We start from the raw sequence: 283,412 nt of genomic DNA, 5'->3' as shown, positions 1-283,412 counted from the left end.
GTAGAGGTGATAGCATCTCACTGAAGTGTGAGGAGTGAATCGGTGTGGGTCTGTGAGTGGCTGGGGCAGGGCTGTGTAGCGTGGGCAGCACAAGGGCTAGCCAGCACTGTTTTATCTCTCGGAAAGCATGGATCTGTGCTCTGCTGCTGCTGCTTTATGCACGTTGTCAAACATAGCTGAGAAACTTTAAAAGGATGAGATGAATTGAAGTGGAAATTATAATTGTTTCTTCCTGTACTGCCAACAGATTCTCTTACATACGTCTTAGGGCACGTGTGCCCTGCTGTCCTGGCCTGGGGGTTCAGTCACTTGTGGCTCTTACAATGCAGCTTCCTGAGCCCTCTCGGAGCACTGGGCTCCCTGATGGTGGAGCCCAGTGTTTGCATTTTTAAAAAATATTTTATTTATTTGAGAAAGAGAGAGAGTGTTGGGGAGAGAAAGAAGCAGGCTCCCCATTGAGCAGGGAGCCCCACGTGGGGCTTGATCTCAGGATCCTGGATCCTGACCTAAGCCCAAGGAAGACACTTCACCAACTGAGTCACCCTGCTGCCCCCAATATCTGCTTTTAAAACACATGTTCATGATGTCTGAGAAACTGTTCTTGCTCCTAGGAAAGCACCTGAGCCCCCGGACATCCCTCATGCTGGCCGGGCTCTGAGTCATGGTCACTCTGCTGATCTGAGTGCAGATGCAGCTGAGGAACATGAAGTTCTTATATCCACAGGGGCCATGCCACCACACCCATGCCCAAACCATCCTGGCAGCCCCTTACACCCTGCCCCCCCCCCCCATTTCCCATCTTTTTTCTTCGAGATACAAAACCATCCTGGAAGTTTGAGATTGGACTGTCACACCCAGGCCAGCACTTCCCTTTAAAGGGTACTTCCCATGGGACGCCTGGGTGGCTCAGTGGTTGGGCACCTGCCTTTGGCTCAGGTCGTGATCCCGGGATCCAGGATCAGGTCCCACATCAGGCTCCCTGCGAGGAGCCTGCTTCTCCCTCTGCCTATGTCTCTGCCTCTCTCTCAGTCTGTGTCTCTCATGAATAAATAAATAAATCTTTAAAAAAAATAAAGGGTGCTTCTCATGTTCTCAGTGTCCAGCGAAGCCTGCCCTGGACTTCCATCACTGACTCCGGTTCTCCCTCACTGTGAGCCCAGCTGCTCGCCAGGGACACCAGTTCTGGAGGCCCACCTGCCTGAGGCCGGCATTCATTTGAGAAATGTGGGAAATGTCAGCACCGTGGGCTGTGGCTGGCTGGCTGGGCGAGGGTAAGTGCAGCTGCCCTCCAGAGCTGCTTCCTGTTCACTCAGCTTCTCCAGAATCGCAAACCCCAGCCTCCACTCAGTTGGGGAAAACAAACTCACAGTTTGCCCTTTGCCCTCCAGGAAGCATTTACTAACAGAGCAGGGACTGATGAAGGCAGAGAGAAACTCTCTTTTCTGATTTGCGTTTTCATTGCCTGTGCTGGGTGCACAGATTGAAACCGCACTGGGGATCCTTCTGCTGACCTCCCAGCCATGCACCTCTGACATCCAGAAGAGGTGAAGATTCCTGCCTCCCTTTCTGGCTCCCTCCCTTCTTCCTGCCTCCTTTTGTTTTCTTCCCTTCATTGTGTTTTTCCATGCTTCCATTCATCTTTTCTTTTAATTGCAAAATTACAGTATGCAGATGGTAAAACATAACCCAAACACTACAGACAGGTATGCAATGAAAAGTCTCCTACCCCAAACCTTCATGGTGCCAGACCCACCTTTCCAGAGCCAAGCAAAGTCATCAGTTTCTCCATGTATGTTTTCAGAAACCATCTCTATCCACACACACGTATGCACATGCACAGATCTGTTGTTTGTACACGATTGTGAACATGTGTGCGCAGATGCAAATGTGTGTTTATAATACGTTATACATCTCTTCTTACAGAAATGGGAGCATCCATATGCCTCATTCCTTTTCCTTCATCTGTCCCAGAGACTGTTCTGCATCACCTTGGACAGACCCACGTCTTCTTTCCCACTGACTGAGAGCTGCGTGTTGGTATACGGACATCAAGCTGAATTTATCCACTGCTCACTCCAGAGGCATCAGGCTGTTCTGGGCCTTCACTCTAGTAAACAGAGTTGCATGGAACATCGCTCCTGCACGCTTGTAGGAATGTGCCTTGGCACACATGTGCTGGTGCCATAGACAATGTGGGGAGCCTCCTCCGAGGCAGAACTGTGCTGGGGGACCTTCCATCGTGCTCCTGCCCAAAGCAACACAATGCCCTGCGGTCTCGTCACTTTAGGTGTTTCGTGGGGGGACTCACTCTCACCAGAGAGCAAAGATGTTCCATCAGCTTGATTTTCAAATGACTTAACCACAGAATCTACCTCGTCAGCCCTTGGTTTGTGAATATGAGTCCTTCCCTGGAAAACACTGTTATTAAAAAAAAAAAAAGAAGAAGCAGCAGCAGCAGAAGAAGAGGGCTGGTGGAGAAGAGCATCCTCAGAACATGGCCAACATTGCTCCCTGAACGGAGGGAGCCAGATGGACTAGAACCCAGACCCGCAGACCCCAGTCCCTTTGTTCTGCTGAGCTCCCCCAGCACCACAGAAACATTAAACAGCACTATCTCTGTCAGCTCAGACACAGTAAGATCTGTGCCTGCACCCCTCTGAGCCTTCCTCAGTTGCCAGAAGGGGTTTGGAACACACACATCACCCCCTGCCACTGTGTAGCCCATTAGCATCTGAACATCTCTGGGGTTCGCAGAGGAGATGGAACAGCCCCAGATATGTTCTCCGAAGCAGAAACTTCTCCAGGATGGGGCCAGGCCACCCCTGCCCAGCTGGACAGAACAGGACTTTGGGCAGACTTGCCGGCTGCCACCTTGCTTCCCAAGCATGGCCGTTTCTGTGGACGATGGCCTGGCCTGCTGCCACCGCGAACCGCCCTGCCGAGCCCACCCCATTCATACCAAAACAACTGATCTAGAAATTATTTATAGATCCGAACTCCACAGAAACCATTGTGTCCTCCGTTGCTGTGACAACAGGGATGTGGCGCAAGAGCTGGGCTTGGAGGGACCATGGAGGCCAGTGAAGGCGATTGATTTCCAGCCGGGAGCCCCGGCTCACACGCGCCATCGGGGGTCACTGGGAATGAAAGGAGGCTTTCAATTGTGCTTCCAGTGAGGGCTGGCTCGTGTCCCGGAAAACAGCACCACCTGGGTGTTCAGCTGCTGGCTAGGGGTTGGGTTTTGTTCAAACCTCTTGATGAAATCATCCAGAACAAGCCTGGCGGAGCATCGGCCAGCTGTGAAGTCTTCAAGATCTGGCTCCTCACCCCAGGCCAGCTGCAGCAGGCTCCTGGGAGCATGGGGCCCAGGAATCTGTATTGTAGTTTCTGGATTGGTGAAAACCCATGGGACGTGGTGAACTAAACCTCTAGAGAGTCACACACATGCATCTGTGTCCACTCGCTGTCCTAGGCACTTTTGTTAGCTTCTCCGTTTCTTCTGGTTTTCTGCATGGATATCAAACATGTAGAATATAAGTGCTTTCCTTTCAAAAAATAAGGGTACTGTGTCCCCTCTTATGCACTTTGCTTTTTTCACTCAACAGTACATTTAAAAAAAATTTTTTACAAGATTTTATTTATTCATTCATGAGAGACACACAGAGAGAGAGGTAGAGACACAGGCAGAGGGAGAAGCAGGTGTCATGCAGGGAGTCTGACGTGGGACTCGATCCCGGGTCTCCAGGATCACGTCGTAGGCTGAAGGTAGCGCTAAACCACTGAGCCACCTGGGCTGCCCTCAACAATACATTTTAAAGGGGTCTCCAGGGCACCTGGGTGGTTCAGGGGTTGAGCATCTGCCTTTGGCTTAGGTCATGATCCCAGAGTCCCGGGATTGAGTCCCACGTCAGGCTCCCTGCAAGGAGTCTGCTTCTTTCTTTGCCTGTGTCTCTGCCTCTCTGCATCTCTCATGAATAAGTAAATAAAATCTTAAAAAAAAAAAAAAAAAGGTGTCTCCAAAATAGTAGCTGCCGCTGCTGTGTTTTTATGACCACACAGTGCTGTCCCTCTGTGTGCACGTACCACATGCTTACCTGGTTTTTTTTTTCTTAGGACAAATTGCCCAGAAGCAGAACCTAACATGAGGATTTGTTTTCAGGTGACTTTTAGGAGTGTCCATCTGCTGGAGAAACAGGTACAGGTGTGGGGGAAGGAGGCCACACAGGGTGCCCACATGTGGGTGAAGGGCTGCCTGGAGTGATAAACTCCCAGGCATTTCCACTGGGGATGGCAGAGCAGCTGCAAGTGCCAAAGGTATCTTCCGAACCATCACCACAGCCTTGCCTGTTGGACGTGTCAACACGCCAAAGCTTCAGGTTCACAGAAATGGCAAACATGGATCCCCAAGACCACGGAGGATCCCTGACATCATCCACTCAACTGAAGCTTGTTCTGTTGAAGTTGATTCAGATAGGCAGCTTCTCAGAGGTGCTCCCCTAGCTCGGGGGCCACTTGTATTTACAGAGTGCTCCCGTGAACAAGGGAGTGCAAAGGATCTGCGGGGTCCAGAATGATGCTTATTTCCTCCTGAAGCCTGGGGCCCAGCAGGTGGGCGCAATCAGACATGCTGGCCTGCTCCCATCACCCTGCTGCCGGGGCCTCAAGATCAGGAACCCCGTCTGCCAGCACCCTCTCTCCGTGGTGCACATGGAGCACCAATGCCAAAATGACTCCAGTCGTCACCACATTTAATAATCTGTGTCATTAGTGTGAAATACATTTATTGGTAATAACATGGAGATTGATTCCCCGCATTTGATAGTAAACGCTCAGGTCTTTCAAGTAAGCAGAATCCCAAACATGCTGGGATGGACTGTGTCATCCCAGGCCTCTTAGCGGTCTCTGTGATCACTGGGCGCTGCTCCCACACAGGCCTGCCTGCCGGGCCTGCTCTGTAAATCATCCTACAGCTGGAGGCCTGGCTCCAGCAGAAGCTGTGTGGTCCCGAGTGAGCCACAATCTTCTCAGTTGAGATGTGTTTCTGGAAGAAGCTCCCTGTAAGGACTTCTGACTCTGCTGGCCACCATCATGCTGTGATGGGCCTCACTGCCTCCCCCCTTCTGTGCAGATCCTGCTGTGGGCAGTCCTCAAGCCATGTGGCATGTGGGGCTTGAGCCAGTCTTTGGGATGTCTTAGGGCAAATGAGAAAAAGCACAGCCCTCTGGGTGCAGGAAGCTTAAAGGTTCACATAGTGACAGGGACTCAGTCCATCTGGGCTGCCCGAGCATCTCTGCAGCCTGGTCTGTTAACTAACAAAGAAAACCAAAGCAGCAGAGGTGGAGGTTTCTATCTGCCTCTCTCATGTCCAGGGCAAGCTGGCACGGTTCAGGCACCCTCTGATTTACTCAAAACTCTCTGAGTCCCCTGCTGCTGACTTGTTTGCTGGCCACAGGCTGTAGGCTGGCCCCCAGGGAAGATCTGCATGCAGGAGGGGCCTCAAGGTGCTGCCAGGCAGAGGGAGCACCTGCACTGTGATGAAGCCTCACAGGCCTCAGCTGTCCCCACAGCGAGCTCTGAGACTAGGGTGGCCTTTGAAGGTGTCTCAAGCATGGGTGAGGGGCTGAGCCTTCGTCTCCCCTCAGGGATCACAGGGGACTATGGCTCTGGACAAGACCACTGTCTTCAGCTTGAGGGTGGTCCCAGAGAGGGCTGAGAGCGGAGGGCCACCTCCCAGAGCAGTCGGAACCAGGTGGAGTGCAGCATGTAGTGCCTAACCAAGCTGGCTCACCTCAGGCCGCATCCCAGCCAGCAGGAAGGGGTGCAAGGGAGGGTGCTCCCCGGGCTTTAAGGGTGTTCGGGAGCTGTGCACATCGCCTCTGCGCAAACCCCTGGCAGGAACTCAGTCACATGCTGTGTCTCCCTGCAAGGAGGCTGGTGGTGCCGTGAGCTGAGTATGCCTGTTAGAAGCCAGGGGTCTCTGCTATGAGAGGGGCAGGGAGATAGATCATGGCACCAGTGCCACCACAGGCCAGCCCAGAACCCAGGGCCCCAAACATTAATGATGCCAAAGAAGAGACTGAGGCCTGACTCTCTGGGGCAGATAGGAAATATGGGATGTTTAGAACTCAGAAGGACCATGTGTGTTTGTTTTCTAGGCTGCATAATAAATTACCGCAAGCTTAGTGGCTGGAAACACCCGGTAACTGTGGGTCAGGAGTTCAGGCTCTCGGCTGTGCTAGGTCTCTGCTCCAGGCCTGCAGTCTTGATGTTGGCAGGGCTGTGCTCTCATCCCAAAAGCCAGCTAGGGAGGCTGGTTCCAAGCTCACTCATATTGTTGGTGGTATTTCTTTCCTTGTGGCTGGAGGACCTCACTTCATCACTGGGTATCACCTGGAGGCCATGCTCAGGCCCAGCCTCACGGCTCTGTCCATGGGCATTTCCAGCACGGCTGTTTACTTCTGCAAGGCCTATGGGAGGCTCTCCCTTCCTCTATCTAAGACAGAGCCTAATGCAGTCCTAGCAGTGGCATCTCATATTCTAGTGGTAAGAAGCAAAGCACAGGGTGCTTGGAGGAGCTCAGTTGGTTGAGCATCTGACTCAGGTCATGATCTTGGGGTCCTGGGATCAAGCCCCTCATTGGGCTCCTCACACAGAATGGAATCTGCTCTAGGATCCTCTCCCTCCCACCCCCTCAAATAAATAAATCTTTAAGAAAAAAAGGGAAGCAAGTCATAGGTCTTGCCCATACTTGCAGGGAGGGGATCCCACAGGGTGTGGTTCATTGCTGGTCACTCTAGGATATGTCTGCCACAGCATGAGATTGTGGAAACAGTTTCAGAAGGTCTGTGTTCCATTCTAGACTCACTTCTGCTACTGCTGTGTGACTTCAGGCAAGCTACGCACCTTTTCTGGGCCTCAGTGTCCTCATCTGTGTGACTAAGCAGTAGAGATCATGGTTAGTAGTTTTGACATTGAAGTAGATGCACAGTTTTCTTATGTTCAAAGGGTGTGTTTAGCTGTGCTGTTTTTGTATTAATCCTAAGAATGCTCCCAGCTGTGGCTACAGATGCTAGCAATAAGTGTGCCAAGTTTAAATGGTCCGTGTACACATCTGTATAATTCTACAAGGGCCAGAATGCTGCCCTCACTTCACGGACCAGGACAGCTAGCTCAGAGAGGCCGAGAGACCTGCCCAAGTCACCCAGCAAGAAAGCGGCAGGGCTGGGCACTTGGCCAAGGCAGTCCCAGCCTCAAAGCATGTGTCCTTCCTGCTGTCCCTCTACTTCTAATTGGCAGCTGTCACTGCTCTCTGATGGAATTTAACTTTCTAGCCGGTAGGCTGGGGGTGGGGGGAGGCTGCCTTTTTGACCTTGACAAAGTACTGGGTGGGGGGAACCTGGGCCACCACACCATCCTGCCTACCTCTCCCCTCCCTCTGGCCAGCTGCCTCCATCAGAGCTCAGGACACATTCAGGAAGGGATGGCTCGGCGTTCTGGTGGCAAGGTGGGCCCTGGAGCGGGCTGAGCGTCACCATACATCTTTATGACATCCCATCTCAAGGAGAACCATGATCCAACCAGTCATCACCAATGAAATTGCCTTTGGAACCCATTGCTGCATTTGCCACCACTGCCTTTCTGACTTTTACTGGGGTTTCCATATCACAGGAATTGGGGTTTCCGAAGTGGGGGGCATTGCACACTCACAGTAGGACAGCATGAGTAGGTGCTTATGGGGTTTGGCTTACAGTATGGTAGGCAGAGGGCCATGAGGATACTGCAGTGACCCCACATGCACAGCTGCAGAGCTGCTTCCACACTGGGCCTGGGGGATGCAGGTGAACATGGAGGGAGCACATGACGCCATTGCCTTGAGGGGGGTGACCCTCAGTTGAAGGACTTGGCCAGACGCAGCCCTGGGGGAAGGGTCCAGAGGAGTACACACTTGGGGCTCCTTCTGCACCTCACACTCCATTTGCACCAGGGCACCCTAGAGGCATCCAGAAACCAGAAGAAAAGGATGGCTATCTCTGCAGAATGTGTAGCTCAGCTCGTTGGGCAGACAACAGGGTGGACAGGGGCAGGACGCAGATGTGCAGGGTGGTTTTGGTGACACCTGTGCAGTGGCAGCCATCTGAGCAGGTGTTTGTGCATTTGCACCAGGTTTTGGGGCACGTGTTTGTGGCAGGCTGAGGATGTAGCCAAAGTCACATGGTGAGCAAGGAACAGAGCCGACGTGTTAGTCAGACTCTCTGGCCTGGATCTGGGTGCAGGAGGAGGTGCAGCAGAACCATTCTGCATGATACATGGAAGATTGGGAGGTGGGGAGAGCAGACCCAAGGGAGGACGCGAGGAGGGATGGAGGTGGAGGCAGTCTGACTCTTTGATGGCACGCTGCCTTTAACAGCAAAGGGGCCTGTGACTACAAAAAGCAAACATCTACAACTCTGGGAAACAAAAGTCGTATCTTCCTGACTTTATGGCTGGGAAGGAATTTTTTTAACAAGATCCCCAAAGCACAAACCATGGAAGAAAATACTGGTGGCTTTGATGTTAAAAATGTAAAAATTTCTGGGGGCGCCAGGGTGGTTCCATCCATGAAGTGTCTGCCTTCAGCTCCGATCATGATCTCAGGGTCCTGAGATCGAGCCCCACACTGAGGTCTCTGCTCTGTGGGGGAGCTGCTTCTCCCTCTCCCTCGGCCGCTCCCCCAACTTGTGTTCTCTCACTCTTTTTCTCAAATACATCAATAAATAAAATCCTTTAAAAAATGTAAAAATTTCTGTTAAAAAGTGAAAAACTACGAGACACAGACTAAAAGTTACTTGCAATATAAGTAACAGATGAAAGATTAGCAACCAGACCATAGGAAGAGCCTCTGAAACTCTGTATGAAAAAGACAAGGAACCAAGTGGAAAGATGAGCAGAGGACACAAGCTGGTGAGGCGAGAGGGAGAGAGAATGTGCTTGGGCCACGTGTGCTGCACACTGCGGGACTCTCCAGTCCACAGGACCACACAAGTGAAATCACAGCGTGATGCCTCTTCATGCCCAACAGGTCAGTGAAGCACCGGGTGTGGTCAGGATGAGGGAGAGTAGGTGTCTGACACTTGGCTGCAGAGAAAGTCCCAACGTGCAGCACCCAGCAGGGGAGACACCGCAGATGTGCAATGACCCAGCAGTACTCGTTAGAGTTCAGGCCACATAAAAATGCTCCCAGATGTGCAAAGACACACGCATGAATGCTCACTGTATTATTGTTTGTAATAGCAAGCAGCCTGGAAGTGTCAATCAGTGGGAGAATGAATCACTAAATTATGGTAAATTTGTATAATGTGATCCTGGAGCCATTGCAATAAATGAAGTAAAGCTGATAAAATCTCCCAACATAATGAATTAGAAAAGCTTAATGGCAAATGTGGCATAACACTACTTCCATACAGTTTGAAAGGAAGCCCAGAAAAGGTGGTCTAGGGTTTACCTGGGATGGCTCGCAGGGCTGAGATGCAGACTCCTCCCTCCACCCTCCTTCCACCTTCTCAGAGAGCACCACTGTACAGGCTGGGAGGGGCTGGGGTGTGAGGCAGTATGTAGGGGTGTGTGGGTGTGCGGGAATGTGAGTGTGAATGTGCATAGCACATAGTGCTCAGCTGCGAGTGTGCCAGAGTGTAAGTGGCAGAGATGGATATGTGAACATGGGTGTGAGTGTGCCGGAGTGTAAGTGGCAGGGATGGATATGTGAGCGTGGGTGTGAGTGTGTCAGAGTTTAGGTGGCAGGGCCGTGTATGTGAGCATGGGTGGGTGTTAGTATGGAACAGTGTGTAACTGAACATATGTGCACATGTTGGGCGAGTGTGAGAACGTGTGTTTATATGAGCATGTGTAGGAGTGTGTGCGAGTGTGTGACTGTAGTGCATGTGAATGTATGTGAGAGCGAGTGTATGAGTCTGACTATGAACATGTATGTGTGTATTGTGATGAGTGTGACGACGGGTGTATGAGTGTGTGCTAAGGTGGGGCTGAGTCTCTGGGTCACAGGTGTGAAACCCTGAGCAGCTGCAGCTGGCTATGCTGGTGACTTGGGGGCCATCCCCAAGGTCCCCGTCACTGGGCACGGGTCACTCTTGCAGCCAGAGCCAGAGGGGAGACACCCGAGGAACAGGGTCGCCGGCCTCCTTGGGAGTCACCTTTGAGGGAAGAATTCCGTGATGGGGCCCCAGGCTTGAGGACCTTGTTCCCCCCTCCCCTCCGCCCCCCCCTTCGGTTATAGGAAGGTTCCTGCCACGTGCGCTACCCAGGATGTCCGGCAGGTGGCGCTGCCCAGGCAGTTTGCAGCAGGATATCTGGGTCTGGGCCCACCGCTCTGGGTGCAAGCCGGGGAAACTGAGGTAAGAGTTCTCGTGCCCCCGAGACTTTTCCTTCCACACCAGGGAATTCATTCGCACAGGCGCCACGTGTTTGTGAGGACCTGCTCCATGCTGGGGGCTGTGAGCAGTGGTGAGCAGAGCAGATTGGGGCTCCCCTGGAACTCGCATCCCTGAAACAGGACAGGTATGTGCTCGTGGGAAATGCCTGGCCCTGACACAGGGCCCTAACCCCATACCCAGCACAGTCTGCATGTAAGCCCCCCAGTGTCGGCTGGCCCTGAGCCCCATCTGGGTTCTACAGTTATGGCTGTGCACCTCATCTCTCTCGTTAGCCCCTGGTCTCTTCTGTCTCCATGTTTCAGGGATAGAAAGCACATCCTCGTGCACAAGAATGGGGACATCGATGGACCTGACACACTGTGCAAAGGCACTGGGGTCCCTCCATGCAGGCACCTGGTTTGTTGGAAAGTGTATGTTCAGGATGTGCTCAAGTCCTGTTACCTGCGGACGTGGCCTTCTTCGGAAATAGAGTCTTTGGAGAGGTCATCAAGTTAAGCTGGGGTCATGTTGGATGGGGTAGGGTGAGCTTTAAATCCAGTGTCAGTGTCCTTATAAGAAGAGACACAGGACAGACACACAGCGGAGAGCCCCTGTGGTGACAGAGGCACAGCCTAGAGGGACGGGTCTAGGGGCCCAGGAACACCCTGGGTTGCTGGTCACCAGCAGAAGCTGAACGAGACAGGAAGGCACCTCCTCTAGAGCCTTGAGGGAGTGTGGTTCTACTGACATCTCACTCTCAGGCTTCTGGCTTCTGGGAAAGCCCTGCGGCCTGCGTGCTTTGCGATGGCAGCCCCAGGGCGCTAGTGCAGAGGGCACGCCCAGCACTGGGAGGGAGGCTTCTGGCTCACAGCAGCCCTGAGGGGCGGGCTGGCTCCCCAGGCTTGGCAGCCGACACAGGCCAGATGGGTGCCTCCGGGGCTGGAGAGCAAAGGGCTCCCACCCAGACTCGGCCCAGATCTCTGCTCAGCAGCTGCAAGCTGACCCCTCAGCCACCACTTTCATGCACACGTGTCCCTGTGTGCACCCCCCTCTGGCCAGTGTGTGCTCTGGGCATGCACCTGAGTGGCGCTCCAGGCCGAGCATGGTGAGGGGTCCTGTGCCTGCCACTCGCGGAGACTCAGCTGTCTCACCTGCAGGAGCATAGTAATAGCTGGCTCACGGGGCTGTCGTAAGGATGAAGGCAGCAGCCCCTGCTGCCCCGCTGCCTCGCGGGGGAAGAGAGGTGCTCTGCTAACGGTGGGTCCCGACTGTGAGGACTGCGTGTGGCTCAGAACACAGGCTGAGTGCGCAGAGGGACTACGGCGCCCTGGTTCCCACTGGGAAGTGGCTAGCCTGCAGCAGGGGGCTGGCAGTCGGTCAGGCGGGGTGGGGTGGGGGGTGGGGCTGGAGCAGCCGGGGGCTCAGAGGAGATGCTGCACCCCAGGGCTGAGGGGAGAAAGTCCACCTATGCATAGGGCTCACACGTAAAGCTCCGGCACAGATTGTGGGTTGAAACCCCTGCTGGAAGAGCTTTGAACACGGACAAACACACACCCCATGGGTCCCTGGGTGGAACGTGAATGCTTAGGAGGCATTGAATCCATCAGGAAGACTCCCAAAGTTGGGGTAGAGTGTACAGCATGCAGTGGATCACGTGATTTTCTAGCAACACCTGTCAAGATCCAGTTTCAGACACTGACTAAAATCCATTCATGTGACGGGCACCTGGATGGCTCTGTGGGTGAAGCATCTGCCTTTGGCTCAGGTCATGGATGTCATGATCCCAGTGTCCTGAGATCGAGCCCCAAGGTGGGGTTCCCTGCTCAGCAGGGAGTCTCCCTCTGCCTCTCCTCCCTTACCCCTGCTCCTGCTCTCTCACTCTCTCTCTCTCAAATAAAATCTTAAAAAAAAAAAATCCATTCACATGAGTATGGGAACCAAAAACAGACTGTGGGGCAGCAGGAAGCACAGGCAGGAGCAGGGGGCCTGGGAAGACATTGGGGCCAGGCCTCCCACCCTCTGCAGAGGGGGGCCTGCATGGTCTGGCCCACAGGATCATCCTCTGTGGCCAGAAGTATCTGCTTCTGTCTGTAGCAGGAATAGGCAGCTGGAACCCCAGGTGAGAGACACTGAGGTTCAATTTTTGTCACTTTTTTAAGGTCAGATATTTCTGTAGGAGCCACATGCTGGCCGTCTAATGGGGGGCATATTACTGATGTCAGTGGACACATAGACTATGAGATACAGTAGTCATTCTGGTCAGATTTGTCACTCTCTCTGATGTAAACTTTGGTGCACCTGGCTGTTTTAAATGAACTGTCAAACACGGCCTGAGGGTCCCTGGGCATCTTCTCTGCAGCCAATTCGGTAAAGCCAGGCTGGCCAGAGGTGCTTTGTGCTTGAAGATGTTCCCCCTCAGTGTTATTTATTGTGGAAGATGTTGGGAACAGTGGACGCATCCAACCACAGGAGATGGCAGGGTGAACAGTGTTGCTTTCTCCAGCCAGAATGTTCCAGGATCCTCCACCAAGGCGGCCAGAAATGTGAACACGTGCACTCCCAGGTCCAGCGATTTCACTTCCCAGAATCCCTCTCAAAGGCACGCCCAAGGGAGAGTATACGGTGTTGCACAATTATTGTGAAAAGTCGGACTCCACCTCGCTGTCCCCCAGCAGAGACGATGTTCAATAAGTTTCTGAACTTGGACGGTGCAATAGAATGCAGAACAGATGATGGGCAAGCTCAGAGAATTCAGTGGACGGTGGGTTTGTGAAGGTGTGCATGGGGCCGAGGGCCGTTAGCAGGGGATGCGGGAGCCTGCAGCCCTAGGCCGGCGGGAATGCAGCCCCTGACTGCCCGCCCACCCGGGACACTGTGCAGGGCCAGCAGGACACTAGGTTCCCGGACAGATGCTGTGGCATTTACAATGTAAAAATGCGTATGAGTATATCCAGAACTCCTAAATCCGATATTTTTTAGTGTCCTCTCTTTGTGGGGGTGTGAGGTTATATAATGAGGTAAAACATATGAATATATGTACATGTGTGAATATATACGTATGTGTGGATACCTCTACACACATATATGTGCATATAGATACATCTATAGAGATGATTTTTAAAACTCAGTCTGGAGGCACCTCGGTGGCTCAGTTGGTTAAGCATCTGCCTTCGGTTCAGATCATGATTCCAGGATCCTGAGATCGGGTGCTGCAACGGGCTCCCTGCTCAGCAGGGAGTCTTCTTCTCCCTCTCCTCTGTGCATACGCTTTCTCTCTCTCTCTCTCTCTCTCTCAAATAAATAAATAAGGTCTTAAAAAAAAGTATAAAAAAATAAAACTCAGTCTGGCCTGGTGAGAACCAAAGGGTTACCAGTGACAACCCATGGATATTAGGGTTAAGGGCAATCTTTTTTTCCTCTCTCTTTGTTATACTTTTCATTTTCTGAAAATTTTGCAATGAGTACGTACTGCTCTTACAATAAGAAAAATAGCTGTTTTGCAATAAATACATAAATAAATAAATGTTGCAAAGGAAAGCAGTGCTTACCAGGATTACGAAACAGTACGGACAGACGCTTCCAGAGGTGCCGTGACATGGGCCAAGAAGGTGGGTGGCCTGCAGGTGCTCAGTGTGTGTAGGATATGTGCAGACAGAGGCGACCCTGCCTGGGCAGGGGATGCAGGGTGGCCCTCTGGTGGGCGAGGTAGCATGCGAGGGGCTGCTTCTGCCCCTTGTCTCTGCACTCAGCTTTTCTGTAAGATTCCCGCACAAAAATGAACTGAACAGGCTTTTCAAAGAGGGCAGCGAGGCTCAGCTGCGAGGAAGGGGGCTGGACACCATCTCCAGACAAGAGGAAGGGATCACATTGGATTTAGAAGGTTCTATAAGATGGGACAGAGTCTGTTTTCCCAGTTCCCATATGGGAAAACTGCGGAGCTAAAGCTCCTTCCACTCTCACTGTGCCCTCAGTGTGGCCACTGGCTCTCTGCAAGAGCTCTTAAGACTAGATGCTCTGATAATCCACATCTTCTTGAAAAAGAGCAGTTACGCAACTGGCCCAAGGCCGCACAGCCAGAAGCGGGCTTTGAACCCCAGAGCCAGACTCTGAGGCCGCATGCTTGGCCAGGCTTGCTGCTCCAGGAAGAGCTTTCCGCTCCAGCCCACGGTTCCATCCTTGTTGCTGAATGCTGCTGTCCTGCCTGCGTCCAGGCTCTTCCTTGCCTGAAACACCCTCACTTCTACGCTCTGCCTGGGGGGAGGAGTGGCTGGGCCACTAAGTGGGCAACGTCCCTTCCCACACACTGACTTGCCAGCCGGCTTTGGGCCATGCTGCTCACACCCAGCATCACCGGGCACAGTGGCCGCTTACTCACAGCTGGGTTAGCGTCTCCACTTCCCAGCCAGACAGCATTTTCCCATCCTGCCTACACTTTCCGGAAAACCAGGGTGATGGTTGGTGACTGGACGGGCCCGGCCCTGAGTGGCCTTTCTGGCGGGTTGGGCCCCGGGGACACAGGCACAGGAATAGCCTAGCCTGTCCCCAGCTGCTAAAAGACCACCCAGCTGCTGGCGTCAAGGGCCTAGTGCCTAATAGACCTGTCCTCTGCTTAGGACTGGCCCTATTTTCTTCCTGGGCAGAACAGAACGCAAAGCCTCAGACTGTGACCCCAGGGGTTTCCGGGCTGGGACTTGGGGTACAGTGGGGGTGCAGAGGCCATTGTCTCCAACAGCCTGGACATTCCTGTCACCATTTGGGCTCACAAGGTCCCCACTTCTCAGGAAGGACAAGGACAGGCTGCCTGGAAGCCCACAGTGAGATCTGGTTCCCATTGGAACAGGGATTCCTATGGGGTTCATGGAGGGGCTTCAAGGGTCTGTAATCTTAGATGGGAAGAAGGAATTACACTTTTTCCCCACCGATTTTTATCTGATACACGCAGTACCCAGCCTCAGTGGGATTCACTGGGAGGCAACTGTACTGCCCACAGAGACTGCAGAAGGTCATATCAGCCAGAGTCAGGGAGTCAGGGCAGGCATCTCAAAGAAATGCTATCCTCACCTCCAACCTTCCAGGCAGGTGCCGTGATCATCCCCACTTTACAGATGAGAGAACCAAGGGTCGGTCCGGAGACGTTACTCAGGCTTGTGAATTCCAATGCAGGTCCACCTAGGCCCCCCTGCCCATCCGTCCTCTTATTTTTGGACATATTTGAGAGTACGTTTGCTTCTCCCTAAGTACTTCGGCATGCATGCCATTAACAAGATGTTAATACTGCGGACACTTAATTTTACTTCTGGAGATACAGATGTCCTGCCTCCCTCTTGCCTGTCCTCACTCCCACCCTGCAACCAGAGGCTGGGATATCCTAGGCCAGAAACCAGCAGGACCCTCTGAATTCCCCCCCTAGACCCCCGGTTTCTGGAGGACCTTATTCCTGGGAGAATCTGAGGACAGAAGCTGGTGTCTTAGCTTGCTTGGGGCTCATTTCTCTGGAAGCCTTCAGTGCTGCCTTTCTGCTATGGGGACACAAATGCAACTTCTCCCCCTGGATGTCCTGCCAGCTCTGACACCGATGCCGAGCTCCTCACCTTGGACCAGCTGATCCCACAGGTAGTGAGCCCTCCATTGCTGGAGGCAGTTAAGCAAAGGCTGAATGGAGCTCTGGAGTGGGAGGAAAGATATCGTGGAGCTGATTTGAAACCAGAAAGGGACCTGAACTGCATCAGGGTTTCTCCACCTCTGCTGCGTTGGTACTCTGGGGCTGGTGGCTCTGCTCCTCCGCCCTGTGTGCTGCGGGCTGTTTTGCAGTTTCCCTGGTCTCCATGCACTAGAGGCCAGAAGCACCTCCCACCCAACCAGAATGACCATCAGACATGCCCGCGGCCATTACTAGACGTCCCCTGGGCAGAACTCATGCCCTGCTGAGAATTCGTGAATTAGAGGAAATTGAAGGTCCCTTCTATCCTCAAATCCCAGGATTTATTTTGCTCCCAGGACAACCCCCTCCATCCTCTGTTCACCGCTGCAGCCTTTCGTTGCTATGGAAACTGGGCATTTCCCTGCCTCTCCATCTCCTTGCCCACCTCATTTATACCTTCTTCCAACCAGCAAAACTCATGTGTGGAGCTGAGGGGGCAGCCCCACAGGCAGCCCTCAGTTTCTCCTTCTGCCAGATGGGAGTGACAGTCGTCTCATCCCCCAGGACTGAGGGTGAAGTGAGAGGTGCTGGCCAAGTGCGCAGAATCAAGGAGTCTGCAGGGGAGGAGGGGCAGCAGACAGAAGTGGCTCACTGCCCGGAGCGGGTGGGGTGGGGAAGCTGACACCCAGTTGGAAATGAAGGAAGGGGGTGCACGAGCAGCCGTGGACAGCTGGGCAGTGTGCTGGACTTGCAGACAGACCTGCCCCGGGGCAACACGCCCCTAGGGGCATTTAGGCAGGGGCAAGAATGGGGCAGGAGAGGGGGTAGGAGGCAGGCTGGAGGCAGTTACAGCCGTCCAGAAATAGGCAGTGAGGATTGGGCCCGGAGGTGATGGCCAGAGGCGGGCTGGGCAGGGGAATGCAGAGGGAGGGAGGACAGGATTTAATGGAGAAGGAAGAGCCAGGTGTGGGGACCCAGGCCGCCTGGGGGTGGGGCTACATATCCTGGGAGGGGGCCATATACCCTGGGGGTGGGGCCAGGAGTGCTGGCCTTCTGGCGGTCTCCCAGCCTGCTTTTCACGGGGCTACCTCTGTGTTTCCCTCATAGTCTTAGCCATCTGGCCAAATGGTACCTTTAGAAATCATTGCCTGGAAAGCATGTGCCTGGAGTGGTTGGAGACAGCCCGGTGTCCATCAGTGGGGTTCTGGTTATGTCTTCAGGTGGTGTCACACAGGAAACACATCCTCTGTAGCAACTTCGCCTGGCCTGGGAGGGAATCGCGTGCAGAACTTTGTGCCTCATGCCACCATTCCGTGGAGAAGGAAAACAACACGTAATGATGGTGCTTGTATGTGCATCCAGATTTCTGAGATGACCCCGAGAACCTGGCCACATTGCTTGCCTCTGGGGAAACTGGGTGCTGGGATGGCTTCCCTTATTCCTGAGCTGGTTGGGAACTGCACGTGTGCACTTCAGGAAATAGAATCACACTCGGTAGAGTGGACAAGGAGCATGTCTCATCATGGGACCCAGAGGTGAGCAGATGTGGCCATGCTGGTTGGGGCGGCAGCATGTTGGCAACAGTGACCTCCCCCAGCTCCTGTCTTCATGGCTGCAAGTCAGTGGCTGCACCACCACCTTCCATGGCCTCTGCACAGGAAAGAGGACAGTGCGAAGTGCAAAAACCAGCTGAGTGGGAAGGGCTTTTCCAGCAGCCTCTTCCTGACATGTATGTGCTGTCAGTGGTGCTGGGTCCCACCACCTAAACCAGCTATAAAGAAGGCTGGGAACTGGGGGTTCTCAGTAAGGACCTTGATGCCCTGGATGAAATTGGAGCCCTGGTGGGAAAGAAGATGGAAGGCGTGGAGGCAGGATGGGCACGCTATGTGCCTTTTGAATTTTGTGCTGGGAAACTGTCACCTATGTAAAACAAACAGAGACCTCTCCAGCACTGGTGGAGGGGGTGCTGGAGAGCCAGCTGCCTGTCCTTCCCCCAGGGTTCCCGCTTGCATCTGTCCCACAGCCTTGGCCTCAGCACACAGCCCCCCATGGGAGCAGGATGCAGGCACAATTTGGAGAGAGGAGGCTCAAGGCAGTGTGGTCGCCCCCATTCCTGCAGAGGGAGGATGGAGATATGCCAGGGACAGGTGAGATGGCAGATGGTGGCAGAGGGGGGTGGCAGTCTGCAAGGTAATGAGGTAGCTCATTATCAGGCAATTTTTGCTGGTGGCTGAGGGCCCAGCCCCAGTCCGACTCACTCAGCCCAGGGAGGTGAGGTCTGGCCCTGGCCCTGCCTGTTTATAGAAGGCAGAGTCCTGCCTGCATGCAAAGGGTCCTTGACGCCCCTCTGTGATGGGCCAGGATCCCCAAATCTGCTACCTAGAGATAGGTGTGCTTCAATGGCAGATCCTGGGCTCCTCCACCCAGAGAAGAAGATTCAGCAGGTCAGAGAGGCCCAACAACTTGCTTTTTTAGACAAAGCTTGGGTGATTCTGATGCAGTCAGGTCCCTGGCCCCACCTGGGAGCATATGCAGAGGCGTTTTGCTGAGCGCCTAGGGGGAGCCTGAGCACAGCTCCTTTTGTACGCATTAAGTTTCATCCAGTCCTCGGGATTGCCACCAGAAGGTAAAACGGCCATTAGCCCATTTCATAGACAAGGAAATAGAAACCTAGGATGTCAAGGTCAAGGTCAAGGTCACACCACTGTCCAGAAGGAGCCTCTATCTTGCAGACAGGCTTACTCTCAGGAGCAGGCAAAGCCTCGCAAAACCTGTGCCTGTTGGCCCATGTGGTCTCAGTGACCCGAAGGTGGGCTGGTGTTGCTCCTCTTTGGCAGAAAGGCAGACTGAAGCCTTAGGGCTGTGTCCTTACCCTGAGTTCCAGTCCTACCGGAAAGTCGGCACCTGTATTTGTCAGAGAAACAGACTAATATTATGTAAACGATATCTATCTATCTGCACATCATATATTTATATATAAAAATCTCTCTCAGATATATACTCATATATTATATATACACACACGTCTATATTTATGGAGAAGTTGACTCATGCAGTGATGGAGGCCAGCATTCCAGAATCTGCAGGGTGGGCTGGCCTCTGCCGGACACCAGGGATACAGCTGATGCCGCAGGCCCAGGCTGTTGTGTGCTGCCATAATTCCCTCATACTTGGAGAAGGTCAGTCTTTTGTTCTATTCAGGCCTTCAACTGATTGGATGAGGCCCACTCTCACTATGGAGGGAGATCTTTCCTCAATCCACCGATTTAAATGCTAGTCTCATCTTAAAAACATCCAGCATAAGGTTTGGCTAAATAAATACCTGGACACAGTGGCCCAGTCACTTTGATGCATAAAATGGAACATCACAGCACCCAGTAGATATTTGTTAAATGAATAAATCAACCCTGTTGGGGCCAGGCAAGGCCCAATTCTCTCAAGGCAGATTCCTTTGATGGGCATGGGAAAGCCTGCTGTGTCCTAGGCCAGCCCTTGCCCTGCTGGCTACCTCTTGCTGTGGTCTCAGTCCTGGGCTCTCATTTGTTCCTTTGCTGGAGGGAGACCAGCTCAACAGGGGCCAGCTGGGTACCTGCCCACTGCTCTGCACAAGCAGAGGTGTCCAGCCCCGCAGGGCGTGGTGGCCTCCCCTGGGGGCAGCCGCCAGTTCTGCTTGCCATTGGAACTGTCCCGGGACTGAGCACTTACCACCCCCTCTGGGAGATTGTGGAGGTGTGTGTCTCCACACATTGACCTTGAGGCCCGGGCTTGGCTTCCCTCGCTCGTTATGTAACCTGCTGCCTGGGGGAAGGTTCCAAATGTTGACCGTGCCAAACTGACTTTGCCATCACCAGGGGGCACGCTCAGGGCCCAGGCTACCTGTGGGGAGGTGATGTCCAGCAGGTGGCTCTGGAGTCCAGCTTTCTGGGTTCCAATTGCCACCCTGCCACCTGGCGCTGTATAAGTGACATGCCTTGTTTCCTCGGCTGTTGAATGCAGAACACCCTGAGTGGTCGGGAGAGCCCAGGAGGTGATGCGCACAGGCTCTGAGAGGCCTGGCGGGCCGGAAGCCATCCATGAGCTGCCACTGTCACCATCAGTACACTCGGCCGCTCCCTGGCTGTAACGTGGGGTTTTAGGACGTTATAGTCACCCCTAAAAGAATCCCTGCATGGCCTAGGTATCATCCTCAAGGCGCCATTCCATCCAGCCCTGGGCTATCTCTGATTTACCTTCTGCTTCTGTATAAATGCATTCAGACAGGATGTGGTCTTTTGTGACTACTTCTTTCATTTTGTTTTCAAGGTTCCCCCATGTGTGGTGTGGGTCAGCACCTCATTCCTGTTTGTGGCTGATTAATGTTCCAGTGTGTGGACAGCTCACATTTCATCTATTCAATCATCAGGAAACGGTCACTTGGGTGGGTTCCACCTTTTGGCTGTTGTGAAGAATGTTGCTGTGGATATTCCAGTGCTAGTTTTTGTGTGGACACCTGTTTTCGTGTCTCTTGGGTAGATACCCAGAGGGGCATTTCTGGGGCAGAGGGTAGCTCTGTGTTTAGCTATCGGAGGAACTGCAGACTGTCTTCCACAGTGGCGGCACCACTGTACACACGGCCGCTCAGCAGCCACCTCTGTGCCCAGCAAGCATTGCGCTCCTGCAGGTGATGCGAGCATAGGCAGCCTCAGGGAAGGCGGCGTCTTCTTGCCGGGTGCATGCTGGTGGGGAGCAGGAAGGCCAGCATCTGGGGAGCATCCAGTTTGCCCTTGGGGGTCAGCCGTGTACATAGTGGCCATTGCAGTGTCTTGAGGCAGCGTCTGGCCTAGAGTCAACAGTGGGATTTATTGCCTGTGGCCACAGCTTTTCACCATGAGCTGTCCCGCTTCTCTGGTGGCAAGAGTCTTCCAGGAAGGACCATTGGTGCAAATTCCCCACACAGGTTGGTAGGGGGGTGCCCAGGCTTGATTTATTTTGTTGTTTCTAGGGAATTTCACAGAGGCCTGGCCAGCCTCTGTGAAATGTTGTCCAGCCCTGACTGGCAGTCCCATGCTCATGTTTTGCCAAAGCCTAGCTTTTGCTTGTTGGGGAGGGTGGAGCTGAAAAAGCTCCTTGGTTCTTAGTCACTCACAGAAAGTTCCAGAAGTTGCCTTTGACGTGGAGAAATCCCCCATTGACTGCTGACTGCAAAGTGGTCAGCCCTCCCAGGGGACCGTTGCCACTTGGATGGAAGCATAGAGGCATCTGAGCAGGCTCTGGTCAGTGGGGACACCGCAGCTTCGGTGTGAAGGCCCTGGGTGCTGGGTGGTCACTGGGCACCCTTGTGCCCACAGAGGAGGCCCTCCTCCTTGCCTGAGCCCTCGACCTCTTGCTCTAACAAGATGCCCAGTCTGGTGCAAGCTGGGCTCAGCGGGGTGGCAGCGGCTTGGAATCTGCCCCTGGCTCCCGAGTGGCCTTGGGCAGGTCACTGGCCGTCCTGGTCTCAGTTTGTCCATCAGCAGGAGCATGGGGTCAATCAACCCAGGGATGTCCTGGGCTTTCCCAGCTCTCTTGGGAAGTGGGCCCAGCTGCACGCTGGTCTTTGGACAGCCGTGCTCCGAGTCGGCTAGCAGGGCCTGTGGCCCTCCCGGAGGCCAAGGCCGGGTGGAATGTGTTTATACTCTGGAGCTGAGGAATGCCTGGTTTCTGGAGGCGGCCGCCCTGGCGAGCGTTCCTGTCTGCCGGGGACCGCCCAGTGTCCGTGGAGCCCTTAGGCCTCCCAGTGGCAGGAGGGAGAAGGGACAGCTCCTGGGAAGCTCCAGACATTTCCATTTCAACCAAGATAGGAACTTCTCCAAAGCCGTGAGATTCTCTTTCCTTTCTTTCATTTACTTAGCTTTTAGCTCAATGACCTACACTCAGTACCTGTTTGATAAAATCAGTCGCTCATTCACTTGATGACAATGTTGGAGTCTGTGCTCAGAAACTGGCTGCAAAGGTGGCATAGGCTAGTTTATCCCCTGCATGCTGCAGTGGCCATGTTGGGTTAGGTCTGCACCCACGACCTCTTGATGGCCTCCATAGAGCCCTGGAGAGGCAGGGGTTCTTCTGTCCCCTTGAGGAGGAAGAAGTGCCAGGCGCAGAGAGGCAGGGACGTGGGCCCAGGACTGACTGCCTCCACACTGCCTGTCCCCTTTGCTCCACACTGCCTGTCCCCTCAGGCCCAAGCAGGAGGGACTCCTCTCCTCTCCTGCCCATGTTCTGACTGCCTCCCCCCCAAGGCAGGGTGGTGCTATGGGGACATCTGTGTGCTGTGGGAAAGCCACGAGGGGTCTGTGGTGCCCTGAGGAGTGTGGGGAAGGCACTGCAGAGTGGCCACCCTCTGGACCTCTCTGCAGACAGCCAGATGTGCCCAGTGCAGGAGAGGGCACTCTGGGAGACTTGGTGAGGCTGTCTGCACAAGGGCCGTGACAGTCCTTGTCTCATACGGCCATGTGAGAATGCTGGGCACTTAGCAAGAGCTCAGTTTTAGAAAGGCTGCCACACTGGGCCTCTGCAAGCCCCTCACTTCATAGATGCCATGGGGCTGGGGGGCTCGGGTTCAGGACCAGTGATACTGAGATAGTTTGATGGTGAAGACAATGGTGCCACTGACCACTGGCAGGATGCACATCCTGACAGCACTAGGGCGCTGAGCCGAGGAGCTCCTAGGTAGAGGCTTGAGAAGAATCCTATCATTTGAAACCTGAACCCAGGGACACCTGGGTGGCTCAGGGGTTGAGAGTCTGCCTTTGGCTCATGTCGTGATCCCAGGGTCCTGGGATTGAAGTCCACATCAGGCTTCCTGCAAGGAGCCTGCTTCTCCCTCTGCTTGTGTCTCTCTCTGTATCTCTCATGAATAAATAAATAAAATCCAGAAAAGAAGGTTAAAAAAAAAAAGAAACCCACTGCAGCCTCCGCAGGCTTAAGAGGAACCCCATCATTGAAACCTGAACCCACTGCAGCCTCCTTTGCCTTCCAGAGCTGTATGGGCGTCCTGGGGCTGCCCCAGCATAGCCCACACACCTAGTGGCTTAGAACCACACAGCTTATTCTCTGGCAGGCAGGAAGCCAGAATCAGGTGTGGCCTCCCTGGGCTGAAGTCCAAGTGCCCGCAGGACTGGCTTCTGCTGGAATCTCCAAGGGGAGTCTGCTTCCTCGTCTTTTCCAGCTGTGGAGGTGTCCACACTCCTTGGCTTGTGGCCCTGGACTACATGGCTCTTCCTCCCGCTGCGTCCCCACCACCCTGCCACCTGCCTCTCCCGCAGACAGACCTTCTTTGGCCTCCCTTTTCTAAGGCTCACCTCCCACCTTCAGATCCTCAATCCCACAGGCACATTTGCCCTTTGCCCTGCAAGGTCGCATATCTACAGAGTCCAAGGATGGGAACGTGGACGTCCTGCAGGACTATTATCCAGCCGAGCACAATGACATAATGAGCCCCCCGGGGGGGGTGGGGATGCTCGTGTATACTGTTCCCTTCCACTGACAAAAACTAGAGGCGCCCAGAGAAGGATGTGAAAGCATAAGAGTCATGGCCTATTCTTCCTGCCATGCAGTGTGAGACCCAGAGCAGAGGTTCCTGACCAGAGTGTTCAGTGAGCTGGGAGTCACCCCAAGGTGAGGCCCCAGGGAGTTGGAGGTCCCGATGGTAAGAGCCCTTGCTGGCACCCAGCGTGTGCCCTAATCCCCGCTGCCTTGGCCTTATCTGTCCCAGATGGGATCCCTGGGCTGACAGAGCCTTCGTCCCCAACCCAGGGCTGGCCTAAGACAAGGTCCTGACCCTGAATGGCCTCTGTAACCTGGGTGCAGTGGCACACTCCCTGGCAGGCTAGAGGGCAAGACACACACAGTGGGGGAGACCTGGGTATCCTCTGGAGGGCCCCACAGCCTCCCTGCCTCCTGTGAGCCTCCCCTCCTTCATGAAGCCGCCTTTCCTGACTAGGGACCATAACTAGCTTCTTGGCATCACTCAGGGACCTTCACAGCCAAGGCTGCCAAAGGGAACCTCCAGCTGGTCCTCCTCAGATTCGCATCCTCATGTTGGGGTATGAAGGGCAGCACGCCTACCCAGGGAGGCCTAGGCATGGAGGTGGGCAGGGCCTCCTGTCGCTGAGTCCCCTTATTTCACAGGTGCGAGTCGTCCAGGTAACAGAGGCAAGCCCTCTGGGGACACGGAGCCTGGGGTGGCAGCTCTGGCTTGCGGACTTCTGAACTGCCGACAGCAGTGCACTGGGTCCCTCCTGAGTCCCATTCCCAGCCCGGATGGGGTCACTTCTTCCCAGAGCGATGGGCTGCTCTGTGGAGTCTGAAAGGACAAGCAACACTGGATGAGGAGCCTGTTTTCAGTCCTGGTAGAGCAGCAGGACAGCCCCCCAAAGGAAGATGGGTGTGGTGGGGTTGGGGGGTCCCCCCAAACTCCATGGCCAGGCCAGTTCTCAGGGCAAGACTCACCGTGGACACTAAGAGAGCCTTGCTGGGGCCAGGGACACAAACATGGCCCCCTTGAGGCCACAGTAATTGTGCAGTTCGAGGTTTCTGTGATTTGCACCCTGAAATCTCTCTGGTGTTTTCCTATTGACCCCTGAGAATCCTTGTCGTGACCTCTGATCACTGACCTCCTCTGCCCCCATCAGTAATACTAACAACCAGCACACTTAGTGCTCGAGGGGCTTCCTCGTCCCGCTGCCATCTGGTTCCAGAGCACTGACTTCCGTCTGGTGACAGACAGCTGGCCCTTGGCGTGGCCCTGCTCTGCCGGCCTGTGCCCCAGGCTTCCCTCTGCCTCCCCTCCTGGGAAGAAGCCTCTGAAAGCCAGGTCCAGCCGATTCTCTTCGGCTCCAGGGGCACAGGTGTCCTGGGAAACCCTGGCTTGGGTGACCACTGTGGTCTCTACTCTCTCTGGCTTCTAGTTGGGCGCTGTCATAGGGGAGAGCCACAAACTAGGCCCCAGGTTGACATACCCTAGCCAGTGCCCTTAGGGCCTGGTGGACTGCCCAATGCATTGGGCACTGCCTTCCCTAGGAACCAAGTTGGAAGTTTCTGGAAGGAGATTGTTTGCCACAATGATCAGGGGTACAGCCTGCACTTGGGTGGGGGGGCTATCGTAAAATGAACATTGTCCCTGCCAGCATGGACAGTATAGTCAAGCGGGAAAGGCAGCCTTAGGAAAAAAAAAGCTGCTCCCACAGAGAAGGACCAGCAGCCCTCTGTCTCCTTCCTCCTACCTGCTCTCAGTTCAATTCCCTGCTGTCCTTAAGGGGCCTGATTTATTAATGACCTCTACCTCCCTCCCGTGCCACCTCCCCCATGCTCAGAAGCACTCCTAGCTACCTGCTATCATGTTCTTGATTTAGTGACAGTGGCCCTCGGGTATTCACACTGGGCTAAGCCCCCCACCCAGGTCAGCTGGTCACTCTCACGACTCCCTCCAGAGGCAAGGACGGTTACATAGTCCCTTTCACCAACCAGGCTTGGAGGAGTTAGTAACTTGCCCAGGCTCACACTGCTACTCAAACTCCGAGGGCGATTCAAACGCCAGCACAGTCAGGTGTTCCAGCTCTTGGCTGTGGGGTCTTTTGTCACTGATGGCTGAAGCGGCTGAATCGAGGTGGACACTTCTGTTTCTCTAAGTTTAGATGAGCTGTATCAGGTTGGCAAATCGAGCCACTGCCAGTTTTTGTAAATAAAATGCCTTTTCATTCATTTCTGGCTGCTTTGGTTCTGCAACCCCAGAGCCCAGTAGGTGCTGCAGAGACCCTATATCTGCAAATCCTCAAATATTTACTGCCTGGCCCTTCTTAGGAAAAGTTGGCTAAGCCCTGAGCTGCATGTTTTACACAACAAAGAAAAAGGGAAAGGAGCTTCTCCCCCCAACCTCAACTACTTAATAGCTTCGTCTTGAACTGGCTCTGGAAAGGATTTCCTCTTTTTCTGGAAGGCAGATGGTATTATATTGTCCCAGGTGCAGTGGGCACATGAGTGTCCCTTATACACTTCACTCTACTTTTATATATGGTTGAAAATCTCCAAACTAAAAAGTAAATAATGATACAAATAAAACATATCAGGTTAAAAATAAAGTCATCTAATAATTGTGTCTTTAGAGGTTATTCTTTCAATTATTTTATTTTGAACTAGCAAATTTATTTTATTTTATTTAGCACAAACCTTCTTCTGGAATGACCTCAAATGAGGCCCTTAAGGGGGTAACAGGAGGAAAGCAATGAAAGAGGATGCAGATGGCTAACATGGGTTTAGCAAATCTTCTGTGGGAGGACCTCCCAAGTGTAGGCGTCATAGCTAATAAGCCTTTCAAGAGTCTCTTTCCAAAGGAATCCTGTAAACGCTTAGGTTGTGAAGACCAAGCATTGAAACCTACAAGTGAACTTGGGAAAACACCACCCTAATATTCTGTCTGTGGAGACGTGTGTCTTGGAGAAGCCATCAACAACACAGGATGGATTCCAACCTCAGAACTCGAAGGGAGAGCAAGATGATGAGCTTGGGGAACTGAGCGTGAAGGCTCAGGAAGCAGTTCTGATGTTGACAACACACATGATGAGTTTGAATAAAATTGACTCAGGAGACATGAAGTGGAACAAGCACCACGTATAAGTTAATGTGTTGAGTCAGAGCAGGTCAAGCACTGCACCGAACACTGAGACATTCGTGTGAAAAGCCATGGGTTTGTTCTTTCTCATCTCAATCATGGTTGGGTGTCTAGTGGGTGGCCTTTGGAGGCCCAGGGCCTGTCATGCTATGGGTCCACTGTCGCCTGGGCATGAGCATCCTGGGCTGGATTCGGTGTCCATCCAGCACTTGAGCTGCAAGCTGGGGAAGGCTGGATGTGAAAGGTTTCTGAGCCAGGCCTGGAGTGACACAGTGTCACCACTGGAGTTCCACCAAGTAAACCATTGTGTGCCTATGCTGCCTGCAGGGGTGGCTGGGTAGTGGAGTCAGCCTGTGTCCCCAGGAGTAAGAGGGAGCAGCTGGGTGAACAGTTTGCCAGCCTCCACCATAAGTTCTTTCATTCTTTTTAAGATTATTTATTTATTTATTTGAGAGAGAAAGAGTGCGAGTGCCAGTGCACAAGCAGTGGGGAGCAGAAGTCGGAGAAGGAGAAGCAGACTCCCTGCTGAGCAGGGTTCCATCCCAGGACCCTGGGATCATGACCTAAGTTGAAGGCAGATGCTTCACTGATTGAGCCTCCCAGGAGTCCCCCCACATGTTCTATGTGACCTTATTTATTATCTAAAAATGCATTTCTAATTAATGAGTTAAATTTCATAAGCATTCCTGTCAAGACTTCATTGACATCCAGAACATGTGTATATTCAAGTTGGAGCGAAACCAATTCAGAGGATTCCACTGGGCATTTCCGTGGATTGGAGGCTCCCTCATATCCAGGCACAGGTGTGATTTCCTGATTGAGAAAGATGTTTGCATAGACGAGGAGCCAAGAGCAACTTGCAAAACAGAGCGCTTTCCTGCCTGCTGGCTGCTGCCCTCCCTCAACGACGCAGGGGTGGAGCTGCTCGAGGGTTGGTGGTGGGACAGCTGCCGCAGTCTGACCAGTGACAACATGGCAGGCAGGGTAGACTTCATCTTCCCACGAGATAAACACACGCGTATCTGCACGCGAGAAGGTCTGTACGGTCAAGATGAATGGTGGCAAACCCCAGGAATAGGAAGGGCGAGTGCTTATTTGGTCAAGACGTTGCTGAACGTAGGGGTGGAAAAGTGCACTGTGGTAAGTGGAAGGGGCACAAGGGCACACCCTCCCTGCAAGGCCCTGCTCCTCTCTGGTGCCTCCTGCTTCGGCTTCCCGTGGCCACTGTCCTGGCTTCAGTGCCTCCACCCCCAGACTCCGGTGGCCGCCACCGGGCCTCCGTGCCCGCCCCATAGTAGTCTGCACTGTCTGAAGTTCAGCGGCAATCCTGGAGGCCCTGAGCCCGGCTCCCTGCCCGGGGCGCCATCGCTGGGCCCGTGGGGAGGTTCACCTCCTCACTGTGCGGCGGGCTCGGGAGGCTTTAAATGCCTCCCAAGGAATTTAAATGCTTATTTTAATTTTCTCATTTTTTCCTGCAATGTGTATATATTACATTATGAAACAGTTTTTAAAAATGAAACAGGGATCCCTGGGTGGCGCAGCGGTTTAGCGCCTGCCTTTGGCCCAGGGCGCGATCGAATCCCACGTCGGGCTCCCGGTGCATGGAGCCTGCTTCTCCCTCTTCCTGTGTCTCTGCCTTTCTCTCTCTCTCTCTGTGACTATCATAAATAAAAAAAAATAAAAATAAAAAAAAAACACTTAAAAAAATTTACAAAAAAAAAAAAAGAAACAGTTTTTAAAAATCAAAGCTGGGTGGGGGAGAAGCAAGCTGACTGCAAGGAGCATTCAAACGACAACAAAATGGCCCTGTCCTGGGGCTTCTGTTTGGGAGCAGCTTCACGACATGCCAGTCCTGGCCAAGACCAGCCTGTCTGGTGGCCAAAGGCGGGGAGCGCGGGCGGCTGTCACCACAGGCCACGTCCTCCTCCTGCCCCGTGTGCCGACCCCGGTGCGCACAGGCCCGGCGCCAGGAGCGAGGCTGCGTCTCGGCTCTCCCTGGGCCAGAGGAACCGCCCCCAGCCTTCTGGCCTCTGCCCGCCTTTCTCTTTCCTGCTAACGCTGGCAGTGGGGTGAGAAAGGGCAGCCATCCTCGGCGAGAATGAGTGGTCAGGCAGCAGGGGCCCTGGGCAGTGAGCGCGGCTGGGCGCAGGTGGGTGCTGGCTGCGGGTGGGCAGAGGCTCACCCGACAGAGCGGGTCCCGGCAGCCGTGGGAGAAAGGCCGCAGCTTGCGCAGGCTGGGCTGGACGTCGTGCTGCATTCTGGCAGACATGTGGGGTCGACGCTTCTGCTGGAACCGCCAGGATGTGGGGACGGGGGCTGGAGTCACACCTGTCACTGAGGTCCCGTGAGCTGGGGGGAAGGACATGGTGCCTCTCCCTGGAGTCCTTCCTCTGGATTGTAAAGTGAGCATACGGACCAGATACACTCTGGGAGTTTTTGCTCTCGTCGGCTGTGAAGGAGCCAGCACACAAAGATCACTGAGCAGTGGCTCAGAGGGAAACAGATTTACGTCTTCAAGAACATGCCCTAGAGGTTCAGAGCGTGGGTTCCAGAGTCAGAATGTCTGCTCTTGCATCCTGGTCCCAATCTACCAGTTGTGTAGCATAAGGAAAATTACTTTGCCTCTCTGAGCCTCAGTTTCCCCATCTGCAAAATGGGAATAATAGTAGGAGCAACCTCAAAGTGTTGTGCAGATTAAGTGGGTTAGTACATGTAAAACCTTGAGGATGATGTTGGGCCTACGACAAGTGCTCAGTAGCTACCGTGATGTGTGCACACACACACACATGCACAATTCACGTAGGCAAACATACACAGAAATACACACAACACATACTCACCTACACACCCACGTGTGCTACACACGTATATACATATGCATGCATCCATGGTCACAGGTGCAAAACATACAAATGTACACACACATGCATACACACGTGTTCACCCATGTACACACTCACACGTGTGCACGCATGCATCCACAGAAGCCTTATCTACTGTCAGGACGAGGGTCACCAGGACAAGGGGTTGCCACCCCCCGGGTGTAAGCCTGCACTGCAGGACTTTGAAGGCACTTGCTTGCCTCCCCTCCCCTGGTCCCAGCCTGACCTGTTTCTTCAGAAGGAGGCGGTGCAGCACCACACAGCCGCGCAGAACCAGAATGTAACCGTGCCTAGTCTAGCAGCCCCTTGATTCTGGTAAATTCTTGTTGTAAATGATCAGTCACTCCTCCCGATGGCAAGTCCAGTCTTCAGCTGGACCAGAGGGCACACCTACCATCTTAGATTAGGTTCCAGGAACAGACCTAAGCCAGGATTCAAGTGGGTTCATTCAACCTAGAGGTGATGGAGGAACATCTGGGGGGCAGATGGGGGGTGGAAGGAAGTACATGGATGAGCGTGTTAATTCTAACCACATTAGGATGCCATCCAACTGTTGTCCTTGGGGGTAGCATAGGACGTAGTGTAGGTCCTGCACCCCATCAGCCATTCAATAAGGGCTGCCTCTGTGCACTACCTGAGCATAAACTCCCAGCACTTCAACCTACCCCATGGCCAACTGAGTGTGTACTGCATCTGCCGGGTGGCCCTGCTCCTGGATTCTCGGGCTTCCTGCTAACATCTCTGCTCACCCGTTGGCTCATACCTGCAGTCCATTCTCACATTAACAGGTGCTCACTGAGTATTTTCATTCACAAGGCCTGGATGCAGGGTGAGCAGGCCCTTCCCTGCTCACATGAGGCTCACAGACCACCATTCAGATCTTTCCCCCAAAGTCTCATGGAATGTGGCCCCTGGAGAGTGTGCAATGACAGCACTGCACTCTGAGAGCATGGTGGGAGCTGGCAGGCAGGAGTGGGGGTCCTCAAAAGGAAACAATCTCTCAGGGAGCTCACACCCAGGTATCTCCCCAGGAGAATTGAAACTGCAGGTCCACACAAAAATCTGTGCATGAGTGTTCACAGAGGCATTATTCATGACAGTCAAAACAGGCCAACAAGCAAATGTCCACCTGCTGAGGAATGGACAAAGGCAGTCCACACAATGTAATGTTCCTCAGCCATAAAGAGGGATGACACTCTGACACAGGGTACGATGCGGATGCACCCCAAAAATGTTTTTCGAAGTGAAAGAAGCCTGCCTCAGAAGGTCACATAGTATATGATTCCTCTTACAGGAAACGTCCAGAGGAAGCAAATTTGCACAGACAGAGGTAGATTCATAGTTGCCAGGGGTGGGGGGCGGGGGCGGGTAGTGAATACTCATGGGGGTGGGTTTCCTTTAGGGTAATGGAATGTTCTGGAACTAGCTTGCAGTGACAGTTGCAACAGCTCAGTGCATGTAATAAATGCCACTGGATTGTTCACTTTAAACAGTTAATTTTATGTTGTGTGAGTTTTACTTCAATAAAAAAAGAAAGAAAAAATAGAGTTAGCAGGGGGTGGGAGGCAGCATGCTTCCATGTGGAGCCTAGAGAAGGTCCTGCGGGACATGAGAGACACCAGAAGGAACCAGGAGGGACCCTCCCTGCTTGGAAGCACCTCCCTGGCCACACCCCACCGCATCCCGCCCCAGGCCTCCCTTGGAAGCCACGCTCAGCCACGGTCTCAGGCGTCCCCCAGGGCTGAACTGCCAAGTACCTCCTGTCATCATGTTAATAAAGGGATGACACCCGCACAGCATGTTTGCTGAGGGCTCTCCACTACGCACCGGCCCTCCCCGTCTGCTTCCATTATTCTCTCTGTTGTCCTGGAGATGGGCATGATTACGGAGCTGCTTTCCAGAGTGAGCCTCGGGGGCAGAGATGGTGGGAGGAAATTGGAAACCCAGTCTGTCTGTCTCCAAAACCTCTTGACTTGGGAGCAAAATTCCAAAACACTTTCTGTGGTAAGGATTGCTGGATTCTGTGTCGGAACTGATGTTGGCAAGGAAGCTCGGCCAGGCGATTGAGCAGCAGATCAGAGCTGGTCTGAGTTTATTCTGTGGTGTCCATCCCTGGAGGGGCAGATGGTCGGGTGATAAGGGAACTGGCTGAGGATGGCCTCCTGGAGGACAAGGAGGGGGCCGGGAGGAGGCATGTGCCACTGCTGCTCATACAGACATGCCTGGATTCAGCCCTCCAGGGCACAGCTCAGCATGCTGGGTCAGGGGTCCACACTGGTGACTCCTAGGTCATTATGCCGCATCCAATGCCAGGACACTGTAAGGAAGAGATGCTTTGAGACTGTTGGTGATGGAAACAGGTGGTGCTCAAGTCTGCCTATGTCCTAGCACCCAGCCTCTGAGTGATGCCAAATGGGTGTATTAGTTATCCATTGATGTATAACAAGTACCCCCCAACTCAGGCTGAAAACAACACACATATATTAGTTCATAGTTTTAGCAGGTCAGCCAGCTCCTGATGTTTCCTGTGGTTGCGGTCAGAGGGTCATGTAGGGCCCTAATGGGGCAGAAGGGTCAACTTCCAAGCTATCTTCATGTTGTTGACAGGCCTCAGATCCTTGCTGGCTGTTCATGGGAGGCCTTCACTCTTTGCTATGTCTCTCCATAGGGTGGGTCCCAACCTGGCAGCTGGCTTTCCAGAGTGAGTGATGAGAGAGAAAGAGAGAGAAGTAGGAAGAGGAGCACTTCAACTCTAACTTCGATCTCCTTAAAAAACATTCAAAGCAAATATGAAAAAAATTAACATTTGTTCGATCTGGGTGGTGGTACATGGGCGTCTGGTACATAATGAACTATTCATAATTTGGAATCTTGAGTGTATATTGACAATGGAACTGGTATGAGGATGCTCTGGGAGAGGTGGGCTGAACACACTCCCACAGACACTAATAGGATGGAGACTCACAGGGTCATCACGCTCCCCGTGTGTAGTATGCTCACATGTGCACATGTATGCCTGCCATGCATGTCACTGAGTGTCTTGGAACCGGGAAGCCGGCATGCCCACATGTGGTGGCATCTGACTCCATCTGAGATGCTGCACTGCTGGTGGCTGTTAAGCCCTACCCCCATTCCCTTGTGCTCCATGTCCTAGCTGGCTGATAAAAAGTCCAGCTGCTCCCTTCTTTGGTGCTACAGTAGGTTCATACCACACAGCTCCTTTCTGAGTGAAGGAACCCTCACTCTGGCCCCACCCTCCAACCACAGGACAGTCTCCCTTCCCTGCTCCTTCCTGCAATTTTGGAGAAATTTGGAGCTGCCCTGCTCTCCCCAGAAAGCCTTAGGATAGGAGTAGCAACCTGTTCCTACTCTTTGAGTGTATGTGTGACTCATCACTCTTGGCATCTGAACCGAACACTGGGTGAGGATCTGCCCTGTTTCTCCAGTGTGGTCACGACATAGTGACACCTGGGAAATTCTCACCTCCTGATTCTGGAAGGCCAGGGCCAAAGGAGTCAGTGATCTGGCTATGTATTCGCATATTAGCATCTTTGTTTCCTGGGAGCAGGCCAAACTCAGCCCCACGCTGGGTTAGCATACTCTGGGGCACAGAGCCCTTGGCCTGGCCTCCATCTCCACCCCACCTGCTGTTCTTCCCTGGGGCTGACCCTCAGGGTCTTAGTGGGAGAATAAAGAGGAAGAGGACGGCCCCCTACTGACACAGACGGACACCAGGCTCTTGAGGGGCCTCCTCCCCTGTGTCAGCTCATTATCCCCCACAGGCATGTGGCTCTCGGAAGTGTACCATGAGGTGCAGCAGCCTATTACGCTGGAAAGAGGAAATAGGAGCCGTAACTCTCTAAAGTCCCCAGAGCACTGTCTGGGGTTCCTCAGGTGTTGGAGTGACAGAGGGACCCAGAGTACCTGACACTTGGCGGCATCTCAGATTCCATGAAATACGGCACCCGTGGTGCCAATGTGTGTTAAAGCAATATGTGTGAAATATGTGATTGTGTGCAAATATACCAGCTTCATGCATCCATAGAACGGGGGGAATTTATACAAACAACCCCAAGTTTGCTCTGAGCATTAACATGGAAAGCAAAACTCTAAGTGTTCTGTGTTCTCCCTCCAACTTTTACCAGGATTAAAATTATTTGTTAATATCTTTGCTTCTCCCCTCCCCCCACCCGGACACAAGGAAAGGACAGGCATTTGCAGCTCTGGGAATAGAATGGAAACCCCTGTCCCACGTACACCGTCTCCAGTTCCTCATTGCTGGGATTTGCAGTGGAGTCCGCTGCGGTGCTGCATGGCCACTCCTGTCCAGACGGGGTCTCCCTTGGCCTGCCATCCTCTCTGGACTTGCTCACTGCCGTGCAGCAGGGACAGTAGCCCGCAGGCCCAGGAGGCTGCAGGAAAGGCCCTCCATGCACAGGGCTGGACCCTGGCTGCCTGGCCTTGGTGCAGAGAGCTGGACTCTCTAATCCTCTCTGGGTGGATTAGGTTTGCAGAAGCTGGCTGCGTAAACAGCCAGGCTGGGCTAGTGGCTAACGGCGGAGGTTCAGGCTCTGCGGGGTGGGCAGGAGCTGTGCTGGCCGTAGGCGGCATGCCAAGAACCAGCTTTCTCCAGCTCCCACAGCCACTTGCGGCTGACCATTACCACCCCACCCGAGGCTATGGTCTGCCCGGCCCCGCCAAGCACCAGGTTTCCTGCAGGAGGGGCAGTGGCAGAGAACCCGTGGACACCTGGGGACCCCTACCACCCAGAGGGTGCTCCTGGACCAGCGGCATCAGCATTGTTTTAGAAATGCAGAGCTCAGGCCTCACCCAGCCCCACCGAACCAGCATCTACTTTTTCACAAGGGTACAGGAAGGACCATGGTGCCATGGGAGGCTGAGAAGCACTGTGACGAGGGGGACCTTCAGGGGACAGCAGCAGGTGCCCTTTGACCTGGCCCTTGCACACTTTGGAATTTATTTAACAGAAGCAATCAGAGGCATATACGTGGGAACGTTTGATCTAGTGATGAAGCACTTACCATGGATGTTTCATTCCATCTTTGCGGCAACCCTGGGGGATGGGTCTCCAAGGCTTACGCAAGTTTGGGAGGCCAGAGTCACCCAGCCAGGACATGGCAGGGTTAGGAATTAAGGTCAGTCACCTGCACACTGTTTGCCTGCCCCCATCAGCATCTGGGCTGCCTGCTTGTGGGAGTTATGTTATTTATTTGCAAGGGGCAGGATGATGCATCTCCCACCCGGGGGGTTGGCCAGGTATGTTGCAGTCTGTCTCTATAGCTGGCTGCCCTGCTCTCTGGTTTGGGGAACCCTCATGGACACTTAAAAACAGCCCTCCACACTGACCTGAAGACTATGCTTTCCTTCCTTCTTCTTCCCCTCTTAAGGAGTCCCAGAGCTCCAGGGGCTCATATGGCTTCCCAGGGGAAGGCGTTCCCCTTCTGCCAGCTGAGGCCTGTGATCTGGCTCTTGCTGTGTGGCTGTTATTGGAATTGCTAGTTTCCATGGACCAGCGAAGCCCCCGTCTGTGGCGATGTAGGCCAGCAATGCCACAGGCAGCCCGAGGCCGTCCTCGTTCTAGAGCATGATGCTTGGGACCAAAGGGGTCAGGAGCCGTTACTGAAGCTAATGCGAGCTCCATGTCAAATGCGTTTCCAGCACTTTATGCAGGTGCAAGAGAGCACACAGGTCCACGCAGGCAGGTGTAGCCACCTTCCCCACTGCAGACTCCTGGGAACGGTGTGGCAGGGCCACAGACAGCCTAGCACCAGTTACATGCTTGGGCGCAGACTTGGCCAGGCATCCTGCTGCCTCTCAAGATGCTTCCAGAGCTCTGAAGAGGGCAGCATGCCCTCACCACCCAGTGCCACCCCTGTCCCATTTGCGCCCATGATGAGAGCACATCAGAGGCAGCGTGAATTCTGGAGTCAGACTCCTGGGTTCAAATCCTGGCCCCACCACTTAGCAAGTCTGTGACCCTGAGCAAGTGGCTTTGCCTCTCTGTGCCTCGGCCTCCTCCTCTGTAAAATGGGTCTTAATAGGATACCTAGTTCACGCAGGTATGAGGATTAAATGAAGAGCACTGAGAACATATGAGCAGGAGGTAAGTGTTACCAGGCTCTAAAGCACGATATAAACCACACCCATATATAAACATTTGCCATTATTAACGGCTATAGACAGACACCAACAACTATTAAGATGGGCTGTAGAACACCATTTAATGAAATGGGGAAATGTCTGGGACAAATTGCTAACTGAAGAAAAAGTAAGTATCAAACAGCCTTCTCAGTACAACATTGATTTCGTAAACTATATCCGTGTTAACTGTGCCCTGAAGAAAACAACTTAAAGGGCATAAATTATTTACTGTAAGCACTGGGTGTTCGGATAATGAGGATTTTCATTTCTCGTGTGCTTTTCTGCATTTCCCAGAAGGTGTACAGTAAGTGCAATGGCTCCTATTTGAATCAAGCACGTCCTTAACAGCTGCTCTACAAAGAAGAAAGCTATAGTTCAGGGGTCCTGACTCTTCCTGCAAGGGAGCTTCCTTTCATTTCCCCAGAATCGACACCCAGCGGCAGGACAGGGTGAGGTGGGGGGATTCAGACAGCGTGGGGTGTGACAACCGCTGCTCTCTTCCCATCCTGGTGAGCACAGAGGCCCTGCCTCTCCCTTTCTGGGGTGTCTGTCTCCTTTCCTGAGGTGCCACTCACATGGGGCACAGTCCCTGAGAAATGCCTAGGCCAGGTCCTGGCACACAACTCTCCATGAGCGGGGAGATTGTCACCACCTCCTACCAGGTCAGCCTGTCTGTGCAGGGAGGAGGGGCTGCTCTGTCTTCCTATGTGACAGGGCCACTCTGAGGCTCAGAGAGGCTTAGTGACCTGCTCAAGGCCTCACTGCCAGCGAGGGGAAGGATTACAACTGAGCACAGCTCTTGCATCCACTCTGGGCTTCGAGAAGTTCTTTATTTGGGCAGTTCTTCATTTGGTTAGGGGATTCCTTTACTGACATAACTGCTTACCATCTGAACCTGATTGCCATTTGCCAGTAGAATGTGTTGAACTTCCACAGTGTGATAGCTTTCTGGCCACGTGGACAGAGACTGCACCTGTCTTATTCCCTGTGCTTCTCCAGCCCCAGCCTTGAGCTCTTAAATGTTGAGGGTGAAGGGTCTATGTTTTGGGAGCAAGCTGCAGGGTTTCAGCCCCCAAAGGGATGGGATGGGACTTGCACTCACACTCCACGATTGGCCCCCTCCCTGTTGCCAGCTTCCTTCTGGTCATTCCTTCAGGAAGCCCTCGAATGTCCATCTGCTCTGGGTGCCTTGGGGGCAGGAATGTGTGGCTCAGATCCTGGTCCCCCCTGGCCCCCGAGATGCCGTCTCTGAGAACACACTGTTGTGGGAGTGGGCGACCCAGGCATCATGGGCTCACATACCCCCGTCCTGAGGTTCTCATTGGGAGGCCAGGCTGCTATGCTGGGAGTACAGAGGGCAGGGACAGACTCTTGAGAGTGAGCAGTCCTCTCAGAGAAGGTGGGTGTGTTAAGATTCTTAGCAATGACACCAAACACACAAGTGATGAAAGGAAAAATAGGTACATTGGGCTTCACCAAAATAAAAAACTTAAAAAAAAAAGATTTTATTTATTTGTTTGACAGAGTGATAGAGTCAGAAAGCCCAAGCAGGGGAGATGGTAGAGGGAAAGGGAGAATCAGGCTCCACTAAGCAGGGAGCCCGATGTGAGGCTCAATCCGAGGCCCTAGAGATCACCACGCGAGCTGAAGACATATGCTTAACCGACTGAGCCGCCCAGGTTCCTCAAATTGGAAACTTTTGTGTTGCAATGAAATATGCCATAAAAAAATAAAAATAAAAAAATTCCATAAAGACACCAAAAAGATAACTCACGGTAAAGGAAGACCTCTTCTGCAAATCATCTATCTGACAAGGAGTTTGTATCCAGAATATATAAAGAACTACAGCTCATAATAAAAGCACATATTTAGAAAAGGGGAAAAGTTTTGTGTTTTTTTGTTTGTTTTTTAGAGTTTTTTGAAAAATTTATTAATGAGAGACACATACAGAGAGAGAGAGGCAGAGACATAGGCAGAGGGAGAAACAGGCTCCAGGCAGGGAGCCGGACGTGGGACTCAATCCTGAGACTTCAGGATCACGCCCTGGGCCAAAGGCAGGTGCTAAACCACTGAGCCACCCATGAATCTCCAAGGGGAAAAGTTTTGAATACATGTTTCTCCAAAAGAAGACATAAAGTGGTCAGTAAGCTCATGCAGAGATAGTCCAAATCAGTAAGCACCAGAGCAGTAGGGCGGCTGGTCCCAGAAATGGGTGGGGACTCCTCAGAAGATGAAACAGTCACCTCATGACCTGGCAATGTCATCCCTAGGTTTACACCCACAGCAGGTGAAGACATACATGGACACAAAGGCTCAAACACAAACGTTTACTGCAGCGCTATTCACAGGACCCCAAGTTAGAAATAACCTAGACGCCCATCAACTGAGGAAGAGATGCACAAAATGTGGTCATCCACAGGGTGGAATATAACTCAGACATAAACAGGGAGGAAGTTCTGACACCTATTACAACATGGATGGACTATGAGGACATTATGTTCAGTGAAAGAAGATGGTCCCAAAGGCCCTTCTTGGATGGTTCTGTTTCTATGAAACGTCCAGAGTCAGCAAATCTGTAGAGACAGAGAGCAGATTTGTGCTTTCCAGGGGCTGGGGGAGGGAAGAACAAGGAGTAACTGCTAATAGCTCAAGGTTCCTTTTTGGGGTGATGAAAACGTAAAATTACACTGTGGTGGTAGTTCATAGCTTTAGGATTATACTGCAAACACTGACTTACATGCTTTAAATGTATATATTATGTGACATGTGAATTATATCTCAGTAAAGTTTTTTTTTAATTCCTGTTGAAAATGCCAGGAAATCCAGCTCAGAGTGATATGAGCAAAAAGAGAATTTATTGGTTTTATACATCAATAAGTGGGTAAGTTCAAACATAGGCTGGCTTCAGGTTCTGCTGGATTCAGGGGCTGAAACAAGTCATCAGTGCCTGGGTGAAGACTGCCAACACCCAGGCTAAGAACTGGGGAGTGGTCTGAGTGCTTTAGCCTGAGTTGCAGGTTATGGATCCTGAGCACCCATTGCAGGCTTGAGTTGGCTCAGGAGGCAGCCCCCACGAGAAGCAGGGAGGGAGACCTTCCTGGCTTATCTATAGGGAAGGCAATGCTGGGGGACAGGCCCAGAAGAGGAAAGAAGCTGTCCCCACACCTGATTACACTTTTCTATGCTTTGAAAATACTTGATAACCTTATTCACTCAGTCACCCAGAACATATTTACTGAGCACATGCTGTGTCCAGACACTGAGTTGAGAGAAAATGTGAATACAGCAGCCGTGGTGTCTGTTCTTAATCATCCAGCAGAGAATGGTGCAGAAGAAACAAGCCTGGACCATATCGTGTGCCAGGTGCTACGATTCAGAAGGTCCAAGGGGCATTGGGAGCAACTGTCCTGGCCTTGAACGGGCTGGGAGGTCAAGCAGGCTTCCTGGAAGAAGAAGTCACTAAGCGGGGCCATACAAGAGTGCAGCAGGCAGGGCAGCAGAACCTGTGAGGGAGGAACAAGCCCAAGCAGGGTGAGGCAGAGGAGCAGGAAGTAAGGAGTAGACCATGGAGAGACCGAGAGGTTGCCAGGCACTGGTCAAGGAGGCCTGGTAAATTGTGTTAAGGAGGCTGGACGTTATCTGAAGGTCAGTGGGTGCTCATGAGATCTATTATTAATAGGACGATGTGAACACACCTGGCCTGGCCTGCTTGTGGAACAGAGGTGGTCTACACTGGCCAGGGCTCCAATCCACTAGTGTGACTTCTGGACTTGCATCCCCAACTTCTGAGCCTTTCTATGTTGGCTTGGACCCTTGGCTACACCCCCAACCTATGGGAGCTCAGCCCTCTGCCTATGGCCCTTGTTCAGACTCCATGACTTTCATCTTCCTCTTCAATAAAGGAGCAGATCTGGGAGTCTTCTGCTGCTGCCCAGCTCACTCCTCTTCCCAGGATGGACAGATCAGATACACGGTAGGTGAGGAAAAGTTGGGAGGAAGCCACTAGCTGCCTCCTTCTGAGGAGATCTAATCACCCTTATTAGCCCTGGGAAGCAGAGGAGGAGGAGGAGAAGAGGAAAGGAATCCAGCTGGGAAGCGTTTCTCTAGATGTCTTTATGTCCAACACACCATCTGCTAAGCAGGAAGAGAGGTCTCCTTCTCTCTCCTCCGCCAGTAGACTGTGTCCCCAAGTGCCATGTCGGTGATTCCAGCTGGTGTCGAACAAGGTCAAAATGCAGATTGGAAACAGCCACAGCTGAGCGTCTTAACAGTACCTCCAAGCTCTACCATTCACTTCTGTGATGTGCTTTGATTCAGCAAATGTTGAGGGAATGCTGACTGTTCATTCATTTATTCCTTTGCTCATTCATCATTGACTCTATGATGAATTCTATGATCGCATTCATCGCATTCCTAGTGCCAGATATTATGCTGGGCACTGGGTGGGGAGGAGAGGAACCCAACAGGGTCCCGGCCCCAGGTGAGTGGGTGAAGCCATGAATTAAAGCACAACAACCTGGCAGAGTGACATATGCAATAATGGGGGGGAGAGCACAGGTGTTGACAAAGGTCAGAGAAGAGGCACCCCCTGGGCCTGGGGATCCTTGGAGAGGGAGGTTTATTTATTTATTTTTTAAAAATATTTTATTTATTTATTCATGAGAGGCACGGAGAGAGAGAGAGGGGGGCAGAGACATAGGCAGAGGGAGAAGCAGGCTCCATGCAAGGAGCCCAATGTGGGACTCTATCCTGGGTCTCCAGGATCACACTCTGGGCTGAAGGTGGCGCTAAACCGCTGAGCCGCCCGGGCTGCCCATGGAGAGGGAGGTTTATGGTAAGTGTTCCTGTGCATACATTTTAGGATACACAGACAATAGCCCCTAACTGAAAACAACCCAAATGTCCAGTTACAGTGGAATGGGTATCCATACCATGGAACATTGTGCAGCCAAGGGGACAAAGGACCCCAAGAGACATATAACCATGAGGATGAACCCCAAGAACAACGTTGGGCAAATAAAGAATGTGGATAGTCCAATTCCAGCCACGTAAAGTCCAACAACAGCCAGAACTAAACTACAGTGTGAAGGGACACACATTCACAGGTGGGAAATCAAGATGACTGTAGATTTAGATGAACAGTTCTGTCTCAGGGGTGGAGATGGTTATGACTAGGGAGGGGCACACAGCAGGTTTTGGGAGTGTGAAAAATGTTCAGTTCCTGGGCCTGGCTGCTTGATTGTTCATGGACATTTGATATATTACCAATCATTCAATTGTACAAATATGTGGCTTGAACGCAGACAACAGCTCATCTTCTCCAGTGAGGGGACATTTATACTCTTAAAACAGAGAAACATGGTAGTTATATGCTCATGCTCTGCTGTCAGCTGCTTGAGTTCATTTCTACTTGGGCAAGTGACTTGACCTCTCTAAGCCTCGGGTTTCCTCACCTGTAAAAAGGGGATAATAATAGTAGCAGCCTCATAGAATTGTTTTAGGATGAAATGTGATAGTGAACATAAAGTGCTCAGTACAGAGCCAGGTACAAAAATGTAACCACTATCATCATCACCACCATCATCACTATCATCATCACCATCCTCATCCTCATCCTCTTTATCTTAATTATCACCACCATCATCATCACCATTATCATCACTATTCTCATCCCCATCCTCATCCCTCTCATCTTTATCATCACCATCCTCATCACCATTATCATCATAATCACGATCCTCATTACCATCACCATCACCATCATCAATATCCTCATCACCAACATCACTATCATTATCACCACGATCATCATCCTCATCGCCCTCTCCTCATCATCACCATCATCATTATCATTAACATCACCATTATCATCATCACCATAATCATCACTATCATCACTATCATCATTATCACCACCACCACCATCATCATCCTCATCACCCCCCTCACCATCATCACCACCACCATCACCACCACTGTCATCACCACCAACATCACCATCATCATCATCATCATTGTCATCCTTATCAATGCCCTCATCCTTTTTCTGCTCATCACCACCATCATCACCACCAATATCATCATCACCATCATCACCACCATCCTCATCATCACCATCACCATCATACTCATCACCACCATCACCATCATCATCATCATCACCACAACCTCTCTTTTTCTTCTTGCTAATCCATCCAAATCACTTCTACATTATCCTTCTTTTCCTCTTCATCCTTCCTTCCTGTACCTCTCTCTTTTTCATAATAATCTTCATTTAGAAATTAAATAGCCAGTGACAGTGCCCCCGGGGTCATAGACAGTTCTAGATTTTGACAAGGAGGTATAATTATGCCTACTATTTTTCAAAGCTCCTTCATTTTCAATTTCAAATTATCTGTTCCATCAACAGAATATCCCAACTTTTGCCTCAGGATGTCCTTCCTCTACTTGTGCTGGAAAGGCCAATCATGTATTCTTCCTGCTGTCACAATGTAGGTCCTCACTCCCAACTATGGCTGATGGTCAAGAATCAGTGCCTGACTCTATCAGAGTCTCTCCCAGGAATTTGGATCCGTAGAATCAGCTGGTTTATTGACTGTCAGGGTTGGGACTGAGAGGTGAAAGAAAGAGCAAAGTACAGCAGACCCAGCAGAGCAGACACACAGAGCAGATGGGCCAAGAGGAGAGATGGGGGGCCCAGTATGAGGGGCAGACTTGGGTTCTGACTTCTTTGTTCTCAGCTTCTGTCCAGAGCCTACTTTTACCTCTATCCTCAAGTTTGGAAGGGTCTCTATCTCTTCAACAACTGCCACATTCCTACCTGTGCTGGTCTATTAGTTGCCTAATATTTCTCTTTAAGTGGATCTCCCTCCACCTCCTTTCTTCTTCTTTTTTTTTTTTTTTTAACTTGAATGGATTTATCTTTAAGGAAAACATTACATTAGTAATCTTTTTTTTTTTTTTACATTAGTAATCTAAATAGAAAAACAATAGCATATTATACTTTCAGGAGACTGTAAAAATAAATACAACAAATAAATAATAAGAATAGATATATTTATATCTATTAAATTAAAATTAAGTAATGAGCTATAAGTAAAAAAGAAGCCTAATTAATTTACAAGGTGTTTCAGGAATGCAAATTAGAATCACAATGAGACACCACTAAGGTACATTCGATTGGCTAAAAATTAAAAGGCTGGGGACGCCTGGGTGGCTCAGCAGTTGAGCGTCTGCCTTCAGCTCAGGGAGTGATCCTGGCGTCCCGGGATTGAGTCCCATATTGGGCTCCTTGCAGGAAGACTGCTTCTCCCTCTGCCTGTGTCTCTGTCTCTCTGTCTCTCTGTCTCTCTCTCTCTCTCATGAATAAACAAATATCTTTAAATAAAACGCTGATATTATGAAATGAAATGTTGGTGAGGAAATGAAGCAACTGGAATGTTCACCTTCTGCTGGGGAGAGTAGTTTGCAAATTGACTTTACCACTTTTGGGAACTAAATAGAATTAGAATTAGAGCCATGAGTTATTGGGGACCATTGAGGCACTGGGGACCCCCAAACACCTTACCCACCTGAATTGAGTCTTGTCCTTTTTGCCCCAGCCCTACAAAGTAGGAATTAGTATTGGTGACATTCTATAGAAGAGAATAAAGGGGCATAGAGCCATCTGCAGGAAGCATATGGTCTGTTCTGGTTGCTAATGCTCTACAAACAAACCACCCCAAAACTTAATGGCTTAAATCAGGGTGTCATGGACTGAATGTTCATGTCCTTCATTTCATATATTGAAACCCTAACCACTAGTGTGGCTGTATTTGGAGTAAGGAAGTAATTAAGGTTAAATGAGGTCATAGGGGTGGGACCCTGATCCCACTGGATGAGTGTCCTTGTAAGAAAAGTCAACAGTTTTCCCATTCTCTCCCTCCCTACCACGTGAGGACACAGTGAGAAGGTGGCCATCTGCAAGCCCAGAACATGGCTCTCCCCAGAAACTGACCCTGCTGGCATGCTGAGCTCAATTTCCAACCTCCCATACTGTGAGAAATAAATTTCCATTATTTAAGCCACTCAGTCTATGGTAGCCTGAGTAGACTAAGACACAAGACTTCGCACATTTTTTCTATAAAGGACAAGATGGTGAGTGGTTTAGGCTTTATGGGCCATGTGTTTTCTGTCGAAATGCAACTTTGCCGCTGTAGTGTGGAATCATTCGTCTGTAGCTGTGTGCACATGAACGGGTATGGTTGTGTTCCAATCAAACTTTGTCTCTATAAACAAACATTTGGCCCCTGACCTATAATTTACCCGACCTCTGCCTGGCTTAACATAACAGCAGTATTTATTTTGTTCAGAAATTGAAATTAAGATGGAAACAAGTGTCCACTGATGGATAAATGGGTAAAGAAAATGTGGTGTATATACATATAATGGAATATTATTAAGCCATAACAAAAGAAGGAAATCTTTCCATTTGCAACAACATGGCTGGACCATGAGGGCATTATGCTAAGTGAAATAAGTCAGTTGGAGAAAGATAAATACCATATAATCTCACTTATATGTGGAATCAAAAAAGACAAAACAAAACAAACTAAGCTCATAGATACAGAGAACCGACTGGTGGTTGACAGAGGTGCAAAGTAGGAAGTGGGCTGAATGGGTGAAGGAAGTTGAAAGGTACAAACTTCCCATTATAAGACAAATAGGTCACAGAGATCTAACGAACAGCATGGTGACCATAGTTAATAATACTGTAGTGCATATTTGAAAGTTGCCAACAGAGTAGATCTGAAAAGTTCTCATAAGAAAAAAATTGTGTCGGGCAGCCCAAGTGGCTCAGCGGTTTAGCACTGTCTTCAGCCCAGGGCGTGATCCTGGAGACCCAGCATCGAGTCCCACATTGGGCTCCCTGCATGGAGCCTGCTTCTCCCTCTGCCTATGTCTCTGTCCCCCTCTCTATCTCTCTCTGTGTTTCTCATGAATGAATGAATGAATGAATAAATAAATAAACATTTAAAAAAGAAAAAAATTGTGTCACTATGTGTGGTGATGGGTGTTACCTAGACTTATGGTGTTGACTATTTTGCAATGCATATTAAATCATTATGTTGTACACCTGAAACTAATATGGTGTTGTATGGCATTATACCTCAATTTTTAAAAATTGAAATCATGACAAGGCACAGTGAGGAAAGCTCCATGGGTGGGGGCTCTGCTCCATGTGGCAATAGCCAGGGTGACCCGCCGGGAGCTGGAGGATCTGCTTTGGAAATGGTACACTCATGCAACTGTCAGCAGTTCTGGCTGTGGGCTGGGGGTCCAGCTGCTGATGTGGGCTGGAAGCTCTGTTTTTCTCTCTCTGTGTGCATCTTCACGGGCTGCTTGGGCTTCCCCATAGCATGGTGACTGGATTCTAAGCACAGCATCTGAGAGTAGGAGCAGAGACTCTGTTGCCATTCACCTGACCTTCAAAGCCACGTTGTATCACTTGGGCTACACTCAGCAGCAATAGGATTGTCGGTGTCCTGTTGCAGGAGAGCACACAGAATGGGACAATCCAGTGTTCGGGTAAATGCAGACATGACAAGAAGATGAGCAAGTACCTGTGAGCTGCTGCTCAGTTGTCTGAAGGAAGTAAACAGGCTTCTGTGGAGATGTAAAGGGGCGGTGTCCTTTATCTAGGGAACCCAGGAGCCTTTCTGGGTCTGAAACCGGAAAACTTCTGGGCCATGGGGAGAGATAGAAGGCAAGGGAGAGGCAGTGCTCACATCTGGAGGCCAGAGAGCTTCCAGGGTGGATGAGCAGTCGACTTGGGCAGCAGTCCTGTCATTCTGTTCCCTTCCTCCGGCCACTTTTTGGAGGCAGTCTCCAAGTCGGTTCTTAAGAAAGGTGAGTATGTAAGTGCAGGTCACCTGAGGAGTATCTGTGAGGTCACTATGGCAAGGTCCTCATCCAGAGCCTGAGGCACAGAGCCATGAAATTCTGAATGGTGCTATGGCTTTTTTTTAAATAAGTTTTTTAAAAAGATTTTTATTTTATTTATTCATGAGAGACAGAGAGGCAGAGACATAGGCAGAGGGAGAAGGCAGGCTTCCTGTGGGGAGCCTGATGGTGGACTTGATCCCAGGACCCCAGGATCATGCCCTGAGCATGACACTCAACCAGTGAGCCACCCAGGCATCCCCATGGCTTTTTGTTTTTTTCTTCTGGTTTTTGTTTTGAAATTGCTGGGTTGTACTGTGTTTATAGCCTTAGAGAGTTTCCTCCAAAATGAAATCAATACCACCAGCCATACTTCATGGGAAAATGATTTCCAAATGGCACAAAATGAATGCCTCTAATACCTGCATTTCGGAGAATAAAGCCTGTCAGTGCTGAAGCTAATGTGACCATGCGTGGGAGAGGAGGCAGGTTCGGCTTAGAGCGGTCAGAGGACGGGTCTGTTGGAACTGCCAGGGGAAGGGTATGCATTAGCCAGAGGTAGAGGGTGCTGACCAGAGACTGCTTGAAGCCTCAAGTCCTCATGTTCCAACAAGACCTCAATTGTGATCCACCACTGGTGTGAGGAAGGGCTGCTGAATCAGCAAAAACTGGGTTGGAAATAAAATGGAAGAAAGGAAGTGCAGAGTGTACAAGGCAATGGCAATTTTACTTCAATGAGGCTTGGGGGGAATGGGCGGGTGTCCCATGTAGGAATCCATGACCTCCGCTGAGGGTCTGGACTCCTGATGACAGCGCCACTTCCCCTTCTTCAGTGCTTACCATGCCCCCGGTGTCAGCTCCTTGAATCCTCACAGTAATCTTATAGCAGCTAGTAGATGCTCATTTCACAGATGAGAAAACTGAGCACAAAGGTGGTAAGTGTCTGCCCAAACCCCACAGCTGGCCAGCTCCAGAGGCAGGATTGGAACCTGAATTTTGTTTGTGAGGAGCATCTGCAGCCCTTTGGTCTACACATTCACAATATGTAATTTTTCATTAACACCAAACAGTCCCTGAGACACTATTTCCTATCTATTTAGGATTAACAGAAGAGGGGATCCCTGGGTGGCTCAGAGGTTTAGAGCCTGCCTTTGGCCCAGGGCATTATCCTGGAGTCCTGGGTTTGAGTCCCACATCGGGTTCCTTGCATGGAGCTTGCTTCTCCCTCTGCCTGTCTCTCTCTCTCTCTCTCTGTCTCTCATGAATAAATAAATAAATAAAATCTTTTTCTTTTTTTTAAAGGATTAACAGAAGAAAATAAATGGAAACAGAATAGGAAGTCTCATAATACCAAGGGGTGGCCAGGGCACGCGGAGAGCCAGAAACTCGGGGCACTGCAGGGAGGGAAGGAAACTGCTCCAACCTCTATTAAGTCCAAGATGTGCTTGGCCCAACAATTCTACCCCTAGGCATTTAGAGAAACCTTCCAGGTCGCTTAGGGAGGCAGACACCAACCAGAAGGCGCATTGAATCATTGTTACCGCAAATCACAAAGCAAAGTGGAAAACTCCCTAAATGGACCTCCACTCGCAGAGTGGACAAGGTGGTGACTCCTCTCCAGGCTGGTGGAGCTTCAGGCAGGGGGCTTTGGCCGAGGGCAAGATGGAAAGTTGAGCTTGAACTCTGAGAGTCCTGGACGGGCTGGTTTAGCCAAATATGGGAACAAGGAGGGCAGGACGAGGTGTGAGCTGGGCCCCTGGTTGATTGGGAGACTTCAGATCAGCCTCTTCCTTGGGCTAAGTCTCGGGCTCTACTGCCTGGCTTGCAATTCCTGTCTCCCTGCAGGCGGAGTCTCTCTCCAGCGGCACTGCAATTAGCCGGACCCTGCGCTATCTCCTCCCTCCCCCAGCAGCACTTGTCTGCTGCCATTTGCCGCGCACGTTCCGTTCCGGGAGACCTGAGAACCGGGCTCCTGCCTGCGGATTTATGGTCCAGGAAATGCATTTTAAATTGGTCCCAGGATACTCGGATCCAGGAATCAGACACCATCACTTGGGGGTGGGGGTGGGGGAGTATGTATGGAGAAAGACCCAGTAACGCCCTGTGACGATCCCACTTTGCTCCCCCAAAGTGCAACCGCTCTCGGACTTGGGGGCTACCTGTTGGTCAGGGCGCAGGTAGGGACAGCATTTGGGTATCTTTACTCCAAAGCAGGTGTGTGTGGCCGGACTTTGTCAATTGACGGTGATGCATGTTTTCTGAGGTGATTGCCCCCCTTCCTCCCCCACGTAGACCTCAAACGGCCCCGTAAGGAAGAAGGATGGATTATTTGTCCTAGGGAAAAACCACCTGTGGTCTGCCAAGAGCCTCTCCAGGCAGGCCAGGGACAGGTGCTGGGCGCCAGAGGCGAGGCGCAGGGTGGGAGGGAGCGAACACGAGGGGCGCCCCAGAACACCCGGGGCCTGCTCCGCCAGGCTTCACCCCGCGGCTCCCGGGAGGGGAGGAGGGCGCCCTGGGTGCTGGGCGCCTTCCCGTTACGCAGTTCCTGTCCCTTTAAATCTGAGTCCCGGGAAAGGGGGGCGGGGGCGACCCGTCTGGACCCCTATTTCCAGGCCAGCCGCGGCAGAGGAAAAGCCGGGCGGGCGGGAGCGCCGCGTGGGGGTGCGGGGGTGCGGGCGCCCGGGGTCCCAGCCCGCGCCCCGCGCCCTCCACCCTCCGCCCTCCGCCCTGCGCCCTGCGCTCTGCGCTCTGCGCGGGGAGGGGCAGCGGGGCCCGGGGGCTGGTTCGGGCGCGCGCGGGGCCGGGAGGGGCGGGTGGGGCGGGGAGCCGGCGCGGGGGCGCGCGCGTGGGAGTCGCGCGGGCGGGCGAGGGGCTGAGCCGGGGGCGGGAAGGGAGGCGCGTGAGCGGAGGGTCGGCTCGGGGGCGCGCAGGGGGCCGCGCGAGGCCGGGGGCCGGGAGAAGGCACGCGGGCGCCGGAAGGGAGCGGATCGGGGGTGGGGGGCGCGGGCGGGTGCGGGGGGCGCGGGCGCGCAGGCCGGGGGCGCGGGCGGGGGGTGCAGGCGCGCAGGCCGGGGGCGCGGGCGGGTGCGGGCGCGCAGGCCGGGGGCGCGGGGGGGGGGTGCGGGCGCGCAGGCCGGGGGCGCGGGGGGGCGCGGGTGGGTGCGGGCGCGCAGGCCGGGGGCGCGGGGGGGGGTGCGGGCGCGCAGGCCGGGAGCGCGGGTGGGCGCGGGTGGGTGCGGGCGCGCAGGCCGGGGGCGCGGGTGGGTGCGGGCGCGCAGGCCGGGGGCGCGGGTGGGCGCGGGTGGGTGCGGGCGCGCGCCGCGCCTCCCCGAGCGCGCGAGCCGGGCCCGGAGCGCACGCCGCCGCCGCCGCCGCCGCCGCCCGCCCCGCCGCCCGCCCCGCCGCATTGCTGCTGCCGCCGCCGCCCGGCCCGGTCCGCGGCCCCCAATATGGTGCAGCCGCCCGCGCCGCCGCCCGTGCCGCCGCCGCCCGCGGGCCCCGCCGCCGCCCTCGGGCGCCCGCAGCGCGGCAGCCGCAGGTGGGGGGCTGCGCCCCGGGCCTGAGCCGCCCGCCGTCCCCGCCCCGGCCTGCGCGGCCAGCCCGGCGGGCTCGCCTCCGAGGGGCACTTGCCGCTGAGGTGGAGCCGTTTGCACCAGACGCTCCTGCTCCTGCCCCCTCCCTCCCCCTCCCCTCCCCTCCCCTCCCCCTCCCTCCTCCCCTCCGGTCCTGTCTCCAGCGGGAGCGCGAGACGCTGGTCAGGCTCCGCGGCGCAGCTCGAAAAGGAAGAATCGCCCCCAATTGACTTAAATTCCGCCGAAGCCGGCGCCGCGGCCGCCCGCCGCCCGGGATCTGCTCGCTGTGGTGTTTGCTTTCTCCATTCTTCCTTAAAAAAAAAAAAAAAAAAAAAAAAAAAAAAAGGCAAAACAAAACCAGCCAGCCAGCCAACCAAGAATCCGGTTTGTTGATCGCCTTGGTTTTTTTTTTTTTTTTTTTTCACCGTTTGCGGGATTTGCAAACCGAGTTACATGCATGTCCAGTGGGGGTAGGTTTAATTTTGACGATGGAGGGTCCTACTGTGGAGGCTGGGAGGACGGCAAGGCGCACGGCCATGGCGTCTGCACCGGTCCCAAGGGCCAAGGCGAATACACCGGCTCGTGGAGCCACGGCTTCGAGGTGCTGGGCGTCTACACCTGGCCCAGCGGCAACACGTACCAGGGCACTTGGGCGCAGGGCAAGCGCCACGGCATCGGCCTGGAGAGCAAGGGGAAGTGGGTGTACAAGGGCGAGTGGACGCACGGATTTAAGGGGCGCTACGGGGTGCGGGAGTGCACGGGCAACGGGGCCAAGTACGAAGGCACCTGGAGCAACGGGCTGCAGGACGGCTACGGCACGGAGACATACTCTGACGGAGGTAGGTGCCGCTGGCGGCGGCCCCCGGGCAGGGCAGGGCAGGGCAGGGCAGGGCAGGGCAGGGCAGGGGGCTGGGCGGAGGAGGGACCTTCTCCTCTGCCTCTTCTGTTTACCTCTGGGGAAGTTGAGCTTCTCCCTCCAGTGGGGCCGTCCGTGTGCACCTGGGGCATTTCCTGGGGCTCCCTGGAGGCCATAGCTGCCCTGGCTACAGGTTGCCCCACTGCCTGGTGGGGGACAGCACCCCTGTGCCAGCTGACGATTGTTGGGGGCTTTCCAGGAGCAGAGCCAGTCCCAGAGCCGTGGGGCTGAGCAGTGTCAGTGCATCATCCAAGCACAGGCCAGAGACCTGCTGGAAAGGCCAGGCTGGGCCCCAGGCCCTGGGCCCAGGGCCTCATCTGGGACCCACCAAGGGTGGAGGGGAGCTGGGAGAGGCCCCCCCCCCCCCGGCCCGTGTTGGCAGAGCTCCCTTGGTGCTGGGCCTCCAGAAGTCAGGCCCCAGCTCTGCTTGTTTTCCTGCGGTGCCGAAGGGCCTCCCTTAGTCCTGATCAACCCAAGCCAATGGAAAGGGAGTGATTGGGAGAGGAACACAAACCCAAAGCAACACAACACGGCAATAAACTTCTAGGTGGTTGGACGCGGGCTAGCGCAGCCAGAGAGGCTGCTAGAGGGAGGGAGGAGGAGGCCCATCTGTTTAGCGAGAGCCCAGGAATCTTGCCTTCCAGTGGCTGAATCATTTTCACCGGTAGTTTAGGGAATGCTCTGTGCCTTCATTCTAGCATGCCACCACATTCAGGGCTGAGCCTGCCTGCTTGCCTGCCCTGGCTGCAAGATGGTTTCTGTGCAGGGAGCCTTGGCCAGCTTTGCAGCTGCCCGCTTGTCCTGGACACTCCAGTGTCCACTTCTCCGTGCATCGGAGAGGCATGGAGCATTTACTGTTCCTGGAAGCCAGACCCCAAACAAGCCTGCTCTCTAGATGCCCCCGGCCCCCCATCTGGGAGCTTATCCTCAGAAGTGGCTCTGTGACTTCCTCTTGGTAATTTGTCAGGCATGGATGCCTGGGAAAAGCATGGGGCACAGCAATGACTTGTGTGCTTCTGCTGGGCATGGAGATCATGAACGTACGTGTGGTCTTCTCCTTGCCTGCTTGCTGCCTCCACGTCTCATGAAGCAGGCACTAAACACCTGCTCCCCTGCCACATCCAGGACTGATGGAGGGCTGGAGAGTAATTATTATTTTGGCTTATGCAACTGAGAGGCAGGTTCATTATTACTCAAAGGAGAGAAGGCGTGGGGGGCAGTTAATTATATAATGCTCCTGCCTGTCAACGCCGTGCCCGGCCCTGTCCCAGGCGGCCTCTTCTGTGCTGTTGTTGTTTTCATGGAGCAGGTTGGAGAGCATCCCTGACCCTGGCGCGCAGGGGCTCAACTGAGCAGACTCTCTGGGTTTTAGGCGGTGCGTGTGTGCGCGCGCACACAGCGAGGCTCGGGCAGCAGATGTGGGTGGCTGAGGTGGGCGACTCAGCAGCCTGGCGCTCCCAGCTGGGCTCCTCGGGAGCCCAAGGGTAGTTGTCACCCTGGGGGCTCTGGCTGTGCTGCTCTGCGGATCTGTGCTTCCAGAGGTGCTGCCAGCTGTGCCTGAGCCAGGAGAGCAGCTTCGCGGTCTCATGTGGGAGCCCGGGGAGAAAGGAGGCAGGCCCCTGTCCCTGTGGAAGTCCCCAGAATATCTAAGAGTGAAGTCTAGCCCTCCAGGCTGTCCACCTTCCCGGACACCTTGGGTGGCCTGCAGAAATCTCTCCTTTGTTCAACAGATACTGAGTGCCTGCTATGAGCAGGTGCTCTGGGTTCTGGGAAACCAGCAGTGAGCAAAACAGACAAAAGTTGTTGTCCTCAGAGAGCTTCCATTTTAGAGGGAAGGGTAGGAATTCCTTTGTGCTAATGGAGGGAAGAGACCTGATTCTGTGGCTGGCCATGAGTTTAGGGTCTGATATGTTGATGTGAGAAATGCTTCCTTCTGTGGATTGATGTTCTTGGGTCCCTATCCCCCATCCAAGCAGCTACATAGCCTTCTGCTCCCCAAAGCACCTCCTTCTACATTGCCCTGCTTGGGCCCTCCCATGGTGGAGAGAGGGGGACCATGTCCAGTTTACAGATGAGGCCGGAGAGACCCAGGAGCCCGTGGGACAGGCCAGAGCCCCCCACCCACGGTGGCAGAGTCATGGTTGGAACTTGGATTTGTCCAGAGCGGAGCCCCCAACCCCCCCCTCCCCCCCCCCCCCCCCCCCCGCATCACACCACCTGTAGGCCAACCAGGGTAGGCTTAACAGGCACTGGGTGCGGGAGCTGACTGCTCCCTGTCGGTTGGTAACATGGCATGATGGAAAATTGAATTGACCCTTCCGGCCTGGGATAATCAGGCTGGACATCTGGGGCCACCTTTCTGCGACATGGTCCGTGCTTATCCTCAGGAAGGAAGTGACTGTTGAGAATGTGTGCCCTGCAGCAGCCCATTAGGCAAGCAGAACCAAAGCGGGGTGTTGCAGCTGTGAGTCTGGATGTCCCGTGTGTCCCCGCTCAGCTGGTGGGTGTGGCGGCTCATGCTTTGGGGAGGGCAAGCAGAGCCCTCAGGGAGTTCATGGTCCTGACTCCGGTCTGACTTTTCCCTTGCACAAGGGGTGGGGAGATTGGGCAGGCATCAGCCCAGCTCGCAGTGCTGACTTTGGGAAACGGGGATTTTCATGAATAATGCAGAAACGGCAAATGTATTCTACATTTGGCTGGAATTGGTATGGACTCCATTTCAACTGGGGCCGCCTCTGCCAACTCCTCCTCCTCTGGGTTCATCCTCCCCACCGAGTGCAAGGCGCACGCTTTCTGCCCAAGTGAGCCCAGTGACTTCCAGGGTCCATCTGTTGGGGGGACACCTTGGAGATGGGGAGACTGCAGGGGCCGGGCCCGCAGGAGCATGTGCTTTGGAGTTGCAACCCTTAGGCTTTGTGACCTTGGGCAAGTTCTTGAACTTCTCTGAGCCTCTATCTCTTCATCTGTACGAAGGGCTGATAACATCTGTAAAGTAGGTGGGGATTGATTGAGGTGCGTGCACGGCTGTGCTAGGATCCTAGTAAGCTTTCATCATTACTTACCACTATTCTGCTCTCACGGTACACATGCAGTGAATGCCACTTACAATGATCATTACTGGAGCCAATAGCCAGGTGTGATCATGGTGATAATGATGATAAATGGCAATATCAAACACTTATTAAACAGGTACTATGTGTCAGGCATGGGGCACATGTTTGCATGGATTCTAGCACTTAATTCCCGTACCTCTGTGGGGTTAGTTTTCTTATTTCTCCCATTTTCCCACATTGGGAAGCGGAGGCTCACAGAGGGCAGAAGACCTGACTGGCGGGTGCCGGGCAGCACCAGGATTCGCGCTCAGGACGGTGATTCCAGAGCCTGTGCTTTTGTGTGGAACACATTCTCTAAACTCCCTTGTGCAAAACGACCTCCTCGTTCCTTCCTCTTCCTCCGCACCCCGCTTCTTCTTGGGGCGCGGCAGCCCGGAGTTGTAGGCAAAGGCACAGGTGCACACCCAGCTGCTCCCTCCAGCCCTGCTGGCACTGCATGGCCCCTTCTCCACTTGCTGGACTCCGCAAAGGTAAATATTTCCTCCTGGTGCCGTGTACACAGGACCCCTCGGACCAAAGTTACCCCCACAAATAAACCCTCCCACAGCCTGAAAGATGTGAGTCATCTCACACACCAGGCCTCCCCCCTCAAATGCAGATTCCGTTCACTGGCCCAGATCCCTCGGCCCACACAAATCACACACGCCCACAGTCTAAATTCTAGTCCCTCTGCGCCTGTGCGCGCGCACACACACACAATACACCTGTCACCCAGAGATGTTTCCACCTCGTCCCCCAAAACACAGCCACGTGTACCCTCCAGATCCCTCCCAACTCCTGCTCCTGAGAAGCAGGTGTCCCTGTGAAGGGTGAGTGCCAGCCTCCTAGGAGGGTCAGATGGAGCTCTGTTTCCACTTTAAGCACATGTTTATGTAGTTAATGCCCCTTTTAAAGGGGAAGAAGCCCTCATCCAAACAAAATAAATGACCATGGGGCATATTTTTTATACTAGGCCATGAATATGTGAAAGCAAACTTAAAAAAAAATCCACATGCCCAGGTTAGGGAGGAAGCAGGTCCATGGACATGGACGGACGGACAGACAACGTAGGCCAATTGGAATTCATTTCGGAAACAAAAGCAGCTCCTGAAGATAAGCATCTCCTCAGAGATTCTGGTTCAGCCACTTTGGTGAGGGAAAAGGCTCCGGGAGATGAAGGGAGAAAGAAAAAGCAAATAACTAGTTCTTTGTTGCCAATAATAGCTGAGGAGGAAGTGTTTCTGCACGCTCCCCTCACCCAGCGCAGCCCTGGAGCGATGTGGGTGCTTCAGATCAGGCACCTTACCACACGCGGGTGAGGAGATGAGGGTCAGCACCCTCCGGAAATAGCCGCTCCCTGGCCGCTGAGGTAGCGAGGAGCCCTGGTTGATGGTGACAGCACAGCTGACCGAGGGAGGAGGACTGTGGGCTGGAGGGGGCATGGCTGGGAAGACAGAGAGTGGTGGTGGCTCCTGGGGCTCCTTTTCCTCCTCGCTTTCCCCCAGCACAACTCTGGATAAGTGGTTGTCGACTCTGAGCTGACAGCTGTGTATCTAATGCTCAGCATCCTTCGAGGACAACAGGATATGTGGATTTGTGGGATCTAGAGGGGGTGATGTTTCTTTGGATTTCCCACCGTGGTCGCCCCCTCTTAGATCAGCCACTCCCCCAATTTACAGTCTCCCGACTCGTGCAAGGCACATGGTGGGTGGAGTGAGCGCTAACCTGGGGTCCTGGTGTTGCTCTGTGCATCCGACCAGGGGTTCCCTCAGACCCACAGGACCCACTGTGTCTTCCTTTAGGACAGAGGAGCGGCTGGTCTCTTCAGCACCGTGGAGAGCGCCGCACACACGCGCCCGTGCTTTGCTCTCTTTCTCTTCCAGCCGGGCCGCCAAACTGAGCCTCCCGGCCGTGACCACTACCCCTGACCTGTCCAGCACCCTCGGCCACCAGAAGTTTTCCCGTTCCTGCCCGCCCTGTCAGTGTGTGGGTTCCATATTCCAACAAACACCGCCCCTGGCGAGGGGGGGGTTTGCTGTTTGCACCCCAATACTGTCAGGTCGGGTGCCTCCTGGTGTCTGCTGGTGACCTAAGAGTATCTCCTGGATGGTGGGGTGGGTCTGGAGTGAGGTCTTTGCCTGAGGCTCACTTTTGTGCCTCTGTGTGCGCCTCTGCTCTCGCGAGGTGTGCAGAGGCTGTAGGTGTACAACCAGAGCCAGGCAGAGGGATGATCTTGTCTGTAGCAGCCAGTAAGAGACTGCTGTGCCACCTTTCTCCTTAAATCAGTGCTGGGGTTCCTCACCTGTACCAACCCTACCCAATACAGTGGCTGCTGGCCACATGTGGCCTTTTGAATTTAAATTTGAATCATGGTGAAACACAATGTAGATATTCAGTGTTTCCATCTCACTAGCTGTATTTCATGTGCTCGATAGCAATGTGGGACTTAATGGATGGTGCAGAGATAGAACTTGTCCACCATCACAGAAGGTTCTGCGAGTGTGTAAGCTTCGCACAGGGAGGGATGGGTCTATGCCGGTCACTGCCGTGTGTCCAGTGACTGCGGTGGTGCCGGCATGCTGACTGTGGATGAATGAGGGCAATGTATCACTACCATTACGCCGCACGTCCACTTCATTGCAAGCACTTACAGCTGGGCATTGAGCATTAAAGGAAAAGTTTTCCCTGAGACTCTCATGCCAGTAGGTCACCCTCACTCATGGTTCTCTGAAAGCATCTCTGTGATAAGTCCCTGATGGGTTTTGTTTTGCTCTTGGCTCTGTCATTGCTTGTAAGGCTCTGCCATTGTTTCCCAGGAGTGAGATGGATGGTATAGAATAAAGGGAACCCATTCTGATGGTGTTCCGACATCCTGAGGGTGCGACGCAGTTGTGACCAGAGGGCACGGTGGGAGCACTGTCTAGTGAGCAGCGTTAGTGGCAAAGTGCTGGGAGAGATGCAGAAAAACAAGCAGCCTTTCCTCCACCTGCTTTATAACTCTCTTTGCTGCTATAGTTGCCTTGGTTTGACTCGTCCAGTTGCTGAGGTGCGTTTCGTGAGTCTCTACTATGTTCAGGGGGGAAAGGACACACAAGCCCAGGGTGGCCTTTTGTGAATCAACCTGGAAATAGCTGCTGAGCCTGACTGTGCTTGTGTCTGTTGGGGCTGCTGTCACAGAATTCCACAGATTGGGGGCTTCTGAACAATGACATGTATCTCTCACAGCTCCCGAGGCTGGGAAGTTGGAGGTCAAGGGGCAAGCAGATTGGTGTCTGGTGAAGGCCTGCTTCTGGATTGCAGACTGCCATGCTCCCTGTGTCCTCACGTGGGGAAAGGGCCAGAGGAGTGCTCCGGGTCTCCTTTATCAGGCACTAATCCCATTCCTAAGGACTCCCTGAAGGCCCCACCTCCTAACACCATCTCATTTATTACCTGTGAATCTGGTTGATGCCCGAGGTATGCCGTATGTAGTTTGCAGCGATGTACAAGAAGCAGGATGAAGTGACTTCTACCAAAAAGTCTGGATGTGAAACTAAAACATGTAAATAATCAAGGGTTTCTCATTCTGGAGTCGGGGGGGCTCTGATGGAACCCCGCAGGCGAAGGTTCTGAGGAGGGAAGGGGGAAGTGTGTGTGTCCCTGAGAGCAGCAGAGGTGTCCAGGGGAGGGGACAGCCGAGCTCAGGCTGAATGACAGCGGGCAGGGGGCCGTGGCTTCAACACTAGCATTGCCGACTCTGCAGGAGGCATGTCTTCTGTGGTGGAGCCATCACACTCTTTGCCTCTCTCCATGTGCGGCTCCCACCTTCCTGGGTGTCCAGAGAAACCACAGTCCTCTGTGCTGCTGATAGAGCAGGTGTTGGGCAGGGGGCTGGCCCACCACTGTCGCTATTGGCCGGAGTGTTTTGCAAACTTGACTGTGCATCAGAATTGCCTGGAAGGTGCCCAAAGCAGATTTGCTGGCCCCACCCCTGAATTTCTGGTCTGAGATGCTGCCTGACGATGTATGTTTCTAACAAGTTTCAGTTGGTGCTGCTGCTGCTTCTTGTCTGAGAACCCTACCTTTAGAAGCATGGCTCTAGGCTGGTGCTTCTTGTTTCTTTTTTTAAACTTACATTCAATTAATTAACATATAGTATATTATTAGTTTCAGAGGTAGAGTTCAGTGATTCATCAGTTGCCTATAACACCTTGTGCTCATCACAAAAAGTGCACTTCTTACTGCCCATCCCCCAGTTACCCCATCCTGCTATTCCCCTGGCCTCCAGCAACTCTGTTTCCTAGAGTTAAGAGTCTTTTGTGGTTTGTCTCTGTCTCTGATTTCACCTTGTTTTATTTTTCCCTCCCTTCCCCATGTTCATTTGCTTTGTTTCTTAAGTTCTACATATGAGTGAGACTGTATGGTCTTATCTTTCTCTGACTGACTTATTTCGCTCAGCATAATACTCTAGTTCCATCCACGTCGTTGCAAATGGCAAGATTTCATTCTTTCTGATGGCTGAGTAATATTCCATTGTGTATGTAGACCACATCTTCTTTATCCATTCATCTGTCACTGGACATCTGGGCTCTTTCTGTAGTTTGGCTATTGTGGACATTGCTGCTATAAACATTTGGGTGCAGGTGCCTGTTCAGATCACTATGGTTGTATTTTTTTTTAAAGATTTTATTTATTTTTTCACGAGAGACACACAGAGAGAGGCAGAGATACAGGCAGAGGGAGAAGCAGGCTCTATGCAGGGAGCCTGATGTGGGACTCGATCCCAGGTCTCCAGGATCACACCCTGGGCTGAAGGCGGCGCTAAAACACTGAGCCACCCGGGGCCGCCCCACTACATTTGTATTTTTGGGGTAAATACCCAGTAGTGGAATTGCTGGATCATAGGGTAGCTCCATTTTTAACTTTTAAAGGAAACTCCATACAGTTTTCCAGGTGGCTGTATAGGCTGGTGCTTCTTAACCCCAGCAGCACAGCAAAGCCACAGAAAATGGTTCCCCAGGAGACTGTTAACAATGCAGAATCTCAGCCCCCCACCCGCAGCCCTGGCCCAGGGACATCCAGGGCCAGAAGCCGCATGTTTGCAAGATGCCCGGGTGGCTCAAATGTAGGAACAACCACTAGTCCCAGTCTCAGCTACACGTGGAATCATGTGGCTGCTTTGGAAAATGCTGAGGCCCAGGCCTCACCCAGAGATACTGACTGAGGTGGTCTGGGTGCAGCCTGCGCATTGGGATCCTTTGAAGACTGTCCTGGTGATGCTGGTGTGCATCTGGGATGGACGGCTGGCTATGCATCCAGGGTGTTGCAGGGAGGATGGCAGCGAAGACCCAGCTGGAATTCCAGCCAGGCTCTGGGAGGGTGGCCTCCTGGCCTGGGTCTGTGATAAAACCCAGCAGGGCTGAGAGCCCCTGCTCTAGGTGGTTCTTCAAACGCCAGGTCAAGTGGCTCATGAAGTAGATGCTGTGCTTCCTTAAAAAAAATAAATAAATAAAACAGATGTACAGATTTTCAAGCATTTGCCAATGTTCCAGCGAGGGGAGCTGCTGTGTGTGTGTGGCCCCCACTCTGTCTCTGCCTTTTCCTCTTCCTTCCTTACAGGGCACTGTCCCTACATTTAGGGCCAAATTCCAGGATAGTCTCTCCAGATCTTTAATTTAACTTCATTGCACCCACAAGAACCCTGTGTCTGTGCAAGGGCATATTCATGGGTGTTGGGGTTGGGACAAGGACATGTGTGTCTGGGGGACACTAGTCACAGACTTCAGTTTGAAAGTGCTCCAGAGCACATACGTGGTCACCTACAATCCCAAAGCCATGGAGAGTCCTTTGAAGGAAGGATACTCAAAAAATTTTAAAAAGATTTTATTTATTTGAGAGAGAGCGAGAGAGAGACAGAGAGAGCAGAGGGAGGAGCAGAGGGAGAGGGAAAAGCAGACTATCCGCTGAGCAGGGAGCCCAACAAGGGGCTGAATCCAGGGCCCTGGGATTGTGACCTGAGCTGAAGGCAGATGCTTCAAGGACTGAGCCACTGAAGTGTCCCAGTACTCACTATTTTTGAACGTCTCTGTGCTTTACCATAGATGTTATCCCTTTTAGTCCTTAAAATAGTGCTTTGTGTTGAGGCATGCAATGTGCTCCCATGAAAGAGGGGAGAAGGTAATGCTCCCAGCACTGGGTGGCTTGGCGAGGCCGCAGGGCCGGTGGGCAGCGGGGCTGGCCTAGAGCTGTCGGCAGCACTGTGGGGACAGTAGCGTCAGCTACCCCCTTGGTCTACAGTTGAGGCAGCTGAGGACCAGGGAGGCACCCACGGTCCAATAGTAACACAGAGGCAGGGACGAGTGGCCGCGTCTTCTGAAGCCGGGCCCTCGGTGGCTCTTTGCTCGGCATTCATGAACTCGTGGGTTTTCCAGACTCCTCTGAGAGTGTAGTGGAGCTGAGGGTCCTCTCTCAGGACACATGCAGGTCCTTGCACATGTGACGTTTTGTGGGTGCTTGTGGGGGTCCACAGACTCCCTAAGACTTATCCATGGACCCCAGGATAGGAACCCTCCAACTTTTCATGGTGCCCAGACACGATCATCAGTGTGCACAGCAATTGGGACCCGGAGGGAGGGCAAAGCCAGCAGATGCCTGCAGCCGGTGAGTCCAGAGCAAGGGCTGGAGCGGGTGGCACTGGCCTTCCCCTCCTCCTGTCCCATGAACACGCCCCTTCCCGTGCCCAGGCCCCAGGGCCCTCAGCTTCTCCTGCAGGACCATCGGCTGGTCCAGGCAGTATTTGACCCCTGAAACTTCTTCATCCTGCGCCCTCCCCACCAGTTCAGCTAGACTGGAGTGTTAGCAGCTGTCTGGTCAGGAGCTAGTTGCTGCCTGTGCCTTCCTTCATTCGGCCTGCCTGAAAGGCGTGACTCCCCCATTCTGGAGGGGGAAGCAGAGGCCCAGTGAGGCCAAGGAGATGGGGGTGCTGGCTAAGGGTCTCAACAGCTAGTGATCTACTCCAGACCTTCCACCCTGGGCTCCCCAGGAGGGAACCTAGCAGAGGACACACGTCTGGGGCCATCTGGGGCCAGAGTCCTGAGGACCACACCTGAGAACCACCTGCCCCTTCCCGTCAGCCTCTGCCTTGGGCGAGGACCGCTAACCGGAGAAGAGAAGACCTCTGAAGGTGCCAGAGGGTTGGTCTCACTGTAGGGAGCTCGGGAGGGTTTTTCGGTGGAGAGGGTTCCAGGTACTGAGGGAGGCCCTGAGGGTGCGCCCAGGAGTCCCGCCGGGTGGGGGGTGTGCATGGCAAACCAGTGCAGGGTTTTTCGGAGGCTGGTTGCAGAGGCTAAGCCGGAGGACCATGAGCTGGCGCCCCTCTGCCCACCTGGGGACTGGGCAGCCAGCTTCTGTGCACGACCATTCAGTGCCCCCTCCCTCAGCTGTCTGTTTGCTTGCTGCTGAGGTCAAAGGCCTGGCTGGCGGGGGGTGGCTCTGGGGGAGAAAAGGCAAGAGTTGAATGCATTTTGATGAGGCTGGTGTGGGGCGCCAGGGCCCCAGAGTGCCTCTGGGTTCTCCATGCACACATGCTCCCGTGAAGGTCCCGTCCTGTGGACTGGAGGCTCTGGGCGGTGAGACTGGGTCTGGTGAGTTCCTCACTGTGACCCCGCAGCAGGGAGAGCTCTGGAAATACTGCTTGGCTGATGCATGGATGATAAACCCGTGGAGAGCTGGAGGATAGGAGCGGCAGCCTCATGCAGAGCAGGAGCAGGGGTGTGCAGGGAGGGAGAACAGCGGTGCAGAGGCTCACAGGCCACAACAGGTGGCTCATTAACCTAAGGAAAGGGGTCCCGGGGCAGGGGGTCTGAGCCTAGCTGCCAGGGCCCCACCGGAGGAAAGGAGGTTCATACTCTTGTAGTTAAGTTTTCGTTTCAAGATGCGTGTGGACTCATACGTGGTTTTGAGACTAACACAGAGGCATCCCCTGTGCCCTCCACCCAGTCTCCCCAAAGGTAGCACCTGACGTAAGAACCACACAGCGTTGCAGCCAGGATGCCCACAGAGACACAGAGCGTTTCATCAGCAGGAACCCCCAGCCGCCTTTCAGAGCCACACCCTCCTCCCTCCCATCCCTGGCACCCACTCATTGCTCTCCCTCCTGTCATTTTCTCATTTCCAAAATGTTCTATACATGGGATTATATAGCATGCGCCCTTTTGGGACTGGCTTTCTTCACTTACTGTGGTTCTCTGGAGACCCATCCATGTCGTTGTGTGCATCCATACCTCATTCCTTTTTTCTGCCAGCCGGGGTCCTGGGCTGTGCGTGTGTGCAGACCACACTGTGTCACCATGTACCATGGAGGGGTGTCTGGGGCCGTGATGAATACGGCTGCTGCAGATTTGCATGGAGAGGCTCTTAGGTGAACATAGCCTTCGTGTCTCTGGGATATATGCCTAGGAGCGCAACTGCTGGACCATTGCTGCCTGTGCGGTGTGTTTGGGTCATCGCTCTGGCTGCTGGCGGGGAAGGAGATGGGAGCCAGAGTAGAAGCCGGAGACCCCTGGGAGGGTGCTTGTGTCCAGGGGAGGAGAGATGATGGCTTGGGTCTGGATGGGGGCAGTGGGTTGGGCAGAAACAGAGGCCCAAGTGTTTGGAGGTTGGCTGAGCAGTGTGCGGAGCCCAGACAGCCAGCTCTCAGTTGTGAGCGACCTCCTGGACCTTCCCTTTCAGACAGTGGGGACCTGAGGGCTGAGCGGGTCTATGGGCAAGAATTGCATGTGGGACGAGTGTGGTGTGAGAGGCTTCATGTGGCCAGATGAGGGTGGAAGGCTGCAGGGAGATTGTACACCTAATCTAGGTGAGGGCACCACCCACTGGGACTTGTCCCATGAAGTCAGGAGGGGTGGCACTAGAGGGGAGAGGCCCCAGGACTCAGAGCGAATGGGAGAGCTGGTGAAGGTTTCTATGCATGTGCCTGCTGCATGCAGATGTCCCATGAGCCAGCTGCCAGTACTTTGTGTTGTTATCCGTTAAGGGCACCGGTGCTGGATTATGGCCCCTGCTATGCACCTCACCTTCTTCCCACTTGTCCTTTCTGCACCCTAGATGTGGTTCTGTGTCTGCACCCTGAGAGGGGGCAAATGGTAGCACCGTGATATGTCTTTGGTATCACCTTTGTGGCGGTGTAAGTGACATAAAGTTTGCCTTTTCAAGCGTACGATTCAGTGGCTTTTAGTATGTTCACGAGGTTGCACAGCTGTCACCACCACCTGATTTTAGAACATTAAGAAATATTTTTTTCAAGATTCTATTTGTTTGAAAGAGAGAGAGTGAGAATGAGCGGGGTAGTCGTGAAGGGAGAGGGAGAAGCAGGTTCTTGGCTGAGAAGGGAGCTTGTTGCGAGACTCGATCCCAGGATCCTGGGATCATGATCTGGACTGAAGGCAGACGCTCAGCCACTGAGCCACCCATGCACCCCTAGAACACTTTTTATGACCCAAGAGAGAAACCCCTCGTGCAGTAAGCAGTCTCACCCTGGACAGCCCCCGATCTGCTTTCTGTCTCTGGGTCTGGATGCTTGGTGTGGATGGGGTCCCACAGGGAGCCTTTGTGGCAGGCTTCGCCCTCAGTGTGTTGTTTTCCGAGTCATTCACGGATGTCCCCAGGCCGTCACCTGTGCCACGACTTGATTCCTCCTTAAGACTGAATAATATCCCATGGTGTGGTGAGCACACGTTTCATTTATCCATACATCGGTCCGTGGACATTGAGGTGGGTTCCACCTCGGGGCCAGTGTGAAGAGGGCAGCTGTGAACAGTCCTGGGTAAGTTGTTGTGCGGACATGCGGTTTCGGGTCTCAGTTCTATAGAGACCTGGGTGGGGTGATGGGGATTGCTGGATCCCAGGGTGACTCCGTGTTGGGCCTTGTGCCGCCGTTGTTCTGTTCTCCACGGCAGCTGGCCATCCTGGGCTCCCACCAGCACTGCATGGGGGCCGCTTTCCCCATGTCCTCACCAGCACCTGCTACGCTGTCCTTCCGTTCCGGCCATCCTGGTGGCTGTGAAGTGCTGTCTCCTGTGGTTCGGATGTGCGTCTCCCTGAGGACTGGCCGTGTTGGATCTCTGTCCACGTGCTCGTGGGCCACATGCAGGTCTTTGGAGACATGTCTGTTCAGGTCCTTGCCTGCTTTAAAACTGGCTTGTCTTTTGATTGTTGAGTTGTAGATGTTTAAAATACATTGTAGATAGCACATTGACTTAAAGTCCAGCGCCCGCCTCCTGACTGCCCCCCAGGATTCCCCTGTGCCTGCTGCCTCCCCATTGGATGGTGGATTCCTTGAAATAAATCTGATGCCTTTCTCTTGCCTGTAGAGTATGAGCGCGGTACCAGGACACAGTAGGTGTTCAGTAAATGTTGGCTTGACAGAACTGGAGCCACTGCCCACCGGCTAGGAGGTCAGAGTTCCCATCCAGGCTCTGCAGTGGAGGCTTTGAGGGGCCGCATTTAGGGGCTGTTTCACCAGCAGGGACATAACAGCCGTGGTGTCCGCAGGATAGTTGGGACCCACACAGGTATTTATTGAGCACTGACCATGTCCCTGGCAATGAGCCGGCCCCAAGTATTATGGTACTATTGGGCCGGCTGAGGGGACCTGTCCGTGCACCTGTTACATAGCTCCCCTTTTACTGCTGACAGGATGGAGGGACCTGGGCCAGGGCTTTCCCACAGAGACCCAGAGGATGGTGGAGGGGGGCTGGGCAGCCTGGGAGCTTGCAGATGCTCCAGGAGGAGTGTTTTTAAGTGTGCGTGTAGGCAAAGGAAACAGGACCCCCCGGGAGCATGGGGAACCAGCGGCTGTGGCTGTGGTTGTGCCAGACTCAAGGGGCAGTGTCCAGGGGTCAGGCCCTGCCTGGGTCTGCACAGAGCCAGCCTGACTCTTAGGGGCCAGGAGGTAACCCACTGGAGATGAAGATCTCAGCCCAAAGCTGGCCTGGAGCCTCCCTGGGCTCAGGTGTCCCCCACCACCTGGACGACATGGGGCTGAGTGGCGCGTCTGCGGTGCAGGGCCCCATCTGGAGGAAATTAATTGTGGATCCCCGAGACAATGCGGCAGAAATATAGCAGAGGTCAGAGTTTTCTCGGGACTGGAGGCGGCCCTGGTGACAGTGACCATGAAGTGTTCACAAGTGCAGAATGCCCTGTTAGCTGGAGGCCTGAGCAGGAGGAGGGCAGGGCAGGAATGTGCCAGCCAGGGGAGGAAGTTAGTGGAGAGACAGAGAGGGAGGGAGGGAAGGTGGGAGAGACCAGGAGAGGGAGAGAGACAGGGGGAGACAGAGGGAGAGAGACAGAGATGGAGAGACAAAGAGTCAGAGAGGGAGAGACAGAGACAGAGATGGAGAGACAGAGACAGAGATGGAGAAAGACAGAGATGGAGAGACAGAGACAGAGATGGAGAGAGTCAGAGAGGGAGAGACAGGACAGATGGAGAGAGATAGATGAGGAGAGAGAGAGGAAGAGAGAGAGGGAGAGATGAGCCGAGGGAGGAGACAGGGAGAGGGAGGAGGGATGCACACCTACTACTTCTCACCCGTCCTTTGTTTTCACTGGCACCGAGCATCTCTGGGCAGGCACCCCTGCCTCAGTTTCCAGCCCTGCCCCTGCCCCTCAGGCCTGTGAGGAGCAGGAGCCTTAAATGAGAATGAGGTCCCCAGAGCATGGGGGATTCATGATGCCCATGAGCACAGCTCTCCACCCCTGGCTGCCAGAGCTCATCCCCCCTGAGCTTGTTTCCACGTGGCCCAAAGTGGAGAGGTGAAAACCCTGCCTTCACCTGCCTGATGCAACAGGGTCCTGTCCTGGGGACCCCCTTCTGTCTGGAGCCCTGGCCTGGGGGCCCCCCTCCATCCTTGCAATGCTGCAGGATCCCAGGTCCCCAGCAAGGCAATCAGGCCCAGGGCTGTCTGAGCTGATTCTGAGTTGAGGGGTCAGCACTGGGGCTTCCTCATCCCTCAGGAGGGCCTGCAGACCCCTGCTTCTGGGCCTTCCCCTCCTCCCACAGCAGCCAGAGGAGTTCCTGTAGAAATGTCCAGAACTCCCTCGGGGGTTCCAGGCCTTCCAGCCAAGACACCCAGGAACCCGCCTGCCTCGCGGTGGAACAGTCTGGTTTCTTCCTCGTTGCAGGGAGTGGGGGACCCTCCCATGGAACCATGGGGCCAGAAGTTAGAGCCTGCTGTGGGGCTGGGGCTCTGGGTGGGTGGTTTGGGGAGGGCGGGGTTCCCTCTGCTCTTCCTCTCTCAGCCTCCAGGACTCTGGCTGATGGCCAAGGGAAATGGTTTCGGGAAAACCCAATCTCAAGGGCCTGTCAGCCGGACTGAGACAGCTGTCTGGACAGAGTCCCCAAGGGCGCAGGTGGACAGGTCTGTGCGGGTACTCACGGGCCATCGCCCCGCTGGCTGGGCCCCTCCCTGTCCTCCCTCCGCCCTCCAGAGCTGCTCTGTGCCGAGACGCCTGTGGAGCTTCTAGTATCCCTCCTTGCTCTGGACAGCAGCGCGCTGGGGGCCTGAGGACACACTGCTGGACGTCCCTCCCCAGGCCCAGCACGCATTTGGAGCTGGCGACCACGGGGGCCGCAGGGGCAGGCGGGGACCCCAGCCCTGCATGTCCTTGGCCTGGCCCACCCTCAGCCGGCCACACTGCCATCCAGCGGGGCAGGTGTGAGGTTCCTCCTGGGCTCTGGCCCTGCTTCTGGGGGGCAGGCCTGGGGTGTCTTGCTCCCCCAGGATATTTGTAGTTACTCTCCCGGGACGTGCCGTTTCTGTCGCTGACCAAATCGCAGGTTTGGCCACTGGCCACTGTGGTTCGCTGCCCGTCTAGACCTCAGGTAGAGAGAGGGTAGTGAAAATAAAGGTGTAAATTCTTTCCCCACGGCTCCCAATTCCATCCACGGACCTGCTGGGAGTCTGCACACTCGTGCTGGGGGACCGTGCTCCCACCTCATCCCTTGGGAGCAGATGTCATGTCTGAAATTGGACTGTCCACCTCCGTGTCCTGTGGGGAGTCCTGCCCCGAGCACTCTCCACTGCACGGGCCCGTGGGACCCCCTGGGCCATAGAGCAGAAGCCCCCTGGGGCGCCCAATAAACAGGGGGATTGAGGAGGGTTACTTGGCAATTCTGGGAAGTAGGGGTGTGTCCCCCTGCCAGCAATGTCTGTTGGGAGGGGTTGAAACCCCGTCTCCCTCCCCAGGAAGGCTGGAGCTGCCTCACACCATGGCCCGTCCTTTGCAGGGGCTGCAGAGCGGGGTGCTCCTAACCCAAGGCTTTAGTTTTTGTAATTCATTGAGATAGAGTTCACCTAGCACACATGACACCTACTCCAAGTGCACAATTCAGTGATTCCTGGTGTGTTTGGAGTTGTGCACACATCACTGCCATCAACCGGAGAGCACTTCATGGTCTCAGAGAGAAACCCCGTACCTAGCCGTCCTCTCCCCAGCTCCCCACTCCCCTTGGCAACCACCGAATCTCCTCTCCGTCGCTGGGTTGGCCTGTCCTGGACACCTCATGTCCTTGTGTCCTATTTGACACGGGGCCTCTTGCATCCTCAAGTCCCTTACCATTTTCTACGGGAAGTGCCAGAGCTCTGCTCCTCCTGAAGACTTTGCAGTACCCCAGGGCATGGAGGGAGCACATCTGGCTCGCCCAGTCATCCGTTGATGACCATCTGGGCTGTTCCCACCCTTGGCTGTTTGAAGAACGCTGCTGTGGACGTTTGTGTGCGGGTGTTTGTGGGACAGGCGTTCTCTTTTCTCTTGGGGGTGGACCTAAGCATGGAGTTGCTGGCACATATGGTAATTCCTGGTTTAATGGTTTGAGGAACTGCCAGACTGTTTCCCAAAGTGTCTGCACCCTTGTACATTTCCACTCAGCTTATTTTTTAAGAAGAATCTTCTGGAAGCTAAGAAGTCCTTCCCAGCATCCCCCCACCCCCAGGTGGGGGGTGGATTTATTCCCCAAAGTGGCATATTCTGTGTGTGGAGAAAACCCTAGCAGGGATGGGGATGGCAGTCATGCCAGGCATGGGGAGCAGCCCTCAGTGCCACCTCCTGCAGGTGGTCCCGCCACAGCCCTGCCCCTCTGCCTCTCCCCTGCTCTCATCCTCTTCCTGCCAGTAGTGTTCTCACCCTGTCCCTCTCAATCTCAAGTCCAGGGGGTTCTTTGTTCTGCATATTCTCTGCACGGGTACGTGGATGGTCCTTTGCAGGTAGTGGCTAGGTGAATGAACGTTATTTAGAGAAGGGGTCTTCTCCCCACCCTGCAGGAAAGTGAGGCCTAGGGGGTGGGGAGGGACCTAGAGGGAGCTCTGTAGCTAGGTGGTCATCGCGATCCTGCTCTCTACAGGAGAGGTCATGGCAAAGGACACTGATGTACAAGCTATCCCCGACCACTGATCAATCTGTTTTTGTCTGAGAGGGTAGGCTCTGGGAGACCTGCATGGAAAGGCGACAGAGTTCTGGGGGACCCCTCCAAGAAGATAACAGGGACTTGGAGATCCCTGAGGTGATAACGTGTACCTGGGGCCTCCATCGGGCCATAGTGGGCAGGTAGGGCATTCTGTGGGGCCGTAGCGGGCAAGTGGGGGCTCTGTGGGGCCATAGCCAGAAGGTGGGGCCTTCAGGAGGATAAAAGAACACACAGGGCCCCGTCCCTCGCTCTCTGCCCACATCCTCCTAGGTTCTCATGTTCAGTCTGTCTGGCTGCAGTCCTGTGGATTAGGGACCATTGGCTTCATTTGGGTAAGTAGCTCGTCCAACTCATGGCTGATGGTGCATGCGAGTGGCCTCATAGGAGTCCTGGCTACACTCCACACTTACCTGGGCCTGTCCCTTGGAACTGGCAGCCCTGCATAGAGACCACCTGCCCCAAGCCCTCTGGCCCAGAGCTTGGGAAACTGAGGCCTGTGGAGGTCTCACAGGGACCTAGAGACGCCTCGAGGGGCTAGAGCCCTTGTGTCAGCTGTGGTGTCTTCCTGGGATGATGGCTCATCAGCCACATCACGAACATTGTCTCAGTGCGGGCCCAGGGCTCGAAGGCTGGACGCTCAGCAGCGTCCTGGTGTACCTGTGGTGTGTGTGTGACACCCCGACCCTGCGAAGTGACATAGGTCAGAGGGAGATTTCCCAGCACTGTGAGCGGTGGACGCTGCTGTCTGAAGGCAAGATGGAAGCTTGCCCAGCAGGTGGCTTTTCAGGAACAAGCTCATTGGTTCTCAAATGACAGACTGTAAAACAGAAAGTGATGGTGGTCCTGGAGCAAGAATGTCTTAGGAGCTTTTGGAGTTCCCTCCTGCTGGGACTCTGCCCAGAGCCCCCCGGGGGCCACGCTGCTGGGCAGGCTGAGTGTCCCTGGTAAGTCCTCACAGCTCTCCAGGTGATGCTAATGGGAGGATCTGGGTTCTTGACCCGGAGTGGCCTCAGTCACATGGAGGGTGAGTCTCATTCTGGAGTGCCGGCCCGCCTCCAGGGGCTCTGCTTCAGCAGGTCCAGGGGCCTGGGACTCTGCATTTCAGCAGTTCCCAGGTGGTGTGGGTACTGCCCAGAACTGCACCCCATGGAGAGCCTTCCAGTGCCCCCTCTGCTCAGTCACTTCTCAGCCCACCAGAGCGCGGGCCTGACCTTACAGGGGCTAACCTTGTGGGCCTGGGGCAGCTGCGGAGCCTCCGTGCCCACTGGGTGACCAGAGCAGGGAGCGTAGCACCAGGAAAGGTGCTCTCCAGACGGTGGGATGCAGAGTAGCACCTACTCTGTGCTGCGTTCAGTTCTGGCCGGCCTCCCCTGTGAACACCCAAAGGGAGGGTCCCCCCTTTTTTTTGAAGGATGAAGTAGTGATCCAAATTGGCGACCCCCGAGGTCCCCCTTTATTCTTGATAGCATTGAGCACTGCATCTAGATGCCCAGCCACCAAAGTGTGGATTAGATGGATGAATCTTTGCTTTTGGTCTCAGCTTAAGGAGAGGAACCTGCGCCTCAGTTCTCACAGCTCTCCGTCTGGTGAGGGTCTGAAGATCTGGGCCTTCTAAGGTCCTTCTTGGTTTGGGGCAGGCCCTGCTCCCTGAGGCCAGGCAGGACGTGGGGCTGAAATCTGGAAGTTGGGACTGTCAGACACAGCTTCCCAGGTCCTGTCAGCCTGCATACCTGAGCCACCCACCCAGGGTCTCACTCAGCACGAGTCCTCTCACCACCGGCCTCATCCCGCAGGAGCAGCTCTGCGCACGAAGGTATGAGAACCACCAGGCCCCGGGGGGCACGGGTGCAGTTGAAGCCAGAGCCTGTGTTCCTTGCGGCAGACTTCTTCCTTATATTTCAGGGCATAGTGGAGAGAACTGTCCAGAATGCAGGCCTGGGTGTCAGGCACCCTTGGGTGGGGTCTCAGCTCAGCTGCTACTCTCCATGTGGGGAGTTCGGCCAAGGGACTCTGGGCACCAAGTGGAAGAAGACCTCTGCATGGTGCAGACACACTGTGTACCCTTGGCCGTGTGGGCTGTGCCATTCCTCTTGGCAGGGGAATGAGCCTCTGCCCTGCTCTGCGAGGTCAGGGTGACGAGGCAAGCAGAGTCAGTCTCCTTAGGGGACATGGCTTGGAAGGAACGACACAGGGACACCTGGCTGGGGTCTGCAGACCCCCCTCGACTTCAGATTTGCCTTGGACTCTCACCGACCAGTTGACCTTCCCGAGTGTGGGCCTCCCCTGTGGTGGGGACCAGGAGGAGTCAGAGGCTCCTTCCAGCTCAGGGACAGCCAGATCTCCTCGCTCTTCCTGCTGTGTGGCCTTGGACCAGTGCCCTCGTCTCTCTGAACCCCCATGGGCCCTTGTGAGATGACCACACCTGGCACCCTACCCTGAGTGCTCAGCAAGCGTCAGCTGCCCATGTCCTCCAGCCTCGGTGGCTGTGGTTCTTGACAGCCAGCCTACCCAGCGGGGTTAGCCAGGTGCCCCCAGGCTGAGAGGACAATGGATAGAAAGAAATCTCAGTGACCATCAGAATCCCTGACTTGAAAGAACAGTCCTTATTCTGAAATTTTTGTTTCCTTATGTGAAAAGCACTTTCCCTGGACTCGTAATTGCCAAGACTTGGAAGCAGCAAAGCTGCCCCTCACCCGGTGGTGGATGACCACACGATGGTGTGCAGCCTCGGGAGAGCAGAGTCTCAAGTGCTAGGTACTGTGTGCAAGAGGCCAGCCAGGAAGGCTTCACTGTGCACGATCCCAGCTCTGTGACACAGGTCAGGGCAATGCTCTGGGGGACGGTAAAAGGGTCTGTGGCTGCCCGGGGTTGGGGGAGGGGGTAACAGAACACAGGACTCCTGTGGGCAGAGTGATACGTCTGTAGGGGGTGCGTGTATGCTTGTCCAAACCCAGATTGTCCAAGTCCGAGCGTGACCCCTGCCATCAGCTGTGGACTCCAGGTAGTGGGTTGATACTGGCACATGGACTGCAACAAATGCATTGCACTAATACAAGGTAACAAAATGTGTGTGCAGGGGGCACCTGGAAAGTCTGTGTGGTTCCCACTCAGTTCTTCTGTAAACCTGAAACTGTGCTTAAGTTGAAAAAGCCCACCCATGATGGACGGGCGTGGGGAGCAGAAGGGCACCGTGGACACTGCCATGAAGCCCCGCACGCTGAGGACCGTGGAGATGCACGGTCCACCCACGTGGAGGGCTCCTCGTGCCCACCCCAAGTGAACTCCAACTGAGCGTCTGGGTGCACTGCCCGCACCTGGGGCCTGTCTCTTCGGGGCTGCAGGAGGATGAAGGAGGATGAACAAGGAGCCCGTGTGGTGGCTGTGTTGGCTCCACCCCCTCCTGACCCCCGGGCATTTCCTGGCTCATCTCCTGCCCTCAGTGCCAGAATGACTCTTACCTGTTCCCGCTGCCCAGGGTCTGTTTCCTGCCTCCAGTCTGCACACATCTGACCTCGGGGAAGCGTCTCCCTTCCGGCCCAAGGAGATCACTGACATGAGGCCTTGCCCCCCCCCCACCCTGCCGGGGCCATCCCCACCACCCTTCTCAGTACCTGGGCACAGCAGTCAGCAGGCTGGTGTCCTCTGTGGGGTGTGGGGCTTTGCGTCGGCACCTGGCACCCCACAAGGTCTGAATCCTACTTGAGCCCTGGTTTCCACCCTGCAACGGTGAGGATGTGATGACTGGTGACAACCCTTTGTGCAAATGCTCCTCCCCTTCCCCCTCATAGTGTGTCCTCTCATCAAGATAACGTGTGCTCACAGCTGAAGGCGTCCTTTAGGGCCCAACACAAACAGCCCCCAGCCCCGGCCCCACCTGCCCACGCTGCTCACCGTGTGCACTTATTGCTTGTTTGTGCTTGTAGTCATCATGTGTGGACTTGTGTGCCGCATGGAAAACTTTGAGTCTTCGAGAACCCAGCCCCTTCCCTAATTTTCCGGGATTGAGGGCATATTTTGTTAAGCCCAGAATTGGTGCACTTCGTAAGCACAAGGCAAAGGTTTACTTTGGGGCCAGGCCCTGCCCCGACCCCTCTCTCCTCCCCGTGTCCCCAAGCACAGCTGAAGCTCCTGACTGCTGCCCCTCTTCAGCTGCATGGTTTCTCAACCCCATTCTTTCCCCACCTTCCACATGTTCTGTGGAAGACCTCCGTGTGCAGCTTTGCATGTGAACCAGCCTGCCAGGTTCTCTACCCCTACCTACAGAGGCACACGTACGCGTTATGTGTGATACACATTTTCTCTGTTTCTCTGTTGTCTCCTGGAATTCCCGTGTCTATACCCTGAGCTCTCCCGTTCGTGGAATCTCCCCGCGGCTTGCTTTATCATGCTTTACTCCCTCACCGTGCTGGTGTGCGTCCTGCAGTAGCTTCGTAAGGAAAGATGCCCGAATGATTGTTTTGTGGCTTTACTGATAAATTGGTCATGTGGGGAATTCTAGGCTGAAATCATCCAGGACTTGGGGGCAGCGGTGGTGGTGGCGGCACCTGCCCCTGATGACTCGGTTTCACTGCTGCAGAGGAGGCCCATACCGCTCAGATTCTCCATCCCTCACACGCAGTTGCCCCCCTCCCCATCCCAAAGTGGGATCTTTGCTCTTTGGGGGACGGGGATCTGAAACCCCACAACATCGAATATTGGTGGACTCCTTCTCCTCCATCGTGCTGGCGTCCGTGAGCCCCTCCAGCCTGGACCCTTCAGTTCTGGGAGCTTTCCCATTGTTAGCCTTTGGTGATTTTCCGGAACTCCTGCCACACAGACTTGGGGCCCAGCTGACTCATGCGCGACTCTGATTTTCTCCTTACTGTTTCTCACTGCTTTGCCCACCTCTTCTTTTTGTTCCAGTTTCTGATTTTCTTGAATTTATCTTCCAACTCACTTACCAAAATTCTTATTTTAGCCATCATGCTTTTAATTTCCAGGAGCTCTCTCTCTCTCTCTTTCGTTGCATTTTATTTGCACTGTGTGGATGCGGTGTCTTCTCTCTCTACAGATTTAATTTCTGGGCTCCCTGATGTCTTTCATACTTTGCATTTTTCATGATTCTCTCCAATTCCCCAACCCTCCTCCTGCCACACATTTATTTGTATGTTGGAGCCTTTCTTCCTGTGAGAGGCTTTCTCCAAACATCTAATGACCCTTGACTGTTCTTTTTTTTTTTCTTTTAAGATTTTATTTAAAAGTGAGCTCAAGCAGGGGGAGGGGCAGAAGGAGAGAGTCTGGCAGACTCTGGGCTCCATCCCAGGACCCCCAGACGATGATCTGAGCTGAAGTCAGACCCTTAACCAACTGAGCCACCCGGGCATCCCGGGGTGTTTAGTAAAGCAAGATAACAAAAAGTTGGCTGGCCCTGTGCAGCCCCTTCAGAGGATTTCCCTCTTCCTCCTGGCTGCCGTCACCCCAGCCACCAATCCCTCCCTGGACAGACTGGCCATGCAGGCAGGGACTGCCTCCTAAAGTCCTGTGTCTGGTTCCTCTCTGCCGAGTGTCTCTCGGGTATGATTTTCTGGTTCTGTATCTCTAGAAACTTTTGTGTCCTGCAGGACAGAACGTGCATATGTTCTCAGCACCCCGGTTTTTATCCTCTCTCTTGGTTTGTCCTCTTAACTTTGACTTACATGTATAGTTGCATCACCTGGCTGACGATGGAGGATTTATATTGGCTTGTGGGGCTGCCGTAACCGAATGTCACAGACTGGAGGGCTTAACCACTTGCTGTTTGTCCTGTCCCCGTTTGGAGGCTGGAGGTTGAAGGTCAGCGCGCCAGCAGGTTGGGCTCCTCTGAGCCCCCTCTGCCGGGCTTGCAGACGGCCACCCTCTCACCACCTCTTCCTATGCTCTGTGCCTGTACCCCTGCTTTCATCTCCGCTTCTTAGAGGAACTATTGTATTAGGGCCCAGACTCAAGCCCTCTATTGTTTGTTGTGGTAAAATACAACATAAAATCTACCATCTTAACTTACTTTTTAAAGATTATTTATTAGAGAGAGAAAGAGAGAGAGAACAGAGGGAGAAGGAGAAGCAGATTCCCACTGAGCAGGGAACCTGATACAGGACTTGATCCCAGGACCCTGGGATCATGACCTGACCCGAAGGCAGAGGCTTCACTGACTGAGTCACCCAGGCGCCCCTCATCTTAACCATTTTCAAGTGTACAGTTCACTGGTATTAAATACAGAGTGTTCAGTAGTTCCTACCATCTATGTCCAGAAAGCTTCTCTTATAAAAAACCCCTGCACCCATGAACAAGTCCCCTCCAGGCCCTGGTATCTGGTAGTTCTGGGTTTATTGTCGGGGGAGCCACTGTGCCATCACCCACAGCAGCTGCACCATTTCACGTTCCCATTGATGGTGCACAGGGTCTCTGCTTTCTCCACTTCCTCGTGGGTGTGAGGTGGGGTCTTGCTGTGGGTTTGATGTGTGTTTCCCTGATGGCGAGTGATGTTGAGAATCTTCTCGTGGTGCTTATCGCCTCACCTTTTACCTTAATCCTGTGTGCAAAGACTGTGTCACCAAATACGGTTGGTTCTAAGGTATTGGGGGGCAGGACTGTAACATGGGAGATAAATTCTGTACCCTGACTCCCGTGGTAACTCTTCAGAGCCTAGCTAAAACCAAGCTTTAAAAATGATACTTGCAGGGCACCTGGGTGGCTCAGTCATTGAGCATCTGCCTTCATCTCAGGTCGTGATCCCGGGGTCCTGGGATCAAGTCCCATATCAGGCTCCCCGCTGGGAGGCTGCTTCTCCCTCTGCCTGTGTCTCTGCCTCTCTCTGTGTCTCTCCTGAATAAATAAATAAAATCTTTAAAAAAATGATACTTTCTAGCGTTGGTGATGATGAGGGGAAGCAATCACTCTCGTGGTCCTTTCCAAGGGTAGTGTATCCAAGGTCCTTTCCAAGGGTAGTGTATCAAAAACCTTAAAACAACAGAGAAAAAAAACTTTTGAATGAGCAAATTCATTCTAGGAGTTTATCCTGAGGATATAATCTGTATATGAAGATAAATTATCAAAAATGAGGAATGACTTTAAATGTCCCACAGAAGATGGACTTGTAGCTTCTATGTGGTGGAACATTCATGTGTTCGGCTAGCTGCAGCCATCCCTAATGATGCAAAAAAGGTGGAAGGAGGTCCAGGGTACATTTGGAAGAAGGTTCTAGAACCTAGTCTGTCCACACGATGCTGCCTCCCTGGCTCTGCAGCCCACAGGCCAGGTGTCCTTGGCCCAGGTTCTTCACCTCCTGCCACATCCCTCACCCCAGGGATGCCCCGACCAGAAGAATCAATCACCTGGGGGTGGTAGCCAGTGCACATCACCTGGTCTTCCCTGACCATTCTAATTTCATAAGTCAGAGTTTGGGCCTGGAACTGTGGTTTTCCAAAAACAAAACAAAACAAACCAATTGCAACAAGTGTCTTTCATGTTGATGCTCGTGCAGGAAGCACTAGTTACCTTGTTTGGGAGTCCTGCCTGGCTTGGGGATTCTGGGGTCGGCCTTGGTGTGTGGAAGTGCTGGAGGGTAGTTTGCACTTGGGGTGCAGTGCACTCTGCCATTCGTTTCCAGAAACTCTGGGAAGCCCACTTCCTGGTGAAGTGTGAAGCACAAGAAATACGGGGTGCATCTTGACTGCTCGGTGTGTCGTCTCCAGCTGCTCAGATGGCCCCTGTGCCCCCCCCCCCCCCGGCCTGGCTGGGATGCAGAGATGGAGGGGCCTCTGTGTGTCCTCCTGGGCATGAAGGTGGGGATGCAGCGTGCTCTGGCCAGCCCTCCCTCCCCCCGCCACTGAGGACAGAGGAGCCTGGAGCCTTGTAAACGCCATCTGTTCCTCGCAGGGAGACACCTGTTCAGCATGGGGCCCTCACAATCAGGTGTGACACATCCTGGGGTGCACAGACATAGATCCTGAGGATGGGGGTGATTCTGGGGTATCTCAGGGAGTGTTTGGGTTCAAGGGGCACATGGGCTCTCTAGAAGGAGTGAGGGTGTCCTGGGGACCCGGCACTGGAGAAGCATCTACCCATGTGCCTTGCTCTGAGGGAGAAGACCCTGGCTGCTTCTCTGTTTCCTTCTCTGGCAGGAAGCAGTCATGCGGGCCTCCTCACCTCCTGGCCGACGTCCCAGAGGGAGAAGGTGGTCAGTCACCCTTCTGGGTCCAGTCACTGTGACGGGAGGGGAGGCACCGCACCTGGTGCCCCCAGGAGAGGATGTCCCTCTGGGAGGCAGGCCAGTCTGGGTGGGGTGGGAGGTTTCTGGAGGGGGCAGTATGGCCTGGGTTGTGGTGTTGGGCTGCGGAGGCAGGTGTGGGGCTGACAGGCCCGAGGCCCTCCAGGCAAGCCTCAGGCTCGGCTCCAGCTGGGCCCACATCCCACTCCTGTTGGTGACTTTGGGTGTCTCTTTTGCCACAAGCCTCAGTGTTTTTTGTCAGGTGAGCAGAGTGTGTCTGGAAGTCACAGCTCTTGTTCCACTCCCCAGCTCCCCTTCCTTTGCCTCTGGGGTGCTCCCCTGCTCCCCTGGGTACCCTCCAGGGCGACCTGGCCTCGCCCCACCCTGCCCTGGGCCCAGGAGGCAGCTTCCCCAGGCTGGGCGTCTCTGCGGATGCTCAGCCCCAGTGGCCGGGCCGTGATGAAGGCTGCGTTTGCCACCAGGCTGGTCCTCGGGGCTGTGTGACAAGTGCTTTGGAAGAACTGCAGCTGAGAGTCGAGGGTTTCGGTCAAACAGGCGTGTGAGAGGCGTGGAGGCCCTAGTGGGACTTCTGTAACTCGAGGAGAGCAGGCTGCCCGCCCGGCCCGAGGTACTAGATGCTGAGGGCTGGGCTTGGACGGGGTGGATTCCTGAATCTGGAATCGCTGGTGCCCACAGCATGCCCGGCAGCAGCCCAGCCAGATGTTGGACCTCCGTGGGGCCCCACGCACAGCATCAGCCTCACCTGGGGGATTAGGCATGCAGGAGCTCAGCCTGCACCCCGAGTCGGGAAGTTGGTGGGAGGTTTAGCACCCCACCCCCGCTGGCCTCGTCCTGTGTGCTGCTCCCTGCGAGTGAGCCCCGCTGGCTTCAGGGGGCATCTTGCAGGTGAGGCCCAGGGAGGCTTGCCCGCTCGCCTGGGGTCCCCTTGGGTTTCCTGATTCCGACTTCCAGCTGATGGGGATGGAGGGGTCAGTCCGTTATCTTCATTGTGGTGGGCAGGTGAGGGGGTGGCAGAGTCGGTGGGAGGGTCCCCTGCTTTCCTGAGTTGACTTGGAGGGTGGAAGGGATGCCCTCAGCGATCCATCCACCTCTGGGTGTCTTCCTGTGAGGGGCAGCCCAAGGTCAGGGTGAAGGTGTGCGTAGGAAGCTGCCTCTGCTCCAGGGTCCCTCCAGCATCCAGCGGGACAGCACCTGTTGGGGCCACTTGGCTTCCCCTCGAACTGGGCACCCTGGCTCCTGCCTCTTCACACACAGGTTGCTTGGGGTGTAAAATGAAACAAAACACTGGGTTTAATGGTTTAACGGTGTGCAAATAACCAGTTGGATTCAAACAATCACGGAAATTGGGGTGGGGGAGCTTGAAATGAACCCTTTATCACCCTAGCCCGCCAGAGGACTAGGGCAGAGAGGAGGCTGGGAAGGAGGGTAGAGGGGAGCCTCCCCTCGGGAGAAGCTGCCTCCCCATGGCCTGCCTGGTCGCAGAGCTGGCCTGGGTCTGGTCTCTTGATGCCTACATGCCCTTTGCAGCAGGTGCTCCCAGGCCGATCCTAGCAGAGCTGGTCTGCAGTTTCCGAGATGTCGAATCCAGTTTCTTCCTGATGTTGGCCATACTCAGAGATGTGTTCCCACTGAGGGTAACCATGCAAATACAACCAAACTGCAGGCTCTGACCAAGGAAGGCTCCGCCATGGCCAGCTCTTCATGTGCGTGGGTGCTACCTACTGTCTGTGTACCATGTGGCGGGCGCAGTCATCGCCCCAGGCCGCCCAGATCGGGGCTCGGGCTGCCTGACTCATGGTATAACTCCCTGGGCTCTGCTCAGCTGCACCACGTTGGGCACAGGAGTTTTTTTTATTTTATTTTATTTTATTTTATTTTATTTTATTTTATTTTATTTTAATTAATTAATTAAAGATTTTATATATTTATTCATGAGAGACACAGAGAGGCAGAGACACAGGCAGAGGGAGAAGCAGGCTCCTGAGAGGAGCCTGATGTGGGACTTGATCCTGGGACCTTGGGATCACGCCCTGAGCTGAAGACAGATGCTTAACCACTGAGCCACTGAGGCGTCCCAAAATTAACCATTTTATTTTATTTTATTTTATTTTATTTTATTTTATTTTTTTATTTATGATAGTCACAGAGAGAGAGAGAGAGAGGCAGAGACACAAGCAGAGGGAGAAGCAGGCTCCATGCACCGCGAGCCTGATGTGGGACTCGATCCTGGGTCTCCAGGATCACGCCCTGGGCCAAAGCCAGGCGCCAAAACGCGGCGCCACCCAGGGATCCCGAAATTAACCATTTTAAAGTGAACAATTCATGGGCATCTGGCACATTCATACTGCTGTGTGGTCACCACTGGTACAGAACACCAAGTCATTTTCATCCCCCAAAATGAAGCCCTGTTCCCCGTCCCAGCAGCCACCACTCTGCTTTCTGCTCTGGATTTGCCTGCTCAGGACATGAAGGGTCCTTCCCCTGGCCTTTGCCCCTATCTGGCCCTGGAGCACGTGTACATTTTTTCCCCTGATCTGTAGAAGGACCTCAGGAGTCCCAGAGCTCAGGAAAACTACATCGAGTCCTTGCTTTTGCTCCACCGCCATGGGAACTGAAGTTTGCAGGGGCCGTGGCTTGTCTTGGCCGTGCTGCTCCTCACGTGGCCCCTAGAAGGCCAGTGTGGCCGGATGCAGGTGCCTGGGGAGAGGGGAGAGGATGGGGAGCCCTAGGTTCAGATCTGCCCTCCGGCTTCTGGCTGAGTGTGCCTGGGTGGGCCTGTGTTCCCTCAGGTTTGGATGAGGAGTGTTGATAACCTTCAACACTCTATATCCGTGACCCCCTCTATACCTGCACAGATGCCTTCCTCACCTTATAGATGAGGAAACTGAGGTTCAAGGAGATGTTCCCAAGGTCACAGATCCAGAAAGCATGCAGTCAGGACTCGAACCCAGGTCTGGCCCTTTCCTGACACCTTCCCAAGCCCCTGCTGGTCACAGCCTCTGCCAGGCTGTGCACGAAGCTCCTGGAGGTGCCTTCACTTTATTAATTTTTAAAAATTTGGCAAAATAAACATAAAATCTGCCATCTTAACCACTTAAAGTGTACAATACTGGTCCACGCCTGGTCCCGGGGTCCTACTCATAACCCTGGCTGCTGTGAGCCACGGGGTCTCTGTCCCAGCATGAGACACACCGGCACACCGCATGGCACGGAATCCACCACCACCTTTGTCTGCCCCATGACAGTCACCTGCTTACAGCCAGGTTGGCTCTGGGAAGGGGTGCAGTGGACGCTGTGGGGCACATGGGTAAAGCCCACATCCTGCCCTCCCATGGGGAAGGGGCCACGCCTGGCTCATGCAGCCTGAGGTGGGAGGAGCTCTTGGTTGGGGCAGGGGTGGGAGCTGGGGAGAGGGTGAGGAGCACCCCTGCTGCTCTGCATTTGGGCCCTGGGCTACGTCCCTTTGTAGAGCATGCCCCCCACCCAGCTTTGGGGCTACCAGATGGCTGTCTGCTGTGGGGGTGCAGAAGCCCCCACCTCAGGGTGGGATGAGTCCCACGGGATTAGGCTAAAGCACACGTGCAGCTAAGACGCCCTCCCTCATGGACATGTCCAGGAGGACACTGGTCTCAGGCTTGGCTTATAGAAAGTACCTTTGTGGGGGTCACTTGTTCAGTGGACAGGCCACTGTCTGCTGGAGCACAGGGCTCCCAGGTCCCTTGCCCTGGCCTCTAGCCCCAGCTACATCTCTCCCCAGCAAGGCCAGGCATGAGTTACCAACAGAATCAGGTGTCTGGTTGTGGGGAGCTCGCAACCCACTTGAGCAGAAGACGTGTCCTGCAAATGTGTAAGACCCTCCAGAGTCTGCCTGTGGAATGCTGGATGTTGGCGTAAATGCTGCAGGTCCTGTGCGGGAGCATGGTCAGCTCTACGGGCTGGGGTACCCCGAGGTGTTACTGAGGAGGGGGTGCCATCTGGGTTGGATTGGGTGGGATTTGAATCCCGAGGTCTCAGACAAGCCCGTGAAGGGTGGGGACCTGTTCTGACTTGGGCGTTGTCAGTGACTGTGATGGGCAGTGACACAACAGTGACTGAAGTTCTCTGGGGCCACATGGCAAGGCTTTGTGTCTTTCCTCTGGTGTAGGGCAGGCATGTGATGGAGAGGGCCTGGGTGGGAGACAGTAGGGAGGAGTTGGGAGTGGGGCAAACTGGAGGGGGCACCCGGTTTGGAGTCCATTTGCTGCTGGACTCCACTCCATTTTTCCATCTGAAAACAAAGATTTTGGCTTGCCAGAGCCTTTACATTTTTAGGAGAAAGAAGAGCTGAGCTTTTATGTGAAACGTCTCGATTTTGAAATGTTGGCAATTCCAGTTTTTTATAAAAACACCATGGGACAAATAAAGCCTGTGTATTGGTGAGTTTCTGGTTTGCAGCCCCTGTGACAGTGAGCTGGAAGTGTGGTGGGACAGATTCTCCCCATTTTCCCTGAAAAGCCCGTCCGGGGCGGGGACCCCATCAGTGGAGCTCAGCGGGGGCCCGGCAGTGAGTCCAGGAATGCTGGGGGCTGTTCTCCTCTCCCGGTGACGTAGGTCCCCTTCTGTAGACGAGGAGACTGAGGGTCAGAGAGGCTCCCATCACACAGGGGTAAGTAGAGCAGGGACATGAGCCTGGTTTTATCAATTTATTTTCCCCTTTAATTGTGTTGTGGTAAGATATTCTACGTATCATAAAATTTGCAGCTGTAACCACGCCTTACACAATTCAGTGGTGTTATATTCAGGGTGTTGTGCAACCATCACCTCTACTCTACTTTCAAAGCTTCTCCATCACCCCAAGTAGAAACTAGTTCCATTAAAGGACAACTCCCTGTGTCCCCAACCCCCGCCCCTGGCACCTGCCATTCTTCTGTCTCTGAACCTGACTGTTGGAAGGGCCTTGTGTCAGTGTTCTCACATGGTGTTTGTCCTCCTGTGACTGGCTTGTTTCACAGGTTCCCCTGTGCTGTAGTGGGTGTCACTTTTAAGGCTGAAAAATATTCCATTGTTTGGATGGACCCCATTTGGTTTATCCATTTGTCCATCAATGGACACCTGGGTTGTTTCCACCTGTCGTCTATTCTGATTAAGCTGCTGTGAGCATGGGTGTGCAAATAGCTCTTTGAGCTCCTGCTTTTGATTCTCTTGGGGATGTTGGGTTTGCTGGTTGCAACACCTTAATGTGCCTCAGTGCTCTTGCAAACCCTTCTTGGATACCCCCAGCAGTTGGGAATTTACTGCCTCCCGGGGCAGCCCTTTCACACCGGGTTTGTAGCCGGGATCTGTGTCCCTGTAGCTGGACTCCTGGGCCCCATGACCGTTTGGGGCCACTCACACAGCACCTGCTTCTTTCCTGCCCGCTGTGCTCCTCCCTGTCTTCTCAGGGTGGGGCCTCTGCCTGTGTGCAGGGGGAGCTCTCCGGTTCGCTCTAGACTCAGTGCCAGACTCTTTTTTTTTTTTTAAAGGTTTTATTTATTTATTCATGAGAGACAGAGAGAGAGAGAGAGAGCGGCAGAGACACAGGCAGAGGGAGAAGCAGGCTCCACGCAGGGAGCCTGACTGGGACTGGATCCCAGGACCCCAGGATCATGTCCTGGGCCCAAGGCAAGCGCTAAACCGCTGAGCCACCCAAGGATCCCTCAGTTCCAGACTCTGACACCTCGCTTCCCTTTCCCAACTTCTAAGAGAAAGAAATGCAACGGCGCAAAGCAGGACCGGTGCGTCTTCAGCAAAAACCATGGGTGATAGAGTCCTAAAAACAGGCGGTGGTCTGTCTGCCTCCCAGCAAAGCCACCAGGTTGTCCCAGGACAGAAGCGTGAGGGCTCGGGCCACAGCGCGTCCTCCCGTCGCGTCGCCCCCCAGAGGCTCACCTCTCTTTCCTTTGTGTCTGCAGGGACCTACCAGGGCCAGTGGGTCGGCGGCATGCGGCAAGGCTACGGCGTGCGGCAGAGCGTTCCCTACGGCATGGCAGCGGTCATCCGCTCGCCCCTGAGGACGTCCATCAACTCTCTGCGCAGCGAGCACACCAACGGCGCGGCGCTGCACCCCGACGCCTCCCCGGCGGTGGCCAGCAGCCCGGCCGTGTCCCGAGGGGGCTTCGTGCTCGTGGCGCACAGCGACTCCGACATCCTCAAGAGCAAAAAGAAGGGGCTGTTCCGGCGCTCGCTGCTGAGCGGCCTGAAGCTGCGCAAGTCCGAGTCCAAGAGCAGCCTGGCCAGCCAGCGCAGCAAGCAGAGCTCGTTCCGCAGCGAGGCCGGCATGAGCACGGTCAGCTCCACGGCCAGCGACATCCACTCCACCATCAGCCTGGGCGAGGGCGAGGCCGAGCTGGCGGTCATCGAGGATGACATCGACGCCACCACCACGGAGACCTACGTGGGCGAGTGGAAGAGCGACAAGCGCTCGGGCTTCGGCGTGAGCCAGCGCTCCGACGGGCTCAAGTACGAGGGCGAGTGGGCGGGCAACAGGCGGCACGGCTACGGCTGCATGACCTTCCCCGATGGCACCAAGGAGGAGGGCAAGTACAAGCAGAATGTCCTCGTGAGCGGCAAGCGCAAGAACCTCATTCCGCTGCGTGCCAGCAAGATCCGCGAGAAGGTGGACCGGGCCGTGGAGGCCGCCGAGCGGGCTGCCACCATTGCCAAGCAGAAGGCGGAGATCGCGGCCTCCAGGTAGGAGGGTGTGGTGGGCAGGGCTGGGTTGCAGGGCCTGGTCCTCTCAGCTCTGCTGTCCTCAGGATAGGGACCGGTGTTTCTCGAACTGTGCTCCTGGGAACCAGGGGGCTCCTTGAAGTTTCTTGTGGGGGGCAGGCCATGGTTGGTCTGAGCCGGTTCTGGGCCCCCCAACAGCCTTTCCTGCAACAGAGCAGCATCTCCTTTGTTCCATGTGCTGGTGTTACTTGTGGGGTAGCAGGTGCATAAAGAAGGTAGAAGGTGCATAAAGAACAGTGCATAAAGCACTGTTCTGCTGGTGACACGAAGGTGTGACGGCCGTGCTCCCAGCACTGCAGACATGTGAGGCTGGGGAGGAAGCTGCGCTGGTTGTCTGTGGACTCAGAGACAGCCCAAACTGCACGGACCAGCTGGGGGCCCCCGGCACGGGGCCCATGTGATATGTGGTGCTGTGGGCCAACAGCTGGTGTGAGATGCAACCCTAACTGGGTTTGGGTTCAGCGGGGCTGCCGGGCACTGAGCAATGGGTCCTGAGGTGGCTGCTGGTGGGCACTGTGTTGGTTTCCAAGGTGACTTTAGTGTTGGGTACAAGCTTCAGGGCTGGAGGAAGGGGCTCAGGGCCCAGCTCCCCTGGAGCTGCAGGGGCAGGTGCATGAGCAGGGTCTGGGCCAGGTGAGGGGGTAGGTAGCTGTGGATGGCCCTGGAGGGCAGGGACCATCTGCTGCAGCTGGATGGGAGTCACCCCATTGAAAGCCAAGGTCTCCGTGGGAGGCTGCACGCCTTGGTTCTAGGGAAACCATTTCTGAGTTAGCCAGAGCTTCCTGCTGTCTGTGTGCTTTCCTAAGTCAGGGTGGGACCTGGGGGTCTGCCCCGTGGGGCCTGGGTGGTCGTCCCCAGGACCTCTTTAGAAGCTGCAGCCTGCCCAGGCCAGAGGCATCTGGGAGGACAGACCCTTGCATCTTTCTGGATGATTTTGTGTCCCCAGCCAGGGGCTCACTTACAGCTCAGGCTGTCCAACCTCATCACTAATTAAAGATTTAGTTTATTTGGCTCTGATTTTTCTGTGACCTTTGATCCACGGTAGAAGGAAAGTGGTAGCCTGGGTTTATCAGCAGAATATGAGCTGCTCCCCACATCCGAGATTTTAGAGGGAAGGAAATCCATTCTGAGAAACCAAGACAAAGACGGAGCCGCTCCCTGAGCACTGAGGTCCCAAATTGCTCTGCTTACCACCCCCCCCCCCGACCCATCCACCAGACATGTTCAGGCTCGGAAACAAACAGGACCAGCATTTATGATGACTCCCCTGGGAGATTAAGATGAAATCAGGTTTATTGGTTATCTTTTTCCATCCTGAATGTGACACTTGCTTGTACAGAACATGGAATGTAAAAGGAAGAAGCGTCATCAGCTCTCCTTGGCTCCGGCATCCAGACAGGCTGGCGTTTGTGTGTATTTCTTGCCTTCCAGTTGTGTTTGGTGTGGTTTGTTGACATCCATCCATAAAAGGCAGTTACAGGGCTTGGGGAAGTGTGCTCCAAGGTGTGGGGTCCTCGGAGCAGTGCCTGTCTGGCTGCAGGTCCGTTCTCAGCCCCCGGGTCTGTGAGGCAGCCCCAGGATGTAGCCGACCATCTTCTGCAGAAATGACTTTAACGTCCAGCGGCCAGGAAAACTTGATTGGGACTGAGGCCTAGGACGCAGGGCAGTTGTCCGACAAATCCCACAGAGTTCATGCTGTGAGCAGAGCTCAGAGTCCACACACCTGATGAGCTCCACTTAGGGCAGAACCTCTGCCCATGACAAAGGTTCAAGAACTCCAGTGACAGCAGCTCCGAGTACTGGGGGCCGGCTCAGGGGGACTGCAGACACCATCTGGCTTAGGCCCATCGCTGCTGAGCAGCCTGGGGTGGGCTCTTCCCCTCTCTGGGCTGGGCTCCCTGTGGAAGAATAGGATAATGTGGTGCACAGTGCCCTCAGCCCATGTGGGGTTTGGCGCAGGCTGTGGTTGCCGTACCAGCCCCTCTACCCCAACCCTGAGACCTTTTGGGGATGTGGATGTGCCTGCGGTGTGACCCTGAGCCACATGGGCCTGCTAGTGCCCAGGGTCACCCATTGGAGGCAGGGGTGACAGCGTCCTGTATCCCTACAAATAGAGATGGGGATGAGCCTCCTTTCCAGGCTGCAGGATGGAGCAGTGCTTCCTGCGTTTTTTCAATGGGCTTAGATTTGGAAAAAACAGGGCATGAGCATCTGTCCTCGATAGCAAAGCCCGCAGAGGAGAGCTGGTCCACGCCCAGAACCCCCGAGGCCCACCCTCTGCTGGAGCATGAAAGTGGCCTTGGCGGCTGGGAGGTGGCTGGCCCCAGGTGGGCTTTGGTCATGGCTGCTGCCAAGAGAGGCCAGGCCGTGAGGGCAGCAGCAGAGAGGCGCCGCCGCTCCCTCCTCAGGGCCCAGCTGAGCACAATTACTGAGCCAAGTCCATAGAGACAGTGTGATGTCTCCTCATCAGGGCGCCCAGGCCCCTCCCTGGGGGGACAGCTCTGTGGGGACAGCTGCCGAGGGGACAGGGACATGGGCTTTCCTGGAAAACACGCTTGGGGGGTTGGTGGCACCCAGAGCTTGAGTTCTGAGAGGTGGTCCTGTGTTTACCACCCAGTAAGCAGTCAGCGGGGTTGGGGGTGTCTGCAGCCTGGTTCTCGGCCCCCAGTCTGTGCATAGGAATCACCTGGGGCCCTAAGGCCCTGGAACTGCTGGTTCGGAGCGTCTTGGTGTGGTCTGAGAACCTGCATTCCTCAGGAGCCTCTAGGATGCTGGGAACTGCCAGCTCTTCCGTGTGGCAAGAGGCCCACAGGGTGGAGGTGCTGTAGGAGACAAGTAGGGGGGAGTGTGCCCGGTGGTCGGTCTGGGTTGCGGTCAGAGCAGAAGGTCCTGCTGTCCTTCCCCTGTGACTGCCTGTAGAGTCCTCTGCCCCCATTGGGATGGCTGCCACCCTGCCCTGTCAGTGACTGGGGGACCCCTGAGTACCCTTGGAACCTGCTCCAGGCGGCTTGTATCCCGTGAAGCGTCCTTCACAGCACAGCATACGCGTCTCTTTTGCACCTGCTGCATCTCCATCGCCCCTCCCGGTGCCTGTGACAGACATAACTGGTTGATCACAGTGCTCCTGCAAACGCTCTGGCCTGGAGGACAAAATGTGACAGCTGTGATCTCACCAGAGGAGCTGGTCTTCCTGAGGACCAGCTCGGGGTCTGCTTGGAAGTCAAAATGCAAACCTGTCCCCTCCTGGTGAGGAAGGATGCCTACAGGACACCTGGCCCAGAGGCTGCTGAGCTGAGGGTGGGCCTGTCCCTCCCTGCTCCCCACAGGGGGATCCTGGGACATAGCACCCGGGCTGCTTGAGAAGGTGACCACCAGAGTGCAGTGAGCCCCCTGCCAGACGAGGGTGGGGAGGGGTCCAGAGCCTGTGAGTGTTAGGAGGGGCTCAATGGTGGTCGTGAGGGGCCCCTCTGTCTGCTGCCTCTCTTGGGGTACCTCTCAAATGCTATTGTGAAGAGCTGTCAGTGGATATGCAAAGCCCTCACATGGGCCGAGGGAGCTAGGCTCCAGGCCAGGGGTGTTTCTGCCACTGCTGAACCCCTGGTGGCTGGGACGGTGCGTGGCTCGGTAGTGGAGCATCTGTGCAATAGCCATGCTTCGTATGAATGTATAAGTGAAGGAATGAATGGTTCCCTGGGGGCTGGGAACCTGGGAGTGTGGTCGTGGCCATGGCCTCCTGGGGAGCTAGGGTCACCCCAGTTACGTCGTCCTTTCCCAGGGGACCACAGGAACCCTCTTGTTCCTGGGCACCCATGGATTCTGGTGGGTCCAGCGAGACAGTGCCTCCTGGCAAAGTTCAGAGAAGCAAGAACTGCATTTTCCTGCAGGGTTACTTTGATGTCACAGCTCCGGGGCCCTGACATCCTGCAGATGGGATCAGGTCCTGACCGTGGGGGCTCACTGTGCATCCATGGGTGGGTCACCGGCTATGCAGGGGGGTGGAGGTAGGTTCCCTGGCTGCATCCTGCACCGTGAGGATTACATGAGATGGTGTCTGTGCATTGCTTAGCATGGTGCAGGGTGTGGTGGGCCCTCGTGCAGATGAGGATGAGAACTCACAGCATATGCCCCTCCAAACACCCCCCAGCACACACACCAGAGACCCCTGCAGGGGCCAGGTGCGCCTCTGGGCCTGCTCCTGAGATTAACAGTGGCTGGTCAGGGGATGGAATGCCAGGACATGCTGGGCAGGAGCAAGGACAGTGACCCAAGTGCTCTCTCTCCCGCCCCCTCTTCCTGGTCTGGCTTCCCTCTGGCGCTCCACCTGCAGCCTGGCGCCTGTAGCCAGCGGTTTCCTGGCAGTGGCCGTGGAGCTTGGGGTGAGTGATGAGGAGGTGCGGGGGCAGCTGTGCTGTTCAGGAGGGGCTCTGTTCCCGCGGGAGCAGCCCCAGATGGGCCACAGTGTGTGGGTGGGAGGAGGGGCTGTGCTGGGAGGCCCTGGGCTGGGGCAGGTGTCCTCGTGTCTGCACTGGTGGGGGTGGGAGGTGCCCCGGTGGTGGCTGGGTGGCTGAGGACACCTCTTTCTGTGTGCAGAGGCTGGCCAGGTCATCCTGGCCACGAGCAGGGCAGACAGGGGCAGCAAGACATGGATGCTGGACTGAGTGAGCAGAATTGCAGGTGGGAGGAGATGGGAGCGTCCTTGACCAGGCATTTAGATGGGAGATGACATTCCTGCCACACTGGCAGCTGGCCCCTCGCTCTGGCAGACGGGGCTCCCTGACCACCACGCACTCAGGATCCTCCTGCCAGGCAGCCGGCCCGTCTGAGGCAGGAGCTGTCCCTGCCTGCAGGGTGGGGACGTGAGCCGCGTGGGCAGAGTGGCCGAGAGCCGGCCCCCAGGTTCAGCGGGCAGTGGCCCAGTCAGGCCTAGGTGCACACCTCCACCCTCTCCTTCTCTTGCCCTTTCAAGCCTGACCGAAGTCTGGGACCCCTGAATACGGGGGCGCTGGCTAGGCTCCGTGAAGCGCTCTCTAAATACAGTGTTGCCACTAGGACAGGAAGGATTTGGTGCCCAAAACCTCCATGAGGCCTGCTCCAGGAGGGGCTTCCACTCCTCCCCACCCCCCCACCCCCGGCCGCTTCTTGAGCACCTGCTGTATGCCCGGGCCGAGCTGGTGTCTCTGCAGCCGGGCCTCAGGGCGCCCTGCTGCTCTGCCTTCAGCTGAGCTCCGTGGCTTCAGCTTCTGTGAGGCCTGGATCTGCCCCGGGCCATCCCCAGGGCTTGGGTGCAGTGTCGTCATCATCATCATCATCATTGGCCAGGAGATTACCTGGGAGCATCTTTCCTTCTTAAAGGAAATGAAACCTTTCAGGATCTGAAACTGGGGGAGGATGTGGCTTGTTTTTTTTTTTTTTTTTTTTAATTTCTTCTTGAAATGATATATCCACGCAGAAACAGTAAGGCAATAAAACAGATTGGTGTGGTGGCTGTGTCCCACCAAGACCAGTTCATCTCCTTAGAGGGAATTACAGCGGTGGTCCCCCTCATCCTCGAGGGATCCCTTCCAAGACCCCTGGTGGATGCCTGAACCCATGGATAGAACCAAGGCCCGTGCGCCGTGTTTTCCAGGACTCTGAACCTGTGAGGAAGCTCAGCTGACAAATGAGGCAGAGTAAGGGATTTACAATAAAAATAAAATGGAACGTCGACAACAATATACTGTAACAGAAGTTGAGGGAACATGGTCTCTCTCACCCTTCTTCTGTGGCGTGGGACGGGGACGTGCCCCTGTGGGGAGATGGAGTGCGAGGAATGATGTGGGTGTGTGACAAAGCTAAGGCCACCTCTGACCACAGGGCAGAAGGGGGATCGCCTGCTTCCAGACCTTGGTTGACTGTGGGTGGCTGAAACCATGGACAAGGGAGGACAAATCTGCATCTTTTAAGTAGTTTCCACACCCATCTTGGAGCCCAACTCGGGGCTTGAACTCAAGACCCTGAGGTCATGACCTGAGCTGAGATTGAGAGTTGGATGCTCAACCAACTGAGCCCCGCCCCCCCCAGGTGCCCCAACAATCATACATTTTTTTAAAAGATTTTATTTATTTATTCATGAGAGACACACAGAGAGAGAGAGAGAGGGAGAGGGAGAGAGAGAGAGGGAGAGAGGCAGAGACACAGGCAGAGGGAGAAGCAGGCTCCACACAGGGAGCCCGACGTGGACTCGATCCTGGGTCTCCAGGATCACGCCCTGGGCTGAAGGCGGCGCTAAACCCCTAAGCCACCCGTGTTGCCCCATTCGTACATTTTTGTCCGACTTTTTTCCATGTCTGTGCAGATAGAGGTCTCACAGCCTCGTGGTTTCCTGTTAGTGATGGGACCGTGCTGTCCGTGGCCCACTTTTCTCCTCACCTATGTCAGGGACGTCTTTCCGTGTCAGGATATCCAGACCTGAGTGTTTCTCTGACGGCTGCATGATATTCCATGACATGGACGCACTGTATTGGTCCAACCCTGACTCTGTGAATGGGTTTTGGATGCATCCGGTTGTTCAGTCTTACAGACGAGGCCGCAGAGGCTGTGCTTGCCGCCCCCTTTGCTGCTGGCTTGCAGATAGATGCGTACGTTTAAAGTCCGTGGTAGATGCCGTCACGTGGCCTGGCAGGAAGGCTGCCCTGATTGACCCTGGCTGGGAGGGAGGGAGGGAGGGAGGGAGGGAGGCCCACAGCAGGAGGTGGGGTGGCCTCAACAGACCGCTCTGTCACAGTCAGAGGCTGACCATGCCCCAAAGATGCCGTCCTCCCAATCCCTGGACATTGTGAGTTTGTGACCTAACACGGCAGAAGGGGCTTTGCAGATGTGGGGAAGGATTTTGAGGGGAGGGGACCATGCAAGACAGGGGGGCACTGTGATTGTAAGCGTCCCTTAGGAGGTGCACGTGGGGTCAGGGTCAGAGGGCTGATGGTGGAGGCCCAGGTGGGCGATGCGGCCTTTACTTGCGCTGTGACTTGGGCCCCCGAGACCCTGGCTTCTGCCCTCCAGGGATAGAAGCCAGCCAATGGGTGTTAAAGCCGCTGCATGTGTGGTGATTTGCTGTAGCTCCTTGGGAAGCGTGTCACTCCCTGCTCGGCTGAGGGCAGGGTATGTCACCCCCGGTCCCCTCTGGAGAGTGGGCATGCCCATCCCTTCCCTCCCCGCCAGTGCCAGGAGGCCGGCTCTTCCAGGCCCCGCGGAGCCAGGCTCTCTGTGCAGGGTACGTGAGCTTCCTGCCTCCGGGGGAGGGCCCGCCACCTGCTGGGAGAGGCCTTCTGGTGGGCGAGAGCCATCTGTTCCGGCTCTGGCCTTCCGACATAAAAACCGGAGGAGACACTGGGGAATGGGGTGCACATCCTGGGAAGGGGCTGGGGCCAGCGCCAGCCACGCGCTCACTTGGGGACAAGAGGTTGCTGCTTCTGGGGCTGCGTGCGCCCTCCCCCTGTCCCGGGAGGCCGGGGGCTCTTGAGTGTGGGCCTGGGTCCAGGGTCCTCCGTGGCGCTTCACGGGGATGGGCTGGTGCCGGGGACGTGGGGCGCGGCTCCTGCCCACAGCCCTGCACGCCGTGCCTTGCCCCATGGTGCCTCACCCGTGCACACAGGGTCAGGGGATATGGGCTGTCAGATGTGATCAGGCTCGTGGCTGCACTTGTGCCACTTGTCAGACAGAATGCACACAGCCTGTGACTCAGCCCCAGGCAGCGTTCCCACCTGGCCCTGAGACAGGCACCTTGGATGACACGGGACACAGGAGCCAGCCGCACCGGCCAAGTCCAGGAGAGCCCTGCGCTGGGGGGCGCAGGCCCAGGGCAGGCCTGGGGGCCGTTTCATGTGTCCTCCCCTGACCTGGCCGCCTCTCGAGGGAAGCAATACTTCTTAAAAGGCCTGGAGAGAGGGACTGCAAATCGGTGCCCACAGTCCATCCCCAGACTTGGTGACTATGGAGGATTGCTCCTCCGTGGGACCTGCAGCTCTCCTGCTGCAGCCAGAGCCCGTTTCTTCCCCTTGGAGAGAAGCAGTGAGTGGTCCTGCTGTGTGTGCAGCGATCTGGCCTCCGGCGAGGCCTGAAGACTACCCAGGCTGTGTCTTCAACTCTGTAAAATGGGTTGAAAGCAGCAGGGGCCTGGTGGGGTGGCAAGGACAGACAGGAGACACTCAGTTGTCTGTCTCTGGCACGTTACAGCAGGCAGGGAGAGAGGGGCAGAGTGGAGTGAAGCCCCTGCCCTTGACCCCGGGTGGTCACCGAGTGTCTGTGACCCCACCTGAGTGAGGCACCTGCACACTTGGCACCCAGGACACCCGTGTCCATGTTGGTCAGACCTGAGAGTTTAGTTTTACTGGAGTTTGTCTCAGTCAAGCCTGGAATCCTGTAAGTGCTTGTGGCAAACTTTACATTCGTTTTGTTTGTTTCTCGTTCCAACCACCACCACCCCTGGCCGTGCCCTTTGCCATGGACTTTGGGGTCCCTGTACCTACAGCCTTAGTCGTGTGCCCTGTTTGGTCAGTTGGATGAGGTGGGAGTAGCAGCCAGCCCCAGCTCGGCCCTTGGGTGCTCTTGTCAGCACCATGACAGCATGACCCACAGACTCCTGTCCCTGGGGATGAGAGACCCCTGGAAGACCCCAATGTATGCCAGCGAGAATAAATGAGTATTTTAAGCCACCGTCTTTGGGGGGGCTGTTACACAGCATTGCAGCTGACTGATACAGTCTCCTGTGGGTGGTTCTTGAGGGAGGAAGGAGCATCTCTGCTGTGTTTCTGCCATGAGTGACTATTGGTCCTTTTGGGGTGAACACTCCTGATTGTCCCCATGTGAGTGTCCCAGGACCACTATGACAACGTACCACCCACTCAGAGCAGTGGGGCCTGAAACAACGGGAATCTGTTCTCTCCCAGCTCTGGGGGCAGAGGCCTGAGATCAGGGTGTAGGTGGGGCTGTGCCCCCTCTGGAGGCTCCGGGGGAGGGTCCATCCTGCCGCCTCCAGCTCTGGGGTCCCAGGGATTTCTGGGCTGCTGGCCATGTTCACCCAGTCTCTGCCTCTGTCCTCACTTGCCCTCATCTTGTGCTGGTGTCTGTGTCCCTTCTTCTAAGGACACATCATGGGGTTTGGGGCCACCCTGACCCAACCTGACCTCCTCTTAACTAGATCTGCAGAGACCCCAGGCCGAGTAAGGTCATGCTGCAGTTTTGGGTGGGTATGACTCTGGGTGGAGGCTCCTGATTCAACCATGGTGTTCTGCACACCTGCACCACAGCTAGGCTGTTCCAGTGCTTATGAACACTGTTCCGCTTGCTCCTGCACCTCCCATAAATCACAGTTCCTGTCTGTGGAATCAGTGTATCCTTCAGAGGGCGGGATCGGAACTCACCACCACCTGCTCAGGCCCCCGTGCCAGGGCAAGGGCTTCCAAGAGTTGCTGTCAGGCACAGCTGGATCCAGGGGTCCAGATGATGTCGGGGCTCGCTCTCGTGTATTCTCTCTCTCTCTCCTCTCTCACCCCCTCGGCTTGCTGCCCTCTGTGTGTTCATCTCCTTTTCCAGCAGGTTCCCTGCATGTGGTAGGAAAGACCAGCAGGTCTGTGCTCACGTAATCCTTACAGTCTCGATCCAGAAGGATAAAGAGAGTGTTGGCTCCCAGCACCCATGTCGGAACGATCTGGAAAGGCCCGGAGAGGCCAGACTGGGTCATGTGTGCACCTCCAGAGTGAGGCAGGTGGTGGAGGACCAGGACCCTGACCACCGCTCCCTGGGATGCGGAGCGGGGCAGGGATGGTCCCTGGCGGCGGATGCGCGCGGCCTCTGTGTATCCACGCCCCGAGGGCAGCCATTCGGGCTGTTTGCAGCTTTGTGATGAATCCTGCCGTGCACACCTTCATGCACACAGTTTTGTGTGGACATATTTTGGCTTCTCTTGGGTATACAGCAGGGGCGGAATGGCTGGGCCATATGGCATTCCTAGGTTTAACCTTCTGGGGACCTCACTGTTTGCCGTGGTGGCTGCCCCGTGTTACGTTTCCGCCAGCCACACAGGTAGGTTCCGGGCTCTTCTGTCCCTGCTGGCTCTCGTCGTCCTTTGGTTTGCTTCTCTCTGCCCTCGTGAGCATGAGGGGGCATCTCCCCCAGTGGCTGATGACGGTGAGATAAGGATGCATGTGTTGGCTGTTTGTGCATCTTCTTGGGGGGCCATCTGCAATCTGGGTTTTTAATATCGTGTTCTCTGCCCTGTCGGCCGTGCTTACCTGTTGGAGTCTGGCTCCCCACCTGAGGCCGAGCTCTCTGAGGGCCGGGCCCTGTGTGCTGCCTGTGTTCCTCAGTGTCCAGAGGGCCTAGGCCGTGGTCTAGGGAGGCCCTGAGGGAGGGACCCTTTCCAAAGCTGGCCGTGAGCCCTTGACCCCAGGGGGCGCTGTGGCCAGGCTGGGGACAGATCTGAGTCTCTGGGGTTGTCACCAGGAAGACTCAGTCCCTCTTGCCCTGAGGCCGTGTTGTGCTCATCTTCGAGAGATGTTGTTGCAGGGCCTCCCCAGCGTGGGTCCCTCGGGGAGGGCACTGCGGCTGCTCAGGACCCTGACCCTGATCCCTACCTGCCCGTGGATGCCCCCCCCAGCACCCAGCACGTCGCAGGGTGTCAGGGAGGCAGGAGGACATCCGTCCCTCTCTTATCTCATCTCAGCGTCTCTGGCTCCTACACCCGTCCCCTTGAGCCCCCAACTCTGGGCCTGTAGTGGGTGTGTAGACATAGAGTCCCAGCCCTGCCACCCGGGCCTCCCACCATGCTGGGTAAGAACTGCCCCTTGAGGCTGGCCAGAGGCTGCATGTATGGACAGTATAGCCCTGCCTGTCATGGGGGCTGGCACTGGGGTGAACGGTCCCCCAGACTCACACCCCCCCAGAGCCTCAGAAGGGAGGCTCACATGCTGATTCTCACCGTGACTCTGTTACCCACCATTGGTGCTCTCAGCCCCTTGTCTCCACAGCCGTGACAGGAGGCATCACACCCCCTGTGGGTCCCACGGCCACCTGCACCTGCCTGTCTTGGCTTGGGTAGATTCCTCACTTCCTCTCTGGCTTTGAATGCTGCCTTGAGCAGGAATTTTCATGAGGCCACAAGAAAAGTTAAGACAAGGGAGTTTCTGTCCCTGCCCTGCTGGTATTGGTCAGCGTGACCATGCGGGGCTGGCTTGCTGTCCACTGACCCGTCCCCCTGCCCCCTGGGCGCACAGCGGTCCCCGTGGTGGGGTGGCCACGTGCTGGACACATGCCAGCAGAGCAGGAGCTGGCATGAAATGACCCTCTCCCTGGGTCCACGGCTTCACACACATGGCAGCCTTGGGAGCCAAGGCACTTGGGTCCCATGTCCCCCTGGAAGGGAGCCACGGCCACTCAGAAACAGTTATTTAAAAGACTTACCCGTGGTAAAAAAAACATACAGCATTGACTTTACCAGCAGAGCTGTTTTTAAGTAGACGGCATTACGTACATTGATCGTGTTGTGCAACCACCATCTCCATCTCCAGAACCTTCTTATCCTCCCAGAGTGGAGCTACGTCCCCATGGAATAGCAGTTGCCCACTGCCACCAGCGCTTCCCACCACTTCCCGTCCCTGTGGATCTGATCCTCCAGGGGCCTTGTATGAGTGGAACCCTACGGCATTTGTCCTGTTGTGATGGGCTGACCTCACTCAGCATGTCCTGGAGGTCCCTCCGTGCCGTGGCAGGTGTCACGAGAGCCTTCCCATTGTCAGCACAGACCCTGTTTGCTTCACCCAGCAGTGGACGCTCAGGTTGCTTCCACCTTTTGGCTGCTGTGAGTAATGCTGCTGTGAAGTTGGGTGTGTCCTTTTATTGTTAGTTTGTATTGGGGAAAATTTCCAATACGTATGAAAGTGGAGAGAAGTGTCTCTGACACCCGGGGCCGCTCACCTGGCTTGAGCCATTAAGAGCTCAGACTGGTCTTGTTCACTTGACCCCTGACCTAGCCTGCCCTCCAGGGTCGCTTTGGGAGCAAATCCTGGGCATCCTGCCATCTCATCTATAAAGATAAAAACAATTAAGCCATAAGCTCAATATTATCCCACCCGAAAAAAATAGCACCAATACCTAATATCATTAAAAATCCAGCTATGCCCTCAGTCTGCTGTCATTGGCTGGTATGGCTCTGGGGTCTTGAGGCTTCAGGCTCTCTCTACCAACCTGCTCTCCTGGCAGCGTGTTTGTTGAACAAATCAAGAATGTTCCACAGTCTGGGATTGGCTGAGTGCTTCCAGGGTGGGCTTAACTGGCTCTCCGGGCCTGTGGATTCCCCGAAACTGCTAGTTAGGCCAGGAAACTTTATCAGAATCTAGTTCCGTTTGCTTGTTTTCCGCAAGGACACGCCCTTGGTGAGGTCAGTAGTTGGCTGCAGCCGCTGCCCGGTCCGTTGTTTCAGGAACACCCAGTTTTGGCTTGATGTGAACAAGAAATTCATGTGTGTCCGTCTCAGCCGTTGCCCACTGGGCCTGCTTGTTACACAGTTGGCCCAGTCTGTAGCCACGGCCCATGGGTTCGAAAGCTGGAGGTCCTCCTGATGCAGCACAGCGCCGCCAGCCCAGCCCGCTGGGCACTCTCGAGGCTGCTGGCCAGACCCCGGGGTGCAGAGGGAGGAGGGGGGAGGGAAGGGGCCCATCCACATGCCGGTTTATGTGTTGGAGGGCGCAGCCGCCAGGTGCTCCGGAGCCCTGTGCTGTTTGGATGGATCCAGGCGATGCTGGCCCTGCGTGCGGCAGAGTCCACTTGCTGTGACCCAGAAGGCAGGGGAGGGGGCCGAGCTGGCAGTGGGATCCTGTGCCCAGGGCTCAGGAGCAAGACCCCTGGCCTGGGGAGCTTTTCTTCACTTCTGTCTCCAGCTGGCCTCTGGGCCTCTTGTTTCCTGCTCCGCCTGTTCTGATGTTACGATTCCCTTCCTGTCACTGAAGATGGGGAGTCTGAGGGACACCCGGGCTCCCAGGCCATGGCCTCCGGCGCCACCGTCGACATGTCCCACTGTCAACATGTCGGGACTTTCCCGTCAAGGGTGCACTTCCCCTGCACATGTGGACGCACATGCCTGCGCGGGAGGGTGTTAGGCTGCTTCTGGAGTTCTGTGACCATGCTTCCGACCTGGCGCGGTGTCACAGCACCGGTTAGACATACGCCTTCCAAGGTGCTCCCAACGTGAGGCTCCGGGAGAAATTCAACACCCTGTGTGGAACACGATCCTATCTTTGCAAAGGAAGACAGAGGTATGTGCTTATGAATATTCAGATGCTCGAGTTTTGGCTTCGTGGCTTAATACACGTAACTTCCCCAAGCGCCCCAACTTTGCCCGTGGCTAGCATGGTGCTGTTGGCTCCAAATGTGGCGGTGGTGAGCAGCAGGGCCTCGGTGGGGTCCCTGCCGCGGGGGCTGTGTGCCCTGCTCCTCTCCGCCGCCCCCTCCCCCCCCCACGGCACAGACCAGGCCCAGGAGGCCCTCAGGGAGGGCTCGGCACCATGCCCACCAGCCCCCTTGACTTGGCGTCCCATCCCCTTCAGGACCCCAAGGGTTGGCTGAGCTCGAGGCTGTGACTGCTGGTGCCACCCCCCGAAAAGACTTCAAGGCATGGTCTGTGGGGGCTGCTCTTCTAAAGGGGGCCAAGCACCTGCTGCTGACTCTTTGGGAACGAGGGAATTTTGGGGAGTGGAGAGGAGGTCAGGTGGTCAGGGTCCAACCCCACTGGGCGTGTTCTTCGACTCGGACGCAGTGGCCAGGCTGGCCTCCAGATGCCCATTCCTCCAGGAATGACCAGGAGACCAGTTGGTGCAGACTAATCAGTGGCGGCCTGTCTCAGGGGTCTGGGACCTGTGAAGGGGGATCGATCAGCTGCGTGCAAGGTCTTTGCTGGTGCAGAGAGGCAATGATGGGTACCCTCCTCTGGGGGATCTTTAGCATCTCCTGTCCGCTGGCACATCAACAGCCGATGAAGAGGAGTCTGGTCTCTGTTCCACTGCTTCAAAATCTCTAGGATATGGTCCAGGCTCCCCTGCTAATCATAGCCCTCCTTGAATTCTGGCCTCGGATCTGCCCCTGCCCCACCCTGGTGGGAGCCTTCCTCTGGGCAGCCTTCCTCTTTGCACATTCTGTTCCCTCTGCTTGCAATGCCCTTCCTTCAGCCTAGTGAGCTCCTACACAACCCTCAAGACCCAGTTCAGATGCACCTCTCAGAACTCATCCTCAAGTTGGAGAAGAAGAGTCAGCTGCCCCCTCTCAGTGATCCCTCCATGTTGGCATCTGTGTTGAGGTGCAGGAGTTTTTATCGTGGGGGGACCATGAGCCCCCTGCAGTCAGGGCTTTGCTTCTCTGTGCAGCAGACATAGGAAGGAAGAGCACAAGGAGGGAAGTCTTCTGACACAGATGAACTTATCTGAGGAGTCAGCGTCATGTGCTGTAGGGTCAGTGCCTCAGTTTCCTGATCTGTACATCGGGCACCACTCCCAGGGCAGTAGACTGGGACAGGAGGGTGTTCATGGAATGCTCAGCACGTCCCTGCCAACAAACAGCCCTCAGGATTGTAATAGTCTTCAGCCTGAGATCGTCCAGGCTGGCGCAGAGCTGCAACAAGCTCACTAACGGTCCTCCAGCAGGGCTCTGGGTCCTGTGTCCCCAGAATTCCCTTGGGTTCTGATCACGGCTGTGCCCAGCCCAAGGGAAACCACGCACGTGCATGCTCACCTGGCAACCTCCTGGCAGAGCTGCACGGTGAATCCCGCGGAGTCTAGAAAACATTGTCCCTGCAGACGAGCGGCTCTTCGTTGCAAGCACCCGGAGATTGTGCCTGGCGGGTTGCTGTTGTTCGCCTTGGTGGGGGCTGGTGGCAGCCGTGAGCCTCGGGGGCAGAGTGGTGGCGCCCTGGGGCTCTCCAGGGCCTGCCTTCTCCTTGAAGATCTGGTTCCATGTGGCGTGGGGACCTCGGTGGGCAGGTGTCCTATCACACGGAGGCCCCCAGACCTGGCTCCTGCTCGGGCCCCCTTGGCTTGGGGCTTTGCTGCCCGGTCTCCATCTCCCTGCCCATGGGGTGAGCATCTTCCACTAATATTTTCATCTTCATTTTCTGTGCTTTCTATACTCTCACTTCCTGGGGAGATGGTGAAAGTATTTAACAGCCCACCTGGTGTGGTGCCAGTGGGCCATCGTCCTGCCTCCGCAGAGGTGACATGTGTGACCATCACAGGTCCACACTGTGCTGTGCCTGCCTCCCAGGAGGTTCCAGATGAATCCAAGGGAACGGAACGTGCATGCCACACCTCCACCAAGTACACACTGGGATCATGGTTGCCGCTCCACTGCCACCCTGCCCGACGAGTCCCCTTCCCACCCACCCGACGGCTTCTGCAAAACTGTGCTGAGTTCACCACCGCCTCCCACATGGGGTCAATGCCCCTCGGGGTCAACTAGCCAAGGTGCCCTGACTGTGAACCTCCCTCCTCCAGCTGTCCCACCTTGTAGGCCGTGTGGGACCCTTAGGCCTGGTTCACAGCTGAGCGCCGAGCCTCCTCTTGTCCTGGCATGTCTGCCCCCCCTCCACCTGCTGTGCCGGTCGGCTCCGGCTGCCGTGACAAAGTGTCGCAGACCAGGGTCTCCTTATGAGCAGGGGCGGGTTTCTGTGTGGGGTGGGGAAGAGGCTCAGTTACAGAGCAGTGTGACCTGCCTGGTGCCGCTGGATCATGTACATAAAGGGGTTGACTTGGCAAAATTTGTGGCAAATATAACATAAACCATAATGAAAAAGTTCACGATGGCCTAAACCAGAGAGATGCTTATTTCTCACAGGTGTAACATTGTGGCCGGTCCCTCCTCCAAGGTGTGACCAGAGGGTGGTTGGACACTGTGCACACTATTGGCTCTCAGTGACGCGGCCACTCGGCCACCCGGGAGGCTGGGACACATAGTCTCCATCCTGGGCGCCCGGCTGTGGGGGAGAAGGGCAAGTGGTTCCTGGCCACAGAGTGGTCACTTCTGGGGTCTGAGTGTCCCCACCCCATCTCCACGAGGCCACGTGGCCAGCTCTGTCTCTCCCACCTGCCCAGCCTCCCTCCTCCTTGGGGGCCGAGGTGCTGCCTGCGCGTGAAGCTGTGTCTCCAGGGCCTGGCCTGAACCCGGCTCCAGGCATGTGCTCAGCAAATACCACGCGGATGAGTGAGAGCCGGACAGTGAGAGTGACTTCCTGAGGTCGCGGAGCCCCTGAGCGCCCGGCTGGAATTTGAACCCACACACAGTGCCTCTGGATGGAGAATTCGGCGTTCTCTGAATTCTGGGAAGGGCCTGAGCATTGGGACAGGGATCCTGTCTGTCTCCACCCGTGGGTTCTGACAGGCTGAGGGCTGCCTGGCAGGGGAGGCCTGCAGGTGACCTCCTCATCCTCCACGCCATCTGCTTGGGGATCTGGACCTGAACCCCTGTCCGTGGGTCAGCAGGTGACTCTGGAGCGTGGCGTCTACACCCACCCCTGTGGCCCCGGCTCCCTTCCCCTCTGACTGACCCCCCCTCCTTAGTTACTGGCTCAGTAGGCAGCTTGGCTGGTGCCTCCGGGAGGGAGATGAGGTGAAGTGGCTGTAGAGGGAGCAGGTCCCAGCAGGGCCACTCTCCCTGTGACTGCAGTCACCAGTGGCACAGCTGAGATGCATGGCTCTCATAGCCGAGGCCTGAGCCAGCCCGCCCGTGTCCAGAGCGGCTTCTGGGTGGGTGCTGGCCACCATCCACCAACTGGTGTGCCTGCCCAGGGCTCTGGGTCTCCAGGGATGCAGAGGCCAGGGCAGGGCTGGACCGGGGCCACCAGAGGCGTGCATGTCCTCTCCGGGCTGCCTCGGGGTTTGCAGGAGAATGGATGCAGGAGGACCTCTCTCCGGTGAGCTGCCCTCTCTGGTGGCAGATTTTCCGAAACTTGTGTTGTAGGGAAATACACAGAACATATGCCTTACCACGTGGACCACCCTTAAGTGACCGGGTCAGTGGTGCTTCGTATATTCACACATGTGCCACTGTCCCCACGACTGTCTGCAGAGCTCGCCTATCCTCCCAAACTGGATGCTGTCCCCTTGACGCACTGACCCCGCCTCCCCAGCCACACTGCCCATCAGCTGCTTTGTGTCCACGGGTGATGCCACCAGGGCCTCACATCCATGGGACTGTGCAGCGAGTGTCCCTTGTCCATGGACAGATGACACCGGGGCCTTACGTCCATGGGACTGTGCAGTGTATGTCCTGTGGCCCTGGCATCTCACTGAGCACAGTGATGTCCTCGAGGTCCCTCTGGTTGCGGTGGGCCTCAGGCTTGCTGTTCCCTTTACAGCCGAGGGGCGTCCTGCCATGGGGATGGGCCTCGTGTTGCTCACCCCCATCCTGCGGTGGACACTTGGTTCCTTGCACGCTCTGGCTGCTGTGGACACATGCGCACAGCTCCCTTGTGAGACCCTGCTCTCCGTGCTTCTGGGATGGGTCGCATGGTGGTCCTTGGCTGGGTTCCTTGAGGAACTGCGGGGCTTTTTCTGCAGCACTGCTCCGACCTTTGTTCCTGTCAACAGGGCCCCAATTCCCCCACATTCTCTCCAACACTAGCTGTGTCCTGGTTGTGTGACGGTGGCCACCTAATGTGTGAACACTGGTAGCACTTGGCACAGGCTCATGTTAAATGTCGGTCTCCTGTCTCCATGAACAGCCAGGTACCCACTCCATCCCGTCCCCTCCCAGTCTGTGGACATCCTTGAGGGCAGCACTGTGTCCTCCCACCCTGCCCCACTGCACACTATAGGTGTCAACCAGCGCGGGCTGGGTGAGACGTTGGGGTCCCCGCCTGCCCCCCCTTCTAGGCCGCTCCTCTCTGCTTTGGAGGAGAAGTCTTGCCGGGCCTCCCAGGTTGGGGCAGCTCAGGCCCTGGACCTCTGCTCACTCCTCCACGAGGTCCTCATGGAACAGGGGCCGGAGGGTCAGAGTGAGAGATGAGACCAGGGCAGCAGAGGTCGGAGAGTGAGTGGGTGCCGTCACCCGTCTGTGACTCGAGCTCCCCGTCTGTAGAGGAGCTGGGGACAGAGCTGCGCTGGTGCCTGGGCATGGAGGCTTTCGTGTTGGTGTGACATCCCTCCAAGAAGGGCTTCCGGAGCCTGTTCCAGGGCCGCGGGCCTTCCCCCAGAGCGGCGATGGATATCTGCCCATCGAGGGCAGAGCCCACGAGCCCCAGTGGGATGTCGGGGAGGTGGAAGCAGAGTGGGGGTGCCCGACACTCATACCCAGGTCGTCCCGTGGTGTCCAGGCCACACCCACGTCCCCACTGCAGCCGTCAGCCGCAGAGTGGAAGCCGCACCCTGCCAGGCGGGTCTCCAGCCTCCCACCAGCTGACTCCCCGGACACGTGGCTCCCACACCTCCCCTCCCCGAGCCTGTCCTTGTCTGTGAGACAGGACGGCAGCGCCCACCCCACAGGCATCCTGGGCACTAAATGACAAGCCCACATGAGGCTGGAGAGACATGTCTGGGGGTCACCTGGCTTGATGTCAGAGCTCTGGACCCCGTATCCTCCTGGTTCGCATTTGCATCCGCTGGATCTCCTGCAATCCACCCTAGCTTCTCTGAGCCTCAATTTACCCGTCTGTCAAATGGGACACCAATAGCCCTGGCCGGGCGGGGAGCAGAAGAGGGCATGAGGGCATCCTTGTGCCCCATCCCCAGCAGGGCTGCAGCCCCAGGTGCCCTGGGGCCCTGCCGTGGCCCATCACTGCTGTAACAAACACATCTATCACCTCGTCCGTCTGGAGGCCTGAAGCCTGGGTCAGCTGTGAGCGGGGCTGGATCCTTTGGCGGCTCCAGGGTGCATCCCTTCACTGCCCTTTCTGGCTTCCGGAGACGCCGCGTCCTGTGGCTTGTGGCCCCTCCTCTGCCCCCATGGCCAGCAGCATAGCTTGGTCTCCCAGCTCGCTCTCCGACCTCTGTGGCCCTGTCTCATCTCTCGCTGTGACCCTCCTGCCTCCGTCCCATCTGCCAAGGACATTGTGGAGACACGGAGTCCCCCTGGATAGTCCAGCACGCTGTCCCCGCCTGGAGATCCCTGATTGAACTGCAGCTGTGGAGACCCTTCTGCTACGTGAGGGGCACTCCTGGGCTCCAGGGCTTAGGGCATGGACATCTTGGGGCTGGCACTGTGCTGACCGCCCGATCCCGGGTGCACCCTCTGAACCTGGGGATGACAGTAGATCCTTGTGGGAGGGAGCGAGGCCTCCGCCCCGAGGGTGGACTGGCCTTCTGGGGGTCGGGCTGCCAGGGCAGCTGCACTGAGGGCTGTTATCTGGGGAATGTGCCCCTCACCCCCAAAGCACCCCAGCCCGCCAGGGGTCAGAGCAGTGTGGGTGCCAGGGGCTCACGACCAGCTCCGGGGGGAAGGAATCACTTTCTCTGCTGTGCCAGCCTCTGTGAAATGTGGTTTCCCAGCGGGTGTTCTGGCTCTGGTGTCTGGAGCATCCACGTTCATCCACCAGGGGAGGGTCGGGCGGCGAAGTAGCGTTTACCCAGCACCCGTGGGTCACGGGCAGCATAGGCCACAAGCGTGGCTTGTTTCATGAGTTCATCCAGAAGCACGGCGTGTGCCCGCGTCTCAAATATGATTTGTCAATAACATTTCCAGTAATTGGTTTCCTTGGTGGCCTCACGGGCTGTAGCTCACCTACTGAAAACCACCCATGGCTGGCACAGGCGAGTCCATGGTTTCGGGACGGCCACCCCGTGTTGTGACCGGGACGGTGCAGCCCTGTCGTCAGAGGTGCGCCACGGGAAACACTTGCCTGGCCTGGGAGGTGCCCCTCCGACCTCTGAGGATGCTGAGAACCAGCAGGCCAGTGGTTTCTGTTGGCCGCAGACTCCGTGCACCCCTGAAACCCAAACGACAGCTGGGTTTTTTCCCTGCTGCCTGGTTTTGCCAGGGTCGTGTCTGATTTCCTGGGACCATCAGCTAACAGGTCTGGGTTGGGACTGGTTTGGGTAGAATTGGACGTTGGGGTCTGGCTCACTTCCTAGGTATTTGTTTTGGGTCAGGGTCCTATGAGGGGCGCGAGGGGAAAGGGGGCCCTGGCACCCCCCACGGTCAGTCCTGGGTCTGGGCCTTGTGTCCACCGAGCCTTGCTGAGGGTTTGGGGTGAGGCGCATGCCCTCTGCCAGGGTTGGTTGGCTGGCTCTCCCCCTAAATAAAATGTTGGTCAGACGCTAATCACCTGCCAGCCAAGGGCCTGACGGCCTCCTCTCGGCTCGCTCTGAAGTGACCCGTGCCAGCTCTGCTGTGGCCCGCAGGGACGAGCACAGGACCCTCGCCACAGCATCAGCCCCACGGAGTCCGGCGCCAACCTCCCGGCCCAGCGGTGCTCGCCAGCCTTGCTGTCCGGATGTGCGCCGGGGCCGGAGGGGACGAGCAGGTGAGGTGTGATCAGCCTGCAGACCCGGTGACGGGACGCTTTCAAGGTGGCTTTCTGAATAGCGTAGACGTGCCACCAGGTCGGCTACAGTGTTTGCTCCCGACTGGGGAGCAATCTGAACATGACCTAAGTGGCGTGATTTCTTGTGCGTGATTTCATCCTCCAGAAACACAGGGTGGACAGGCAGCCGCACCCCCGAACTGAGCCATCAGGGACAGGGCACCCCTGAGCTTGCGAGCCGCCCTCCTGCCGACACCTCAGCCCCCTGAGCAGCTGCCCCTCCCACCCCCCCACCCCGGACTGGGTCCCCCCCAACCCCCGCAGTCCCTGCAATCCCATCGAGCCGCGAGCCGTGTATATTGTGGTCCTGACGTGTTCGACCCTGAACGCACGTGAAGCTGGGCTGCCGTTTTATCAGGCTCCCGTCTCCACGCGTCGCTGATGAAGGGTTTGAGTCTCCCCCACGACCCCTGCGGTACATGTCGCGGGATTCCACACGGGTGCTGCGTCCCAGCCCTGACTGCGCTGTGTTGACAGGAGGCAATGCCCTTGATTTCACGAAATGCTAAAGAATTTAGAGCTTAAAGCTGTTACCTCCCCAGGGGCCTGAACCCTGGCTTGCCGTCCGGCCCTGAGGGCGTCCAGGGGGCAGTGGGGCCGGCGGAGGCAAGGCGCAGGCCGCGGCGCCCGTTCCCCCTTCACCCATGGAGCTGCTGGCATCGTTGGCCTCCCCGGGGGGCTGGTGGGGGGAGCGCCCAGGATGGGGTTCGGGCAGCCTGCAGGGAGACCCCCACACCTCCTGGCGTCTCCCGGGGCCCTTCAGAACCATAGTCTCTCCGGACATTACTTTTCTCCAGACTCTGCTCTTCCAGTTAATACGTATCACAAACATTTTTACCAAATGTTTATTTAAACTTCCTGCAAATAAACCCTGGCGCTTCCCAGCCCGCTCTGACGGGTAAGGCCCAGCGTGGTGGTGACGACAGGAGGGATGGCCCTGGGAAACGCCTGCCAGCAGGTGTCGGACCTGCTTCGCATAGACCCGCGTCCACCCGTGGCATCCGCTCCTGGGGCCCCGTCCCACCTTCACCCCGGCTGATGGTCAGCTTACAGTCATCTCGTCGGGGCCCAGAGCTGGCCCTGTCCCAGCTGCTCACGTGTGTGACTTGCCCACCTGTCACCGTCCCACTTCTCAGGTGATGAGGCAAATGCAGGCGTGCAGCTGAAGGTGTATGGCTGGGTGCAGCCACCGGAGGGCACCTGGAGGACTGAACTAGCATCCTGGTGAGGGCAGGGCCGGAGACTGGTCACCACGGGTGGTTCAGAGGGACACCCTGGTCTCTGCTGCTGGACAGGCATGTGGCTCCGGGCCATCTAGTGGATGGATGGCTGTCCCCAAGTAAGTGGCTCTGGGGGAGGCTGCTGGCAGGACAGAAAGGCCCCCAGAGTTGTCCAGCCTCAGGGCTGGCCACATGCCCTTAATCCAGTCACACCAATGAGATGGGAGCCATGGTTCATGTTGCACACAGGGAAACTGAGGCTGAGCTAACAGCTGCTCCTCCCCTGCCCCAAGCCCCTCACTCCTTGGATGCAGGGAGGGGAGGCAGCAAGCCCGTCTACCCAGCCCTCTGCAGCGTGTTCCACTGGAACCTTCCAAGGATGGGCACCCGGGGTGCTGAGCTGGGACCCCACAGGACTTGGCTGTTTGGGGACCTGCTCTTTGCTCTCAGGGGCTGGCTCCAGTGGGTGACACATGGGGCACACAGAGGCCTTGGTTTCTGCCCCACAGGCCGGTCCCGGTGAAGGGGCCTATGGGACGCAGCAGCCACAGACCCTGGCAGCGGGCCCTGCTTGAGCCGTTGTATCCATAATGACGACCACAGGAGAACCCTGGTGGTGGGCTGGTGCGCCCCAGGAACAGTCCCCCATGAGGCCCTGGCCTTGTTGGGTCAGCCACATATCACAGATGCTCTCAGCAGCCCCTCCTGCCACCCTCTCTCTGGCTGGGGTCCGAGGGTCCGGGAGGCAGGGGCTAGGAGGGACATGGATGCTTGGCACCTGCCCTCGGCTGTCCCTTCCTCCTGTCTGCCCTGGGTCCTGCTCCTGCTCACCCTGTTGGCCACAGCTACCGCCTTTGCTGAGGCCACTTTCATAGAGCACCGGCTTCGCTATCTAGAATGTTCTGTCCCCAGCTAGAACTCTGGTCCTCATGACTCCCTCCTCCCCTCTAAGTTGGATCTCATTGTTGACCTCTGACCCCAGGCAGCCGGGCACCCCCCTCACCCCCATCCTGCAGCGTGGATGCAGAGCCAACAGACGCAAACCTAGGATGCAAGGCCATGGCTAACTTCAAGATGCACATTCCCCGTGGTGACCACCACCCCTTCAGCTGTCACAGGGACCCTGGGAGGCAGGCATCATTGTGTTCCCACGTCCCCGTCTGTAGAATGTGGAAAGCCAAGGGGACTGTGACTCTCAAGAGCTCGGCACGGTGGCACTGAGCCCAGCTGGCCCGCTGCAGCCCTCTGGTGCCCCTGATGGCTGCGTGAGTGTCTCCATCCCCCGTGGGCTGGGCCTTAGGAGCCTGCCATTCTGGAGGCCAGAGGCCCAAACCAGGTGTGACAGGGCCTCGCTTTTGCCATGGCCGGGGGAGGGTCCTTCCTGCCTCTCCACGCTCCTCCCCAAGTGTTTGTGGTTGTGGCCACATCCCTTCACTCCCTAACTCCGTGGCCATGTGCCTCCTTTCCTCTGTCCCCTCTTCTAAGGACACTCGCGATGGCATTTAGAGCTCACCCCATAATCCAGGATGATCTTCCGTTTCAACATCCTTAACAAAATCCTATCTGCAAGGACCCTCTTGCCAAATGGGGTCACCACTCGACCCACAGCTGTGCCCTGCTGCCCTGAGCCCGCTGTCTGAGTGCGGGCAGAGGAGGAGGGTGTCACATCTGATCTAAGAGTCTCTCCTCCTCCATCTGCTGATCTGCTGTCCGCCTCTCCCCTCAAGCCCCAGAAATGAAAGAAAGAAGAGCGCTCCCCCCAGGCTGGAGTCAGGGCCGTGCGGATCCCTCTTGTGGTCCTTGGGGCCGAGGATGGGATCATGGGCTGTGCCCGGCACTGGGAAGCCTGCCCTCAGTTCTCCATGGTGACAGCTGCTGTGTCGGGTCAGGTGCCACCCCTCTTGGAGCCCCAAAGATGGAGAGTTTTGACACTGGCCCTCAGAGAGCCCCTGGGTCAGGTCCACACAGTGTCTCAGGCTGTGCTGCCTCTGGGGTCTCTGCTCCCTTTTCTCTGCAGCCCCTATAGTGTGAAGCGTGCCCCTCCCGGCAGTGGCGGTGGACCCTGCCTGGTCCTCAGGCGTCTTTCCAGGGTCTGTCCCTGTTCTCGCTCCGCGCACAGAAGAGCAGAGCACCCTGGCGCCACTGACCTTTGCTCCACGCTCTCTGCTCTGCTGCTCCCGGTGCAGCGGCTTCAGCTGCGCTTCCTCCGAGAAGTCCTCCTGGTGTCCCACCCCAGACCCACTGACTTTGCCACGTGAATGCTGCTTGCTCAGAGGCTGGCCTTTTGCCCTGACAGATCCCAAGAGAGGGAAAGCCAGCATTTTGGGGTGTGGGAGGCTTAGGGGGAGGGCTCCCTCTGCTCAGGGTACTCTCGACATGCCGCCCAACATTCCTTCCCTTCTGTAAAGTGGAGGATGCCGCCTGGCCTGCCAGGTGTGTCTAGAGCAGTCAGTGTTGCTGTTTGGGGCCTGGGTGATGCCCGTGGCCTGTAGGCCTTACCCTCCCCACCCCACCCCCCATGGAGTACGGCCCCCTGGACAGGTGGCTCAGTGGTCAGTGTCTAAGGGGTCCTTTGTGGCCAGCTCCTCAGGTGCTCACCATGGCAAACCACAAAACTGGGCTCTGGGGGGGCACCTCCCCGTCCTCCTCCATCCCCAGGCTGGGACCCCGGCCTCAGAGCCCCTGCACCCATCCCGCCACCTCAGACACCACCCAGCAGAGCTCTGGCTTGCTCCTCACACACCTAGGTCTGGTCTCCGGGGAGCTCCAGACACTTGACAAACATGTCGCTAATCCTCCCTGTGTCCTGGGATGTTACCTCCTGAGGCTCTGCCTTTGGAGAACTGCATGCTGGCATAGAAGCCTCTCTCAGCTTCTAGGACTTCCAGGGAAGCGTCAGGATGCTCCTGGCACCTGCTGTCTCATCCCAGGTGGGGGTGGGAGGGGGCAGTAGAGGGTCTGCCCTGGGCCCTCACAGCAGCAGGGGGCACAGGGGGTGCAAGGAGCAGACCCTGCTTCCCTCCACCCCAGTAGGAGGCCCAGTCGAGGTGTCGCTGAGTGACAGGTGTGGGACCCGTGATGTTCACCTGCTGGGTGGGGCGGGCTGGGGAGGCTCAGTGCCCAGCAGCACCCAATCTCCTTGCCTGACTTGTGGGAGGGGCTGAAGAAAGGAGGTTTGGCTGCCTTGAGGCTGAAGCTTGTGCCTGGACCGGTGCTCTATCATGGTGGGGATGAGTGGGCCCCTGGGCCACACACTTGCCTGTTCCCTCAGGCAGGTTGCAGAACATTGTTGCCTCGGGGTCCCTTTCTGTAAAGTGACCCCAGCAACAGGTGTGCTGACGGGTTCCATGTGGGAAGTGCAGGGTGTTGGCGGTCTGCAGCCTGGGGTGACAGCTCCAGCCTGGCTCAGGGGTGGCTGGGACCAAGTGGCATGTGTGTGTGAGCATCCCCGGTTTGGGGGAAGAGGAGGCCAGGCTGGATCCACTGTTGGCTGTAGCCAGAGCAGCAGCAGCGCCCAGCACCCCTGGGGCACGTCCGCAGGGCCTGGCTCTCCCGTGGGGCTGTGCCTGCAGACTCTCTAGATCCCCCAATTTATGTGTCTGGCTGCACATGGAACCCAGTCACCTCCCTGGCTTCCTGGGGCTGCCGCGGGGGCCAGCCCACCGCCTGCCTCCTGCACATCTCCACCCTTCCACGGATGGAGACGAGGACATGGGGAGGTTTCTGTGGCAGTGGCAGCAGGTCAGTAGCAAGCAAGGCCCGTCCCTCAGGCAGCCGGTTGCTAGAAGCTGAGGCCTTCAGCGCAACTGGCGTCCCTCCTGCAGAAAGGATGAGGAGCTGAGGGGTCTGGCGGGGTGAGTGATGTGGGGCGCCCTGCAGCAGGGATGGAGGCCTGGGGCGGGGAGCTGCTGGAAATATGGTGTGTCCTATAAATGGCCTTGGTCTCCATTTGTCCTGTAACTGAGCCCCTGGGAGAAGCAGGCCAATGGGTGAGACCCATGGGGGTGCAGGTAGGAGCAGAGCATGGCCGCCGCCTGGCATCCCTGCCACCAGGGGTCTCCGAGGGCCAGGCCTGGCTTTATTTCATTTATTCTATCAACAAATGTGTTGATTCTGCTGTGTGAACAGTCTTGTATCCGGTACCAGGATCCACAAGGGTGGAGCACGGGCGAGCGTCTGCCGCAGGATCCTCCTCGGCGATCACCTGTCAGTCCTCCTCCGTGCCTCTGCTTATGCTGTTCCGTCCTCCTTTCCACACGCTGATATCTCGAGTGTCTGCTGTGCACCAGACACCGTGTGCTGCGGGATGGTCACAGTCCTGCTGGGAGAAGGATGTGTTTCCAGAAAACAGCAGAAGTGTGTTGATGGATCGGTTTGACGAATGTCCATGTTGGTGCCTGCCTCGCGCCAGCCCTGTTCTTGGTTCCTGGGATGAAGATCCACCCTCTGTGAGAAATACAAAAGGAGATAAAAGCCCCGTGCCTCTGGGAGCTTCTAAGGAGGGGGAGGCGGAGGCTACCTGCCCCGGCCTGGCAGGGGTTTGGCAAGTGGACAGGAAGGACTTGCCAGGAGAAGCACCACCTGGTCAGAGGTCAGGGGGCCTTAGAGATTAGTCCTGGCCCTTCCTGAGTCAGGAGACAGCGTAACATCACCAGAGGGTGGCAAGGTGGTAATCGGGGTGGTTTTGTGGGTGTGCAGACGGTGCACTTGCCACCGCACACCCACAGGGGCCCCGCTCTGGGGGTTTGGTGCCTGGGGTTCCCATCTTTGAAATTCCCAACCTCGGCAGCTGTGTCATGTAAACGTGGTCTGATGGGACCACGAGCTGCAGGCTTGGCACCTTGGCTTCCGTGGGACAGGTGCGCAGCTGCCAGCCCTCGACCTCTCCTGTTCCTTGGCATCCCCTTCATCATCCCACAATGGTGACTAGGTGATGTTGGTGAGGGACGCAAGTCCCACCATCACCCGCTGCCCCAGGGTGCCCCAGGCACCATCACCCGCTGCCCCAAACATCACAGCATGTTTGATGGGCCACATGGCACGGCCCCTTGCTCTGCTCCATCAGACAGTGGCATGTCAGGGCCTGGAGATCCTGCCTCCACTGGAGGCAGGGACAGCAGGCCCCGGGAGGGCGGAGTGACCACCAGGTCCCGTTTATCACTTGCACCGGGGCCCCTGGTGGTAACCTCCAATGCATGGTCCCTTCTCTGCCCTGTTGACGTGGCATTGACCGGCCCGTGCCGTGCCGAGGTTCCTGGAGGGGGCAGGCACCTTTCCTCTCCAGCCCGTGGAGGCCAGTGGTCCTGGGCCCAGTCCAGACGTCATGGCCACATGGGTTCCTTTACTCACGGAACATACCTGAGTGTTATTTCAAAGATCAGGTTTTGGGCAGGGTGTGAAGTAGGCAAACCACAGAAGGCAGGGGCAGGAGCTTCTTCTTAGGTAAATGTGTGTTCCGTGGAGGGAGGCTACTGAGAAGGACAGCACCCACCACGTGACTTAGCTCTTCGTACACCCAGGATATGCCTGTGCCTGGCCCCCCATCCTTGGCCCCTCACCCCCTGTGCTTCTCACCCCCTGGGCCTCCCACCTCCCGGCCCACACTGGTGCCCTGCCCCCGCCCTGTCCTGTGCCCTCCCACCCCTTAGGCCCCCCATCTTCTGGCCCCCTGGCCCCCAGGCTCCCCACCCCCTGCCCACACTGGTGCCCTGCTGCCCGCCCTGGCCCCATCCCGGTGCACACATAGTCACAGGCAGAGGTGGCCTGTGCGCTCACCCGCGGGTGGAAGCGCAGCACTCAAATTAGCCATCTTTCCACTTGCTCAATGGGTATGTAGGCTACTCGCAGGGTGGCGGTTCGCCTGCTATTCCTGGTGTGCGGGGGCTTGGGTGTGGGGTGAGGGAGGAGAAGAGGGGGCGCTCAGTCTAAACATAGACTGGGGCCGGGAGGGGCGGCGAGGCGGGAAGGGCAGAATGATGTTGGAAAATCAGCTCCTTAAGAGAAGCGGGTGCCTGAGGAGAGGAGCCTGTGGGTTGCCATGGCAACCAGGATGCACACCCCCAAGCCCCCCAACAGGAAGGCTGGGGCCTGTGGGCATTCTGGCTGGGCTGGGCTGTGGGTGGCAAATACACCTGCCATGCCCCAGGGGGACTTGCTGCGGGAGCCTCAGTGTTCTCACCTGTGAGATGGGGATGGCAGGAGCGGCCTCCCTGTTTCTCTGTAAACTCCTCCACCTTGGGGTGCCCGGGTGGCTCAGCGGTTTAGCGCCGCCTTGGGCCCAGGGCGTGATCCTGGAGACCCGGGATCGAGTCCCAGGTCGGGCTCCCTGCATGGAGCCTGCTTCTCCCTCTGCCTGTGCCTCTGCCTCTCTTTCTCTCTCTCTCTCTCTCTCTCTCTCTGTCTTTTATGAATAAATACATAAAATCTTTTAAAAAAAATAAACTCCTCCACCTTAACAGGAGAAACCCAGCCTCCCTCTTCTTAACCAGAATGCAAATTAAAACAACAATGGAATCACGCTGTGTTTTACCTGTCAGCTTGGGAAGGGCTTTTTAAAAAAATGACAGTCACCAAATTAGAGCAGATGTGTGGAAACGGCAGCTGTGCTTCTGGAGCGTGTCCTTGAAGACAGATATGTGTGTCGAGATTCAAATGTGCCGGGATATCGTCGGATCGTGATTTGTAAAAGCAAAACCAAAAACAACCTCCATGTTCATCAGCAGGAGCAGGCACAGTTTATTTCGGGGGAAAAAAAATCCATTAAAAAGAACAAGAGAAGAGAGCTCTGTGATTGCTGGTGTGGAACAATCTCCCAGATACAGCGTTAGGTTGGAAAAAAAAACCACCAACAAAATGGCATGAGGCAGAGCAGGGCGCGGTGTGCGAACATCTGCGTCCGAAGTTTGTGATGAGTGTGCGCGCGTGGGGGCTGCTGTCGGGCCGAGCGGCGCGATGTCATGCAGGCGCCGAAAGGGATGAGGGAAACCTCAGTGAACTCGTATGCACACCTGTCCGTGACACATTAGATGCAACACAACTAATGGGAAAAGAATATGTAGCGTATGGCGCCGTTTAGGTTTCAAAAATAAAACGTGAATGCCTCTAAGTCCGCAGACGGTGCGCCGGGCCAGAGTCCGCCAGAATTAAGAGTAGTTACCTGTGGGAGGGACGTTGGATGGGTGGGCAAACAGGTGGAAGTGGAAATTCACATTCATTCTCTACACCTGAAAAAAAAGGTTTTAAAAGGACTCCTCTTGCTTTTGTATATTTAGAAATGTGTGTGTGTCCAGCTGTCGTAGCCGGTCTTTAGGATGATCTCCATCACCCACTGTCTCCCTACAAGGCAGATCCTGCTGCCCCCCCACCTCACCTCCTTGTTTTCTGATGTGCTGCACATTGCTCGTTCCCCTGCCCCTGGGCCTTTGCACTCGCTGTCCCTTCCTCCTGGAACTCACCGCCTGGCCAGCCCCTCATTACCTCCAGCTCAGGGATGCCCTGTCCCCCTGCCCCAGGGCATTGGTGGTACCCACCGCGCTGTGGTTCTGTGCACCCCAGCCGTCCCCATCAGACGTGCCACCTCCTCAGGGCAGGACCTGCCTCGTGCTTTGAGTCCCTGGTGCCAGCACGTGGTCGATGGGCACACCAGGCCCATTCTCTGTGGTGGGGGTGGCCGGTGGGCTACAGTGATTGAGCAGTGCTGTGGGTGGGGTGGGGGGTGCTTCTGTGTCTGGGGTGAGAGTGTGAGCCTCCTTCTGTCTTCTTTGCTGTTCTAAGACGGTGGTTTTCTGGAGTTTTGTCTGTTTTTGTAGCAAAGAGTTTCTCTGAGCTCCAAGAGGAGCTCCATGATGCCAGGTGGGAGGCGGCCCGGGTGTGGCCGGAGAACGGGTGGGGACCCCGCACAGTGGCACCACAGCCCCAGACTTTGGGTCCTCGGCTTCCGCCTGAGAGAGGTTCTTTCGACACAGCAACCAAAACACAAGGCAGACGAGCAGGTGCAGGAGCCGGGGGCGGCAGGAGCCGTGAGAGCACTGACGGGCGTGAGCTTTCTCGTAAGGGCGATGTTATAAAATTAGCTTATGGTGATGGCTGCACAGCTCCAAGTACGCTAGAAGCCACCGACCTGCACCCTCGGAACCGGAGGCTGTCAGGGTACACGAACTGTAGCCCGATAACGCTGCTGAACAACGAAACCCACAAAGCAGCCGCTAACAAGTGGCTGTGTGTGGTCTACGCCCAGCTCCTGGCGCTCCGGAGAGCCCTCCCGCGGGACCCTCGCTATACCCGCTCCACAGTTGGGTAGACTGAGGCTCACGGGGGCCCGACCTGCCCCAGATGGAGTGTTCCTGGGAGCCGGGCGCTGCGGGGTGGGGGGCAGGTGCAGGACTGCTTCCTGGGAGCATCTGGCCCGGGACGGAGGGTCTCGAAGGGCGGGCCTCAGGGGACCCGTGCAGCGGACCCTCCGGCCGTGCCTTTCTTTGGAGCGAGGTAACTGCGATGTGACTGAGGATGTTGAGATGAGGTCATCCTGGATGACGTGAGCCCTACGTGTAGTGACCAGTGTCCTGAGAAGGCAGAGGCAGGGCCCTGGGTGAGCGTCTGCAAGCCAAGGAGCGCAGACGATGACGGCAGCACCGGGGCTGGGGACCAGGCAGGGGGCCCGGGCCGCGATTCTGGCGAGAGAGAACACGGGTCTGTCGCTCCCGCCCCCAGGGGTGTGGCGGCCTATTCCTGCCGCCCCAGGACATTGGCACAGCCCCCATCCTCTGGGCACAGCCTCTGTGTCAGGCGAGGGCCGTTTCTGGACGGGCGTGGAGTGCTGGCGGCTGGCTGTCCCTCTGTGACGGCACCTCCGTGACCCCGTCGGCGTCTGGTCGCCTTTGTGAGTCAGCCTTGCTTGACCCCGTCAGTGCGCAGGGCAACATGTCCTTCGTTAGATTTTTTTTTTCTCTTTCTTTCTTTGAGGATTTTTTAACAGGAAAAGAATGGGGGTAGGGAAGGATCTGGCGGGAGGAAGAGAAGCCAGCTGTTGTGGCTTGATCTAGAATGTTCCCTGGCTTTGCAGGCCGCTCCAAGGGATGTCTTTGTCATTCTGACCAGATGACACATGCTTTCCAGAGACAGGCGGGACTCAGGCTCTGCAGAAACCTGCCCCCCCACCTCCCATTTCCCTGGCTCTGGCTCCCATAGAAAAGCTCATTGAAATCACCACCACGAGGGCTTTCCTCTCACTCTTTGGCTCTGTTTGAGTTCCTGTCTGGCTTGACAAGGGCTTAAACATCCCACCAAACCCCACAGTCCTCCTATGGACCAGCCAGGTGCTGCTGCCTCTGCTGCTGGGGCTGTGACAGGTGACAGGCACCGCGGCCGCCCAAGTGGGTCCGTCCAGAAGGGTTAGTTCTCCACCGGGCCACCTGCGTCCCCTCTGTCCCCGGCCTGTCCTCCCACACCAGCTGTGGGTGCCAGTCCCCACCTGCCCAGGCCCCTTAGGAGGCCCCTTGCTGGTCTCAGGAGGAGCCCAGACTCTGGGATCCAGCTCCTGCCCCATCCTCTTTCTCTGCTCATGTCCTTGGGTGCTCTGTGACCTCATTCCCACCCAGGACCTCACGTGTCCCAGTCTCCTCCACTCACCTTTACTGGTCTCCTCCTGGTCCTTCAGATCCCAGGTCCCAGTCTGCCTCCTCCAGGAAGCCCTCGCTGACCTGGTGCTAGCCTGGGGATGTGCGGCATGGTGGTGAAGGCCCGTCTTGCTCTCTGAGCCTCCTAGGGGCAAGAGCTGGGTCGTGCTCTCTCCCGCGTCCGCAGCACCTGCATGGGGTCTGACAGTGGTGGCACTCCAGGACGGCTGGCCGTGGGGTGACTCAGAGCTGAGGTCTTCCCGTCTCTGGCGTTGGCATCCTCACCTGTCAGGACAAGCTGAGTGCGCTGCCCATCACCCACACCCTGTGCAGATGCTGGGGTCCGGCCCTCATGTGCCACTGGGGCACCTTGAGGGTGGGTGCTGGGCACTCTGTGAGCACCGGCTGTTGGCAGGGTGCTGGCGCTGGAGCGTCGAGGCCCTGACCCGCGACTCTGGGAGGCTGACGGAGGCCGGGAGAGGCAGCGCAGAGCTGAGGATGCACCTGAGAGCCTCCAGCCTGTCTGCTAGGCTTCTCGGCTGGCGCCTAGGACAAGCAGCAGAAAGCCAGTGGCAATGTTTTCCACGGGGTGTGCGCCAGGGGCTCTGGGCCAGGCACCCGGCTCTGAAATGAGCCCCCAGGCCGTGGGACTGTCCCACAAGCAGCCCCCCTGGACAGAGCACCTGGCAGAGGGCCGAGGGACGGCGGGCCTTGGGAAGGCAGCTCCCTCCCTGGGGAAGGAGGGGCCTCCAGAGGAAGGTGTGCTCTGGAGCTAACCTGACAGATTATCTCCAGGGACGGCCCCCACCCCGGGCTCCCGCCGCACTCCCTGCCGCACCCCTGCCCAGACCCCATCCCAGGTGCTGATGAAGCTCAGCTGACAAGGCCTTGACCACATAACCCCATAGGCGTTTTGTCTTGTTTGCCTCTGCTGATGCGCTTTGGGGTCCCCCACCCTGGTACTGGCTCCTCCCATGCCCTCTCAGGGGGCGGGGCTAGCTCGCACAGACCCCCCAGGACCTCACTGTAGGTCGCTCCTCCTCCAGCTGATGCGTCCCGTGATGGGGAGGGTTGGGCACAGGTGGGTGGGTGGGGGCCTCTGATGGGCATGTGCGCCGTGCACGGTGCATTTAGGACCATCAGACTTGGCTGGGGCTCCTTGCGTGCTTCTGCACATGTGGCAGCACACCCAGGGGCGGCACGCAGCTCTCAGCTTGTCCGCTGACCACGGCTGCTTGGGGCGGCTGAGAGGAGGACCCCCCGGAAAGAATGCGGGATTGCTCAGTGCTGCCTGCCCTGGAGGGGCGTGGGAGCAGCCTCCGCCCCACTGCTGATGTGGTTTCCAGGGCCACCCTCTGCACAGCTCTCCTGTGGTTCCTGAAATAAAGCAGCCTCGGGGTTATGCCACCAGGGATGTTCCGGGGCCGTCCTCCACCCCAGGGTCACCAGGGCCTCCCGGTCTGCTCTGACTGAGGCAGCTCTCTCTGATGCCCTCTCCCCGCCTGCCCCCTGGAGTAGGGGTCAGCCCTGTGCCTCACGCTCCATGGGCCCTGCCAGGGGCTTGCCCCCTTAGATCGGGGTCTGGGGGATGGACCAGGACCTTCTCCACTGATGGGCGGTGCTGCCAGCCAGGCCAGAGGGGGAACCCAGCTGTGGGTCCCCCGGGCGTCCTGTGTGCTGGGCACGTGCCGGCAGCATGGCCTGTGCGGCCTCTGTTCCACGGCCGCGAGGCTGGGGCCCACGGGGCCTGGTGATCAGCCCGAGGATCTGGAAGGCCTCAAGCCCAGGCCTGTAAGGGCACATCCAGGGCTCTCTGGCCAGGCTCTGGTGTCCTTCCAAGGAGAGCCCACCTTCCTGGCACCCCTGAAGGACAGAGGATGGAGTCCTGGTGTCAGGCAGCATGCTGGAGGCTCAGTGTGGCCTTTTCTGAGCTGGGTTCCTGTGATCGTGAGGTTGACGGGGCCTGAGAACCTGCATTTCTGGCCAGCTCCCGGGTGGTGCTGTGGCTGCTCTCACGTGCTCTCCCTGCCAGCATCTCCCTCCCCTCTCCTCTTCTCCCCTGCACCAGCCCTGACCCTGCTTCTGCCCAGCCCAGCCCAGAAAGGGTCCACCTCCTTACAATGTATCAGAGAGTGGACTCACAGGGAGAAGTCATGTGGGTTTGCAAAAGCTGCAGCCTCTGTTTACCGTCGTGGATCACTGGTGGGTCACTGGCAGGTAGGTGGTCCTGCTCAGGAGGCCCCGAGCACACCCGGGCTGCCGGACAGCACCTCATGGGCAGATGTGCAGAGCAGGCCAGCTGTAGGCAGATTGGACTCAGAAGCTGGCTCTGCGTCCCCTGGGCCTTTGTTTCCTCTTCTGTACGAACAACGCCCGTTCCTACTTGGAGCCTCTGCTGACGGGTGCTGGGCTGCAGGGCTTGGGGAGGCTTGGGTCCAGAGAGACAGGCTGGGGGGTGCTCCGGGCACTGGCTCAGAGGGGGTGGGAGCGGGCTGCACCCCAGCAGGGGTGGGGGTCCTGCCCTAACAAGGGGGAGCTGTCACGGCCGTGTCTGCAGGAGCAGCTGGCTCCGAGTGGGCCTTCCCCATGCTCCGTACGGAGGTCGGGTCGGGCTCTGGCCTGCTGGGGTGGTGGAAGGGCTCTCTTCCTTCGCTCTTGGAACTGGGTTTGGCCTCAGCGTCTCGGAGCCACCAGGCCAGTGGGACTGGCTCGAACCAAAGGCCCGAGGGTGACTCGGGGACCAGAGCTGGCTGAGGAGGAAGTGATGGTGCCAGTAAGGGGCTCGTTTGTGGAGGAAGCAGCACACCCTGTGTCAGCTGGGGCCACGTCCCCAGGTGCTGCAGGGGGCAGGGGGGGCAGCCAACCAGAACTGCTCACCCCGGGTCCTGGGGGCTGGACGTCCGAGGGGGCGTGTGGACAGCCTGGACCCTCCAGAGGCCTCTGTCCTGGGCGTGTCTGTGCCCTGGTGTCCGCTGCCTGGGGGCCACCCTGACAGCCACATCTTAACTCCATCAGTGGTCATGCCAACTGGTACCGGGGTTAGGAGTCCCAGTGTGTCAACTGGGGGACACAACGTGGCCCTTCACTTTGACACATGTCCTCTGAGGCTGCAAGCCTCCTGGGCTTAAGAAAGACAAAAGCTATATTTTCCGGACGGGAAGGGACATCCGTGGTGCCCCTGGGTGGCTGCTAGAGCACAGCTTTGTCACACGCGGTCTCAGAGCTGCCAACCGCCGCCCCGGGTGCCTTGCCGGGGGTGCCCCTTCATTTGTTGCACTGGCGCCTGTGCGGGCAAGAAGCCTCCGAGCCTCCCCGTGGAAGAGCGTGCTATTCCCGCTGCAGCCCGTGGGTTCCCGCCACTGCCCTCTGGGGCGGGGGACGCAGCCGCATGTGGGATGCGGGCAAGACCTCCAACCAGGGGCACCTGGTGGGCACACGGGATGTGCTCCTGTTCAGTGACATCAGGCCCCTCCTTAGCCACGCGGACCCCCATTGCCGGTGTCCCTGTCTCTGCTGCCAGTCCCGGGGCAGCCCGCTGTCCCCTCCCTGCGTGGGGCCGCACGGACCAGGGGGGGCCCAGGGCTGGGCTCAGGGGGCCCAGCAGACGGCGCACCAGAGGGATGGGTGGGGGGGGCCCCGGCACACACAAGCGTCCCTGAGGGCCGCCCTGGCTCGGAGCACCAGTGGGCTTTCTGTAGAGCGAGCGCAGCCCTCCCTCGTGACGGCTGTCAGCGTGTCCCTTAGTTGACTGACCCACTGCTCTCCAGCAGGTTCAGTAACGTAGAAACAGGGCTCAAGGCGCCAGCTCGCCGCCTGGGGAAGGAAGGATTTTGCGTTAATGGGAAATAATTGTTCTGGCCCTGAGCTGCCAGCTTTTTTTCCAAGTCCTTCCCTGGGCCCCATGCAGGGTGGGGGCGGACGGGTCGGGCACTACCTGATTGCGGGGGGAGGTGGTCCCCAAACCCGCAGCAGGCTGGGGAGCGTGTGCGGCCCGGAAAGCCCTGGCCACGTCGCAGCGTGGTGACCCTCAGACGTGGATGCGGGGGTGTCACGGGACCCTGATCACAGGAAGGGGCCAGAATCAGAGGCAGATGGTGGCTGCCGGGGGCGGGGGTGACTGCTGATGGGGCCGGGGTTTTGGAGCTGGAGATGTTCAAGAGTCAGTGGTGATGACCGCCCAGCTCTGCCCCGAGCTGTAAAAGGGTGAACCACGGGGTGGTTGGTGTAAGAGACAGGGAGCAGGTGGCAGTCTCAGCATCTGGACGCCACGGCCAGTGTGACCTCTCCCGGGTCGCCTCTCGGGAAACATGGAGGCCCCCTGGCCAGTGGCCCTGGCGGGAGGGGCAGGTGTGGTGTTGGGCAGGTGCCTGGGTACCATGGAGGCATCCTCAGCCCCGAGGCCTGAAGCCCTGTGGGCCACCCTGGGACCTTGTGGGGTCACGAGGGAGAAGGGACATCTGTTTGGACCTTCGTTCAATGGACCTTCAGTGTGCCCAAAGTGTGTCTCCCCCTGTGAAAGGCAGGCCCTCACGTGGCCCGAGACGCATGCGTGTCTTGCCCCGCTTCCAGCCACACCCCCAGGGCCCCTCTCGGCCCAATCCCTCCATCTCCATCCTCACAGGGCCTCCGCTGTGCATCTCTGTCCAGCTTATGAGGACATCAGTCATGGGATTGGGGCCCCTCCCATTCACAGCGACCTCATCTGAACGAAGCACATCTGCAAAGATGCCATTTCCAGATAAGGTCACATTTGGAGGTTCTGGATAGATGTGAATTCTGGGGGAGGCTGTTCACCCCCTACAGGGGCTTTCAGAAAGCAGATGCGTTCGGATGGCGGTGGCAGCCTGAGTCACTTATCGAGACTCCTGACACCTTTCTGAGCTGGAGGAGAACTAGATCATCAGGCCAGACCTCTGTGCCTCAGTGTCCCCATCTGTCCGGGCTGTGGAAACGAGGCAGGAGTCATGTTGCAGTGTGGAAGACCCCTGCCGCCAAGCTGGTGAGGGGTGCGCCCCTGCAGCAGGGCCCCCGTAGCCCACCTCTGACACCCAGCACGACCCCCCCAAGCACCCCCAGCCCCTGCCAAGGCCCCTTCAGCCCCTCGGTCACCAGCACTGGTGCCAGCAGGGGCCTCGCAGCCACATCCTACGGCAACCTGACGTAGGACCCTGGGCCCCTCCTTTCCAAGAGACCTGCCCTCACAGAGTAACAAGCAACAGAGGACTGTGAGGAAAGACACATTCTGAATTGGGTGGTGGGGAGTCCGGCAAGGCTGGAGACCCCAGAGCTGGGGAGCCCGTCACAGGGTTACACGCACCCCCTGCTCTGGGTCTGGGGTACTGCCTGGGGGCAGGATGGCCTCAGTCCAGAGTGGGAGTGGGCAGGCGGCTGGCTGTGGGGTCCGACTCATGCACCCGGGAGGAGGGGGCCACCTGGGAGGGGGCGCTGGATGCAGAACCACTGCGGGCGGAGGGGGAGTGGGCTGCAGTCAGGGAGGGGGCATAGTCTGGGGGCTCCGGTGTGTGGCGCAGTGGTTCTCAGAGGTCCCCGGCCCGCCGGCAGCGTCACCGGAGCAGCGGGAATGCAGGTCTCTGGGCCCAGCCCCGCAGAGTCAGACACTCCGGGGCAGCCAGGATGTCCAGTGTGGCCCATCTGGACCCAGTAAGGTCACAGTCCCAGGTTCTGGGTGGATGGGGTGCCGGGGGGGACCGGTCCAGTACAGGTTGCAAGGGTGGAACTGGGTGGGGGATGGACTGGGACAGGTCACCCGGCATCCTCTGCCACCCTGTCTCCAGTAGCCCGAGGTGGTGGCCCCTGTCAGAGGGAGCCGTGGGACGCCGCCCCCTCCCCGCCTGCCCGCTGGGCCCCTGTGGGGGTTGTGGGGGCAGGGGGCTCAGGCGCCTGGGGCTTCACCCCTCCACTCACTCACCCAGGGGGCCTGACTGCCCGGCCGGCCCTGAGAGTCTCCCACAGAATCAGCCCTCGTGACGCGCCGGGAGGCTTTCTTCTCTATTAAATGCACTCTTCTTGATTCAATTTTATTTTAGGGTTGGCACAGCACAGTCTTTCTCTCTATGTGTGAATGTATGTATGTAAATACACGTACGATGTTGGTGAATTAACGTTTGTGGTATTTTTACCAAGCGAATACATGGAAACCAAACAGTGGCCCCTGCAGGGGTGGCATGTGAGTGGGGCCAGGGGTGCAGCGCGCCATCTCTCCGGCAGCCTGCCCACCACGGGAGGGTCCCCTGGGGGTGGGGGCTGAGGCCCTGTTCCTGGGCTCGCAGGACCACGCCCCACTGTGCTGGCCTGGAGGACCCACGCAGAGTGGCTGGGCTTGACGCTGGGCGCTCACGGACGGTCTGCAGGTAGTGACCAGGCTCTCGCCGGCCAACGGGCCAGGCCCCACGAGCGAGGCGTAGATGCTGCCCAGACGTGCTGTGTCCAGCAGAACCCCTGCTCCAGCAGCAGACCTGCCTCACCCGGAGAAGGCGAGGGTGGGGAAGGGGGCTGGGGGTGTGCTTGACTTTGTTTACAGGGGTTTGGCCAGAAATGGAAGGGAGCATCAGTCTTGATGGGCTTTTTATTTTTATCTCAAACATTTTATTTATTTCAGAGAGCAAGTGCGCACGCACAGGAGCAGAGGGAGCGGGAGAGGGAGAAGCAGGTTCCCCGCTGAGCGGGGAGCCCGATGCGGGATTCCATCCCGGGACCCGGGATCAAGACCTGAGCTGAGGGCAGATGCTTCACCAATGGAGCCACTCAGGCGTCCCTTGATGGGCTTTTTGGATGCGCCCCCCATGGGGGAGGCTGCTGTGGTCCAGCCACGTGTCCAGTGGGGACGGAGGACTGGGGGGGGGGGTGGCACCCACGTGTTTACACGTGTTGTTGGGGCTCCAAACAACGACCCGCTAGCCCAACACTTGGGGGGATTTCAGCCGAGTCCTGCAAGGGGGGCTGCATCATGAACGCAGGCTCTCGCTGCTGCTGTAGGAGCCCTCAGACTCGCTGCTTTAACCAACATGAAATCTCATGCACGTTTTCCTGCAACTCCACCCCGTGCGCCACCGTCTAATCCAGCCACCTGCACTTGGCTGTCGCTCTGAAAGCTCTAACCACGCCTCCTCAGCGACCGTCCGTGGCAGGGTCTCTAGTGGCCACGCTGTGCCACCCGTCTCTCAGTCCAGAGCCCTTTGGGCTCCACATCCACCCACACCTGATCGACACCAGTAACTGTTGGGAACGGGGAGACCTGTCGCTAGTGGGCAGCAGAGGACGTCCCACCTTCCTGGGGAGGGGCCTGGCGGGGGTGTGCGCCTGCCCTAAGCCCCCCTCGTTCAGCCTAATAGCGCCGGGCCCTGAGCCAGACCCTCGATGCTGGGCTTCAGGTCGTCCTGGCCCCTCCAGTGGTCTTCCCTGAGCTCACTTGCTGTGGCCCCAGCCGCCTGCAGTGAGAGTCTTTGTGGGAAGCCCCTGAGGCCCCTGTGAGGCCGAGAACCTTCTTCCAGGCCCAGGGCCTGGCCATCCCTCCCGGAGCCACAGGTCTGACGGTGCCTGACGTGCCCCTCGCACCCTCTGGCACGCCCCGTGTGTGCGACCGGCTGGCTAGCTGCTCTCCTAGGTCCAGTTCGCTCGGTTTGCTCGTGAACATGCCCACGGGTCAGCCTCTTACTGGAAGGCGCCGCGGTGCGGACCCTCATGGGGCTGCAGACGCCAACAGGCCTGCCCGTCGTCTGTCCACGGCGCCCCCCCCAAGTCCAGGAGCCCCTGGGTCCCCTCACCTGACCCTCTCCGTGGCTCCATTCTCAGCCCGCACGACATACTCCTTGTTCAGCATCCCAGCTCATGGGCAGGAGTGCCCTGCACACCCACGGGCCGGGCCTTCCTGGACTCGGTGCACGAATGTGTCCAAAGGCCCCTGTGGACAGCACCTGCTCACTTGCCAGCCGCGTACCCAGGTCCTGGGTGGGGGGCGCCACAGTGTGGGATGCGCGGGAGCCACACGCACTTGGGCCCTGTGACCATGGCGGGTGCCTCGTCAACACCACGTGGTTGTTCAGAAGCCCCCACGCTGGGGCAGGGTGGGAGGGGGACGGGCCTCCCTCTGGGTGACGGAAACGTCCTGGAAACAGACGCTAATACTTGTTGCACAGCCTGGTGAGCGCGCTCACTGCCCGACTGCGTTTCTGCCTTGTTATGTGAACTTCAATTCCGTTAAAAAACTCAGTCCCCAAAGAATCATCTGGACAGGAAGTCCAGAGCAGGCCCACGGCCTGACAGGGAGGCGGGGGCCCTGGGTGCTTCGGGCCGTGGGGAGGAGTCACTGATGAGAAAGGGCCAGGGCCTGGGGAGTGCAGTGCAGGCGCGAGCATGAAGACGCTGGAAACCACTGGGGACCGTAAATGGGGCAGTTGTACAGCACGCAAGTTATCGCTGGATGGAATGGCCATTGCCGCAAACCAAACCACCACATGGAACATTCTGGGAAGAGCTGTGGCATTCCCCCAGAGCCAAGCTCCGCTGCTGTGTGGTTCTGGGCATGCTGAGAAGGCCCCGTCAGCAAGAGCACCTCTCCTCCCCGGGCCAGGCCATCCGGCTGGGCCCTGTCTGTCCATCTGTGTTCGGGCTGCGTCTCCGCCTCAGGACCTCGCCGCATGGTGACGGCCACCGGCCTTGCAGGGCCAGGAGAACACCGTGTGGGGCACTTTGAGCAGAAGGTCAGGGGGACATGGGGACCCACCCAAAGGCCCCTGTGCACCAGGGCTGCGGCCGAGAGCCTGGGCAGGGTGTAGCAGAAGCGGCTCCTCCAGGGCTCCCGGGAGCCCCGGCACCTGGGGAAGGGGTCCCCACCTAGCAGTGACCACTCGTCAGCTGAGGAGTCATTGAGGACAGTCTGCCCCTCTCAGGGATGGGCCGTGGCACGCTGGCTGCTCCAAGGCTGGGAAGCAGTGCCCTGGGGCCAGGCCAGCAGGCAGGTGGGAGGCTCAGCCACCCCGCCTCCAACCGTTAGAGCACGAGGAGGAGGAGGGCCCCCTGGGGTCCGGAGCTGGAGACTCTGGGACCACTCTGGGTGGGGAGGTCGTCCTGCCGGCAGGTGCACCACCACCCACCCTGCGGTGTGGCACCATCAGGCTGGGCCACTGGCACGTGTATGTGTGTGGAAGAGTCGCCCATGTCAGGCCTGAGCTTAGGGACTTTGGGCCCACACGTGAGGTCAGTGGTGCCAGAGTCTTGCCGGGGGGGAGCTGAGTCACACAGAAGCGTGACCTCCCGGGGCCATGGCTCCCCAGGAGGGGCCATGCCTGGGCTCCATGTGGCAGTCACCCCCAGTTAAGAGCCAGTGGGAGATGGGCTTCTCCCAGCGCAGAGCCCGTGGGAAGCGGATATGCTTTCTCTCTAGAGACCATGATTCATGCTGACTTGGGGAAACCTCTCAAACTCTGAGCTGGTCTCCTCCACGCGTACAGGAGTGATACCAGCTTCCAGAAGGTGCCAGGTGATGGCCAAGACCGTGCCCTGCAGCGAGTGCTGAGGGTCAGGTGGCCGTGGGCCAGCCACTGTGAATCCAGCCCCGTCACCCTGGCTTCCCTTCCCAGAGCCCAGAAGGTGAGGGAGGAGGGCACGGCAAGGGGGTAGAGGCGGCCACGGGGTTGGCGCTGTCTCGGGAGGGGAGTCTGGCTCTGACACGGTCTCCAGCGCTGCCCGCCGATGCCCTCACTGGGCCCGGTGCCAGGCCTGGAGCTGGGGTTCCTTATGCTCTTGGACCTGGTCCTGGCATCAGGCCTGGCCTGTTCGGGCTCTGGCGCCCGGCCGGCAGGTTGCTCACCCCCATTTGTGGCTGGGCACAGGTGTCCCCCAACTCTTCCTTCCCGGGCAGACCAGCATTGGTCAAGCTCCTGCCTGTGTGGGAGGCTCAGAGATGAGATGGCCATGCGTTTTGTCCTCCAGGCTACGGACACGCCACGGGGAAGGAGGGAGGCTCCTTACCGCGGGAGCTGGTGCTCGCTCGCCCGGGGTTGAAGGCTCTCCTTTGGGCGCAGACATCTGTCCGAGGCCAGGTCCCGCCCTCGCTGTGGGGGGCCCTGTGCCTGCAGGCATTGGCAGACCCTCAGCCGGCTGCTGGGTGGGCAGTATGTTGGCTGAATGACTACAGGAGACTCGGAGGCCACTGGCCCTCCGCCTTGCTTCTGGAGCCCTTACCGCCCTCCCTGCCTCCCCTGCCAGGACCTCCCACTCCCGGGCCAAGGCCGAGGCCGCCCTCACCGCAGCACAGAAGGCTCAGGAGGAGGCACGCATCGCCAGGATCACTGCCAAAGAGTTCTCGCCTTCCTTCCAGCACCGGGAAAATGGTGAGTGCGCATCCCACAAGGGGCATCCGTGGCACCGCAGCACACGCCTCCCTCAGACGTGCATGTCGGGGTGCGAGGCTTCAGCGTCACCCGCCCCTGCATCCCTGTGCACCGCCATCTGTGCACCACGCCTGCTTTCCATGGAGGTCACTGTCCATGTCCTGTCCCTGCCCTTCCTGCTCCGGTCATTCTTCTGTAGCCACTCTGCCCACCCGGTGGCTCTCAGCCATGCAGAGGCTGCTAGGACAGCTGAGGAACTAGGGCTTCGGTCGTCATGAAATGTGGATCGCCACATGGGACTGGGGGTGCTGGCCGAGGTGGTCGGCGCAGCTCTAGGGCAGGGGGAGCTCTGGGCCCCTCCTCTGGCAGGTGCTAGAAGCCCGTGCATGTCAGCCGGCTGTATGCCCCTCTTCCATCACGAGGGGTTAACAAGGGCACAGCCGCATGCAGCCCGGTGAGCCCACAGCTGGGGGCCAAGAGGTGGCCTGGAGCCTCTGGGGTGAGTGATGACCAGAGGCTGCGGAGGCCCTTAGGGTGGACCAGCCGCCCCGTATCTCTCCACCTTTGGAACCCCCGAACCACAGGTTAGGACTAGAGAGCAAGAAACCACTCAAGGTTTTAGAGCCATGTGCCAGTCTGTTCTGAGATCACCAAGCTCTCCTACAGCTCGTGGCTCTAGGCCTCGCGGGTAGGGGTTCTGGCCTCCGGGGCGGCCAAGAGGCCAGGCCTGTTTCTGGGAGGCAGGAGGACCCGAGTGGCCTTGGCAACCCCAGGACTCTTGCAAGACAGGGGACGCCAATGTTGGGAGTCCAGCCACTAGTACTGCATGTTCTGCCCTGATCCGGACAGTGATACTTCCAGGAATGACTTGTGCTCTGGAACTAATCTCAGCTGAGAATAATCTCCCAGCTGGTGGCCTGGGCAGTGGAGGTGCTGGAGCCGCACAAGAGGGCACAACTCCCTCTGCTGTGCGGAGTCCACAGGGCAGCTGGACCTGCAGCCTCCTGGTCTTGCCACAGGGCATGGCGTCCTGGGCGCCCTGGCTCTTGGAAGTCCCAAGCACAACAGGGCAGGGGTGTGATCACTGGCCCCCTAGGAACTCCAGGGCGGGAACCAGCCCTCGGTGTGGAGCTTCAGACCCTGTGCTTGAAGGGGTACACTGCGCCCCCAGACACACAGCCTGCCCGGGACCAGCTGGGGCCTCCTGTGGTCACCAACAGCCACGGTGACTACTCAGGTGTCTGAAGCTCTGCCTTGTACTGCTCCCTGCCCCATCTCGATATCCCAGAGGCAGGAGCAGGAGCCTTATTGGCGTGTGTGGCCGATGGCATGGTGCACCTCTCCTCCCTTATAGACGGAGGGGCCGGGGCCCAGCCCTTGCCAGGCTGGGGGGCCATGTCTCCCGTGGCCCTTGCTGCTGCAGCTCAGAGACTCCAGCATGGGGGTGGAGAGGGGACAGCACGCTGCACCCAAGGAGGCCATGAGACCCTGGAGAAGGCCTCCTTACCAAGAGGCTTCTTTCACCTTCTGGAGGGACCTGGGGTACGGGTGGGCCGTGGGAGCACTAAGCAGGCTGGCCGTGCACTTGCACACTGAGCCTTGGGTCTTGAGTGTAGCCAGGGGGGTGGACTGGAGCCTCCGTCCACCACTGCACTGTGGGACCTACCGTCTAAGTGCCTGCCGGGTGGGGGGCCTGTGGTTCTATGAAAGGGCTTTGGGCACCATGGCGAGGGCCCTCGCCCCATCCTGCTCTCCTGCGGTCCTCTGGTGAGGTCAGGCCTCACGAGACACGGAGGGTGTGAGTAACCCCACCCGTGTGTGCTTCCCGCCCCTCCATAAAGGGCTCGAGTACCAGCGGCCGAAGCACCCGATCTCCAGCAGTGATGTCGAGGTGGCCTCCACGGGGACGCCCTTGCAGCAGGAGAGCCCCGAGCTGTACCGCAAAGGCACCACCCCCTCGGACCTGACCCCCGACGACAGCCCCCTGCAGAGCTTCCCCGCCAGCCCCACGGCCACCCCGCCCCCGGCCCCTGCCTCACGGAACAAGGTTGCCCACTTCTCCCGGCAGGTGTCGGTGGATGAGGAGCGAGGCGGGGACATCCAGATGCTCCTGGAGGGCCGGGGAGGGGACTATCCCCGCAATAGCTGGGGTGAGGAGAAGGCCGGAGGCTCCAGGGGCATCCGCGGCGGTGCCCTCCGCAGCGGTCAGCCTGCGGACGACTTCCGCTCCCGAGGCTCAGGCCACAAGCAGCCCAGCAACCCCAAGTCCCGGGAGCGGCGGACGGAATCACCCCCCACGTTCTCCTGGACTTCCCACCACCGGGCCGGCAACCCCGGCTCTGGGGGTGCCAAGCTGCTGGAGCTGGACGAGGAGAAGCTGAGCAACTATGAGATGGAGATGAAGCCGCTGCTGAGGATGGACTCGTACGTGCAGGAGGTGCACCCCCAGAAGAGACGCTACAGCAAGGGGGCGGCCTGCCGGGGCTTGGGGGAGGACCACCGCGCCGACGACCGGGGCTTTGGGACCCAGAGACTGCGGTCCAAGTCCCAGAACAAGGACAGTGCCAGGCTGGGCCCCTGCGCGGAGCCCGCGGTGCAGAGGTTGGAGAGCCTGCGGCTGGGGGACCGGGCTGAGCCACGCCTGCTGCGCTGGGACTTGGCCTTCTCCCCGCCCCAGAAGTCCTCACCTGTGGCACTGGAGTCGGACGAGGAGAATGGGGACGAGCTCAAGTCCAGCACGGTGAGCGTCAGCGGCCACTGGCGGTGGGGGGAGGGACCCTCCCCTCCCCAGAGGAAGCCTGGGTGGGCAACAGGGTATGCACTTGGGCGGTTCTAGAAGCTCCCAAAAGAAACAGGGCTGTAGCGGGACTCCACTGCCTCTGAGGGCCCTCCCTTGCCCTGGCAAGGACCCCTTGCTATCACTGGGTTTGAGGACGGTCCCAGGTCCTGGAGAACACAGAGAGCTGGCCGAAGCAGCTGGGGCATTGGGCTGCACCCGGGCTCAGGACTGCTTTGTCCAGACCACACCTCTCTCACCTCTCTGCTTTGTCCAGACCTTCCCTTGGGGGCCAGGCGCTGGGGTCCTCCCACGATGCCCACTCTCATGGGCAAGGCCATCCATGCCAAGGCTTCCCTCCCCACGAGAGCTGCAGTCTTCACAAGTAGCCTGAGAATACAGCCTCTCTGGCTCACCTGCCTTTGGGATCTGACACTCAGGATGGGGTCATGATCTACGTCACCACGTCCAGTGGGGGACACCAGGGCTTGCTCACGGTCCTTGTACGCCTCCAATGGCAGGCAGCATAGAGGATAGAACGTTGGCTCCTGGGCTGGACTGTGTTGGGCCGGGTGGGTTCTCACACAGGAGGGACCTTCTAGGACCCTTCCCCTGGAGGCTTCCACCCAGGGGCAGCCCTGTCCTGCTCCCCTGGCCACAGCTTCTCAGACCCGCCTGGGCCAGCTGGGACCTGCATCATCACCCCACGAGGGCCTGTTCACCTGCTGGTGAAGGGCCACACGCCTGCCCCATGGGGTATACAGAGCCTTGGACACATCTGGGACCCAGCAGAGCTGCCAGGCGGAGTCAGTGTCCATGCCTGTGCCTAGGAGTGGCACCATCTGGCACGTCAGGGCCCTGTGCTCCTTGAAGGGAGGCTTTCTGGGGTCAGGTGCCTCTGTCCTGTTGGTGGGCTGGTTCCTTGGTGTTTTTGCCTCCCCGTGCCCAAATCCCACCACAGAGCAGCCCTGAGTGCATCTGCTGGGCCAGATGAGCTGGGACCCAGAGCTCCGGCCACTGACCCAGCAGCCAGAAATGTCTGCACATATTTGTATGTGGTATGTGTGCCCATGTGTACACACATGTGCACAGTGCATGTGAGGTTATTTTAGGAAGCTGGATGAGGGACAGGGGTGGGAGAGGACCATGTTGGTGCTGGAAGATGAAGCGCCCTGGGGGAGAGGCACAAGCAGGTGGCTGGCCTCCAGCTGGGCTCTGCTGGTGCCCCTCGTCCAGCACGTGGCCTCTGCACTCCTCAGCGTTGAGGTCCCAGGGACAGCCAGCCCCAGGAAGGGAGGCTGTGGCCCAGGCAGCCATGCTCCAGGGGCAGGAAAGGCCGGGCGTTCTGGGTGGGCCACATGGGAAATCCCGGGGACAGTCCTCTTTCATTCCAGCTGCAGAGCTGGGGACATTTCATTGAGGCCACCTGGCGCATGGGGAGGGAAGATGTACAGGGGCTTCCCGGACCAGTCACTGCAGCCTGAGGAGGACGACCCTCTCCCGGCCTTGGGCCACCCCACTGCGGCGGGCCGCCCTCTCAGCACCTGCTTTGGGGAGGGGCGGGGAAGGGGCAGGCCGGGTGTGGGCTCAACTCTCCTGTCCTCCTCCTGTTGCAGGGCTCGGCTCCCATCCTGGTGGCCATGGTGATCTTGCTCAACATCGGAGTCGCCATTTTGTTTATTAACTTTTTCATCTGATGAGATGTCGCGTTAGCAAAAACAACGACTGGTGTACAAAGGGACCTTAACACACGACAAAAGGGAAGGATCGTAACTCGGACAGCCCGACAACCACTTCCGAGTCTTTTCACAGAACAACATGATTGGGTATTACTCACAGTTTGCCTTTTTTTCTGGGTAATGTTTTTTGGATTTTAGCCAAAATTCTTTGCTTGTATAACACGATGCTGTGTGGCATGGCAGAAGGAGGCCAGCACGCCGACCCTCCAGCTTGGTGTGGAAAGGAAAGGGATCCCAGCAAATCAGTGGCCGAAAACTAAAGCGGCCACGGTCCTCGCCGCCATCACAGCCGGCCTGGGACTGGAAGAGGAGGCAGTGGAGGAAGGCCCCCGCGTGTCCAGCTGTGCCCGGCCGATGGGGAAGCAGCTGCTGTCAGGCTGAGCACAGGAAGTCGGCTACCTCTGCTTTTCCTCTGGGTCCTGGCAGAGTGAGCGGGTGACCGTATGGGCGTGCAGCAGGGGGGAGAGGGAGTGCCGTCCCCGTTGGCAGCAGCCTGGGCGTCTATTCGGAGTATGTGCTGTGTACTTGAGGAAGCAGGGACCTGCTGCCTCTTCTCTTCCCCCTGAAACGCCACATCCTGCCCTCTGCTCCCTCTGGCCTTGGAGGTGAGGCTAACTCCCCACAGAGTCTGAAAGGAAGGTCCTTCTGCTCCCCGGGTCTGCCCCCACACCCACGCCCACCATCCTTCCCCCCAACCCCTCCCCCATCCCCAGGAAGCAGGGCTGCAGACAGGACCGAGGGTGGAGAGTGGCATGGGGCCACTTAGCCCTCAGGCTGGCCCCAAGTGTGGCATTTGTACACTTGGCATGCAGCAGGTGTATCCAGGTCCCCTGGCCCCGTCCAACGTCTATGGCAGTGACCTGGCCCTCCGCGCCATCCTCTCTCACGGTCACTCAGCACACGATCCCTGCAGCTCTGTCCTGTGTGGGGGCTCCCTTCCCCCTCCCGATGTGCACACTCTGTCTAGATGCCTCATTCGTACCCTAGAGCTGAATTGGTCCCAGGACAGGAATGTGAACGAAAATTCCTAAGCAGTCGTAGCTTCTCCCTCTCACCCGAATACACGTGGTTGAGTTTGGGTCTATATCCTCTACCACTGTTGCTCCATCATCCAAATGAAAGAAAAAAGGTTCCAGGAGGTTTGGGCGCCCCATGGTCCTAGCGCTGGAGCCAGCCCCAGCCCGTGGGTATGGACGTGTCTATGGGGCATGGCCACGTCCATACGCAGGCCTCTGCGCTCACACCTGGGACGGCCCTCACCGGGAGCTTCCACAGCCGTCCTGGGCCCGGCCCGGCTATGGACTCTGCCTTGCTTTGCTTATGTTCAGCTGTTTCTCTGCTACCTTTCAAGCAGATTTCTTTACTACACTGCACTGGATTGCTATATTTTTAACCAGAAATAAACTAAAGATTAGAGCATGTTCCAGTTAAAGCCAGTTTTATTTTTTCCGTTCTACATTCACTCCCCACTTCTTCTCAGTTTGGCTTAGTCTGGGGGTCTTTTTTGGGGAGTGGGGACATAGGAGAGGGAGGCGAGGATCCATAAGAAATACGTTGCTGGTAATGTCACTTTCTAAAGGGAAATTGCATCTTTTTGTACATCTTACTTTCCGTTCTTTTTTTTTACTACCGAGTGGTTGCTGCAGATCTGAGGTGAACCAAATAAAGACTCCTGCTCCTTGCAGCTCAGAGTCCTCCATGCTGGGACACGGGTATTATAGTTGTGTTTGTAACTCTTCATAAGGACCACAGATTTTAGTACATTCTGGTAACAGCATGACACAAAATGGTACCTACATTTGGTTACACACACACGTGTGCGCATGCATGTGCTGACCTGGGAGGCGCTCAGATAAATGTGTGTATGCCGCCCAGTGAAAGCAGGAGGGGCTCACACAGTGACTGGCTTGGGTCACGTCACGCATCTGACCACTGAAACCACAGCTGTGGAAACCAGAGCGCTTTGCCCTTTCCCTGCCCACCGGGGAACGACCCGTGGGTTCCACGAAGGCCACAACGTCCCAGGTCTCAGAGACTCTAGAAGTGTATCTTGAAGTGGTTTCCAAACTGCTTAAGGACCGGGCAGCTCAGCAGGCATGAGTGCTTACGTACACCTGGCTGGCTTCTCCTATAGGCCCCAAGCCTTGGGATCCCCCAACAGGTGTGCCTGTCCTACTTTGGGGCCGGGGCAGCTAACCAGCGTCTCTCCTGCATGTTCCCGATGGACGCGCATGTGGAGCTAGACAAGTCACACGGGACTGTCAGGAAGCATGGACGGACGTGCATGTCAGGGCTGGCCCCATGTGGTACCAAGTGTTGACAAGTTTTAATTACTCCCAGAACAACCTCATGAGAGTCCTTTTCTCCCCTGACAGCTGCTTCCATGTGCTAGATGTGAAGTCAGAGGCCAAGAGCTCCTGAGTTGGGGCCTGTGGGGAAGGGGGCAGCCAGGTCACCGCTCCATGCCCAGCTCTTGCCGCCCTCCCTGGGCTGGGAGCCCTGAAGTCACATGTCACCTGGGCAGGATGCTGCCCTCCCCTCCCCGCCCCCGGGGTCAGCAGGGGAGCTTGTCTGTGCCCACGGTACACCTGCTGCATTTACCAAAAATGTGAGGAAACTTACATGGCAGGCTACCTATGCTTTCTGAAATTTGCTCAGGGCCTGTAAAGTGATTGGATGATTTCAAGCACATGAAAAATTATCCACACTTCCAAGCTTCCTCATCATTAGCGCACAGGATTCCCAAAGACACAGAGCAGGGATGCAATACAGAAGCCCAAATAAGTGACCAGGAAGAGGACATCGATGGAAAAAACTTCCGGGTACCCAAAAAAGTGCAATGCCCATTGCCAAAATCGCTCTCCCAAGAAGTCTACAGCCACATTTACCAGTTGATAAACTCACGTCTTTGTTGAAGCTACTGCATGGGCTATGAGCACGTGTACGCAAACGCAAACACACACACACACACACACACACACACACACACACACACACACACACAGTGGCAGAGCGGGCTCCTCAGCACCTGTGCCAACCCAGATGCCCTGGTGCCTGGACTCGGCTCAGGTCTCACCAGCCCAGATGCCCTCGGTGCCTGGTTTTGGTGCCCACTCCAACAGGCACCCCACATCCTGGCCAATACCTGACGTCCCCACGTGGTCCTAGAAACACTCCCTTTCACTTTCAACAGTCCCAGTTTGGAGGATAAATTACACGGGCACCCCACTTAAAACCAAAGGACGTTACTGAGAGCCTGACGGGCTCCATGTAGACAAACACTGGGGGTACGAAGAAGATAATGTGCTGGTGTTTTCTGCATTTTTTTAGTTTGGGTTTTGGCCACCTTTCTTGATCCCCTCCTGAATCAGCACCAGTTGTGGGTCCCCTCTGGAGGCAGGTCTCATGGGCACTCGGGTGGACACGCCTCAGACACCCACAGTGCCCTCCTCTGGAGGCAGGTGCTCGCTTCCTCTTTACAGACACAAGAGGACACCTCTCTAGACTAAGGAGAGGGCCAGCCTCAGGTCTGGACTAAGCTCACTTTCTCCAACTCCTATGGGTCTTGTCTTCCGGTTTTTCTTGCCTTTGGTCTCAGAAACTTAACATAAAGGTGCCTACTAGATTTTAAAGCCTCTCTGTCCACAGCCGCGTGTGCGGCCTGACCCCACATAATGGCCAGTACGGAGCAGAGCAGATGGCGTCTCATGTGTCCATGGTGTCCTGCCTTGGACAGGATTTGCTCATGTCAGATAAGCATAAATGTGAAGCAACAGGACCAGTTCAGACAAAACAATGAGGAACAAGGGTGAAGTGTGCTCTTGCTGGCAAATGCAAGGTGCCTTGTTAGTTTTGTTCCCTGTCCAGGCCTGGCCATGTGTCCCGCGATACTGTCCGTAAGAGAAGACTGGAAAAATGATCTGTCCTCAAGCGTCCCTGAGATCTGTTCTCAAGAAATGTTGCTAACTCAGCCTTAAAAGCAGAAAAAGTGCAGTTGCCTTTGTTCAAAAACAGAAAAATGAAGCCGTATTTTTACAGTCTGAAAGCTCTGGAAACCAAGGGTCGCAGGTGCTGAAAGCCTCCATGGAAGAGGGTGGGGAGGACACCAGGCACCTAGGAAAGCTGCAGACAGGAGACACCAGCACCATGTGGCGCCCAGATGGTGAATACTACTAAGGACGGCCTCACCTTCTCCAAAACTACAGCCCATGAGCTAGGAACAGAAGTCGCTTTCAGAGTCTGCCTCTGCGTAAAACCCCCACATGGAGATTCTTGAGAGGTAGGGGGACAGACGCACGCTCTCTGGCGTGTCCTTTGACCTCAGAGAGGCAGGCAGCCCTGCTGAGGGCAGATCTGCGCAGTTGAGAGCAGCCCAGGGCCAGTGTAGGTGCGGCAGCCCCGGCCTAGGGGTTCAGGGGATGGCGGGCAGGGAAGGCAGAGAACAGCACACCTCATACCTACCTCACTTGTCTGCCCCCCACCACTCCCACCTGCTGAAGACCCCCCACACACACCTCATTGCTGTGTCTGCGCATGTCCTCTCCCACTGCCTTCCATCCTGTCTGAGCCGCAAATGCCCGGTGACACAGGGAAGTGGCAGCCCAAACTCATGAAGGGCAGGAGGCCCCAAGGGACGGCAGGGCAGGTGGGCAGGGCAGGTGTGGGCTGGGCCCTGCTCCCCCTACTTGTTGCTACTAGCACCTGCCCCGACGATTCATTCCATGCCCGCTATGAAGGTCAGAGGTCAGCATGTGATCTAGCAGAGCAGCTTGAGATTTCTAGTCCCCTAAGATCAGAGTTATTGTCTCCCACTGCTTCCTGTGCAAGGACACACGTCACAAATGAAGGGCTTTCCTTCAGATGCTGTTCAACCATGAGGCCAATAGCACTCCTGCCACCTGAGGGGGTCTCCTTCCCTGAACACTGTCCATCCCCAGGATACCCTATACCCTCGTCCGCCTGCGGAAGGCAGGAGTGAGGAGGAGAGCTGCCCCCCAGGCACCCAGCAGGGAGAAGAAAGGTGTGGGTACAGGAGGGGGGTAGTCAGCTCCACAGGCACGCCCCAACACAGGCTGCTCCTGCAGCCCCAGCTTGGGATCCCTGGGTGGGCCCTGCTCTATGTAGCACTGTCACTGCCACCACCAGAGCAATGTGGCCTGCACTTCCAGCCTGATGCCCGCTGGTGCTGGGTCGGCCCCGTGCGCGGAACGCCGGCACTCGGGGTTACTGGCAGGCGGGGACCCCCCACTGCCGAGCTGCTGGTGCCTCCAGTGCACTGAGCTGATGAACCCACAGCTGGACTCTGCTTACTTGTACCATTCACCACGTCCAAAGAAACAGCAACCGCTGTAGCCTGATCGAAACAAAACCGACGCAGCCCTCACTGTTCAGGTGAGCAGCGTGTGCACACGTGCCCTCACACTACACAGGAGACCGCTCACCCTGACAGAGATGCCTTTTTGTGAATTCTGACATAAATCGGTCTCGATCTGCGTTTTCTCTTTCCCACTTTCCCCCTGGTGCATGTAAACTTTAATACAGTGCAATCGTTTGTGCATTGACAAAAAGGGAATGTTAACTATGTTTTGATTTTTCTTATTGATGAAGCGGCTAAAAATGTTACCTCGCCATTTTATCTTTTAGCTGGGAAAAATAGCTTGGTTACTTATAAAATGAAAATTAAATACTTTTCCTCAATGAATGTAACACTTCAAATCATACCACTATTATGTATTTCACTATCTGAAAGCAAGGGATACTGTCAAGATTTAAAACAATTTTGCTCCTTTTAGTAATAAACATCATTTGAAAACTTTGGGTCCCTTGCATCATCTCATTACAGATCAGGGTCTTCACTGCAATCTCCTTCTAATGCCAAAATTTTGAGAGGGAGAAATGTGAATTCCCTCTTGGGGCAGAGCCTGCATTCCCCCTAGATGCAGCCCTGTGTCCTAGGTCTTGGGCAGGAGTGCTCTGGGAGCCCAGCCTGACATGCACCCCCTCCTCCCTGAGTTAGCCCCACCAGCACCACTGGCCCCACACACTCCCCTCCACAGGCTCTGCCCCAGGGTCTCATGGCATCGCTCTGTTCAGCCTACTTTGATTTATGTTCATGGGGAGCTTACTCAGCCTTCCTTTCTGACGAGTTTCTCCCACCTCAGGACCAGCTCCCTAGATACACTTGTGTCTTTCCAGACCCACCTCCCCAGTCCAGAGCCCTGGCACATGGCTCCCCCACTCCACAAGCCCAGCTCAGGTCTGGTCCAGAAGGTCCCACTCCTGCTCGGCACCAGCATACCAGGCCCAGCACTGGCTGCACCCATGGGGGCTCAAGTCCTGATGGCTTATATCCTTGGCCACTGGCTGCACCCTAGCTTCTCACTGGGCACCAGTGCTGTTGGGTGACCAGGCCCAAACTGAACCCAGCACTGCTCATGCTCTCTCGCAGAAAAGAAATGAAGATGCCTCTGGTTATACTCAGGAGCCACTTGGGCCAGTAAGACAACACCAGTCTCTGGTGACCATGCACACAGCCTGCTCCCTGGTTCAAGACAGCCGGCACATACATGGCAGTCACTTCGAAGGCTGCTTCAGTGGACGGCAGATGGATCTCACACTCACTCAAGCAGAAGCAGGTCATACCCAGCCCCAGTCAACACCATCACCATCTCCTCACCCCAGCCCAAGTGGGGGGCTGGTTTCCAGGTGTGAACCTCACTTCGGTCACCTGAGCCTGACCTCCCCTGGGTGGCAGCCTATGCCCCCTCGGTGTGTCTCCACCAACAGCTAGCTGCTGACTCCCTGCCCGTACAACTTGGTAAATAACCCAAAAGATGTCAAAGTGTAATAAATACCATCTCGTATCTTCTAGAGACAAATGGAAAAACACTCTGAATGGTAAGGACGTCCAAGCTTAACTGGTAGTTCCCGGATATTTGTTCTATCCAACCCTACCCCAGAAATCCACCTCTGACCAGCCCTTTCGAATCCATCCTCCTGCAGCATGACCCAGAGAGCTGCTGAGCCGCCCCGGGGCTCGGGGAGGATGGAGAACTGTTCACACTTGGACCCCCGCCCCCAGCCCCCTAGGAGCTCTGCTGGTGTCTGAGGGGGTGCAACCAGCAAACAGGCACTGTAGAGAACAGGGCAGAACCCAGTAACTGGGCCGGGGGCTTACCGACACCTCAGCCAACCAAGACAGAGAAGACAGAGCAGAGAAGACAGGATGTACAATCCTCTCAGAGCCCTCACTGACCTGGAACACAGCTGTTTCCAGCTGTTCTGACTCCAGAGATGCAGGCAATGGAGGCCTCAGGCTTCATACTGGCCACTCATGCCTGTGGTGGCCATCAGAGTGTCCAGAATGTCCACTGGGCACACCAGTCACCGAGAGACCTCACAGTGGTGTGCTGGTCCCGCTCCTAGGGATTCTCATGATCCGAGAACACATGGCCGCCTCTCCCGCTGCTGAACATCTAAAGTACGCCTTTCCTGGTGTTTGAATCACAGCAATTACGCAGCAGAGATAGCTCTTTCTCTGAAAGCTTGTTTGTTTATTCTCATTGGTCCACTCAAACTGAGTTTTTAGCATTAACCCTATGGATATGATGGCAGAACAAAAACTTGTTTGTAGAAGGAGTTTCTTTAGAGGATTTGCTAGTTCTCTTTCAACTTGGCTGATCCAAAAATACCTTCTGTCAAACCTGCTCTATCATACAATCAGTAACACACAGGCCTCTGACAAGACAGCTAGGGCAGAGCCAACACGCTCTTGCAAGGACCTCCTCCTAAAGCAGCCACACGGCAGGGGCTGGGGTGCCACGTCATAGGAGTGGGCAGGGCAGGCACCCAGGGGACCCGGGAGGCCCTGCACACCAGCCATGGCATTACCAGCAGCCATGCCTGAGGACCTTCCAGCGAGATTCCACCCCGAGTGCCCAAGGAAGACCTGGACTGCCCCAGCAACCAAGGGCAGTGCTATAAATACACCACTGGAGCCAGAGCACCCAGCTTGTCTACCAAACCCAGCCCACGTCGACTGAATGGGTGCTGTGCTGCCTGACACCCAGCCTGGCCTCTCTCCAACGCCCCCACAGTACTGCCCCCAGAGCGGGACTCGGGCAGGCAGACACACGGACAGGTTACCATCAGGGGAAAGCTTGCAAGTTCTAATCTGCTGGTGAGAGCCCATCCACTCCAGGCAAGTCTGACACGTGAGTTCACGCTGTCAAAGCTGGTGGGGACTGAGCAGCGTGACGCCAGGATCAAGTCAGCCCTCGTCCTTCCATGAACACCTTCCCAGGCCAGGCTCTGCTCTGCCACAAGTGGGCATTACCACTCTTGTCTGGTAGAGTCCAGGCACTGTGGGGGATGGCCTGTTCCAGGGGACAGATGGCATGCTGGTCCTGTTACTAAAAACTCAAAATCTACATTCTCATTTTAACAGATATTCAAGGTGAAAAAAGGTACCGGGTATGATTTCAAGGCCCAACTTGTGACCCCAATTATATGACGAAAACCGGTCCCAGCCACGAACCCTGGAGCAAGCACCAGTTGGTGGGGCACCATAGGCTGCCACCGTGAGGAACACCCACTCCACAGATGCTAGACAGCAGCACCATGTGGAGACAGCGGGGTCCCTGACCTCAGGCTTCCCATCCTCTTGTCACTTTGCCAGTGACAACCTGGAGCCTGAAAGGGAAAGAGCAGAGGGTGGCTCCTTTTCCCACAAAAGGCTGGCAGAGCAGTTCTGAGGAGTCAGGAATATTCAGAGGCCCGAGCACAGCCAGTGGCAGAGAAAATGCAGAACCACCCAGCCAACAGGAATTTTATTTCAAAGATCTGCAGAGATACACAGCATGTAAAGGTGGTCAGGGGGCTGCCACCAAGAACTTCCAGAAATCAAGGCTGAGATCTCCCGGCTGACAATGTACTGTCAATCAGAATGTGCGCCTCATCTGGCAGAAGGGAAACCGCACACAAAGCATACCACATGCCGCCTCACCCTCATGGCACCACTCAGCGTGGTAGGGGGGACATCCCACAGGCACCACTGGGCCGCACAGAAGATCAGCTGTGCTGCAGCTTCATCCTGAGGCTGAATTATTTAAATCACACCCAGTGATGCTAAGGGAAGGCAACTGCACCTCACTCGGGTTTACTTCCAGCCCAGTAGGCGGGGCCTTAGGCTGAGTCATCACATGAAGTGCTGGCCACGACGTGGGCTGCTCTCTTCTCCATGTGGGGCCCAGTGTCATCCAGGGCGAGCTCCACCCGATACGATTCAGCCCGGGCAGGCAGGCTGCAAGCCGCTTGGCAGGCAATGGCGAGGGGGCTCCTCCTCAGGGAAGGAGGGGGTGGGAGCAAAGCCTGGGTCAGGCAGCTCCAGAGGCCACCCCCCGCTCACAGCCTGGCCGGGTGAGCACGAGAACACCAAATCTAGAGAAATCACATGGTGAGGAAATCTTCATTCCATCAAAGAAACCAAGACGGCGCTGCTCAAACGCACTCCACATACAAATGTTCTTTCAAAAACTTAAGCTTGCCGTGAGAGCACATCTACAAAGCAAAGCCAAATTTTAATAAAACTTCAGTAAAGCGTTTGAGTCTCTCGTTATCAAAGTTAGGGCTTCGGGAGCGAAGTGACCCCCGAAGTCGAGGTTTGGTGCAGAGCCCTAGGCTCTGGAGCGGCTGGGCCGTGGGTCTCCTGCTGCCCCTGGTGGGCACACGCACCACACTCACCCCCAGCCTCCTTGTCGCTCTCGCCACTGTCCTCGTCCTCGGTGCCCTCGCCCTCATTGCTGTCCTCTTCCGAGTCTGACTCCTCCAGCCACTCTTGAGTTCCTTGAAAGCAAAAGCACATGTTCAGAGTGTCAACGTGGCAGGGCAGCCCCAGAGACTCGTGGTGTGGGAGTGGCCCTGGCCTGGCACCTCTGCACGCTTAGAGGAAACGTGTTGTTTTCTCTGGGTCTCTGAGCAGAGGTGGGGTGAAGTGACTGGCAACGATATAAGACCATGCTGAGTTCTCTCCTGATGCCTGGCTCTGCATTATCTCACTGGAAGACAGATGCTTTTCACACCAGCCACTGAGTAACTTTCCCTAAGAGTGTGGATTTTAACTTTATTTCTAGTCTCTGGTCTTAAAAGAAGTGGTAGCCTGTGTCCAGCAGCTGCCAGCATGCAACGAGGCAGCGTGGGACCAAGAAGTATGGGTCAGAGGAGGCCTGCGGGACCCTGCGATGGTCATGGGCCTGCTCTGCCCTCACATGCTCAGAAGCTGCGGTCATGGGGGGAGGGCCTCCGCGAGATGTTTTTGCTACAGCACACCTCTGAGCCGTACCAGGACACGCCTAAGGCTCACGGGAGTGCTGGAGTGAGCAGCCTATCCACCTCTGCTCCCAGAGCAGGGATGGACATGCACAGGATGTGGCCCTCACCATGGCCAGGGCCCACCCTGCTATGAACGGCCAGAGGTGAGGGATACAGGGCTTGCCCACTGCAGGCTCAGTGGCACAGGGTAGATGTGAGGGGGCACCTGCAGGCAGATTTCACAGATAGCTCTTAGGGGGTTCCCGCCCCACCATGTGGAGGAGCTTATCTCCGACTCAGCTCACCTGGATCCATCTCCACCAAGGCCGTCCACTCCTGCATCTTTTGGAGATCCAGGCAGTACAGGTCACTGAGGGTGATCTGGCGGTCACCTGCTTCAAACATGCCCCCGTAAAGGTAGAGCCGCCCGTGCTTCACGGCCAGCATGGCGTTTGAGCGGGGGCTTGGCTCCACCACAGGGCCACCCACTTCATCAGGGCTGTCCTCCTCGTTGGACTGAGGTTTTCCAGCTGGCCCCGGGGTGGCAAACATCTGTTTAATGGTGATCACGGTCCCGTCTTCTGTGACCACCTCTCTGACCACCTCCAGGGGCTCTTGGGCACTGGTTCCCCCATGTTCCTGCCTGTCAGGACCCTCGGGCTCTGCTTTTTTGCCTCTCCTACGTTTCCTCTTCTCGGACTTAGGTCCCTGTTGATGAAAAACAAGGCCATGCATTTTAGCAGCAGGCAGCTGTGAGCAGGCAAGCAACCTTGAGTAACATGGGTTCAAGTGTGACTCCTCCCAAGGGGGATTGGGCCACAAAGCTTACACACCTGCCCTAACCCATGTGCTATGGTTCACCCAGGGGGCACAGAGACTCTGCCTATGTGTGACCTCTCTGAGAAAAAGGTAGAGAGGGCCACGAGTCCAGACACGAGCTGCACCGCTACCCGATTCCTGGCAGAGATGCCAAGGCTCTTCAACCAGAGTGGGCTGCCTCCTCCAGCCTTGAGGCCACTCACCCCATCAACTCATCCAGACCAGAAGCTCATGGGGAACCCCACTGCTGGGATGGCTATCCATGGTACCACTGTAGAGTGGGCAGAGGGGCAGGGTGGCCTGTTCCTGGCCCCTTGGACAGTAAAGACAGAGAGCTCATATGGAGCCCCACAGACAAGAGGGACTGGGGAGGCCCTGGGCATCTTGACACCTGGCCAGAAGAACCAGCTGACTCGACAGAGGCAAACAGGGGCAGCCCTGTGTTGGGGTTATATGTCTGATACGTGGCCACCGTGTTATACACTTTGGGACCCAGTTCTACCTTGAGCTGCCCCGTAAACCAGCGGTTCCTGGTGGCATCGTAGAAGTGCAGGTCGTTAAGGAAGTCCCCCTCCAGGCTCTCTTCCTCTTCCTCATCACAGACTCCCCCGAAGAGCAGCGTCTGATGGTTCGGGGTCACAGCCACCGAAAAGCCAGACCTCGGAGTGGGCTTGGCTCCTGCAGGATTAATCCGAGTCCACCTCCAGCTGCCTGTAGGAGGAGAGGGAACACAGCGTAAAAGGGAGCCAGCCACAGTCACATCCAGTATCACTTGGCCCTGAGTGACCGGGACAAGTGGAAACAAGACTGCAGGCGAGAGGGCACCAGGGACATTAGCTCTGAGCCCTTCGCAGAAATATAAAACACAGCCCAATATGCCCTGGAGTTTCACCCTACTGCTGAAAGTCCCACATGCACTAGGTAACGTTTCCACACACCCGCTCCGCCAAGCACTTCCTGGCTGTAGCTCAGAGGCCTGGCCACGAGTGAGGCAGGCAGGCAGGCAGCAGTGCCAGGAGGGCCTCCCATTGTGCCATGCCCTGGGGCAGAGACCGCTGTCTCAGGCAGCTGCTCTGGTCCCACCGCTGCTAAGAACTGCAGACAGCCCACCTGTCCCATAGGCAACATGCTCTTCTCTCATGGCAGGTGCCTAATTAACATGGTAACCCTCAAAACATGACCTAGTATGAAGCATGGGGGAAAGCCTTCCCACTACATCTAGAAAAAAGAACTGAGATTTTTTTGTTTAATGAATGCTTAAGAAAAACTTAACAGAAGCAACAAATGGCAAATGCCCTACAATGTCGTGTCCAACTGTTGTTCATCAGTGCACAGCACAGGCGCAACTTTGGTGGCGGGGGTGGGTAACCCATTACTGGGCCATGAGGTCAATTCGTTAGTCAGCATTTTAATGGTTTAGGAAACAGAGAAGGAAAAACACCAGCGTGCCCTGCCTGTAGTCTGGGAAGACACTTTTTTCAATTGTAGGAGACAGGCTCTAAGTGTGCACCAGCTCATGACGCACCATGTGCTGCTCACCAGTGGCTGACAGCTTGATGCCCAGACACAGAGGTTAGGCACACAGGCTCAGAACACAGGTTCCAGCTCCAGCTCACTGATATACAAACCAGGCAAGTTTCTCCTCAGCTTCAAACTGGTTCCCACTGAGGAAAAGTCCTCATGGGTCACTGTAGGGCCGCAAGGCTGGCTTCCTGAGAAGCACCAGGCTTACTAAGGGTTAGGGTGGGAGAGCGGGAACAGTGCTATGCAGAGCAGTCCCGTCATTCTACACAAGACAGCCTCACAGGGAAGGCGAAGGGCCATGCTGTGGGTGCCCAAAGCAGATCCAGAGCCAGACTGGATCACTTGGGTCTAGCCCAGCCTGCTCATCCCAAGACTCACAGACAGGGCACCACCTTACTTTCTGAGCTTTAGAAAGTGAGAGCAGGGGCCACTGATCCACAATAGCCATTCCTCATGAAGCAACCCTAGTGGCTACTTGTTCTTGAGCGAGAACAAGTCAGGGAATGACAGACAAGCAGCAGTTCCCACTTGCTGTGAGGGGAACTCCTGCGTCCACAGTGCTTGTGCTTTTAGGCCAGGCCACCCCAAACACCTGGGGGTGAATACTCCTCAGCTGTCCCTGCTGTGCAGCCAGGCACTTAGGGTCGCGCGTGGAGTGCCGGGCTTGCCCACTCAGGCAAGGACTTGCCCATAGCTCCAGCGCAGTGTGCAGGGGCTCACTGCCACTCTCCCATCCCCCTATCCACAGGGCAGGCGGGCTCTTGGGTCATTGCCCTGCTTCTTGTAGGGACCCATAGACCACCCCCATGGCCCATCCTTGACACAGTGCATGTACCTTCTTTTCCATCCTCGGGCTGCAGCAGGTACATATCTGAATGCTGGGTGCCTCTGTCCACATCTTTTTTGACTCTCTGCAAAAGGAACAGGGAGTCATGTGAGAACTGGCTAGATGCCTCCTACAATGTTCCACACAGTCCCCTCCCTCAAGCCTGTGGTCTGGCTTCCAGCTGGGAGGTGTGGGGGTGGGGGGAGGTACCCCTGAAGCCTTCCTTCACCAGCCTCAAAGAAAATCCAAACTATGACCAGCTCAACTCTGACCTCATTGAGAAGATATAATAAAAAATGTTGGTATGATTTATTAACCAAGAAAAGATTTTGAACTTTAAAAATTCACCATTCTAACCACCACCATCATGCCAGGAACACCCCAGTGCTCTCTTGCTGGTACTTCCATGGCTCTGCCTTGATCCTGTTCTAGGTGGAGGGTCTCTCCCAGAGATCATGGAGTCCTCCCCAGAGACCATCAAAAAGCCACCTTCCATCGCAGTTCCCAAGTGTCCCAACCCCATCATCTTTCAATTCATGTCCTCAGACTTCGCTGAGAATCACATTCACATGCACTATGGAAGCCAGCCAGCTGCTCCCAATTAAAAACTTTTCTGAGCATCTCAAACAACAAAACACTGGTTTCTTGGCCCTGAGTCCTCAGTATCCCATTAGCCACACAGCATTGGCCCAACCAGGCTCCGTTGCCCAAATGCCAACCATGTCTGGAAAATCACTCAGCAAAATGGCAGTCCTGTGGGGAGGGATCTGGGAGTTTTCATTTCTTCTTTGTACCTATCCTGTAAATCCCTTATTTTTAACAAACTTTATTTCAGGTTAGTTATATGTTCACAGAAAAATCAAGCAGCTTGTACCCAGTTTCCCCCATTACTAACATCCTCCATTTCTGCACTACGTCGGTCACGATTAAGGAAGTCCCCAGCTGACTCACACTTCGTTTCCCCCAGTGAGGACCCTCCTACCTCCCACCCCCAAGGGTCTCATAGACCTGTCTGCTCCAGGGTACTGCATGATGCATGGTCATCGCAAGCCCCAGGCTCCCCGCCTCTGGAGAGCTGCTCAGTTGTGCTGCATCACGTGGCTATCCTGACACTTGTCCGGTACTTCCATCAGGGCTGCAGGTAAAGTGCCCTTCTCAACCAGCACTCCAGGGGTGCATACTGGTGCCATGACTTCCCACTGCTGCTGACCTTGGTCCCCTGGCTGTCACATCCCCCAGGCCTGCAGCTTCCCACAGTCCTCTAGGGAAGGATGCCACTCTACACAGCCGTGATGGCAGAGAAGAAAGCTGTGCTCCACCCCTCAAGGGTGGAGCTGGCTGCATAATTTATGAGGAATTCTGCATAGGGATCTGTCCCTTTCCACTGATTTATTTATTCATTCAATCATTTGCTTATAATTGTATGGACTCATAAATTTTTATATTATGCTCTGGACTGTAATCCAATCCACTTAACTTACTTTGTTGCTAAAACAGTTCGAGCTTTAGCCACTGGGAATCCTTTCAATGGCTCCCCGGTCCACTGTGTGGGTTTCCTATAAGCACTTCCTTAGGTTGGCACACCACAAGCTGCTCCAGCCTCAGCCTGTACATTTCTTACCCCAGGCCTGGGATCAGCCATTTCCTCAAGGAGCCCCAGGTCCCTTCACGGGAGATGGGGTTAGAAACCACTATGTGGACACCAGAAGTGCTGGCTGCTACTGTCATGTCCACTTCCATTCACCCACCACAAGACAGGATCAGGAAATACATATGCATATTTCTTTTCCTCCCAACCACAGGTGTGCATTTACTACATGGGGAGAAGCTGGTTTCCTTTTGGAAAACAAAGCCAACGATTTAGCTGCCAGTGGACTGGACACGTGACCTGAATATACTATAGCCAGGACGTTTGGTCATCAGCCACATGTGGAGAACAGCCATTATCTCCAGGAAGAAAAATTGGGTGTGCGCCTCTCTTGTCTTCCTCCCATACACAACTGCAGGATTCAAGTGAGGCAATGTCTGCACATTAGTCATTCAGACTAGACATTCTCTTGCTCTAGCAGATTCGCCCAGCAGGAGGGACTACCCTTCCACACCAAGAGACCTGGCATGTACAGGAACTGAATTCACACTCACAGGTCCCACTCACTGATGGGACCTGGAAGGAATTCAGCATCCACTCTGTTGTTAGAAATACAAATCACAGCTGAGCTATGGCCCCCGCCATCACTGCACCTGTTGACACATGTATTGTTTGCTGCAAGCAGTGGTTAGAACCTGGTAGTTAAGGGGGCTTTTCTAGGCTAGAATTTAAGCACCTTCCCTTGAGGCCCACCAGCCAGAACCCTTCCGAAGAAGGGTGAGGTGACAAGCCCAGGGCCACAGCTTTGGTGCAGGCTGGCACTTGGCCAGGGCTATGGCTGTGGGGCAGGGAGGGGGAGGCGTCACACCCGTTCGGACCACAGTGCACACTGGCACAGCGTTGGCCCGCCCCACCAGCTAACTCCTCCCGCACAGCAGTTCCCTTCCTTGTATGTAGTACAGGGACTTCACTTCACAAATCCCATCTCCTGTCCTCACAGGGAACAAGAGAAAGCTGCCCTGTGTAATTTTTATTGTGGATTACCCACGGCACATTCTGTTAAGGCCTCCTGGCTTTAAACGCACACAGCTAGTCTTTCCATGAGATTCAACAGATCTGGAGGAGGAAGCAGAGTCTCCAGAGCCTGCAGAGATGTGGAACTAACTCCTGCCTAGGGAGTATGACACTCCACACAGGGTCTCAGCCTCTCTTTAAGGATGAGCACTGCTGTGAGAGGCTCAGGGCGGCTACCAGTCACACCACACAGCAGAAACTGTGTGCATTTTACAAAGAATGTATTCCCCTACTCACACATTCCTACTATAGTACTAATGGAATCTGTGGAATCCAGATACTTTTGACAGAGATGTGTATCGGGTGTTACAATATCACACTGAAAAACAACACAACTCTTTCCAAAATGACTCAGCATGTGCCTGAGACCCAGCACCTCCTCATGCCGCACTCAACGCCCTGCACTCCTATCCTCTCACCAGCGCCCTCGGCCTCAGACTTGGAGATGGACTCCCTTCAGCCTCCGGGGCCCCCACTAGACACCCAGTTTCAGGGCAATCTGACCCCGGCAAGGGGTGATAACAGCTCTGAGACCAGCAAGGGCCCTGCGCGGCTGCGCTCTAAGGAGCCTGTGTTTGTTAACTGTCCACTCTTTGAGGCCTTCCCCAGCTTGTCCCCAAAGGGCAGGGAGAGGTTCCACATAGAGTATCTGCAACCTGATCAAACTAAACAACAAAGATCACGTGAAAAAGCACATTCAAGAGTCCCGTGTTCCCAGGACCAGCAAAAGCAGCCTCCTCAGGACACCCCAACCAGGGCCCGTGGGGTCAAAGGAAGATATCACATGTCATAGGAAGAAGGTGCTCCCATGGTTCTGGGGTGGGGGGGCAGGTAGGGAGGCCCACGGCCATGGTGCTCCTGTCCTGATGGCTGAGAACCAGCAGTGGATGGCCCACAGAAACCACCCCTTGTGCATGAGACATCCTCCTCATGGGCAAGGAGGAGCTACTCAAAATAAACCACGAAGGCCTGGCTCACGAGTACTTCACAGCAGCCAGGACTCAAACCTTTCCCTAATTGTGATAAATCCCCCAAGAATCCAAACAGATTAAGCTTTTCACTGTGATTCAAATGCCAAAGGCCAAAAAAAAAAAAAAAAAAGCCAAAGGCCTGGAGAAAATGGCCACTCAGTGAAATGGACTTGGTGTGTCCACACCCCTAGCTGGAAAGAGCAGTTGTTGAGAATAAGGCACTATTTTGATTAAATACCATATCTCTTTAAAATGGCATTAGCGGGGATCCCTGGGTGGCGCAGCGGTTTGGCGCCTGCCTTTGGCCCAGGGCGCGATCCTGGAGACCCGGGATCGAGTCCCACGTCGGGCTCCCGGTGCATGGAGCCTGCTTCTCCCTCTGCCTGTGTCTCTGCCTCTCTCTCTCTCTCTGTGTGTGACTATCATAAATAAATAAAAATTAAAAAAAAAATAATTAAAATGGCATTAGCTTCACAAGGTTCCCTTCTGGACACTGCCTGGTTCCTTCTATGAAGCACAAGATGTGGGCAGAGGCACAGCTTGTGGCCAAAGCAGCCTGTACCTCAGGCCCTCCTGACTGTCAAACAACTAGCTGAGTCCAGAAAACAATCAACATCCTCTGTCCAAAACAAAGGCTGGTCACTTCATGAGCAGCAGGGCCAACACTTACTGGGCCAGAGGGGTGAGAAATAGAGCAGACACAGGACACTCCCCCACTGCAGGTTGGACTCCTTGCCTACGTTATCCTGACCACCCACAGGCGACCTGCTCAGCCCAAGTCACAGGGCCCACTCCATCTGTGGGAAATGAGATTTAAAACCACAATGAGACAGACACCACACATCTGCCAGAATGGCTGAGAATAAAAAAGACTGGTGCCATCAAGTGTTGGCGAGGGCATGAGGCGACTACTGTGGGAAGAGCTGCAACAATCTCCACCCTGTGACCCAAGCTGTCCCACTCCTGGGTACTTGCCCCAAAACTCAGTAGAGCCATAGTGATCTATACAAGGAACGTTCACAGCACCTTTGTCTGTAATGACCGAAAACTGGAAACAGCCCTGTGTCCATCGATAAAAAATAAACTGTGTGTGTCATAGCAGAATATGGCTCGGCATGAAGAAGCAAGCAACCAAAATGTATAACTCAGTCGGATCTCAGAAGCATGTTGAACGAAGGAAGTCTTCCTCAAACAAGCCCATCTGTCAACAGTCCTAGAACAGGCATGTCGAGTCTAAGGTGGGGCACAGCAGACTGGCACCAGCCTCTGGGTGGGGGAAGGGCATGGCAGATGAGGGCTCCAAGCACCCACACCCATGTATGAGTCACAATCCGTAAGTACACACCTAAGACATGTGAACTTCACCACGTATCAACTGTACATTAAAAATGGAATGTTGGAAAAAAAAAATGGAATGTTGAGGGATGCCTGGTTGTCTCAGCTGGAAGAACATGTGACTCTTGATCTTGGGGTCAAGAATCTGAGCCCCTCAATGGATGTGGAGATTATGTAAAGTAAATATAGGTAAAATCTGGGACGCCTGGGTGGCTCAGGGATTTAGGGTCTGCTTCTCCCTCTGCCTCTCTTTCTCTGTGTCTCTCATGAATAAATAAATAAAATCTTAAAAAAAAAAAAATCTGGACAGCCCTGGTGGCTCAGCAGTTTAGTGCCGCCTTCAGCCCAGGGCGTGATCCTGGAGACCAAGGATCGAGTCCTGCGTCAGGCTCCCTGCATGGAGCCTGCTTCTCCTTCTGCCTGTGTCTCTGCCTCTCTCTCTGTGTCTCTCATGAATAAATAAATAAAATCTTAAAAAAAAAAAAAAATCTGAATGCTGAACTCTACTGGCTGATACGCCTGCCCCAGTATTCAGGGGCAAGTGTACAGGTGTCTGCACTTTTCTTTGAAATTCACCCAGAAAGATGGGTGGATGGACAGCAGCATAGATGTGAACCACTGTGTGATGAAGCAAGGACAGCAGAGCGCTAACTACTGGAGGCTCTAGGTAGGAGGATGTTAAGTCTCACCTCACTAAGTCTTTTAAGTCATTCTGTGTTGGAGAAATTTTTTAAATATAGAGGCTAAGAAAAAGCCTGCAGTGCGACCCCACTCCATCCCTCTGGGGCTCACGGGCATGTACAAGCTGATGAGGTGCAGCTTGTGGGCTTCAGACGCTGTGAAGAGCACCTCGTGTGGGGGATACACACCAGAGCCAGCAAGTCACACTCACACACATGCACCCAGAGAGGTCACTTCAACGTGTCTGTGTGGCTTGGAGCAACCATGGCCTGTTCTACCTACTAGAAAGCACTGTATGGTAGGGTCTGTGGCTTAGGCATCAAGACCCATCCCCCCACTTCCACTCCTCCACCCTTGCCAAATAGGAATTATTCACATTGCAGCATGTTTGGGGCTACATGGGTTACAACACAATATGGGTGAAAAAGTCTTAATATGTTCACAGGGGAAGAGATGAACATTATACCCATCTCTATTTCGATATGCAATCCTATTTGGAGGTTTTCATTCTTGTTGAAAGTGAAAGAGGCAACGCCAGAGAGGAGGGCCTGTTTCTCTACGTGCCGTATCCTACCTGCTTCGAGTAGCCCCCATAGATGACAATGCCACCCTGGGGAGTGACAGACATCTGGCAGCCTGATCTGGGTGTGGGCCCAGCCCCTGACGGGGATAGTCTACTCCAGGAGAACGTGTCCAGGTTGAAGGCGTACACATCATTGTAGTAGATGTAGTCTCTGGTTATCACACAGAAACACAAACAAGAAAACACGGACATTAAAACATGAACCTGATTCAAATTAAAGGTGAATTTTCTGCCATTTGTAGTAAGTTACCAGTTTCATTACAGTCTAAATCCACATGAAAGGACCACAGGTATATATGAGTTTGCATCTGGAGACTAGAGATAATGCTAGCTCACAGAAATACAGTAATTTGCCAGGATCTGAAAGCCTTTTTAGTCTGAAAGTTATACCATACTTCCTTACAAAGTTTACAAAATCACAGCCTTGAAAATAATTACATTAAGTTACCACGTGTGTAATTTTAAGCTCATAAATTACAGAGCCAAGTGAACACTTAGAAAGGAGACACCTAAAGCTAGTCCAGAACTGTGAGCCAAGCTGAGTATACCTGAAACTGGCGCGTCAGAGGCCAGTCCCTGGAGCCCAGGAGCTGGGTGGCAACAAGGGGGGGCCCATGGTTGCGTCTGGCCTCATGCTTCTGGGGCTTAAGAGGAAAAGGACTTGAATGCAGAAGTGGCCTTGGCAAGGAGTCCGTGCATGGGAAAGCAGTGCCCTGATGTAATGTCATATACAGCCACAGGCAAAGCCAAGGAGCCCGGGTCAGAATGACACCAGAATATGAGATGCTCTCCAGGTTGTTCAAAATAGCCAGCCAGGACTGAACTGCAAAACCATCCAAGGGTCTGAGCAATCCTGTCCACTACCCTGAGCATGGCACCCTGCAGCCAGTGCCGGGAAGGGCCTCCAGGGGAAAGTGCTGGCTGGGGTGCTCAGCTGCACACAGCATGGTACACAGGTGGCCCTGGCGGGCGACCCTGCTGACCAGCACCCTCTAAGATGCAGCCACCACGGGATGGCTTTTCATACATGAACTGAGGAATAGAGGCTCAGAATTCTGAGAAGGCATCACTAGATTCTATGTTTCCTTAGATTTCACACTGCAGATTTTCAGTACAAAAGTTCTATTCCGCACATAAATTCAACTGTTCTTTGTTTTGTTTTTTTTTAAAGATTTTATTTATTCATGAGAGACACAGAGAAAGAGAGGCAGGACACAGGCAGAGGGAGAAGCAGGCTCCATGCAGGGAGCCTGACATGGGACTCGATCCCGGGTCTCCAGGATCACATCCTGGGCTGAAGGTGGCGCTAAGCCGCTGAGCCACCTAGGCTGCCCTCTTTAGTTTTGAAAAGTCAAACTGATTTTTTTTTTCATATGGAAGGTAACTACATAGGTAGCTTTACTAGTATCTTCGTTTTTTTCTGTGTGTTTACATACTTTAAAAACAATTTTATGCAAGGTAACAGATGATAACAGTTTTGAAAACAGTTCTGATTTTGAAAAAGTTGCAAATTACAACCACAAATTAAACCTGTGAGCTCCCAGGGGCAGGGCCCGTGCTGGCCCCACCATCTCTTGCAAAAGTGGTGAATTAATGCACCAAGACACCTATGAATCCCCATGTGACACACTCATGAATCCCCGTGCATACAACAAATAATTCCTTGTTTTTTTTTTAAAAAAAAGTGTCAAGAATAAATAACACATGACAATCCCTTAGGTATAAAGTTTTAAAAACAGCCTGGGCTCTCTCATCTAAAATGGTGGTAAGGGGGATCCCTGGGTGGCTCAGCGGTTTGGCGCCTGCCTTTGGCCCAGGGCGTGATCCTAGAGTCCCGGGATCGAGTCCCACATCAGGCTCCCGGCATGCAGCCTGCTTCTCTCTCCTGTGTCTGCCTCTTTCTCTCTCTCTCTCTCAAATCAATCAATCTATCTTTAAAAATAAAATAAAAAATTAAAATAAAATAAATATAAAATAAAATAATAAAATAATAAAATAATAAAATAATAAAATAAAATAAAATAAAATAAAATAAAATAAATAAAATGGTGGTAAGTTGCCGCACACCTGCAGAGCAGAGAGGGTAGTGGGGGGGTGGTGCCTACACACAAGCACTCCACCCCACTCAGCCCTGGTGAGCCTGGCTTCCTCATCCATGACGCAGGAGCATAACCTGCCCTGCCAATGGCATGCTCTTTGAGACTCAGTATTAAAGCATTATTACAGCCAAGTTACACATTTAGGGACACAAAATCACTACTTAACTTGAATTATGCTTTTAAAATCCCTTCTGAAAGCACTGAAGAATTTATATCCCCCTTTCTCCATTAATAAAACGTCTTTATTCATGAAGAAACACTGCAGCTTTAACTGAGTCAAATCTATACCACCACATCTCAATTAAGACTGGATTAAAGGGGGATGAAAACTGCAAGATGCCTAACTTGACCTCCTTCACATCCATGTACGACAACTGACTTAGGAGCCAGTCATTATCAGAAAAAAAATTTGTGCAAATGGACCCATAAGGTGACAGAAATGTGAGAGTTGCCATGACAGTTAATAAACTGAGGACTCTGGACAACCCAGGTGGCTCAGAGGTTTAGCGCCGCCTTCAGCCCAGGGTGTGATCCTGGAGACCCAGGATTGAATCCCATGTCGGGCTCCGTGCATGGAGCCTGCTTCTTCCTCTGCCTGTGTTTCTCTGCCTCTGTGTCTCTCATGAATAAATAAATAAAATCTAAATAAATAAACAAACAAACAAACAAACTGAGGGCTCTGCTATTTCCTAAGAGGTTAGGAGAGGGAAGTATAGAACACAGCCATTAGGAAACACCCACCTACCCTTCTCCACGTGGGGCCTGCTCAGAGGCAAAGCCCAACGAACGGGACGTTGCCAGACAGGACAGCTTAGCACTGCATTATGATGGTGACAGACAAAATGACCTGTCACCACACATCTCGTTTCTCTGGACTGAACTCAGGACACTTGAGAAGCTATGGTGTGGAGGACAGGCTCCCAACAAGCAGAGACCCTGTTAGGTTGGCCTGCAGTGAGCGCACACATGGAACCCATGATCATGGCTCTTACCAATGCTGCCACACACAGGCACATGGAAAGCCCCTCTTCAGACATCACTGCTCTTTGTTGCATTCCCCAACCCAGATAAGTTAAAAATTATTTTAGCCCAGAAGCTCTCAGAGTGGAGTGCCCTGGCCAGAAGTACCAGCATCGCCTGCAAATTTGCAGAAATGCAGATTCTTAGACCCTGCCCCAGGCCTAATGAGTCAGAAACCAGAGGGTGAGGCCCAGCAACCAGACTTTTAACAAGTCCTCCAGAGGATTCTGTATCAGGCTAAAGTGTGAGAATCCGGTGTTAGGACTGGCCAGATCATTTGCAGGTCTCAGTGTAAAATAAAAATGAAGAGCCTATTACTCAATGACTATTAAGAATTTCAAGACACTGGGACACCTGGGTGGCTCAGCGGTTGGGCACCTGCCTTTGGCTCAGGTCATGATCCTGGGATCCAGGACTGAGTCCCCAGTCAGGTTCCCTATGAGGAACCTGCTTCTCCCTCTGCCTATGTCTTGGCCTCTCTCAGTCTCTGTCTCTCATGAATAAATAAATAAATAAATCTAAAAAAAGAAAAAAGAATTTCAAGACACTGACAGCATCCACAAAGTTGGCTCTGGTTTTAGGGGATGAGCAGCATTTTCTATGCGTATTCAGAAAGGTTCCTCCCACAAAAGGTCCACTCCTTACTGTTCCCAGAAAGAAAGATGTTCTGCTATTGGTACCAACCTTGTACTCTCATGGAAGCCACCAAAAAGGATTAACTGTTTCTTCCAGGCTACCATCCGATGTCCACTCCGACCTGAAGGGCCTCCTGTTGATCTAAATGAAAAAACAAAACAAAACCCACTTTTTTCACCAATTTGTTTCATAAGCATTAAGTATGTTTAATTTGACCACAAGTAACCAAGACTGTTCTGAGTCTAGCTAGCTGCTGTAAACATGGGGAATAAAAGAGGAGACAGTCTCCAAGACCTTGGAGTAAAAATCTCTGAGAGCAGGCAGGGACTCAAGATACAGAAATTGGACTCCATTAAAACAGAAAATCTCAGCTTTTCAAAATAAACTATTAGAGAATAAAACCGCAAGAGATCAAAGGGAGAGAAGATTTCTGCAAACACACATCTGACCAATGACCTGCACCCAGAATAAAGAACTGTTGTGCCTTATGAGTAAAATAAATCCAATAAAATTCTAGGCAAAAGATGTGAGCAGAAGGCTGAAATAAAAACAGGAAAGAAAAGACAAACAAATGACCAACAAAGAAAAAGATGGTCAACACCCTCAACTGTCAGTAGTTCAGTCAAGCTGAACGCATACTGTGCTCCCTACTGTATACCACTAGTGGCCAAAACCAAATGACAGGATCAAGTCATCACAAAGCCATGAGCCAGGAGCTGGCTCGCTCACACAGCACTGGGGCAGGTGTAAGATGGCATGGCCACCACCACAACCACTCCTTACACTGTGAAATGCACTTGGCACACAACCTGGCAATGGGATGGCAGATACTTATTACTCACATATGAAAACACAAGTGCATACAAAGACCCACATACACACATTTAGAGCAGCTTTATTCACAACTGTCAAAAACCAGAAGCAGACAAGAGCTGCTTCGACGAGTATATGAATAAAGTGTGTGTGGTACAGTCACAACAGAATACTTGTCAACAACGAAAGGGGAAGGTCTCCTGATATATACAACATGGACAGGTCACACTCCAAGAAGCAGGCATCAGAAAAGCATGTACTGTAGGATTCCACTTATAGGAAAAAAGGCAAAAATCAATCTCTGATGATGATGGCAGCTGCCTAGGGCCAAAGATGACACAGGGACTAGACAACAAGGGGGCAGGAGAGAATTTCCTGGAGGGACAGACACCTTGTCTTTCTCAAGTACGGTGGTGGTTCAACAGGTCTGTGGGTCAGCTGAAACTCCTAACTGTCCAACTAAAAGGCAGTCATTTAAGTGAATGTGATTTTCTCTCATTAACATGTATATAAAAATACACGGCAATAAATACCCAAGAAAAGGGACTTCTGAGTTCTGGTTTGGCATCCAAGGGACTTGGAGTCACCACACTGTCCCAACAAGTAAAAAAGCTGAACAGACTGAGAATTCAACAAGTCTTCTTGGATCATACCCAGGTCAAACTGCTGGCCCCTGATTACAGACAGGAGAATACAGGAAGCCCACCTCCAGAAGCAGGGGCCTACGCACAGCCAACTCAGAGAGGAATACGGGGGGATCCAGTCACAGGGCCCCCACGATACTGTGAAATTTACCCCGGAGGCTCAAATGCATTCCCACAGTAAGCAGCTTCTGGCAGGGGTGGGAAGAAGGCACCATTCTGAAAAGCCCCTGAGCATCCTGTTCTTAACAAAGCCTGTCCTCTAACCAGAGCCAAGCTGACCTGGAGGAAGAGAAATGCCCAACTTCAGCTCCCTCTAGGCACACTGGCTCACATAGCAGGGGAAAGAAACCGAGAGGCACCTGTGAGGTTTGCAGTGGGAGCTGAGCCCTCCTCAACAGGGAGACCGGAGACCACACCACCATACTCCTGCAGGCTTAGGTACAGCACTTCCTCGTAACTGCTCCCTCATGTCCTGCTAGTGAGAGGCCACTTATGAGGTGCATCAAGAGGCAAAAACACAGTCTGAGGGTTCAGAGCAAGCACCAGAACCAGACAAGCAGGGGTTGTCTGAATTACCAGAATTACCAGACCAGGAATTTAAAACAACTGTGATGAATACTCGAAGGGCTGAGACGACATGCAAGGACAGATGCACAATGAAAGCAGTGAGACTGAAATTCTAAGAACCAGAAAGAAATATGAGAGATCAAATCGCTAACAGAAAATTAGACTACCCAGAATGGCCCCAATGGGCTCGTGAGCAAGATGGAGCTACGAACCCCAGAACCAGAGGACACAGTAACGAAGAACTCAAAAACCCAAAACCAAGGAGAACCAAGAATGGAAGAAAAACTCAGGACAGAATATACAAGGGGACAATGATGCTAAAGGTGTAAAAGAAACATAATGGGCTTGCCGGAAGAAGACAGAAAGGAACAGAAGGAAAATCTGACACGAGAATTTCCCCAAACTCAACTTTGACCTCAAACCACACAGATGGAGGATGGTCAGGGGACTAAGCGGGATATATGTCAAGAAACGATCCCGAGGCCTGTCATTTTCAAATTACAGAAAACCAAAGGTAAAGGAAAAATTCGCAAAGAAGCCATGGGAAAAATACCACCTTACCTACAGAGAAACAAAGATGAGAAGCAAATCCAACTGTTGCCAGAGACCATGCCAGCAAGGAGAGAGTGGAATGAAGCACGAGGTGTTGGGAGAAAAACATCACCAACACACAACTGTGTGCTCCGCAGGAGTACCAGTCAACAGTGAAGGAGACATAAGACCTTCTCCAACAAACCAAAATTAATGGAGTTGGTTGCCAGTAGACCTGCCTCACAAGAAATGTTTAACAGTCTTTTAAAGAGAGAAGGAAAAAATATATATATACACACACACATATATGGGTCAGAAACTTGAATCTACACAGAGAAAGGAAGAGAACTGTAGAAGGAATAAATGAAGGTAGAATAAAAACATTTTTACTTTTTCTTAATGGATCTAACAAATAATTTATCTGCAACAACAGTAGCAGCAATGTGTCTGCTGTGTGTGCTTCTATACACACGTTCTTCAGCACGTTCCTGTGTCAGTGAAATGAAAGACAGCAATGATGCAAGGGACAAGTCTGCTATTTCAGCGTATCCGCATGACTCATGAAGTGGTACAGTGTCATCTGAAGGTGGACTTGGATTAGTTGTGAATGCACAATGCCAACACTGGGGCAGCGACCAAAAATAGCAAAAACACAGGCATAACGGATATGCTAATGGAGAAAACCAGAATCCTACAACGTGCTCAATTAAAACCACACACACACACACACACACACACACACACACACACACAAAGTCAAAGACAAATAGAAACAAAGAACAAGGGCAATGAACAGAAACAGTAACAAACACGGCAGATGTTACCCAGGAAATCAATAATCACTCTGAATGTTAATGGCCTAAATGAATCATTTTATACAAAAGAGCTCCTCAGAGTAGATAAGAACAGAAGACCTAGCTACATGTTGTGTACAAGTAACCCACTTCAAACATAAAGACACAGGCTAATTAAAAGTACACACATGGAGAAAATATACCATGCTGACAACTAATCAAAGAAAAGTAAGAGTAACTACATTTCAGACAGAACAGACTTCAAAGCAAGGAAAGTTACCAGGAATTTAAACGGGCATTACCGAATCCTTAGGACACCTGGATGGCTCAGTGGTTGAGCGACTGCCTTTGGCTCAGGGCATGATCTCAGGGGTCCCAGGATCAAATCCCATGTCAGGCTCCCTCTGAGGAGTCTGCTTCACCCCTGCCTATTTCTCTGACCCTCTGTTTTTCATGAATAAATAAATAAAATCTTAAAATAAATGAGTGAATGAATAAATGCATAAAATAATCAGGCATTACCTACATATAAAGGGATCAACTCTCCAAAAAAGACATACTCAACATGTACATACCCAACAACAGAATGTCAAACTATATAAGGCAAAAACTAACAGAACCACAAGGAAAGACAGACATATCTGCCATCACAGTTGGAAAATTCAATAACCCCGTCTCAAAAATGGACAGACACATCAACAGAAATCAACAAGAACAGAGCTGAACTCAACAACACCATTAATCAATGGGATGTAACTGACACCTACAGACCACTTCATCCCACAATGGGCAGAATACACATCCTTCTGAAGCTCACCTAGAACATTCACCATGACAGACCACGTTCTGGGACACCACAAAACACACCATAACGAATTGAAAAGAACAGAAATCACACAATGTTTGCTTTTAGACCACAGGAGAAGTAAACGAGAAGCCAGTAACAGAAAGACAGCTGGGAAATCCCCAAATACACAGAGATTAAACAACACCCTTATAAATAACAGGTGGGTCAAAGAAGAAATAGGAGAAATTAAAAAATATTTTGAAATAAATGAAAATGAAAACATAATTTATCAAAATTTGTGGAATGCAGTGAAAGCAAGTACTTAGAAGGAAATTTGTAGGACCGAATGAACATATTAGAAAAAAGATCTATAGTCAATAATTTTCCACCTTAGGAAACTGGAAAAACAAGAGAAAACTAAACCCCCAAAAGCAAAAGAAAAGAAATAATGAGAGCAGAAATTAATATTTTTGAAAATAGAGAACATCAACAAACCAAAAGCTGATTCTTTGAAAAGATTGATAGAACCAACAGGCTTCTAGCCAAGCTAAGAAAAAAAAAGGGGGGGGGGACATAAATTACTAATAGAGAAATGAAAGAAGGGGCATCACTATAGATGCCATGGAAATTAAAAAGATAAAAAAAGCAACACTATAAACAACTCTATGCCCACAAATCTGATAACCTGGAGAAAGTGGATCAATTCCCTAAAAGACAGAATTTGCCAAAATCCACACAAGAAATAGACAATTTGAATAGGCTTACATCTATTAAAGATGTTGAATCAATAATTGATAATCTTCCAAAACAGAAAGCACCAGGCCCAGAGGGGTTCCACTAGTGAATTCTACCAAACATTTAAGGAAAAATTTATACCATTCCTCTATAATGTCTTTCAGAGCATAGCTTCTACTGTCTATCCAGCACTACCCTAATACCAAAACAAGATAAAGACATTACAAAAGACTACAGACCAGTATCTCTCAGAAACATAGATTCAAAAATTAATATTAACAAATCAAATCCCCAAAAAAGTATAAGAATTACACACTATGACCAAGTGGGATTTGTCCTAGGCATGCAAGGCTGGTTCCATTCTAAAATCAATTAATATAACCCATCCCATCAACAGACTAAGAAAGAAAAGTCATATGATCATACCAATAGATGCAGAAAAAGCATTTGTCAAAATCTAACACTCATTCATGATAAACTCTATCAATAAACTAGGAATAGAGGGGGAACTTTCTGAATTTCATGAATATCTACAAAAACCTATGGCTAATATCATACTCAATAATGAGAAACTGAAAGCCTTCCCGCTAAGATCACGTACAGAGCAGGGATGTCCCCTCTTGCCACTCCTTTCAACATTGTCTTAGAAGTCCTTGCTAATGCAATAAGGGAGAAAAAGGAAATAAAAGGTAAATAAAAGGCATAAATATTGGGAAGGAAGATATAAAACTCTGTTTGCAAATGACATGATCTATGTATAAAATCTGAAAGAACAGAAAAAAAATTCCAGGAACTAATAAGTGATTATAGCAAGGTTGTAGGCTGCAAGACTAATATACAAAAGTCAACTGCTTTCCTACAGAACAATGAACAAGTTAAATTTGAAATTAAAAACAATACCATTTATATTAACATTCCCAACATGAAATAGTATAAATCTAACAATATGTACAAGATGTATTTGGGGAAAACTACAAAAGTATGATGAACAAAATCAAAGAACTCAATAAATGGAGGGACATTCCGTGTTCTTGGATAGGAAGACTGGGTATCACCAAAATGTCAGTTCTTCCCAACATGATCTATGGAATCAACGCAATCTCAATCACAATCCCAGCAAACTGTTTTATGGATATAGACAAATGGATTCTAATATTTATATAGAGAGGTAAAAGACCCCAAATAACACAATACTGGAGAAGAACAAAGTTGGAAGACGGACGCCTACCTGACTTCAAGACTTTCTATAAAACTAATAATCAGGCAGCCGGGTGGCTCAGTGGTTTAGCACCTTCGGTCCAGGGCCTGATCCTGGAGACCCGGGATCGAGTCCTATGTCAGGCTCCCTGCATGAAGCCTGCTTCTCCCTCTGCCTGTGTCTCTGCCTCTCTCTCTGTGTCTCCCATGAATAAATAAATGAAATCTTTAAAAAACGAAAAAACAAAAAAACTAAGTAATCAAGACAATGTGGTGTCTTGAAAATAGAGAACATCAACAAACAAAAACCACATTGTTGGCGAAAGAACAAACTGATCAATGGAATAAAACAGAAAGCCCAGGATTAGAGACCCATGAATACAGTCAGCTGGTCTTTTTTTTTTTAATAATAAATTTATTTTTTATTGGTGTTCAATTTGCCAACATACAGAATAACACCCAGTGCTCATCCCGTCAAGTGCTCCCCTCAGTGCCCGTCAGCCATTCACCCCCTGCCCTCTTCCCCTTCCACCACCCCTAGTTCGTTTCCCAGAGTTAGGAGTCTTTATGTTCTGTCTCCCTTTCTGATATTTCCCACACATTTCTTCTCCCTCCCTTCTATTCCCTTTCACTATTATTTATATTCCCCAAATGAATGAGAACATATACTGTTTGTCCTTCTCCGATTGACTTACTTCACTCAGCATAATACCCTCCAGTTCCATCCACGTTGAAGCAAATGGTGGGTATTTGTCATTTCTAATGGCTGAGTAATATTCCATTGTATACATAAACCACATCTTCTTTATCCATTCATCTTTTGATGGACACCGAGGCTCCTTCCACAGTTTGGCTATTGTGGACATTGCTGCTATAAACATCGGGGTGCAGGTGTCCCGGCGGTTCATTGCATCTGAATCTTTGGGGTAAATCCCCAACAGTGCAATTGCTGGGTCGTAGGGCAGGTCTATTTTCAACTGTTTGAGGAACCTCCACACAGTTTTCCAGAGTGGCTGCACCAGTTCACATTCCCACCAACAGTGTAAGACGGTTCCCTTTTCTCTGCATCCTCTCCAACATTTGTGGTTTCCTGCCTTGTTAATGTTCCCCATTCTCACTGGTGTGAGGTGGTATCTCATTGTGGTTTTGATTTGTATTTCCCTGATGGCAAGTGATGCAGAGCATTTTCTCGTGTGCATGTTGGCCATGTCTATGTCTTTCTCTGTGAGATTTCTCTTCATTTCTTTTGCCCATTTCATGATTGGATTGTTTGTTTCTTTGGTGTTGAGTTTAATAAGTTCTTTATAGATCTTGGAAACTAGCCCTTTATCTGATACGTCATTTGCAAATATCTTCTCCCATTCTGTAGGTTGTCTTTGAGTTTTGTTGACTGTATCCTTTGCTGTGCAAAAGCTTCTTATCTTGATGAAGTCCCAATAGTTCATTTTTGCTTTTGTTTCTTTTGCCTTCGTGGATGTATCTTGCAAGAAGTTACTGTGGCCAACTTCAAAAAGGGTGTTGCCTGTGTTCTCCTCTAGGATTTTGATGGAATCTTGTCTCACATTTAGATCTTTCATCCATTTTGAGTTTATCTTTGTGTATGGTGAAAGAGAGTGGTCTAGTTTCATTCTTCTGCATGTGGATGTCCAATTTTCTCAGCACCATTTATTGAAGAGACTGTCTTTCTTCCAGTGGATAGTCTTTCCTCCTTTATCTAATATTAGTTGACCATAAAGTTCAGGGTCCACTTCTGTGTTCTCTATTCTGTTCCATTGATCTATGGGTCTGTTTTTGTGCCAGTACCACACTGTCTTGATGACCACAGCTTTGTAGTACAACCTGAAATCTGGCATTGTGATGCCCCCAGATATGGTTTTCTTTTTTAAAATTCCCCTGGCTATTCGGGCTCTTTTCTGATTCCACACAAATCTTAAAATAATTTGTTCTAACTCTCTGAAGAAAGTCCATGGTATTTTGATAGGGATTGCATTAAACATGTAAATTGCCCAGGGTAACATTGACATTTTCACAATATTAATTCTGCCAATCCATGAGCATGGGATATTTTTCCATCTCTGTGTCTTCCTCAATTTCTTTCAGAAGTGTTCTATAGTTTTTAGGGTATAGATCCTTTACCTCTTTGGTTAGGTTTATTCCTAGGTATCTTATGCTTTTGGGTGCAATTGTAAATGGGATTGACTCCTTAATTTCTCTTTCTTCAGTCTCATTGTTAGTGTATAGAAATGCCACTGATTTCTGGGCATTGATTTTGTATCCTGCCACACTGCCAAATTGCTGTATGAGTTCTAGCAATCTTGGGGTGGAGGCTTTTGGGTTTTCCACGTAGAGTATCATGTCATCGGCGAAGAGGGAGAGTTTGACTTTTCCTTGCCAATTTGAATGCCGTTAATGTCTTTTTGTTATCTGATTGCTGAGTCTAGGACTTCCAGTACTATGTTGAATAGCAGTGGTGAGAGTGGACATCCCTGTCTTGTTCCTGATCTTAGGGGAAAGGCTCCCAGTGCTTCCCCATTGAGAATGATATTTGCTGTGGGCTTTTCGTAGATGGCTTTTAAGATGTTGAGGAATGTTCCCTCTATCCCTATACTCTGAAGAGTTTTTTTTTTTTTTTTTTTTTTATGATAGTCAGAGAGAGACAGAGAGAGAGAGAGACTGAGAGGCAGAGACATAGGCAGAGGGAGAAGCAGGCTCCATGCACCGGGAGCCCGACGTGGGACTCGATCCCGGGTCTCCAGGATCGCGCCCTGGGCCAAAGGCAGGTGCTAAACCACTGCGCCACCCAGGGATCCCCACTCTGAAGAGTTTTGATCAGGAATGGATGCTGTATTTTGTCAAAAGCTTTCTCTGCATCTAATGAGAGGATCATATGGTTCTTGGTTTTTCTCTTGCTGATATGATGAATCACATTGATTGTTTTATGAGTGTTGAACCAGCCTTGTGTCCCGGGGATAAATCCTACTTGGTCATGGTGAATAATTTTCTTAATGTACTGTTGGATCCTATTGGCTAGTATCTTGTTGAGAATTTTTGCATCCATGTTCATCAGGGATATTGGTCTGTAATTCTCCTTTTTGGTGGGGTCTTTGTCTGGTTTTGGAATAAAGGTGATGCTGGCCTCATAGAACGAATTTGGAAGTACTCCATCTCTTTCTATCTTTCCAAACAGCTTTAGTAGAATAGGTATGGTTTCTTCTTTAAACGTTTGATAGAATTCCCCTGGGAAGCCATCTGGCCCTGGACTTTTGTGTCTTGGGAGGTTTTTGATGACTGCTTCAATTTCCTCCCTGGTTATTGGCCTGCTCAGGTTTTCTATTTCTTCCTGTTCCAGTTTTGGTAGTTTGTGGCTTTCCAGGAATGAGTCCATTTCTTCTATATTGCCTAATTTATTGGCGTATAGCTGTTCATAATATGTTTTTAAAATCATTTGTATTTCCTTGGTGTTGGTAGTGATCTCTCCTTTCTCATTCATGATTTTATTGATTTGAGTCTTCTCTCTCTTCTTTTTAATAAGGGTGGCTAATGGTTTATCTATCTTATTAATTCTTTCAAAGAACCAGCTCCTGGTTTTGTTGATCTGTTCCACAGTTCTTCTGGTCTCGATTTCCCTGAGTTCTGCTCGAATCTTTATTAACTCTCTTCTTCTGCTGGGTGTAGGATCTATTTGCTGTTTTTTCTCTAGCTCCTTTTTGTGTAAGGTTAGCTTTTGTATTGGAGTTCTTTCCAGTTTTTGAATGGATGCTTGTATTGCGATGTATTTCCCCCTTAGGACTGCTTTTGCTGCATCCCAAAGATTTTGAACGGTTGTATCTTCATTCTCATTAGTTTCCCTGAATCTTTTTAATTCTTCCTTAATTTCCTGGTTGACGCTTTCATCTTTTAGCAGGATGGTCCTTAACTTCCACGTGTTTGAAGTCCTTCCAAACTTCTTGTTGAGATTTAGTTCTAATTTTAAGGCATTATGGTCTGAGAATATGCAGGGGACGATCCCAATCTTTTGGTATCGGTTCAGACCCGATTTGTGACCCAGTATGTGGTCTATTCTGGAGAAAGTTCCATGTGCACTTGAGAAGAATGTGTATTCAGTTGAGTTTGGATGTAAAGTTCTGTAGATATCTGTGAAATCCATCTGGTCCAGTGTATCATTTAAAGCTCTTGTTTCTTTGGAGATGTTGTGTTTAGAAGACCTATTGAGTATAGAAAGCGCTAGATTAAAGTCACCAAGTATAAGTGTATCATTATCTAAGTATTTCTTCACTTTGGTTATTAATTGATGGATATATTTGGCAGCTCCCACATTCGGGGCATATATATTGAGGATTGTTAAGTCCTCTTGTTGGATAGATCCTTTAAGTATGAGATAGTGTCCCTCTTCATCTCTCACTACAGTCTTTGGGGTAAATTTTAGTTTATCTAAGGATGGCTACCCCTGCTTTCTTTTGAGGACCATTTGAATGGTAAATGGTTCTCCAACCTCTTATTTTCAGGCTGTAGGTGTCCTTCTGTCTAAAATGAGTCTCTTGTAGACAGCAAATAGATGGGTCCTGCTTTTTTATCCAGTCTGAAACCCTGCACCTTTTGATGGGGTCATTAAGCCCATTCATGTTCAGAGTTACTATTGAAAGGTATGAGTTTAGTGTCATCATGATATCTATTCAGTCCTTGTTTTTGTGGATTGTTCCACTGGACTTCTTCTTAAAGGGGAATTTTAAGAGTCTCCCTTAAAATTTCTTGCAGAGCTGGTTTGGAGATCACATATTCCTTCAGTTCCTGCCTGTATTGGAAGCTCTTTATCTCTCCTTCCATTCTGAATGAGAGCCTTGCTGGATAAAGTATTCTTGGTTGCATGTTCTTCTCCTTTAGGACCCTGAATATATCCTTCCAGCCCTTTCTGGCCTGCCAAGTCTCTGTGGAGAGGTCTGCTGTTACCCTAATACTCCTCCCCATAAAAGTCAGGGATTTCTTGTCTCTTGCTGCTTTAAGGATCTTCTCTTAATCTTTGGAATTTGCAAGCTTAACTATTAAATGTTGAGGTGTTGAACGGTTTTTATTGATTTTAGGGGGGGATCTATTTCCTGGATCTGAATGCCTGTTTCCCTTCCCAGATTAGCAAAGATTTCAGCTATGATTTGTTCAAATACATATTCTGGCCTTCTGTCCCTTTCGGCGCCCTCGGGAACCCCAATTAAACGTTAAGTTTTTCTTCCTCAGGCTGTCGTTTATTTCCCTTAATCTATCTTCATGGTCTTCTAATTGTTTGTCTCTTTTTTCCTCAGTTTCCCTCTTTGCCATCAACTTCTATGTCACTCACTCGTTCTTCCACCTCGTTAACCCTCGTCGTTAGGACTTCTAGTTTGGATTGCATCTCATTCAATTGATTTTTAACTTCTGCCTGATTAGATCTAAATTCTGCAGTCATGAAGTCTCTTGAGTCCTTTATGCTTTTTTCTAGAGCCACCAGTAGCTTTATAATACTGCTTCTGAATTGGCTTTCTGACATTGAATTGTAATCCAGATTTTGTAACTCTGTGGGAGAGAGGACTGTTTCTGATTCTTTCTTTTGAGGTGAGGTTTTCCTTCTAGTCATTTTGCTCAGTGCAGAGTGGCCAAAAACAAGTTGTATTGGGAAAAGGAGAAAAAGAGAGGAGAGAAAGAAGGAAAGAAAAGAGAAAAAGAAAAAAGAAAAAAGGAAGAAAAAAAGAAGAAAAAGAGAAAGAAAAAGAAAGGAAAAAAGGGTGGGGGAAGCAAACAAATCAAAAAGCAAAACAAACAAACAAAACACGGGGGAGTATCTTCCTATTCTGCATACTTTAAGTCCCTTGACGTCCCCTGGAACTTGTCCGTCTAGTTGGTCTTCTGGGGGAGGGGCCTGTGGTGCTGATTTTCAGGTGTTAGCACTTGGGGGAGCTGCTCTGCCCCCTGCCTGGTGCAGGGCTCAGTGGGGGTTGTTTACCCCGTGAGGCCCCAGGAGGAACAACCGCAGTGGCGGGGCCAGCTCTGGAGCCCTGGATTCAGCTCCCGCAGTAACTACAGAGCTCTCAACCTGCAGAGGCCTGGATGCTCCGGGGCGGGGCCGCTGATCTGCTCAGCTCGGGGCAGGAGCATCCTTGCGGTGCTGTGCCCTCCCGGCCTCTGCCTGTCCTGGGGGGAGGCCGGATCCTGGGCTGTGTCCCGGCGCCCAGTGCTCCCGGGCCTGCGCTGTTGGATTCGCGCTCCCGGCCACGCAGCCCCCCTCCGCGGAGCCTCCGCCCAGCCTCCGCCCGAGCCCCTCCGAGCTGCTCCCGGGGCACGCAGCCCGCTCTGTGGAGCCGCCCCCTGAGCCCCTCAGAGCTGCTCCCGGGTCCAGCCGTGCGTGCGCGCGCTGCAGCCCTTTAGGGAGCTCGGCGCACTCTCCCCGGTGCGCAGTTGCTCTGTTAGTGTTCCAGGGAGCCTGAGGGCATCCCCGTCATTCCTGGGGTCCTACTCTAACTCCCTGCGAGTGCCTTTCTGCCCGGGAAGATTGGTGAAGCTCCTGCTTCTCTGGGATGGAGTTTTCCTGTCCTGGGGGCACTCGCCCCGGCCTTAGCCCCGCTCCTCGCGGGGCCCCTCCCCCTTGGATGTCTTTTGTTTCTTTAATTCCCCCCCCCCATCTTCCTACCTTGATAGAAGCGCGAACTCTTCTCACTGTAGCATTCCAGCTGTTCTCTCTTTATTTTTTATTTTTTATTTTTTTTGTTCTCTCTTTAAATCTCAGGCTGAATTCCTAGATTTTCAGGATGATTTGAAGGTTATCTAGGTAATTTGGTGGGGACAGGTGACCTGGGGACCCTACTCTTCAGCCATCTTGCCCCTCCTCCCAGTCAGCTCATCTTTAGCAAAGGAGCAAAGGTAATAAAATGGGGCAAAGATAATCTCTACAACAAATGGTGCTAGAACTGGACATTTACATATCAAAAAATAAATCTACACAGACCTCACATCCTTCACAAAAATGATCACAGACCTAAATGTAAAACAACTGATAAGCTGAACTTTATTAAAATTTAAAACTTCTGCTCTGCAGAAGATAATAATAAAAGAATCAAAAGCCACAAGAGAAAATATTTGCAAAGGCACACCTGAAAAAGAACTAAAATCTACAAATAACTCTTAAAACTCAATAACAAGAAAACCTGGTTTTAAAAGAGCTGACATATCTGGGCACACTTCCTAGATTCTTAAAGATTACAAGCCCCAACTCCTACATGAGAGCCAAACTCTAGATGTCTCTGCTTCCTGCATGCTGTCTTGGTGGCTCTCAAGGCCTAGCTCTCCCACCTACAGAATTCAGTCATCAAGTCCACCTCCCACAAAGACCTCAACAACTCCAGGCTACAAAAGGATGGCTACAACCTGAACCATGCCGTCCAGCACTTATTTACACAATGCATCCTTCCTAATTTATTTTTGTGCATTATACAGAGCTTCCCCAAAACCAGATGCTGAAAAAGTAAATCGACATGGGTACTTGTGTGGTGCAGTGGATTTCAGCTCAGGTCATGATCTCAGGGTCGTGAGATCGAGGCCCATGTCAGACTCCACATTCAGCATGGAATCTGCTTGAGATTCTCTCTCCCTCTCCCTCTGCCCCTCCTGCTTGTGCTCACATGCTCTCTCTAAAATAAATAAGTAATCAATCAATCAATCTTAAAAAAGAAAACTATCAACACACAGAATCTCAAAATGAAAAGTTTGAACAGCCCAATGTCTCGTCCTTGGCAAATTCCAGATTAACAGCTTGTAACACTCATCCTGTAAGGACCCCCAGGGTTTTCTCTATTATAATCTAGAACCAATTCCATTCTTCTCACCTTTCCCCAGATACTTGATCACCTGGTCTCTCTCCCATAATGCCCTCAGTTTATTAATGTCCTACTGATTGTGTCACTCAAAATGACCACCACACTCATCAGTAGAAAATTAATCAAAAGTAATCGATGCCTGTTCTTCGATGCCATATCCTGTCCATCCAAACTTTAAGCATTAGCCTTCGGATAGCCTCACCATGTCTGGTGCCAACCAGGATTACAAATTACTAAAACTCTCCTCTTCTACTAGCAAGGGCAGCTTTTTATAGTCAGCTCTCTTATTCCTGTATTTACATGCAACCTACAAGGGACACTCCTCCCACCTCAATTCCATCCTGTTGGATTTGGTAATTTTGGATGCTGAATTTGTCAACCAATTTATTTGCTCTCCATTCTAGCTTTGTATCACCCACAAATTTAGTAAGCATATTTTTAAGTCTAAATTCATGATAAAAATACCAAAGGAACAAGGCTCAGAAGGAGGGTCTGGGTCCACCATGATACCACCACTGGCAGATTCATGCAGTTGGTGGGTGCTGACTTCAACTGCCAGCCTGCACAGTGCCAGGAGTGCTCTCAGAGCTGGCCATGCTCCACTGTCCCCTCTGTGCCAGCTGCTGAGGAGATGGGTCACACTGCATAGCTGCACATGACACAGGCTGAACAAAAAGAAAACCACTATGCATGGTGGCAACAAGTAAACCCCCTTTTGAGAAATCTTCTGATCTAATACTTTAAAAGTACAACCTGGGGAACAAGTTTTCATTCAATAACTAAACTGGTATGGTGATTCCAATCCTACTTCAAAAAAAGTTACACATAAGAGTTCAAATGCTATATCAACCTAAAGGCCCACTGTCATGGCTGAGGGACACCAGCAGCCAGGATGCTGCAGGTTCAGGACTGCTGCTCGGCTTCCTGTCCAAGAATCCCAGGGGTGCTTGGTCCTCTAGTGAGCCAGGCACAAAAGGCTCAATTCCCTTTTTCTGGCAGCAGCCAAGTATCACTGTTTTGTAACCAAAAAGGGAAATTTTTCTATAAAAAGACCCTATATACTCCTTTAGAAAAACAAAGCCAACCCAAAAAGCCTGTTTATATCTGAATCTCCAACAGGCACTTTTCAATTGCCGTCACTCCTAAATATGGAGTCTTAGAAAATTAACAAGTCCTACTCAGCCAGATCTATATGTGGCACAAAAATACATGTGTAATGTTGTGGGAGTGAGTGCTTTTAAGTGCTTCTGAGCCATGTGCAGACTGGCATTCCAACAGGGCTAGCTGTCACTCAGTATCACCTGGACCCTTCTACTGGCCACAGCACTGACATTTAACAGGAAACATACAAACACCAACTAAGCCCATGGCTTAGGGCACAAACAGTGGTAAGCACTTGGTACACAAATGATTCCCTCAATTATTTTAAAGTTTACACCTTACACTATAGTACCCTACCATACCAGGCAGGCCCAAGACATCTGGTGAGCAAAGGACCCACTTCTCTCATAATCCCTGAGACTCAAGGTCACACAGGTAGAGCCAACAGGGAACTGAGTCTAGCAGCTCATCCTCAGAACAGGAAAGGTCCCTCCTCCAAGAATGGTTACAACATGGCCTGAGCAGGAAACCTGTACAAAAGCATCTCCCTTTTCATTTCAAACAATGTACCTTTGGAATTTGGTCCCACTTTTCCAAAGATCAACAAATTCTGGGCTTAGTAAGTGTAATATACTCAATCACATTGTACAGAATAATCAGTAGCAGTCTCTAGAACCCAGGCAGCCTAACAGACCATATCCTTGTTTTGTTTTTATTTTAACGATTACTATTACTGATAAAACTACTATTTGTGGCATATTTATCTTATGCTAGGCATGCTCCTTTTATGGGCTTTCATTCCTAACAACGACCAGATGGGCAGATACTATCTGTAATCCCATTTTACAGATGAGAACATCAAGACCTAGAAGTCAAGAAACACACTAGGCTGGTCAATGGCAGAGTCAGAACTAAAAGGAGACAGTCTGCCCCGGAACTCATGTGAAACCACTGATTAAGACACTAAACCACCCCAAATGAAGTCACAGGACTGAACACTAAAGAAATGTATGCATCACTAAGCCTGACCACTTACCCTAACGACAGTTTTGAAGTCTCACACCCTCTGTGTGCTGGAGCCCCCTGCTCGCCCAATCACATCGAGAGTGATGGTCAGTCAGCAGGGAAGGAGCAAGGGTCTACACCCACTCCTGCTCCTACTTCCCCAGGGGCTGGGCTCCACACACAGCTGTAAGGGAAGCCCAAGAACACTCAGACCACATCCACTGGCTCACTGCAGAACCCAGAGACCAAGGAACACGTGTGTCCACTTCTATGTGCATTTCAGGTCCCAAAATTCATACACTTTAAAATTACAAGGCATGGTCCTCACAACCAATCAGTCAAGAATTCTGACTCCCTGTGCGATGGTTCTTTCCTAGGGTGCCCATTTTTCTCAGATGCAGCATTTATATACAGGTTTCACTGAGGACCAAATGTTCGTTCCTTTCTCAAAACAAAACTGTTCACACACACACACACACACACACACACACACACTTCTGTGTATTTTTTCATTCAACCATTTGTTATTGCTCATCTACTAAGTACTCTGATGCACATAAAAATGTATTAGTTGTACACAAAAGTTCTTGGCAGCATTTCTTGCAAGATGGAGCAGTGCAAACAGCCCAAACGTCCATCAAGGAATGAATAGATAAACAAAATGTGGCCCATCCATATGATGGAATATTATTTGGCCATAAAAAAGCACTAAATACTGATATAGACTGGACCTTAAAAAATTATGTGAAGTGAAAGTCAGCCACAAAAGAACAAATGCTGCAGGACTGTACTTGTATGAAATACCTAGAAGCGGGGGATCCTTAGACAGAAAGCAGATTAGAGACGACCAGGAGGAAGCAGGGAAGTAGGGAGTGGTAATGGAAATGCTCAATGTGTCGGCAGTGATGGCGGCACAATTCTGTGAAAAGCGTGATTTCCTGGCATGCGAAAATCTGAAAATGTGATCTCTGTAAATAGCCTGGCCTCCCTCTGTCTGGATCTTTGAGTCACAGGTAAAATCTGGGGTGGCCCAGGTTCAGAAATAAATGGAAAAAGGGTGCTCACCTCTCTGTTCCCTTGTCTAGTTGCATGTCTTCCACATGGGCCAGAGGAAGGCAGGGTTGGCCTCCAGGAATGCTGGCTCTTGAGTATGGCAGATCGACCTGAACCAACAGGCCACCCGAACTAGTGGGGTGGGCCCACCACGGTGGAGCAAGGGACGAGAGAGCCTGAGGGCCATTCTCCTCCCATGGGCCCCTGATCTGCTCACTGTCACAGAGAAGTCCCAATGGCACAGGCAGTGCCAGTGGGAAATGGGGTATGGGAAAGAAGGGGAGGCGCCAGGGCGTGCTTCTGCCCCCATGGTGTCCCCCACAGCACCCTCCAGCTCCACAACCTCCCCTGTGTCACACCCTGGCAGTGTGCTGTGGCCTCTTGCTGTCTCCAAATATCTCGCCTGCTATCCTCACTGGTTTGGCTTGTTCTCCACAGGTGTGACCCAGTTCCCTCATGCTTACCTGATTAGACCCTCATGGATACACTGATCTTTGTCCAAGGACAGATCTTTGCAAACACCACATGCTACCTGTCATGGGCTGAATGTTTGTGTCGACTACATCCCCCAATTCCTATGTTGAACCCTAACCCCTGATGCGATGATTTAGTGGTGCGACCTCTGGAAAGTGATGAGGGCTGGATGAGGTCCTAAGGGTGGGGTCCCAAGATGGGATCCTCAATCTTATGAGAAGAGGAAGACAACTCTGTCCACGAGCGGAGCAGTTGTGCAGGCATCCCCCAGTGAAGACAGAGACTGAAGGAAATCTCAAAATATTTGTTAAAGCTGCTCATACACACCCACTGTGAGATAGCCAACCAACGTGGACACCTAAGCTTTGGCCTTCTTAATGTCAGCAACCCTACAATATTTCCTCTTATTTTAAATTGATATTATGTCAAGTCAACATCTGTTGCTAGAAATGAGAATGTGAGTAAGTGAAGATGAGACAAGACCACTAATGTCCACCTGGTGTTAAATGTGCTACAAGAAGCACAGCCAGAGATGGAGCACAGCCCCACAGGGCTGGTGGCTGAGTGCATCAGCATCACCAATGTGCAAAACTGTTTGCCAGCTATGCCAGAGCTGAACATGCACAAACCTCTTGACCCTGTGGCTTTATTCTACTTTGACATACATTCAACAGAAATGCACACATATGCTAACATAAAATGCATCCAGGAATGTTGACAGAACCATCCCCTTGCAATAACCTGAAACTGGTGACTTTTCAACATCTGCAAACCACCAGATACAGTGTCCTATTTCCCTAGGAGAATATCATGTAGCCCCAAAATGAGCAAACTATTATCAGAGGCAACAGAAACAAAGCTCATGAAAACAATGCTCAGTGAAAACAACTGGGAGAAGCAAGAGTCCGTTTAAAGGAGTTCAATATCAAGCTAACCTGCACTTGGGGTAGGTGAGAGGGGGTGACTGCAAGGGGACTCACAGGGGCTTGAAGCATAGTGATACGGTCTTTTCTGGATCTGAGCACATAGGCGTTTGCTTTTGTAAAACTCATCAAGCTGCACAGGACGATGAAAATTCATCAGAGTCTACTTTTTAAAAAACCAAACTGGCATTTGGTCCCTTTGGAGCTGTCAGCACCACGTGGTGAGGCCATCCTTCAAGTAGATGGTGGCCCCAGAGGTGCTTCTAGCAGGCCCGGGAGCTAGGCAAGGCCCAGAGGCTGCACCTGGTCCTTGTCACATCCACACGGCTGTGAAACAAGGGAACATGCTGGCAATGGTCCATCAAGGTGCTCCTTTCAGTGACCTGACTTCAGACCTCAGAGTAGCAGCTCTTCCCTGAATACCCAACACAGGCCCTGCCTCTACCTGCTGGTGACCTGAAATCATTTCCCCAAAACGCAGTTTCTTCAGACCAGCCCAACATTCAAGGATGGGCGGGACATACCTGCTGTATCAGATAAATCAGAAGTCACCAGCGACCCAGAGGTAATCCATCCTGCCCTCCCACAAGAAAAACCTGTTTGAAAGCCAAGTGACTATATTTCAGATGCCAATCAAATACTACTATACTGGCCCTGACCTCTCTCTAGGGGTCTCCTCAGCTGTAAAACTAGCCCTCATGGGAGCGAGAGACATTTACGGAGAATCAAATTCAGTGTGCCGGGCCAAAAAGCATTCAAGTTCATTGAGGGTTCTGCCTATATCTTCCAAAGGATGTGGGTTCTTCTGGACTCAGCGACTTTCCCAGACACAGTAAACCCAGTCTGCACTCTGAATGAAATCTCTCTACTCTGAGACAAGAAGACAAGATCATGGAGGCCACAGTGCCAGCAGCCGTCCCCTGTGCACAGCAGCTACCACGCCAGGGCTCAAACCCAGTCTCATTCTGAGGAGCAGCGCTGTGGCCTACCCTGAACTCAGCAGGCAGGCCTTCCTTGTGAGTCTGCCCCCACATTCCTGGTTACAGAGGCTGAGGTAAGCAGGTATACACAGCCTTGCTGGGAGGCAGTGCAAACAGGTGTGGGGTTGGGGCGGGGGGTGGGGGGGAGAGGGGGAGGAGATGCTTTCAGTCTGCAACATTACAGAAGCACTAGCTGCGCTGTGTTCCTGGTTTAGGATATAAGGCATTTTACATGAGTTTTTTTCCTTTTGAAAGGGCAGCAGGCATTTTCCACTGTCATGTCAGTGAACAAGGCTCAAAATAAGCACAAGACCCACTAGTCACCAAAGCCAAAGGATTAGTAACTGTGGCCTGCAGCCAGGAACACTGAGTGGGGTGGGAAGGGCTTAAATAAAATACAGATTTTAAACCTGCTCTGAACCAGACTTAACATACTGGGGTGAGGCGGCCAGGGAGGTGTGTATATAAAGCTCCTTTGGTGCTACTCGGTGCAAAAAGTTCCTAGAATGAACAGAGATGCTATCTCAGTGGTAGGCGGTGGCCCCAGGCTGACAGGTCTCCCAGCCACTACCACACCAACTCCTGCTGGGACACCACAACCATTCTCTAGGGAACCCTTCCAAAGTGCAAATAAGGACAGGAAACTACTAATTCCACAGGGTCCCACCCCACTGTCTAGGAGCTGCTACACCGAGAAGGGAGGTGTATGCCCAGCAAACAAGAACACTGAGCACCGGCACAGTGGTGGGGACAGACCCCCTCACAGCAAGGAGGGAGTGCCAGGTGGAGTCTCTGGGGGAACAGACACGAGGTGGGAGGGGCGGAAACACATGTGCCCTTTGACTCTGCAATTCTCCTTCTAGGAGGCTGCAAATTTTACTGAAGAGTCAGACATAAACCTAACTGGAGAAAAGTACAATGTTCCTGATCTGGAAGATAGGATCAGAAAGATGTCAACTCTCCCAAAGTGCCATCTATAAATAAAAGCAACTCCATCAAAATCTCATTTGAATTCTAAAAAATACAACTGAAAACCTGATTCTGGAACTCATGAAAAAAATACACAGCAAAGAAACGTTTTAAGTCAATGAGGAGGGCCAGCCCTGGTGGCGCAGCGGTTTAGCGCCGCCTACAGCCCAGGGCGTGATCCTGGAGACCCTGGATGGAGTCCCGCGTCAGGCTCTCTGCATGGAGCCTGCTTCCCCCTCTGCCTGTGTCTCTGCCTCTCTCTCTCTCTCTCTCTCTCTCTCTCTCTCTCTGAATAATGAATAAATAAATAAAATCTTTAAAAAAAATTAATTCAATGAGGAAAACCCTCCAGCTCTCGGAATACACCCTAAGGTTGCAGGGATGAAAATGGAGTGATCTACAACAGGTGCAGGCAAAGGGGAGTGAAGCAGAACACCTGGGAACAATGCAGGCCCCTCCCCATGCACAGCCGGGGTCTCTGGCCCACTCAGCAAGCACACACGCATGTACACACACTGGGCTCTTTTTTCAGGCATGTACTATTCTGCTTCATTGTTTTTGGGTATATATCTTTGAATGAAATGAGAGAGTGTGTTTCTTTAGGGTATGTTCCTAAAAGCACACTGGGGGCTGAGGTGTAGGCACATGTAAAATTCTGCTGGAATGATGGATGCTATGGACATCCTGGCCAGGGGATGTCCTGTTCTCCCCCCTCACTGCCCCAAATGGTGCCACCTTATTCTGCAGCTGGTCTGCTATGGCCCCCGCATGGTCTCCACCAAGCCGTGTGCTGCTCACTCCTCTACAGTCTCCATGTGAACATGCACTCATGCTTCCTTTTCCCCGCCAGTCTCTGTTCTCCACTTTCCTTGTGGCGCCATGTCATGAGGTCACATGTGTCAGCACTCGTGGCTTCTGGGGCAGAGAGAAACCTCTTTGCACATCTACCCATTTTGCCCTGCCTAGAGGGCTGTGGGAAGCTGGAACAGTGTGAGAGGGGGCGGCAGTTCCCTCCGTGGTCTCAGGACCACCTCTGAGGCAGGTGGGGCAGGCGGAAAGCTGCAGCCTGGGAACGGTCAGGGCACTAAGCATTTGAGGGCAGCTGGAGCTCAGTGCCCAAGGCTGACAGAGGGTAGGAGACCACAGAGACATGGAAGTGGATATCTGTCATCAGATAAGGTCTCCTGAACACCACTTACAACTTTCTGCTTCCCATCAGCAAGCTGGAGACAGAAGACACCTCCTAACAACAAGTGAAGCAGCAAGACACACCTGGTCATCTATAATCTCCTGGCAAACAAAATCAGAGGCAGAGCCAGGGACAGAACCCTCCATCTCCCAACGCCCAGGTTGCACATTCTAGTTGGGTGGACACTCCCACGTGGCCCCATGGACAGCTTACAGTGCAGCTCTGCTGGGCTCTACCAAGCTCTCTCCAGCTCACCCACCAGAACCGGGGTCCTCACCCAGAAGGCAGGCTGGAAAAACAACTCAGATACAAAGAAAAGCAAAGTACCTGCTTCTTTTCCAGCCCTGCCACACTGTCCAGACTAATGCAGAGGCTCAAGAACACCAAGGAGACTCACTGTGCAGTTTCCTGGTAGCTTTTAACAAACTTTTTCCAAAAACTCTCGAGTCAGGGCAGCCCAGGTGGCTCAGTGGTTTGGCGCCTGCCTTCGGCCCAGGGCATGATCCTGAAGACCTGGGATTGAGTCCCACGTCGGGCTCCCTGCGTGCAGCCTGCTTCTCCCTCTGCCTGTGTCTTTGCCTCTCTCTGTGTGTGTGTGTCTTTCATGAATAAATAAATAAATAATCTTAAAAAAAAAAAAAAAACTCTCGAGTCATAATTACAAGAAGCATTGAGGTGTCGAGGGACCATTTCCAATTCAGAATGGGAAGTGTGGACATCATGCATGCGTGGCGAAGCCAACCGCCCCAGGTCACACCGAGGTGAGGGTGGCAGCCCTGGCTGGCTGGGAGACAGCAGCCACAGCAAGCCTCTCAAAGGACACATCCTTGAGTGGCCATGTGTTCCCAGTAACCCCTGCTTCTGTGTTACATGCTACAGTATCAGGAAGGTCTGAAGGCCATGAGAAAATGTGCATACCACAAAGCAGCTCAGGACATTCCTGTAGCTGCCATGAGCACCAGGCCCCACTGAGCCATCGTCAGAGGGCAGTACTCTCTCATGGAGCCATGCACGGTCTCTCATCCATCTGTGAATTATGGACAAAAAGCTACTCAAACTCACAGAAATTACATAAAAACTGACATAAAAATAAGTTGAATCACTTCCCCAAAAATGGGCAAGCAGCAAATAACAACTGGGTTTTTAAAAAAAACTGAAGCAAACCAATAGGAACAACAAAGCTGGCGTGCTCTGGGCCCAAATACTTTTTAAATTGAGGATGAATGACCAAGTTTTAATGTGTGCATAACAAAATCAATTTTTAACATGAAAATAATTGGATTGCTGTACCTACCAAGACAATGAACCTTTACCAAGGCAAGTAAGAGAAAGGGAAATAAAGTCAGTACTCTGAAGCGCACACTAAGGCTCCCTGGTTGCCACTTCAGTAAGACACTGTCAAGTCTTCCTCCAGTGGCCTCGCTGAGCCTGGGGGCTACAGACACCGTCCACACACACGGCAGACTCGAAGGTGCAAACACCCCAGGCCCAGAACTGATCGGATCTGGCCTCGACAGCCTGGCATCAGTCGTCTCCTAAAAGGCTCATCATTAAACAAGCCTCCAAGGTGTGACGTCCCTTCTGATGGAAGTCCTAGGACCCAAGAAGGGTTCTGCACCATGACTGAACTCTCCAATCCAGCCCTTGCTCCAGCAGATGACGAAGCTCTGGTATGCTGCTTTGACAGCAGAGACAGTACACAGGGATCATGGTGTGCACAGCCCCTGCCCCAGGGCATGTGACCCCTGAAGAATAAAGCCAACTAACACTACTTTCTACCTGTTATTCAACGGTCATTCTTGTGACATGCAGCTCTGACTGGCGGTGAATGTACAGTATGGATGTGACACACACTTTATCAATGTTATCGACAGTCAGAAATCAAGTACCAACAATGGCTGAGCCTGGTTTACTGAAGAGAAACATAAAAGCTTTCCCCACCCCAACCCCTCTTACCAGCCCTGTTTTCTATGTCAATTAGACCTAGCGAGAGCACTCCCTGGTGGTAAATACCAAGGGTCCATTGCCAGCAAGTTGAAACCCAGAGCCACCTCCCAGGGGATACACAGAGGCCCGGGAGGAGAACTGCACTCCAGATGCTCCATGCAGGTGATGAGGTTGGATGGGAAAACAGGCAGGGATACTGTGCTGCTCCCAGCAAGCCAGGCAATGCCTTCGACAAAGTCAGGTGGTCAGGTAGCTATTGCCAGGCCGGCTTCTCCTTGAAGGGTCTAGAGAAAAAGTTGAGCTCTTCCCTGACTTCAGTGACCAGCAAGAATGGTCACTCAAGGCCCTGCATTTGTGCTCCATGGGACCCTGAAATTCAAACAGCTAGGACTGCATCACTGTGCATGCAGAATGCTGGCACAGGACAGGAGCCAAGCACCGAGGTGAGTCTCATTACCTAGCACCTTACCTTACTTGCTCCCAGGTCTTGGTGGCCAAATGCAGCACCCAGAGATCCTTGTAATGGTAGAATTGCTCTCCATCAGGAGAAGCAAACTCTCCTCCAAAGACCCACAGCTGTCCTCCACCTTGAGGCACCACCACAGCCTGTGAGAAGAAAGGGACAGGTCAGAGCAACCATGCAACTCTCAGCCAGCTCCACACCCACAAGATCCACCAGACCACCTCCCATGGTGGCTGCAGCCGGCGCTCACACTCAGTGATCACCTACCCCTGTGTCTGAGGAGAAGATTCCTCAAAAATCCTGCAAATCAAACACCTACTACACATCCAGGTATTCCTAAGTTGCAAAATAGATTTAGACAACTCAGATCCTGTTAAAATGGACACAGTGGTATCAAAAGCTCACATTAGATCTAACACAAACTGACAAAGTATTTTCTTTTTATTAAATATTTATAATACAGCTGTTTGCCTGCTTGCATTAATCCCTTCCCTAGTTGTTTGGCACAGCACACCTAAAACCTCACTAACAAAACGTGCGTGTAATATGCAATGCTTATATAACATTTATCTTTAAAAGATTTAAGCACAACAGCAAAGGCAAGCAAAAGCAGTGAAAACAGCACCCTTGGGGCCACACACCCTGGAGTCTCTGGCAGTCCCACATCCATGGGGACAGGACAGAACAAAACAGCACAGGGGCCAGGCTGACCAGGCACATGCAACATCAGGCTTTTAAGACTGACATGGGCATATTTCAAAGTATGACTAGGCTCAGCAGAGTATCAAAGCTTTCAGAGAACAATGGTCCCCAGGCACATCTCATACGCCAATGCACCCAGCTGAGGATGGAGGCAAGTGAGGACAGGAACTCGGGCTCACTTCACTTCACATGCCCTGGTTACCACCTCAATGAGAATGAAGCAAGAGTACCCAGAACCCCAGAAATACAAGCATGAAACACACAACTTTGGTCAGGCCACCTGGGGTGCCTATAGTGACCATGCAGTGGAGTTCTCCTTCAACCACTGGAAATGGTCTCCAGGGGGTAAGGGCAATGCTCCGGATGCTAGAATGGGAATCACTGTGCTAGGTTCCCCACAAGAGGGAAGAAAGTCAAAGCATATGATTAAAAACGCCTTCATAGAAAAGAGAAAGTCTCGTGTACGGGAATATATTTTAGATAGACAAAATAAGAGTGACTGCTACTCTGTATAAAATGACCCATACAGATGCAAATACAAGAAACATCGATTTGGAGAATTTTGGTTTTTAAAAGATTTTATTTATTTATTCATGAGAGACACACACACAGAGAGAGGCAGAGACATAGGCAGAGGGAGAAGCAGGCTCCATGCAGGGAGCCTGACGTGGGACTCGATCCGGGGACTCCAGGATCACGCCCTGGGCCGAAGGCAGGCGCTAAACCGCTGAGCCACCCAGAGATCCCAATTTGGAGGATTTTAAAGGCAATTTCTAGACAGTCTGGTCCAGGGCTTTGGAGCTTTGGGTTGGACACTTTGGTGGAGTAAACTCATCTCCAAACAAAAGCTTAAGCGTAGACTAAAAGGTGGCAAAAGTGAAACTGGAGACCCCTGCCCAGAACCTGCGCCCCTTCTCCCTGAGGACACTCAGATCCCGCGCCCACACCTCATTTCGGAAAGACTGGCCTCTCTTGTAATTTTGCTGAAGGCTACATGGGAAGCACCCACGACCACCTGAACCCATCAGAGCCACGCATCCCACTGGCTGCCCAGTAAGAGTCCTGATGACTGGATATATTGTTCGATGACACACCACCTGGTAGGCAGCATGATTTCAAGGTCATTTGTGATTTGACGGTTTTACAGTGAGGTGAGCTTATCTGTAAACTATGTGTCTGAAGGGACAGACTTCACAGAAATGATTTCTGCAAGCCCCCTGCAAACCCAGGCTGTGATGCTCACCCAGATCACAGCAAGCACAGAGCAGATGCCAGGCCAGTCTACCTGGGATCACCAGCTATGGGTACCCAGCAATGAAGGAGCCACACAAGCATGTACTTTACGCAAAAGGGGTGGGAGACAGGAAAAGCAGAAGGGCCCTCTTGCCCAGGAGATCAGAAGTGGTTGCCATGCAAGCAGGTGGAGTGGCTGGGGTAGGGGAACTAGGTCAGGGCCATTGGGCCCTCACAAAATCCCGAGAAAATGTGTACTGAGTGGGTCGGGCAGTGGGTCCCAGGAGGCTCTTTCCCAGGGTACCCGCGGAGTACCCCAGAGCTCCTGTCACAATGCATGTCCTTACCCCTGCCTGGCGCCTATGAATGCTGCAGAACTATGGCTCTGTCACTGATGCCACTCCTGCCCTAGACTAAACTGAGGGGTCCTGGTGGCATAGTTAGGGTGGCAGGGGCCCCATCCACTCCCATTTATAGTCAGTTTCATATGCACCGTCTCAGCACAAATGACTACCTACAGAGACAAGCCAGTCTCCCATCACTCTATAACACCAGTCCATCTATGGGGAAGACACTGATGGTTTCAAATCATTAAAGCAGATGGGATGATTAGCTGAGGCTGATATCTAACAATTTTCTGAGTTCAGTGAAGTGGTACATTCATGCCATGCAACACAATGGCATTCTGAGATACTACATTATGGAAGGCTAAGTGTTATACATGCACACATAGTACATGTGTATGTACCAGTGTGTAATCCAACTAACATGAAATACAACTGTGCAGAAATAGGGATTACATGTTTAGACAGAGATGCAAAAATACAAATCAGTAGTTCTAGAAAAGACAATGGACTTACTTTCCTTTTAATTCTTTTCATTTTTTCATAATGAATATTTATTACTTACATAATCAGTTTTTCAGTCTTTTTTTTTTTCCCCAAGATCTATTTGAGAAAGTGTGCATGAGCATGCGGCAGAGGGAAAAAAAACCCTAAGCAGACAGCCTGCTGAGCAGAGCCCATTGTGGAGCTCGATCCCATCATCCCTGAGATCATGACAAGAGCCAAAACCAAGAGTCAGACACTTAGCTGACCATGCCAAGTAGGCGTTCCAGTTTTTTCAGTCATTCTTAAAAAATGAAGTCAAACTCCAGGCAAGAAGATGACTGTAAGGCAAAGCTTGTGTTCCACATACCATCCTGCACTTAATTGCAACAGCAGGCCCAGTGAGGTGAGAACTGTGGGGGCTGCACGAAGGTGGGTCCACAGTCAGTGACCTCAGAACTGCATCTAACCTACTCTTCAAAGACTGAACACCAACAAAAAAGTTACCATACTAGTCCTGAGAAGGCTAAAGCTGTAAGAAGACAGGTATAAACCCTGCACTCCTGACCAGGAGGGAATAACCCGCCACTCACTAGCCCTCCCTCCATCGACAAGGAGAACACTGGACAGAATCCATGAAGCAGCTACAATCGGACAACAGAAAGTGTGAGCCCATACTCCCAAGAGGTGGCAAATGAAAAGAACAAGCCCTTCAACTCTAGAGGCACTTTCTGCACCCTGATGCAGGGAAATGCGCCCAACAGGGCGGGGGTGGGGGTGGGGGGGGGTCTTGCTGAGCTGAGAAGACAAAGGTCAGAGGTCAGGGATGCTGAGGGCTGCTGGAATTTGCAGGGCAGAATACTAGAGAGAGAGCACCCTGCAAATCCACACAGAGGTCCCACTGGAGCCTTTGAACACAGAGCTGCACAACTTCAGGGCAAGACCACAGGAGGCTGGGCTGACACCCGCCAGGGCAAACCTGAAAGCCTAACAACAACCCAAGCTTACAAGTGTCTTGGAGACCAGCAAGTACCAACTAGACAGACTGAAAAGTGTTACTGAACACCTAGGGCATTTGGTGGAGAACCCTGAGAGGCCATATAGGGCTAAACCATCCAGAGGGAAAGCCTCAAAAGAATCAAGGGTGATCTGCAGGTGACTAAAATGCCTGCCAGGACAAATCTCATCATTCATTGATAAATGAGAAAAATATCCAGACCATCAACAGGCAGCATTCACAAATCTAGCCAGGTGCTGCTGAGTGGCAGGAGCACCATTTGGCATCTAACCAGTATCTAATCATACATTCCTAGGGGGAAAATATGACCCATTAGAAGAAGAAAGGTCAGTGAGCAGAAAGAGACCCAGAAACGAGAGGAGAGAATTAGTATATGAGGACTTGAGAACACTTACAAATATGCCCAAAGATTTAAAGGAAAATGTGAACATAATAAATAGACATGGGAATGGCTATCAAAAATTAAACAACTTGGGACTCCTGGGTGGCTCAGCGGTTGAGTGTCTGCTTTTGGCTCAGAGCGTGATCCCAGGGTCTGGGATTGAGTCCCGCATCAGGCTCCTCAGGGGAGCCTGCTTCTCCAACTCTTCCTGTGTCTCTGCCTCTTTCTCTGTGTCGCTCATAAATAAGTAAATAAAATCTTAAAAAAAAAAAAAAATGAAACAACCTCTAGCGTGAGAAACACGATCTATAAAATGAAAAATGCACAAGTTCACAATATATCCACTGTGAAAGGCAATAAAAACTACCCAAAATGAAGCCAAAAAAGAAAAAGACTGCAAGGAAAAAAAAAGGATTTATTGCCTTTTGGACAATATTAGACCGTCTAACATACATCTAACTGGACTCCCAGAAAACCACAATGGTACCTCAAAACCAATGTTAAAATGCCAAAGGTAAAGAGAGAATCGTTTAAGCAGCCTTAGAGGAGGAAACAGACATTAAATACAGAATAAAGATAAAAATCACCAGTAAACTCTCACTAGAACAGTGTAAGCCAGAAAACGGAGTATCTTTCAAGTGCTGTCAGTCAGGAATTCTGTATAATCACATTATATATAATGGACAAAGGCCTGGGAAGCTCCGTTGTTTAAGTGTCTGACTCTTGATTTCAGCTCAGGTCTCGATCGCAGGCTCATGAGTTCAAGCCCCACGCCCAGCATGGAGCCTACTTAAGAATGAATGAATAAGTATAAGACAAATACACCAATTAAAAGCAACAACTGTCACACTGGATAATAAAACAAGACCTGACTAGGAAAACCTGGAAGGCTCAGCAATTGAGTGTCTGCCTTTGGCTCAGGGTGTGATCCCAGGTCTGAGGATTGAGTCCCGCATTGGGCTCCCTGTAGGGAACCTGCTTCTCCCTCTGCCTGTGTCTCTGTCTCTCTCTTGCTCTCTCGTGAGTAAATAAATAAAATCTTTGTAAAAAAACAAGACCCAACTCAAGTGGTGTTCCTAAAAGTTGCACACTTTAAACATAAAGACACAAATGAACATAAGAGGATGAAAAAAGATACACCATGTAAACACTAATCCTAAGAAACATGAGGTGGCTGTGCAAACAGCAAAGTAAACGTCAGGAGATTAACAGAAATGAACTCAGCAAGGATAGGGAGGATGTGAACACTATCTGCCAACCTGACCCAATCAGTGCCCCACACCCAACTACTAGAGACCCTACGTTCTACAAAACACACCAAAGACGTACCAAGATAGGTATGTTAGGCCACAGCTTTAGTCTCAAAAACAAAACAAAAAAAATTTTTTTAAGATTTTATGTATTTATTCATGAGACATATAGAGAGAGAGGCTGAGATACAGGCAGAGGGAGAAACAGGCTCCCTGCGGGGAGCGTGATGCAGGACTCGGTCACAGGACCCCAGGATCATGGCCTGAGCAGAAGGCAGATGCCCAACTGCTGAGCCACTCAGGCATCCTCAAGTCTCGAAAATTTTAAAAGGACTGAAATCATGCATTAGAAATGACGAACAAAAAGAAACCCAGGAAATCCCCAAATATTTGTAAATTAACACCCTTCTAACACTTGTAACACATGGGTCAAATAAGACAGCCACAAGCAAATCAGATCACTTCAATCTGAATAATAAAATACAACAAAATTTGTGGGGTGCAGCTCAAGTACAGTCTAGAGGGAAATGTTTGTATTAGATGCTTGAAATGCTTGTATTAGAAAAGAAGATTTAAAATAAATGATCAGAGCAGCCTGGGTGGCTCAGCGGTTTAGCGCCGCCTTCAGCCCAGGGCCCCATGCTGGAGACCCAGGATCAAGTCCCATGTTGGGCTCCCTGCATGGAGCCTGCTTCTCCCTCTGCCTGTGTCTCTGCCTCTCTCTCTCTCTCTATCTCTCTCTCTCTCTCTCTGTCTCTCATGAATACATGGATGGAATCTTTAAAAAATAATAATAATAAATAAATAAAATATCTACATTTCCACCTTAAGAAGCTAGAAAAGGCAAATTAAGCCCAAAATGAAAGGAAACAATAAAGAAATTTTTTTAAAAAAGAAAAATGTATAAACATTTAGATAAATGTATAAATAGAAAAAAAAATCAGTGACCCCAATGTCAAGAAAATAGGAAAAATTATATAGAAATACTTGAATTAAACACAACTTCCGTTTGGGATCCAGTGTTGAGATTTTTAAGTCACACAGACCTTTTTTCACCTTTTAAGAATGATTTTTAAACTACTACATGAGAAGTACTAGGCAAATTACTTTCCTGTCAACTTCAAACCAGACCCATTTTTCAAAGATTAGAAGGCATTTTAATCACCTAACACAACCCCAGTCATCCAATAAAATTAGGAAATTCAAGTCAAAGAAATCAAGCAAAGGGCAAGCCACAAGTGTGCTGCTCACAGAGCAACATCAGACACACCCAGGGGTCCTTTACCTCCCATTCACATCAATACAAAGCAATGCCCCAGAGAGAAGTCTTTCGAATGTACCAAAGATGAATTATGATAAGTTACACCTATACGTCCTGCTAAATTATTTTTTTTAGGTTCTTAAGGAAATCTATAAAAAAAGAAAATCTCCCTTTACTTGCCTTCCATAAAGATGAAGAAAATTATTTTAGAGTAAACTAAATTCATCTTTTTCCCCCTTCTGCAAAAGAAAGCACATGAATTTCACTTCTGGTGGCACTCTGCTTTGTAGCATTATTGATGCTGCTTAAACTGAAACACCTTTAATAGTATATTCTCTGGGAAACTAGTTTGCCTGTACTGAAATGCACGGCAAAAAAGTCATACTACAGTAGAAATACACCCTCAATAAGGTGATGTTTTACAAGTCATTTCAAGTCACCTGCCCCAAATATTTTTTTTAATTTTTATTTATTTATAATAGTCACACAGAGAGAGAGAGAGAGAGGCAGAGACACAGGCAGAGGGAGAAGCAGGCTCCATGCCTCGAGAGCCCGACGTGGGATTCGATCCCAGGTCTCCAGGATCGCGCCCTGGGCTGAAGGCAGGCGCTAAACCGCTGCGCCACCCAGGGATCCCTGCCCCAAATATTTTTAACCAACTATCTGTGAGTAAAAAACAACATACAGCTCTGTATCAAAGTAATTAAGAAAAAAATGAAAAAAGGAAAGCTTCTTGGCTATGGAAAGAATAAGGAATGAAGTGATTCATTTGGGAATTAGCAATAGGATCTTACAACTCCAACTCAAAAGTTTTAGTCTCATTCAAGTTAAATTTCCAATTACTTCTCTATTCTGTAACTATTAAGCAAGTGGAAAGGAAGGTGGTAAGAAAGAGATCTAATCCAGGTCATGGATCTGTGCCGAATTTCTCCAAGAACTTATCTTTATCAAGGTCACTGTCAGTTAAAGGTGATCTCAGGCTAAACACACAATACTCTAAAACATCCTGCTGCAGAAGAAAAAATTATTTGCTAAAAGATATCTATAAAATGCACATTCACTTCAAAACCTAACACAAAAATACGTTATGGTCCAATAAAGAGATCTTAAAGAGTTTACTTTTTAAAAAGAAGTCTATAAGCGCTAACAAAATGACCCCCTATGATATCCTAAGATAGGGATTTTTCAATTTATCAAGGCATGGGCGGGATCATCCGGTAGCTTCTCAGGAGAGGTCTGGCCGGATTGGGCAGGAAAGCAAGGTGACTGGGCTGGAGACTGGAAGAGTCCCTACTCTGAGTTTATACCCCTGGCCCTCTCCTGAGTGACTGGCTCATATACTCGGGAAATAAAGCAATAAAATGCAAACAGTAAGTAAGTAAGTATATATGTATATAAAATATATATACAAAATATGTAAATATAAAAATATATAAAATATATATAAGTATATATAAAAATATATAAATATATATAAAACATATATAAGTATATAAATACATTTACATATATAATATATATTATATATATAATATATATATAACATATATATATATTCATGCATACACACATAGTTTTAAAGTAGCTGTTGAACCAACAAGCAGACCTAATGAAGACACAGCAGGGCCCAGTGACCAGGGGACAAGGCACAGCAGCACCATTACCATTCCAGAGGTGAGGTGAGACCGGCCTATCCCATGAGGCTGTGGGCCTCCCAGGCACCTGGGTCTGCTGGCTGTTGCATTAACTGGAATAAAGTCACATCTGGAAAACCCTAAGATCCCCACTCTCCCTCCAAATGCCAAAAAAGCCCATCAGAATCTAAAGTAATAGACTCTGAACAGATTTGACAGCAGCTTCAGCATTGTGTAAGTGGAATCCGAAAAACACATATGCCATCAGAACTGGAAAAAATACAAACTACGGGATCTCATCAGGAAAGGCAAATTTGTCTTTTTTGTCACCATGTCCCAGCCCCAGAAGGGTGCCACAAATGTAAAAGATGCCTCGTGTTTCCTAAGGGAGCAACGCAGGACCCATGCTAACCCTGCTCAGGTGGACCGGGATGTAGCCATTATTCAAACAGGGGCTGACACTTTTCTTTTTTTTAAAGATTTGATTTATTTATTCATGAGAGACACAGAGGCAGAGACACAGACAGAGGGAAAAGCAGGCTCCACGCGGGAGCCTGATATGGAACTCGATCCCAGGATGCCAGGATCACGCCCTGAGCCAAAGGCAGACACTCAACCGCTGAGCCACCCAGGTGTCCTGGAGGCTGACACTTTCCACAGCACCAATGGACTATCATGGGATTCTGCGTATCTCACGAATAAAGACTTCCTATATATTAACTTGTCTCCAGAAACTATTTACTGCTCAGTAATGCACTAGGCTGACAAGAACACAGAAGACATGTTTTTAAACATCAACTGTTTTCTACTTTAGGAGAGAAATTTTTTTTTTCATATTTTAGTTACTATGTTGGGGGAAACCATCCAGGGATCAAGAAGATATGATCTCATTGCCTCCTCATCATCCATCCTGGAGTTCTCAAAGTTGTTCATTCCAGTTCTTCTCCTGCTGGTGGCAGCATCCTCACAGTTCAGGCAGAGGCCTGTGAATGTGCCTCTCTCCCAGGAAACCGGGTAGAGAGGAGCAAGCTGCTGAGGCCTGCACACATCCGGCCACACATCCGGCCACACACTCAGCAGGCGCCACAGCCCTTTCCTTTCTCCCACTGTGCTGTGTTCTTGAAGAAAAGCCATCTCAATTCTCCCATTACACACTAAAATCAACTTCACCCCCTAAAACTCCAGGATCTAGGGGGAAAGAAAGAACGGTGTACAAGTAGGCTTCCTCTTTCCACCCCGCTGTGCCCCAGTTAAAGAGAAGATATAGAACATGACCTCTGATGTCACACTGAACCAGTCTATAAGAAGGAAGGTTTTAGGTCTCAGAATTCAATGTCATAGAATCTGGGCTGTAAAGACTTTCAGGCAAAAGACTTTATAATTAATTTTCTGTTTCCTGTGGCTCTGATTCATTGTGAAATTCAGCGAAAACAGCGAACCAACAACCTTAACTACAAAGATATTATTAAGTCCCAGACTAGCAAAGTCCTCCTAAGGCATGCATATGAATCAGAGCCTGCTGAGCACCCTGGCCAAATAACTGCGTTTAAAAATCATGACACTAATTCCTCAAGGACACAGTTAAAGACTGTGATTAAAACGGTTAAGAAAATAAACTCAAAAGAAGTTCCTGAGCCCATATCACGTGACGTGAGCACAGAGCGGGACTGCTCCATCGAAACATGAGCAATTCTTGGGGTCCAGGAATCAGTGAGGCATCTGGAGGGCTGGGTACATGGAGAGATCACAGCTGGGACAGGTCAAGCTTGTCCTCAGCCTGGAAGCCTAAGACAGATCACACATTCTCAAGAACTGGGGCAGTCTCTGGCGAATGGATCAAACTTCTCAAGATCCATTATTTATTAAAATCCAAGCTTTACTAAGATCTGACTGCTAAACCTGAAAGTACATCCTTCTTTTCTACAAGAAGCAATCCAGGGCAGCCCCTGTGGCGCAGCGGTTTAGCGCTGCCTGCAGCCTGGGGTGTGATCCTGGAGATCCGGGATCAAGTCCCACGTTGGGCTCCCTGCGTGGAGCCTGCTTCTCCCTCTACCTGTGTCTCTGCCTCTCTCTCTGTGTCTCTATAAGTAAATAAATAAAATCTTAAAAAAAAAAAAAAAAAAAAAAAGAAGCAATCCAAATGCCTGCAAGTCTCTATGTGCACAATACATTCATGCAGTCCAGGCAGACAGGTCCCACTCTCAGACCCAATTTCAGATCAGCAGGCTACCCATGAGCAGAGGATTAGAGAAAGGACTCCCACATACCATGGAGGGAAGCCTTACTCACACCATGGCAGGCTCATACGATCCTCTTTCTCCACACTGAAAAGTTATCACTCATTCAAATTATTTTTTGTGCCCTGACAGCGTTCCAAGTAAGAGGTTAGGATAATGAGCAAGACAGACCAAGGGCCCGTCTTTGTGGAGTTACAGAACAGGATAGGAGTAGCAGCTCTGACTGAGCTCCCCGGGGTGAGCAGACACCAGTCAACAACATGCTGACGTCCTCACCCTTCACTATCTCTGGTTATGACCCATTTCGTTCCTCAAGAACCCCCTTTGAACATTCCGTTTCTCCCGAGGAATTCCTCTCTCCAGCCACCAGGTCTGCAGCCTGTGGGAGCCTCTCACCCCTACAGAGGAGGGTTCTGCTGTATGGTTGCTGCATGCAAGGCACCACATGAGGTATATTTACCTGGATTCAGGCCACCTGGAGAAGGTGTTCATCCTGTCTCAAAGTGAAGATACTAAGAGCAAGAAGCTTAGCACTGCATCCAGGTCAGTGACAGCAAGTGTGGCCACGTGTAAGTCCCCACCTTCTGTACTAGGCCACCTCTTGTCTACAAACTCCACAAGCAGCTAATAGAACCCTCACAGGAGAAGAGGGGGTGGTCAACACTGACACATACCTGATGAGCACAGCGCCTTGGAGGTGGGTTGGGGATCTCTACTTTGGTCCAGGTGTCCTTCTTGATATTGTAAACGTACAGTTCATTATATACAAATGTCTGCAAAAAGGAAGAGGGACTTTATGTCATGAATGACACCTCCACGCAGGTGACAATAAGTGGGAAGCGGGATCTCAATCACTTGGGAAATAGCTTTCCCCAGGAAACAGGTTTCCTAAAGCCACATATACCCATGCCGGAAGCCTGCGGCTGGGCCCCTTGGATCCTTTGAGATAAAAAAAGCTACCTGCCCGCCATACCTATTAGCACCTAAGATACCAAGGCCTTTGCTGCTCTGCAAATCATTGCTCAAAGTCAAGCCTGGTTTTTAAATGCATGAAAACTCAGAGTGGAAGACAAACACATGAAGTCAAATTCACAGGGATCTTGAGCATGGAGGGAAGGTGAACTCATGCTTTTATAACTGTTTCATACATAATTCTGAAATACAAGTCTTTCTAGCCTGCTCAAAAATGAAAATTAGCTCTACAATTTATCAGCACTTTCTGACCTGATTCAAAACAACTTCGAAACCTATCATGAGCATGAACAATCAACATAAATGAGCAACATGCTGGTCAATCTCAAGCAAGCATTAAGAGTGACCCTTAAGGTCACTAAAGGATCCTGGTGACTTCTCAAGGACTAAGTGGGATACCAGTCTGAAAGCTCAGGAGGTGGTCCAATGCATATTTGTTATCACTGCTTTAAACTAATTTTACTCAAAATGAGACCCATGGAAATTTGAAGGGAAAAGAAAAAAATATATACTTTACTTTTTGGCCATTGAAATATTCACCTCCGAAAAGGATTAACTCATCTTTCTCAGGATGAGCAGAGAGTGAGGCATGTAACCTACAAGAGACAGAAGCAGCAATTCAACATGCAATCCAGCCATGTAATGCCCAGCTGAGAGCCGGCCTCCCTTCCACCAGGGTGCTGTATCATATCCCCAAACTTCTGTGAAAGGGAAACCTGGCACTGGGAACAGAAGCTAAGGCCTCCAACCCTTTAAGTCAACCTCATGGCCAAAATACTAGTCTCTCAAGAGGGCCCTGGATCTGGGTGACTCACACAGTGTTTGGCTAAAAACCATCAGGCAGTGATGTGTCTAGGTGCTCCTAACTTAAATGCCAGATTTCCCAGAGCTGATCTATTTTACAGGTTGATCCACTTAAATCACAATCAAAACTGTTCTAAAAAGACCAGTTCTGGGATCCCTGGGTGGCGCAGCGGTTTAGCGCCTGCCTTTGGCCCAGGGCGCGATCCTGGAGATCTGGGATCGAATCCCACGTCAGGCTCCCGGTGCATGGAGCCTGCTTCTCCCTCTGCCTGTGTCTCTGCCTCTCTCTCTCTCTCACTGTGTGCCTATCATAAATAAATTAAAAAATTAAAAAAAAAAAAAGAACTTTAAAAAGACCAGTTCTTAAGCATTTCAATCTGTATCCAGATAGCTTACACCTAAAAAATGCAAATAACGTTCTACTTACACCAAATATAAGAACAAGAAAACTATAAATACGTGTGAATCATCTCTGGAGAAAGTAAGACAGTGAAGGGGGTGGGAGGGTAGGACAAGCAATTGGTGGATTTAAAATCCCCCTCAAGCAGCCTTCCCCAGGGAGTATAGGATAAAAGTAATTCCAAAAGATATTTCATAAAGGAAGACAAAGGCTTCAAAGTCAGGTAAGTCTGAGAAATCAGACAACTCTATTTTTCTCTTGGGCATTTACTGTACACAAAAACATTCTATAGGTTTAGAAAGTTTGCAGGAAAGAAACCAGTGTGATAAAACAGGACTATGCTGGGGCGCCTGGCTGGCTCAGTGGGTTGAGTGCCTGACTCTTGATTGCATCTCAGGTTATGATCTTAGGATTGTGAGACTGAGCCCCATGCTCAGCAGGGAGTCTGCTTGAGATTCTTTCCCCCTCTCCCTACTTACACTCTCTCTACAAAATAAAAAAAAAAAATTTTTTTTTAATTAAAAAAAAAATAGGACTACGCTGTGGAAAACAGTCCACAGTTAAACACAGAATTAGCACATAACCCAGCAATTCTGCTCCTAGGTACATGCCGAAGAAATGTGAAAACAGGGACTGGAATAGACACCTGCATGCCAACATTTGTGACAGCATTACTTACACAGGCCCCAAGGTGGAAACAACCCAAGAGTCCATCAACAGATGAATGTGGTGCATCCATACGATGGAATATTATTCAGTCTTAAAAAGGAATGGAGGGATCCCTGGGTGGCGCAGCGGTTTGGCGCCTGCCTTTGGCCCAGGGCGCGATCCTGGAGACCCGGGATCGAATCCCACATCGGGCTCCCGGTGCATGGAGCCTGCTTCTCCCTCTGCCTGTGTCTCTGCCTCTCTCTCTCTCTCACTGTGTGCCTATCATAAATTAAAAAAAAAAAAAAAAAAAAAAAAGGAATGGAGTTCCGATTCATGCTACGACATGGATGAACCGTAAGGACATTACATTAAGTGAAAGAAACCAGACACAAAAGGACAGCTGCTGTGTGACTCTACTTATATGAAATATCTAAAACAGCCAAATCATGGGGATCCCTGGATGGCTCATCTGTTTAGTGCCTGCCTTCGGCCCAGGGCATGATCCTGGAGACCCGGGATCGAGTCCCACATCGGGCTCCCTGCATGGAGCCTGCTTCTCCCTCTGCCTGTGTCTCTGCCTCTCTCTCTCTCTCATGAACAAATAAAATCTTTAAAAAAAAAAAAAAAAAGTAAAAAATAAAAGAAACAGGCAAATAAAAAAACTAGAGAGCAGAGGTCACCAGAGGCAGAGGAGGGGAATGGGGAGTGATAGCTCATGAGCCCAGAGCTCCTATGTGGGGTGATTAAAATTTCTGTTAATAAATTGTTACAAAGCACCATGAATGTAAGGAACCCCAGTGAGCTGCACTATTAAAAATGGTTAAAATGGGAAAATCTAAATTAGATATATTTTACTGGGCAGCTCCAGTGGTTCAGCGGTTTAGCACCGCCTTCAGCCCAGGGGGTGATCCTGGAGACCGGGGATCAAGTCCCACGTCGGGCTCCCTGCATGGAGCCTGCTTCTCCCTCTGCCTGTGTCACTGCCTCTCTCTCGGTCTCTGTGTCTCACGAATAAATGGATAAAATCTTTAAAAAAAAAGATATATTTTACTACAATTTTTAAAATAAATTTCAAAGGGAAACCAGTTGTTTCCCAAAGTTCTTTAACCCCCAATCTTTTTTTTTTTTTTTTAAGATTTTATTTATTTAATCATGAGAGACACACAGAGAAAGGTAGAGACAGGCAGAGAGAGAAGCAAGCTCCATGCAGGGAGCCTGATGTGGGACTCGATCCTGGCACTCCGGGATCATGCACTGAGCCGAAGGCAGGCACTCAACCACTGAGCCACCCAGGCGTCCCGCCCTCCAATCTTATTTTCACTTAACACCTATTAAAATTTTCTGTGGGAAAGTATAAGCATAGCCAGGAAACAGCAATCCAAGTCAGGCCCAGAGCCCCCAGAGTCCCTGCAAGGTCCCCACAGCCCACACCACCTCTATCCCACACACAAGCGCCCTGAAGCACTGATACACCTGGGTGTACGGGCCTTACTTCCCCATTAAGTTACATCACAGCCAATACCTGGGGATACGCACACTCACAAAACTCAGTAATTTTCATGGTTTCTCCTATAACATGATGGAGGAGGAGGAGGCGAGAGGTTACTCAGGTTACCAACTGAATGATCTCATCATTTCTCAGCTCCATCAAAACACATTCCCAGCTGACTATGGAACCACCAGCAATCCTAATTACATCCTAACATTGAACCTGGCTTTGTGAGCACCACTACTTCAGGAAAAGTTTTAAAATGTCACCAAAGGGGGGTGGGAGGTGGAAATCAATCCACATTCAGAATGGCTGCCCTCAGAGGTGCCGTAAGGTACGAAGCCATCACGATTTCAAAGACTTACCTGCAGCACGTGTAACTTCTATGTGGCCCCTGTGGTAACATGTCAAGTACGGGGAAAAGTATACCCCATTTCCTGACACTTTTTACGTGAATACAGGGACAACCTGCAACTCCATTCTGCCCAGGGGCCACCTTGTCATCCCCCACCTCTTGACAGGTGGGATTGGGGCATGGGAACTGCAATCAGCCCCCCTTCCTGAAGTGCTAGACCCCAGCCTCCACTTGGGCTGGCAGCAGCTCTAGTAAGATCAACCTCTTTTATGACAACACTAGTAATTTGTATTCTGAGGGAAAGGAAGCAAATAATTTCTCAACCAAACCAGTCTCATTTGCTTGTGAAGTTAATGCATTTCCCCTTCTCTAAAGAACATGGGATCTTTTCTCGGGTCATTTGACCTTTCCTGTTTCCTAACTCAGTGCATTCAGGGTTTTCCCTCTACCCTGCAGTGGAAAATACAAGAATTACAGGGCCCTAATCAATTGATAACAGAGCTGGAATACAGAAGCTGAGAGAACAGGAATTGACACAGAGGAAAACCAAAGCCTGCTCATTTTAGCTCATCCCACAAGTACCTGAAATCCTATAGAAGACTCTCGAATTCTTTACCTAATTTACAAATTCATTCAAAATGGCTTAACATATTTATGTTTCAAAATCACACTTGTCATTACAAAGAGCAACACGAAACTATGCCTGTGACACACACTTCTGAAACATTTTAAAAACCGAAGAGCTCACCGGGGCAACGTTCTAGTCCAGGAACTGTGATCAGCTAGACAACTTTTGAATGGCGCATCCCTGCTGAGCAACTGAGCGGGGCGACTGTGTTTCTCGTGAGAAGAGAACTCAAAAGCCTCACTCCCACTCTTCAGAAGAAAGGTGAATTTGAGGGAGTTTATCTACAATGGGAATGATTATTTTTTTTTAAATATATTTTTTAAAGATTTTATTTATTCATGAGAGATGGGGTGGGGGGGCAGAGACACAGACAGAGGGAGAAGCAGGCTCCATGCAGGGGGCCTGATGTGGGACTCCATCCCAGTACTCCAGGATCAGGCTCCAGGCCGAAGGTGGGTGCTAAACCACTGAGCCACCCAGGGATCCCCGGGAATGGGTTTTAATGAGGAAAACATTCCATGTGTCTGTCTACTGAAGAAAAACGGAGCCCATTTAAAGTGGTTTTCCAACATACACAAGAAATTCGTCAGAAGCTAGAACGAAGAGCCCTGGCTCACTTACCTTGGTGAAGGTGGGGGGCATGGTGTTTCCACGATCTGAGTCCTGGTGGCATCCAGCGTCTGGAAATGGGCTATCAGAGCTTCAAGATCTTCCTACAGGCAAACAAAAAGTCATACCTGAGACATGTTCTTAAACCCTCTCACACAAAAACCTGGGTCACCCTTCCCACTCTGTCCGACCTGCCCAGGGTCCAGTCAGATCTGGGGGTGATGACATGTTCCTCCCATTTCAGGAATACAGACTCTGACACTTGCAAAAATATTGAGACTGACCCTATAGGCAGTTTTCTCAGAAGTACACATAGATGCACGCACACTGCCTGGACCATCTCACCCAAATGCTCACAGTGTGCATAAAGAGCCTTCCATTTAGACAAGCCCTCCCTGACTTCCTGGCAGCACCTTCAACCACTTCTCACCAGGCCAGCCCTAGCCACCCCACCACACGTTTTGTTGTCTGCATCACAATGTCTGAGACTTCCCCTGCTCACGTTTTTATCTTGTTTCCACCTCCCTCCATCAAAATAACAACAGGTGAGTTCCAAGCAAGACCTGTCTATTTAGAACTGCGCCACACGGTTAGAGCTCAGCACTTATGAGCGGCAGCCATTCCGGATAAGAAGGGCTCTATTTTTACAACTGCAGAAACAGATTTAGAAGGTGCCAATTAACCTGTCCATCTGGGCAGCACTGGAACCTGGTCTTCTTCCTCCTCCCAGTCCAGAGCCATAGCCCTGCATCCACTAGTGATCACACACACACACACCCCTAGGGACGTGGGGCCTGCATCTACTAACACACACAAACACACACACACACACACCCAGGGATGTGGGACCTGTGCATCACTTCCAACCTTATTTTCCTCTGGAATGCTTACTCTCTTCCCTGTGCTCATGCTGGGATCTGAGATGTGTTCCCACCTCCTTCTTCGCTGCTTCTCCTCTCTCCCCAACCCCAGAGCCCTCACTCCCCAGTTCTACATTCCACAATGGAGGCAGATGTCCTTCCTGCACCTAAGAACACTTCCAGACCATACTGCCTATTTCCCACCCCACCTGCTGACTGCAAGCAGCATGGGCTTCCTCGGTTCCTTTCATCAGAACGCCACATTCCTCAGCCTGAACAGATACCTGCAGCCCGCCTGCCACCTCCCATGTGTGAAGTGAGCCCCCAGGATGCAGCCACTATATTTGGAATGGAGTGCTCCTTACCCTCATGAATTTCTTCATACTTTTAGTACAGCTAAACATGTCTCTAAGTGATACATGTTAATTATTCACGTTTTTCAATTTCATGTCACCAGGATCATACTGTGCATTCTCTTGCAACTTTTTTGTTCCACAAAAAAATGTCTTTGTGTAGCTGGGAGTTTGTCCAAGGTAAGCAAGCCTTCACATGTGTAACCACATTGTGGCAGTTTCCACATTTCCCCAATACGCACTCTCCTGATGACTTTACACGAAACAGCTGACTTTGAGAAGGGGACAGCATCCTCTGTGGGTATGGCCTAATGAGATGACCAGTGACCTGGAGGGTTGTTTTGAGGACTAATGAAAGCAACAAGCAAAGTCCCAGGCCTGACAGGCCCTTTCCATAGAGCAGCCACTGGCATCTCCTAAGGACCAGGAGCTGCAGAGAGATGGGAACGCGAGTAAAAACCAGCTAACGGTTACTGACTGCTTACGATGTGCCGCGCACTGTTCTAAAATGCCCCACAAATTAACCCTGCCTCTGTGCCACCACCCCACCCAGGCAACACAGTCACGATCCCTACTTCAGCTGGGGGGCTGGAGAGAGAAGGCAGCAGGGTTACCCCAGGTGCCCTGGGACCCCCACCGTTGCACCTGGTGCCACTGAGGCTGGGGGGCTGGAGAGAGAAGGCGGCGGGGTTACCCGGGAGCTCCGGGACCCCCACCGCTGCACCTGGTGCCACTGAGGCTCAGGGCGGCAGCGAGGGTCGTCATGCGCAGAGAGCTGGGAGGCGAAGGGCCTCGCTCCAGACACCCAGACGCCGAGGCGCGCCGCTGCACCCGGGCCCTCTCGCCTCGCGGCCGAGGGAAGCCCACCGGGACCCGGACCCCAGCTCCGCGCACCGCGTGGCGCCAGCCCCGCTCACCTCCTCCTTCCGCGAGCGCTTGGACACCTTTCTCTCCATCTTGGCGGCCGTCTTCTCCGCCCCGCGGCCCTTCTCCTTTTTGCCCTTCTTGCCCATCGCGCCCGTCCGAGGAAACACCTGGACTCCCAGAGAGGCGCACAGCGCAGAGCCGCGAAGCGGCGCGCCGGAAATACGCGCTCGCGGGGGTCGGGGCCGGAAGCCGGCGCGCGGAAACGCGTCACTTCCGGCCCGCTCGCCGCCCGGGCTTCCGGACCGTGGGCCCCGGGGATGGCCGCAGAGCTGGTAGGTTGCTTGGCCCCCCGCGCAGGGTTGACCCGGGCGAAGGGTCAGCCCCCCGAGCCCGGGGGCCCCAGGCGGCCCGCTGCGCTCTGGGATTTCGCCGGAGCAGCCTTAGCGCGGGAAGGCCGCGCGTAGGACGTGGGCGGAGTGAACGACCGTTGTCGGCGTTACTAGGCCGGGTCGCCGGGAAGTGGAGCGGATCGACGACCAGGTCAGGCGGGCCTGTGCGGTCGCCACGGCGCGCTCAGCCTGCAGGCCTGGCCTCGGAGCTGTGACAACTGGTGAAACGGAGCCCCCCCCCCCCCGACCGAGGGGGCCGAGGGGGGCTGGCCTGGAGGGTCACTGACCCGGCGAGGCGACCGTCGGGGACCCCAGCGGACAGATGCGCGCGCTGCAAGGAGGAGCCCGCCGCGGGAGGACCCCGGCTGCCCTGGGGCCTCGGCCCGGGCCCACAGCGACCCCACCCCCACCCCCTTCCCCCCCCCCCCCGCACAGAGCACCGCTGCTCTCCGCCGCCCTTGCTGCGGCCTCGCCGGCCCGCCCTGTGCTGCTGCAGCTCCGCCGCCGTGGCCGGGCGAGCCCACGTGTGTGATAGAATGACTTTCATTTATTTTACTTTTTTTAAGGTTTTATTTATTCATGAGACACAGAGGGAGAAGCAGGCTCCATGCAGGGAGCCCGACGTGGGACTCAATTCCGGGACCCCAGGGTCGCGCCCTGGGCCGAAGGCGAGTGCTCAACCGCTGAGCCACCCGGGGATCCCCAATAACTTTTATTTTTAAGGTTGACAGATCCAATCAACTGCTCATCCCCCCAAAATGTATAATACTTTACCCAACTCCAACCCTCGTCCGTAAACCAAGTTATTTAAAAAGAATTATGAAGTTTGGGGGAAATTATGGGAAGAGGAGGCTTCAGGCTGCCTCTTTGTCCAGCGCTGCTCGTGGATGAGACGACCATGTGTGATGATGGGGGAAGTAACCCGTTAGAGGTTTATGAGAGGAGCGATAGGTGCGCCTGGGTGGCTCGGGTGGTGATCCTGGGGTCGAATCCCGCATTGAGCCTGCTCCTCCCTCTGCCTGTGTCTCTAGTGAATAAATAAATAAAATCTTAAAAAAAAAGAAAAGAAGGAAAGCTACAGAATTTTAGGCTCAGCAGGCTCCAGAGCCTCCAGATGTGATTATCTCAGTGAGCTACAAAAGGCCAAGTCCTTGATATTGCCCCGCTCTCCTTCTAGTGCAACATGGTTTAATGCTTTTATTATCGGAAAGAGCTTGAGGCTGAGCTGGAAGACCCTTGGATATGAGTCATGGTGATTTACATGATGTTGAAATTCTCATTACCCAGACACAGAGAGGCTACGACATTTAAAATGAGATCATAATCCCAAAATAGTAAAAAGATTAAACATGGTCCTATTTTAGTGAAATCATATTTTTGAAACTTTAATGGATTGTCTTAGAGCCATCCTGAACTGTTAGTGTATCTTTTGGGTGGTGAGGCGCCCTCTGCTGTCTTCAAGTTGAAACCCAGAGGAGAAAAAGTACCGATTCAACTAACTCATTACCCTCGCCACAAATAATCAGTGTAATTGGAAAATCCTCCCAAGTGTGGTATAGATGTTTACCATCTGGGAAAGGGAGAATATTTAGCCAGCCCACCTACTACACAAAATTCTTGGGAGAATCAAGCAAAATAACGAAAAAACTTTAAAAAGTTTGGCAAAATACAAACTTAAGATGGTTCCGTGTGCTGTGAAGTCATGGTTTTGGGCTGGCTGGCAATCCCCTCATGTCACACATGAAGTGGACACGGCAGCATGTGACCATTGTGCCAAAACACGAGATACAACACGGAACTCAGCCACCAGCTTCCAGGAGCTTCGGTTCTAACAAGACAGATAAACACGACGCTCCTCATATGCTTTTTGAATGAACCGAGGAAGAGGGAAGGAGAGGGAGGGAAATCAAATGATTGTTTCACACATTCGTCCAGTGTTCTGGACATCTGAGGGAAAAGAAAATCCAGTTTCATTGCCCCATCAAGGCTGACAGCAAAATTCTTTCCTCTCTGGAGTGTGCTGTGTAATTTCCAAATATCTGGGGACCTTTCTGTTATCTTTTTCTAATTCCTTGATTTGAGATGTCTAAGGGTTTACCGCTCTCCATCTTTTAAATGCTGTTTCAGGGGCATCTTATGAATTTTAATATGTGTTGTGATTTTTCTCATTCAGTTCAAGATACGTCCTAATTTCCTTTTTGATTTCTTTTTATGTCCCCGGGTTTACTTGGAAGTGTATTATTTTGTTTCCAGATATCTGGAGATTTTCCAAAAGCCTTTCTGAAAAGTTTCACTTTTCCTTTAACTGCCTTTTTTTTTTTTTTTTTAGGATGTTATTTATTTATTTTTGAGAGACACAGAGAGAAGGAGAGAGAGGCAGAGACACAGGCAGAAGGAGAAGCAGGCTCCATGCAGGGAACCTGACGTGGGACTCGATTCCAGATCTCCAGGATCACACCCTGGGCTGAAGGCGGCGCTAAACCGCTGGGCCACGGGGCTGCCCCCCTTTAACTGCTTTTATGATTTTATCTTCATTCTTGTTGCCTTCAGCTTTACTAAGATATATTTAGATGTTACTTTTTATCCTGCTTGGGTTTGGCAGGCTTCATGAAGCTGGAGACGGCTCTACCATTTTCTCTTTAGAGGATGCTGTTCTTTCCTCTTCTGGAGCTCCAGTAAAATACATGACATCTTTTCTCTCGGTCTCTGTTTCAGGCCTCTTAACTAATCTCCATTTTCCATGTGTTTGTCGCTGCATTCTGGATAATTCTTTCTGATTTATTTACTAGTTCATGGGTCCTTCGCTCAATTCCATCGTATCTGTCTTTTTGGCAGCCCGGGCAAAGCAAATTTAGGCTAAAAATCCGAGGAAGGGCTGGGATGTGGTTACAGTACCCCAGATCTTTCCTTCCCACCCTGCTCAGTACCGAGATGGTGTTCTTGTGCCCCCCCAAGTACTGGGGGGCAGGGTTTCTTCTGCTCCATGCTCACCTGCAGGCACAGCTCATCGAACCTTAGCTTAATCTGAAGTCCTCTTAATCCTCTTAGATCCCACCTGGGCAGCGTTGGCCTTTATAAATGTTTTCCTTGCCCTTTGAGGCTGTCAAAACCAAAGTCAAGCATGGCAACACATGCTCATGCCTGGAAACAAAAGCCATTTGCAGTACCTAGTTTCAACCCAATATTTTTGCTTCTCCTTTCTGTTGGGTTCTGATGTGATGCTTTACTCCTCGGTTTCTAAATGCCTTTAAGAAGCTCACTTCAACATTTATCCAGCATTTTTAGTTGCTTTGAATGGGAGGATTGGCTCACATAACCCAGTCTGCCGTGTTACAGCCTTACTTCCATTTTTTAAAAAATGATATCTTTCACTATGTAATTAGCACATACTAATTTTTAAAATTTGGAAAATAGAGACAAGTCTAAGAAGGAAACCTCAAAGTCACCCACAGGCTTCCCTTCCACTCAGCATTTGTGGGACTTGCCCGCTGACTAATGATAAGCAATGATCTGAGCTGTCTTTCCCTCAACTGCTCCCATGTTTCAGGACCTTCTTCACCCTTCTCTCTCCCTGTCCTCTTTTTCACTGGGTCCCAGAGTATCACACGAAGATCAAGGACAGTTTGTGAGTTGTTAGATGCAAAAACTGGAGAGGAGGAAATCCCAAAATCTGGACAATAGCACAGAAGATGGAACAGACATGAACTGTGCAGGATATGGTCATCACAGGCATGAGAGCAACCATTAACATCACGTGGACAGTAGTGAGTTGGTGAGCAAGTTGCAGTAAAGCCATGGCCTGTGCATGCTACCCATGTGAGCCTGCAAGTTCATGCCCTTTTTGTGGTGACTGTCGCATCAACATTCCCAACACAGCCCAGAGGCAGCTTTTCTGTATGCAGCACTCAGAGGCACTAGATGAGAGAAAATGCAGTAGAAGGAATAGTGCATATCAGTCCCTAAAGCTAAATCTGTTTTTAAAAAGGTAAGCTCCTTTGCCAGGTTGTTAGAGACGTTGATTCTTGAAGTAACCTGGTTTTTAAAAATCCCCATAATATCACTATTTTGAGTGTCTGGCTCTTGAATCCCCAGAACTAGGTCTGTTTCCAAGCTCCATCACCTCATCATGAACATACACTGAGGGCTATCCATGGTATCCCCTTAAATTTCAGCCACCTGGCTAGGAAGTTAAATTGCACCCACTAAAACCTCCTTGCTCTCAAGAAGGGCTTCTCTGTCACTTCCTCCATGGGGCTCTGATCTCAGCCCATCTGGTGGAGGCAGGTGTTAACCCTTTACAGAAGCACAGTTGTGAAACCTCCATTCTGGGAACAGAGCTCACCACATCCTCCTCTCCTTGGCCACACTAATGAATGATGCAATTCATATAAAAGATGACCAATTGAACAAAGAACTTCTCCATTAGACTCTTGAGAGCTGGGGATCCCTGGGTGGCGCAGCGGTTTGGCGCCTGCCTTTGGCTCAGGGCGCGACCCTGGAGACCCGGGATTGAATCCCACGTCGTGCTCCCGGTGCATGGAGCCTGTTTCTCCCTCTGCCTGTGTCTCTGCCTCTCTCTCTCTCTCTCTCTCTCTCTGTGTGACTATCATAAATAAATAAAAAAAATAAAAAGATAAAAAAAAATAGACTCTTGAGAGCTGGTTCATTGTAAGACTGTTGTAATTTTGTTTCTCCTGAATGCTGAATCAGTGCATTGTTGCCTAGTTTTTCTATGACATGCCAGGAATAACAGTCACAGGATCTGATTTCTAGGTAAGTCAGGATGTTCTCCCTAATGCACTTCCTCTAATGATCCTGAGAGTACTAGAGACCCTTTGTGTCGGAAGGACCTACGTGCAGCAGCTCTCTTCCCCTAGTTGGTAATCTCCCTTCCACTGTGTCTTGTTCAGTTTTGTATCCCCAGACAAGTCAGGTTGTTTGTTGAATGTTAACAAATTATGAGTAAACGGATACCTGGATGGCTCAGTGGTTGACGGTCTGCCTTTGGCTCAGATCCTGCTCCTGGGTCCTGGGATTGAGTCCCACATCAGGGTCTCCGTAGGGAGCCTGCTTCTCCTTCTGCCTGTGTCTCTGCCTCTCTCTGTGTGTCTCTCATGAATAAATAAATAAAATGTTAGAGAAAAGTTATGAGTAAACAGTGAATGCACGAAGTCCCCTAATGGCCGACAAGGGCTGCAGCAAGTTTTGTCCAGCACAGTCAGACAAAGGGAGTATCTCAGCGCTCGGATGCTTGAGTACAGCAAACTGCCCTATACACGAATCATTGGTTTCCAAAGAGTTAAGACCCACACATTTGAAAACTCAAGTGAGGGATCCCTGGATGGCTCAGCGGTTTAGCGCCTGCCTTTGGCCCAGGGCGTGGTCCTGGACTCCTGTGATGGAGTCCCACATCAGGTTCCCTGCATGGAGCCTGCTTCTCTCTGCCTATGTCTCTGCCTCTGTCTCTGTTTCTCTCATGAATAAATAAATAAAATCTTAAAAAAAAAAAAAAAACTCAAGTGAGATGCAGGTGAAAATAAGTCCAGTGGAAGAACACAGGGCAGATGAATGAGTTCACAGGCAAATTTTGAGAAGATGCAAATCCTGTCTTCCCTAGGAATGGACTTTTGACATCAATGGCTTGATGGTCTCATTTAATTCCAATCCTTTAAGAGATCTGCTGTCCCCTCCCACTCTGAACCACATCTCACATTTTCCTTCCTTCGTTTCTGCCCCACTTCCCTGTTTATTTTTTTGCCCTAGTCTGAGAAGGAAGGCAGAGAAATTGGCAGCAGGAGGAGACAGTTAACAGTGAAAACAAAACCACAATGTAGGTCCTTCCGGAAAGTGTGGAGGCTGACCCAAGGCAAAATCCTAGCACCAGGGATGTTTTGTGAAGTCCTGTGAGGGCCTCACGCTCTGACTCTGTTGCCGGGACCCTCCTACGGGGGCCTCTGATCCGGGCCCCTGACATCCCCTCAAAGTGTGTCTGATGTCCTAGTCTCTCAACTATCCTCTCTCTGCAAAGGGACAGCTAATGATTTTATGATGATGTAGATTACCCCATGTCCTATGTCCTTGGAGAAATGCAAAGTAAAACAAGAAGACACCATCTCGTATCATCTCATACCTATTAGAACAGCCAAAATTCAGGGACACCTGGGCAGCTCAGTGGTTGAGCATCTGCCTTTGGCTCAGATGATCCGAGGTCTTGGAATCGAGTACCCCATTGGGCTCCCAGCAGGGAGCCTCCTTCTCCCTCTGCCTATGTCTCTGCCTCTCTGTGTGTCTCTCATGAATACATAAATAAAATCTTAAAAATTCAAAATCCAGCACAGTGATAACACCAATGCACCTTTTCACATCAGTGTGTATATAGTGTCACCCTCAATACTTTCAAAAAAGTAGCAAGCCTTTATGACCAGTGCTGGGAGTCAGCTTATAGCTGCCAAAGCCCACCTCCTCCGGGACAGTAGGCTTAGTGGACACACTAACACCACAGTCTCACAGGGCCAGCCCGCCAAGCCCCTGGTGCCATCACAAGCTGCTCCATGACTGTGACTCATGCGTCTTAAAAGTGGCTTCCTGGCAGGCAAGCCGGTCTTCAGGATGTGGCTGAGGGTCCCACAGGGACTAGGAAACACCCACTGCCAGGCTGTGCGGCCTGCAGGGGGCGAACGTGACCCTTCCCAGGGAGAAGCGGCTTGGCCCACAGGCAGCCCGGCCACCTTCACATTTATATATATAAATATATATAGCCACCCAGGCTGCCCCACACTTATATTTGATAAACATAGGGGTGCCGGGTTGGCTCGGTGGGGAGAACGTATGACTTTTGATCTTGGGGTTGTGAGCTCAAGCCCTACGTTGGGCGTAGAGATTTCTTAAAAATCAGACCTGAGAAATATATATATTAATAAACATAACAAAAAATAAATTAAAAAACTAGCAAAAGTGAGAAAAGCATTACCACACTTTAAAATTACCAGGGATCGGAGCTTCTGGGTGGCTTAGTCGGTTAAGTGTCTGCCTTCAGCTCAGGTCGTGATCCCCGGGGTCCTGGGATGGAGCCCTATGGCTGGTGAGGTCAGCTCCCTGCTCAGTGGGGGGTCTACTTCTCCCTCTGCCCCTTCCCCCTACTTGTGCTCCTGTGTTCACGCTCTCTCTGTCTCTCTCAAATAAATAAATAAAAATCTTAGGGCAGCCCCGGTGGCGCAGCAGTTTGGCGCCTCCTGCAGCCTGGGGTGTGATCCTGGAGACCTGGGATCGAGTCCCACTCGGGCTCCCTGCTTGGAGCCTGCTTCTCCTCTCCATCTGCCTGTGTCTCTACCTTTCTCTCTCTCTAAGTAAATAAATAAATCTTAAAAAATAAAATAAAATAAAATAAAAAAATAAAAATCTTAAAATAAAATTACCAGGGACTGGGACACCAGGGCAGCTCAGTGGTCGAGCATCTGCCTTTGGCTCAGGTCATGATCCGGGGTCCTGGGATCATGTCCCCCATTGGGCAGGGAGCCTGCTTCTCCCTCTACCTGTGTCTCTGCCTCTCTGTCTCTCATGAATGAATACATAAAAAAATTCTTTTAAAAAACTAATAAAATTACCAGGGAATATGTGACCTGGGCATCTTCTCCCTGCCCCCGACACCTCCCCATTTCTGACCCTTGACCCTGCCTGATCCCCCCCGCCCTCACTGGGAAGTCACAGGGGTCTGCATTTCTTGCACCAATGTTCTTGAAAGGAAAAGGTGGGGTGTCTCATTTCCTCTTGGCATTAGACCACTCTGGTCTGCGGGTCTTGGGTGGCCATTGGACAGAGACAGTCTGACCCTGTTGTGGGCCAAGAACTTGGGCACAAAGGGTCAAGGGACGGGACGTCAGCGCAGATAGAGCAGCAACAGCAGGTAGAGCTTCCTTAGAGGTGAGGAACGGCCCCGGTCCTGGTGGGCCCCCAGCCAGGCCCAGGGCTATGGGACTGTGGACGCAGTGCTCACAATGAGAAAGGAGCCCGGGAGGTGAGCATCACCCCACCACCCCCACCTCACAGCCAAGTAGCCTTTAGAGGCACTTGCAGGTGGCGGTGGCCTGTGTCACACACGCCCCGGAGCCGGCAGGACCTTCGTTTCCCCTGGCTCTGGTTTCTGATGCAACACCCCTTCAAAATTTGGTCATGAGAATCATCAGCCTGCAAAGCCAGGGTTGGCCAGTAGAGGGAAGCTGGGCAACACGGTCGGCTCAGCGAGCCCCAACTCTGGCAAGCCTTGCATCATCTCCACGTGCTGTCGGAGCCGGAGACAGTCTGGCCCTAGGAATGCAGCCTCCGCGGGCAAGCCCGGTCCCGGGGTGGATGGGGGCCTCAGGGCAGGCCGGCCGCCAGGGCACCCGCGCAGGAGACGGCTGGGAAAAGGAGCTTTTCCCCGTTCGCTCTCACCTCCCAAATGAAGAATGTGTTAGAAGCCACATCTATGTTTTCCCTTTGTGTTTCCAGAGGGGCTTGAGCGCAGACTTAGCAATAGTTTCACGGGACTGATTGAGAGGAGTTGAGCCTGCAGGTGTTCACACTCCCCAAAGCAGATCATAGATTGGAGGGGGAGGGGGGTGGGGGTGGGCTTGGCTGCAGCCCTGTAACACGGACAGAATCGGGGGAGAGGGCTCCAGCCAGATCCCAGGATGTTTGGCATCCCCCGCATTACCATAGCCTAGTGTTCGTGGAAACCTGCGAGTTTGTTTGCTCAAATGCTCTGAAGACAGATGGTGCAGAAAGGATCCTGACAGAAGAGGTAAGCGACGGCCAAGGGCTCAGGGCAAAGGCTGTTGGCTTCCTCGTGACCCTGACTGTCAACATTAGAATCTCCGTCATCGAAGTGCCGTGCTCCAGAGAGGTAGCCTCGCAGCTTCCTGCAGACGACCACAAGCCCTTCTGCACGGGGCTTGCAAGGGGCTTTCTGGCGGCTTCCGCCCTCTGCACACCTGCCTGCCCCTTCCACTTGCCCCAGCCTCCCAGCACTTTCACCTGCGGCTCAATTGGGGTTTGTTTTTAATCAGATACGTGTGTGTTGTCTTGAAATAATTTTAGATTTGCTGGAAAGCTGCCAAGATAGTTCCGAGAGTTCTTGTGTGTTCATCCTGCATGACCATGGTGACTTGATCGAAACAGAGAAGGCCACAGTGGGGCATGGCTATTGGCTACACTCCAGACATCATTTGGATTTTGCTGGCCTATCCACTAATGTCCTTTGTCTGGTCTCATTCAGGATCCCAAGCAGGATTCGACACCGCATTTAGACACAGCTCACTTCTCAGTGTGCAGACCCTAAACCATTCCACCCAGCTTAGGTCCTGAGCCTGGAGGCGCCGTCTGCCTCTCTCAGGAATTCCCAGCGTCTCTTAGGCGACATCTGGCTGTGGGTGAAGGCTACTGGGGGCATTCATTTGACATTCTCCCTACACCCCCACTTCGGGCACACACACACACACACACACACACTAACCTTCCTCTAACCTTTTAGGGAAACACTGGTGTCCTTATCACTCCAGTCGCCTTGCTTTCAAGATTCTTAAAGTATCAGTCATTCACTACTTAGTATAAACCACAGGCTGTTATGCTGTACGTTGCCGAGATATGCAGATGCAGAGTCCTCTCAGATGGGAATCATCTAGAATCCAGGGTGGAGGTAGGGATTAAAGCCTCTGTGAGAGTCCCCCTCACTCCTGTGACTGTGCCCCTTTGGGGCCCTCACAATGCTCAGAGTAGCATTTCCAAGCATCTACTTCTGGAACCTTTGTGCTAGCTCCGTTTCCCTGATGCCCACCCTCCAGATGCTTCCCCAAGCCCCACAGCCAAAGTGCTGACACAAGACATCATTGGAAACTCCCTTCCATGCAGCAGGTAGAGGCTGGCAGGATGAGTTCTTGGCTCTAGGAAACAAAGGAGCATCTCTGTATAAGAATATCTTACTGGGGGATCCCTGGGTGGCGCAGCGGTTTGGCGCCTGCCTTTGGCCTAGGGCGCAATCCTGGAGACCCAGGATCGAATCCCACATCGGGCTCCCAGTGCATGGAGCCTGCTTCTCCCTCTGCCTGTGTCTCTGCCTCTCTCTCTCTCTGTGTGACTATCATAAAATAAATAAAATTAAAAAAAAAAAAAGAATATCTTACTGGAAGAAAAAAAAAAAAAAGAGTATCTTACTGCAGCCGGACCCCTCCTTAAGGCCGGTCAGCTAGCAACCTCAATGACTTTGCCCAAACACCTCCAAATCATCAGGTTCGGCTTAAAACATCAAAACATGGTAAGGTGCAGAAATTAAAATGTCTCCCAGGAGAGCACCAAGGAGGTCACAGAGCATTCGTGTCTCCTGTCCCAGGGCCACTGGGCACAAGGGAACCAGATCATCTGTGACCTCATTTGCTAGATCACTGTATTTCCTCCTGCCAGCAAAATGGGGCCAGAGCGTGGGGGGCTCTGAGCTGAGGAGCTCTGCTTCTCTGAGTCAGGGACCAACGGGACCATCCGTGGGCAGAACCCTGAGCCCACCTCTGAGTCACTCACCCAGTGTCACTAGGCCTTTGGGCTGTGTTCCCTGTGCTCCGGGTGGGGAAGCAGGGGATTCCTGTACCCCAGGCACCAGGGTCATGGGGTCACTGCCCAGCCGGCATTTGAGAGCAGCACTTGGGGCGGGTGACAAGGCTGAGGCACTGCCAGGAGAGCTGGGCACAGGGTACCTGCTGCCAGCGTGTGCTCTTGCGGTCCTGATGGGGCACCAGGGCAATGGGAGCTGGCGTCCCCATAGCTGCCCAGGCCCAGGCTAGGCCGGCTCCCCTCTCTCCCCCATTCTGCCGAGACACAGTTAATTCTAGACTGAGCTCCTTAGGTCTCCCTCCCCCCACCCCCCTGCCCCGCGCACGCTGGGCTTGCAGAATACCCCCGCTTTATTTTGCAAATCAGGGAACAAAGCACAAAGAAACTAAGCTCTGGCCTGTGGATGCAGCCAAGCAGCCAGAACCAGGGTCTGCTGCCTCCTCCCAGCCCCTGAGAGAGCCCGACTCGCTGGGTCCCAGCAGCCCAGCAAGATTCTGAACCTGGGCCCGGCACCCTCGGCCCCAGCGGGCTCTCCCCATGGCTAAAGCTCCACGTCCATCACGACTCCATCGCCTCTAGACAGAGAGACCAGAACAAACACCTTCCTGCTATGAGAAGTTCGGCACTCAACCCAGAGAGAATAAACTTGTTCTCAGAAGCACACTCGGCAGGGACGCCTGGCAGGCTCAGCGGTTGAGCTTCTGCCTTTGGCTTAGGGCATGATCCCAGAACTCTCTGGATCCAGTTCCCCATCGGGCTCCCTGCAGGGAGCCTGCTTCTCCCTCTGCCTATGTCTCTGCCTCTCTCTGTATGTCTCTCATGAATAAATAAATAAAATCTTGAAAAAAAAAAAAAAGCACACCAGCAGCTGGGTCATGGTGACACGTCAACGCAGGCTCTGACCATAGCAGGTGTAGTACCATGGCTGTGCAAGGGAGGCCGTGGGTGCGAGGGGGCAGGGCTGCATGGGAAGTCTCAGTACCTGCTGTTGTATTTTGCTGTGAACCTAAAACAGCTCCAAAAAATAAAATCTATTAAAAACAACAAAAAAGCAAACCTCTATAGCTTTTCCTCTATAGCTGCTGTTCGCACTGTGGGCTCTGGTTTCTGTGCCCTTGGGCTCATGTCCTGGCCTTGCTGTCCTCTCCATCCACGGCAGGGCTCCCCTAGGCAGGGATGTGGTTTACAGGGTGGGCTGGGGTCCTGTAGCCCCCATATGCAGGCAGGGCCTAGGCAGCCGTCTGGGCCTTGAGAGCACCCCTACTTCCCACCCCATATTCATCTGCTCAGGCTGCCATGAGCAAGGGCCGCAACGTGGGGCTTCAGCCCACAGATGTTCATGATCTTCTGGGCCCCTAGGCTGTGGGCAGGGGTAGGTTCCTCTCCCCTGAGGCCTCCCAGGGTCTTTCCTCTGTGGACACATGTCCCGGGGTCTCTGTGGTACAGATTTCCTCTTCTTACAAGGACATTAGTGAGATTTTGGATTAGGGGCTACGCATAATGACATTTAACCAATCACCTTTTTAGAGGCCCCGTCTCCAAATACGATAACTTGCTGAGGAACCGGGACTGAGGTCTTGGATACATAAATTTTGCAGAGACACAATTCTTTTTTTTTTTTTTTTTAAGATTTTATTTATTTATTTATTCATGAGAGACAGAGAGAGGGAGACATAGGCAGAGGGAGAAGCAGGCTCCCTGAGGGGAGCCGGATACAGGACTCAATCCCAGGACCATGAGATCACAATCTGAGCCAAAGGCAGATGCTCAACCACTGAGCCACCCACAGGCCCCATTGGAGACCCAATTCTTGGCTTGGGAGACACGTGGTCTCTCTTCCTGTGAGGTTGGGGGCCGATGACGCTCAGTACCTTTATGCAGTCTCCACTAATTGCATCACTTCGCTTTCATCAGGAAGTTGGAAGAGCCCTGCAAACGGACCTCTCTGTAAGGCCGCATCTACTATTGGTTGGAACGCAGAATAAATTCTCAGTTCTTTCTTTCATTTACCTGGTTTGCAAGATAAAGGGTTGGATCTGTGTCATCCTCAACGTGTGATCAATCTGTTTGCCTCTTACACAAGATTCAGGCACATTCTGGGGGCTTCTAGATCAGTGCAATTCTTAACCTTTTTTTTTTTTAATTTTTTTTATTTATTTATGACAGTCACACAGAGAGAGAGAGAGAGAGGCACAGACACAGGCAGAGGGAGAAGCAGGCTCCATGCACCGGGAGCCTGACGTGGGATTCGATCCCGGGTCTCCAGGATCGCGCCCTGGGCCAAAGGCAGGCGCCAAACCGCTGCGCCACCCAGGGATCCCAGTGCAATTCTTAACCTTAAGGAACATCAGTTCATCCCATCTTCAGCCAGCAGGAACACCCCCACCAGGGCCTGCAGTCTCTGAGGCCCCAGTAGCTGGCATGTAAGATGTTTCAGACTCACCTATGCCCAGACCTGGAATGCACGATTTCCCCAAGCCCCGAGGTCTGGAGTCAAAATGGTATCTTAAGACCACAGTCTAGGGGCACCTGGGTGGCTCAGTGGTTGAGTGTCTGCCTCCGGCTTGGGGTATGATCCTGGGGATCATACCTGCATTATCTGTACAATAGATGCCATGGGATCTCACAGCCCCTCCCTCAGCCCTAAAACTTCAAGTCACTAGACACTCACCAACATCCTGATGGCGGCATTCTGCTGTGCCGTGGTATGAAGCCTAAGAACAGTGGGTTCTTGTGTGGTGGCAGCACCTCTTATGGGAAGATCCATTTTGCTGGGTATTAAGTCTCTGGCTCCAGTTTTGTGTTGAGGTTGAAGAGTTCGATGATAATTTGATTTTTGTCTCTTCTAAGCCAGTGCTCTTGTTACCTAGAGGCCCGAAGGATTTTTTTTTTCTTTTTCTTTAAATACCAGTCATTTTGCTAAAGTATGTCTTTGGCATTGGTCATTCTGGGCTGGATTTCAGGCAACTTTCCTTGAATACAGTTCTCAGGATTTGTTCTGCTCTCTTACATTGGCACCTTCCTCAAAGAGCCCTGTTATCTGTGTGTTGGATCTTTTTTGCCAATTTTCACAATTTCCAAGTTTCTTTCAGATCCTTTGAATCGTGGTTTTTGTTTTCTTTTGAATTTTAAACCGTTTCGCCTTCTCACCTTCTAGTCTTCTCAAGGCGTTATATCCTCATGTTGGTTGTTTCACTGTTACATTACACTCCTATTTAGTCTACATTTATGAAATAATTGTTCTCTTATTTTTAATTCTTTGCCTGAGTCTCTCACCTCATTTCCAAGTTTTAAAAAGTATCTTATGGTGCTGGGATCCTCCCCTCCCCCATTTTGTGTCATTTCCTCAAACATTTTTAGTTTATTCTGAAACAAGCATGTTACAATTTTGATATTTCCTTTTTTTAGCACATCCTTCTGAAATTCTTTCTTCTCTGTAAGGAATGTCATTCCACTGCATATTCTCATTTTTCTTGTGGTAACTTTGTATGGGACTTGCCCTTGATGCATTTCTGTTGCTTTGTGTGAATTTAAGGCTCCTGAGGCTCTTGAAGAAGACCTGTTTCAGCTTTCCCCATCTCCCAGATGGACCTCTCTTTTGCTCCTCTAAGGCTGGACCTGAACCCATCTGTTTTTCTCCACTTCTCTCCCTCGCTGGTCTCTTATCCCTGTCCCCTCGGCTCTCATTCCACTTCTAGCAGTTTCCTCTCTGTGTGGAACTCTGTTCTGAAAGGAGTCCCTGGCTACCAGGGGCTGGACCACTCCATCCCCAGAAGGCATGACCAGGTCACCCTGCACTCGCTCCTGCTGTGGCAATTCTGCTGTCTTCGCTGGCTGCTATCAGACTGGCCAGCCACCACACTGTCCGGGGCACACCTGTAGGTGCTCATGCTCCCAGACACTCAGGCATGTCACTGCCCTCTGCCCTCCCTATGCAAACCCAATACCCCACAGTCTGTGCCTGGCAGGGGCTCAACCCCATCCACTGGTGCTCTGGCCTGTGTGCAGACAGCTTAGCTCCTAGTTTTGTTGTAGATGTTGTCCGTGAATACTTCTTATTTTAAACATTCATTTAGGGCAGCCCCAGTGGCTCAGTGGTTTAGTGCTGCCTTCAGCCTGGGATGTGATCCTGGAGACCCAGGATTGAGTCCCATGTTGGGCTCCCTGCATGGAGCCTGCTTCTCCCTCTGCCTGTGTCTCTGCCTCTCTCTCTTTCTGTGTCTTTCATGAGTAAATAAATAAAATCTTTAAAAAAATAAAATAGGCATTTATTTATCAATTCATTTAAAATAGCAATAATAACCCAATTACATTGTTAACACAAACCACATATTTTTAATGAAGATATATCTTTTTAATAAAAAGTAACAGCATTTAGATGAAAAGGTGAGTATGATTTTATGTTTCTGCAAATGTCTTAATGTCTGGCTTTGTAGACAACTGATAGAATTCTTATATATGCTATCTGCATTTAATCTTTTGGGTGATAGCATGTCTCTGGCCTCTGGAAAAGTCCACTGTACACTCATGAGAGTCCCTGGAATTTTTACTCCTCTTTTTAGCTGCACTATCTAGGTGGGACTTTTTAGTTGTACTATTTTATGTGGCACTTTGAAATATCCAAAAACTGTGTTGCCACTGCCGTCTCCCTAAAATCCTTCAGAGGCTTTTTGATGGGGAATGGAAGTAAGAAATAGGTAAAGCCATAGCATCCTCTCTCACCACATATATTTAACATGGCAAAGGTAGGCTAACTGGTGCAAAAAAGGAGAAAAGAAATAAAAGCATAAGGTTTGAGAAAGGGGAATCTAAATTGTCATTATTCACACATAGTGTAAACAATTCCAAAGGAATTTACAAATAATCTATTCAAATTAAAAGGTAAGCTTAGCTAGGTTGCTGGATATAAGATCAACATACAAAAACTGGTTGTTATTTTATATATACTGGCAACAGATACATCTATAATAAAAATCTTTAGAAGTTACTGTTTGTAAGAGCATCAAAAACCAACAGATACCTAGGAATAGACAGAGCAAATCCTCTACACTGAAGACTCACTACTAGAAAGGCTTCAATCTTCCCAAAATGACCCATAGATTCAATACCACTTCATTAAAATCCTGAGGGCTTTCTGTGTACCGTGCATGTACATACTCACAAAATGACAAGCTGATCCTAAAATGTAAGTGCAAATGCAAAGGACTGAGAAGGACAAAGCAAAATGCAAAGCCAAACTAGCTCTTCTTTGTCATTTTCACTTGAGTAAATGAAGGACTAATGAATCTCTGGACCACAGAGCAACATCCGGAGCTCCTGGTGTTCTTTGCTCAGGGGAGGTACTGTTGAAATGGCCCACAAGCCTGCATTTGGCAGGTTCCCTTCTCTCTGAACCAAGAGTCAGGCACTGCCTGAAATCTTTGACAAACTTGAAAAATGACAGGAAGAACAAAAGGCCAGGACGAACATCAGGTTGGTGAAGAAGCAGCTCCCCAGACTTGTTGGATCGTGTTAGGGAAGCCATTAATCTGTTGGAGTAAGAGCTGAGCAATTCTTGGGTCCTTCCAGCTCTTTCATTCCTTGGGAGTTAACACACAGGATCCTGCAGGTTTCAACAAACAAATCCATAAGAGGTGGACGCAATATGCCCTTAGCATCCGGGGCCAGGTCCCGGGGATGGGGCAAGGGAGTACTGCTCTTTGCACACGAGGCTCAAGCAACTATGCTGGGTTCCTCCATCCATGAGATGGTCAGCAATTGGTTTGAGTGTATGTTGTGTGGCCTGATACTAAGGCAGGCTTAGCAAGGATGCAGAAACTCACTGGACAAAATGTGACTTAGCATGGCTGCTGTGAATGGCGTTGTGGGTTAGGAAGCTTCTGATGGCAAGCTCCCCAAAGCAGACCCCAACCCATGGCTGCAGCTGCAGAGGCCCTCTGTGACGCTGTGGACACTTTGGACCCTTTTCGGTGGAAAGAGGGCCAATGATCCCTCCTTGGGTGTTTGCTTTTGGTCTCTTTGCTTTGCTCTTTGGGGGTCTCCAAGGCCTCTGGAGGGCTCCTTCCTGGGGAGCAAATGGAAACAAACTCACATTAGGTTTACCATTTGTATTAACCCAGAGAAGACTCTTGCTTCATTGGCCTTCTTTCTGCTTGGCTAGTGGACACATCTTTCTAGCCCTGGGCAAAATCATGCAATGCTCTAATTCTCCAGAGATAATTGTAGATCTCTCTGTAATTAACAAACATGCCAGAACTGAGTGAAGGACCCTGCCATGTGGGGCAGGGACGGTGGATATGCTGAGGCTCGGCTCAGCTTCTGCCTCCCGGGCTTGGCTGCTGTTTGTCTTGAGCATCATCACCTTCCTGGCTCCCCGAGGCTCTCCTGCCCAGAAGGAACAAGCCATCCCCTGCTGCCAAGATGCAGGGCATCATTTATCTTGTGGTTGCAAAGTTCAGCCAAGCAGAGGCATCCTGCCAATGAAGAGTATTCTGTGCTACCGATAGCCAAGGCCAAACTGGGATTTGGAAGTGGTGGGTCGCAGAAGCAAGACTCTCAGATCACGAGTGGAGAAGACTCAGCAGAGGAGCACAGTTCCCCGACCCACTGTGTCACTTCATTACACTCGGAGGGAACTTCATCTGCTTCAGTGCCACAATGAGCACCCAGAGCTCAGAGACTTGGGCGTCTCTGCAGTACACTGTGCCCTCTGTTTCCCCTAGCCAAGGCCAAGAGCGCTTTGTGTGTCTGAATAACTGGCCGGGACTGGACAACAAACCCGTGCCAAGAAACAGACGACAGGGCTGGCTTTAACTCATTTGCCTCTGCTGGAATGCCTCTTTCATTTTACAAATATTTGTCGAGGGCCTGCCATGTGCTGGGCCTGCTCTAGGCTCACCGGACCCTCTGCTGGGGAATCAGATTCTAGAGGCAACATAGTGAACAGGAAACAAGTGAACAGGATCACAGATGGGTTTGGATAAAGATACGTAAATTAAACAGGATGACATGGTGCGGAGGAGTGGGTTCCCTCGGGTGAGGGCAGGAAGACTCTTGAGGAGGGGGCCTGGTGACAGAGTGACGGGGTGTTTGGGAGCTGCTATGGTGTTGGTGGAGGGTGGGTGGAGAGGTAGGGCCCCCTTCTCCAGGGCTGCCAGCGTGGAGAGGGGGTTTGGATTTTGTTGTAAGCACCACGGGAGCTGCTGGTGGGTAGTAAACAGGGCAGTGACATGAAGGGACCCACCGTTTGGAACAGGAGCACCATAGCCACTGGTCAGCATGATGAGGGCAGCAGGGTAACCACGTGCTGATCCCCAGAAGGACTCTGTGGGTATGTGACCTTGTGTGGGGGCACAGGGGACTTGCAGATGGCAGTAAGGGAGGATCCTGAGGTGGGAGACCATCCTGGGCTGTCACACTAGGCCTAGTGTCCTCACTAGGGGTCTTACAGCAGAGGTAGGAGTGGAGTCAGAGGGAGCTGGGAAGGCCCCTGGCAGCTGGCTCTGGACATGGATGGGGAGGATAGAGGATCTGGCTCTGCTGACACCTTGATTTCAGTTAGCCCCGGAGAGACCCAGTCTGTTCGTCTGACATCCAGAACGATGAGAGAATAAATGTGTATGTTTTAAGACACTAAATTTGTGGTAATTACAACAAAAGGAAATGAATACAGAAGCAAGAGGCCATTGGAGTGGCCCAGGTGAGAAAGGTGAGTGCCCAGGTACCCAGGTGTGCTGACATGTCCGCTCTGCAGCACACAGAGACGGAAGGTCACCAACGGCCACCAGGGCAGGTAGGTGATGTGACCAGCTGGTACGGGAGGGGATCGGGGTCTCTGCATCGGTAGCTCTTGGCCTCCTGCGCTGGCGGGGGTGTTCTGGACTGGAGTCCGTGACAGGTGGGACAGGAGGCTGAGGGAGAGGAGGGAGGCCCAGGCAGATGGCTAAGGCCCAGGAGGCCTGTGATGTGCTCTCCTCTGCCTTTACCTGTCTTTACCCTGTCTGCCCTCCATTGGCCCATATGCACTTCTGTCCATGTATATAAACACTCAGAAAAAAGGTGATTCCAGTTCTTTTGGTCAAAGAGTCAGACAGAGACTTTCCTAGTAGCCTGATTTTGTGACAAATCAAGACAGAAACAAACGGTAAAGAAAATATAGAACAAAGTGGGTGAATAGCTTCAATGTATTAGAAATAGGAACCAACAGGGTGTGCAAGTGTCCTGAGGCCACCGTAACAAATGGCCACAAAGTGGGGGGGGGGGGGTTGAAACACATCTGGAGGCCAAAAGTCCAAAATCTAGATGTTGGTAGGGCTGTGCCTCTTCCCCCGAAGGCTCTGGGGGGATCCTTTCTCAACTCTGTGGCAGCCAATGATTCCTGATGTTCCTTGGCCTGTGGCAGCTTCATGCCAGGCTCTGCTTGTCTTCACATGGACTTCTCTCTGTGTCTTCATGTGTCTTCATACAAAGACACCAGTGGTTGGACTTAGGGCCACCTTTATCTAGTATGAGTTCAAAGGCATCCCTGCAAAAGATATGTCCCAGTCCTAACCCCTGTACCCTGTGGATGTGACCTTATTTGGAAATATGGTCTTTGCAGATGGGATCGGTTTACGAAATCAATGCAGAATCTCCTTGAAAGAGACAGAAGAGGGAGATCTGGATCATAGGGACACAGGGAGGAGCAACGTGAGAATAGAGGCAGAGAGTGGAGGCATGTGGCCACAAGCCCAGAGATCCCTGGAGCCACCAGAACCTAGTTGAGGCAAGATGTGCATGATGGAGTTTATGTATCAACTTGACTGAGTCATAGGGTGCCCTGATATTTGGTAAAACGTTATTCTGAGTGGTTCTGTGAGATTGTTTTAGATGAGATTAAAGTTTACATCAATAGGCTGAGTAGGGACGCCTGGGTGGCTCAGCGTTTGAGCACCTGCCTTCAGCTCAGGCTGTGATTCTGGAGTCCCGGATTGGGCTCCCTGCATGGAGCCTGCTCCTCCCTCTGCCTATGTCCCTGTCCTGCTTCTCTTCTCTGTGTCTCTCATGAATAAATAAATAAAGTCTTAAAAAAAAATAAAATAGGCCGAGGAAAGCAAATTGTCCTCTGTAACTATGGTGGGCCTCATCCAATCAGTCGAAGGCCTGCAGAGAACAAAGGTCAACCTTCCTCTGAACAAGAGAGATTTTGTCCTGCTTGGTGGCCTCTGAGCTGGGACAGCACTTTGTTCTTCCTTTGAACTCAGGATGACACATGGGTTCTTCCCAGTCTCCAGCTGCCTGCTCCCCTGTGCTCTTGGCACTTGTCAGCCTCCACAACCCCACGAGCTGTTTCTTTACGATAGATCTCCTCCATATATGCACGTGTCCTACCACTTCTGTTTCTCCCAAGAAGCCTGCCTCATACAGAAGGATGCAGCCTGCGGCGCCGGGGGGGGGAGCATGGCCCGGCCCACACCTCGACTTCAGCCTCTGGCCTCTGGCCTCCACGTTTATGTCGTATGAAGGCCCCCAAGACACTCTCAAAAAACCAAACCAAACTTGAAGGAGAGGCCACACCCAGCCCTCTAGAGACCTCATTTCCAGAACCTCACTCTTCCTTTGAAACACAGACTTACCCACACACCCTGGCGCCCCTCAGCGTGGAGGAGTCTCAGCCCACGGCTGGCCCTGCCCTGCAGAAGGCTACCTTCTCTGGGCTTGTCTCACCCCGAGCTGCAGGGGAGATGCTGGGAGGGACATAGTAGATCTACCTCTGAGGGGAGAAGACTGACCATCTCTAGACATTCTCTATACCATTCACAGATCTAACAGCCTCAGCTACCTCCAGGAGGTTCTCGCCACCACTCACACCCAAAGGGAGGGGAGGCTCTGGGCCTGTCTCTCTGTCTTTCAAATGAGAGCACTGAGCAAGGAGCACCCCCTTCCCCCCAGGAATCCCCTGGCTGCAGTAGGCACCCCCGATGGTGAGCGATGCCCGGCCAGGAAGATGGCGGCCGCATGCTCGGGCTACCTGCTCCAGGTGGGCCTGGAATAGAGAGCAGGAGAAGCAGGAGGACGCCTGGGGGTTTCCACAGGTATGACTCAGGAGGTCACACCTTAGCGGGTTGTCAGGGCATGGATCCCCCTCTCCTGGGGTTGGCAGGGCTCCGTGGGCAAGTCCCCAGGGCCAACGACGGATGAGAGCTACCCTAGCTAAGGAGCCAGGGCCCCACACCCCCACCCTCCGGGTGGCCTGGGATCCCCTCCAGGACACCCAGATACCTAACAAGACGGAAGTCTACATTCTCCTGACTGTTCCCTCTCAGTCTGAGAACGTTCCAGCAAACTCAACACAATTGCCAGAAGTCCGACCACAGAGAGACCGGCAGGCTGTGGGGCTTCCCACGCCAGTCCACAGAGAGGCTGCATGGAGAGAGATGCCTGACCAGCTCTTGGAGCACTGGCCGTCCCAGCCCAGGGCCAGACGTGGGGACCAAGAGGCTGTGACATGACCCTAGACCTCTGTCCTCTGCTCCTGGCTGTACGCGAGACCCTGCAAGAGCCACATGATTGAGCCCAACTGCCCAGAGCCATAGGCCTCATAATGAATTGTCTTGAGCCCCTAACTCTTGGGCTGATTTGTTACATGGCAATTGCTGGAGCAGGTGGCTTGGCAAGAAGGGAAAAAGTCTTCCCGTCGGGGAGGGTGGGGCACATGGTTAGAAAGTACTTCCTTGGAGGGGCACAGTGGATGCCTTGGCTATTGAATGGAATTCTGTGCAAAGAAGCAGATGCCCGGTCTTTGAGCTGGAGCAGGCCCGGGTGAGGGTACATGGGGTGCACATGGAGCAATGCATGTGCCATGCGCCTTTGTGCAGTAAACAAACTGTGCAACTCTATGTGACAACCCTGTGTGGAAGCCTCGCTACCAACAGAAGGAGGTTGGAAGAGTCTGTTTCAGAGGGATGCTCCGTCACTGTTCCTCATCACGTCTCCCTTGCTGTTCATCGCTCAGTCACAGCGGGCCTCTTCCTTGTGCCAGCCTATTTGGGCTGCTGGGGAGCTCGGCCAAGTGGGAACCTGGAGGAGTGCTCTGACAGAAGCAGCCCCAGGTGCCAGGAGCGCACAGAGGAGGTGCCAGCAGAGGTGCCAGCAAGGCTCTGCAGCTCTAGGATTGGGTCTTGACCCCACCTTCCGGGCACAGTCTGTACTTGCTGCTTGTCCAGCCCTGAGCAGCCTGACAAGAGCTCTTTTGAAGTGGGTTGCTGGGGATGATCACAGGGTCCCTGATCCGGAACGGAGCACCCACCCCCGCCCCTCTAATCCTTGGCTGCCTCTGCTGGAAGCGGATGTGCCTCTCCTACCTCTTCCCCACTGACCCCAGCCTGCCTGGAGCCACCTGGCAGTGTAATCCAGCTTGCTCTGCCCAGGCCTGAAAGGACCAGTGCTGCTGCCGCCGCTGCTGCCGCCGCTGCCCAGGGCCCCTCCAGGCCCTCCCTCTGCTGCGCCCTGCTGTCCTGGGCTCTGAGACTGCCCTGGATGGGCAGCTGCCCTCTCTCTTGCCCCCTGGCTCCTAGCAGGATTTGGCCGACAGGGACGTTGCCCAGAGGCCTGTGTTGGAGAGACAGTGAGGCCTGGGAAAGACGCTCCCGGTCCCTTTCTGCAGGGTGGGGGCTACGTGCCCCCAGAGAGCAGCCACAGGAATCTCAGGGTGCCCCTGACCTGGGTGGTCCCAGCAGCGAATCTTGCTAGCCCCGCAGCCCTCATCTTGGTGACTAGTTCCTGGGACGCTGGGGGCATGGAGTGAATGGGAAAACCACTGGTTAGAAGGCCTCCGTCCTCCCTCTGACTCAGAAAAACCTTGAAATAAGGGGCCTCAAGAAGGCACTGCCCCAAAGACAGTCATACACTTGACCCCATGTCTTTGGGGTCCAACGGGGGCAGGGGCAGCACATGCTGCAGGAGGGGGAAACCTGCCTCTCACCTTCCCTCACCAGATTCCCGTGTTTTGGGGTGACACATCTAGGCCCTGCGCGGCTGTATGGCTTCTGACGCACCCCCACCCCCCGACCATGCACTGAGGGCCTCAGGCAAGTGACCAGGCCTCTCAACACTCCCGGGTTCTCCCGTGTAATAGGAAGAGACCACCAACGTAATGTCCCCGGGCTGTGACAAACACTCCTTGATCACAGTGCTCCTCTGGGCACTGTGTCAACGAGGCCTCATCCCCGGGCTTGTCCTCGAGAGTGCGGCGTTAGCGCAAACCCTGCTAAGTCCGTTTAGCCAGAACCCCCCTATTGACTATCTGGTCGCCTCCGATTGGCAGCCCCTGGCCGCAGTGCCCATGGCCGTACATCCCTGCTTGTCCGCACCATGTTGGGAACGAACATCCGTCTCCCATCCTGCAGACCCCCCTGCGCTGGCCCCTCTGCCATGAACGGAGTCAGCCTCGCCCCCATGACAAGTGTGATGCTCCTGCAGCCTTGATGCCCAGCGGCCCCTGCATGGCACCTGCTGTGGGACGGCCCCCGTTTCCTCGGTGGAGACCCCTGCTCTGGATCCCCTGGCTGTAGGGCCTCTCAGCTGACCCCTGAAGGACCCACGTGAACCTGCAGTTATGGGATGCTATCTTCACATCGGACCAGTGGGATGGGGCCTCCTTGCTCCTGCGGACGTTGGCAGGAATCCTTCCCCGGAGCCCAAGCCTGCAGAGGGTAACAGAAGGTGGCAGGGCTGGCCAGCCTCCAGAGAGGCCAGGGACAAGAAGGCTAAGGGACACGGAGATGTGGGTGTGGCAGGCGGATGTCAGAGCTGGGGACTGGAGGGACAGGACGTTCCTGCTGAGCAGAGGTGGGAGGGACCGGTCCTGGGGACTCGCTGGGCTCATTCCCCGGGGGGCTGGCACACTCTCAGGGGCCATTGTGCCTCCCACGGACACTTGGTGATGTTTGGTGACATTCTGTCAACACGGGGAGTAGGGGGGCTAGTGCCATGGCACCTGTGGGTGGGCCAGCCAGAGAAGCCGCTCGACATCCTGTGAGGCAAAGGACAGCCCCACCCCGAGGACGAGCAGCCACAAATGTCATTTGTGTGGTGGGCGTGAAACCCTGCGGTGGAGGGCACAGCTGCTGCTCCCTCCCCCTCCTGGTGGTGGTGACAACGAGGACAGCGCCCTCGTGGCAGGGACCTCAGAGCCTCCCGGGAGTTCACGGGCAGGATTCCCTTTGCTCAGTCCTGCTGAAGACTGGAGATGCCGTTTCTGTCCCTCCTGCGGCCGCCATCCCTCCTGGCAGGCTCCACCTGGGGAGATGCTGGCTGCGTGGGCACGTTTTCCTTCCGCCTGTGCCCACGGCATGGGTCTCATTTCTGCTCTGTTCCCCCTCGGCAGAGCCCCGGCAAGTCCCCTCTGACGCCAACTGCTGGCCACACGCAGGCAGCTGCTGCCTCCCGCCACTGAGCACGGAGCCCCGGAGCCCCGGAGCCCCGCGATCTGCGCTCATGCTCCCCGCTGCCCGCCGGAACCGGCAATCCTGGGGCCTCTTGCATCAGCCATTCTTTTGTATGAGGGGAGGGGTGAGGACAAAGAGGCCGTTGAAGCCTCCACCTGGCTCCCGGGTTCACCGAGGCATTGAAACCAACGTGCCCCCGGGGGTTTCTTTCCCAACAGAACACGCTGCGCCTTTCTGTACAGGCCGGCACTTGTGTAACTGGAGATGGCAGTTGTGGTCGGGCCAGATGCTCCTTGCAGTTGCTGTGACACACGCCTGCCCTCACCTGGGTCTGTGAGTCACGACTCCTGTGAGGAAGGGGAGGGAGGGCAGCAAGGCTCCCCCCCAACCCCCCGCCCAGCCAGCCAGCTGACCCTGGCTGGGCCCCCATGTGGCATCCGGGCTTAGTTCTCAAGCAAGGGATGCCTGGCAGGGTCTGGAGCTGTTCTGGGGGCCGTGGCTCGGGGAGGGGTGCCACTGGCATCTAGTGGGTCCAGGCCAGGGATGCTGCTCCGTATCCTTCAATGCACAGAGGACTCCCCAACACACACATCCACAGAGAACGATCAGGCCCCAAAACAGCCCCCAGTAAGCAAGCGGCTTGGAGACAAAAGGAGCTGCAGTCTGTGGCTTATGTTTGCCTTTGGCACAGGAGGTAAGCAGTGACACACCTGCTGTTGAGCTGTGATCCTGGACCCACCTGGCAAACTGTCCTGAGTGAAAGTGGCTAATCCGTGTTGCTTCCTGCCTGTCTCTCTCTGGCAGACTCCGCACTGCTCGCTTCAGAAGGGCCCCGGGGCGCCAACAGAGGCTTAGACCCAGGCCACGTGTTACATAACCCAGGGTTTCTGCAACCTGCTGGCCTTATATGGATTGCTGTTTTCTTGGGGCTGGTTCTTATATGGGCAGGAGTTGAAATCTCAGATGCCTCCGGGGACAGACCTGGAAAAGAATGAGTGGGACAGGCAGGTGGAGGCCAGAGTTCAGCACGCAGGCCCGCCGAGAGACCCGGCCACTGCTAGGTCATGCCAGCACCTCTGGTGTCCACAGACTGAGAGTCTTTAATTGCTAGATTTCTGAGGTTTTTTTTTAAAGAGAAGTCAGAAATTTGTTGTTGTTTTTTTTTAATGTGAACCTTTTCCATTTAAAAAAAAAATTATTCATGAGAGACACAGAGAGAGAGTCAGAGACACAGGCAGAGAGAGAAGCAGGCTCCCTGCAGGGAGCCTGATTCAGGACTTGATCCCGGGACTCCAGGATCACACCCTGAGCCAAACAGACCAAACAGATGCGCAACCGCTGAGCTACCCAGGCATTCCACTTTTCCCATGTTTAAATGTGAACGCAAATTGTTTGAAAATACCACGTGTGGGGGGAGAACAGAGTTGTTGGGGCCTCACCAGCCCCTCGTGTAGTCTGAGGCTTGTTGGGCAGGGCCCAGCTTCCAAGTCACCGTGACAGCACCCCATGTGCTCAGTCCGACAGATTATGACGTCATCTGTGCAAGGACGCACATGTGAGGGCCGAGAGGCAGAAGACAACACAGCATGGGAGGACGGACAGCCAGGACCCAGGAACGAGTCCCTGCTTGGGATCCTGACCCCAAACCAGCACCTCCCAGCTGGCTTCCCCACGGCACCCTTCTGGGAACCCCTTGTACCTGCCCAAACCTTGTCATACCAAAATTGTGCAGATTTGACCAGGAATCCGTTTTCTAAAAACTTTTTTTTTTTTTTAAGATTTATTTATCTGAGAGAGAGCAAGAATGAGCTGGAGGAGGGGCAGAGGAAGAAGCAGACTCCCTGCTAAGCAGAAAGTCCAATGTAGGGCTTGATCCCAGGACCCCGGGATCATGACCTGACCCATGATCTTAAAAAAGAAACTAGAGAACAAGGGGGCAGGGATGGCTTGTGTGAGGCTGAGCTCAGAACTTGGAGTGGCACAAAGCTGAGACTCTGAGCATTAGGTGTCCCGGTCCCTTTCCAGGACAAGAACAGAGGGGGTCCCCGGGACGTGGGGCTCGGCATGCATGGAGAAAAGCCTCCTGTCTCACTCTTGTCAGGACCCAGGGACGTGGGAGAGAGCCCTGGGACCAGGCAATCTTTGCCACAACCCATGCTCTCCTCTGAGCAGTGGCACGTCCCGAAGAACCAGAGGCTGAGGTCAGCACATCTCCAGCCGAAAGAGAGACGTGTCTGATATCATCCCCTTTCTACATACTCATGGACGCTGACAAAAGCCACTGGTATCAATGAAGTGACCAGCCATCTGCTGTCTCATGTGAATCACAGAAGCTCACTTAATCCTCCTGCCGGACGGAAGTATTATCCCCATTGGAAAAAGTCAGCCGTGTGGAAATGAGGAGCGGTCCAGGCCCTGCAAGATCAGGGGGTGGCCCCGTAATGCTGGTCCTGACAGGCTTGCAGGGCTCAAGCCCGACTTGGTGCTCACCCGTGAATGGTCCAGACCACCTTGGCCAGATATGCCAGGAGCTGGTTACAAATGTGACTTGTAGTCTCCTGTTGTGGGTGACACAGTGACAGCCCTCCCCCTCCCACACACATAATGTATGTCCACCAGGAAGCTCAGATGCAACCTCATTTGGAAATTGGGTCTTTGCCGATGGAATTAGTTGAGACAAGGTTTCTGGGTTAGGGTGGCCCTATATCCAATGACTGGGTTCATTATATTTAAGACACAAACACAGAGATTGGAGGGACATAGCCACCAGCTGAGGGCCACCTGGGGCCCCCAGGACTTGAGAGCAGCAGGAAGGACCCTCCCCCGGAGCCTTTGGAGGGAGCGTTGCCCTGTGACTCCTGGTTTGTGGACTCTGGCCCCAGAGCTGGGATAGGCCATATTTCTGTTGTTGTGCCCTCAGCCTGTGTCTTCTGCGGCAGCCCCAAGACCCTGACACAGCTCCCCCGTCCTCTGGCCTCATGGACACATGGTCTCAGGGAATGGCGTCATTCCCAGACCTCTAAGCTGAGGTGAGGCCAGCTCTAGACTCAGCCTGGGTGTCACATCCACGTGGGAGCAGCAGGTGCTGCCCCAGCCCCCAAGTGGCTGCAGCCTGAGACCCCAGGTCCCCACCAAGCAGTGACCTATCAACTGTAAGTTGATGGTGGTGACGGTGGTTCTCACCGTCTCTCCTCCTGGAGGCAGCTGGAGCTTGTCCAAGCTGGGCACTGACAAAGACTATGACGAGGTCTCTCAGGGTTGGGGAGCAGCCGAGGGCAGGCCCGTTCCAAGCACAGCATCTCCCAGGACACCTTGCTTGGAGCTGTTAGACCACAGGCGAGGCAGGGGGAGGCGCCCCCCGAGCAGCAGGGCTACCAGGGCCAGGGGGCAACTTAGTGAGGGCTGTTGTAGGAGGGTCTTAGGGACACTGCAGCAAAGCGCCGTAGATGGGGTAGCTCAGAACAGCAGAGACCTACGCTCTCTCAGTCTGGAGCCCAGAGTCCGAAATTCAGGGGTTGCAGGGCTGCGTTCCTCTACAGGCTCCAGGAGAGGGTCCTTCCTGTGTCTTCCAGCTCCTGGGGGCGCCAGGTGTCCCTTGACTGTGGCCACGTCCCTCCACCTCTGCCTCGTCCTCACATGGCGTCCCCTCTGGGTCTGTCAGCGCTCGCACTCTACTCCAGCATGACCTCTTTGTAACTTGATCACACCGGCAAAGACCCTAATTCTGAATAAGGCCCCATCCACAGGTATAGGGGTTAGGATGTAGCCAGATCTTTTGGGGGGTGGGGGGACACCATTCGGCCCCCAGCTGCTGTAGAGGTACCCAGCCACTCCAAGCTGCAGACAGGGCCGTGGGCTGTGGGCTGCGAACTGAACCCCTGAGGTTCTCTTCTGCCTGTGGGGCCTCCCACTGGTGACCCTGCATGGGAGCCACAGCAGAGCAGTGTGTGGGTTCAGCCAAGGGGATCCTAGCCAGGCAAACCGAGCCGTGGACCAGGGGCTGGGAGCCCAGCATCCACGAAGGGAAGGAGGCAACTATGCCCCCTCATGCCAGCCAGTGCCCATTGAACCACAATGAGCTGGATCTGTCCTTCTAGGCTGGTCCCGAAGAGGCTTGATACCAGAGGCTCCCAGTGAGGCTCAGCCACCTTCTCCGAGCCGGAGCCCTCATCTCTGACTGGCCTGACCAGGGCAAAGCGTCTGAGTTCCCTAATGGTCTGAGACAAGGCTGCTAGAGAAAGGATGTGATTCTTCAGGGGTGACAGGCACGGTCTGTCCCACACCGGGGACAAACCAGGACAGAGTACAGGGTGAGGTGGATAGGCTCCTGTCATGTGGGATCCCAAGGCTGGGAACCCAGCGGTGTGACCGCCCGGGATTTGCGCCAGGCCTGGGCTAAGAAACGTCAGGGCTTCTGTCTCTCACTGAGCTCTGCACCGGGGGCTTATTGCAGGGGAAATACACCTGACAAGATAACTTCGCTCCGGGGAAACAGCGGTGAGGCCCACTCTGTGGGGTTAGAAGTCCATTTAGGAAGACCTCGGTGCGCACCTGCCGTGTGGCCAACCCTGAGTGGAGGAGAGATGGCAGGTGAGTGCAGGGAGGTGTGCGGCGGAGCAGCCCCCACCTGCTGGAGCTCATGGGATGGGGAGCAGCTGGCCTGGAAACTGGGGAGGGGAAGGGCCTGGGTGCCGCCCAGGGCCTTGCTTCTGTGGGAGTTATTTCAAGAGCCACAGGAAGCTGCACATGTGACTGGATGTGCCTGGTCCTAAGAGTGGGGTGTGGCCCAGCCCTGCCAGCTGTGGGACCTGTGGGACCCGACACTCCAATGGTTTGAGGTAATCTGGATGGACCAGTCCCACCCTGCAGGCAGCCTGGGCCATGGTTTCTGTCTGGGTCTGCGGCTCGGTAATTAAGTCACCTAATTGATGTTGGTCTCGAAATGGAAGCTGCTGGAAATCACTTGGGCAGCAGCGTTAGCACAGCACAGCCCCACAGGACACCTCAAAGCTTCCACACATGTCACCTCTCGGGCAGGCCCATGTCACTCAATCCCCTCAGCAGCCCCAGGGCGCCACCCTCATGTTTGGGGCACAGAAGCCTCCAAGAACCCCTGCCCCGGCCTCCTCTTCCTTGCTGTCCTCTGTCCAGATTGGTTGCTCTGGGCTGGTGGGTGGGGGAGCGGAGAAAGAGGGCCCCCGATCCGCGTGCTTTATTCGCCACTCGCCCGTCAACTGTTGTTTGCAGGAAGGGTCGTTTGGCTCCAAAGTTTAAAGTCTCTGCTCTCGATGTCGTTCGTGGTCATGTTTCCTGAGATCCCAGCCTCACCTCTGTCCCCAACACACACACACACACACACACACACACACACACCCGCCCCCGTCTGGTTCGAGCTCCTGGGTGGGCCCCATCTCCCATTGGTGGACATTTTACCAAATGCCAGGGATGTCTGCACGGACAAGATTGGAAGCATTCACTCTGGGAGACAGGTCAAGGTCAGTGCTGACCAGCAGTTCCCTGGAGTCTGTGCTGGTTAAATGGTGCCACTGTCCCCAGGAAAAAGTTCCCATCCAGCCAGAACCTCAGAATGTGACCAATATTTGGAAAGAAGGATATTGCAGATGTAATTAAGGTATGGATCTCAGATGGGCCCTGAATCCAAGGACGGTGTCCTTCTAAGAGAAACCAGAAACACAAACACAGAAACACAGGACCGGCCACGTGAGGATGGAGGCCATAATCAGAGGGATGCGGCCATGAGCCACGAGGTGCAGAGCCAGCCCAGCTGCCGGTGACAGGAAGGGCCGCGCCGGAGCCTCCCGAGGGAGCATAGCAGCCTGTGGACACCTTGATGTCAGACCTCTGCCTCCAGAGCCCGAGCGAGGTCGTGTCTGTGGCTGAGCACGCTGTGTGTGCTGCTTCGTTACAGCAGGACACAAAGGCAGAGACCATTGGGGGCCTATGTGTTCTCCCCACTGTGAGCAAAGAAGCTTCTCCTGCGGTCTGTGTGAGCGACTGACCACGTAGGCCACCCCTGGATGCAGCTCCTGACAGAAGCGATCTTCCTTGGGGACAAGGTTTCGTCTGCCCAGAGCCCGTCCCTGGAGGGTCCGCTGCACACGAGGAAGCAGGCCGCCCTTTCTCAGCCTCCCTTTCCACGCAGAATCTGTTTATAATGGATTCATCGGGCGGGACTGTCCAGCAGGCCAACTTCACCCACAGTCGTGCTGAGTGGGAGGCCGGACATCCTGGAGCAAGATGAGTCCAAGGCCCTGTTCCAATCCAGAGAGTTATTTACAAGCGGGACGTACTGAACGTTCTCTCTGTCACATCAAACATTGCCTATCCTCACATCTTCTCCTAGGGAGTGTTTAAACTAAACACTTTGTAGTGGCTTCAATCCAGACTTTCAGTCTGGCCATCAGTGCCCAGTCTCCGTGTGCTAACAGTGCCCCATGTCCCCCTGCCCCATCTGGGGTGGGAAACACAGAGTCCCTGATGAAATCCCAGGCTTGAGCCATCTTGCTGTGGAAGGCACTGGTCAGAGTTTCCTGGAGCTGGAGATCTTGAACAGCACCCATCCTGCCAACCCTACCCCGCGTCGCTCAGACTTTTAACAGAAACTCCTGGCTGCGTCCAACATTTGCATCTGTTCTGTAATGGTCCCACCAAGTGCCATCTACCTCCTGGCTCTTAAAGCCCCTGGTGGCTCCACCCTTTCAGTCTACTGTGGGGTGATGTATCTTCATCCCTCAGAACCCCCCCAGGGGGCAGAGGGCAGGTCAGGCTTAGGTGCAGCTCACCTGTCCAGACTGCCCTTCTCTCTCAGATGCCAGGTAGGTAAGAGGTCGGCTGTATAAGAGCCCCCAGGACTCCGCGTCCCAATCCCCGGAAACTGTAGAACATGTTACAGAGGGAAAGGAATTTTATGTATGTGATTAAGTTTAGGACCTTGACAGGAGGAGATGGTCCTGGGGTATCCACGTGGGCTCAATGTCATCACAGTTCCTTCTAGAGATAGGAAGTCACAGAGGAGCCACCTGCCATGCCACCAACTTTGCATTTGGAAGAGGGGCTATAAGCCAAGAAATGTAGGTGGCTTCTAGACGCTGGAGAAGGCAAAGACGGGTCCTGCCCAGGGCTTCTAGAAGGAACCAGCTCTATGGACACCTGACCACCCCTGAGTCAGACTTCTGGCCTCCAGAACCACAAGTAGTGAATTTCTGTCTAAGCCACCAATTTGTGGTAATTTGTTTCAGCAGCCCTGGAAAAGTGACAATGTGAATACATACCTGTGGAATGAGCAGGTGCATATTTCCTTTGGGGTTGATTTTCTGCCGCCCTCTTCTGTCATGTAAATGTGTCATCGATGTGTTGTGCACGCTCTGTACGCAGCTCGTACCCTTGGAGTTCAAGGCTTGATGGGATCCACGAGGTTGCTGCCCTGGAACCAAAACCAGCACGTGACCTGCAAGCGGAAGCACCCTCAGGACCTCCCCTGTCCTGGCCCTCCTCAGGCAGGTCCTGGGGTGAAGAGTAGCCGCCCAAGCTCACGCCCACCTGGAACCACAGAATGGGACCGTATTTGGAAGCAGGGTCTTTGCAGATGTAATTAAGATACACTGAGGTCCTGCTGCAGTCGGGTCGGCCATGGATCCAAGGACGGGTGTCCTCATAGGGACAGGGAAGTTTGGACACAGACACAGAGGAGAGGCCTCGGGAAGACAGACTCCAGAGGGACACAGCCTCCAACCACAGGACTCTGGGAGCCCCCAGGAGCTGCGAGAGACAGGAAGGTCCCTCCCCTAGGGCCCCGGGGGAGCCCAGCCCTGCAGATGCCCCTGCCTCCAGGACAGCAAGGGGTAAATGTCTGATGCTGAAGGCCCTGCTTCTGCTGATCTGTCCCAGCGGCCCCAGGACCCTGACACAAAGCACCACTACTGCCTTCCACACAGATTCACTGATTCTGCCCCAAATTTCAGACTTTCTGGGAACAGGATGGTGCAGTAGGCAGCTCTCAGGGCAGACTCCTTCATGTGGCACTCCTTCACGTGGGCCCTGCTTAGCTACAGCCCATAGCTCCTTATCAATGTTTATTGTGGCGACATGTGACCATGATGTCTCCTTTCTGGGATTCACAGTCTTGAGGGCAGTTCCCGGTTTGGGTTGCTGGGCCCGGAATGACCGCAAACAGTCTCGCACATGCCCTGTGGTGCATGCGTACCCAGAAGTAGGGCTGCTGAGTCGCAGGTGAGAGCAAACACCACCTACACGTTTCAAAAGAAGGTTTGAACTCATTTACATGCCTTCATAAAGCAAGGTATGGAAATGAGGGACACGGCTGATACCGGACATTGCCCGTCCTCTTAGCCGAGAGCCAGGAGCATCCCACACAGAAAGTACACTGGGGGAGGGCAGGGGTCAGGAAGCATTGGTGGGGACCCAGGGGAGATCTATCTGAATGGGGTTTTTACCGCCCACAATGCCCTGAGAGACATGTTCAGAGCTGGACAGAAGTGGTCCAGATTGCCTCTTAGAAGAGGTAGTGATTTGCACTGTGCCCCTGCCTGCAGCTGAACAGAAGGAACATCAGGACATCCGCAGAAGCAAGCCCCATCATCTACAACGTTCCCAGTGATGGTCCCGAGCTCCTCAAAGTTCAGTGAGAGATGCAGATTTTTCTCTGGAGTCGAAGAAGGGAAGCAGGAACCAGCAGATGGCAACAAGGTGGGGGAGCTGGACACCAGCTCCCGTGTCCGAGGAGCCAGGACCTCGTGGAGCTCTTGCTGTGCCCCGGGGTGGTATCATGCACCCCATTTTCTCAGACTCCCTGGCCTTCCTCAGACTTCTCGTGTGCACATGGGATCGGTTTTCTAGTGAAGGCAGAGAGCAGGAACCAGTGCAAGGCAGATAGACCAACTCCTCTTCCTCCCGCGGTCCTGACCATGGCCCGTGTGGCCCCTCTCCCGTGGGTTCCCAGGAGGCAGGGTCTGATGCAGGGATGTGAGGTGAGGGCTGCTGGGGTGGCCTCGCTGGGCAGAGGGAGATGCTGAGCTGCACGTGATCATGACGGAAGCCTCAGCTGACCCCACAGGAGCTTGGGGCTGAGATAGTTGCAGGAATCTTCCCAAATTGGGGTGGAGGGGCTGCGGAACATGTCCAGCCACAGTGCATACGGCTGCCTGCAGAGAGGTGAGTGGACCTTCTGGCCAAGGGCAAGTCTGGGAGGGTCAGCAACCACTTGCAGAGGCGAGGGCCAGTCCCGACAGGACATCTGGGCCACGCCAGGCAGCATCCGTTCCAGCAGCTTGAACCACTCCAGGCGACAGCACCATCACGTTGGGCAGCTCCCAGAGGTGGTGGGAGCTTTCATGGCCATGTGGATGGTACCTACCTCAGCGTCCTCGGTGTGACTGTTGTGCTCAGAGCCACACCGGGAGCCCTGGCTTCAGGACCCCTCAGCGTCCAGCAGGGAAGCCACAGGAGCTCAGCTGATCTCTGCTGTAAGGGGAGCCCAGAAGGAGGGGTGCTTCTGGCGACCGCCCTTCTGGGCCCTGCCCTGAGTGCAGGTGGTCCTCCTCATGCTGTGCTCCCCATGTCCGAGGAAGGGAGCCTTCCCCAGGAAGGCTGCACGTCCCTCTCGGGGCTCCCTGAACCATGTGCCCCTTGCTCATGAAGTGGGTGCTGGGAAGTGGTGTGTGCTTGCCCACAGGCCTCTCTGTCTCCTGGGGTGGGGAGTTCAGGGTCCTGGAAGGCAAGGCATTTCCTAGAGTGGAAAGGGGGAGGAAGTAGGAGGCATAGCCACTTGTCTCAACCCTTATCACCCAGGAGATGACACGTGGAGAAACAGCCTCTGGGAGAAGCAACGTGCCCACAGTTGCATAGCTGGAGAGTGGTGTGCTTGGCCCCTCTGGGATCCTGGGAGGACCACCCTGCTCTATTCTGGAGTTTACATCTTAAGGTCTCCAGAATATCCAATATCCAACACGTTCTTACACATGAGCAATGAAAAGAAACCAAAGGCAATTCACAACATCCCAATAAAACTGAAGCAGTAGAGAGAAGGCTCTGCATCCAGGGGGCAGCAGCGGTGTGCCCTGTAGGTGGGACGAGAGTAGGACTTCATAGGGAGGAGGCGGGGAAGAGCAGCTCAGTGTGGAAACAGCATGTGCAAAGGCCCTGAGGTGTGTCCCAGGCACAGAATGTTCTAGCAATAAAAGAGGGCCATGGTGGACTGGAATGCAGAGGGAGGGGGAGGTGGTTGACCAACGTTTAGAAAAGTAGGCAGGTGGCTGATGTGCAAGGCCCTGGGAACATTTAAGGCGTCAGATATGTGTCATAAGGCCCAGCATTATGTTCTTTTTTTTTTTTTTAAAGATTTTATTTATTTATTCATTCATGAGAGACACACACAGAGAGAGAGGCAGAGACACAGGCAGAGGGAGAAGCAGGCTCCACGCAGGGAGCCCGACGCGGGACTTGATCCCAGGTCTCCAGGATAAGTCCTGGGCCGAAGGTGGCGCTAAGCCCCTGAGCCACCTGGGCTGCCCCAGCATTATGTTCTTTACCCGTTTGATGCTGGGACCTCCCACATGTTTACCCGAGGCAGGGGTAGAAGTGGCAAACAGGGCTCAGGACAGAAACTGGCCGCACCCCAGGCATCCCACAGCCCACAGATGGAGAGGTGAACTCACTAGCTCCTCCAGGGATGGCAGTGCAGCCTGAATGTAATATCCTGCTGCAGGTCTGTGTGTCTTTGGGGGAATGAGGATCCATGAAACCTGCAACCCATGTGCCTGCCAGTCTAGCAAATCCCACCCCCCAGATCCCCCTGAAAAATCCAGGTCTGGCCCTCATGGTCAGATCGCCTCCTTTGTAGGAGCTCACACACTGTCCTGGGTGTCTCCTGGCCTGAAAGACCCGCATGTGGTGGTTTGTCCAGCCTCCCCGTTCCCTCTGTAAGGGCAGCTCAGGGGCTCCAGCTCTGCTCCTCCCGGCCTCTCCAAGAGGTTTCTTCTGCGCGTACCCTAGGATGCACCCATGCGAGCCTGCCTTCCTCAGGGGCCCCTGTGTGCTCTGCGTCCTGCTGAATAGGCCGCAGGACTCACGAAGCCTGGGAAGAGACCTGGGATGGGGCCGGAAACCTGCTCTCCACACATATCTGAGGCTCTTGCATACATTAGCTATTCAAAACTGTGCAATTAGCAAAAACAATCAGATTTTTGTGTCTGGTGGAGAGGATGAAATCCTAGCAGGGCTTCACTCTTACCAAACTGAGGGTTTCCCACTCTCTCACTCTCTCGCTCTCTGCCTCAGTTTCTCCATCTGTAAAACGGTCACGGTGCAGCCCTTTGACTTTCTAAGTCTGTTACTCTAACTCACGGTAGCCTTGGAGATGTGGCCAGTTTCTGGAACCATCTTTGTCGTATCGCCAAGTGTATCAAATCACGATGAATCAGCCGCACACGAGCAAGCCATGTCAGGGCTGAGAGCCGCTTGGGGAGAAGGTGGAGGAGTCGGCTCAGCGTGACTGCCCGGGACAGCGAGGTGGGGTCTCCTGTGTGGACCTCTGGAGGTAACCCCAGCTGGAGCTCCACAACCCTCTCCTGGGGTGCTAGGCAGGTCCCCAAGAGGTCCTGACCTGCCTGCCCCAGAAGACCTCATCATGGTGGAAGCAGAGGTGCAGAATCAACGAAAGTGGGCTTGCCAATGTCTCAGACGCATCTGGTCCCTGACGAGTTCTCAGAGCCTCAGCTGGAGGAGTCAAGCCTCAGGAGGCAGGGTAAAGGCTCAAGGCAGCAGGTGACTCCAGGACAGTGCGCATACGTGGATGCTGATCCTGATTACCGTCAGTCTGGGATCCACCAATACAAGTGAGTCTCTGTCCCCTGCTTCCCCCCATCATGCTGGGGCCCCCTGAGCCTCACATCCAGCACCTGATGATCGAGGAGTTCCTGGCCGTGGCTGGAGAGAAAGGGATGCCAACACCCTGTCCTCACATGGCAGTGGAGGGGGGGTCCTGTGGTCTTTGGGGGACATCGGGCATGCACAGTGAGATCAAGGCAGAAGCCCGGCAGCAATGTGTCTGGTGTACACTTTAAAAACTGTCTGGAGGGATCCCTGGGTGGCTCAGCGGTTTAGCACCTGCCTTTGGCCCAGGGCATGATCCTAGAGTCCCAGGATCGAGTCCCACATCAGGCTCCCTGCGTGGAGCCTGCTTCTCCCTCTGCTTATGTCTCTGCCTCTCTCTCTCTCTCTCTCTCTCTCTCTCTGTGTCTCTGATGAATAAATAAATAAAATCTTAAAAAAAAAAAACTGTCTGGAAAGTGCACGACCCTTCACCACATGATGAATTTGCCAGATCAAGCACAGAACAGTGCAGGCATCTAGAGAGGCTGCTGGTTTGTAGACGCTCATTTAGAAAGTCTTGTTTATGTGAATTAGCGAATCATCCATGAGATTCAAGACCCGCAAGGAGCCAAAGGGCACAGGGCAAAAACCCATCTTCCTGCCGCATCCCCGGGACCTCCAGTTCCCCAGCTGGAGGATCCCGCAGTCGGTGATTCTTCCATCCTCAGGGAAATACATTTGTATACTCTTTACACCGTTTCTTTCTTTTCTTTTTTTTTTTATTAAAGTATTTATTTGACAGAGCACGATTCAGGGTGGTGGCGGGGGGAGAGGAGAGGGAGTGTGGGGCTCGATCCCAGATCCCTGGGGTTGTGACCTGAGCCAAAGGCAGACGCTTCACCGACGGAGTCACCCAGATGCCCCTCTCTCACCTTTTCAATAATAATGCTGGCACACCGTGTCCGCCGTTCCACATCTTGCTGGTCTGCTTCATGATTTGTACTGCTCACAGGCTGTACAATTCACCACGTGAAGAGCACGACTCAGCGGTTTCTGCGCACTCACGAAGGTCGTGCCACCACTGCCACCGTGGAGGTGAGAACATGCTGCTCCCTGCAGTCTGCTGTCACGGCGGCATCCTACCCCACAGAGTGCTTGAGCTCTTCCCACACTGGCTTCCTATGGACCCACCAGCACTTTCAACACACCCAGGAGAGATGGGGTGGCCTTGACACCCATTTCCTGCTTCCCTGGGGTGTGTGTGTCTAATTTCAACCCCAAACACTCATTACGCTGGGAACTTTGCTCATGCATGGGCTACTGGATAATGGGGGATGGCGAGCGGCCACTACGTCCACTCGCTGCATCTGCGCCTTCTGTAGCCAGCGGGAGCCCGTGAGGAGGAAGGCAAGGTCGGGGCCTCCGTGTGTGCAGCCCCGTGAAGGGGGTTGGCAGTGGGGCACCACGGGAGAGGCTACAGGTGGCTGGGGAGGGGTCACATGCCCAGGTACGGAGCAGGACAACCCTGTCCTCATCTGGACGCTGCTGACCTGCAGGGAGCCTCCCACCCTGGACAGAGGCTGATGCTGCCAGGCTCTCTCCCTCTATGTTCTAGAAACAGCTCCTGGCCAGGGACTGCCTCGCCTACGACTAGAGGACACTCAGCAGCGACGAGGATGGACACTGGTCCTTGAACTCCCTCTGTGCCTTGGCACTGATGAGCAGAACTGCTTGACACCCCCCCACACTGTCCACAGGAGCTAGATGGCCCCCCCTTTTTTTAAATAAAAGATTTTATTTATTTATTCATGAGAGACAGAGACAGAGAGAGACAGAGACAGAGACAGAGAGGCAGAGACACAGGCAGAGGGAGAAGCAGGCTCCATGCAGGGAGCCTGACATGGGACTCGGTCCCGGGTCCCAGATCCCAGGACCACGCCCTGAGCTGAAGGCAGATGCTCAACCGCTGAGCCACCCAGGGATCCCCTAGATGGCCCTTAACCAGACCATGGCTTCCCTTCCTCCCCAGACCCCGGCCCTGGGCCCCCTCAGGGCGAGCCAGCAGACAGCATCCAGGTGGGGAACCTGCTCTCCTGGCCCCCACAACTCCTCTTCCCTCTGCCCACACCCACCTGGGTCCCTCCAGGAGAGAAACCCTGGCCTGTCCCCCGAGCTGGAGCAGGGCTCTTTTCCAACTGCCGCAGCCCAGCCCTTCCAAATACAGTGTCTCCTTACTTAGGCCGGTCATGGGTTTTACTGGACGAGTTCCTCCCTGTGGGATTCACAGCCCAGAAACCAAACAGTAGTGGCTTCCATGGGAGAAGTCTGGGCTCAGCCTCACCCCCCAACACGGCTCTGTGAGCGCAGGACAGAGCTGTCCACCTGGGTGCCAGAGCCCGAGAGATGTCGCCACAGCCATTTCTGTAGAGAGGAACAGGACGGGGCGGGGGGGCAGTCACATCTGGGGACACCCTCCCGCTGCCCTGGATGCCCAGGAGGACCAAGCTCGGCCTCTGGGAAGCCTGGGCGAGTGTTCGCGGCCACAGAAGTCAGCCGCCTGCTTCTGTGACGTGGAGGTGGCTCAGGAACTGGAGTGGCGGGGCTGACCTCGGGGCCTGGCCTCACCCACACGCCAACTTTCCCAGCCTCAACTGGGAGCTGTGCAAGGGCTCGATAAGGTGGCCTCCCCCGGGAGGGACAGGCCCACAGGGCCCACAGGAGCACAGGGCACCTCGCTACCTGCTCAGAAGTGTGGGGACCACAGGATGGCCAGGCACAGACCCACGCCTCGACTTCAGGTCCCAAGCCCTCCTTCGAGGGGGAAAAGCCTTCCCAGGGCCCCATGCCACTGTCTAGCCAGCCTGCAAAGAGGCTGCTGAGGTAAAGGAACCTTCTGGAACCTTCCATGCCCTCTCTGACCCAGGCTGGATTCGTTCTCCTAGGGAAACTGGTAGAGACTTGTTCTGTGAGCGATCTGCTCACCCGGGGCTTTGCATGTGTGCTCTTAAGCCTTTGACTTGAATCACACAGTTGAGCTCCTGCTTACAGGATTAAGCCACCCCTCCGGCTAAGAGAGAAGGATCTGGGTCTTGCCTGAACTGGATCCCGAGAGGTACAGAGGGCAGCACTCTGCCTGCTTGGCATGCAGGAATTCAGAACTCTCTGGCTGCCAGGTGAAGGGCGCCTGGGCCCCAGGGATACCTCGGTGTGGGCAGCCCCTGTGTGTCCGCCTGATTCCATGGGGTCCGCTCCAAAGGACGTGGGCTCGCCCCCTTCCATCTTCATCATCCCTGGAGGCCGTTATCGGGGGGCGGGGGGGCAAAGACTCACGAACTCTGGAGGCCACCGAAGTGCAAAGTATGCTGTATTGGGGATGCCCAGGAAGGGTCTTTGTCTGGAGCCAGGCACAAGCCCAGAGGGAGCACGAGGTGGAAGTGCCGCCCCCTCCCTGGGGTCCTCGTGACACCCCGGGGTTCCCGAGCTCTCCCACCTGGCCCAGGGGTCACCGATTGCCTCCCACTCGGCACAGAATCCTCGCTTGGCTAACCTCTCTTCCTACAGCAGGCCAAAACCCACACTCTGGTTCTGCCAAATTCCACGGGCAAGGGTTCCAGGCTCGTCGCTGCTGGCCTCATCCCTGCCCCAACTCCCTCACCAGCTCTCCATGCGAGCGAGCTCGTGGTGATCTGGTGAGTCGGCAGGACGTCCTAGGAAGTGGGGGACCTTGAGGAGTCTCCTCGCTTCCCCACTGCTCCTCCAAACGCAAACACGTTCCTCCCCTCGCACAGCGGCCAAGGGGTTGTCGGCTGTGGCATGGACGCGCCCCAGTCCCAGCCTCGTGGGCCTCTGGCTCTTCTGGCTCCTGCCTCAATGACCCACTCCCCACTTGAGTCTCTGCCCACCCATCACAGGAGGAGCGGCCCCCAGTTGGCTGTGGGGGTTGAGAACTATCCTTGGCGGTGTCAAGACCGCTTCATCGGCAGCAGGGAAAGGACCCCTTGTCCTGGGGCCAGGGCCACAGAACAGGCACAGCGAGGTTTCTTTCCCACTTCTTGCCTTTCCTCTTTTCTGCTTCCCTGGGAAGGGAGGTAGGATTTCTGAGCCCTCTTGGACGTGTCATGGGCTCCCTGGAGCAGACGGGGTGGGGGGGTACCGTACCTGGTGGGAGTGTGGGTGGTCGTGGGCGCCTGGCCCCAGGGGCAGGGTGGGAGGGTGTGGGGGGCAGCAAGGCTGTACCCGGGGCAGCGGCCCCCTGCCGGCTCCACTTGGCAATCCCTTCTCCCACTGGTTAGCTCTACCCCTACTTCCCCCAGCCCACATGTTTTGGGGTTCAGTATATAGGGATGCACATGTGGGGCCAGGGTCAGTGCATAGGGGTGCACACACGGGGTCAGGATCAGCACGTAGCGGTGCGCACGTGGGGTGGGGATCCGTGTGTAGGGTGCACACACGGGGTGGGGATCGGTGCGTAGGGGTGCACATGCAGGGCTGGGACCAGTACTTAGGGGTGTGCATGCAGGGTCAGTGTGTAGGGTGCACACGCAGGGCCAGGGTTGGTGTGTAGGGGTGCGCATGCAGGGCCGGGATCAATACCTAGGGGTGCGCACCCAGGTCATGACATGGTAGGCCCTGGTGCTCTCAAAGGCAGCAGTCCTGGGGACCTACGCTCTGTGGCAGCTGCGGGTGGCAGTCCCCGCCAAGCCTGTCCGCAGGCTCTCCTGCCTGAGGCATGGAGTGGATGGTCCTACCCTCGCCAAGGTTCAGGCTGTGGCCACCCCACAATGCCTTCCCCCACAGACCCATCCCGACTCTCCTCAAGGCCCTGTTCCAGCTCAGGACAGACTGTGCCAGAGTTAAAGGAGTGTCGTCTGTTGGTCTGCATAAGGGTCCCGTGGCCCTCAGCCCTGCTCCACTCTGGGGCCGGGAGATGCTCATGGATGTTGTGGAAGTGAGGGAAGGGGCTTGGCCGTCCCTGCCAACCCCAAGCTGGCATATGCCTTCCCTGCCCTCCCAGGGCTGGTCCCCAGCAGCAGCCACAGTGCGCTGCCCGCAGACTGGGCCACGCGCTCCTCCTCCTCCATCTCGACTTCAACATCCTTGGAAGAGGCAGATCCCAACTCTGGCTCAGCCCCTGCTTCCTCCTGGTCATCACCACCCATCCCCAGGCAGGGGCTGTGACCACAGGCCACCGTGTTGGGCCTCCCACGCTGCCCATCCCAAGGCCACGTCAGTGGAGGAACAGGTGAGCCAAAAGGTGCACATCACTGCTTCTGTGGGGAGAATATCCAGATCATTCCTGCACCTGGAATTTGGCGCTTAAAAAAGGACACAAAAGACCACCAGCAGGACTTAAAATTCTGATTGTTTTTCTTGAAAAACAAACGAAAAACTCTACACACACACAAAAAAAACCCCTGAACTCCCCACCCTGCACCAGCTAAGTGCAACAAGTTAGCCACGGATGGGAAAAGAGAGACGTTATGCCACACACGCCTTTATGCAGCAGGTGTCCTGGCCATGCTGCTATAGCCAGGAAGCACAGGGACGCATGGGGACGCCAGGACCACGGGACACTGTGTAGCAGCAAGGATGGACGCCAATTCTGCAAATAAATATACACGGTGCCAACAGAAGCCTTAAGTCAGTGACATATCAGGTCAGGATGAGACAGCAGAACCACTAACAAATGCTTGCTGGTTATGATGGTTTGCTTTAAAAAAAAAAAAAAAAACTAGTATGCCCGACAAACGTTGAGTACTCGGGACCCCTGTCAGTAGAGAGCGGTCAGAGGAGTGGAGTCTCCACCTTGCCCAGATTGCCACCATGGAAGTGTCGCCCGGTGTCTGCACGGCTCCTTCCAAGGGGCCCTGGGCTGGGTGGGGGGCAGCGGCTCCAGGAACTGCAGCCTGGACCGCCAACCCGCCTTCACAGCATGCTGCAGAACTGCCCGTGAGCCCTCAGTGCCCCCACCTGGTGAGAAGGGACCCCCGCCCATCCCTGCAAGACTGATGATGCCCCACTTCCCCACACCCGCCTACAGGAGGCTGGGGCGGGCCGCCGCAGGAAGGCTGCCATGGTCCGGCCGGGGCCATGGGGCTCCCTGCATTCTTCCTAGAGCCAGCCCTGTGCTCTGGCACAAAGCAGGAGGGACAGCTGGCTGGCTTCTCAGCCTCCTGAGCTGCTTTCAGGCCCGGCAGGTCACATGGGGGTCCCGGAGCCCAGAAGGAGGGCCGCAGGCCATGCCAACGCTCACGTGGCCCTGGGGACAGCAGCCTCTCTGGTGGTAGCCTGATGTCCAAGGGCTCAGCTCAGTGGTCAGAGGACAGGACAGAGCCACCCAGCACCGAAGATCAGGGCCTGGCAAGGTACACTGGCCTCAGCTGCCCACCCCCGGAAGGAATGGGAACGACAAAGACAAGCCTGAGGAGTCACAACAGCCTCCAAAGCAGGTGTAGTTAGAGTGGCCCCAGCTTCCCAGCAATGGAGTCAGACCTGCGGAGGGCTGTGCAGTGAGGGCAGCACCCCCACCAGGAGCCGGAACCAGTTCCTGGTGGTTTGTTGGGCTGCCGGCCAGCTGGCAAGGCCAGGGAAGCCCATTAGGGGTCATGGTGGCTGCCTTTCTTATCTGGTTTGTCATAGAAGATTTTGAGTGTTGAGTCTCTGCCTGGAATAACCATAGGTCAGTCCCAATACCGGACGGAGAACAGTCCAGAAGCAGTGCTACCCACAGCCCACACCCAGTGGGCACAGGGGTTGCCCGAGTCTTCCTGCAGTTGTGCCCTTGCACACAATGGCATCCAGGATGGGATGCATGAGGTCAGAAGCCTGGTGTGTCCTGGGTGACCCAGGGCTAGCCTGGGAGCTGGTTCTGCTCTGTGGTCCGGTGGCACACACGGGTGGGAGCTCAGGACGATCCGGCTGCCCGTGACCTCTGCTCAGGGCCCCCACCTGCGTAGACACCAGGTGCAGAAAGCCTCCGTCTGCTGAGCTGGGGACAGTGTCACTCTCTGAAGGCAGCTGTTCTGGTGACTTTCTCTTCTCTCTTCTGGGGGTCGGGGAGGGGTCTACCTCTGGGTCTTTAAGGCAAAGAGATCTAAGTCCCGAGATTAGTTTCACTAAAGTCACTACGTCTACAACAACAAAAGAAAGCCAAGCGCTTGGTCTGGGCTGCTGTCTTGTCAGTGCATCTCTGAGGTCCGCACAGCGAGGCCGGAGTCCTGGTTGCTCTGCTCGTGGGACCGGAGTGTTTGGTGCTCAGAAGCCCTCACTCCCTGGGTGACGTGCTGGGCCGGGCACGGTGCTCTGCACCAGCACCTGGTCCCTTGACACATATCACACACTGCAGGGGGTGTGGGGGGACAAAACTCCCCCTACTCCTTCTCATTTCTTTAGAAAATAATCTCTTGGTAGCATCAACTTGACCCAAAATTTAAGTTAAAAAAATAATACAAATAAAGGTGGGGAGGAAGAGGGCCCAACATGGCGAACAGTCAGTCTGTGGAGGGTCGGGGGCCTGGCCTCTTCTTATGCTCATGGAGGTAAGGATGGAAGTTAGCTTTCTAGGACTGAACTCGTACCAGTGTTCACTGTGGCCCCAGCCCCCTGACCTGGTGGAGGGACAATGAGGGGCGCTCAGCTGAGCTGCCTGGATGACAGGACCAGAGTCGCTTTTCAAGGGGGTATGAGATGTTTTAACAGGATCTTTGCGCATTCTCTTTCCGGCAGCTTCCTGGCCCTTCTTGCTTACGTCTCCTGAGGCACCACCTGCATGAGCTTCTGGCACAGGACCGTCGTGGAAACTGTGGGGGGACAGCGAGTTAGGTCAGGGGCACCAGTGGGGGATGTGGGCTGTAGCTCACCCCATCCCCATGGCCACATTGTCCAGGGCTGTAGGTGCGGCCAGAAACCCAGGGCTATATGTGAAAGCTACTGAAGCGCACATGTGCCCAGGGCCCGTGGGCCTCCCCGCCGCTGGGTGCCAGCCTGCACATCTGCCCCGACTGTGCAAGTCACCCAGCTGGTGTGGCCGAGGAACCTAGCAACAGGCAGGCTTGGGCCCATCCCCGAGCTGTTTCAGAGCCCAGGGCCCTTCTAAGGGTCTGGGCAGACACCAGGTCGGGCAGCTGGCAGGCCCTCCTCAGGATGACCGCTGCTGGCCCATGGTCCTGCAGAGGGGCTAGAGCAGGTGCGCGAGTCCCAGGGCCCAACAAACGCCTGTCATGCACAGACTGCAAGTGCTCACTGTGGGCGATTTCAGGAGGGAGGGGGTTCCTTGCTGTGGCGTACTCTAAGATGACCGACAGGCAGGTGCCCATGAGAATGCGGGATGGCCACCTGGTGTGCACTGACCGGGGCGCAGCCCACAGACCCCGGACTTGCCTAGGAGCCTTTCACTTCAGACATGATTGCAGGAAAGGGTCTTAAATGGGACTTGTCAACGGAGCCCAGGACTGCACTACCAGGATCCTTCACTGTCCTCTGCCTTTCTAGGTCAGCCGGCTGTGTTTAAGCTGGCGACAGACGGTGGGGTTTCATTACTTGGCAAGAGCAGCCTGGTTCTCTGGAATCCCTTGTTTTGAGATTAGCTGGTGCCAAGCTGAGCGTCTTATCCCTGAAATACGCGGGCCAGACGTCACTGCCAAACACACCACAGCGCCCTAAACCTCAGTCAGCACAGTCAACACCCGCTGCCCAATTCCAAAGGCTCAGCCTCACTGCCGGCCCCTCGGCCAGGGCCTCACAGCCACCTCTCGGCGACCCTGGCTGACCCTGGGACCTGCGCTGCTCCTCAATGGAGGGGATAGATCAGAGCTGCAGAGAGCCCTGCTCTGGGGCACGGCATGGAGGGTCCCAGAGCAGGAACGGAGGGAGGCCCCAGCAGGTACTCACAGATGCCCTGGAGGAGCCACTTGGGCTTGTTTTTCCACCAGACCCCCAAGAAGTAGACCGGCAGGCCACTGAGGATTATGGTGAAGCCAATGCCACACTCCACGGGGGTCTTCCAGAAGGAGACGGCGATGAGGAACAGGCAGGCCAGGATGAAGAATACTGGGAGGGCCAGGTTCACCTGGGGATGGGTGGGGGGGACGGGAGGTTGGAGCTGATGCCAGGCAGCCCGGCACCCCCTGCCCACACCTCCCACTGTCTGTGGTCACAAGTCCTGTCCACCCTGCTGAAAGCTCTGCATCTCCTGTGCCCTCGCCGGAAGCATCTTCTCCCTTGGGATCCCCGGGATACAGGGTGTGCTCCCTGCTCTGAGCCACTCCTACTTCCTGGCCGACCTAGGAAGGGCTCTGACCTCCAGGGCCTGTTCCAGCCTTTGCTGGCTCCAGCCTGCCTGGTTTTCCGAGTGGACCTCACCTCGTTCTCCCAGCATGTGCCCTGAGCACTTGGAGCCGGGCAGTAACCACTCAAAACACAGAGGGTGCTGATGCATGAGGGAAACACCCAGCTCAGTCCCTGAGGCTTCCCAAGGTCAGGGAAGGTCAGCCTCCCTGGTTCCATCCCAGGGTGGAGACGTTTGCCCAGCACCCAACCCACGGTCACCCAAAGGAGGGGCCCGGCACTGCTGGGAAGGCCGTGGGCACCCGCTAATAACACAGCAGCACCCGCCTCCTCAGAGCCCTTGTGTGGACAGGCGGGGCCGCAGTCTGCACACCACAGGCACACGGCCCACCCACAGAGTTCAAGGCAGAGGAGCGGCGTCTGCTTCCCCATGCCTTCTGCCGGGCAGGCTCATCTCCACATGCAATCAGTCTGTCTACACGCTGGTGTCTACACACCGGCAGAAAGCCCAGGGGATGAAGGATGAGCAAGGGTTCCCCGAGGTCAGCCCACAGGGCATGCCCCACCTGGCCCTACTGGGACAACACCCACCACAGCCCTTGCTAACAAGGGGACAGTGCCCAGCTTGTGTCCAGGCTGTGAGAGAGACAGCGCCCACCACAACAAGGGCCACAATGACCCAGGCCACTGAGGCTGCCTCGGTCTCCCCAGAAGAACCCCTGCTGGACCCCACTGGTCTCTGTTGAGAGCTGGGGGGAGAGCCAGGGAGGAGGCTTGTGGACAGGTGCCAACTGTGAGGAGCCATGCACCAGAACTGGACAAGCGACGGGGCTGTTGGCCAGTGGCCACTTGCTGGCCATGGTGTGCACGTGGGGCTGTAGCTGACCTCTCAGCAGGAGTGCAGGCTTCACCAATGCCCCTTCTCAGAGAAACAAGGTCACCCTAGGGCCTAGGGAGCTGGGCCCCAGTATGGAGCTGACAAGGGCCAGCACCCTTCTTTCTTCTGGGCTGGCCAAGGCCAGGGTGGGCACTGAGGCCAGCTCCACCTCCGCCCACCTGTTCTCCCTCTTGCCCTGGCACCTGCCTCTCCCCCCACCCCCCCCCCCCACCTGCCCTGCGGTGCTCATCACGCATCCACCTGGCACTTTCTTACTCACGTCTTCTCCCCTCCTTGGAATAGGAGCTCAAGGGGGCCAGGGACACAGGGATCTAATTTGTTCTTTGATGACCCCCAGCACTTAAGAAGTTCTCGATAATAGCCATCAGGTGAACTAGGTATCCCTCTGTCTAGTTCGAACACAAGTGTGTTCATGTGTATCTTGCTGGATCCTTACCAGGACATTCTGGAGAAAGTACCCTGACCGCTGGTTTGCACTGGGAAGATGCGGGCTCAGAGGAGGACAGTGCCAACCCAGGACTCTGGTGGACACTCAGACTCTGTTTCTGGGGTGCACAACTCTGCCGAACCCTTGACCGGCCCTCGGTGTGCCGTAGCCCGTGCTGCCCCGGATCAGCCCACCCCTCACCTTGATGGGCCGCTCTAGCTCAGGCTTCTTGTAGCGAAGCCACAGCATCCCGGCGATGGCCAGGGCCACACAGAGCCAGTTGAAGAAGCTGAAGAAGTTGATGACGGAGAAGATGTCTCTGGAGAAGGCGTAAAGCAGGGTCATGATGCACTGCAAGATGAGAGAGGGGCCAGGTGAGGCCTAGGTGGGGCCCAGGAGCAGGGCAGCCTTGAGGCAGGGAAACCACGCTTGCTCACTCTTGTTCTGAAGGGGAGGTCTGGTCTGAGCAACACTTGGGCTCTCAGAGAGCACAGCCCCGCAAACAGGATTCAGTCGGTGCAGAAAGGGAACACCCAACCGCACGCTGGCTGCAGCGTTACTGTGACACCACGAGCTGTGGCACATTCAGGCACTGCACGCCATGCAGCGGTTTCAAAACTAAGATCGAACTCTGCAGCACCTTAAAACTCAACCAAGAATCACTGGATCCTTCTCTCTTCAAGAGGGGCCAAAGCCCTCTGTCCCTGAGTTGGGCTGTACCTGTGGACTTGCGCTCCTAACACAGAAAAACACAGTAGTGATGGAGCGTGACTTCTGAGGCCAGGTCACAGAAAGTGTGGTGGCTTTCTCCTTTTGCCACCATCAGCTGGCACACTCTGGGGCGCCTAGCACCATGTCGTGAGGACGCTTACACAGTACCCATGGAGCCACATCCTGCAGCAGAGGAACTGTGGCCTGTGGCTGTGTGGGGAGCCATCTGGGAAGAGGCACCTCCAGCCACAATCGAGCCTTCAGTTGGGACAGCATCCTGACTGCCATCTGGATCTCCACCTCATGGGGAACCCTGCACCAGGGCAGGACTCCCAGAATCAGATAACAGGCGATTCCCCTTTCCCCCGTGTGTGGGGTGCTGTGCTGCAGCGGCAGAGAGCTCCTAACACTGCGTATACCCACACAGACAGACGAAGACGGGCAGAAGGAAGGCACGTTGTAACGTGATCTCACACAAAAGCGGAGGCTGGGCGTGCTGTGCACACCATGAACATGCCCACAAAGCTCTGATATGTCTCTTCAGACAGCTTTTGCTTCACACACTTCCAGACTGTTTAGAGGTCTTTTGTTTTACAACCACTGCGCATAGTTTTTGGAATTAAAAAGAAAAAAAAATCCATGAAGCACAAGGTGAGGAAATGCTCACACTAATTATCTGTGCATCTGTGCTGGCCTCAGGTGGACAGTAGGGGACAGGCTTCATGGGGAGAACGTGCAGCCTCCCTCCCCCGGTCTCCTGCGGGGGAGCCCCTCAGACAGGTCCTGAGGGACATGCCCGTCTCCTGTTTCAACCTGCTTGCATTCCCCCGGGGACAGAGGACAGGATGCCGGACAGTACCGCTCGCTTACCGTAAACACAAGGGAAGGCATGGGTGTCAGCAGCTGTGGGTGGATCATGGAGAGGATGGAGGGCAGGTGGCCCTCCCTGGACCCCACGAAGAACAGCCTGTGAACAGGAGTGGGCATTCAGCCTTGCCACCATGCACCCCAGGCAGGGCAGGGAGTGGGAGGGCCCAGGCCCAAGGGCTGGGCTCCCTCCGGGGGCTTCCTGGCATCCCTGATGGGCTCGGCTGGCGAGGGGGGAGACTCAGCCTTCCTTACCTCCAATCCCCCTGGGCAGGGTTTTGAAATGAACCCATGAAAGAGTCCAGAAGGACACAGCTGTGTCACCTCTGGGCAGGGTCCGGGGGTCAGAGTAGAGTTCATGGTTCCCTCATTTCTGTATTACTCAAACATGACAAAACAAAATCCAGAGCACACATGAGAAGGCAGTGTGTGTGCACTGGCTACCCACTGCGACAGCGGAGCCTCCCACCTCCCAGAGCCTGGGTGACAGCTCACCTAGAGGACGTGAAGAGGGACCCGTTGACGGAGCCGAAGCAGGACAGGCCCACGAAGACAGGGATGATCCAGGACATGACTCCCAGGTGATAGGTCCCAAAGTCCTAGGCAAACACTGAGCATGAGCCCCGTGGCCCTGGGGCTCCCCAGCACAGGGCTCCATCTTCACCTGGACGACAGGTGTCCTCATAGCCTAGCCCTGGCACATTTCCATCTGCATGGCTTCCTACATGCTCATCATGAGACGTCTACACATGGAGTGACCCCTGGGGGTCTGGACTTTAGGGGGCAGCCCCAGAGATGGGACTTTGTGTATTAGCACAGGGCCCTGCGCCTCACTCCCTGTCCACACTCTTGGGCACTCCTCACCCTGCTATATGCCAGGCTGGCCACGGTCTCCCCCCATCAGCACATCTGCTCCAGAGGGGAAGGGGTGCACTGCTGTCCCTGGCTGAGCTCCTGGTGCCCTCCCAGAGCAGGGCTTGGTGTTTATCCAGAAGATGGAATGGCTGGTGCTCCAAGAGCTGAGTCCACCAGCTCTGGGGCCACCCGGCTTGGTCTGAGGGCTGACAAGGCACCCAGCCAGCTGCCTCCATGGGGCCTAGGTATGCTGCGCCCCGCCGCTAAAGCCAGTGTCCAGAGTGTCCAGCAGAGGAGGCTCAGGATGCACCCAGGCCGCGGATGGGGCAAGGCCACCCCGCTGCCCCTCCCATGCTCAGGGCTGGAGAGACCTTGCTTGCCTGGATTCACTCTAGGCCCAGCTGTGTTCAGGGCAGGACCACCGCACATGCTGACCTAAATCTGGCCTGGGGAGGCTGGGCACCGACACTCTCAAAGACCCCATGAGTCTCACATGAGCCAGGGTGAGGAACGAGCACCCTACTCTTTCTGGGGGTTGGCAAAATACAGTTCGACCCCTCCGAGTAGGGTGTGGTTCGTGGATGGGAGGGGCCGGCTCAGAGGGGGCAGGTGGTGGGCCTCTCAGTGACCTGGCTGGGCTGGCAGGTGGCATCTTACCACAGCCACAGCCTCTGACGTCAGCATCTGCTCTGTGGACAATGTGGTGAAGTAGGCCAGGTTCGTCAGCACGTACACCAGGGTGACGATGGGGAGGGAGATGATGATGGCCAGGGGCAGGTTTCTGGAAGGCACAGGAGGGACACATTATCAGAAGGCAGCTCGGCATGCAGCGGGACCAGATGCCTCTAACACACGGTGGCTGGGTCCTGAGCCTCACCGCGTGGGGAAGGTGGTGAGTGGCGAGACTGTTCCCGGCCCGGGTGAGTGGCTGGAAGCTGGCAGGTGGGTGGCTGGGTGACCCTGGGCCAGCAACTCAAGCCCTCCAGCCTTGTGCCCTGATCTTGCAGGGGAGCCTTGTTCCAGGTCACACGGCCACCGTGCGGCCAGTGTGGGGACAGAAACCAGCGCCCTGCCCTAGCATGGATCCTAACCCCAGAGCCCCCGGAAGGTCTTGCGCTCGTCTGAGGCAGGGCCCCTGGGTGGCCCGGAGACTGAACCAGGCTCCCTCCCTCCCTCAGAGAAGTCTCTGTTCGTACCCATACCTGTAGGGATTGATCATCTCCTCTGTGACAAAATTCAAGTAATTCCTGGAATTGAGAAAGCAGAATTTAATTATACGTCCCTCCCACCATCACTGGGGGGAAGAACACAGATCCCACGGGGGCTCCTCCTGGCTGTTCTGGGCTCATGGATGGGGATCCCCGCACCCACCTCCAGAAGCCCCTCGGGGAGCAGCTGGGGACACAGGGGACAGGAGGCATCATAGCAAGGGCTGCAGACAGGCCCCTCGCTCCTGGGGAGGAGACGTCAAGAAGCTCCAAGCCCAGCACTTCGCGTCTAAATGCTTTATGCACGTCAACAGAGGTCTGTCTATAGGGACAGCTTCTCAGGGGCCCAGGTGCGCTGCGAACAGTGCCCAGGGCTGCCCCGCACGCCTTCCGTGCTCTTCTGGGTTGCAAATGGCTCTAAGAGGCTTTCCCACCACGCTCCGAAACTGCCCACAGATGGCCAGGAGACCGGATTTTGGGATACTTCAGGGCCCACCCACCATGTGTGTCCCGAGGGCCAGAGACCCAGACATTCTAGAACTTACCATCCCCCATAAGCAAAGAGACCACTGTACAACGCCAGCACAATGTTTCCCACGTCCAGCTTGGTGCCCTCAAACGAAAACTTAGGATCCAGATTGGACACATCACCTGGCAAAGGCCAAACAGACAGAAAGGAATGCCGGGTTAGAGAGCACTGCAAAAAGGTCACACCACAAATTCTGGAATGTTCCTGGAGCAAAATACAGTCACAAACAAAAATGCCAGGGTGAAGGCTTTCCACGGCAACAAATTGAATGCACCTGCTGAGCCAGCTAGCCACAGCATTCCCAGACTTACCCGGGGTCAGGAGCAAGCAGACGCAGGTGAGCAGGATTCTGCTGTGACCCAGGGGACATGACCCCCAAGAGGCCCCTAGCTCACCCAACACAGGGAGGCAGCTCCACAGACCCTCGGCCATTCCAAGTGCTAGCCGACCGCCCAAGAGCTGGGGGATGGGATGCCCCAATGGGCCAGTGCAGGGGCATGTATGCGTCCACCTGTGGTTCATGCAGGCAGGAGCAGGGGCTGATCAGCCTTGGTCACACTCCCTGCAGAACCCGTGACATGTGTCCCAGCTCAGGGGCACCCGGGCTCGAGTCTTTGATTCCCCTTAGTGCTGGGAGAATCTTGGGCTGCTAACCCCAAACCCAGGCTCCCTGCTTATGTGACAGAGCTCAGAGTGTGACCCATCCGCAAGGGTCAGCACGGAACTTCCTGAAACCGACTCAGATCTGTCCCTGGACACGCTGCTCCTGAGAGACTGAAGTGGCCTGAGGGGACACAGGGATGTGCCTCTGGGAAGCATGGTGTCTGCAGGGACATTCAGCGCAAGCACCTCCCAGACAGCTGTCCCTGGGGGCATCGCAGCCTCAGTCCTCCTCCTGGGCAGACGGCACCAGGGCCCTGCACAGCTCCGCCCAGCACTCTGCTGACCGTTTCAGCCAGGAGCGGCTCAGGTGCCCCCATCTCTGCCCCCACCCTCTCGTTGTCTCTCTGCTGTGTCTCCCCTTTGTGTCTATCAGAACACGTGACACTGGATTTAGGGCCCACCCTGATTCTTCCCACAAAGACATCTGCAAAGACCCTTTCTCCAAATAAGGGCACAGTCACAAGTCCCTGGGAAATGGGTGTGTGTTCACACCCGACCTGGCACACACAATGGGAAATGTGGGTGTTGGGAGGGACTCTGGCTACGGGGGTTCTTTCTGTGGCTCAGCAACACTGTCCATAACATGGCTCTGGACGCTCAGGCCCAGAAGCCCTGGCTCCATAGTGAGGGGCCAGCCCCACACCTTTTCAACACCTGGCTCCCCTGCTTGGGATGGCTGCAGCAGGGACATGTACATGAGATAGCAGGTGCCCAGGGACACAGCCAGCCCAGCCCCTCAGCCCACCTGCTAGTGGCCAGCCTTCCAGGCACACACAAACCTGGAGGGGCTGCATGCTTGGTCGGGTGCGGATCACTAGAGCACTGCAAAAAGGTCACACCACAAATTCTTCAGGGCTCTGGATGTGAAGGTCTGTGTCCCCGTCCAGCTGAGAAGCCATGGGCCCAGGCTGGGCTGGGGCTCGGGGGCCCCACACGGGTCATTGTCACCCATGGTGGGTGGGTCTGTAGGACCCTGGGGAGCCCAAGGCCTCCCACTTCTCCCAAAGGTGACAGCCTCCTGTTAACCCAGAACAGGACCCGGTGGCAATATGGGAGGAGGTTTGCGGAGGGGAGCATGGAAGGGAGCTTCCCATAAAGCCCTGTCATCTTATGCAGCAGAAGCCTGCACTTGCAAAGCAGCTCAGGTCTCCAGCACACAGTGCAGTGGGGAGGGGCAGGACGGACCCCAGAATTCTTGTTTCTGGATCTGCCTTCCTGTGGCATTCCCGCCCCCGCCCCGAGCTTGTTTGCCCGGCCACCACAGGTCAGCTTATGCCTTTGATCTCAAATCTGAGCTGGGAAGTGGACATGGGACCTGAGAGGCGCCCAGCCCCCACTGCCCTGAGGCCATGGTCTCATGATGAGATGCACAGGCCCCGGGGTGGCCGGCACCTCACCCAGGCGCATGGGACCTGTCTAGGAGGCCCAGGTCCTGGGACTGCCTGGTCACAGGGTAGTCAGCAGCCTGGGTGGCCGGGGGCGGTGCAGAGAGCTGGCTCAGGACAACATACTCTTCATCCAACAGCACCCAGAGCCCCTCTGGGCTCCCTCCTGGTGGCTCCCCCATGGAAACAGGCCGGAATGTGCACTCCCTCACACCTGCAGAGCACTGCCACTTCCCCCGGCCTTGTCCACGTACGTCTACTATCCAACAGCTAGAGAAACGGTGGCTCAGGCTATCTGCCCTGGGGCTGGGCAAGCGCCCACGTGCATGGGATCCAGGACCACGACTGGAGACTCACCTCGTGCTTGAGCCCGAGTCTACACCACCCCACTCCTCCCAGAATGGCCCGGCTGCCCCTAAGAGTCTGGAGGAACCCGCTGAGACGGCTCCCACTCCCCCAGACTTGCTGAGGATTGCAGGTCCGAGTCCCACAGCCACTTCTGGAGCATGGGAGGCTTTCCACGATAAAGGCCCCTCCACGTACTACACGGGTGTCTGGAGCCTATACTTTCTCATTGATCTACTCCATTTCCTACTGAAGTACACCTCTATGTATCCTGTCTGTTACTCAAAGTAAAGTTTTTTTCCCCATATGTAGTGATATAGATTTTGGTGCAGCTGTTAAAACTGGCTCCCACCTGAAGTAGTGACACTGTGTGTGCACATGTGTGTACCGTGTATTCACGTGTGTGCACATGTGGGTCGGAGACATTCCATGCAGAGGGATGGCTGTTGCTTTTGTGGCTTTGGGGTTCCACCAAAGCCTGGTACAGGAGATGTAAAACGTGGGTGCCCAGAGGGTCCCTGGCTACCAGGGGTACAGCACTGGGGCAGGGATGAAATTCAAGGCGAGTAAGAAGCAGGTGCTTTCAGCCTCGAGAAGGTCTGTGCAGCCTCAGTTTCCCACAGGCGCTACTCCCACTGTGGCTACCAGCTCAGAGCTGGGACATACACAGTCGTCTCCCTGAGATGGTCATACTGGGGGTGGAATTCCTGATGTACAACAGTACTGTCTACATTTACAGCCTGATTTTACAGCATCTAAAACTCCAAGAAAATACTAGCTGCCCTGACCAAACACAGATGGAAGGATCTCCCTGGGGGCCTCAGCCAGTCCCCTCCCAAACAGCCCACAGAGACTTCTACTCCTAGGACAAGTGTGGCTGGGCCATCTGCTGGGACCTTCCCTGGTCATCTGAGAGCCCATTACCTGCCTGCGAGGTGCCCCAAGTCCTTTGGAGGAAAGCAGGCAGCCAGGTGCACAGAGGGACCACACTCCCAGACCCTGCAGCACTGAGCGTGACCGGTAGACCCAGTTTCTCCCCTGGCGTGGGGTGAGGGAACATGCAAAGCTCTGCCAAGGATGTGGCTGCCAATCAACCCTCTGCCAAGTTCCTCTGGGCTGTCACTCACCCGATCATCTCCCATAAACGCAGCATGCCGCACCCTAGAGACAAGGGAGGGATCTGCAAGTCAACTGTCCAGAGGGGGAGGCACACATGCGCCCCTGCAGGGCTCCTGGGTTTGTTCAGACTAGCCTGTGTTGGACACCAGCCCAGAAGGGAGGACCATAGCTTCTCCAGGCTCCTGACCAAATGCCGGCCAAGCATGCTGCCCCTCCTTCTCGAAGGCACCAGGGAGCAGGCACTGGGTCTGGGTGGCCGCTAAGAGACAGGGGCCACGCCTGCCCTCGCTGCCCTGGTGTCCTGCTGGGGCTGGAGCCCTAACTGCAGGGGGGCTTTAAGGAGGTTTGCAGAATTGGCAGGAGGGCCCACCCATCTCCAGGCTGGCTCCAGCGAGAAGCGGGTGAGGCAGCCACACCTCTGCTTCATGATGGGTGTTAGCAGCTGCGCCTTGCCCAGGGCCACTGAGGTGGTGAGCAGGGGCGCAGAGGAGACGTGGAGCCCTCCTGGGGGAGGGCAGGTTCTAAAATCCACGTGTAGTCCCAACCACCCACCTGTCCTCTGCAACCAGGGGGCATTTGGCGATACCTGGAGACACCTGGGATTGTCAGGGCTGGGGTGGGGGTGCACTGGTGCATGGAGGCAAGCAGTGCTGCTCCACTCTCTGGGATGCAGAGGGCAGCTAACCCGGATGGCAGCAACACAGGGCAGGGCTCTGCAGCTCTGGAGGGTAATGACACATGCTTGGCCTACAGGCCACGGCTCCCACAGTCGGGGTGCATCGGACACAGATGAATGACAAGTCCCCCGGAAGGCCACCGTGCTCCAAGCTACCCTGTAGCTCTATGTCACTCCGAGAGCAGGCAAGAATATGATCGTGATGGGCAGAGAGAAGTTCAGGTCCTCCTGCTGGCTTCAAGAGTGGGGGATAAGCACCTCAGGACCCCACAGTTTAACGGAGTCCCCTGTGCCATCACCCCTTGTCTGGGGCTTCTATGCAGACCTCAAAGCTACCTCTAACCTGCTGTCCAAAGAGAAGGGAGGTCAGCTCAGGGTGGGTTCCGACCCTCTGCTCACCTGCATTGCAGGCAAGTGCCCCGTAGCCCCCGTACCTTCAAGTCTGCCTCTTCCAGCCCTAGAATGCAGCCACTGACAGTACTCTCCCAGAAGGGCCGCGGGAAAGGGAATGCCAGTGCACAACCAGATGCTGGGCCTGTTGGCAAACTGCAATGTCACAGCAGGGCCTGCCTCCCGCCCACTGGGACCCCTTTTGAGAACTGGGGTAATTGGGGTGGGAATGCTCCAAGGCCCCAGAGGACAGTCTCGGGGAAGCCAGCCCAAATTCCTGTGTCACCCAGACACAGCCCCAGGAACCATCAACGGGTGTCCAGCAGCTCCGAGCACGTGGGGACAGGAGTGGGCCTTCTTCCCGCCCAGGGAGCGTGCCAGCCCCATGGCTGCTGACTGGACCAATGCTCCCCACAGGGCCTGCCTGGCCTCTCTACATGGGGGAAAGGCCTGGTCTGATGCTCATCAGGGCTTCTCCAGGGCCCCTGGAGCCTGTCAACGTCCCGATCTGGAGACGGGCGGTAGAGGCAGCAGCAGCAAATCCCAGAACCTTGGGGCTGGCGAGGCCCCAACCCACCCACTGCTTTCCCATAGCCAGAGCAGCCCTGGGGCACCCCTCCTGGGACAGGAACACTGTGAGAAAGTCAGCCCCAACGGGGGAATATCCACCATGCTGGAACCTTCTGCTTCTGGTCCCACTCTATCCCTCTGGGGTTCCATGGGACACTCATTTATGTCATGAGATGTGAACAGGGTCCCCCCAAGAACTCGTGTCAACCTGGAACCTCTGAATGTGGCCTGGTTTGGAAACAGGTCTTTGAAGATGGAGTTAACGTCAGGATGTGGAGATGAGATCACAGATGAGGAGAGGGCCCTGAAGCCCACGACTGTCCTTACAGGATATAGGAAGGGGCCACAGGGATGAGCCAGAGAGGTCCGAGAGGTGCAGCACAAGCTCGGGGACCATCAGGAGCTGGGCTGACAAGGAGAGATCCCCCAACGAATTTCAGAGGAGTACAGCCCTGACATTGGACTTTCGTCCCCCAGAACCATGAGGATACAACAGGACATTGTTTGCAGACGGACCCCTGGGCCTCACTCACCAGGTCAGACTTCGTGGTTTCCACTGTGTGTGGATGTGGCCAGGACAAGGTGTGGCCTGGATCCTGCTTTGCAATCACCAGCCAAGGGAGGAGGTGTTTGGCCTCAGGCTCCTGCTCTGTAGAATGGGCTGTCATGTGTGGGACCACAGGCTTTGGGGCTCTGAGTCCCACCTGGCGAGTGAGCTCTGTGTGACTGGTGCTCTAACAGGCTTGGGCAGCCAGTATGGCGACGGGTGTCTGGTTCTGTCCTCGGAGAGGATGCTCCTCTTTCCCATCTGCCTACCCCGGGTTGAACACTAGGTGTCTGCTCGCTGCCCGTCCTCTGGCTCTGCCTGATGTCTGCCAATGGTAATGGGGCAAGAATCTGGGTTTGGGGAGGTTGATGGGAGGTCAGTGCATGCTCACCTGTCCAACACCTGTCCCTGGAGGAGCTGGCCCCATGGAAGCCAGCAAACCTCCAATTCAATTGGAAAGGGCCTTCTCTCCCCGGGAAGGCTACAGGAGACCCCTGAGACCTAACCGTGCCCAGTGCAGGGCTCTGGCCACCACCCACCATTCCCCCTGCACTTCCGTCCGCCTGGCTGGCTGCAGGGCTGAGCCGAGGGCCGCAGTGGGAAAGAGCCCAACTCTCCTGACTGATTTCATGCCGCAGGGCAGCACAAGCAAAGCATGTGATCTCAAATCTGTTATGATTCTGGATGCTGAATTAGTGCAGAGGCGTGCACAGGCCCAACAAAAAAGCTTCAATTAAAAATTATCAAAGAACAGAGGCGCCTGGATGGTTCAGGCAGTTGAGTATCTGACTCGTGATCTTGGCTCAGGTCATGGTCTCAGGGTGGTGGAATGGAGCTCCCCCTCATCAGGCTCCGTGCTTGGGCGGCGGGGGGTGGGGGGTGGGGGGAGTCTGCTTGGGATGCTCTCTCCCTCTCCCTCTGCTCCTTCCCCTGCTCACATTTTCTCTTTCTCAAATAAATCTTTAAAAAAAATTACCAAAGAACATCCAGGGGAAGAAACAACCAAACCTGCCTCGATGTCTTCCCACGGTGGCCCTGTGATCTGCTGCTCTGGATGGACACTCAGTGAGGAGCAGATAGGCCACGGGACACCAGCCACCAGGTGACGACCCTACCCTACCCCACGGCCCCATCCCTGCTCCTGGGACACAGGTGACCAGTGTGGAGAACCAAATCCTGGCCCTACATGGCCCCCTGCTAGAGCACCCTGCAGTCCCAACATGACCCCAAGCCCCTGTGAAATGGGCTCTGAAGTCCTCTGCAAGGGGAGACCTAAGATGCCTGTCCCCTCCCTCAGGGAGTCCACTTCACAGGGCTGCCTGCTGTAAGGGCTTGCCCCTTCCTGTTGGGCTGTCTCCTGTGCTCCCCCAATTCTGAGATGACCCTGTCACTTTGGGACATAGGAGATAATCAACAGGGGGTTCAGGAGCCTCCTCTTGCAGTGCAAACCACACGCATGTCTCCTGGCGATTGGGGCCAATGTCCCAGCAACAGGGTGAGCTCATGGGAGCTGTGCATGGCTTGGGGGCAGGGACCTGGGGGGCAGGACTGCTTGATGCACAGAGACCTGGCCTCCCACGGCCTCCTTCCGCAGAGGATATCCTGCTGAGACGCAGTGTGGGAGGAAGGAAGCGCTCTAGAGGCCGTTTTTATCTGTACAACTGGGCAGTCCACACTGTAACCACTCTCCCACCGATGCTGCAGCGAAGCAAAGGCACAAGGGTGCCATTGTGTGTCCTCTGGCAAAGACCTAGGCAGAGGGACGCACCTTCCACACCCCACTCCCATCTCTGGTCTTGGGAACAGCCTGACCATAGGCTGTGGCCCCTGTGGGATATCCTAAGTAAAGAGGTGACAGATGTAAAGGGACAAAGCAGGGCGAGGCAGCTGGCAAGTACAAGCCTCCCACTCTCTCTGCCTGCTTGTCTGCAGCCTCCTTGGCCCAGCCACCCCACCCACAGATCTGAAATGCTGACCTGAGCTCTGTCTCCCTTTCCGAAAATGCTGGGAGCAAATCTAAACACCTCACATGGCGCCAGGCCTGCATGCCCGACACTGTGGGCACCCCTACCCCCAGCCACAGGGCTGCTGAGCTGCTCCCACATCAAGATCCCAGCCTAGGGCCATGCAGAGCAGTCCCTTTGTCCCCGACTCTGTGCCTTCATCGAGCTGCTCCCTCCCACCTCAAGTCCTGGTCTGGGCTGGCGCCCCATCCGCCTGTCTGAAATTCTCCTGTTCATGTGCCGTCTGGTATCCCCACCCCACAGCTGAGCTCTGGCCAACAAGGCCAAGTCCTAGTTGGGGCTGAGTGTAGCATCACACTCAGGGCCTCAGAAGGTTCTGGTGAAAGATTGTGGGAAGGACAAATGCAGATTGCTCATGGGTCTCAAGGGAATGAGCCCAGCAGAGGCCCAGTGGCTGACTGATGGCCAGCTGGGCTCAAACCCCCCTGCAGCCCTCGGGGCCCACGGGTGCTCGGTGGGGGAGGAAGACCTACCCCCTCAGTGCCAGGTGGAGCGGGGCAGCCAGGGTCTGTGCAATGATGTGGCATAGTCAGAGGGTAATCTGAGCAGCACTGAGCCGCACCCCCATCCCAAGGGTCCGGGCCCTCCTGCCCCAGGGATACAGCAATGGGCAGCTGCCCAAGGGGAGAAGAGTCAGACCACAGATTCTATTGGGGAAGGAGGTCCACGGTGTGTCCCCAGAAGGGAAGGCATTCATCTGAGATCAATACAAATCTCCCCAAGAAAACCAGGAGCCATATCCCATGTTCAGAGAAGAACTGCTTCAGGGGAGGATGTTTTCGACAGCAACAGAATGATAAACATATTAGGTATTCTAGTTGAACAAAAGCTCTTTGCTATCCCCAGCAAAATTTGTTTTTACAAAAGTCAGGTCACCCCCTGCACATTCCTCATCAGCCTGTAGCTAATCGTACTGCCCGAGCAAATACCTTCGCAAGCAAACCTTCTATCAGATGACACGCTTCCTGGCTGCACAGTCTTGTCCGCCAGGTCCTGCCCGGCCAACCTCTTCATGGCGCTGCAGGGTTACTTAGCCTGACCAGGGTCCTCAAGACTCGAGAGATAAGCAGGAAGACAAAGTCTTGTCTCCAGAGGACACTGGACCCTGGAGCCGTAGAAAGGCACTTTGGGTGCTGGGGAAGCATCCGGAGCAACAAAGGCACAGACTCAGGCCAGATCCCACCCCTCTTAGCCCTAGGGTCAGCTCACCCAGGGCAGGAAAGTAATCTAACATGCTCCCAGGCTGAAGGTCAGCTCCTGAAGCAGTGACCTACCTGCCACGGAAAGTGGTCTGGAAATCAGGTGGAACTCTCCCCTCGATGCTGATGACGATCATGGCTCATGGGTGCTGGGTTCTCGTTAGGTGCCAGAGCCAAAGCTTCACATGTTTAAATAATCAACAGAGCCCGTCTGCCCGAGTTATCTGGATTCTTGCTTCCATGTTACTAGGTCAGTGTAGACCGGCAAGTGGGCTTCTCTCCCGCCCAGTGGGCCTGTATGTTCCTGCATCATGAATACCCCCCCATTGAGGCCCACAGCCTGTGGATGCTGGGTTCATACAAAGTGTGGGGCCCCGCATGGCCATTACAGCAAAGGGAGGAGAGAGCCTGGAACCACAGAGCAGATTTCTGGGTATCAGAGGCAGACGCCTGGAGGACACCGCAGATACAGGCCATCACGGGTTTTGCGCCCACTCAATTCATAGCAAGCCAGCACTGAAGCACGGGAAGAGGGTGGCTGGGGTGAGGATGCCCACAGAGGCCGTGTGGGGTCCCCAGCACAAGAGGGGCACACAGCCCTGTGTTGGCAGGGGATCTTGGAGGATGCAGACCCAGCCCATGTCCTGGCTCTTTCCACAGGAGCTGCTCTGAGCTGCCTCTGAAACAGGGTGAAGCAGCTAGTGGCACCACTGCAGAGCTGGGGGCACAGGATATGGGAAAGTATGTAGCCTTCCCATACCCCAGGGCTCTGAGAGCACTCAGGGACACAGAACGAGGCCGTGCCTCTGCATGTCCCCCCCACACACATGGCTGCGCATCCTCATGGTGACCCTCTGTGAAGGGGCCCTCAGAAGGTCGCCTGGTGCCAGCCCCCGTGGGATCGCTGGTCTGTGAAGGCCAAGCAGACGCCCACCCTGCTGGAGAAACCATACTTCCATTCCCAGCACCGAGAGGACGTGCTGCCACCAAGTGCCACAGCATGGGTGACCCACACAGATAAGACAAAGTGGTGGACCATGGGGGAAGGGTCAGCATGGCCCAATGCTGGGGCTGGGATATCCTCCATCCTCCCCAGGGACGGCCACACTTCGCCCAACAGGCACTGAGATTTGTGTTCCCATGTGTGAGATCTGCCTCGGGAACAGTCCCATCCTGCCTTGCTCTCCATGTGCAGGATGCAGCCCTGAGGTCCCTCTGTGAACCGCCGTGTCACCATCCTACCCCTGCCCTCCTGTGTGGGTAGGAGTGGCGTTTGTTGGGGACAGGGTGGGATTTAAATTTCTGGGTGATGTTTAGCCTCTGTGATGTCAGCACCTCTCACCGGACAGTGTCACTGGCTTGTGTGAAACCCCGCCTGCTGGCACGGCAGACTTTTGGCCAGGGGCAATGGGGCACGGGGACCACCTGCCTCCCCCAGCCCAGCAGGGCTGCACAGGACACCTGTCAGGGCGCCCAGAGCTTGCACTCACCCTTCCCGATCTGGATGAAGCCAAGCAGAATGATCAAGGCCAGTGCCAGGAGCTTGGCGGCAGCGAAGGCATCCTGGACCCGGGTGGCGGCCTTCACGCTGTAACAGTTCACGGCCGTGAGCAGCACTGTGGAGAGAGGGCAGCAGTAAGCTCCGTGGGACGGGCCACAGGGTATGCGGGCAGTCTGGCGGGGGGCAGCCCCCCTAGTGGCTCTCCCTTCTGGGCCTTGTTCTGCTATAACCGATGGCTCTCCATGCTCAAGGTCAGAGGCTGAGAACCACACTTCTTGGCTCAAAAAAGCTATGATCCCACATGCCCCTGGCTGCTATGAAGAGTTTTAGTGAAGGAATGTGAGCCTCCCACTGACCCCAGCCACGTCCTGCCCCACCCCTACCCCACCTGCTGCACCTCAGAGCCACTGGACAGAGCTGTGCTCACCAGGCGGGCACCTCTCACCATTTCAGCACAGCTTAGCTGTCCACACAGCCCACCAGGTTCCTTTCAGTACAGAGAACCTTCTAGAGTCCCACAGGGGAGACCGGTGAGGAAGGTACTGTGTAGCATGAACCCATTCCATGAGCCAAGAGGGGGTACCGTGGGGGCAATCGTGACACATGAAACTGGGACTGCAGGGGAGGCGGAGCCCAGGGTGGGGGTGAGGTGGGCCCAGCAGGTACAGGACAACAGGCCAGCTCCCTGGGCCAGCTCCAATCCCAGGGCTGTTTGAACAGCAAATGCTACCAACCAATCACAGACGGGGGGGTGGAGGGGGGTGGACATGGGGCTGGGGGTGCAAGGGGGCACAGTGGGCCACTAAGCCGAGCTCCACACATGCCCGGACACGCACAGGCAGGCCCCCCGTGAAACCCCCAGGCCCTGAGCCAGAGCAGAGCCATCCATATGCTGATGTGTCAGGTGAGCAGGGACTGTCACAGCCACTTACAGTGAAGCAATTCTGTACAAAAGCAAAGGCAACAGGTACGTGACACCCAGACCTTCCATTCACTGTTTCTGCCTGGAGCGCTCTCAGGTGCTCTCTGCTGCTGGAAGGCAGGTGCCCGCCATCAGGGGAGTGCTCACACCAGGAAACCTGCCTTTCTGGGAGGCTGGGACTGACCCTAACCGGCAGGCTGTGGACCTGGGAAGGACCTGTCCACGGGCCCCCCACACCTGCCACTTCTCCAAGGGCCACCCTTAACATAAGAAACTGGGAAAGTCTGCACGTCTCTTCTCTTTTCACGCAGAACGGACCCAGGACCGGCAGACGCCAGGTGGCTTCTTTCCCCACCTAAATAAATGTAATTTTACAATTTGAGGAGTAAGACCCAAAGAAATCAATCTGCACTGATGAACTGGTTAAGACCCGGCAGTAGGAGAGGCAGGTAGAAGCGAAGCAGGAAGTCTCCCAGAGTGCTCACCCTGCCACCTGCTTATTGCTCCAGGAAACAGACTGACACCTTAACAGCACCCCTCCCCCGCTGCCATGCTCCCCGGCGGCTCCGGGCTCTGGCTGATGCAACGGCTGACCACGACTGCATTCTGCCCTGAAAGTAGTGGCTTCCAGCTGCCACGCCAGAGGTGAAATACTCAGGGGTTCCCTGCAGTGGGAGTGACAGCACATGGCCCGCCTGGACCCGGGCTGCCTGGACCCCGGCTGCGCCCCTGGGGCTCCAAGCCTGTGATATGCACCTGCCAGGCGTGCAGTAAATGAGCTGCCTTGGGTAGGTGGGGCTCCAGAAATAGGAGCAAGCCTGGCCAGGAAAGGCTCAGATGAGGGGCTGATGTGCGCGCAGGGCAAACAGCACGGGGACCGTCACTGTGTGGCCCCCAGGGAGGGGGCACATGCTCAGTCCAGGCCCTCAGAACCAACGGCGACATGGCTGTCCTGTATAAACCATGTCAGCACTGCCACTCTCGGCACAGAAGAGAAAACGGAGGCTCAGAGTGGCCCCCTGTCCCAGGGTGTTAGGGGCAGACCCTGGACTGAGATGGAGGCCTCTGGGGTCCCTCTGACATCCCCACAGTGATCGCAGTGGAGGGCAGGCAGAGGAGAAGTAGCAGAATTCCTCTTCCTAGGCTTCCAGGGGAATGCTTGCAGTCCAGTGCTACTGGTCCAACCTGCCGTGTGGCTGGGATCGGGATGGAAGGGCCTCGGGGGGCCTGTTCCTTCCTGCCACCCAATCCCAAGGAGCTGCAGCACAGCAAGAGGGCGAGGCTGGGGGCTTTCTGGGACAGCCTCAAACTTCCTTATGGGTGAGCCCGCCCACAGGGGCACAGATGCCTCTGGCCCTTCCTCACCAGGCACAGGTGGCTAGCACTCTGGACGCAGATGCGCCTCTGGCAAGAGGCCTGCTCATTGCATCAGTCCCCCATTCATGCCTCAGGGAGGCAGGGCGGCGGGGGAGGCGTTGCCTGTGCGCTGGGAGGCAGCTCTCCCCCGCCCCGCCTGCTGGCCACTCTGCCCAACGCGGCTTCCGGCAGGCTGGTCTCCTGGCGGCACGCTGCTGCTGCTGCTGCCGCTGCCACTGCCACTGCCACTGCCACAGGCTCCAGGAACAGCACTGTCAGCCCTGCACAGCCAGCTCTGCCTGCCACCTCCAGTCCACGTGCTCCTCTGGGGTCTTTCCACCCCTTCTCCCATTTCACAGAGGACAATTCAGGTTCCTGGAAGGGGAGCAAGCTTGCCCAGAGCCCCCAGCGCATGGTCTGTCCTACTGTGGTGCCCACAAATGCTGCGCTCGTCCTAGTGGTCGTGGGCCAGGACAGAGGCCCAGGGTCCCTCCTTTTCCACACCACTGCCGTCCAACAAGTGGTGCACACCCCACCCATGCCCAGACCTGACCCGCCGTTCCCCTTAAAGCACCCTGGGCCCTGCCCAGCAGGTGGCAGGGAGCCTCTGTTCACTCTGACGCAGCTGCGACACATTCAAAATAACCAAGTCACAGACAGGCAAGGTGGGGCGGGGACCCGGCCACGGAACAAGCGGGGGAGGACCCTGTAACACTCTATTTCTTTTATAAAAAGAAGAACTGAAACATTTGATGAAACTTTAATGTTCACTGACTTTGGCCAATGAATAAACAAACGCTTTAGTATCCTCCACGGTATTCCTTTCTCAAAAAGTTTCAAATTGAAATATAATCTTAAGTAAATAAATGCATTCATCAGGAGCCCACTGTCTTCTGGCCTCAGCAGAAGCTGGTTGTGCATCTTGGCTGCCTGGCCTGCAGCTCCCAGACCTTGACAAGATGCCTTCAGGAGGGGAGGCTCTCTCTTGTTTCTGATGGGGACACTGGCATCCTGAGGGTAAGGACAGGTGGTGCTGAGGGCGAGCGGTGTTGTCATGGGCCCTCCACGCCCTAGGGACAAGGAGAAAGCTCCTGTGCTGCATGAGTGGGGTGGACAGGTAACAGCAGGGCACGGGCCCTCTGGCTGACAGAGGCAGAGGTGCTGTTGGGAAGGCTCCCCACACTGGCACCCCCAGATAAGCTCACTGTGCTCCCATGTGGTGACAGCTGGGGCCAGGTCGATAAGCTGGCGCTGGGCTGCCTGCGGACCACAGGGGCAGGCTGGCCCGGGGCTTGCCTCACTGCCCTTTAGGTTTGTGTGTGTCCCATCCCCATCCTGCTGTGACCTGGAACACCTCGCAGCTAGAGGAGCACCCTGGGTAGCCTCAGCAACACCCACCACCATGGTGTGGACCTTGACAAGATGCCTTCCCCAGCCCCAAGCGTGGGGTGCCCGGCGGTGCTGCCACGGGTGGTGCTTGACGTACGTGACTCAGGACACCCCTCACAGTGGCTTCCCCATCCCAGGCAGGGCCCCCATGCTGCAGACTTCACAAGGGCACAGCAGGGCACAGAGCAAGGTGCTGAGCAGGGAGGGCACACTCAACACCGGCACACGGGGCACCAGCCACTTCTGAGCCCTGGCCTCTGCCTCTGGGAAGGCAGTTTTCTGAACAGGACTCAAAGGCTCCCTCCCTGGCCTGGCCGCACCTGATCTCTCACCCCCGAGCACTGCCAGGTACCCCAATCATCCACCACAGACCGGACTTCTCCCAGACAGCAGCCTCGTGTTGAATGTACTCACCCATGGGGGCAGGGCTGACAGGCAAGGGGAGCCTGTTTTCATTTAAAAGTACCAAAACAAAACACAAAAACCACACCAAGTGAGGGTGAAATGCTGACGGACGTATCGGACCCTGTAACCAGGGCTGTGCTTCCTCAGGACTTTGTGGATGCTGGTACCCAAATCAGCAAGGATCTTGATAACAAGAGCAGTGCACGAGTACCTGACACAGACTCACTCTATCATTCAGTGCCTTCGGCACAGCCTGGGTGGAAGGCTGACCCTACCCTCTCCGCTGACTTGAGGTCAAGCACACCAGGGGAAAGGTCACAAGTAAGCCCGACAGAACCACCCAACACACAGCATCCAGGTGCTGGCTGGTTCTTACTGGTCCGGAAATCAGTCCAATGCCCCCCTCCCAGGGGGCTGCAGTGATGGAGCCCACCCCATCCCAAGGCTCTGCAGGGACTGTCCACCTTGCCACCCCCACCCTGATGGAAGAGCCCAAGGGTCAGAGACCCCAGGCCTAGAACCTCACTGCCAGAGTCCTGCTTAGGAGCCACTGGAATGGGTCTCTCTAAAAAGGGTGCTTTCTGCGTATGATTTTAGGGCAAAGACAATCGGGCGTGTGAGCGATGCCACCTCACATGGGGCAGAAGATGGCCAGATGGGGCTGAGATGGCAACAACAGGCAAATGAGTGCTGTCTGACCTAGAGCTTCGCCAGCAGGGCGAGGAAGTGGCCCCCCAGCAGCACGATTCCAGGAGGCTCCGCCAGCCTGGTCCCCCAGAAAGCAATGCCAGCTGATGGCTGTGACCTAAGCGGGGTCCAAGCGGACCCAAGACCCAGGCCCAGGCAACCAGGCAGCCTGCCGACCTGGAGCCTGTCCCCCACGCTGCCCCAGGTCAACATCACAGCGCTCACTCTATGTTTAGACCCAAAGCCTTGGTGGCAGGTGGGCAGGCTCCTAGGGCAGCAGCCAGGGGCTGTGGGCTTGCTCAGGCACCGAGCAGAGGCTGGCACGGCCCAGGCAGCTGGCAGGGCAGCCACCAACGGGGGGGTGCTTGGCTGCTCCGCAGGATCTTGTCCTGCCTTCCCCCTCCTTATGCAAACCCACCCAGCACACGCAGGGGCCCGGAGAGTGTGGGTGCCCAGTCATCAGCACCACCTTCCTGCCCCTGGAGGTCCTCTGGGCTCACCATGAGCCCCCTCCGCACAGGCAGCCAGACAGCCATGATCATCTGGGCCTCCCCCACCGAGCACACCATTCCAGGAACAGATAGGATCTCACACTCCCTGGCATTCCAGAGTCCCTGAGGGCCTTGCAGGACCGTTGGTGGGGCCCCACCCCATAGCTTCTGATTGGCAGGCCTGGGTGGGGCCTGAGCGTCTGCATTCCTAACTGCCCCCAGGGACACCCGTGCTGCTGGCCCAGAGAGCCCATTTGGAGAACCGGAGGGTGACTTCACCTTTGCTGGCTGCAAGGCAACAAATGTCCATGACCTGACGGTACCCCAGAGCACCTGACAAGGCCAACCTCCCCCCTGGAACGTGTTAGAACACGGAGCCAGGTCAGGTCGACGGCCCTGCTCCAGACCCACCCAGGGGCAGGAAGTTGTACAGACAGGGCCCAAGGCTCCCTCAGCCAAGAGGTCACTGCCTGTGGGAGAGGCCGAGCAGGAACACTGGCTCTCGAGCCCCCTGCCCCCAGTCTTGTGGATTCACTGCTTCTCTGTGCAAATTACTGGTAGGCCAGTGTCACATTTTCAAATTCCCCACCACCAGCCCTGGCACATGTGTCTCCATATTTTTTCCCATCTTTAATGTGACCACGGAGCTCACCAGGCCTGGAGGCATTCACATTCAAGGGGCTGACACATTCAAACACACCAGCAAGGGGTAGATTTCATCAGCTCGGAAAGCCACCAGCCAGCCGCCCGAGTCCTGGGGCAGCAGGAGACCCCGCACAGAGTGGCGTCTGCTTCATCAGGCTTTTCTGAGGCACCAGTCCTGGAGAGCAGGACTCAGGGACCACCTGCCCCAAGAACGGCCAGGACACACTGGAGGGTGAGCCCCCTCCTTGGCTCTGAAGTCACCTCGAGTCCTGACATGCTGTGTGATGCTGGGCAGGTTACTCAGGGTGTCTGAGCCGGCCTCCGCATAGCTGCTGGAGGAGTGAATGAGCACATGAATGCACTGTCCAGCACCCCACCAAGGGCTCCTGATAAACCGACCAGTCACTGCCAAGCGTGAAGATCTGCTCAGGACAGACCAGGCTGTTGCTCAGGAGACTCGGTGCTTCGGGCTCTCCCCTGTGGCCCGGAGACTCCCTCCCCACTCCCTCTGCTCCTCCAGCAGTTTTACTGAAGAAGGAGGAAGGAAAACCTGCTGTGGTCACAGTACCTGCGGGTTGAGGGAACCGTGGAGCATCCAGTCTCAGATCCTCATCTGCTAGTTGGGTAAATGGAGCTCAGAGAAGTTGTCTGACTCGTTGAAAGTCACACAGACCCAGGGACTTACAGAACCTGAGGGCTGGGGACAAGGCCCGGGACAGAGCCCCACCCAGGCCCCTGCAGGATGTGAGTCTGTGCTGTGCTGAAGGCCGAATCCCATGCCAGCCCTGGGACGCGGCATGGATGACACGCGAGGCTGGCCATAAGGTCACAGTGGGCCTCAGGCCCCTGTTTCCCTGCAGTGCCTCAGTCCTATACCGGCTACATTTTGAGTAACTGACAATCAGAGACAATCAGCTGGTCTCAGCAGCGACAGTTGTCGGCCAGCAACCAAGGTCAGGGTAACTTAGAGCACAGATCAGGTTGCGAATACCGTGCTCCCTCCAAGAGCCCAGAGGGGAGGTGGTGCCAATTCCTCACATGGCGGGAAGGGCGGGTGTGGCCCCAAAAACAGCCCTGCAGGGAGGGAGGTGTGCGGGGACAGGCAGGGGCGGGGGGGGGGGGGGGGTTAGATGCCTCCCTATGGCACACGGGCGCTGGAGGGCCTCCCGGGATAGCCATCCTCCAAGCAAGAATTCACCATGTGCCAGGAGCCAAAAAGCTGTTGGACTGGACAGTGGTCCGGGAAAGGGCAGGGTAGTTCTGTGAGCGGGTTAAAGCCCGGGGTGGGGACAAGTGTTCTCTGGGCAGCACTGTAGGCCAGCAATCCAGAGAGGGCCCAGGCAGGTCACGTACCCTAGGGGTGCAGAATCACATAGTCCCCTGGTTCCCAGCACCTGCTGTGGGTCACAGAAGGCCAATGGAGCTGGAGGTCAGCCTGGGCACAGAAGGGGTGTGCCAGCAGGCAGCTGTGGCCCTACCCTGCCCCAGAAGCTCCTCTGCAAGGTAAAGATCTAGATGGAAAGAAAAAGGAAAGACAAAAGGCTCCCCAGCCAGCTGTGCATAAGGGGTCTGGCACCCCCATCGGGGGACAAGCCTACACTCTTCCCAAAAAGTCTTGGATGGGACAAACCTCAGATCCCCACGTCTCCTTACCTTGACTGATGGGATGCCTGGATGTGGTATCCAGGCGTGTCCAGGACACCCCAGGACCCTGGCATGGGCCACTCCCGCCAAAGATGCAACCATGAGTCCCCACACGTGTGATGACAATAGGCAGTTCAGCAAGCACAGTCCCAACTCCGGGCCCTCATCCCACCACTGCCTCAGTTGCCCTGGCCATAGAAAAGGGATGACAGCACTAGTTTCAAAGGCTGGGGCAGGAGCACGTGAGGAGAGGTGTGAGTCCAGGCACACACGCCAGCTGAGAGACGCCAGATCCACTTCTGCAACCCTTGGGGGGTGCGGGTGTGAGATCCCCTTGGCCATGTACACTGTGGAGTTAATATGCCTGGCACACATTTCTGGGCCGAGTCTGCACATTCCATCGGATTACCAAGGGTCTGTGACCCAGGGAGAAAAGGGTTAGACATGCCCACCCAGCACGTCCCGTTTCCTTTGAGGTCACGTGCTTTTGTGAAGTCGCCCCAGGCCTGAGCCCTAGTCCTGTGATCAGCGTGACCTGCCTGGTGGCCAGAGCACGTTCTCGTCTGGCTGGGAAAGTTGGATTTCAGTACTAATGAGTGGGCTGTCGTCTGCACTTAGCTCACAGCTTGTGACTCTGGGGTCGCCAACAACTTGGAAACACCCGAAGCCTTTGCCTCGTGCAGAGAGGGGCCCAGCCCTGGCGGCTGGCAGGCATTCAGACTTCCTGAACCAGGAGGCCCAGGGGTGGACACATTGTGCAAGTGCCCCACACCCCTAGGAGTAGAAGACCACCTGGTGCTGATGGAAAAGACTCGGCAGGGGAGGGTACAGCCCTGGCCTCCCCTCCCCCTCTGGTCATCACCCAACGGACTGAGCCTCACATCGGACTGAGCCTCACATCGGCTGGCCCCAACCCACAACCAGCCAAAGCCACCCCGATCTGTGCCCCTCACCTACAGGACAGCCAAGCTCCTGCCCCGAGGCGGGAAGGGATGACTTCTTGTGTGACAGGCATTTCGCAGCTCAGACCCCAGCCCCAGAGGGAGACGCTGGCATTTGCCTGTGGCTCGTTCCTGCCCTCTCTCCATTCTCTCTCCCTCCTTCTTTTTGCTAAACCAGAGAAGAACAAGTTCTAGAGCAGCTCAAGATGTGAGAAGTGAACAGCAGAGGGTGGCGTTTAGAATAAATCGCAGCCACTGTGTGGCCAGGGCCCCCCATGTGCCATGTCCTCAAGCACATTGTGGTCGAGAGTCCTCGCAGTCACCCAGGCAGAGCTGTGACCAATTCCCACTTCACGGATGTGGAAACTATGCTGAGAGGTCCACGCGAATTTCTGGGAGCAGAACCCAGGTCTGTTCACATGCAGAGCACAGGCTCTACCTGACAGCAGGTAGAAAGCATCTAAGGTCATATGTCCCCAGAGGAACCTCCACCCCCACCACACAGGGATCTGCCCGAACCAGGGGCATGGTGGGGTCCTACCCACTTGAGGGGAGCCTTGGCAACCCCATCTGTCTCCCATGAGAAGGCAGATGAATGTGCTTTCCAGACCCCACAAAGGGCCTCCACCCTGAAGGGGACCCAGAGCCACCAGCAGAACAACCCGAGTTCTACAAGCACCTGGCTAGTCTGAGCCGTGACTGTCCCAGTGGGCCCAGTCGCACCCCACACACACCCAACAGGGAGAGGGGACAGGAGGGCAGGCGCCCAGCCATCTGCAGCCACCTGCCTGACCCCTCTGTGTCTAGGATAGGGAGTGACCATGAGGGACATGGCCCTTTCCGACCCTTGTAAGGGCCTCTCTCTTGACATAAAGGACCCAAGCAGGTTTCTGGACTTGGGCCAGCTGGCACTGTGTGCTCCTACCGCGGGACCCATTTTATGGAGAAAGCTGGCCCAGGAAGGTTGGATACACTGAGGCTGGCGAGAATCTTGATTCCAGTCTGAGGGACTTTTGCCCCCAAATAAAAGCCAGCATCATCAGTTTCAAGCAAATGCTACCAAGTTTTTGTTCAGCGATAACGTAAGCTATCCCATGCCCAGTCCCATACAGCCATCAAGATTCCCGGAGCAAGTTTTTCGCATCTTCCTGGTGGACTGAGAAACACGAGAGCCTCATTGCCATCAGACCGACAAAGAACAGGGCTTTTGGGATGCCTGGGTGGCTCAGTGGGTGAGCGTCTGCCTTTGGCTCAGGGCGTGATCCTGGGGTCCCGGGATCGAGTCCCACATCGGGTTCCCTGCAGGGAGCCTGCTTCTCCCTCTGCCTATGTCTCTGTCTCTCTCATGAATAAATAAATACAATCTTAAAAAAAAAAAAAAAAAAAAAGGACAAGGCTTTCATTCCCATTTGTTTTACCAGCAGGACCATACCTGTTTCAGAGCACCAATTCTTAAGAAGCAGAAACTGGTGGGTTGCGTCCAGGGCACTGAAAAGACCAACCAGCAATTGAGAACTTTGCTCTAGCATCCCTGTGACTGGACACAGGAAGGCGTGGGCCACCAGGCCCTCCCATGGGGCGCTGTGGGGCCCGGGGCCTGTACCATTGTGGGGATGGGCTCCCAGGAGAGGGGGTAGAATGCCCTTCCTCTTAAGTAGAAATCCTAGAAGCCAGCTTTTGTGCCATACTTAGAGGACACTCGGAAACTCTTCTGTGGCTCCTCACTGCCTTCTCAGGCACCCCAACAAGTGTGGGCCTACCTCCCTGGGCATCATAACCTCTCCCCGTGCCCAGTTCAGAACAGCTCTGAGTTCTGTGAACCTTGGACCAGCCTCTGTTCCCCAGAGAGTGAGGCCCTAGGCAAGCGCTTACCCTTGCAGACACCGAGTCCCTTTCGGCACCTGAAAATCTTTCCATCAGAGAAAGCCACCCATAACCCACGTCACACACTCATAAGGTGGTTCAGGGAAAAACAGCCACAAAGGCTGATCAGCACATGGAAAACCTCACCCTTATTCACAACTTAAACTGGCAGGGGTACTGCCAACATGCTCCTGGCCAGGCCCAGGAGTGACACAGTGACATGGGGGCGGGGGGGGGGGGCGGGGGAAGGCTGTACTTACTGCAGTGCCCCTGCAATCTGTCTACTTAAACCCCAAAGTTTAAACAAGGAACTTTTTTTTCCCCACCGCTCCAAAAGGAACTTATTTTTACAGACTAAAGAACAGGGCTTTAAAGACTATCTGTTTCACTACATACTGGACACAAACATTAAATCATATTATAACACAATAGTATCCTAGTGAGTCATTTTCCCTTTAGAGGGGCTTTTCCTTTCTCAGTTCAACATGTCGGCCCATAAAACCCTCATCCCCAAGCCCCACCAGAAAGCAGATCAACCTCCTAGGTTTGGACAAATGTTTTTTCTTAAGCTGAGATCCACATCACTGAGACCGACCCAAAAAAGGCAAATAATGCTCCTTCACCGGCGTGGCTGCTCTGTTCAGGGTCTCGGAAAAGCGTGTGATGTGAGGCAGTCAAGCAGAGCTGCACTGACTTTCACCACTTCATCAAGTGTGTGTGCCCCCACACTACCATGTGGCTCGTGTGGGAAGCTCGGTCCACACACGCCCAAATCCCCACAGCACCAGCAGGCACTGCCGATCAGAAGCCACTCCTAATAACTACATGGTCCCTGAGTTTTGGGCTGGGACCCCAACCCTACATGTAGCCCTGCTAGCTCTGGACCTATATGCACTATTAACATTCAGGCAAATCCTCACATCAGGTGGCAGCTCTGAAAGCAGGACACTTCCATCTTGCAAGAGTCCTTAGAGGTTGGCCAAGGGGTCGGTGTAAACAGTGCCAACAGCCAAAAAAGAGAAGAAAATCACACGACGTTTGGTACAAAAGATTTTTTTTCCCCCTGAAATTCCACAAGCAAACTGTTTTTGCAAACCATTGACAGACAGTTCACCAGGACGGTATCCACCAACACACCCAGACCATGCCCATCACTAGCAACAGGACGGGGGGCTGTTTTTAGTACAATGTGGGACCTCCCCCTGAAACCCACCCTCCGCCCCCAACACTCAAATTTAATCTGCAGCCAACCGCACCCCATCTTTTACTACTTACTCTGACACCGCTGCCTAAAAGAGCACCCCCGAATTCTGGCACTATTGGTTTTGTACCAGCCAGCCTCTGTTGATCCCTGATAAGCCCTTTTCCAGGGCCAGAAATGAATGATTTTTTTTTTTTTTAAACTACAATTTCGGTCTGAGCAGTCGGGCACTGGCACTCTCAGGCAGGAAATGCGCTCTTCATACCGGCACGGAGGCTCCCAGAAGGCAGGGGATGTGAGCTCAGCCTCCCCGTCCACACGTGAATGGAGAAGGTGAGGAAGTGGAGCACCCCCCACCCCCGCCCCGGACTGGGGCAGGGACCCTGCTGACTCACCGCCCGGCTCCCCAGAGGAGGTGCCCGCCGATGAATGGGCGCCACGTGGGCCGCGCCGGGAGGCGGCCGCCGGCGGCTCGGGCCCCCGCCCCGCCGACCCCCGCGCCCGCGCCCGCGCCCCCACCCCGGCCGGTACTCACGCACGCAGAGGCAGGCCACCAGCTTGGCGGCGCTCTCGGGCACGGGGCAGGTGGGGAAGAGCGGCTTGAGCAGGTAGGTGGCGAAGACGAGCGCCACGATGTACTGCGAGGAGGGCCGGATGATGAGCAGCTCGATCCAGAGCTTGAGGAAGGCGGGCAGCGAGCCGTACACCTCGAGCATGTAGGCGTAGTCGCCCCCCGACTTGGTGATGGTGGTCCCCAGCTCGGCGTAGCACAGCGCGCCCACGATGGAGAAGACCCCGCACACGGCCCACACGACCAGCGCCAGCCCGGGCGAGCCCGCCTCCTTGAGCACGCCGGTGGGCGTCACGAAGATGCCCGAGCCGATGATGGTGCCCACGATGATGGCCACGCCGTTGAAGAGCGTGATGCTCCGCTGCAGGGTCACGCCCTCCGCGCCGTCCCCGCCGTCCCCGCCGTCCCCGCCGTCCGCGCGCTTGCCCGCCAGCATCCGCTCCCGCGCCTGCCGCTCCTCCTCCTCGGCCGCCGCGGGGGCCGCGGACGCGCGCCGCTTCGGGCCGGTGCCTGCCATGCCGCGCCGCCCGCCCGCCCGCCCGCCGGGCCGCACCTCCGCACGCGCGCCGCCGCCCAGCGAGGACCCGCTCCCCGCGCGGCTGCAGGCCGCTGCGTCAGGCCGTACGGCCGCGGCGCCTTTATACGCCGCCGCAGGCCCCGCCCCCGGCCCGGCCACGCCCCGCCTCGGCCACGCCCCCGGCCCGGCCACGCCCCGCCCCCGGCCTCTGCGGGTACCCGCCGTTTGGCTCCGCGAGGTCTCCTCTCGCCTGCTGCGGTGTGGCGCCAACTTACACCTGCTGGCGGGGCGGGGGGACTACAGGAGGTGTGTGCGCGCCCCCCCAGGCCCCCGCGAGGCCGGGCCCGCCTGCCCAACCCCTGGCTCCTGCCTGCCCCTTGCCCGGGCGCTCAGGCCGGTGGGGCGCGCTGAGCCGCGGTAATGGGCGCCCCGGCCCGGCCCACGCCTGTCGCAGACCTGGGAACTAGGAGCGCGTGGAGAACCGCCCCTCCCGGGGGAGCTGGAGCTGTCCAGGCGGGGCCCGGGGTGCTCCTTACACACAGCACCACTGAGCGCAGCGCCCAGAAGACGGAAGGGCCAAGGCCACAGCCTGAGTTCCTAAGGGGACTCTCCCTGCCAAGGAGCAGAGTTCAGGCCATGCAGCTTTAGAAGCAGCGACCTAGACTCTGGGAAACCAGAAATGGAGCTCGATTCTATTGACTTGAAGGGGCAGGGGTTCCTGGGAGCAGCCCCCTGAGGACCCTGCTCCCAAGTCTAGCACAAGTTCAAAAGCAGACTGTAGGGTGAAGCGTCCTTACTCTGTTTCCTCAAGATGAAAATGGCTGCAAGGTCCCAGGTCACCATTTACCCTGGGCCTGGAAGCAGGACAGGATCCCCAGTACTTGCTGATGACGCTGACATGTGCACAGGGAAAGACCAGAGTCCCATCATCCCTGGGGAGTTTAGCCAGGGCGCATCACCCTGGACTTTCCTCCCCTGGACCACCAGCGGATCCCCCAACACGGTGGCCGAACATCCACTGCGTTATAACTAAATGAAATCCCAGCAGCTGAAGGGTCACGCAACACAAACGTTCCCTGGCAAGACCCGTAAAGTGGCGGCTTAGGGGAAATAAAAATCTCTCCGCTCTTGCTCTTCCTGCAGTCCTTTCAGAGTGGGCGGGCCTGAACGCGGATGGCCAATGGCCCAGCAAACTCACTGAGCCCGTGTGAGGCCCCAGGTGCTGTGTGGAGGCAACAATGTGCACAGACTGATTAGAGCCATTTTGTAGCTGAGAAACAGGGCAGGCTGGGCAATGCAGCTTGTCTGACCAGTAAGTGGGCTGGGACTTGTCCTTGGAGGACCCCTGAGCCTGTGTGGACTTCTAGCTCTTATGTCACCTTCCTTCCTGTGGTTTATTCATCTCTAGACTGTTGCTAAATTTCTGTTTCTGTCACCCATAGTAGCTAAAACTTGACCGTGTCCGAATGGGCTAGAGTTTCTCTAGGAAGGCGATCACGTGGCCGAGCTCTAAGGCAAGGTCCCAAATAACCTCGCCTACATCCACATAGCAGGCCTTTCAGGATTTGTCCCCTGGGCCGGCGCTGCACTGGACTCCAGGCACACGATGGGGCGGGTCTCCAACAACAACCAAAGAGCCGGTCGATAATCACACGTGGAACTGCAAAACTACGGCTGTGATAAGCCAGTGGTGCTGCCAGGACCTGGAGAGCTGGTCAGGAGGAACCAGACGGGTCCGGTTCAGCTTTCCGGGGATGAGAATTAACAAGGGAGGCCGAGGGACCCACAGGTGCACTGGTGTCTTGCCTGTAGGACTCCTGAAAAGATGCAGGAGACATGACTTCGCAAGTTGAGTTATAACACCCCAGCAGTGCTTTCAAGATCCTCTGGGATCCCAGGATCCCACGGTTATGCAACACTGCCGATTGGTTTTCATTTGATAACGTCCGTGATTTCCTCCTGCAAATCTGCTCCCACGTGTTTGAGTCTCAGAGTTCTCTAGCAAGTTGAAAGGTCTTAAAGTCCATCACCCTGAAATCCGACTCTAAAATCTTAGCAAAGAGTGCCATCTACTGGTGGCCCGATTAAAGAGCTAATTTATTAAAAGCTGTGTTGTTTTTTCTCAGGAAGGCTGGTGGGGAAAATATCTGGAACGTTTCTACAGAGGAAAGTTGGCTGGAGTTTCTGCCAAGAGCCTTAAAGCCCTGTGCCCTCTACCTAGTAATTCCACTTCTGGGAATTTCTCTAAGGAAGTAAAGAGTAAGCTATATTTTGGCTACACGGTGGTTTATTATAGCTTTAAAACATAATCACCAATATTGGAAATAAACCAAACATCCAACAGACTTGCTTTTGTAGATGTTGCTGTTAACCACATGGTGGAATAGAGGGGAACCATTAAATATAAGGATGTGAAGGAGTCTTTTTCTGGGATGTCTGGGTGGCTCAACTTTTTCTGGGACGCCTGGGTGGCTCAGCGGTTGAGCATCTGCCTTCGGCTCAGGTTGTGATCCCGGGGTCCTGGGATTGAGTTTCATATCAGGCTCCCTATAGGGAGCCTGCTTCTCCCTCTGCTTGTGTCTCTGCCTCTCTCTCTGTCTTTCATGAATAAATAAAATCTTTTATTTTATTTTATTTTTTTTAAATCTTACTTTTTTTTAATTTTTATTTATTTATGATGGTCACACAGAGAGAGAGAGAGAGGCAGAGACACAGGCAGAGGGAGAAGCAGGCTCCATGCACTGGGAGCCTGATATGGGATTCGATCCCGGGTCTCCAGGATCGCTCCCTGGGCCAAAGGCAGGCGCCAAACCGCTGCGCCACCCAGGGATCCCATAAAATCTTTTTAAAAAGGAAGAAAGAAAGAAAAAAGAAAGAAAGAAAGAAAGCCTTTTCCTGGCACAATCTAGTCTTGATTTACTGAAGAGGAGGATGGGATATGACACTCTCCAAAGCCCCATTTGGGGGACTCTTGATGTGGTCTGGCTAAACTGAGGCTTCACTTCTATTTTTTCGAGATCTGGGAACCTGCCATTTTGGAAGAAGAGCAGTTCCTGTTTCTCAGGTATAGGGTGTAACCAGGCCTCAAGGCTACTGCTTGTTCTGGGGAGGAACATTTCCCAGGGCCTCTTGGAACAGGGAGGATTGGCCTTGAAGAAAGCATACGCTGTGCTTGGGTAGGGCAGAGCTGCATGTTATTATGATCCCTTTTGGGTGGCCTCTCTGTCCTGTTTGGAGTCTCAGAGGCACTGGGGCCAATGCTGGGAGAAGAGAACCCATTGCAAGCCCCCTGGCTGCTGGAAGACTGACTGGACGTTGGGCCAAGATTGTAGCCACTCTGTATACTCTTCCTGCCTGCTCTTGGCATCTCCAAAGCTGCCCTGGTGGCAAGATGCAGGGGTGTAGGAAATGGGAAGTGGGAAGGGGCGGGGGAATGGGCGAGGGGAGTCAGAAGGCACAAACTCAGAGCGGTAGAAACTGGCAAAGATGGGGGTCAGCGAGGAACTGCAGTTAACAAGACTGGTAACTATGTGAGGTGACAGGTGCGAGGTAGATTTGCCGTGCGGTCACTCTGCAGTTTATACACTTGTTGATTCCTTACACTGTGCACGTGAAACTAATACAGTATACCTGCAATCCTATCTCCACAAACCTGGGGGGTGGGGAGGGGGTGGGGGATTTCACAGCAGCAGTGTGATCCTTGCGCTTTGGGCTCAGGCTCCTGAGCTCACCCCCACGCCCCACGTCTGCTGGGTCACCAGCTCAGGGAGCTGGGCAAATCTGGCCCCTCCCTGGGCCTGGGTTTCCCATGCTCCCAGTGGGGATCAGAGCTCCTACTACAAATGAGCTAATCTACATCGAGCACTAAGAACAGTGTCGTTACAGAAGAGCAACTCCGTAAGTAGTAGCCACCAGTAGTGGTGATGGGTCTGCAAAATGGCTAATTTGATCATTTAAACCCTGACATGGTGACAGCAGCCATCTCCTGGCAGGCGTGCACGCGTAGGGGTCAGGGGGTTGTTATGAACAACAATTTCTTTATATTTCCCTGTTGTTTCTAAACTTTCTACAGTAAGCATATACTTCTTCACGTTCTCAATCTTTTTTAAAGGCCTCATTTCACAGAGCACCAGGTTGAAAGAAAACTTCCCACGGCACACACATGAGCAACTTCCGAGTTCTGGCTCCCTTGCAAATCCAGCTGCATGCCACTCTGCCATGCCTGACTTGCGACTCCTCCGTGGGGGAGGTGGGAATCTATGGGAAGTCTCTCTCCCACTCACCGGGCTTCATCTCCAAATTGCTGGTTTGCGGGCACACTCCTGATGCTTTTGGTCTTGGGAAAGGTTTGGCCCCCTTGCCCAGGGAGAGTTGAATGGCCTTACAAATCTTCAATCACCAGAAGTGGATTCAGTGTCTTTCACAAATATTCCCAGCAAAGTCATCGCCAGGTATGCTTCACTGAAAGCCAGCCTATTGTCCCTTCAGGGTAAATAAAACTTGCAAAACAGACACGTAGGGTGATTTTCTGCCTTGCAGACGGAATCTTTGCTCCGATGGACAAGGGGCTCACTTTGTTTACAGGGTTTAAAATGCTTACTTGGCACCCTGGGTGGTACTCATCGGTGCCCCTGCTTTTAGCTGACTCAGATGACACTTGTTTCACCGCATGCAGCGTGGCCAGGGGCCTGGCTTTAAAAGGAGCCTCCAGGGGATCCCTGGGTGGCTCAGTGGTTTGGCGCCTGCCTTTGACCCAGGGCGCTATCCTGGAGTCCCGGGATTGAGTCCCGCATTGGGCTCCTGGCATGGAGCCTGCTTCTCCCTGAGCCTGTGTCTCTACCTCTCTCTCTCTCTCTCTCTCTCTCTCATGAATAAATAAAAAATAAAACATAAAATCTTAAAAAATAAATAAATAAAAGGAGCCTCCAGCGGTGTGCCTGGGTATTCCCCAGGGGATCAGCTTACACATCTGTAAAACTGGGGAAGCAGTAACACTTGTTTGGGGGTATAAATGAGATCAGGCGTATACAGCAGGTCACAGCGTGCCAGAATGCAGCTCAGTAGCTTCCCGCCCCGATAGGTTAACCTGCATTACGATGCTGCCTGCTTCGAAGCCACAGCAGTGGGATGGCAAGCCCGCAGAAAGTTGGAAGCAGAGGAAATTAGGTGATCCTTAGCTAGTGCCATGAGAGTTTGCTTGCCGCTCCAGGGTTGTGCTTTCAGTCGCACGCACAGCGGGGTGGGCCTGGGCATTTACACTTCTATCAGATCCTTGCTCTCCTTTTGAACTCATTCTTTTTCCCAGGAAAAAGCGGATCCAAAAATCCTACATTGATGTGGAAACTTGCCCCCGTTGTGCAGCTGCCCGGTCTGTGTATTCTCAATCCCACGAGAAATATTTGTGTCCTTTTCACAAGGTAAGTGTCCTTTCTTCTGGAAATTTGTTTTTAAAAGCCATGCTTTTGTTGCGCTCAGCTGTTCATTTTTCCTGTCTACACGCTTGAAAAGGCAGGACTGCCCTCAGTAATATCTGAAACGAGGTTCTGAGTGGATGTGTGTGTGCACAGCGGCCACATATTGAGTGCCTGGCCCGGGCCAGGACTTGTAGACGTTGTATGTTATTTAAGTTCTGAACATCGCCAGGCCCTGTGTGTGGCTAAAGAAATAAGGCCCAGTGAGTTCAGTAAGTGGCCAACCCCAGCTTCAGCCACCACAAGGTGGGTCTTGGGTGCTAGCTAGGCCTCTGTGGCCACACTAACTCTACCTCTTACACGGGCAGCCCTACCACCTGCACTCCAGGCCAGACGGACAAGCACACAGATACTTCCAGTTTATGGGCAGCATTATTTCTGCTGCTCCTGGTGGCTGCCTGCAGCTCCGTTGTCCTCAGGTGGAATCATCCCGCACTCTCGAGGAGGAAAGAACTCCTGACCTCCCTTCCCAGAATCCTTTTGGCTTCATTGGAATGCTCAGCAAGGCCACCCAACTTTCTCAAGTTTGTAGATGTGGAGCTGGTCCCAGTCTTTGTAGCTCCAGATGGCATCCAAAGCCCCCGGGGAATTTCTGAGTAACAGCATCAAAGTTAGAGATCATAGGGCTGGGTTTTCATTTAGGGCACAACCCAGTGAAAAAATAAAAAGTTTGCCTGTGTTTCAGGCATCGGTCTTCCCATCGGCCACTGGGCTCATGCATACGTCACTTCTCAGCTTTGTTCCTGAGCTTGGCCCTGTGGATGCGCTCGGAAAGAGCGCCTGCTCTTGAGGATCACGCAGGAGGCCATAGCAGGGATCAGGGAGGATGAGTTCGGGCCCACCCGTCAGCAGATAGATGGGGAAAATGTCAGCCGCCAACACATGGACGGTGAAAGCCTCGTGCTCAGGGAAAGCAGCAGGCTCGCGGGCTTGTACGGTTCTGTGTGTGTGAGATGTGCAGGGAAGGCAAATGTACAGACACAGAAGGTACTGCAGCTGTGGGGGGGCCAGGGGATGGCAGTGACTGCTGATTGAGGTGCTCTTTGGGGGTACGAAATGTCCTGGAAGCAGATAGACGTGCTGCTTGCATGACGATGTGAATGTGCTAAATGCCACGGAACTGTCTTTAAACTAGCTAATGGCCAACTTTATGTTATGTATTTTTTTTACCTACAAGAGAAAAGAGTGCCAGCCTGGACTTGGGGGCCCTGGGTTCAGATGTGGCCTCTGCCACTGTGGTTAATGCTGCACCCAACTTTGGAGATTCCGTTTCTCTTTGTGAAGCAGGCCGGGTGGGAGGAGCCGACGGTGAAGCCCCGCATCCTGCATCCCCGCAGAGCAGCAGAGGCGGCGAAGATCAGAAGATCAGCGTCTCACTAGAAAGGTGTGCCTCCAGGGCCTTGCGGCGGACCGGCTGTTGGGGTGCTGGGCCTCCAGACTCTGATTCTTTCCCAGCATGTGCTGGGCTGGAATGTGTGTCAGAGGAAACGTGGAAAGAAGTGGTTCTACACTCACGCATCTTCTGATGTGGTCACTCGTCTGGGTGTGGTCACTTGCCTGGCTACAGCTCCTTGTCCAGGTGTGGTCTCAGCTGCAGGAATGTCCACGTCAGGCAGCTGATGAGCCTCTGGAAATGCACCTCTCTTGCTCGCTGCAACGTGTCTCCCCTCCTGTGACCACTGACAATTAAAGGAGACCCTTTACACTTGCCAGCAACCTGATGGCCTATAACCAGCTGGTGTCAACAGCCCCACCAGTCTCTGGCACAATTAATCCCCCAAACCCTTGACCACCCAACCACTCAGGTCTTCCCCCCCTCCAAGGAGTCTGGGTTTGGGACTCTGGGCTTCTCTTGGGGGTTTATCCCAAAGGCCTGGGTTGACAAGTCAGAACACTGACTGGACATTTGGGTCCTAGTCTGATTTCTTCACATGGATAATATGCAACTAGTGTTGGGCATCTATCCTGCATGTCCTTGCACGGGCTCATTTGGGACATGGCCCCCCACCTTCTTTCACTGACACCAGTTGAGTTATATCCTCCTGGAACAATAGACAGAAATCCTACCCACCAATACCTCAGAATGTGATCTCATTTGGAAATAGGTTATTGCAGAGGTATGGGAAGGTGTGATCGTGATAGAGCAGGGTGGCTCTGACCCAGTGTGACTGGTGTCCCAGCCTGTGAAGACCAGACACAGTGATAATGAGGATGGCTGAGGACCACTGCTGACACCAGAGGCAGAAGAGGCCGGATGGGTCCTTCTTGGTTTCTGAAATATTTTAGAAAGGGTGGGCACCTGTGCATGGGCCCCCTCTCTGACCTGGTCGGTCATGCTAGTCTGTCAAGGGTGTAGGGAGATCCAGCCCTAACCCGTCCACATGGCATCCCCACGGGGTCCTTGACTCACGGAGCCCCCATCGGTCCCCATGGGCCCAGCTCTGCGGGGGCTGGCCTTCCCTGTGGACACCAACGGTGCCAGCAGCTGGGAGAGCAGTTCCATGCAGAATCATCTTCTGGTAGAAGGAGGGACAGATGGACGGAGGCTGTGCTGCCCTGTGTGGGCAGGGAGGTCCTGCTGGGGACACAGATGTGAGCTTGCAGGGTCTCCACCCTCCTTAGACTGGCCACCTCCAGGCCATCACACACCCTGAATTTTCCTTGATTGTGGAGTGCAATGGGGGGAGGAGGTAACTCCCAGTGGTTAGCCCGCCTCCAGCAGCCAGCTCAGGCCCACAAGAAGGAAGTGGCAAGGAGAGCCATCTTGTTCCCATTGCTGCTCCCAGCCAAGTGGACATGGACAGTGGCAGGAGGGTCTGGGCTGCTTCTGGCCCCCACACCAGAGCAGCTTAGGAGGACTCAGGCGGCCTTAGGATGAGGCCCTGCCTGCTGGGCCCCAATGCCGCCCCAGTTCCCGAAGGTTGGGCCCCTGGGGCTGGACCTGCCTGCTGGGAGTCTCACCTCAGACATTTGCACCCTCCCCATGCAGCAGTGCGGTGCACACATGCGTCCATGTCACTGCCCTCGGCCCTTCCAAGATTGTAGAAGTGAGTAGAAAAAGGGAAAAGTCAATTGAAAGTGTTGCTCTCACACCTTGAGGCCATGGAGGCACAGTCGGAGCTGCAAGGGGTGGGGGTCCCTCCACCTTCTCCCCTTGACCTCTGCCCCCGACTTCCAGGCCAGCTGAGCAAACCCTGTCCTCTGAGCTGTGTATCATTGCCTTGACCATACCCTCGACACCCCACGTTTTCTGGCTCTTACAGCCAGGGTGGTGGAAGCCAGAGCAAGAACATCTGCAGCATCCAGGGCTTCCTGCCCCCGTTGTGGCGTGGGTCACCACAAGGCATACATCTGGAGCATGTGTGACATGCGCCCCACTCTGTTCCTCTCCTCTCTCCCCTTGGGGATGAACTGCACCTTTGCATGCCCCCCCAAGGCCCCTCTGGGTCTGGTCCCCTCCATCGGATCTCTGCCCTCCCTAGCTGCTACTTTGCCCCTTGTTTACAGCATCCAGACATGCTGGTCTCTGCTCCTCTAGAACTTTCCAGAACCATCCTTCAGGATTTGCAAGGCTCACCTCTTCACCTCCTGCAAATCTTTGCTCAGATGTCACCTCCTCCATGAGGCCCACCCTGACTGGGCATCCGACTTCCTACCTCCACCCTGCACTTTCTGGAGCCCTGGTCCAACTCTAGTGTCTTCCACACTTGCTTCTCACATCCCCTGCCTCTGTGCTGCCTTCCCACGGATGCACGCTCCGCGGGGGCTGGGCCCGGTGTGCTTTCTTGTTTTGTTCACTGACATATCCCTACTGTCTTGCTCACTGACTGGTACATGCTGGCAGGAGGGGTTCAGTAAATGGTTGGAGAAACCGCGTGTTTGGAGTTGCGGATATTGTGTGCAGCCTGAGCTGTATGCCTGCTGTTTGATGTCTATACCTTTGATTTGTGTTTATGTGTTCGGGGACCTTGAACACCTGTAGGGTGGTCCCTCTGAATTCCCAGAATTCAGTAAAAGGATCAGAAGATTTCACTTTACTTAAAAAGTTTCCCTGTTTCAATGCTACTAAAAAAAAAAAAAAAAAACCCAAACTGACAGGAAATTCTGACAAAGTATCACCTTGACATTGAAAAAACACACGGCTTTAATCTTCAGTGCAACAGTCGGTGAACATATCTTAAGTATGGCGGAAACAGAAGAGCTTTCTTCCTGTTGACATACATTCTGACACTTCCATGGACTTGGGGCCAGGCATCCCTACTGCTCAGCAGCAGGCGTGCCAGCTGACCCTGTGTGTTAGTCAATGTGCGGACAAGCGGACTCTCACATTCACCTGCTCCCACCTTGCCCTGGATTGTGGGGAGAACTCATCCTGCATCCTATAACCTGGCACTAAGCAGTACAAGGGCTAGATGTGTGCCTCGCACGTAGCTCTTATAACTCTGCAGAGTCTGGAGGGATTGACACTCTTGGGAGCCATGGTTCTCAGAGCTGCTCACTCAGGCTACTTAGCTCTTCCTCTGTGTTTTGGGGACAGAGGCCACTGGGCAGATGCCACACACACCAGGTCAGGTAAAGGACTCCGAGCTGAAAGATAGATTTGGGGAGGTGAGAATTCAATTCTGTACTTCAGAAGTCTCCAGAAAGATATTGTTCACCACCCTACACAATGCTTTCTATGGTGAGAGCCAGAAACCTAGGCTACTTCATGCTGTCCCTGCTGCTCCCTGCTGCTCCCTGTCTTCTCCCTGTCTTCTCCATGCTGTCCATTCTGCTCCATGCTGTTCCGTGTATTCTCCGTGTTCTTTCATGCTGCTCCATTCTGCTCCATGCTGTTCCGTGTATTCTCTGTGTTCTTCCATGCTGCTCCATTCTGCTCCATGCTGTTCCGTGTATTCTCCGTGTTCTTTCATGCTGCTCCATTCTGCTCCATGCTACTCTATCCTGCTCCATGCTGCTCCATGTCTCCTCCATTGTGCTACAGGTCTTCTCCATACTGCCCCATGCTGCTCCATGCTGCGCCATGTCTTCTCCATGCTGCCCTTAGTCTTCTCCATTCTGCTCCATTCTGTTCCATATGCTCCATGCTGTTCCATGTTTTCTCAATGCTCTTTCATGCTATTCCATGCTGCTCCATGTCTTCTCCATGCTGCTTCATGTTGCCCTATGGTATTCCATGCTTCTCCATGCTGCTGCATGTCTTCTCCATGGTGCTCCATGCTGCTGCATGCTGCTCCATGTCTTCTCCATGCTGCTTCATGTCTTCTCCATGCTGCTCCATGTCCCACCCCCACTTTCTCCCACATCAATAGGACATGCTGTAGGCACAGAGGAGACAGTTCTCTTGGGAGGTGCCAAGGAAAGAGTCACTGCAGAAGAGGCACTGGGGCTGAGCCTTGCTTGATGGAAGTTTATGAGCAGAACCGGGAGGGGAAGCGTATTCCCAGGAGAGGGAACAGCATGACCCAAGGCACTGAGGCAAGAGCATGTGTGGCTTCCATGGAGATAGCAGGCAGCACCTGGGCTTTATGGGTTGGAGCTCCTCATTTAGCCTCCATGAAGAGTGTTTATTCTGCACTGCAAATCAGCAGGTAGGTGAGGATACCACCCTCTCAGGGAAGCCAGCTGTGGACCAGCTGACACACATGAGAACACCTCATCTGAGCGCCCCATCCGAGCACAGGGGTGGAGGACTGCAGAGAGGCCCGCAGTCAGGGCAGAGGCTGAGCAAGAAGAGGAGGACCCATGCAAACGGTCGTGGGACAGCAGTCCAAGCAGAGAGGACCCCACACTCAGGGGTAGCAGGGAGACCTAGAAGGAAGGAGTGGCATCAAGAGGCAAGTGGTGCAATTCTGGCCTGGAGTGAGGCAGTCCAGGTGCAGCAGCACCGAGCATGGGGGATGGGAAGAGGATCTGGAGCAAGGATCCACAGCTGGAGCTCTGGGGCCTCCTCAAGGCCGGTCTGAATGCTGTGGGGTGGAGGTGTCGGAGGTGTCGTTTACTGAGAGGGAGTCAGTAGGCGCCTTTTGGCAGGAGGACAGGCACGCAGGATGAGGAACCCCAGGTGCAGGCTGAGGGCCAGGTGTGCCTCTGTGTTCTGGGTGTGTCTTCGGGGAGGAGAAGCAGGAGCAGAGGTTAGGGGGTGGGAGAGCAGAGTATCCAGGCCAGAAATGCAGGATGAGAGGAGCCCCAGACTCCTGGCTGGTGCAGAGTGGCGGGGGAGGGGGCAGGGGCCTGCGCAGAGGATCCGCAGTGGGCCTCGTCCTGGGGAGCAGCAGGGGCAGCAGCATGGAGGGGGTTCAGCCTGGCCTGTGGCCCACCAGGAGCCCAGCCTCTCTCGTTCTGGGGTCAGGAAGGGGAGGGGAGGGAGGGACGGCAGCATGCCAGGAACCGGTACTTCTTACACATTTGTATTCTGAAAAATGAGAAAATAACATAAAAGCACAGGGAGGAGTCTTTGAGCTTTCAAGTCTGGGCCAGAGTTTCCACAATACGGTCCTCAGCCACAATTGCGCCACACTGAGAGCCCGTCCCGCAAACCTGTGGACCTTGACCTCCGTGTCTGGCGGCCGCTCAGGACAGGGAGTGGGAGCGTCTGTGTTTGTTTTTTGTACCATTGCTTTGAGGGCTGAGATCCACGTCTTTCCTCTCAGGCTGTTTGTGGTCTCAGTGCAGTGCATCCAGACGCGGCGTGGTTCCCGGGAGAGTCGTGGTGTCCCAGGGTTCCCGCCGGCTTTTAAAAATAACTGACAAAAGAGAACACCTACCAGGAGACCAAGACATGTCCGTTCACTCAAAGGACAGATTTACATCAACATGAAAAATGAGGATGAAAGTTCTCCTACCTGTTCTTGGAATTCTGGTTGGGACACAATGTTACCGTGTGACGTGGAACCGAGCCCGGGCGCCAGGGCTCTGTCTTCCTCTTACAAGGCCACTCTGCACACCTGGGCCTGTCTCTGCCCCAGTGCAGAGGGATCCCCCCCCGCCCCCACTCCAAGTTCCGGTGCAGAGACCCCATCTCCAATTACCGACATGCCTTCATTATCTAGAAGTATAATTCTCAGAAACTGTGGGAGGTCTGAGCAGGTGCCGGTTTGAATGCAAGTGCCCATCAGAATGCGCCTGTAGGGCACGAGAGCACGGATGGGATCTTTCATGGAACAGTACAGTTCAGGACTTTCTTTTTCTTATGGGAGACTGCCCTCTTCTCCTGCTGACCTGCACACATCAGAGGATGCAAGAGCACAACGCTGCCTGGGCCCTCCCGTCGGAGCGCGGCTCTTTCTCCCGCCTTGGCCTCTAACTGGGCAAGAGCCACAATCTCTCTAAGGAGCCTCAATTTCCCCATTAAAACCTGGGGGGTCATTTCACAGAACTCCCATGGAACGTGTTAAGAAGGCTAATGGGATTAAAAGGGTCTCATCCCCGGCCACGCAGGCTCCAGGGGAGCTTTCCAAAACACCATTCCTCAAACCAAGAGAATGGCAGGCTTTGGGGTGAGGGCTGGGCCCCACGTGGTCTGACACACGGTGTGGGCGAGGATCACTGAGCAGGTGTGAAAGCAGCCCAGGGGCCGGACGGGAATGCCACCTGCACTGTGCCAGTTGCTGGCAGTGGCGGGACCTGCTGTTCATTGTGAATTAAGTGACCAGGGACAGCAGCTTAGACGTGGTACAGAAACATTTCCATTTTGACAACTTCGAGCCAATCCTCTTTCACCCAGTGTCACCACCAAACAGCCCTTTTAAAGTAAAAAAAAACAAAAAACAAAAAACAAAAAAACTCCAAAAAACCTCACATTTATTTTAAGTTATTTTATTGCAAATGAGTTACCTGTATCCCTATCAGCACCCAGAGCTGTCTTCCCTTGGTGGCACCAGTCACCTACCAGCAGTGAGTTTTTTGATGCCCTCAACATGGGGGCGGGCTGTCTGCCCCATGGCACTTCCCCCCTCCTGCTCTGCTCTACTTACTCCCAGAGGTACTGGCATGGAAATCCCAGGCAGCCTCACGTCCTGTCCACAGGGCCTCAGAAACCTGGGCTCGCTGATGATACACCTGCCCAGGTGGAGTTCAAGAGCTGTGCTGTCCAACATGGTGGCCACTGGCCGGTCATGTGTGGCATTAGAATTCAAGTAATTAAAATTACACACAATTAAAATTCAGTCCCCCAGTTGCACTGAACACATTTAAAGTGCTCAATGGGCATGTGTATCCAAGAGCTGCCGTATAGGACAATGCAATTCTGAAATATTCCATCATCCCAGAAAGTGCTATAGGACAGCACAGTTCTAGAACATTCCACCATTAGAGAAAGGGTTATTGGACAGTGCAACTCTGGTGTCTCCCTCCTACCCCTGCGGCTCCCTGGCACCTTTCCAAATCTGCCCCTCCCCCCATCTCCAGAGGAGACTGTCTCAAGGAAGCCCCGGGCTGCTAGCCTGAAGTTGCCAGAATGTAGTTTTGCACATACAGTGTGGACGGCTGAGTAATGGCCCAGGACATCCTTGTCCTCGTCCTTGGGACCTGTGGGTATGTGACTTCACATGGCAAAGAGACTTTGCAGATGGGATTAAGTTAAGGATTAACTTAATTAAGTAAGGAGATGAGCCTGGATGATGCAAGGGAGCCCCGTGGATCTGCAAGGCCCTTGTAAGAGGGAAGTGGAGGGTCTGAGTCAGATGGATGGTGTGGTGATGGAGGCAGAGGCTGGGGGCGTGATGTGCCTGGACAGTGGAGGAGGGGCCCCGAACCAGGGGTTGCGGGTGCCTCCAGCAGTTGGGGAAGCCAGGAAACCACTTGGTCCTGGAGCCTCCAGCAGGAACCAGCCCGCCCACATATTGACCGCCCCTCCAGACCCTAAGGCAGCAAATGCATATTGTGGGAAGCCACTGAGTTTGCAGCACCTTCACCCTCTCGGCCACAGGACGCTCTCCCTGTGCACGAAAGCCCACCTCACTAAAGACTCAGGAGTG

General features: G+C 54.2%; 3 protein-coding genes and 3 long non-coding RNA genes across 10 annotated transcripts; 2 read left to right on the top strand and 4 right to left on the bottom strand.

Moving 5' to 3' along the window:
• Positions 1–49,327: 49,327 nt before the first annotated feature.
• JPH3 (junctophilin 3) lies at positions 49,328–130,566 on the top strand. Its single transcript, XM_025427059.3, has 5 exons — positions 49,328–50,047; positions 81,832–82,609; positions 124,243–124,367; positions 126,209–127,107; positions 128,760–130,566. Exons 1-5 carry the CDS (start codon positions 49,666–49,668, stop codon positions 128,838–128,840), a joined length of 2,265 nt encoding a protein of 754 aa, XP_025282844.1. The 5' UTR covers positions 49,328–49,665; the 3' UTR covers positions 128,841–130,566.
• LOC118354666 (uncharacterized) lies at positions 111,111–119,053 on the bottom strand. The gene is made up of 2 exons (XR_007410918.1): positions 114,029–119,053; positions 111,111–111,557 (listed from the first exon to the last, which is right to left on the bottom strand). It is a non-coding gene; the product is annotated as an uncharacterized LOC118354666 (long non-coding RNA).
• Positions 130,567–137,691: 7,125 nt separating the features above from the next.
• On the bottom strand, positions 137,692–195,127 carry KLHDC4 (kelch domain containing 4). Of its 4 annotated transcripts, XM_025427060.3 has the most exons (12): positions 194,939–195,127; positions 192,821–192,912; positions 188,390–188,468; positions 187,575–187,673; positions 176,363–176,499; positions 152,395–152,487; positions 148,583–148,742; positions 142,369–142,444; positions 140,512–140,720; positions 139,496–139,898; positions 138,624–138,725; positions 137,692–138,440 (listed from the first exon to the last, which is right to left on the bottom strand). In XM_025427060.3, the coding sequence occupies exons 1-12, from the start codon at positions 195,032–195,034 to the stop codon at positions 138,418–138,420; spliced, it is 1,569 nt and encodes a 522-aa protein (XP_025282845.1). In that variant the 5' UTR covers positions 195,035–195,127; the 3' UTR covers positions 137,692–138,417. The 4 variants fall into 4 exon arrangements, with proteins under 4 accessions (XP_025282845.1, XP_025282847.1, XP_025282846.1 ...); XM_025427062.3 differs by having other exon boundaries at positions 137,692–138,725; XM_025427061.3 differs by lacking the exon at positions 188,390–188,468 and having other exon boundaries at positions 137,692–138,725; positions 194,939–195,097.
• Positions 195,128–210,101: 14,974 nt separating this feature from the next.
• On the bottom strand, positions 210,102–226,262 carry LOC118354811 (uncharacterized). Of its 2 annotated transcripts, XR_007410915.1 has the most exons (3): positions 226,086–226,262; positions 220,022–225,554; positions 210,102–211,919 (listed from the first exon to the last, which is right to left on the bottom strand). It is a non-coding gene; the product is annotated as an uncharacterized LOC118354811 (long non-coding RNA). The 2 variants fall into 2 exon arrangements; XR_007410916.1 differs by lacking the exon at positions 210,102–211,919 and having other exon boundaries at positions 214,021–225,554.
• Positions 226,263–236,476: 10,214 nt separating this feature from the next.
• On the bottom strand, positions 236,477–268,978 carry SLC7A5 (solute carrier family 7 member 5). Its single transcript, XM_025427063.3, has 10 exons — positions 268,411–268,978; positions 256,321–256,446; positions 245,929–246,034; positions 245,378–245,422; positions 244,833–244,956; positions 243,816–243,919; positions 243,324–243,420; positions 241,944–242,093; positions 240,022–240,199; positions 236,477–238,931 (listed from the first exon to the last, which is right to left on the bottom strand). Exons 1-10 carry the CDS (start codon positions 268,961–268,963, stop codon positions 238,876–238,878), a joined length of 1,539 nt encoding a protein of 512 aa, XP_025282848.3. The 5' UTR covers positions 268,964–268,978; the 3' UTR covers positions 236,477–238,875.
• A 160-nt stretch (positions 268,979–269,138) lies between these two features.
• On the top strand, positions 269,139–278,290 carry LOC112646804 (uncharacterized). Its single transcript, XR_003127908.3, has 3 exons — positions 269,139–271,222; positions 274,269–274,380; positions 275,612–278,290. It is a non-coding gene; the product is annotated as an uncharacterized LOC112646804 (long non-coding RNA).
• Positions 278,291–283,412: the final 5,122 nt, after the last annotated feature.

Source organism: Canis lupus, chromosome 5 (genome assembly GCF_003254725.2).
Source record: "Canis lupus dingo isolate Sandy chromosome 5, ASM325472v2, whole genome shotgun sequence".
In the NCBI taxonomy this organism is placed as follows: Eukaryota; Metazoa; Chordata; class Mammalia; order Carnivora; family Canidae; genus Canis; species Canis lupus.
Note: the sequence above shows the minus strand (reverse complement) of the source record. Positions and strands in the feature narration are given on the sequence as shown.

Bases quoted from the DNA above. Each gene is read 5' to 3' on its own strand.
- JPH3 (XM_025427059.3), top strand. From the start codon at position 49,666: ATGTCCAGTGGGGGTAGGTTTAATTTTGACGATGGAGGGTCCTACTGT. The intron at 50,048-81,831 runs GTAGGTGCCGCT...TTGTGTCTGCAG, and splicing joins GGAGACATACTCTGACGGAG to GGACCTACCAGGGCCAGTGG. The intron at 124,368-126,208 runs GTGAGTGCGCAT...CCCTCCATAAAG, and splicing joins CTTCCAGCACCGGGAAAATG to GGCTCGAGTACCAGCGGCCG.
- KLHDC4 (XM_025427062.3), bottom strand. From the start codon at position 195,034: ATGGGCAAGAAGGGCAAAAAGGAGAAGGGCCGCGGGGCGGAGAAGACG. The intron at 188,469-192,820 runs GTAAGTGAGCCA...TGTCTCTTGTAG, and splicing joins TGCCCCCCACCTTCACCAAG to GTTACATGCCTCACTCTCTG. The intron at 139,899-140,511 runs GTAGAACTGGGT...TTTCATCAACAG, and splicing joins GGTTTACGGGGCAGCTCAAG to GGACCTAAGTCCGAGAAGAG.
- SLC7A5 (XM_025427063.3), bottom strand. From the start codon at position 268,963: ATGGCAGGCACCGGCCCGAAGCGGCGCGCGTCCGCGGCCCCCGCGGCG. The intron at 256,447-268,410 runs GTGAGTACCGGC...CTCTCTCCACAG, and splicing joins GGTGGCCTGCCTCTGCGTGC to TGCTGCTCACGGCCGTGAAC. The intron at 240,200-241,943 runs GTGAGGGGTGGG...ACCCATCCCCAG, and splicing joins AGCTAGAGCGGCCCATCAAG to GTGAACCTGGCCCTCCCAGT.